Source organism: Copadichromis virginalis, linkage group LG14 (assembly GCF_057382275.1).
Source record: "Copadichromis virginalis isolate Kocher_CV1m ecotype Utaka linkage group LG14, C_Virginalis_male_GT1.1, whole genome shotgun sequence".
In the NCBI taxonomy this organism is placed as follows: Eukaryota; Metazoa; Chordata; class Actinopteri; order Cichliformes; family Cichlidae; genus Copadichromis; species Copadichromis virginalis.
In genome coordinates this window covers 17455941-17741138 of record NC_140631.1, presented here as the reverse complement: position 1 = coordinate 17741138, position 285198 = coordinate 17455941, and the positions used below count along the sequence as shown (strand labels likewise).

Here is a 285198-nt window from a genome sequence, read left to right as displayed (position 1 = left end):
CATACCGGGGTTTTTGACAGAATGGCTACCAGTGACTTGTGGTTGGCACCGTGGCACTTGCTGAGGTAGTCCAGTGTAGCTTTGATGACATATGAGCTGAAGTATGGTGGATTTGGTACCGGGTCTAGCTCTCTGAGAGATATTAAACACTGATTTTGACGTCCATTTGTTACCATACTGAGTATTTAGATGAATGAACAGTAAAAGGAAATAAAAAAAACAACTACTAGAGGACAAATATCCCAATACCCAATAAAGCGTTTCAGGTCTCCTCTGTCTTCTTCAGCTCCACTTCCTTCATACAGAGTCATGAGCAGTTCCACTACAATGTCAGCCAGGTTACTGTGGATCAGGCTGTCGATTTGCTGTGGACACATGTGAGAAGGTGAATTTTAGAGTATATAAAATCATTTGACTATGGCTTGTTCAGCCAAGCGTTTGACCTTAATAACATTTTCTCAGATCTTAGGACTGACAAGCAAAAGTCTTGAGTGCAGATGTACTGTCGATACAAGCTGGTGTTACCTGTTTACCCAGACAGCTGGCATCTTTGAGCAGGTCATACACCATGTTAGCCTTCTCTCTCTGCTGTGCAACCTGCGAGTCCTGGCCCGGCAGTGCAAAGTATGGCAAAATGTTGACCATGATCTTTGGGAAACAGTCTGCCAGTAAGTCCCTCCAGTCTTTGTCAAGAGACCTGCCGATAGACTTCACCTGCTCAAAGTCATCCAGGAAGACCAGGCGGGGGATCAGCACTGGGTAGGAAGAGCTTTAAGGGTATTGGAAAAGGATGCTCAGTCCTAATACACTTGATTTCAAAAAACACCAGCTTAATGTAACTATAGCAGAAGGAAATGTGACTCAGTGACGCAAAGATGAGCTTGTTTTCTCACTTATAGAACTCTTGGATTGTGTCATGATCCAGTAGACTGTAGGGGAAAGATCCAAGAGTGTAGCGGTCGTCAGACTGTCTCTGTGCGAGCCACTCGGCCACCAGGTAGTTCAGGTGAGAGCTGACGAATGTTTTTACGCTCCTGTAGCCCAGCGCTCTGGAGACACTGCACAACATCTGAGGTGAAAAAGAGGACAGGACAAATCATGTCACCCTAGATGATTACTAAACCACAGTAAATCAGTTTGCATGCTTGAAATATTCTCCTCCCTCTATTCTGCGCCTTGAAAAAGGAACTCCCATAAATCCACATGCAATAGAGTCAGTCGCAAAAATCCCACCTCTTACTGGCAGTAAAATGGCCCATAGTGACATACGGTGCAGTATTAATCTGCATCAGAGTAGTTATCCAAAGCACGTGTTACCTCACTTTTACAATGCATCAAGACCTTGTAAAAGCAAAATTGCATTCAAGTAGCTTGTTACCTTTTTAATGAGCTGCTCTTCAATATCGTTTTCTTTATAAGACTGAAAGAGTGCAAACAGGGACTGTTTTTCACACACGGGGCTACAGCACAGTACGACTGACAAGCTCTTGAGCAGGGTGGCCTTGCGGTTGAACATCTCGTCCTCCCGGTCCTCAGAAGAGCAGCCTCTCTGTGTGCGATTGCACAAACAATACGTTAGTCGGTGTGTGTGTGTGTGTGTGTACAATCGCAAAGAGTTGCTGACATGTGGTAATGCTGCTCGGTCTTACCGGAAGCTTCATCCCCTCCTGAGCCTTCAAGTAAACATTCTCAAAGGCTTTCTGCTGGTGTTTTAGTGGCAGCATCTTCTTCTTATCTGGTTGCTCTGAGCTCATGTCCAGAAACAGCCTGGAGACACAATACCAGCGAGCACATATTTATCTGTCTGATCTTAGTCTTGCTTTATGTTTACTAGTGGTAAAAGACGGAGGAAGCGTACCTCTCCACTGAAACGGCTACCAGCATGCGGACTTGGTGGTGTGCGTCTGCGAGGTGAGATGGAAGGACAGCAGACACGGGATGGTCTTCCTCTCCGTCAGAGGTTCTGATGCTCAGGACGGCCCACTTACAGCATGGGTCGGCCTAACCAAGCCGAAATGACAGCAAACGCAAAAGAACAAGAAAAGTCAAAAGCAGTGACAACGAGAGCTGCTGCAGTAATGGGACACTTTTACAGGCAGTAAAAACAGCAACACTGTTGCTTAATCGTAGATTTTACCTCCAGGAGAGCAACCAGACATTGCACTAAAGCAGCTCGCACAGATGCCACGCATTTACCTGTATGGCTCAGGAAACTGAAACGCAGTACAATAGGAGCATTAGTAACAGTTCTGACTACAATAGAATTTCTAAGAGAATTTCAAATTTCAAAATAAGGTAATTTTACACTTGACTTCTCTATCAACAATTGAAATCGTGTATGTAAATGTAATCTTTTTTAAAGAGCCGCCAGTTCATCTATTAATGGTGTAAAAACATGCTTCTAACCAGAATCCGGACACCACTTTCAGCAAGGATCCCTGCACATGTCTCATCTCCTCTGGCATGTGATGGGTTTTCCCCAGGCTCTTTATGGAGGGTAACAAACTCATCAGTACAGCAGCACAGATCTCCTGGTCCTGACGATACAGAGAGCACAGGTCCCTGTGAAGACAACAACAAATACATCTATTTATTACCACAGACACATTAATTCACATTGTGCAGATTGAATGTGTCTAACAAATACGAGTAAGAGAAAGGTTCTCATACGCCAGAGGACGGAGCAGCGAGTCAAATTCCTCCGGGGAGAGCGAGTCCTCAGCAGGAAGCTTCTTCAGCAGGATGAGATACTGCAAGAAAACCAGATAAGATGAGTGTTTCTGGCTAAAGGGTTGCCACGGTGATCCTCCAAATTTGCTGCTGCCTACCATGTTGAGGTGCAGGGCTTTACTGAAGTCCATCTGCTCCACCAGCAGCAGCAGCTTGCGCCGCACTTCCTGGGGTTTGAAAAGCAGGCCGTGGACGGGCTGGACCGAGCCGCACTCGCACAGGAACTCCAACACTGCGAGGAGAGCCAGGTCCTGCTGTGCCAGATGATCTTCTGATAGAAGGCTTTTCGCACCTGCAAGGTAGCGAGCAATGTGTATGAAACGTGCTAATTTTTTATTTAGCTGTCTGTGTTTTTAAGAAAGGAACAAACCAGGAAAGGACCCGACATACCTGGGCCGCAGGAAGTGTCGGTGTTGTCTCCTTTGGGCCTGTGGTTCCCGTTGGTGCTGCTCTGGGGCTCTTCACCATCATCAAACAAGTCAACATCATGGCCTTGCTGAGTTCTGGTCATTTCCCACTCATCATCCATGGGGTCATCCTCATCCATGACAGCGACTCTCCTGGCAGCAGTGCTTATCTAAAGGGAAAAAGAAGAGAGCTTGATTTCACAAGCCTGCTTTTCACATTAAGGTTTTTCCTTTTGTGTCTTTTAAATCTGTGACATGCTCTTTCTGTCGCTTACCAACATTTTGCAGATTTCCGCCAGCTCGCTGAGGAGGCTGGCTGGCAGAATCATTATAAAGAAACCAGAGGAGGTGGGACAAATATTTTCCTGCAGAATGATCACAAAAGTAGTTAAAATCCACTGTCAATGCCTGACTTTGACTTTAAGAGATATGGTTGTTTTTCTAGAAGAAAAGCTTTGTCACCTTGTTTTTTCTGCTGGCAGACTGTGTGCAAAGCTTCATAACAGACCTCAGGGTGCCCATGGTCCCTTCCTCTGTCATTTTTACTTTCACCCCTGAAACAAACCCGCTGAAGTCCTGGGCGAGGGCCTATGAGCAAGAACAGCCCGAAAACTTTAAATCTGGGGCTCATATTTCATTTCAACTTTCAATATGACAAACAAGGGTTCTCAGCCATCAGATTTTATGACTTCAGATAACTGATTACCTTTGCTTTACCGAAGAGCTGCGATCGGCAGGCCTCCTCCTCAGTCAGAAACCCAGTGGAGACGTAAGCTGCCAAAACAGCGGTCAGCTGACTGAAACAACGCACCAGACACTCTGGAGGAGTGGACTGAGACTGTCGAGGGTCCAAAACAATAGATGTCATTGTTTACCATGCAAAACAACATTCATACGCGCGCACACATCCGACTTCGACTCACTTCAGGAGAGAAGCAGTTGAGTAAATTGTCAGCCACGCAGAGCAGGGACTGCTCCAACTTGTGTCTGAGGCCGGGGACAGCAGCAAACCGGCTGTCGGCCGACGCCGTCCTCGCCGACTGGTCAAATCTGCGGACTTCTGACGGCGACGTGTTGAAGCTGAACTGCTGGTACAGCCTCTCGATCTGTTCCAGGTTGTCTTTGGCATCAGAGGGTATTTGCTCTTGAGAAAAGGCACTTTGAAGAGAAAAGAGTTGCAAAGAGGGTTAGTTTAATTCCCAAATCTCAAAGCAAGAGAGGGCAGAGAGAGATGCAGTGCAGAAGCTGGCTGTATATTACAGGTTATGGCTAGAAATTGTATATAGTAATAAAAGAGGTTGAAAAATAAAAGAATTCCCCTCACCTTTCTATGCCATGAGTACCCAGCAGAAACTTTAGGCCGACTCTGGCGTCCTTCAGAGTAAGAGAGACCAAGATGTTTGCTATAAGATTGTGAGGAAAGTCTCTGCAATTAAAAGAAAAGTTTAGGTTTTATCTTAAATACAAATGCAATAATACAAGATAAACTTTATTCTAGGAAAAAATCCAGAAACAAAGGAAAAATATGAAGTAAGGTTCAATTTTCTGAGTTTTGGAGTTTGTGCAAACAGAAAAAAGAATCCTATAAACAACACTTTTTTAACTGGAACATCTTATCTTTTGAATATAAAAGCACCTTCTACAAATATTAACATCAGTGTATAACCTGCCAACCTGCAAATGATGGGGTGAGGTCTGGAGCTGTCCTCCAACTCATCACTCTGGTCGCTCATCAGCATCCAAGCTATGAAGCTCTCCTTCAGATTAGGTGATGTGCCTCCTTCTGTGGCCCCCGCAAAGTCCCAGCCTGATGCTGAGATGAGACTTTTTGGGACCGGACACTTTAGCAGGGCCTGGGCAAGACAGAGTGCAGCACTCCTGCGTACGAGGAATCGAATCAGATTAGTATCTTTTGTGTAATTAAAGAAAACTACTGTTGCAATGAAAAAAGAGAGAAACTCACTTGGACGGTTTGCATACAGATCCAGATAAAAGCTTCCAAAAGTCTCTGTCCACATTAATCAGTCCTCCCTGGATGATGGAGGCCAGCAGGTCCAGGCTGAGGGACTCTGTCGGGGACGAGCTGACCCCACGCACTGCCAGGCCCCATACCTTAACCCAGAGCCTTCCCAGCTCCGTCCTGTAGACCTGGGCTCTCTCTGGGTAGCGAGCCTGGCACCGGGCCACCTCCCTCAGACAGCGCAGCACATACACACCCCTCTCTCCCCTCCGCTGCTCTGCCAGGAGCTGGTGCAACACTGACAGCAGTGAGACCAGCTCCCGTCCAGGCACCATGTATGGGTACTTAGAGGTGAGCGCTGTGGTGATTTGCAGCCTGAGAGAGGAAATAAAAGACGGGAATGTCTTTATGTGACGCTGATAGCACAGCAGTCCTCCGTGTCTCAAGGCAGAGTTGATGCCCCATAAAATAAAAAGCAATAACACTGATTTAAAAGTCATTCTACCCAGTAATCATCTTTATTTAAATTGAAAATGTGTTTATATTATTTGTGCTGTGATTATCATACCACGGTATGACATCAAAGTCACTGTGCTGAGGCTGCAGATGCTCACGGAGGACCTCCCAGCCCATTTCGATACGCCGGCGCTTGCTGGCAGCTCCGTGGGTGGGACTGCCCATCTGTGTGGCTCTGATGGAGGCCTGGGTGACATCCACGATGTGGGTGTCACTGTCATCATTAAACAGCTACAGCAAAGAAACGTAAGAGCGTTTAAAGGATTAAATGTGTCCAGACACCCTCCTCTAATGAGCTTCCTCACCGCACTTTTGAGCGAAGCTGAACCTTGATGCGCTTGGTGCATACATGACGTTCGAGCTTTCTTACCTGGTGACAGATGTCAGCCGTAAGCTCAATGAGATTGTCTTTGACGGCTATGTGTCTGGTCCCCGTGACGTACTTCCCTCTGCTGCCTATGTGACCAATCTCCCCGACCAACGCGTTGTAGAGGTTGTACAGCAGACTCCGCCACTTGGACCAGTCCTCAGCATGTGCACCTGCAGTATGAGTGAGAGCAGCCACCAGTTATTGGTTATTTATTTAAGGATATTCAAATATTTATGTTCATGACGTTTAAATAATTACTGCCAACAAATGAATGCAAACCTTGAGTTCAGCCACAGCTTTGCAAAAGTTTAGATTTTTGATGTTTTCACCAGTGAAATTTGAAAGATGCACTGCGATCAAATTAAATTAAACTTTTTTACTTACCTACTGGTTTCTATCTAACATTCACACACACACACTCACACACCAATGAATGCATCAGCCTGGAATGCATCGGGAACAACCTGAGATTCAGTATCTTGCCCAGAAAGAAGGTTGGAAGTGGGAGCAGACAGGGATCCAACAACCAACCTTCCAGTCCGCTCTACCTCCTTAACCCCCCAAATGCAAACTGAGCATCAGAATGAGGAAGAAAGCTGATTTAATTACTTTGAATGTACCATGCTTGTTGTTGCAAGACATGCTGGTCTGAGTGTTTCAGAAACTGCTGATCTGCTGGGATTTTCCTACATAACCATGTCTGCAGTTTACAGAAAATGATCCAAAAAAGAGGAAATGTCCAGCGAGTGACAGTGGTCTAAGCGAAAATGCTTTTGTGATGTCAGAGATTAGAGGAGAAAGGTTATATTGCTGTAAGAGATAGGAAACTCAAATATGCCCTTCTTAAAACAAAGTAGTTGGATGGTCTTAATCAAGGTGAAGAAGAGCATCTCAAAATGTGCAAGACATCAAACCTTAAAGCAGATGGGCTACGGCAGCAGAAGACGAACCAGAAAGGAAGGTGTACCTAACAAAGTGTTTGGTGAGTGTAGATCCCGCGATAAAGCCTGGCCTCCAACCACTATTAACCACAAACGCTGGAAACCAACATTTAAAATGAAGTTTTAAAAAGAAGAACCTGTATCCTGTGTCTTGGCTCCTTTGGGGTGGTGAACACAAATCTGTAGGTTGAAGAACTCCACAATCTCCTCTTTGAGAGCTGGACTGGGCCTCATGTCTGCCCAGACGTACAGTATGGAAGGCAGAAGCTCCTCTCCCAGTCGACACAGCCTCATCCTACAATTCATGGCTGCAGATCTCAAGAAGATGTTCAGAGCTGAGACGAGGTGCTCCAAAACAGCCAAGTGTTTCTCCTGCCTGATACGATTGATACAAAGAATGCATAGTGTTTAAATTTAGCGACTAATACCGGAACATTTATTCAACGTAAATCTAAAACAGTGTTAAAAGTCTTCACCTGACATTAAGCAGTGCTTTGGAGAAAAAGCTGAACAGCGTGTCATTGAATCCATCGGTCTGCATGCAGCAGCCCTGCACCACCGTGTGGATCACTCTGCTCACCAAAACGTGGTTGATGGGTCTGGACGAGGAGTTGAACAAACCACAGTACAAGTCCAAAAGATCTAAGGATCAAGAATAAACACAGATCCATCAGTTCTTACTCTTGTCTGCTTCCTGATGTTTAGAAAATAAAACTCCAAATAGCCCACTGACTTTGCCACTGCTGTGGAGCGATGTCACACCAGTACTTGCGGACAGAGAGGATGTCCTTTACAAGGAGGCTGCTGTAATCTTCTCCATAGGCTGAACAGCAGTACGAACTCTGCAGAACCTCCAGCACATGTTTCAGCAGCTCACTGCACTTCAGACGAGGCCCGCCTGGAGGAAGAAGAGGACACTCTTAACTGCAGTCCCCACAGTTCATTCAATATGTTTTCTACTGTGTCTGATGAATTAATGAAAGATACTTATAAATATAAAGATATACATTCACCCAAAACTGAAACATATTGCAACCTGCTCCTGCTCTTACGTTTGTTAGCGCAGCGAATGAAGTATTTGATCAGGCTGCATATTTCAGCCATCTTCTTCTGCCGCGTGGCCAGCGTGGTTGCTGTGACGTTGGATTTGCTTGATTGCATGCTTTCCGTCTCCTTTTGGACATAGCGCTGCAGAAACCTGATGCAATAAAATGCCAAGCAGAATAAAGAGCGTTCATTTATAGAAGCCACTTGTTCCGGTACATGTGCTAACTTTAGCTAAAATCATTTATGAGTTACGAGCATGTTGCAGAATATGAAATAAGAACAAATACTTATTTAAGAACTTTTCAAAAGATGCAAAAAGGTAGAAAATAGTACCTTCTCTGGAAACACCTTATAGATATATACATTTGGTATTTATATGGTTGCAAATACTCTGAGGCAGGTTACCTGAAAACAGCATCCCATGTGAGTTGCTTGGAGGCTTTTGCTTTAGCTGATGAGTTACGATCCAGTTCCTGCACAATCTCTGGAGACCGGAGGAGCCGTCTGAAGCGCTCAGCTTCTTTCTGATAATAAAAACGAGATGAAATAAAAAGCATTTACACCGCACTGATTAAAACTATTTCAGGTTTAGTTAATTATGGATAATTCCCCACAAAATTCACTTCAAAGCTCTTTATACTGTAAGTTAAAGACCCAACGGTATTGGAGAAAACCCCAACAATCAAGCGACCCAATACGAGCAGGCACTTAGCGATAAGAAAAACCCCCATTTTAACAGGAAGAACCAGGATTTGAAATTCTGTTCAATAAATACATATAATGTGTCACAACTGAGAACTTGAGGGGCTATACAGACTATCAACATACCAAGATGACTGGCAGATCTTATTTTGTTTTTGTTGCTACTTGTGCCAGGAAAGTAAATAAACCTTTATTTTAAAAAATAACTGATTTTAGTCTTTCAGCTATTCATCGCACTGCCTTTGTACACTTATAAAGTGCAAAATTGATGTTGTGCAAGCCACAGGCAAATTGCATCTTATTTGCAAGTGGGCAGGACAGATGCTGATGCTCAGCAGATGTATACGCAGTGCAATCTGAGCTTCTGACTGAGTTCAATACTGTAGGGTAAGAAGAGCCGTGATTTGAAGGTAGTAACTAAAAGAAGTGAATTAAAGGATAACTGTGGTAGTTACTGGTGTTGGGCTGCTTTGCCATGATAACTGGACAACAGTGTTAGTTAGCATCCTGTTATTTTAAAATATGCTAAATAGGGAGTTGTTTAACCTATTTAAAGTGCATTGAATCGCCTATGAATTCATTTATTTGGACAACTGATAGGCAGTAGTTCGTCTTTTTCACCTTCCTCTCTGTAGCTTTGTCATTCTCGAGTGCTCTGCAGCAGGCCAGGAGATCATGAAGAGCCAGGCTCATTGTGCCTCACCGTATGTACACACTGGAGGGACAGGATGTTGACAAAAGTTATTCATCTGCTTTATGCCTACACTATTATTACTTAGTAGACAGTGTAGATTTCTACTATTCGACCCACACTTTATTCACTGCTTCACTGCTCATGCAAACTACTTTAGCAACACGACACTGGCAGATTAAGCTTTTAACTTCATTCACAAACGTCCATTCAAACACCTGCACTGTTCACTGACCTCAGATGACTGCAGCGATTGCAGTTACGGAGTTGTCACACGCGCAGGTGCAGATGTTAGCTGAGGTAAGGCACACCGCTACTGTACCTGCCATAACAACTTTGCCATCTTGTAGAGCCACACGCACGCACGCACACGTAACCCACGCATAAAATATTCCCGCCCCAGCAGCAAGGCTCAGCCCCTCACATCACTTCCTTCTCATGCCAGGTATCCGGTTGTTCAGTGATGACGCGACGAATCCGACGAATCCTACTTCCGGGTCTAAACGCTCCTGTGTTCAATATGACACAATGCTGTGTTCCTGGTTGTTTTAACCAATCTGGCTCAAAACAACAGTCTAATCTGTCATTTTACCGGTTTCCTTGTGAAAAGAGAGAGAAGAGGAAGTGGCTGAAGTTGATAAGGTATGTTACAACTCGTAAGTGAATGAATAAATTTGTAAGATAAGAGCTAGTGGGCTCTTACTTTAGTTAGCTAATATAGCTAGTGATGAACAATTAAAACCCGCTACTAAAAGACAAACTGGCTTTTACGAGTAATTGTACTTATATAGACAATGGATTTTATTGTGTTTTTTTTAATACAAAGACGTTGTTGCATTTTTGAAGTCATTTTTATTTCTCCAAGCAAAGATTGAGAGCTAAGGGTCACTTCGCTATATATATGAACCTTAGTTAGCTTTCGACGCTCAGAGGAATAAAAATTACGTCCAAAAAGCGATGTCTATGTAAGAAAATACATTACAATCCCCAGCCTATGTGCCAGTTAATTACCAAAATAAAGACCTAACCAACAAATAGCTAGCAAAGGTTGCCAGTACTTATCTTTCTGGTAAGCTTAAAAGCAAATTAGTACAACGATGTGTAAGAAAAGCATCTGGACTTCTTTAAGTTTTAAGTTTCTTGAAGCTTCTCTCATCTGGATGAAAGAAGCTTCTCTCTATTATTTATCTCTATTTTTTTTTTTGTATTAATCATAACTAATGGAGGGCTAGCGTATGATCTGAAATTTCTCTCTGTCTTTTTAAACACTTCCACAGACGTGAAAACTTCACCCCAAACTGCAACTCAAGAGTCTGCAGTTGGCACTTCCCTCAAGGAAAAGCTGCGGGGCCAACAAGATTTGCATGGAACGACGGGAAGTCTTTTCAGTTCCCAGATGACCACAACCCTGTTAGAAAAAAGAAGAAAAAAGAGCAGGTCCCGGCTATTGGTGAAAATCAGAGTGAAATATCAGATGAGCCACATCATTCCAACAATGCAGCTACACAGACAGATACTGCAAGTTCCACAAGTTCTTCCCAAAGTCTTCTGGTGCTAGAGATTCAGAATGACATGCTAAGAATAGAGAATGAAAAACTTAAAAAACAAGTAGAGAAGCAGAAGCAGACTTTCTCATTCAGTCAAATATCTGACAATCCTGAAAGGGTCCAGTACTATACTGGATTGCCCGATGCTGCTTCTGTCCTGTTTTTAGAAGCGCTTCTTTCCAGATTTGATCTTAAATATCATTCTGATTGGACTGTCCAAATGATGCCCCTAATTGACCAGTTATTTCTAACCCTGATCAAGCTTAAACTTAATTTTGGTCATGAAGACCTTTCAATAAGGTTTAACTGCAGCAGAGGCACAGTAACTAATGTTTTTACAACAATTGTTAGTGCACTGTATGACATTTTGTATGTTGGCATGCTGGAAAACAACATTCCCTCGAGAGCCAAGAATCAAACATCGCTGCCAGATTGCTTCCAACCATTTCCTAACTGCAGGATTGTGCTTGACTGCACGGAAGTTTCTGTTTGTAACACAGAGAGACTTGACACACAAAGTCATTTGTACAGCCAGTACAAAGGACGGACCACACTAAAGGCTCTAATTGGTGTGGCTCCTAATGGTGTAATAACCTTTGTAAGCAACTTGTACGGTGGAAGTGCCTCAGATAAGGCCATAACAGCTGACTGTGGAGTACTGCAACATCTACAACCAGGTGACATGGTCATTGCAGATAAGGGCTTCACAATTCGGGACATCCTACCAGAAGGGGTCTCACTGAACATTCCGTCCTTCCTCACCAACGGACAATTCACACAGGAGGAAGTGAACAACAACAGGAAGATTTCCTGTGCAAGAATACATGTAGAGCGTTCCATTCAAAGACTGAAAGTTTTCTCAATTTTGCATCACATCCCATATCAGTTAAAAAAAAATATTAATAAGATGTGTGTGTCTTACAAATTTACAAACACCTATTCTCCGTGAAATTGAATAAATTATACCTGTGAGAGTTCAGAGGTAAAAGTACATTGTGTCATTTTCTAACTACTTGTGGACCAGAAAACACAACTGTTGAATAAGTTTACTTTTATTATTTATAACTCCTAAGTGGATTGTTTTGTGTGTATACTCAGGATGTTACAACATAAAAACAACTTAGTTGCATAGTTTCAAATTGAGAATGGTCTCATTTGTGATTCGTATAATGTTTTACTCTGTTTTTATCAATGGCTTGTTACATTTTTCATTCCATTCCAGCTTCCTGATTACTGCCTAGTTTTCTTGCTATGCATTTTCAATTAAAATGAAGAATACCAGATACATGTGTTACTCTTTATTTTCAGGAACAGTTTGTCCAAAACATTTTATTTTTTCAAATCAAAAATTAATATAATTTAAGAATTTATCTGAATATATTTACAAAGTTACAATGACAAAAAATGTACAATTTCCAAATAGTTTTAAAATTAACTATAAACATTTGGACTGATAAATTACTCATGCTGATATGAATTCAAAGCTGCGATAAAATATGGGGTAAAAAAACTTCCCGGTAGAACGTTTCCAACGCTTCAATGTTAACAGCCCAAGTTTGTTCTCTATCCACATGCAAGATGAAAAAGTCACATGGAGTCCAAACAATAAAGTGACAGCTTTTCGCCCCTGTGAGATAGAGGTTGCCCTGGATCTGATGCCAGTAGTTGTGATTCTTTTTTAATACCAGGGAACCACTTGCCTCATCCAGCTGTAGGAAAAAGTCCTTACTTTCTGCAGCCTCCAATACAGTTTTGGCTCTGGCTGACCATGGGCATTTCACCTCAATGATGCACTCATTAGAGACAGTCCCATCTGGAGAACCACCAAGCAGGCCACTGTTAGATAAAAACAGTCCCCTCTCCTTGATAGCTGCACCAGTACAGTCAGTGTACAACTGCTTGGCCTTTGGCTCATGAAGGATCCCCCAATCACATGCCTTTGGGGATGAAAATACAACTTAGTCATAAAGGAATTCTTAGATGCACAGACCCTTTTTACTAACAACTTACTTTAGATCCTTCTGTCAGGTTGTACTGTCCAAGCAGAGTCTTAAATAAGGAAGGGGGGTATGAGCGCCGCTGGACTGCACTCAGGACCAAACCGAAGTTGCTGGCTGTGATTCTCTTCTTGCGATATGCTGACCTTTTATAAAGAAACACAAATTAAGAGACACAGTTAACTAAAATTTCCTACTTAACACTTAACAGAATTAATTTCAAAACACTTTCTTACCACAATGCATTCTTCGTTTGCCCAACTGTTGCTTCCTCAATCTGTTTCTTCTCTTCGTCAGACACAGCCAGTGATGCCAAGAGATAACGAGCCTTGTCTTCTGCTTGGGGAAATCCCAGGTTCCTCAGCACTTCATCAAATGTCTTGGCTGGTTTAGCCTAGATTTAAAGCAAAAGGATTTTAAAGGTTTTAATGGAACCAAGAAATTTTGACCACAGAATAGACAAAGTCAGGTACAGAGTATATAAAATACATGTAAAAAATAAAGTGGGGACAGTGGAAGCAAACAGTCTGCTGTATGTAATTTACAAGAGTTTACATACATGTACAATTTATACCACATGTTAAAGTAAATATCAAAGTACCTGAGAGCATTCAGGACTCAAAATCCAACCCATCCCAGTAAAACGTTGCAATTTCGATAGGGATGCCACTGCCCATTCCTTGTCCTCCTGGGAGACAGGTCTTTCGATTCCAGCTGAAAAAAAAAAAGCTTTTAGTAATCTGAATAAATAATAATTTTAGCATATAAAACACAATGCTTTTTAAAAAGTTAAGAAAATAATTATTATAATTAATTCAAAGGGCAAATTTTAAATAAATAACTGACCTTGTGTTGTTGAGGGTGTCATCACAGACACTCTCTTGGCAGTAATTTCTTCTGCTTTGCATGATTTTACCCTCTTCCACACACATTCCACGTCAGTGCGAGACACATTCTTCTCCACCCAAATCAACAATGCCGCCATATGATGGCACTTATCATTGCCAATCGGGCACTCACAGGAGCTGAACCTGACTGACTGACCCTCAACATGCACCTACATTGAAAGAAAGTTAATGCTTACCCTAATGATGTTCCTTCCTTCCTGATGTTGTAAACCTGCTCAACATTTGGCAATAAAACCCTTTCTGATTCTGATTCTAAACATTCTAACAAACACTTGCAGCGCTGCTCTGTGTACTGGTACCAGGTTAACTAGGCTAATATAACTGGTACTAGGCTAACATTACTAACTCTCCAAAACCTCCATGTTATGTAGATTTTCATCTTCGTTTACTTCCACTGTTATAGCATTGCTGTACGTGTGTGTGCTTTATGAAATACATCAGAATACAGAATATCTCATGTTTAATCGTCGGCTAGCTAGCTTACTCCTAGCTCACCTCAACATTGTAAATCTTCTTTTTCATGGATGCCTGGACACTTCCCTTTATAATTCCGCCTGGGAGAACGGTTACACTGACCACTTTACTAGAGTTGAAGGAATTAAGACCCTTTTTAACCCTAATTGGTACTTCGCTAAAGAAGGAGGTAATCGTGAACAAAGTCACTGGCTCCGCCATCGTTGTTTCTTGAGGAGCACTTAGACCCGGAAATACCTGCAACGTCATCCGTGACGTCTGACTGAACAACCGGATTGAGTGAGTCCATTCACTTTTCTATCAGCATGAAAATAAACCTAATGTTTTTAATAGGTATGGTGTTATTGAAGTGGTATACGATCTGCTGAAGTCACGTTCAACCTATAAATTGAAGTATATATATGTAAAAAACTATAGAATGTTATCCAGATTGATTTTTTTCTATTTGGACTACAACTACCACAATTCTAATCAATAGCTTGGTCTTGGTACTTCCGGGTTATACGTGCTTGAGTTCCCCGCCTTTTGAGTATAGAAGCAGTATTGTGAAGACGTCGCCTTCACAATAATATCACTGACGTGGTTTCATTTCAGTCAGTTTTTGAGCTTCTCGGAGACTTTTTCTGAACATGGAGTTTCCTGTTCACATTTGAGGCCGCTTTCACCAACAATTAGTCGGTCATGTTGCTACCGTCTGACGTCGCTCGGCTTGTTTTGGGTAAGTCTGGTCGTCCATAGCAGACGAGTAGCTGTGGGGTTAGCCAGCAATGACAGTCGAGTGTAAATGGGTGGCTTTAGCCTCACAGCCTTAACGGTTGATTGGGCTGCAGTTGGAGGGTAACTGTTACTGCTGACTGAGGTGCTACTAATGTCCTTCCGCTAGGGTACCTCCAAGAAGAGGGACTGTCAGCTACAAGCCAAGCTTTCATTCACGAGAGCCCCAACCTGAAAGAGTATGCCGAGCACACCACAGGAGATGGGACTATTCCTGCTTGCGTTTTTGTAAGTGTGCCTTCCTCCCTCTTGTAAGCCGCCTCCACAGCCTGTCATGATTACAGCTGACTGCATTTATGTTTAATCTTTCCTCACACAGTCCATCTTTGGGAAGAGCCTGACAACCATTTTAAATGAGTATGTAGCTGCTAAAACAAAAGGTAAGCCATTCAGAGGATCTCTTTAGTGTTTTATGACCGATTATTGTTCATATGTCATGGTTTGTTGCTGATGATTAGTCATATTTTCAACAGAGTCTTGTCATGAGGTTCCCGTCATGATGACTTCATTGTGGAAAAAGCTGGATTTCACACTCAACCAGATTAAGTAATGAGCTTCACTAATAATTGTGTGATAGCATAGGATGCATGGGGCTGATTTTGAAAAATGATTTCTTATTGTTTTCTATTGTTGATTGGTATGTTGTTGTGAGATGAAAGATAAACATCTGCTGCTGTGTTTCTGAATGCTAAAACTTGGTGAAGTGAATCAATATGTGAATATTTTTCTGCATCTTTCCTTAGGTCATTGCAGAATTCCCCTGCTATATCAGCATGTCAGAGAAGTAAGTTTGTCAGGTTGTTTGTTTTGATGTAATGGGCTAATACATGGTGATGTAGCTGAAAGCATCAGGTTTAATGCATTGATGCATTTATGTAGAAATATACCTATAACGTAGGAACAGAAACTGTTTGAAAAGGGACTTCCCTAATCATGAGCTTATTGTGATTATAGTTGCCTGTTCCTAAAACCCCAGGAATTGGCATGTTACCCAAATAACTTCTGAATAAAAACATTGTCTATACATCAAATTGGGAAATTGGCACCATGATTACTTACAGTTGTCAAACAGTGCCTCAGCATTCAGGTTTTATATGTAACCTATTTACTTATCAGCCTCTGTGTGTTGCAGCACGTTCACGTGTTGGATTGGCAAACATGGCTAGACAGCAGGTCCTTGCCGTGGCTTCTGCGGGTGCTGTTGTCTGTTCATCGGTTTCTGAGACAAGCACCATCATCAGCCCAGCGCACACCTCCCACAGCATGCTTGCCCACTCCACCCCAGTGTGCTACAGTGGTCCGAACAGCAGACCAGCTTCTGGCAGTGGCACAATCCAGCATATTCATGACAGCAGCCGATTAATGACTACACCCAGTCAGTAATATAACACACAACTGAGTACAAATGCTAAAGTAAAGTAATGCTAAGATCACAGCTTTTTTAATAATAAATATTCAAACTTATTCGTTACAGGGGATTCACCCATGCAGATCATTGTTTCAGAGCATCGGCTAAATCCAGGCCCAATGTCTCCTGGTCGAAGGAAATGGTATGAATAGTTGTTAATGCTTTACTATAGGTGTTATTACATAAACATCTGTCCAGAGTGCTAAAGACAGACTAATCTAAAGTGGATGGAAAAATTAGCTTTCGTTGTACATAAATTGTGCATGGACATTGCTGTTACAATGACTTTACAGTATCACTGAATAAACCTTTCGCATTGCAGAAAATGTGACTAATGATTGCAGAAACAACAAACATGTATTTGGTGTGTTGCATAATCCAGAATGTTAGTGATTCAGTAGCTTTTCTTGCTAAGGGTTTGTCAAACTTCACAGGGTGTTTACTGTAAAATGACAGTTGTGATCTTGAGCACGAAAAAAATGCATCAGGTAGGGATTGTGAGCAAGTTTGATTCATTTCTGACCAATCTAGGAGTAGTGATCCTTCTGAACTGTGGATGGAGAGGACATCAGATGCCATGTCATAAGCTAATTGGTCCTTTGGCTGGTTGAGCTAAAAAAAAAAAAAATGCTGATTGTAGTTAATTTCACATGACATTAATCAGTCACAAGGCTGTGTCACTGCTTATTCTAAATGACTCAATATCAGTATGTTGTTCCTTAATCTGCGCACACACCGAAAGCAATCCTCAGTGATATAGCCATAATCAGAAACCATAGAAAGTGATATTTGGCGACTTCAAGGGACTTCGACGAAAAGAACATGCTGGTGACGCAAAGTCAGCCTGGAATATTGTCTGTGCTGGGTCACCCCAACTTCATTGATTAATTTGATCTTCAGCATGTGATATTTTTGTTTGACTTTATTGTGCTGTTATTGTTATTCCCATGGTTTGTTTAAAATGTTTTTCTGTTGTCTTCAGGGACACCCCCAGGAAGAGAAGTGGTGCTCCGAGTGGCTCCAGTGCCCCTAGCAGATCTGCTACAGCTGCTGGCAGCAGCAGTGCAGAACCCCAACCTGAAGAGGCTGTTGATGAAAACTTCCCTGTAAGTAAATGGCCTGGCCTGTATTTGTACAGCGCTTTACTCAGTCCCTAAGGACCCCAAAGCGCTTTACACTACATTCAGTCATCCACCCATTCACACACACATTCACACACTGGCGATGGCAAGCTATGTTGTAGCCACAGCTGCCCTGGGGCGCACTGACAGAGGCGAGGCTGCCGGACACTGGCGCCTCGCACCACTCTGACCACCACCGGGCCCTCTGACCACCACCGGGCCCTCTGACCACCACCAGTATGTCAGTAATGCTAGGTTTCCTAATCGCAGAGAAAAGTTAAAGACTACACTTCAATCACATATTAACAAATCCACTGACATTGTTGTTTAAAACCTTGTTGATCTGCTGAATGGTCATATATCAGTCTGTGTCTCTAGATACAAAGAAAAATTACTTTATTGCATCAGAAATGACACACTCTCTGTTTCATCTCACTCTTTACAGCAGCTTGTGATACAAAACGCACGTGACAAGATACTGGGTGACAGGTCCTTACAAGAGAAACTTGCTGAAAACATCAACAAAATCCTTGCAAAGTAAGTAACACGATAGGACTCTTCATTTTGTTTGCACTTGGATGTATTGTGCATAGTTTTTGATAATGATTGTGCTGTTTCCTACTCTGTTTCATCACTACTATCAGTGAGCCAATGCCCCAAACATCAAAGGGTTCTTCAAGTACAGTGGAAACAGACCAGTCTATAGATGAAATACTAGGATTACAGGTGATTTTTTTTCTTAACATTTTGCTTGTAATGTTTTCACTTTTTCTGTGTAATTTATTATTATTTACTCACGTATACAGGGGGAAATTCATATGAGTGACGACGCCATCCATGACATTTTGGAGCAAACTGAGTCCGACCCAGCTTTTCAGGCTCTCTTTGACCTCTTTGACTGCAGTAACTATGACCTCATTTACTTTAATGTGTTTTCCTTTAAATAATGGTTCGCAAATGTCTGTAACAGTTTAACTAAAGAACTTTTTGTAAGACTTTTTATAAATTGATGTTTGCAGATAAAACTAAATTTGCAGATGGAGAAGCAGGAGATGGCGATACGAGCAGTAGTCCAGAAGAGACCGACACTGTTGGAACTACATCTGCAATCAGACTCCTTCAAAATATTGATACAGGTAGTCTGTCATAATCTAAACGTCGAAAAGGCAGCATAAATGTCTACAGAAAGTCTGGAAGGGGCTTAGAGGTGTAAGGCTGTAGCTTCTTGAGCTTCTAACAGTTGGTAAACTTTGTAAACAAAGTCAAAAATTGAAAAGTACCTATAATTATTCCTAATTTAAGAACTGAAATGAACTGCAGGAAAATACTAGCCATGACGAAGAGGTGGAGTGCACTTTCAGATAGTCTCTCCTGCAAGACATTCATGGTGTTGTTCACAGTAGTGTTGAGAACTGTGGGGAAAAAGAGAGTGGTTGACAGCTGGTTACAGGAACATCCCTGCCACTTGGACTTCATAAAACCTGGAAGCATCAGTTGTGAAATTATAATAAAAATCCAAACATTTTTCCAAGTTTAAATAACTTTCTATGAGAGGTCAAGCAGGTTATCATTTCTGCTAACAATAGAGACAAATGAATAATTGAACTCTGTTTCTATTTTCAGGTGCCACACACAGTGATTCAGCTGCTTCAGATACAACACCAATGACGGTGAAGACGAAACCTGGGCAAGAGCGAAAGACAAGAAAGTCCGCTCCTCCAACACTGTTAAAGAAAACAGTTCTTGGTCCCAGTGGCAGATCATCCAGGATTGAAAACAGTTCAGCCAGACTGATAGTGAGTCAAGGGGATCCCCGAGGTGTCTCAAGTGCTCCAAGAAACTCAAACAGAAAAGAAAAAGATGCACTTTTCACTAACACTGTCAATGAAACACCAATGGATATTGATGAACCACTGAATACACCTCCCCCTCCTCCTTTGGACAGTTTGGCCACTCAGGAGCCTCCCGCAAAGGACAGCACTTCTATCGCGCCTGTCTTTGGTGAATCTTCCACAGATCCCTCGCCAGTGGACTCTTGTGCTTTTCCTGAGCCAGAGGAAACATCGGCCTCAAATATGAACAACCAAAAAGAACCTAAACAATCACAAGAGTTTAAAGATCAACCTGGTGCACCCGGAGCATCATCTTTGCCTCCTGAACAAGCTCAGCTGAACATCACTCCAGCGCCCGCCGCTGACCTACCTCAAATATTACTCTCAAACAGTGGAGGAGATACTCTACCAGTGTCTACTTTCTCAGTAATATCAAAATCTGTCTTAAAAACATCCTCTTCTACAGATACTACAGCTTCAGCAGCCTCACCCTCATCTGCTTTTATTGCTGCCCCATCTACGGCAACACCTGCCGCACCAACGTCTGCTTCTACCTCTGCAAGTCCAAGAGCTGCACATGCCTCACCCGCATCCTCGTCCTCCTCCTGTGCCCCCGTTGCCCCTCCTCCTGCAGCTTCAGTTGCAACAACAGCTGATCTGTTAACCACAAGCATCCCAAACACGGCTGCAACAGACTCCAGTAATGTCATGTCTTTGAAAATAATCATAAGTGATAACCAGGATGAAGGTTCTTCCAGCGACACAGCCTTAAACCAGGCAATTTCCAGCATTTCTGGAGACAAGATTCCCACCATTTACGTTTCCTCCCCAGCTAAGCCGGTGGGATGCCCTGAAACTCCAAAGGCCAACATGGATGAGGTGGCGCAGGCAGTTAGTGGATTACAAAGTTCTGAGGCATTTGCTAGTCCTCTGAGCAGCAAGGCTGGAGCAGTAACTGCATCTCCACTAACTGGAACGTCACAGGCCCAGCAGAGCTATATAATTCAACTACCCCTGGATGCAACTAACCCTGCCCTCCAAGGAGCCAGCTATTTCCTTGTAACAGAGCCCCCATCTACCGAAGCTGAAGGCAGACAGGTGGTGCTGCCTGCTGGTGTCTCAAACGGACAGTCTTTACCCACAAATCAATATGCGGTGACAACACCAACTCGCTCTACAAGTTACTCCACTGGTAAGAGACAGAAGGCTGCAAAACTGAGTCATCCCACAAACATTACATCTATAAGTGAATGTAAGGTAGTAAGCAATGTGCAGTGTGTGTATAACAACATACTTTTCCACATTATTGCACTGATTACAGTCCAAAATATTGAAAGTAAAGTTCTTTTGGCAAAAGATTGTAGGGACACTGTCGTTAAGCAATTTATTTATTTATTTTTGAGTTATCAATGGCAACAAGGCATGTCCCCATGTTTAATCTTTTTCCTTCACTTTCAATAACTTTCTCAGTATCATAATTATCAAACTATGACATCTGTGCTCCTGTTTGAAGGGTCAGCACTCGTCCTGCCATCACCCGTGAAGCCCATGATGCTTCCTGTTTCTGTTGTAGGACCGAATCCTGTGGGGAAAGTGCAGATGGTGTCCAATCAAGTAAGATCATTTTATTGTTAGTCGGAGCATGTGGTTTGCAGTTAAAAGCATTTCCTTTCTTACCATTTTAACCAGAATGATGGAGTGAGAAAAGCTTTATTTCTTTATTAAACGAGACACTTTCAGACCAAATTGGCTGCTAAGTAAACAAAACTGTCCAACTGTCCAAACTTTGCCACTCTCAGGTCAATGTGTTAACTTTATCTTGTGTGCAATGCAAACTGGTAAATAAAATGTATTATACATTGTATTTCAAAGGATAAACATACTCTTTAACCTTTACATACTGTTCATATTCTATGCTAGTATGGCTTGGGTCAGTTTTGACCCAGTCAAGTTTCTGTTCAATTTTGAATTGAAGATCTGTTTGATTATTGTTTATCCAAGACTTTCTGTAAGTAAGACATTCTGCTTCTACAAGGAGTCCCAGTTCACTTCACATGTAAACCACATTAACCCATTCATTGTTACATTTACAGCTTGTTGCCATACAGAATCCTGTATCAGTAGAGCAGACAGAAACTGTCCCGTCCAAAACTCCCACCGTCGCAAGCAAACAACCTGTAGCTGCTGGTAAGTTAAAGGTTAACCTGCTTCTCCATGGTGAAGATGTATACTGGCTAAAAATTATATGGTATCCTTTTTTGAATGCATCTTTGCTCAGCATAATGTTTTAATTTCACGGCCTCATTTCTAAATTCCAGGCACTGAGAAAAATCTGGGCAGTAAAGAGGTTCAACCTGTATCAGCTGGAAACACAGACCAGCAGGATGCAGAAAAAGGTGCCAGTCACAGGAGAATTTTATGTTTTGACTCTTCTGCAGACATTCAACCACAAACTGCTAAAACAACTACAACCAGCACAGCCATGACTGCAACTACATCCCCATCACCATCTATCCAGCAGACTGAGAAAACTAATACAGAGTCGGTTGTTCGAATAAGACCTACTATCCTGGGTGGCAACAAACCCAAGAGGAGGGTAGAAACTGTCAGATGTTTAGCAAGTCCGCAGGCTGGAGTAAGCTTAGTGAAGGAGCCCTTTTCTTTACAACAGTACCAGAAAGATTCTGCTAAAAAGAGCTCTCGCAAGCAGGATCATAACACCCACAAGCAGGAGTCTCAAAGTGCCAGTACCAGCAGTGCTGATGCTTCAAAGGTTGAGGCTGGAAAAAAGTCAGAATCAGAAAAAAGATCAAAATCTGTTGTGAGGAAATGCAGTCAGGATGCACATAAAGATAACTCAAAACCTAAGGATTCGTATAACTCCAAGTCAGAGTCTGATTCTGCACTAAAATCAGGAAGTAGGAAGGACAAAGAGGAAAGCAGCAGGAAAGAATCTGCAGAGAAGGTGCCTTTGAAACCACGTGAGGGACGTACAGAAAAGAAGACTTCCTCTCAGGAAATGCCAAATGTCACAGCTAACAAAGAGAATGAAATGAAGGGTAGCATGCAAGACCAACAACCTTCATCCTCAGCATCAAGAGACTTGAGCCCTCCAGCTGTCCCTCAGCCAGCATCTCAGAGTCAGTCCAAAGTTACAAAAACACCATCTAAAACCAGTTCTCTGGCTAAACAGGCAGCTGAGATGCTTCAGGACATTCAAGGGCTCAAATCTCCCGCGAATCCAGTCAAAGGGCTTGGTGCAAGCAGTTCAGACCTTCCTGGAAGTGGCAGTAAGCAGGAAGCACCTGCTGATTGTCCCAGGACTCCTCGACAGAAGGGAAAGGTTAAAGACGGAGAGGGTACTCCAAAGCATCTAATGCCTCCCAACACCCCAGATGTACCTGGCTGCAGCCCTGCCAGTGAAGCCGGCAGTGAAAGCAGCATTAACATGGCTGCTCACACACTTATGATTCTTTCACGTGCTGCCATCGCCAGGACAGGCAGTCCACTGAAGGACAGTTTGCGTCAGGAGGGGATAGGAGAAAACTCGCCTACTAGCTCGAAGAACTCAAAGAAACGCAAGCAACCTATTTCAGCATCAAGCCCCCCTCCAAAGAAAGAATCAAAACGATCTCCCACCAAAAAGAAAGACCGAGTAAGTACAGCAGCATGGTTTTTGTCCAGTCTTTTTTCCTCTTTATTTTGTATTCAACTCTTTTGTGTTTTGTTGTGTAGTGATTATCAAAGGTGTGTGGACACCAGATGAACTTCCATTGCGTATCAGTCCTTTTTACGTGTTTATTATTTATTTATGGAACCTAATCTAATTTACTAAATAAAGTACACTTTGTTATTATGCCCAAGTACTTCATAGTCTCTTCAAAATATGCATATTTGGTACAATATACACTTGCAGTATGATGAAGGTGGAATGAGGTGCTTGGGCAAATACACAGCCAGTTAACTGGGTCCTAACACCCTGGCATCCTGTGCGATTGCCGGTCTTGCTTGTTGGTAAGCTATGTGACTGTTTTGAAAGCGTGACAAGTTTCTTGCCAAATATGAGGACCACTCAAAGAATCTTGACACTGCACATCTTTGGATCATCCAGCCTTAAACTTGCCAAGTGTAAAGTAGATGTTGAGTTGTTAAGAAAAGCAAAGCAAGTAAAGACAAACACATACACACGAAGGCAGATGTTTGATACCTAGTTCTGTCATAAAACTCTTATTTATTGCTTTCATTTTATTTGCAGGAAAGAAAGAAAATTATAGATTATTTCCCTGAAGACTTGGATGTGGATAAGTTCCTGTCTTCACTTCACTATGATGAATGAAACCGGACACGCCAGCAGGAAAGGACTGTCGTAACTTGTGTTACAATCCAGAAATAGAACAAGCCCTCTGATAACACAGTACATCTGGTTCCTGTTAATAATTTTGCCTGAGACATTAAAGTTGAAATGGATTTTTCAAAAAGTGTGGGAATTTTGGCAAACCCCCTTCCCTCCAGTGAAGGTGACATATCTCATGATCATGTTGCAACAGTAGCAAAGCAACCATTGCACTTTCGATTTTTTACACTTTTTACTCAGTAATGAACATGAGGACATTGATTTACACTCTGACTTATGTTGTGGAACAGTTTTGATTTTGGGCACTTTGGCAGAGTGGGTGTGTGTTGTTAATGGTCGACTCAAAGAATTGCCTTGGTCAATATTTGACTCCTTTGATAAATACTGGCCTATTTGACACCTGACAGGTCTGTATCTAAAATTACACTTTGGAATATGTTTCTAGCAGACATTTTTAAAAACACTGAATTATAGCTCCTGTTTTTGAGTTGAGAAACATTTTGTTATTTGAAAAATAAAAAAACTAGTGTAAATGTACGTTTTAGTAGCATAAACATGTATATTACCTTTTTTCAGAATCAGATGCTTTGTTGAAGCTGTTCACATTTGTATACTTGGCTTCATTTTAATAAAACAAAGAAAATCATGCTTGTTCTTTTGTCTACATTTAAAGCCATTCTTACTAAGTCCCTATAAAGACTAAAAGAACACGTGGTTTTTTTTGTTCAGTGTGAATGTTGTGTGAAGGCTGGGACAACACCACAGGATGATAAGGAAATCTGGAGCTCTAGAAAGTATAAGGTTTGTCAGTGTTGTCCTTTGATGGCTGAAAATGTTGAGGAAATCCTTCAAGGATGCTTGTGTCACATTTGAACTCTGATGTTCATAACCTCAGGCAGCCAGACTGATTTGTAGATTCTACTGGTGCCAGTGACGTTTAGGTGTACCGCGTGACTCAAGGTACATGCTAACCTATTGACCTTTCAGGCTTTGTCAGTGCTTAAAACTTTCCAAGACCATAGAAGTGTCACATATATGCGATAACATTAATATAGACCTGCAGGTTTATAGTGATAGTATAACAGTTACCACCTCCAACCCTGTTTCGGCAAATCTGGCAACCTCCCATTGGACTGCTCCTCACAAGGAACGGAAATGGACTTTTACATCTATTTCACAATAAAAGTATTCGCTTATGAAGTGAAGCATGTGATTTCATCGTAAGTTATTATAATACTGTCATTACACCATGAATCGCTCCCACATTTACTCAGTTAATTAATTACAACATAATGTAAACAAAAACTTTTTCTACAGCCTTTTCCCCCCAGTGGTGCACAGTAGTGCTGGTTTTACTTTGACAGTGCCTGCGTTTGTTTCCGGGTAAAGAGGACAGGAACAAGGTACAGATGTCATGTAATTTTAACAAACATTCCCCTGTTTCTCTCCTGTGTAACGTGTGTCTTTTCTCATTACTACAACAGTATAGCGGCAACAAGTTGTTTTAGACGTTTCTCGGTGAGTAAGGGAACTCGTTATTGAGTTTAAACGCCTGATTTTGAGGTACAGACGTCACTAGCTCGGTCGTTAGTATTTTGGCTAGCCGGTTAGCATGTGGAGGGTTATGCACGTATTTAGCACCATATCTACTTACAGACTGACCTACGGAAAGACGACAGCTCACGTCAGCTGTAGCCTTCGCCCTCGTAAAGCAGTCTGTAATAGTTTCACAGTCGCCTCGTTGCTTTCTGTGCTATATCTCTGTCTTTGAATTTGAATGTCAGCTAACCGGCGTGTGAACGAAAGGTTCGCACTAACTGATAGTTTATTGGTTGACAGCTGCTGATAAGGAGTTCCAGTTTCTACACAATCCCTGCTGTAATCTCTTAGCCGTTCAGAAACGGGGACACGGGAAACTCCAACTCCTACTTGTCGTGCTCCTCTCTCGTCCTAGACTGCCTGACTTGCCAGACGGTGATTGACATGGCAGCTAATGGAGCAAGCTGTGAGCAGCCTCAGAAACGCGCAGGAGCTAAAGACAAACTGAATGGGAAATCCGCAGGTAAACTCTATCAGTTGTATCTGTTGTGTAACCTTTGACACAGAACTGCACCTATCACCTTATGGCATTCACGCTTTATAAACACTCACACTGATTCACTATGGGTGATTTTCACTTTCCATAGGTGCAAACAAGTACATTACAGAGTACATGTATTATGCATTTAGCATTACCAATTCAAGAAGTGGCAATAAGTGTTGTGTCTGTAAGTATTACAGAGTGTCAAAGTGATTTTCTTTCGTTTTATTCTCCAGACTTGTCATTAAGAGAGAGGAGACAGAAGGATAAGGAAGAGCGCCTGTCTCTGGTGCTATGGAGGAGACCTGTTACCACTTTGCATTACTTTCTCCTGGAGACGCTCCTTAAGCTAAAGGAGTGGACGTTTAAGTAAGACATTAAAGGTTTTTCCTGGATTCTTTTCTTAAAATGAAGCTGTCTCCTGGTTGGACATACCCTGTGATTTAAGCTGCTGTATCAAAAAAAAGTACTTATGCCCCAGAAGGTGGATTTGTGCATTTTATTGAGACCAGAGACACTTAAATTTAAGGGGGGAAAGAATGGAAGGGGATATGATTGTGTTTTCTTGCTTCCCGATTCAGGCTTTGGCAGCGGAGAGGCATAGTTTTCCTGTGTTTGGTGTTATGCTCTCTCTTTTCCATCGCATACTCAACTGAGGGAGAACACCAGCAAGTAAGCCTCGACTTGTTTTGCTTTCTTAGAGACGTTAAGAATCAGCTAATCAGTTATTTTGTCATCGGCAAGTTTAAAGGTTAACGATGAGTCACTTTTTATCCTGCTCGAGACTTTTCCAAGAATAAACTTTGCATTGTGAGATAATGCAGTGTGCACTGTTGTCAGGTAACCCTTGATCATGTAGTCATCTGTCTGAATGTTCTGTTTACAAATTCATCTGTGCAACGGTCTGTCACGGTTCAGTTAAAACACTACAGTCCTTCAGGGCTTCCTAGAACCAACTGAGAATGGCGTAATCATTTACCTAGAACAGCAGGTCAAACATAGGAAATGAGCAGGGGGAAAAAATAACCCAAGAATAAAGCAAATTTAAATATGTCAAAATCACAAATATTAATGTAAAATAAGGTAATGGGATCGAAAAACATATTGTTTTCATTGTAACTGTGCAGCAATAACTGTTAAGACAGAATTTCCCTGTAAACGGAGTGTAATGAATATTGGTCTAATGCTTTTTTTAAATAAATAAACCAATGTAGTTATTAAACGCCTAAAAAAGATTAACTTTTTGTATCATTTATTGTAGAGGTGAGCAATGTGACACTTTTTAATTGTGGACAATCTGATTTGGGCACTTCATACAAAATACAAGGTATATGTTTTGCAAGAGCCAAATGAAGATTCTCTTTCTTATGTTTGCCTCATTTATGATTGTGGAGCCTTTCTCTTTGGCACATTTAAGTAAACCTTACCATCTTACTGGGAGTTTATGCATCAGTCGGACATTTATGGCATACGCACAATGTAACCTCAAACCACTCTGCAACTACTCTGAAAATCAGGCCTTAGACAGTAGCCACCCACTCTGTCCATCAGTCATTCCACATCAGCATCAGGAGAAGCGGCGATATGACTGATGGTGACTGACTTTTGTTTTCACTCTTTATAAACTTCACTCGATTATTTTTAAAGCTGACGTATAAATCATCAGTTATGGTCCAAATTTTCAGAATTCAATGGAAGCGAAAACAGGAAGTTGTGATTCAGGCCTTTTACACTTAAGTAACAGTGACTTCCTGTGTGTCCAGACAACACATGCAGACCTTATGTGATAACAGATATTCAGCTAATCCTGAAGGGAAGATTTTCACTCAACTTTTTAGATTTTACCTTGAAAGATCATCATCTGATCTTTTAGACGCTGGTGACTACCCTGCCCTTCCCCTTGTCTGATTTATGTATATAGTTAATTTTCTTCAATTTTTTTTTCCTTTGCAGTATGTTCAGTATCTGGAAAAGAAGTTCCTATGGTGTGCCTACTGGGTAGGCCTTGGGATCCTGTCTTCAGTGGGCCTTGGAACTGGTCTGCACACCTTCCTTCTCTACCTGGTAAGATAGCATCAGCCGTATGGAAATGCAGATGCAAAATACCTTTACTGAAGTAAAGGTAGATAACAGAGGCAATAACAATGACATGGTTTATATTTAGACTGAACAGGTTTTATATGCATAGACAACAGACTGTTTTAGGCGTGAAACAGTACTCACTGATATGAAACAAAGCGTGGCTACGCACCATTAAGAACAAAGTGTAGTCATAGTAGGAATTTTGAGAGCAGGGATAGTTGTAACTTGCAAACTGGCAAAAGCTTAAAAACATATATTGAAAAATATAAATTTAACATTTGCAAAAGGAGCAGGGAATACCTGTAAGCGAGAGTCATTCAGCTTTACCTGTCTGTACAGATCCTACTCCCTGTCGTTATTTTACAGTTCAGAATAAAGCTGCTTCTCCTTTGTCACACTATGGCAGGTAGCGCTACGTGTTTGATTTGAGTTTTACACCAGATGCCCTTCTTCATGCTGGAATTGAACCAGTGACCTAAGTGAATGTGTAAACCACCAAACTGTGGGAAAAGATGTAACCATATTCCAAATTTGAAGAAATGTAATTTAATTCCACTTGTGTTAATCATTTCTGGTCTAGATTGAGTTAGCTGAGTTTTACTGAATATTGGCCTGACTAAAGGCTACAAAATGTAAAGAGAAATTGATTACCGACATTATCTGGTTGGTTATGCTCAGCATGGGTCAGAATATAATTTACCTTAACAGTTAGCGATTTTCTTACAAAAATGCTACATTTGCAGAATTCTGCAAAATCGCTGTCCGTTTGTTCCTGTACTCACCAGAGGATGGCGTCATAGTCCACACCGAGCCATGAGCCCTGTGTTTCTTCTAACGTCACACGTTTGTCACACGTCTGTCGAAGGCTTTGTGTGAGTGGTGTAATTTTCCCCTGACAGGCAGTCACAGAGTGACTGTCACACTGAGTCACCATGAACATGCGTCATTGGTCTTTGGTTGTGGCTAAAAGGAGAATTTAGCAAAATGAAAGAGAGGAAGAAATTCTCCACCAAAGTCCGCTTCAGGCTGATGATGTGGCTTCTGTGCTGCAGAACATGTGCCGATGTGGTTCAGCTGAGTCAGCCATTTCCATTATAATGAAATAATGGGAAAAGATGTAACTGTGACCTTCCCCTTTTTCTTCTTCTTCTTTTTTTTTAAAGAAATGGTGTACACTCCCTCCATTAATTCTTTACAGCTGTCTAGTGCTCTGCTTCTTTACATACTGTGTGCAACAATAATGACGTAGCAGCAGTGGCTCGTGCCATATACTCTGTGTGGGGTTGTGTATTGTGCTTTTCTTTTGCAGTGAGAATATTAAACAGCTCTGGTTTTCATAATAACTTGTCCTTATGTACCAAAAGTCAAGTCATGAAACATTGTGTCTAGACCAAAAAAAAGGAATTCAGATTACTCCACCGCAGAGGAGTTTGACTTGTTCCTCAAGAGATTGACTTCTTTTTTCTTTAATCACATTACAGTAGGGATTTGTTTTGTTTGGATAATTGTTCACCCTTATTTCCTTCAACATCTTGCATTCATTTTCATAAACTGTTGGGCACTAAATTATTTACCTGCATGGCACTGGCAGCAGCACAGGACCTCATGTCTGCTTGTGTATATATAGGACACTTTTATAAAGAAGGCATACTTCAGGTTTTATTTCCTTCTTCCTGGTCGCCAGAGATGCTATGTAATACCTGGATATCTGTTGATTACATATGCAGTCACATGTGTCACCTGTGTGACCCACAGTGATCCAAGCAAACTGATATTAGGGTCTGGCACCCAGCAATTTAATTTTCTTGTCTTTAAGTATAGCATAGGTTGCTTACGGTCTTTGCTGGTAGCTTTCCATCCTCTCATTTGGAGCTACTCTCCATCCTCCAGAGGTTTCATACCTACAGCCTATCTCTACCAAGAAGTTTGCTGATCCTTCAGCCGAAGAGGTTCTGTAGGCTCTCCTGCTTATTTTATAGTTTATGATTGTGTCTATTTGTGGAGGTATTTGCCTACAGAGAACCTACAGAGAGGGGCTTTCATCCAATTCAACCTCCAAAATCCCAACTGTGTGTTGCTCAACGTGGATGATGCTTTACATTAGTCGAGTATGATTGACAGCGGCGTTAACTAGAAATGGGAGAAGCATGAACTCCTCATCAATCCATACTCACTCATTAGGGGGCCTTATCCCTTTATGTTTGGGAACTGTTTGCACTTAAGCTCTTCTATAACACTGGCCTTATAGTTTGCCATAGGTTATTAGATTAAGGGCTTTTTCTCCTTAACTTGCTGTCCAGCAGACTCTCTGCTGCTGTTGTCACCACTCCTTCAGAACCACGACTCCAAACAGCTGATGAGAGAAGTCACTTGTCTGATTTGCCTTCTTTTGCAAGCCGACATGACAAAGATGCAGTGTCTTTACAACCAGGTGCACTTTCCCTCTGCAGGCCAAAGCCACGTGCATTTTTTCCATCTGTGGATGGTGGGTTGATATATGCACCTTAACTTGGGAGCAGGTGGTCTTAGTCATAGTTTTTTTTTATTTTGACAAAAATAAAATTTAGTTTTAGTTATAATTTAGGCATCTAAATTCTTTATTTTTTGAAGTTTTAGGCAACTAAATATCATAAGATTATCATAGAACAAATCTGAAGTTGATTTGGTTTACTAATTTGTAGGGTGTGAGAAGTTTGTTAACAAAGCATCTTCTTTTCTTTGATATCAAATGTGAAATATGTCCAGATGTCAACGGAAGAGAAAAGAAGATGTTTCATGTTTTGCCGCGTTTTCATATGAAACGGAGGACATGGGAGGGCCCCACCACATCCTGTTATTCGGTGGTAGATCAAATTGTGCCCGCTAACCTTGCTGCACAAGGAGATTTCTTTTGATTGGATAACCTCCAAACTCGACCTGCCTCGCTAAACAAATTAATCAATTGTGATTGCATCTCTTTTCTCCAGAACATTTTCATCTGGTTTTTATTTGTCGATGACAGTGTCGGTATATTTCATCACAGTTTTTTGTCCTCATGCATTTGTTTTTATGTAGTATTGTCTTGTTTTTATCAGGAAAAAACAGTTAAAGAAAAATATCAGTAAACAAAATGAACACTGTCTCGGACAGAACTCTTCTCTCGTCCATATGTCCCAGTTAGGGCTCACGGTAAACTTTGTGTTATTTGATACCATGTCAGCAGATTGTCATCGGTGTCGGATTGTTTTCAAGGAATTGCCCACATTTGTACTGAGGCAAATGCCCTCATTTTGTTTCCTCCAGAGGGTGGATTACATTCTCAGCCTTTTTCTTGTTTTCAAAGAAGTTCAAGGCTCAAATTCAGTGTTTTCCTTTGGTTGCTGGGGAAACTTACAGCGGCAGCTGCAGTCATCCCACTACACCTCATTTCATCAACACCTTGGACTTCGATTCCAAAGAGGTACCAAAGCAGGTCAGTGGCAGTCTGGGCTTTCCACTGTTGTAGTATTCTTTTGGGATCACCTTCCCTCCAGGCCAAGAGGTGATGTTTACAGATGCCTTCCTCTTAGTTAGCAAAGGCAGTATGGAAGCACAGGACAGTGTGTAGGATCGGAGGCTGCTTCGCATCGGTGTGCTGGAGCTATGGGTTGTATACTTGGCCCTCAGGCATTTCCGTGCTCAGTCCAATAACACGTTGACCATGTATTGTATCAACTATCTAAGCACCAGATCCAGCCTGTCCTGCATGGAAGCTCAAGGACTCCTGATATGAGCCTCACCTCGTGAGTTTTTCTTGAAAAGATGAGACTTTTGGAGACAACTTTGCCAAAACCTCTGCCGTTTCTTTGCTCCCGGTTTTGACTGATTCAACACGTTTACCAGTGCTGCTGTGGAGGTTTTACCTGAATGGTGACGCCTGTTGTTTAGGAGAATACTGCACTGATGCCATCAGCACTAGTATAAATGGGGACTTCCCTGTTTATGTCTGATAAGACTAAAGCGGCAAGCATAATGGGGCATAATGTAAAACGTCTCTTCTACCAATGACATTTTACATTACCTTGAAAGATGTTCCACTGACTGACATCTGTACCACAGCTGCTTGGACTTCCTGTTGTACCTTCGCCCACTTCTGTAAAGTTAATGTTGCCATTCACATTGTGGTTACAACAGTTTCTTCTGGTCCTTCACTCCGCAACTGCACTGTGGTGAATGCAAATTCATCATGACCTTGTTTTATTGAAGTCATACCAATGAAGTTGATAAGTAATCGAATACCATCTCTTGCGGTCAGGAATAATGGAAGCAAAACAAGAGCTGGGAATCTAAGATTCTGTGAATTCGCTATCACCACCAGAGCACACCGGTGATTAATGAAATTTGCTGCGTACCAGATCCCTTTATTGGGTTACACGTGTAATTTTTATTTCTGTACCTGTTCATAATATACTAAACACGTCATCAGACTGGGTATTGGTCTTTTTCTCTGCATAGGTATGAAACTGCTGCATATGGATTGTTTATGAACTCTGTTCTAGTACTCTGTTCTGCAGAGCATGACACAGTGTATTGTGAAAGCATGATACAAATATGCAAGATAAAGTTAATTGCAACAGAATTGCCCCATAGCTGTGGGGCAATCCTAATGAGTAACCCATCAAACGCTGGTATGAATCTCCTGCAATCTGTCAGCAGTGTCTCACGTTCCAGCCCAGGCATCTATTTAGCTTATTTCACTTCATATATTGAATCATTCTCTCTTATTGGAGCTTTCGTCCTCTGCCATCTTTGTAATATCTTATATCAAGTCTGTTTGTTCAGGTTGTTTGGTTGGAAAGGATTCTTGTGCATTGACACATGGAATTATTGTTGACTGTCGCGCTCCCCTTGTTGCTTTCATTGTTTGTCCTGATTGGCTTCATTGAGAGTGCCTAATTCTCCAAATTCCTCTGATATTTTGTAATTTTTCACAGAAATGGTGAAGCATTCTTTACATTGTTGTCACTTGACGTGAGCCCACTGCTCATATGGAGATTATTTCCTGTCTCTTAGTTTGCTAAAGTTTAGCTCATGCTCTGAGTGCTTGTACCTTTTGAATCTGTCCGCTCTGTTCAGTTTGATTTGTCTGGCATCATGGCATGAAACCGTTTCACTCCAGTGAGCGCTGCAGTAGACTTAAAATTGGCCAGTCAGCAAGCACCGAGTGTGGGACTGACACAGTTGTAAAGCTCTTAAGAAGTGTGGGTGATCGAGGGAATACCCCTGCACCACAAAAATAGGTTTAAGTAGCTGCGATGTTAGACCCGAGATGGAAACGGAGTGTGCCGTGTTGATAGATCTGACTAATTTCAGTCATTCACATTGCAGAAACTTCTGTCACACGTCTCTGTTCAACGTTAATACCAACCATAGACGGAAAATGTGTAATATTGTTTTTGAAGAAAAACCACATTTCCCACCAGAAGAATTACACGGAATTTACTTCAAGCCTGAAGCATTAACACATGGCCACATAGAGAGCATGAGGTCACTGATCCACCGGGTGAGGGGAGTAACTCACCAGTATGAGCTTACTCTTCATCATGATGTTTTTGGATGTGTTGCCAAGCAAACACTGGGTTCTAGTCTTTATGTTGTGCTTAAATGACTCATCCTCATGATGCCTGTACTTATACATGTCTGAATTGAGAATTTAAATTTTAGGAGACCAATAATTTAAATGAAAAAGGTTTTCATTTACGTCGATGCACTGCTTTGTCAGTTCACCCCTTTGGCAATCTTCTCAGGAATTTTTCATGATTAACTGAGATTGTTTCCCAATTTTTGGGTGAATTCATTCCACTTTCAACCAGAATCTCACATAATTGAACCCAAACACAGGGATATTTGAATGTTTGGCTTTCCCCTTAAGTTATTGTGGTTGCTCATCATCCCTCAGGATTAAACATGACCACACCCGCTACCATCAGGTCAACATTTCACTGTAGGACTTTTTGCTTTTTAATGAAATTTGTTGAACTCGTTTACTAGGCCAGAGTTAAAAGTAACCTATGGCCCTTCCTGCTGCATCATATTCCTAACCACCTTTTACACACTGAATACCACTAGTGGTTTAAACAGAAAATAATGTCATGTATGTTTGTTCCATGCACAGAGACCTTCATCACTGCAGACCAGTGATGAAGCAAAGAACTGTTTGATAGATCCTGAATGACTTCTGTTGATGCGAATGAACAAAGAGAGCAGTGCCGGTGCTGCTACAGCTCCTATCAAACAAGCGTGTCTGAATGTTAAGAGCTTAGGTGTGTTTTCCTCCTTGGTAACAGTGTCTTGTTGTCTCACAAAGGGCTAATGTTAAATGAAGTCCTGCTTGGATGAAAAGGGAGTGTCTTGTGTAAACTAAAGAAGCCTCCTGTGTGCTCATACTCTGAGTGGGTGGAGAGTTACCATGATGAAGCATTTGCAGTCAGCACAGACTAATTGTGCGCTGTCCATCTACTGTCACTGTTGCCTGTTTCACCTCAAAGAAGCATAATGAAGTAGCTATGTTGTGGTTGCAGGTTGCCCAACTGTTACTGAGGCCAGGTGGCTCAACCTAACCGCCTCGACAGTGATAAGTGATGACATAGCTACCTGCCAGAGTGGCGGCATGACTCAGCTGCTGGTGCTTTGTGTTTGTTGCTTACAATGTAGCACTCGCAAGCTGTGTTTAACAATACAACAGCAGCTTAAATTACTGCAAACATTACTGCAAACTGCAGGCCACAAAAAGATCACAATCAACACCTTTTGGAAGGACTTTGAACAACAACGACAACTTTAGTTGAAGAGAGATATATTGCACGACTGCAATATGAAATATCTGCTCCTGTTTGAAAGGCTGAAGTTGACACAGACTAATAATTAAAATATAAAGAAAATCAATCTTTAGCCCTTAACTTTGCTGTTCGAGAGTCTTTTGAGTAGCCTTTTGCTCACACTATGACCTTACGTTCATGTTCTTTTGAGCATTTTTCATCATAAAGACAGTTGATGACCTCCCCTGTCCTTTTTAATGAGTTATGAGTCAGTGAAGATCTCTATCATGGATTTTTCCAAGGGTTGCCACATGGACAGAGACCACCCTCACTAACGTCTGATACACACTCAGTCATTTTGTTCTGTAAGCATGGCTGCAATATGACAGAAACCACTCAGTTCAGAAAGGAGCTTCAAGGGTTTCAAAGATGTAAAGGGTTGATGTAACTTGGCTTATTTTCCATCTGTCTCGCTCCTCTCAGGGCCCTCATATAGCTTCAGTAACCCTGGCAGCATACGAGTGTGGGTCCACAGACTTCCCAGAGCCTCCCTACCCAGACCAGATTGTTTGTCCCGAAGATGGAGGAGTGGAGGACGCAATCTCCCTCTTCTCAATCATGTCAAAGGTCCGACTGGAGGCCTGTATGTGGGTGAGTGTTAGCTTGAATAAAGATACACTAGAGTTATCCACCCTGACGCACACCAAAGATGCTTTTTCAGGGCTGTGTTGGTCTCGTTTGTGCATAAATCCAAAGTATATCTAATCTTTCACCAAGTAGTTTGATGCATAACTGAGTTATCGCAAACATAAAATGTTCTGTTTATGTTTAGGGTGCCGGCACCGCCATCGGAGAGCTGCCTCCTTATTTCATGGCCAGAGCGGCTCGTCAGTCGGGAGCTGATCCAGACGATGAGGACTACGAGGAATTTGAGGAGATGTTGGAGCAGGCCGAGGGTGCTCAGGTCAGAAGCACTTGTTTTCGTAAAGTGTTAGGTCCTAGGATGTGCACTGGTGTGAACATCAAGAATATTTAAAGATTAAAGAAGGATTATGCTCAGATATGCATTTCGATAAATGTGATTTCGAGAAACCTAAAAAGGCGACATTTAAGTTATATCACTTATTATTTAATTGAGTATGGCTTCCATTTTTGTTTTTGTTTTTTTAATGCTTCTTTCCCGCTCACAAAAATTAGCCAGCGCTCCCTTATCACCCCTATTCTTGCTTCATTTCACGGGCTTCCAGTAAAATTCAGAATCCATTTAAAAATTGACAGGTCAAGCCCTACATGGCCGGGCTCTGGCATCTGAGACCTTACAACAGCAGCTGGCCTCTCAGATCATCTGATCGGGCTCGCTTAGCTGTTCCATGTTCCTTTTTTTAAAACCAGAGGCGATCACGCTTTTAAGGTTGCAGCTCTTAAGGCCGGCTAAATCTGCGGTTTGTTTTAAATGACTGCCGTTTTGTAGGTTAGCTTTTTCTTAATCTTTCTCCCATTATTTTTGGCTTTTGTTCACTTCTAATGTGTTTATGGAAGTGTGCATGTTGGCATGAAGGTCTGCGTGCTGGAACATGTATTCTTATTTTTAATGTGCGGTTTTATTCAAACTGTGAAGCACTTTGTAACAGTGTGTTTTAAAAAGCACTGTACAAATAAAGTTATAATTCTTTCCAAATAAGTTATATTTGGTTTGAACAGGGGCCCAAAGTCATCCAGCCTGCCTTGTACTGCAAGAGCAAAGCAGTTACACTCAATATTGGACTATCTATCTATACATCTGTTCGGATTTATTTTAATGTAGCTGCTTACACGGTGCCCACAGACTCAATACGATATGATCTTATTTAATATGGTTTAATTTCATAATGTGCAACTGACCACAAAGCCACTGTCCAGTGATTGGTCTCAAAGTGGCACGTGACTTCAGTGAAGCCCCGCCCTTCTTGCACTTCCAGTAAATCTGTGTGTTCGTGGGTGAGTCACCCTGAGCACAGCTCCCTCTTTAATCATCCCTCGGGCTTTGCTCTCTCGCTGCCTCCCTCCGTCTCTCTTTTCACCGGCCTCTAATTTGAATGACAGGCAGCGCTGTCAGGAACTGAGTTCACATGACTGGAGACTGCTGAGATCAGAGGCTGAGTAAGCAGAACAGAAATTAGAGAAATGGTGTCCATTGTCTCCATCACCTAGTCCCACTTCAGTGGCTCTCAGCTGACAAGGTCATCTTCACAGGGTGTTGTTTTGTTCAGGACATATACACTTAGGTGTGTGTCAGGGGCATTCTGAGAAGCACTGCAAAGACCCATTAACATAAAACAGTAATTGGAATGGATACCAAAGAAGAAGAAAAAAGACTGAGTGTGACAAAAATGGAAACGCATGTCCCTAAATGTGGTAAAACCTGCCTTTGTGTGCAGTGTTGTAGTATTGCAGTGAGCAAATTGAATCTGAGCAGACATGTTCGAGCTGCATCCAGGCAAGTGGTGAAAGGTTGGTTGAAGATGAGAAGAATTTGCTTGTTTACAGATCTGTGCATACCGCAGGAGGCAGTGCTTTAGAGTTGCTCATCCAATATCAGGAGAAGAACCATATATGATGAATTGATTTACATAAAAATGACCAAAACACTGAGGAAGACTTGGAGTCAATACACGTTATGCCTGAATTAGCAGGAAATCTACATCGTTATTTATTTATATAAGGCTTGTGTTCACCCTACTGATGAGCACCTGTTTAAGCCTTTAGAGAAACATGGTGCTTCCTTTTTTCTGATGTTCTGAACACAAAAGTTTTTACCAAAAGTCTTATTATATCACCAGTACCGTATTTTTGACCATAAGGTGCACCGGATTATAAGGCGCATTAAACTTTACTCAACTCATTCTTCTTGCTTCCTCCACTTCTGTACCATTAATTCATGTTGAATTCTCACGCAGCTGCTCTATTCCCATGTTGCTGCAGTATATTAATGACTAACCTCGTATTGTGGATGGATTATCTCAGTTGTTCTCCTGACTGAAGTTTGGTCCGTTTACAGCATCCTGCCATGCGATTGCATTTGTCCCTAACCATCGGGAACCCTCACGTTAACTTTTATCGAGTGGGAAAAAGTTGGCGTTCATCCTCCAGCTTTACTGTGTTTATATTATGCTAACATAGCTGTGTCGCTAGCGATCACGTAGCACATCATTATATACTAACTAGTCCAATTTCAGTAACCCTACAAAAGTCACTGCTGTTAGGTTTCTGTCTTCATTTATGTTGGAAGTGATAGCAGAGCTGTACGTTTTAATTTTTTCAGAAATCTCTCAGTCAGAACATGCTATATCATGTTTAGGTGGAAACTAGCGAGCTAACTTCCTGCTAACTTCTAACTCAATTAAATTTAATAAATCCTGTTTTCATGGATGCCTGCATGTTAAACTTAATTGTTACACCTGGTAAAGCAGCAACACTGATCATTTTATTAAAGATGAAAGAATTTAGACAGTTTTTAACTCTCAGTGATGTCGTAGTGACTTTGGGACCTGAAGCGGATGGAGTTTTGGACCCAGATTACTCCGTGAGGCTCCTGACTACGGTAGCCCTAATGCTCCAACAATCCATCAAGCAGTGCGGCTTCATAGCTTACCAAAATCATACTAAAACATTTTATGACAGATTTTTGAGCGCCGTGTACCAAGTAAAACCGGTTTGAGGTCAGTAAGCACAACCAGAATTCATACATAATGCATGCACTGTCGATTTTTTTCAGAAAAGTTACGAGTTTAAGTGTGAAAAATACGGTAATTGTTTCGGTGGGTGCATTATAAGCCTTATAAAGGGTAACAGCATTGAAGACTCAGGATGCAGTTTTTATGAACGGTTGCACTGAAACGAACATGAAAAAAGGACTTAGTTTTTATCAACCTCGGTACTTTGGTGCTTTCTTAGTTATAGAAGATTAAAAACTAAACTTAAATTTGACTTTTTGTTGAAAATAAACACACATGGTGCCAGTTTTTTTTTTTTTTTTTGTTTTGTTTTTTACACTGGCTTCTTGTGCCTTTGATGTTTTTCCTCTATCTCAGATCTTCACAATATAGCCACAGATGTTTCAGCCTCTCAGAAAAAAACCAAAAGGTCCTCTGCACTTTTGTACCAAATTCACCAAACCTCAGAGAAAGTCTTAAATTGCTCTAAAATAGCAGGTATCAGTACTCTATTGCTCCTTGTAATAACACTGGAGACGGCGGCACTGTTAAAACATTTGGTTTGGTTTAAAAAAAAAAAAAAAAAAAGTACACACATTTGCAAAAAGTACAGAGTGGTTATTTTAAGAAAACAAGAGTGGTTGTGTGTTCAGAGATGTGTATGTGTACATGTGAAATCTTTGATGCAGGGAAGTGTAACAAGAATTAAAAACCCGGCAGCTTAAAATAACAATCCCTGCCTGGCAGCCATTGATGCACTTACAATCACTTTATTCACTTGTTGTTGTTGTTGTTTTGCAGGATTTTGTTACAAGAGCAAAACTGGGAGTGCAGCACATGGTGCAGAAAGTGGGATTCTTTGGCATCTTGGCTTGTGCCTCAGTGAGTAGGAAGTTTTCAGGCCTTTTTAAAATTATTTTATTATCTTTTTTTAACTTTTAAACTGAGTTTGTTACGAACAAATTAATGTTCGTGCCCAGACGACGAATCACTACGATCTAATGTGCCCATTTTCAGATTCCTAATCCTCTCTTCGACCTGGCTGGAATAACCTGCGGCCATTTCCTGGTTCCTTTCTGGACCTTCTTTGGAGCAACTCTGATTGGGAAAGCCATCATCAAGATGCACATACAGGTCAGCAGCACAGTGGAAGCATTGATCAGAGGTGGTTTAAACCTTGCAGAGAGACGGTTTACCTCAAACAACAGCATGTTTTTTCCTTTTTTTAACATAAGCCCCACAGGCCCACGTACTTGCAGCATCTTGCCTTCAAATATGATTCATCTTTTGTTTCATGTCGTCGCGCTTCTCTGTCCGCAGTGTAATAATGCATCTCAGAAATCCTCTCATAGGAAAAAAACGGTTATCCACTGCTGAGTGATACCCTTTGAACAATCCCCACAAGCCTAAAACGTGTGGGAAAGATCAAGCCTCAGTGTTTAAATCATGAGGTGGCGACTATGAGAAAGTCCTAATTGGACACTTCTGGTTAACTGTTTCTGATGGCGCTCTTTTTTTTTTTTTTTTTTCCCCTTCGGGGATTCCTTATTCTGGTTTGAGCTTTCAGATGCATGCCACGCCACATAAACTTACTCCAGATGAAAGGAGGGAAGCTTTTAAGAAGCATTTAACAAGAGTTTGGATTTTTAAAAATGCACTAGATCCAAAAAAAAACAAAAAACACAACTTAATTACGGAGGGTATTGTTGAGTCTACCATACTAGTGACTAATGTAAGCTCAGACTGCAAGGGGCTGTCTGCGTCTGAGGCACACTGTTGAGTGTTTCAACAAACTAAAGCCTATCAATCTCTTGGTGGTACCAGCCAATGATCTCACTATGAGACCTTTCAGACAAAGAGGACTTGAGGCAGTGGGGGTAATGAAGGATGTAGAGTGGATGTGAGGGAAGAGAAGGAAATTGAGCAGACTGTAAGAGGCTACAGGGGGGAGAGTCTTTTGTCCTTTTTTTTTTCCCTCCCCCCCAATTCTGTACCTTGAACCTCATGGACGTTGGATGCCATATCCTGTCTGATTTTGTCCAGGGGGCCATGTGTCATGCCGTTTTAGAGCTGATCAGTTTCAGGACCAGGGGGAGAAGGGAAAAAAAGTGAGTTTTTTGTTGTTTTTTTTGGAACCCCTCCACTTGGGTGCTTTGAAAACCACACAAAACCCCTCACACAGACCAAAATTTAGGTTACCGCCAGGTTTGAGTTTCATAATTAGGGTGTCTGTGAACAATGTCAGATGTGGCCTCAATTTCTCAGAGTTGTGTCACTAAAATTAAGAATCTAAACGCATCTTTCTGCCAAAATTTTTTTTTTTTGTTGTTTTTTTTATAAAAAAAAAGTGCATTTTAAGGAACAAATGTTTTTTGAAAATGCTACACATTTTAGGAGACTTTATGAATAAAGTTGAGAATTTAAAAAAAAAAAATTCTGTTTTATCAGCTGTCCTGAATTTCAAAGCAAAGTCATCAATGTTTTTATTTCTTTTTTTTGTTCCTCAGAAACTTTTCGTTATCATCACCTTTAGCAAGCACATAGTGGAGCAAATGGTGTCACTCATCGGGTAAGTTTTTTTCAATTGTTTTTTTTTTGTCCTGTACTGATGTGCGTGTGTGTGAGAAAGCCTGCTTTAATTAGAAACTTGGTGGAGTCATTGTCTTTCGTTGGTTTTGTGGTTGGCAGCACATTTGTAAACTTTTTCAGATGCGTTATGAACACTGATTGGGGATCCTGTATGAATAAATGCTCTCACTGCGGGGGCGTATCGTATGTGCACGCATTTTCCTTCTTTTCTTTTTGATTCACCCCCACCACCACACACACACACCAAGGTATTTCTTCCCCCCCACACGTGCAATCCATCTCTGCTAGAGCATTGGTGGTCAGGCGTGTGAGGTCCCATCCAAACATGCTCATCTGACTCACTGAGTTGAGCTGTGACTGAGAGAAGAGGCGGTTAGAGGTTGTAGAAGAAGCTTTTTTGAAAGTAATAAGACTTTAATAAATGTATGTATGTAGGTAGGTAGGTCATGGCTCTGGATTCATCTGTTTCAGTTTTCTTTGAAGATGCTGAGTTTTAAATTTAATTTCGTTTTGTTTTTTAATAATGTGGAGGGAATTTGTCAGGCACGGGATGTCAGAAGAGACAAACTCAGCACTTTTTTTTTTTTTTAAGGAAATTGACTCGCAGTCATGTAAACGTCTCAAATCTTAAACAAATTCAAAGAAATAAAGAAAAAAAATCCCCCTAATAGTCTGTCTGTGGTGTAGTGGTTAACACTTGCAAATAAAATGCATCCGGTTTGAGATAAGGAGGAAACAGGAATTCAGTCTCATGGGTCACATTCAAAGTGCTGGTCCCTAAAAATGAGGAGAGCTCAGTCAGGAAACGGCATCAAGCATAAAACCTGCACTAAATCAACATGTGGATCCAACTGTGTCGATCCCCTCGGGAAATAGGGGAGCTGCTGAAAGTACCTATGAAAGCCCCCAATGCTTGTTCTATTGAAGTACATTTATATACGTGTGTGTACATATGTATTATAGGGCTGCTATGATTAGTCAACTAGTCACGATTATGTCGACTATCAAAATCATCGACAACTAATTAACAATTTTTGTTTGAAGCTTTGTAAGATCCTGAAAGATGCAGGAATAAGTTGTAGGATTTAAGAATGTAATAACGGACTGAAATGGAGGATGGTAGCAATGCATCTACAAGGATGCCAGCTGCCGTTAAACGCCGAAGAAGAAGAAGAAGAAGCAGTCTCCGGTATCGTAGCTGTGTCCAGATTCAGGGGCCGCATCCTTCGGAGGCCGCATTTGTAGGTCGATTATGTCACAGCGATGCGATGAAGGCTGTCCAAATTACAAGACTCCGACAAATGCAGCCAACAAATACGTCCTCCTTTTCCCCAGATTTGAAAGATGGGTCGGGTGTATGCTTCGTGGCCAGACCCATTCAATTAAAAAAAAAAAAAAGACAAAAACTGAGACATACTTTTCTTATATTACGATATCTCAGCGATTAAATGTGTGATTTAACTTTTTCACACTGACAGAGAAGATTTCCCGCTGCTCACCTAAGGTCAAAGTTGGCTGCAGGCGGCCCACACCTTTAGCTAGTTTTAAAATCGGTATCCTCCTTCATAGGAACTTCTTTTTGACTTTACCAAAAACACTATCTGATTTAAAATGAAATTCAAGGTTCTTTCCCACGTTGCTGCTGCTGTACAGATGACTCTCAGTGACTCGCTATGATGTGTGCAGATAGTTTTTCCTTGCTGATACAGGATGTTTCTTTTCCAGTTTGTGTGAATTCATGTGTGCTTACATGTAAAGTCAAAGTGATAACAAGAATGAATCACACAAAACTAGTTAGGTTTAAGTGATATCAGCAATTACCCAGTCCCCATTTATGTGTGTGTGTGTGTGTGTGTGTGTGTGTGTGTGTGTGTGTGTGTGTGTGTGTGTGTGTGTGTGTGTGTGTGTGTGTTATCGCTCATGTTTTTGCTTAGTCTAGTCAGGTCTAGACAACATGTTTAGGTCCTGTCCAGGGCCAGAATTGAATTCATGCGGTGGGAAGGCTGTGAGTACAGCCTGCAGTATATTTTTCTTTTCATGGTAATGATAAGTTTGAGGTCATGTAGCGATTCTTCTTCAAACTGTACTGCTGCTGACCCAGTGGTAAAACTACAGTACCAGTACCTGTCTATGACATGAATTGTTAAAATTGTATTAATAATGACTACCACCCCCACCCCCCCAGTGAGCTAATTCACTACCTAATAAGGGCATTAGCACGCCCTCATTAGATGTCTTTCCATCCAGAAGGCAGCAATGTTGGTAAAGGTGATGACATCATGTCGACTCACTTCCTCAGTGAAGGGGCTGACACAGACTCCTATAGAGAGCTAAAGGGTATAAAAGGAGGGTTGAGGAGTTTCTGCTTCATTCCTCTCTGCTGCCTGCTCCTGCTCACAGTAACAATTAGAGGAGGTGGCAGCTCCAAGATAGGGCCCACATGTAGGATGGGGCCTTCAGCAGTTGTTGCCTGGCCTGAATGCTGTTTGACTGGATCAGCGAGGACCACCTTCTTTCTTTTTCTTTTTTCTCTAAAGTATTGTTCAGGGAAAGGGAAGACTTGAATAGCTTAGTGTGCAGGATCTGAAGTTTTGGTTTCCATGTCTAAGAAGGCTGCTTAAAGGGTAAGTAACTAAATGTTTCACCACCTCCTCTCTCTCTCTCTCTTCTTTGTTCTTTTTATCTGTTGCTGCTTTGTGGGTATGCCATGTCAGGTCGGTGCCCAAACTAGGGCCATCTCTCCAGAAGCCCTTCAGGCAGTACCTGGAAGCACAAAGGAACAAGCTGCACCATGCTGGAGGAAGTGCACCAGCGGTAAGAAGATTTAGACTTTACCATGCATTATTTTTGGTCTATTAGCTTTATATGTATATTTATTAAAGGGCAGCCACTAAGTGAATGAGATTTTTTTTTTTTTTTTTTTTTTTTGGCAAGGTTTAATATAATCTGTAAAATTAAAAGCTGTAGTATCTACCTAACTACCTTTAAATCAATGCACTAGAGACTCGGAAGCAGTGTTGATGCAAATTCAGATATTGAGATATAGATATATATAGATCTCAATAAGTGTAATTAATTAATAACTGTATAAAATGTGTCAGTGCCCTCTGGTGGACAAACTGTGCATAGCAGTCTCTTAATTATTAGCATATCCTTCAGTTGTAAATGGCTGGTTTTATCAGTCTAGCTGATATTCACTGTTTGCTTGTACGAGGGTAAAAAAAAAATAAAGCATATCCACCCTAATTTGGGGTTTTTCAGGATGAGAACTGGCTGTCGTGGGTGTTTGAGAAGGTGGTGCTGGTCATGGTCTGCTACTTTGTCATTTCCATCGTGAACTCCATGGCTCAGAGCTACGCCAAGAGGCTGCAGCAGCTGAGGCACTCGGAGGAGAAAACCAAGTGATGGCGAAATAAAGCGGTACAAACATCCAAGTGACTGTGTTTGTGCTGCCGCTGAGAGCTCCACTTTCGGCCACAGCCACTCACAACTTAACCTCACCCTCATCCATTCTCAAAGAGGCTGAACGATCAAGAAACCAGGCATAATTTGTCGGTGTGTGCGTACGCGCGCTTTTTTCTTCTTTTTTTTTTGAGGATGTATGTGCCGTTTACTGTCTCCTCGTTCAGGTTTTTGTAGTTCTTCTTCATCTCACTCTTTAGGTGTGTCTGGCGCGATTGGTTCTACTGCTGATCTTAACAAGTTACTTTAAATTAACCCATTCATTGACCTCAGAAGTAAAGCAGCGCTTTGGTGGTTGCTGCTGTGTAAGGGCAGTGCCCATCAGATGCTATGCCTTATGCAAGACGGGAAGGCGTGACCTCCCTTGAATATAGCTCTTGACTTATAGACTTGATTTTTATTTAATTTTGTAACCTTTGTGTATGGATGGATCTTGATTTGTCTGTACAGTGTGCTGCCAAGATAACTGCTGTGGATGGTGTTTCTTTTCAGGGTTTCATTGACTTCATGGTTTTTGTCCTGTAAGACCAATTTTGTCTTTTGTTTCTGGAATTGTCCATTTAAAAATGGCAGGAGGAGGAGGGAGAAAAAAGCAATATCAACGTCAGATGATGTGGTATTGATGTTTTGCACATTGTGTAAATATCTTACTATCTTTTTGACGGTATGTTCAGATGTATTTCTATTCTATGGTCTGTGTGAACATGAGTCAATTTGAACCAAAACCCACAAGAAAAGGCGATATCATTTGTAAAGTGACGATGTACCCTCAGCTAACTAGTACCATTTCTATTCTGTACATTTGACTTGAACCTGGGATCAGATCATACATAAAACATGGAAATCGTGGCACTTCTTCTCCAGACTGAGTCTCTCATTTGTTTGGATTCTCCTGAAATGTTCATCCATGGAGGCTCCCCCCGTGTAATACTGTTAGGTTTAAGACCCAACACAAAAGATTTGATTTGTAATTGTCTCTTTGAAACGATCATCTTTAAGGTAAGTGTCACGTCAGCCCTAACACACTTATTTTGACTGCTTTTAGTACCAGACGCATGACATCCTTCATGGTAGGACCAGAATTTGGTTTTTGATGATTATTTCTCAGCTTGCCTGCCTTCCCGACTCTTAAACATACTCTGTAGATCCTGGCCGACTTCAGCTCATGGTTGAGACTCTCCAACCATGTGGTTTGGCATTCCTTCACACCACTCTTCCACACCATCAGCTAGCTTATCAGACTGGTGTTGGCTGTTGGATGTGCTTGGCAACAGCGGTCTGTAAGCTGGCTGAAGTTGTTGGTCTTCAGCATTTCTGGGTTCGTCTCGAGCACTGCAGCTACACGTTAGTGGGTCTGCGTGCGGACAACGCTGTTATCTAAAGAGACTCTTTGCTTTTATGTCACTCCACTTCTACTGTGTAAAACTCATAAACAATAAAGAGATGAAAAGTGATTCTTTTGCTACTTTTCTTTGTGCGGTGCTGCCTTTCAAAATGATCACCGATTGCATTTCAACTGTAAACGTTTAAGCTGATCTCAGCTTGGGACATTTTACTGCTTAATGCATATTTAAGCTGCTGTAGCCAATACAGTTTATTAACATAGAAAAACTTAACATGATGCATTCTTAAAAAGGGAAGAAGAAATATACACACTCGCTTATGTTTTCAGTAGCTATGGTTGATTAAGTAACACATGACTTTATTTTGTTGCAAGGGAAATGTCTTTGTTACAGCAGCAGGATTATGAATAAAAAGTAAAATCTACAATAAAAACTGCACAAGTACTGCAGGCCCAGGTGAAAGCCTAATAAGGTGAGGTAGTGCAAAAAGTTAATGTACAACTGATTAAATGGAAAAAATTGGAGTTAAAGAAACATAAGACATTCTGCAAAAGAATAGTGGGAATAGCATTAATTTAAAAAAAAAAGTATGTAGATTAAATGTAAGAAACTGACAGGTGTGTTCGGCGGTCATAAAAAGAAGAGCTACGGTAGAGTTTCTTAGAGAACAAGAGAAATTGGTTCCTGAGGCGTTCTTTATGGCAGCGTGGTTGAATGAGGCTGCAGCAGAATGAGCTCAGTAGTGTGGAGTGGAGCAGGTAACATGGATTGTCCCTGATGGAGAGCAGTTTGTTCAGTGACCTGCCCCTCACTGACTCAAATGCTTCCAGATTCTAGCCATTGAGGTTTCCACCCTTGTGGATTCCTGACCCGATCAAACACCAGCAACGTGCCATTTACATTGCTGCTGACTGAATGACTGGCAGATCTCCAGGATCTGTGCAAATCCCTCAGCGAGGATTTCACAAGGTGATCTTTTGATATACTTTTTACCCGTCAGCCTTTGTAGCCACCCAGTCAGACAGGTGGCGTGGACGCCCAGGTTTGTGAATGCAATAACTCAAGAACAAGGTGACAAACATCAATACCATTGGTGTATCTATTAAAAATGTCAAACCAGTTTGAATCGCAGTGACCTTGACCTTAAGGTCACAGGTCAAATTTTCTCAAAACTGGGATTTTCAAATTGATACCATTGGTGCATCTACTAGGAAGCTGATAGGTAGGTCTGGTGGTGCGATTGCAAATTTGGGGTAACAAGTGTCTGGCATAGATCTACACAGTTTTTACTAATGTAGCATTTTATTACCCATCTTATAACTTGACACTATACTACTTGAGATGCAAGTATTATAAAGTAGCTCCAGCATTATATCTTGAATAGAGACATCCAGTGTCTCAGTTCTCGCCAGTGCAGATGTCAGAGTCCAGGAATTCAAAGAATTATGTGAAATCAAAGCAGCAATATAAAAAATGTATACAAAACACATAAGGTGTTATTTTCTTATCTACATGAAAGCCACAGTAGTCCCCAGTGCTAGCACAGCTGACTGTAGCTGGAGATCACCTGTTCAAGAGATGTGAAGCTGTCTAGGAAGTCCTCCTCTGAGATGCCAAATTTAATGTACTGATGGATGTACGCCCTGTAACACAGGAAAAGTGAAAGAAAATAATTTTTAAAAAGAGAAACTGTCTGCTCAGTTATACTTCTGGGACCAGCTTTTCCTTACTGTGCATGTACAGGGACTGACCCACCTGGAGGCAAACATATTCCAGGCTTTTCCCACCATGTCATCCAAAGGTCTGAGCAGAGCCTGGCTGTTACTGACCAGCGTGGCAGATTTCTCATACTTATTAAAGGGTACAGGGGATTTCCACAAGCTGAAAGCTTCTTTGGATGAGAGCCAGGAGGTGTACAGGGCTGGATCATCAATGCCACCTAAGCACATAAGCACATGATTCACATGATTCACATCCCCTGCTCTGTACAATCTGCAGACTTACATTATTACAAAAGAATTGCTCTAATCAATCTTTTGGAAACATCATCCCCTACATGACTGTCATAAATTTATCTGGTAAACTCACACAATCACCTGCCTTTTTCCCCTTTTAATTAAATTAAATCAATGTTTCATCCACCCATCTGACCTGTCTCTGCACTGTAGACATCTTTCCCTCTCAGGATGAGAAGGTTGGCCAGAGAGGTGTTAAAGCTGCCCCCTGTGAGACTCCTGCTCCGCCCAGGGTCAGCAGGAGGACGCACCTGCCAGTCTATACCTGTCACACGACAAACAAAGATCCTCTCACTATCACTTCCAACAATATCTCATTGACATAACAGGCTACACGGTTATGTTAGTGTGCACTTGCCTTCTTCCATCTTTGTGTTGGAGATGAGCATCTGTCGCAGGTGTTTGAGCAGCCCCGGCCAGCTAAACGTACTGTAGGCTATGGAGGAACTGGCCATCTGTGGGATGGTGCACAAGCTCAGTAGCTTGTACTCTGGATGACAGGCAAGAGCACTCACCAATTCACCTGACAAAAAAAGGCTGTATTGTGAGAAAGGCAAACTCTGTGGGAACCTTTAGTCATTTGTTTCAACTGCTTTTTTTCCCCAGAGAATATGATCATACATTTTTAATGACCCAACAATTGTTTGAACTGATGATCCTGGAACTTGCAGTTGTTTAGAAATGGCTCTCAGAGACTTTCCCAACTTGTGCAAATCTACAGATGTTCTTAGATCTTCGCTGAGTTCATTGGACTTTCCCAGTGTTCTGAGTATTGGTCAATCCACTGAGGGCTATGAAACACATCCTTGTCATGCTGCCAAAGAGAAACTACCAGATGTACTCAATCATGACCACTAACAAGGAGTGAATTGGTCTCGGCAAGTTAAAAGACATTGCAGATCCTTCTGCAACACTTATTAAAATATTTAAATGAATGTATGTATACATTTGAACCTGTATGTATACTTCTGACCCTGTGTGGAATACGGAAAATCCAAAATAAATTCAAACTTGTGCACCAAACTCTTGTCTTTTAATATCATTAAAGATGTATGCTGTACAAAGGTTCCATCTGGAAAAACAGCAGCTCAAAAAATTACCATGACATTCAAGCCCACCATGAGTGTGTAAACTTCTGTCCACGACTGCAGGTGTGAGTAGTGTTTGTCCTTTCTCACCCAGAGGATTTCTACTGTATGCTCCATGGGAGTCAGCGGTGAGCGCGGGCTGCAGGATACTGCCCAGCTGGTGGGCGATGACCCTGTTGACGTCACTGAAAGAGATGTGTTTGATATTAAGAAGCCGACTGCAGATCCTGTGCACCGTGTCGTTCTCGTGCACCAGTATGGCGTCTGACAATTGGTAGAGATGAGCCAGCGTCAGCACAGAGTTATAGTTCTGGACGATCACCTGAAAGTAAACAGTCAGAAGGTAGCACGATTCTCTCTTACACCATGTTAAAGATAGTTCAGCGTCCACACCTCTCCAGTCCCGTACGGCCAGGTAAGGTGGTTGAGGATAAAGGATGATGGATAAATATCACGGAGACACTGAGTAACGTAGGTGCCGACACCTGACCCCGTCCCCCCTGCCACACTCATCATTGCTATAAGCCCAGCCAGTCTGTCACAGCGCTCCACCTCCCGCCTCACCAGCTCCTCCACTGCGTCTCTGTGACAAGGACCATGGACACAATACCTAGATCAGTAAAAGAAACAGGTGATCAGCGTGAATGCTATCAAATGACAGCATTCCAGAATAGGTGGGCTCATACTGTCCCATCCTTACCCATTAGCCCAGTTGTTTCCGGAGCCCTGCTTCTGGCTGAAGTGAGAACTCGCTCCATAGCTCCACCTGCCAGACTTTGCAGCCATGCTCATACTCCGGTTGATTACTTTAGGCTCCATATCTACCAACAGCGCCCTGGCAACGAGGTCTGGTGTAGGAAAAAACACGGCAGGAAACATGAGTTGACGGGACTCGGACTTTGTTTAGTACTATTAGAGAGGCGTCGTACCTCCCTGTGCGGTCTGGTGAAAGAACCGCTCGCAGCTGGCAGCGCTGTACGTCTTCCTCTGTCCCTCCTGAGCATCGCTACAAATGATGTCAAACAGCTCCTGACCCACCTGGTTACCGCACTGACCGAGCTGAACTGTTACTACAGACATGTTCCACCCAGATGACTCAGTACCGGTCACAGAGCGATGGCACCCACGCTGTGACACACCCGCGACCTCGAGCTGATGGAGCAACGCTTCATAACTTCGGGGCTGTCTATACCTTCTCTGGTACGTTGGTGTTACAGCGCTCGCGAAGCCGCCACAAAATGTTGAACGGGCATTTCCGGTCGAAACCGGCAAAAGTTTCAAAATAAAACTTAATCAAACTAAAGCTTGTTCTGTAAAGTCAACACAAAAAGGTTCAGACCTTTCTCATAGTGCATGTGTAAGGTTTGTGCATGTGTATTTTTATTTCCAAAGAAATAATTTATTTAACACAAGTCAGTGGGGTACATACTGAACGTAAGAGAATAGAAACAATACCAAGTATCGATTCTAACGATTCTATTCTATCGATTCTAACGCACTAGTATAGATTCAGTACCGACACTACTGACATTTGGATGATTCACCCACCTCTAATTGCCATTTACTTTGTCAGCATCTACCATGTATATCCACATACATTTTAATTTTTTGCCAAAAAGATTGTTTTTGAACGTTATTAAACACTTATTACACACATTCAAATAAACACATTACATGTAAAAAAAAAATGCTATAAACAAAGTCAGCTAAAACATCCCTTTTGTTTCGGTACTTGAAAAAAATCGCAAATCTGGACCCATATGAAATACGGCAGTGGAGTAACGACCCAGACCGCCACTGTCCTACCCCGATATCTTCACGTATCTTGTTTGTGGAGTAAGCGCTTACACAGCGAACCAGTTTCGTAATTACAAGTCACTGGAGGCGCACATCCAATTTACAAATGGCTGGGTGCAAGATTTGGCTATTTTCAAGAAGCCAAACTCTGAGTACGTCGTCATTCATACCAAGGTAAGTCAGCTGGACTGCATCGAGTGAAATAGCCATTTTCCACCCCCACCATAATTAATGTTATACATTTATCATTGAACTGCTAAAATATCGTTATCATATTATATGCCCATAATTGTAAAGTAGATGCAAATTAACACATTGATAATCGGGCAAATTATTAACGCCAATTTGTGTCCTCCCTGTCTCATTTCATTTATTGTCTTTACATCAACCTTGTCCTTGTATGTTTCAGGTACTGCACTCCGAAAGACTGAATGAACCTGCATTACGACCATGGGTAATTGTAAGCACCACGAAGAAGGTCGAAGCTGCACACTGCACCTGTATGGCCGGAGTTGCTGAGATCTGCACCCATGTCGCTGCACTTCTGTTTAAAGTGGAGGCAACAGTGACGATCCGTGGCACAAAGACAGTCACAGATGAACCAGCCTACTGGGTTTTGCCGGGGAACACAACCAAGATACAGCCAGTGGTTGGCCATAACATTGACTTTACATCTTCAGCAGCACAAAAAAAGACTCTTGATGAAAATATAAACGGACCGTCTGTGGTGAAAGGCAGAAGAAGCCGTCCTTCAAAAAGAAAGATTCCTTCTGCTACGTTTGAGGAGTTGTCACCAGTGTTAGACACACTTCAAAAACACAATAAAGCAGTGTGTTTGTCTGGATTGGAGAAATACTGCACATCACACACTGTACAGTCATCCACATTACCACTGTCTCTGGCGTGCTTTTCTCTTTGTGCTGAATATCAACACTGTGATTTCTTAGACTGTAAGCTTTACTTTAGCACAAACAGTTGTAGAAGCTGCCACTCCAAATGTCTTTTGATAACAAGAAAAAAATACCTTTTCAGTACACGGCCTGAAGTTCTTCTCTGACATCTTCTGCAATCGGCTTTGTCTGCTGGTTTGAAGACATAAACCACAAAAAGATGATTTAGTCACTTTGTCTGCGTCATGCAGCTCGAATGTGTCGTGTAACGATGTTGAATAGCCGTCGTTATCCCTCTGCTGTGTCAGTAGGATTGTACTGTACAGCATCTCATTGATATGTGAGGAATGCGAATGTAACACGATAACAGACTTACATCATTAAAATATAAAGGACAGGAGATATTTAGATATTTTTATATTTATATTACATTTTATAGCTGACGGATATTACTAAATAGATAGAATTTACTAAATAGCTGGATGAACATGAAAAATATGTCTATAATAACAAATGACCATGAGAGCCAGTAGAATTAATTCAACTGGACAATCAAAAGATGTCCTTAAATGCTCTTTAAGTGGCAGAACAAACGAACAAACAGTTAATTGCTTACTTGAGATGAAATCTGCTCAGCTACTTTGAAAACAGTTTCTAAGTGGTTCCTCCTTTAACAGGATGACGGCTCAGGGGTAAGGCCATCATGCAGTCCAGCAACCTTTATGGTTCTGCTTTGATTCACCAGGAACTATTAGGGAAACCTTCCAGCGCCTCCTGTGAAAGACACAGGCATAAACACACAAACATTTATTAACATGTTCCACAGTCTTCCAGTTTGATTTTCTCATCCTGTGGACAACAACGTACATGGATGCAAGTTTACAGGGAGTGCAGAATTATTAGGCAAGTTGTATTTTTGAGGAATAATTTTATTATTGAACAACAACCATGTTTTCAATGAACCCAAAAAACCCATTAATATCAAAGCTCAATGTTTTTGGAAGTAGTTTTTAGTTTTAGCTATTTTAGGGGGATATCTGTGTGTGCAGGTGACTATTACTGTGCATAATTATTAGGCAACTTAACAAAAAACAAATATATACCCATTTCAATTATTTATTTTTACCAGTGAAACCAATATAACATCTCCACATTCACAAATATACATTTCTGACATTCAAAAACAAAACAAAAACAAATCAGCGACCAATATAGCCACCTTTCTTTGCAAGGACACTCAAAAGCCTGCCATCCATGGATTCTGTCAGTGTTTTGATCTGTTCACCATCAACATTGCGTGCAGCAGCAACCACAGCCTCCCAGACACTGTTCAGAGAGGTGTACTGTTTTCCCTCCTTGTAAATCTCACATTTGATGATGGACCACAGGTTCTCAATCTCAATTCTTCTTTTATACCCTTTCTTGCCAGCCACGCTGTGGAGTACTTGGACGCGTGTGATGGAGCATTGTCCTGCATGAAAATCATGTTTTTCTTGAAGGATGCAGACTTCTTCCTGTACCACTGCTTGAAGAAGGTGTCTCCCAGAAACTGGCAGTAGGACTGGGAGTTGAGCTTGACTCCATCCTCAACCCGAAAAGGCCCCACAAGCTCATCTTTGATGATACCAGCCCAAACCAGTACTCCACCTCCACCTTGCTGGCGTCTGAGTCGGACTGGAGCTCTCTGCCCTTTACCAATCCAGCCACAGGCCCATCCATCTGGCCCATCAAGACTCACTCTCATTTCATCAGTCCATAAAACCTTAGAAAAATCAGTCTTGAGATATTTCTTGGCCCAGTCTTGACGTTTCAGCTTGTGTGTCTTGTTCAGTGGTGGTCGTCTTTCAGCCTTTCTTACCTTGGCCATGTCTCTGAGTATTGCACACCTTGTGCTTTTGGGCACTCCAGTGATGTTGCAGCTCTGAAATATGGCCAAACTGGTGGCAAGTGGCATCTTGGCAGCTGCACGCTTGACTTTTCTCAGTTCATGGGCAGTTATTTTGCGCCTTGGTTTTTCCACACGCTTCTTGCGACCCTGTTGACTATTTTGAATGAAACGCTTGATTGTTCGATGATCACGCTTCAGAAGCTTTGCAATTTTGAGACTGCTGCATCCCTCTGCAAGATATCTCACTATTTATGACTTTTCTGAGCCTGTCAAGTCCTTCTTTTGACCCATTTTGCCAAAGGAAAGGACGTTGCCTAATAATTATGCACACCTGATATAGGGTGTTGATGTCATTAGACCACACCCCTTCTCATTACAGAGATGCACATCACCTAATATGCTTAATTGGTAGTAGGCTTTGGAGCCTATACAGCTTGGAGTAAGACAACATGCATGAAGAGGATGATGTGGACAAAATACTCATTTGCCTAATAATTCTGCACTCCCTGTATTGTTAACTTTTGTAAGGTTTATTTAGTGAACATATCCAGCTGCAGCTCCACTGTGATCCTGAACTGGATAAGCACTTAAGAAAATGTGTCAATAAATGGACATACATCAACTTACTATATTTATCCAAACAGACGGGACCAATAATGCTTCGCTGAGTTAGAGACTTTAACAGTCTCTTCTATGTAAGAATGTCTCGTGCTGATAGACCTGCAAACTTGACAACAAAGGTTTTTCAGACTACATGTAGCTGTCCTCTATGTCAGCTCACACATTTACGTCACACTTATTTCTGCTTTCCCATTTTATAATTATTACTTACATTTTGATTAGATACCTTGAGTTTGTAAATGATCAGATTACATAATTGGAATACAATGTATCCAATTCAGGGTTGCGGGAGGATGAAGCCTATCCCAGCTGATACAGGACAAAGACAGGCTGCCAGTTTATTGCAGGGCTAACACAATATGTGTAACAGAAAATCCACTTAAATGTTTGATATTTCTTATAATAATCATAATTATGACTATTATTTAAAGGTTTCTTTATAAATACATTTTGATTTTTTATAACACCTAAAATATAAACCTGAGCTGTTTCAGATTCTGACCTCTGACCTCACTGCAGCTCCCTCTTGGAAGTACGTCTGCTTCTTGTCTACCCCCAGTGTTGACCGCCTGCCCTTGATATCACGTACTGTACCTGAGGAACAAAAAAGGACAAACACTTGCCTTCATTTAAGAAGTGCATTCATACAGAGGTAATCTATGGAAACACACTAGTTCACCCTTTGGGAGAAATCAGTTCCTGTGAAACATTTCTGTAAATGAACATCATGTGGAGAATGAATGAAACGAGTTCTTCAGGTGACTCAGCAGTCCCACACTGACAAATGAAATCTAGTTAAACTATTAAGCATATTTGCTCTTCTGAAATCTGTGTTAAACAACAACGAACATAAATTAGTAACAAAAATACAGCTGAGTAGAGGCTTTACAAACCACCAGCAGCCATAATGCTAAATTGTAATCTTCAAATGTTTCTGAGCCGTCTTCAACCTGCTTTTAACACATTAAAGTCCCACAGTCAATGCAGCCTGACTCAATCCTAGATGTTCAGCACACAGAGACACAGAGGTACCGTTTAAAGTTTAGTGTTAACATGAGTCACTGATCATTTGCAGTATTACAGAGTCTGGCAGTCCTTGCATGACGTCCACGTCACTGTAAGTTTCTAGCTGACTCTCAGGTGTGACAGGTGTGCCAGCAGGAAAGCGTAATAATAACCTGCATTCTGAGGTTTGTCATGCAGGCTTAAAGGAGCCAGGCTTTGTTCACACGGCTAGGATTGTATTTTAAACTGACCCTGGGTCAGTATAAGTATCATACAGTTTAAACGAAGCACTGAAACGTGCACATATTTATTATAGATGCACTGAAGCTAATCGACATATTTGCTGTCAGTCTGTGGCTGCGATTAAACACTTTACTGAAAACTTTATTAACTAGTAACTTCATCAGTCATGACAGAAGCTAATATTTCTGTGCTAACATCGTTTAAACAGTAACAGCCTTACTACAATATAAGCTAACGTTTACACCGTAACTTTAAGCTAGCACCATAAAGATGGTAAAACACGTAATAATATCTACAAATGCATCTTAAAGCTGTTATATTAGCACTCGGTGTATTACTAACATAACCACATTAACATTACTGACACACACTGACTTTTAATAGTCATTCTATAAATGCTGTCCGTTCAAATGGTCTTACCTGTACACACTGCATATCCACCGGATTGCAGCCAGAGTGGATTCTGGAGTCTTCCACGCTCCTGTTAGTGATCCTCCATCTGGATGGATGAGAACAACCTTCTGAACAATCTAGCAGGAGATGGCCCATATCTATGGGACTGATTTGTGCTAATAACGCCCATTGTATGGACTGATAACAGCCGAAGCGGGTGAATAAAGTCACCCAGTCGCTAGCTGTGCCATTACCCAGCATACATCACTCCCTCCATAAATGCAATAAACGATACAAAAGTATCGTTCTACCTGTTTTTCAGGTAGTCGTTTACATTATATAATTTATTGTGTTCAGTATACGTCACTACGCTTTGTTTAGACCCCCAAAATGGCGAATCGGGCCAAAATCCTTTCCACGCCCACCCCCGTGACATCACGCTCCAAAGCCCTATGACATCATATATCGTGCATGCAGATCAAAGGCGTCTGATCCATTCGAAAGGCATAAATAGGGGTGAGAATTGCAAACTTAGTCAGTTTATTCACAGCACTCGTGTTCGCAGCATTCAAACCTAAACCTGAGAAACATTTTGAAACAGTTGGATCATTTACACAGTTGTTTTATTAAGATTCCAACATGTCTCAGAGAAAACACAGCGAAAAAAGGCAGCCCAATGTGGATATTATAAATGAGGGCTGGAAAATAATGTTTAATCAAGCACAGGAGAAGATTTTAAACCTGATGACACAAAACAAAAGCAAATGTGCTGAATTAAGACAAATGTCCCACCTGCTTAAAGAAAAAGAAGCTATTAACCAGGAGCTCTATGGGAAACTCGAGCTTAAGAACCTGGAGACTGAGGAACTTAATAAATTAAAATACAAATGCAGTGAAATGCTAAGCAAGAACTCAGAGCTAGAGGGACAGAATAAGGACTTAAACTACAAATACAGTGAAATCCTAAAAAAGAACACAAAGCTCAGGGGACAGAATAAGAACTTAAACTACAAATACAGTGAAGTCCTAAAAAAGAACACAAAGCTTAGCGGACAGAATAAGAACTTAAACTACAAATACAGTGAAGTCCTAAAAAAGAACACTGAGGTTGAGGAACGTAATAACAACTTAAAATACAAAAATGATGAAATCCTGAGAAAGAACACAGTGCTCGAGGGACAGAATAAGAACTTAAACTACAAATACAGTGAAATCCTAAAAAAGAGCACTGAGGTTGAGGAACGTAATAACAACTTAAAATACAAAAATGATGAAATCCTGAGAAAGAACTCAGAGCTCGAGGGACAGAATAAGAACTTAAACTACAAATACAGTGAAATCCTAAAAAAGAACACTGAGGTTGAGGAACGTAATAACAACTTAAAATACAAAAATGATGAAATCCTGAGAAAGAACTCAGAGCTCGAGGGACAGAATAAGAACTTAAACTACAAATACAGTGAAATCCTAAAAAAGAACACTGAGGTTGAGGAACGTAATAACAACTTAAAATACAAAAATGATGAAATCCTGAGAAAGAACTCAGAGCTCGAGGGACAGAATAAGAACTTAAACTACAAATACAGTGAAATCCTAAAAAAGAGCACTGAGGTTGAGGAACTTAATAACAACTTAAAATACAAAAATGATGAAATCCTGAGAAAGAACTCAGAGCTCGAGGGACAGAATAAGAACTTAAACTACAAATACAGTGAAATCCTAAAAAAGAGCACTGAGGTTGAGGAACTTAATAACAACTTAAAATACAAATGCAGTGAAATGCTAAGCAAGAACTCAGAGCTTGAGGAACTTAATAACATCTTAAAATACAAAAATGATGAAATCCTGAGAAAGAACTCAGAGCTCGAGGGACAGAATAAGAACTTAAACTACAAATACAGTGAAGTCCTAAAAAAGAGCACTGAGGTTGAGGAACTTCATAACAACTTAAAATCCAAAAACAAGAAAATGCTCAAGGAACAGCACGTACTGGGTGGTTTCGGCCAAGGGCCTAGTGTCAACTTGGGGGAGAAATCGGAGCACTGTGCATGTTCCCCCAATTCATGCACCCAGCAACTGAATCATGAGGGGCCAAAAGATGCACCAGTGCCTGAGCCCACCAAGGACTCCACAAAGGAGTGTGACGTGTGCGAGGCTGAGCCCTCTGCACCTTGTAATGATGTGACAGTGGAAGCTCCACTGTCAGAGGAACAGTTGCTTGTTAAAGAGCTCATAAAGGCAGTAATCACACATGCCTCAAGAGAGGCAAATGTGTCGCCATCCGATGAGATTCAGCAGGGTCTCTTCATAGCTCTGTGGGCGCAACTTAAAGAAGAAACTCTAAATATAAAAAAAAAGAGGATCAAAAGTCTTGAAAAGGCAATTTTCAAAGACATTACAAAGGAACTGGGTATTACACCTAACCTTGTTACCATTGCGTTGGCTGTTGCTTCGCCGTACCAACAAGTGGTGATTTCGATATTCAAAGACCACCTGTTCCGAAAAAAGCGAAACCGACTTGCAAGGTTTTTCGCATGGTGTGGAAAAACATAGGACGATGAAGACCAGCTACCAGAAACTGACAATATCTCCCAGACACTTTTGAACGAATTTAAAGATATTATATTTCCAAGAAAACAAAATGAATATTTAGAGCAATCCACAGGATTGCTCTAAATATTTCTTTTAAATTATTTGGACAGTTTAAGTGTATTAGTTGACATCAAAGTGACTCTTTAAATTGGCTAACAACAAACGATTCAAACAAGCTAATTTATTTCACATCCAATGAGTCACTTTAAAAATCCCACGACCGGTCGAGGCAGATGGCCGTCCCTCACTGAGCCTGGTTCTGCCGGAGGTTTCTTGCTTTTAAAAGAAAGTTTTTCCTCCCCACTGTCGCCGAGTGCTTGCTCAGAGGGAATTGTCAGATTATTGGGGTTTTATTTATTTTTTATCAACTAATACACAACTCGGGGCTCGCAAAATCTCTAGCCCGACGTCCCGGAGCTAGCGATATCTCCGGTCGGGCGACCAAAATCTATCTCAGCCCCGCCCGTCGGGTTATCATATAGCCCGACGGGCAATTTTGCGAGCCCTGCGATCTTATTGGGCATTCCAAATTGATTTTTTTTAATTCATTAATAAAGTCCTAAAAAGAGTATATTGTGAATATTGCATGTTTTCATTGTCACACAAATGTGTACATTTTCAGCCTAGACTGAACATGTGTGTTTGTCTTCTATTCAAAATCAAACATTTTAGTAGCAACTACTTTATTAAAATATGGCAGATGTTTTACTCTGATTACACAAACTTTATGTAGGAGTAGGTCACAGATAAGAGGTATTTATTTGTAAATTTGACCTCTGACCTCACAGAGATACAGGATGACAGGATATGTGATATTAGAATCCACATATATTGGTATATAATCTCCTAAATGTTGCCAATGGCCGTAAGGAACATAGCTCTAAATAACATTATCATCTTTTTGACCCTCACTATAGTCTGTATGACAAGTCAGAACAAAAGGTCGGAGGTCAAATGTGGCGTTAAATCCTAATGCGGTACATTCTTATGTTGACAATACACATCACACTTGTAAGAAAGTTATAAGTCAAATTATAAGGCTTTTTATAAGGTGTTTCTCTATGAAAGCAGTTAAGATCATTATGCAAATACATAGCCTCAGTATATTGGGGTCTGGAATAAAACTAGAATTAATTAAACTTCTCTGCTGCTTAAAGCTGCAGCGCCCGATTTACTTGCGTTGCCGGCTACTTCCGTGCAACTGATATAATGTGGGGGGGAAAACCCAAACACATTTATGCCTTTGTTATTAGGCAAAGGTATGCATTTATGGAGCTTTAACGTTTCTTGTAACCGAATTATGACGCTATCAGAAGGTTGCTTTCAGTGTGTAGCGCAGTCACGAATGACTACACGCATCACGATGGAATAATTAATGCCTACAGGTTTAGTATGTCTACTCTCGTTGTTCATGTTTGTTATAAGACTGTCGAATAGTAGTTAAAACAATAAAGACCTATTGTGCCAGTATCACCATGACTCTTTCTTGTTTGTGCAGAATAACGACTGAGAACATGGCATTTTAGCGCTACCAAAAAGTGATTGTGGCCTATAACTTGTCACTGAAACAATATTTCTGCTTCAAACTTGTTGGATATATTCCAGAAGGGTTACATGTGATATATTGTATCCCAAAACCTCTCCAAGAACTGCTGAATAACTTGTACAGGAACAATAACACTGATAATATGCCATTTTCAAGCTGCCAAAAAGTGATTGTGGCCTATATCTTGTCACTGAAACAATATTTCTGCTTCAAACTTGCTGCATGTCATTCTGAAGGGTCCTATGTGACACATTATATCTCAAACAGTCCCTTAGAACTGCTGGATAACCTGTAAAGGAACATTAACTTTGATAATATGCCATTTTCAGCCTGCCAAAAAGTGATTGTGGCCTATATCTTGTTAATGAAATACTATTTCTGCTTCAAACTTGCTGCATGTCATTCTGAAGGGTCCTATGTGACACATTATATCCCAAACAGTCCCTTAGAACTGCTGAATATGTCACAGGCTGGGTCTCTGACCCAGCACTCTGAGTTTATGTTTGTATTTGTCTCGTTTTTTTGTGTGATTAGTTTTGTGTCTTTTCCTATCTGTCTTTAGTTTGGGCTGTTATTGTTTATTGTTCCTCTGGTTTTCTATGTTTTGGGTTCTTGTATTATTCACCACGCATTAGGTTTGTTAAGTTTGTATTGTCATGTCTAGTTTTAGTGTTTCCTGTTTTATTCTGACAGTGTCATGTGTTCTTTGTTCATTGTATTTAGCTTTCCTCTCCTGGTCCTGTCATTAGGTTTATGTCAGTCAGCTGTTCCCCCATGTGTCTCCACTTCCCCTGATCACCTCATGTATGTATTTAAGCCCTTTGTTTTCTGCATGCCATTGTTGGGTCGTCTGGTTATGTCACCTCAGTCATAGGTCTAGTTTTTGGCTGTTATTTCCACGTTAGTCATAGTTTTAGCCTGTTTATTTCCACCTCAGTCATAGTTACAGTTTTTGGTCTCAGTACCGTTTAGTATTTTGTTTCTTAGTGTCTTGTCAGTTTACTTTGGTTTCCTGGTTTACTTCTGCCGTCATCTAATAAAGGATCACTTTTTCTGTTCAAACTTCAACTCCTCGTCCTCATCTGCTTTTGGGTCCTGTTTCCATTACACACCGGCGCACCCCGCCGTGACAGAATAACCATTAAGGGAACGATAAAACTGATAATATGCAATTTCCAACCTGTCAAAAAGTGATTGCCGCCTATATCTTGTCACTGAAACAATATTTCTGCTTCAAAATTGTTGGATATCCTCCAGAAGGGTTACATGTGATATATTATATCCCAAACAGTCTCCAAGAACTGCTGAATAACTTTTCAAATAACATTAATACCGATAATATGTCATTTTCGACCTGCCAAAAAGTGATTGTGGACTATAACTTGTCACTGAGATACTATTTCTGCTTCAAACTTGGTGGATGTCATTCAGAAGGGTCATATGTCAAATATTACATCTCAAACAGTCCCTCAGAACTGCTAAATTACCATTAAGGGAACAATAAAACTGACAATATGCAATTTTCAACCTGCCAAAAAGTGATTGCCACCTATATCTTGTCACTGAAACAATGTTTCTGCTTCAAAATTTTTGGATATTATCCAGAAGGGTTACATGTGACATATTATATCCCAAACACTCTCCAAGAACTGCTGAATAACTTTTAAAGGAACATTAACATTGATAATATGCCATTTTCAGCCTGCCAAAAAGTGATTGCCGCCTATATCTTGTCACTGAAATACTATTTCTGCTTCAAACTTGCTGCATGTCATTCAGATGGGTCATATGTCAAATATTATATCTCAAAGAGTCCCTTAGAACTGCTGAATAACTTGTACAAGAACAATAACACTGATAATATGCGATTTTCAAGCTGCCAAAAAGTGATTGTGGACTATAACTTGTCACTGAAACAATATTTCTGCTTCAAACTGGTTGGATATATTCCAGAAGGGTTACATGTGATATATTATATCTCAGCCCCGCAAGACCAAAAAAACCCCCATTTGTTTGTGAAGCATGCTGGTCAGAGGGTCGCTGTCAATTTTTCAATGTTTTTGAAATGTTTCTTGTTTTGTATCGTTGTCTCCTATAATATTTATTGGTTGTTTATTTGTTTATTAATTCATTAATTTATGTTCGTGTTGCTGTGTGTGTTTCTGTGTTGTTCACAAGTTCAGCTTTGATTGCAATTTTTTTGTAGGATGATTCAATTATTTTGTGTTTCCTAACATGTTAGCATAGTTACTGTATGCAAAGAATTAATATATATGTTGTTCCATGGTTTACTGGTGTTGAGCTTCCGCTATACCCCCTGTTTCTGGTCTATTTGTTAGTTTATTTTAACTGGTGGTTTCTTCTTTAATTGGATGTAATTGTTATTTGTTTTTGGTTTTCATTTCAATTAATAAGTGCTGTATTGGAATGACATTTTTATTACCGTTTGTTTCGTCTTTCCTATTACTTGGTGTTCCTAATGTGTTTAAGCAGATCTCCTCCCACCTGTTTCCATTTGGCCATTATCCTTTTTTTGTATTATTTTTGAATTACAACATTTTTGAAATTTGACGTTTTATGCACAGGTTGAAAATGACATATTATCGGTATTAATGTTCTTTTAAAAGTTATTCAGCAGCTCTTGGAGAGTGTTTGGGATATAATATATCACATGTAACCCTTCTGGAGGATATCCAACAATTTTGAAGCAGAAATATTGTTTCAGTGACAAGATATAGGCGGCAATCACTTTTTGACAGGTTGGAAATTGCATATTATCAGTTTTATCGTTCCCTTAATGGTTATTCAGCAGTTCTAAGGGACTGTTTGAGATATAATGTGTCACATAGGACCCTTCAGAATGACATGCAGCAAGTTTGAAGCAGAAATAGTATTTCATTAACAAGATATAGGCCACAATCACTTTTTGGCAGGCTGAAAATGGCATATTATCAAAGTTAATGTTCCTTTACAGGTTATCCAGCAGTTCTAAGGGACTGTTTGAGATATAATGTGTCACATAGGACCCTTCAGAATGACATGCAGCAAGTTTGAAGCAGAAATATTGTTTCAGTGACAAGATATAGGCCACAATCACTTTTTGGCAGCTTGAAAATGGCATATTATCAGTGTTATTGTTCCTGTACAAGTTAGTCAGCAGTTCTTGGAGAGGTTTTGGGATACAATATATCACATGTAACCCTTCTGGAATATATCCAACAAGTTTGAAGCAGAAATATTGTTTCAGTGACAAGTTATAGGCCACAATCACTTTTTGGTAGCGCTAAAATGCCATGTTCTCAGTCGTTATTCTGCACAAACAAGAAAGAGTCATGGTGATACTGGCACAATAGGTCTTTATTGTTTTAACTACTATTCGACAGTCTTATAACAAACATGAACAACGAGAGTAGACATACTAAACCTGTAGGCATTAATTATTCCATCGTGATGCGTGTAGTCATTCGTGACTGCGCTACACACTGAAAGCAACCTTCTGATAGCGTCATAATTCGGTTACAAGAAACGTTAAAGCTCCATAAATGCATACCTTTGCCTAATAACAAAGGCATAAATGTGTTTGGGTTTTCCCCCCCACGTTATATCAGTTGCACGGAAGTAGCTGGCAACGCAAGTAATCCGGGCGCTGCAGCTTTAAGCAGCTGCGCGCGCTCCCGCGGACGGCAATCAGTTTCTGGCAGACAATCACTTTTTGGCACAACACCTGTCGTGCGATCGAACATTGCAGCCGACCACACAGCAAATATGAACGGTGGCTGTTGTGTGTGCCTTCGCTCCCTTTTCGCTTGCGCTTTGTTTAGACCCCTAAAAACGCTCCAAAGCCCTGTGACAAAATGAAACGAGGTTACCGCCCACTTTGTGAGTGCCGCAGTGCGCATGCTCAGTGTAGTAGCCGGTTATGGCGGCGGTGTGTGTTTGTCCATGAGGTGGGGGACTCCTGCTATTCTTGCGGTGTGTGACAGAGCGATCTGAGCGAAGCGCTGCCATGGCTGGAGTGTTTGACATTGATTTGGACCAGCCGGAGGAAAATGTCTCCGACGATGAGAACGAGGAGGTATACTTTAGCGGGAGACGCTGACGATTTACCGCGAAAGCTGTCACAGCAGAAACTCTCCACGCACGGAAGCTAGCTGCTTAGCCTGGTAGCCTGCCTGACAGCCGCCCGCAGGCCTTCTCCTGCAGCCGGACAGCTCAGGCCCTTTTCACACAGGGACATAGCCGAAGCTAGTGCTAATTAGCATGACCGGGATCGCGACAGAGCTGTCACCGGCTTTAATGCTAACGTGATCCGGCGATGACATGCGCACGGTGTTGACGCTGTGTCAAAGCCCGGCGCTGTCATGTTGGGAGTTGAGCAAGACGTCCTTACTTGGCCAAAGGTGCTGCAGTGATAAATGTGGCTCCGAGCGCAACAGTTTATTTTGGCAGGACTGACAGCCAGAGTGTGCACCGGAGTATCCGCTTGTTTCTGTTCTCGCTGAGATATAAAAGGCAGCAATACTCCAGAAATACACTGCATTTTTAAAATGAGGGGCTTTGAAGAGCTGCTGTCAGAGTCTAGGCTTCTTATTACAAAAACAAGAAAAAAAACTTCCAAGTGCAGCTGCTGAAAAGAAGAGAGTGCAATAAACAGCACACACTGTCTATATGTGTAAACTTTATCAAGAAAGCTTTGCTGAAAGGTCACATCAGTCTCTTTAAAGAGGAAGATTTTTTTTATTAAGGCTATTGTGCAAGAGGCTATAATTTAGGTACTGCTATAAATATTTACTGTTTTCGTGAGTGATTATTTAAGTGAGTTGTAGATCAGTTATTACTGATTGCAAGGCAAGAAAACCAGCAAGTGGAGAAGCTGTGAGAAGAAAATGTTTGGTATTTTTTGCTAAAGATTGATTGGAAGCATTAATCAATATTCAAAAGAGCTGCTGAGTAACTGAATTCACAAGAATTTATTGATGAAACAAGTAAGCTCTAAATGTAAACAGCTGTTGCCCTGCATGCTGCTAAGCTCAGTGTTAGAAATGCTTTATTGTAGTTGTTACTTAAAAACGTAGAGGACTGGGTATGTCCTTATGAAGTTAAAAGCTGAGAGAAAGCCTTAAAAACCGATGGCTCTGTCACAAGCGCCTTCAGTCCACATATTAATGTATCCTTGGGCAAACTGAAAGTTTCCCTGGGTGCATCCATCAGAGTGTGAGTGTTAGAAAAAGCACTTGGGGATAGTGAATAGTCCCGTGTGTGATTGGATGAATAAGACGTGTAGAAAGAAGCACTTTGAAGAACTTTAGTAGGAAGGCGCTATTGATAAGTACCAGTTCATTTACCATTTACACCATGGCTGCTGTGGATTCTGTTCATGACAAAAACTAAGAAAAATCCTTCACAACTTTGTTTTGTTTTCCTCTTTTTCTCCCAGGGTCAAATCGCTGATCTCATGGAGCAGTGCATTGAGTTGTAAGTTTTTAAAACTTGACTTTTGTGAGATTTTTATAACCAAAGAGGTCAAAAAGAGGCACGGGCATAATAGAAAGTCGAACATGTCTCACTGCAGCAACATGGATGACTGCGAGAAGATCGAGATATCCGAGGACAACGTCAATCAGGGCACAGAGAACATCCGACCGGAGTGCTTCGAGCTGCTGCGCGTCCTGGGGAAGGGTGGCTACGGAAAGGTAATCATTGCCTTGACAAAGCGCTCTCTTTTATTTGGTGTCTGTGATGTGGCGTCTGTTATTGCTTTGACCCGCATTTCTTAAAGCGCATCTTTTTGACATGTTGATCCCTTTCCTCCCTGGGCAGGTTTTTCAAGTTCGAAAGGTTGTTGGCGCTGCAGCGGGCAAAATATTTGCCATGAAAGTTTTAAAAAAGGTACATTTCTTCCCCTTTTCTTTGCTATGTTACCCTTCACCAATTCCGGAACACACAATCCTGTTCATCAATTAGAGCGCCTCTCATTATGTTTTATATGAACACAGCTGCATGTTTGCCATTAAACATTACGATGCTTTGGTCTGCAAACATTGGCTGCCTCTGAAGCCTGTGGCCGGGTAAGATTTCACTGCTAGTTGGTAGACTGCCATCAGCTCTGCTCTGCTGCAGCCTTGGCACTTAAAACACTCTGCCTCAGCCCATTAGACGCTGCTCGATTCTCACACTGCTTCTGCTTTATTGGCTTACGTGACCCTAGTGACACATTAAAGAACTGCCACGTTTCAGTTATTTGTTTAAACCCCTTGGCTTTAAGGCAGCGGCACAGCTCCGATACGGGGCTGTAGGGTGGCGATAGAGGCCAGGTTTCATCTTTATGAAGCATCTCAAGGTATGAAATCAGTCCTGACTTGCCCAAAATTCCCAGCTGCATACATTTATTTTCTTAAACTACAGTTTATCATCGCACGTTGGTCTGTCCTAACCTGCCAGTTGTTCCCTCCATGTGGAAAGAGATCACTGTATGAATGCAGAATTTGAGTTAAATACCAGAATTTTCCAGAGATCGCACTTACATAAAACTTCCATTCAGATTTCATGTCCAGTGAAGGAAAAGCTTAGATATTCTTCTTAATTTAAAACAATCCGATAAAGTTTGAGCAGTGATTCACAACTTGGGGCGTTTTCACACCTGTTGTTCATTGACTCGAATCAGTTTTAAACTTGGAGCTATTTCCTGTGGTTTGTTTTGTTTTCAGTATTTTCTCAAAGAAAAATCAAAGCAAACCAAATGCGTCGATACAAAACACGTGAGAATGTTCAATCCACTCATTTGCCAAATGTGTCCCTTTGAACCTATAGCTTCATTAGAAAACACATATGCGTATGTAGAGTACTGTGTAAAAGTCCTGAGCAACCCCTCATATCTTGCTTCCACTGGGATGACTTTTAAATGACCTTCTTGTTATTTTTAAAGTGGGCTTGAGGAATAGTTCTCGAGGCTGGTAAACCACGTTCTTTAACACTAAACTGAATCATTCAAGTAGTATCTTTAGGCACTTTGCTGCTAGTAGCCTGTCACAAAAGCACATCTCTTAAGGTGAATCTACAAAGATATATCAAGCTGACAGGCATAAAATAGGTTTGGTTGAAAACTTGGCATATCTTGGCATGGTGTTCAGTGTGTCCTTCAAAAAATTTGAGGAAACTTGGCAAATGGGGGAAAAAAGAAGATGCGACAGGCCTTAAAAAAATATCCAAAGCAGATGAATAGTATCTGAAAGTCATGTCCATGAGAAATAGGAAAATATCCAGCAATACTCTCAGTCATGGATTGGCCTCCCCAGATGCCGGACCTCAACATTACTGAAGCTGTGTGTGATCATCTTGACAGAGAACATCCAAAGAAGAGCTTTGAATGTCCTTCAAGAAGTTTGGACAACTATTCCTGAAGACTACTTAAAGAAACGACACGACAGCTTTCCTAACTGAGTTCAGCCTGTGTTAAAGGATAAAAGTAGTTGACTTCAAAGCTTGTTAGAATTGTACAAACTCTGCTTTTCGTGTTTCAATAACTTGCTGCATCTGTTTCCTGTTCTCTTAGTAAGATGTAAAGAAAAGAGAGTTGGCTTAAGACTTTAGTACAGCACCGTATAAAATCCAGAGTAGTCGCGTTTGCTTCAGCCTGTCAGTGTTTTGAACGTGATAGCTGAACTGCTGAACGCATCGTCATCATCCTGTGTGTTAATGTTTCAGCCTCGACTGCCATAAAACCGTCATATAATTTCTCATTTACTCTCTAGTTGGAACTTTGATTCAGGGCTGCATGTGTGAGAGTGAGAGAGGGAAAAGGCTCAAAGTCCTGAGGTTGGACTGCGGACTCCTGAGATGCTTCATAAGCACGTGTTAGTAGACTAGTTGGAAGAAGTGAGAAGAGCTGGAAATTCACATTAAATTGCACAAATCAGCCAGTTCTCATTGGTCTTTCACGCAGTGCTGAGACAGCGTAGTTGCTGAAACAGCTTTTTGGCCTTCTGACAAAAGTGTTTAGTAAACAAAAAGAAGAGTGAAGGAAGAGTGCTTTTCTTCTCTCTGTGCACATAATGATTCCCGGTGTACTCCGGTAGGGCTGCGCGTATTTTAATGCATGTTTTTTGGTTTAGTTTATAAGTTACCAGGTGATTGATCTGACTTGCTAAACTTATTAAAGTAGACTTAGAATAATAATAATGAAATGTGATTCTGCTGCTTTCATATGGAAGACCAAAAGACTCAAAAGCTTGACCATAGTGAGACACCACTCAGCACGTGCTGATTAAAAACAAGAAAACACAAATATCTCTTTAAGAAAACCCCAAACCTTGGTATTATTTATCTGACAAACAGAAGAACAGAGACAGCACACTGGACTTGATACATGACATTCAACCACTAAAACGAATGTTTCTGTCCACGAATACAAGGAAATAACTGTAATTTGTCATCTCAATGAAACATAATAGAAATGTGCTTTACTGTTTATTCTTTATTTCTATATTTTCTGCTTCATTGTAAAATAGTAAACTTAAAAATTCATGCCTAACAACAATAATTATGTTCAAACGTTAAAAATATAATTCCAGTTAAAGGGTTTGCACGTACTAGTGGATTAACCATTACATTACTACAACATTAGTAATGTAATTACAAATACTTTTAACTTTAGGCCAGCTCTGACATAAACATTACACTAATACATTTGTTAAGTACTGCACTATCCAGCTGGTTGTGTCATGTGATCCAACTCGGCAGCCAAATGCAAAATGTTTTTACTTTAAAGGGTTTCGCACTTCCTGGCGACAGCAGTGAATTGACTGAGTTCTGTCTGTGCAAGATATCAAATATGATGGGCACGCTTTGCTAATTTTACTTTCATATTGCAAAATCCGATGTTACAGCATTTTATTTTGAGGAACTTAAGTGTTTAATGGACACAGAAGCAGCTTTTCAAACTAAGAACATCCACGCTGTCGTTTATTTTCGGGGTACAAATTTAGCCACTTGTGTAAAATGTTATCTTTTACTTACACTGTGACTCACATACATATATAGTGTCTCTGTGTCGCCTGGATTGGTGGCGTGTTGTTGGTCAAGCTTTTGAGTTGTTCTGCCCACCGTACTGCTGATGACTAAGCTGAAGCCCTGAGTCTTACAGTGAAGTCTTGTTATTTTCTCTGTATTAGTCACGTGGGACAAACAGGCAGTGACCAAAAATATGCTGCATATAATGCTGCTGTGTCTGCTTCTTAAATAATGTCGATTTGTTCATTTGCAGGCTATGATTGTGCGCAACGCCAAGGACACAGCCCACACCAAGGCGGAGAGGAACATCCTGGAGGAAGTAAAGCATCCCTTCATTGTCGATCTCATCTACGCCTTTCAGACGGGAGGGAAGCTATACCTCATCCTGGAGTATCTGAGTGGTCAGTGGAAGCAGTACACTCACATATACAGAGCATTAACATGGCTCCTAGCAGGCACTCTTCTTGTATCTTACTATATGCGTGAAATCTCTGTCTGCCTGTGAGCTCCTCCTAAAAACCAGCACGAGTTGAGCAACCAAAATTGGCACATAGATGCGTCTTACAGGGGATTTATGCTTCAATGGGAAATCTACGCAATTTACCTTACGTCGCAACCTCAAACCCCTCTGAAACCTCGCACCAGATAAAATATAAAATTACCAGAAATATAACTACAACAATCATATGACCCCCTCAACCCTATGAGCAAGTGTTTTGGTGACAGTGGGAAGGAAAAACTCCCTTTTAACAGGAAGAAACCAGGTTCAGTGTAAACATCAGATCTGAATATTGTAAATACACTGAAATCAGAGTTCTTTGCATTTTATTTTCCACCCTTTTTTCTTTTTCCTTCTTCACTCTCTCATCTCTCCAGAGTGCTCTCACGCTGTCTTCAAACTGTATGTAACAGGATCTAATGCACACATCCGTTACACTGTAGCTGTCTGGTTAATCATGGATTTATCTCTAATGTGTCTGATATTAGATAATGTTATACTATTTCATTTCGCCGTGAGGCCAGAGAGGAGTGTCCCAAACAGTTAATGTGCAGGGGTTAGTGTGAGGGGTCACAGCAATTTCCCTCGCCCGTCTCGGTGCGATGGAGGCGTAAAGGTTTATGGAGGTTAATATACGAGTAGTGTGAGTCACATAATTGTGGTTTAGATTCCCGAGCAGAAACGTTTGCATCTATCGGACACGAGAACCTGACTGTCACCTCTTCTTTCTACTCGGCTGTTCCACACGGGTCAGACATTTAGGAGTGTGCATATATGGCTGTTAGTAGCATGAACATGTGTTCACCTGTGCAGGAGGAGAACTCTTTATGCAGCTGGAGAGAGAGGGCATCTTCATGGAAGACACAGCCTGGTGAGCATGACGACGCACTGAAACACAGATTGCAGGATGAAATGTTCGGATTGTTTAAAGATGATGTAATATCTCAGAGACCTCTGTTATAGATGTCGACAGTGTGAATGAGTTCATTAGTTCTGTTACACTGCAGATAAGCATAAGCAGCAAAATATATGCTTTGTCTTTTCTTGTCTGATGGCTCAGATGCAATGTGGACCTCAGACCGGCTTAAAGTTTTTCTCTTTCTTTAGTTTTTACCTGGCAGAGATCTCCATGGCTCTGGGTCACCTGCACCAGAAGGGCATCATCTACAGAGACCTAAAGCCCGAGAACATCATGCTTAACAGCCAAGGTGAGATGGGAAATGGCTAAAAAAATCAAAAATGACCTTAAGATTTATAATGGCAGCTCTTTTTCAATGTATATGTTAATGTGAGGCTAATGTTTTCCTCAAAGGTCACGTAAAGCTGACAGACTTCGGGCTGTGTAAAGAATCCATTCACGACGGCACGGTCACGCACACTTTCTGTGGCACCATTGAATATATGTGAGTACACTTCTTGTTTTTAATTAATCTCTTATCCAGCAATGAGAGTCGCTCTTCGTGGCCGCTCGATGATCTTTGCTAAGTAATATTGCTGCACCAGTAATAAGCACTCGCATTATCACAGGGCTCCAGAGATCCTCATGAGAAGCGGGCACAACAGAGCGGTGGACTGGTGGAGTCTGGGCGCTCTGATGTACGACATGCTCACAGGAGCGGTCAGTTAAACATTAACAGCCTGGAAAGAAAAAAAGCTTTCTCATTGGCTCTTATTAATGGACTGTTATAAATATGAATCCACATTAGCGACGGTAGAGTAACCTCAGCTCCATGTTTTACTGCAGCCGCCTTTCACTGGTGAAAACCGAAAAAAGACAATTGACAAGATCCTGAAGTGTAAGCTCAGCCTCCCGCCGTACCTCACACATGAAGCTCGAGACCTCCTAAAAAAGGTATCAAGAGGTTGTTTTTTTCCCCTCCTGTTAGTTCGTCTTGTTATTGTCTTCTTATTTTTATTTCTTCCTTTTTTGCAGTTGCTAAAGAGAAACGCTTCATCGCGCCTGGGAGCGGGAGCAGGAGACGCTGCAGAGGTGCAGGTGAGAATATGCAGCTGGATGTCGGTGATGAGTCGCACCAGCTCTGCCATGAACTACTCAGTGCTTATCTATAGATGCAGAGCACACATATTCCATCTGTTCATTGCGCTTTGTGCGTGGTTGTGCCATAGGGTCATACCTTCTTCCGACACATCAACTGGGAGGAGTTGCTGGCTCGGAAAGTGGAGCCTCCCTTCAAGCCTTTTCTGGTGAGTACTCGAGCGGGAAACTGCAAGAAGTCCTACGTTTCGGGAATCGCAACCTCTCCTGTTTCAGACGTGCTCGTGTTGCTGTACTCCCTCACCTGCGTGTCCTCTCTTCTGTCTTCGCAGCAATCGGCTGACGACGTGAGTCAGTTTGACTCAAAGTTCACCAGTCAGACGCCCGTCGATAGCCCGGATGACTCGACCCTCAGTGAGAGCGCCAATCAAGCCTTCCTGGTAACTTCTGACTCAGGCTCTGTTAGAGTTTTCAGTACTCAGTCCATATGCAGCATCTCTTAAGGCTCAAAGGAGGACAGTAAGGTGTCATCTTAATGATTTCTCAGTTGTTTTAGGATTTAATGGTAAACTGTAAAGATTATTAATTATCACAGGGCAGAAATAAATCTGAGACTGACAGTCGCTGCACTTGGCTCGGTAGTAAACGAGGATTCCTCTCATTAGTTTTGTCCTGAACACGACTTCGTCTCCCCTGACCTGTTTCTTTCCCTGCGATTTAGGGTTTCACGTATATCGCTCCATCGGTCCTGGAAAACATCAAAGAAAAATTCTCGTATGAGCCAAAAATCCGCTCACCCCGACGCATCACGGACAGCCCAAGGACACCGCTCAGGTAATGTCAGCGTGAGAAACGAGCATGTTTGTGTTGCGACGGACGATCCTCAGGCTGATGCCTCTGGTACAAATGCTTTTCATACAGAAGTAACATTTGCCAGATATCATACCGCACTAAAAGTATGTTTTTTGGATAAAATGATCACTTATGGTCTTTAGATATAGTGCAGATTCTCAGTTGGCAATTAGCTTAAAAATAAGTTAAAATAAATATAGTTAACATTTTATTTTGTAAGTTGTGGTGCTTTTATTACAAAAATTAGTGGCATGATGTCCTGTGATAAGAGGCAGCAGATCATAAGTCCTGCATGTCCCAAGGTGAGTCGGCCTGAAGCTCAGGAGAGGCTGAAGGAGAACACAAGTCAGTCCTGACCTAAGTGACTGTGACATGAGCTGCATGAAACATCAGGTTGTTGCTCCCGAAGGAGTTTCTATAAGTTCCTAAATTCAAGAACTTACTGTGTTTTTCCAGCTTGGAGTCAGTTTTTACTCAGTGAGTTCAATAAAGACATGAAAGGTCCAGCTGACCTCCTGTGTGTTAGTTTAGTCCGATGGTTTTAAGACTGCATCTGTTACTTAGATGAAGATCACACCACACTTTGACAGTAGTCGGTGCTGAAATCCTGCTGATTCTCCAGGGTACAAATACTTTTTCTCAGATCTCTCTGGTTTTTGAGGAAGCTCAGATCTTTCAGTGTGTGCCGCAAGATGCTGGATCTTGTACCAGTCTGCATATTTAAACCAGTGAAGGGCAGGATGTCTGAGCAAACTTAGTGATGTTCTCCATCTCATCTGCTCGACTCCACACTCCTGAGATTCTCCCTCAGACAGTAAAGAAACATCTGTCTCTATAGATCACTGTGTACATGGTGTTGCGATCAATAATCTTTTTTTTTGTTCTCCATCACAATATTTCGTCAGTTCAGCTGATAAAATCACTTGAAGTTCTTGTCACTGTCTGAATTTTGCCCTTTTTCTGCTGTTAAAATGCAGAAAATAATCAATCTGCCGTTTTTCATCATTCACCTGTTTCTCCTCTGTGCTTTCAGCCCGGTCAAGTTTTCAGGGGGGCACTGTTGGCATCGGAGCCCCCTCGTTCCCAGCGGTGGACCCGGTGTCCTCCAGTCTCCTCAAGACCAGGCCATGGAACTGTCCACCCCAGAGCAGATGGACATCACAACCAGCACCGAGGCCTCGGCCCCTCTCCCCATCCGTCAGCCTGCTGGGATCAACCTTGCTCAGATGAAGCAGCAAGCCTATCCTGTCATGGCCAAACGGCCCGAGCATCTACGTATGAACCTATGACCCCGCCGCCACTGTTTAGGAGAGTATATTTCTTGACTGTTTTTTTTTCTTCCTCCCACTATTTTTTTAAGAAACAAAGCAAAAAGAAATGGATGCTAGAGACAATGAAAATCCAAAATTGCACATCCACACACTACATATACTGTCAGAACCTGCAGTTTGTGCGTGCATTTGGGACTCCGGCGTGCTATGGTTAAGTGCTACCAACGATATCACGTCTCACCACTTCCGACACCTCAGGTCTGTTGACCTTCGTCTTCTACCCCGACCCCACCCCCGCTCAAATGGACTACAACAGGAGATGCTTGGAGGAGCTGCAGCCTGTAACGTGTCTCACGGTATGCAAGCAACTCAAACTGAAATGCAGTCGGCTAGAAGATATCCAAAGTGCTTTACGCTGTTTAAAAGTGGGGGGAGGCGAGCTGCTTCTATTGGAAGAATTTGGAAAGGACTTCTCAGATAAAACGCTTCCTGTCTCTGAGTGAAAAGGTATGAATTTATTTTTAAAAAAAAGAAGGATTAAGGAAATTTTCTTTGAGTAGCAGATAAGAGGCGGCTCTGGTGATGATGAATATAGCTTTGTCTTAATAAACACATCAACGATGAACCAGAGAGCCTCGATTCAAAGGAGTAAAACCCCTGTTGACTTTTACAATCTGAGCGTCAGTGTTATGGATGACGTGTGACATGGTTCATTTGGCGTGGGATCCCTCCCTCAGTTATCCACTCTTCAGGCACTACCACACTATGGGTTGCATCAGTGGGGTTAGCCGGCACGTCACCAGGTGCACGAGCCTCATTCAGCATTAGCGTGAACCACTGTCTCTTCCCCTACCGTCACACAAAACAAACTGATTTCGGTGCTGCTTTCTTTGACCCTCCCTCCTCAGTCTTACACCCAGCAGGAGATGCTGCGCCCCTGCTGTTTTCAGGACGTCGGACCTCACCTGACCCGTGGAATGATTCACATCGGAGACTGCGGCACCAGTTGATCTGGACTGTCTGCCGTTTTTATGCTCCAAAAGCCTGGAGCAGCATTTACAGCCTCCTTGCCTCTGCATTAACTTGTTAAGGAGCAACATTTTAGAAGTCTTGGAAAGCAAGAAAAATTATAAATAAACTGTAAAAGAAATACAAACTGCCGTGTCGTGTTTTAATTTCAAGAAAAGCACCGGGAGACCTCGTATGTTTGCATATCGTTTAATTACAAAGTTGTGCTGCGAGCACATTTGAATGTATCACCAGACATCTGATCAGTCCGGTTTCCTTTTCTTTTGTAACTGGAGATTTGAACTCATCACAAACACAAAAGGTGCAAAGTAAAAAAAACAAAAACTAAAGTAATTAAAAAAAAATTATAATTCTTTTAAAGATGGAGTAGTTTACCACTCAAAGACTAGCTTATCAGGAAATAATCTGAAACCTCTACTAAAAATCTTCACTGATTCCCAAACAAAATCAAAACAATCACAGCGCCCTGATAATGCTGAAAAAGCTGAATCTCAGCTGTTTAAAAAAAAACAAAAAAAACGTGGCCACAAATGAACATGAAAGGCCCCACGGTCATTTGAAGTAGTTCATTTAATGTAAACTATGAGGGACTGAACAAAGACGTGGAAAAAAAACAACAACATAAAAACATACAGTTTACAAAACCATTTGAGTTCAAAGGTAGCCGTACCCTCACACGAACCCTGATTGTGCACTTCTGCTTTCCTATCTGACACAGTCGGACTTTCAAGTGCTGGTTTCAGAGAAATTCATTCATGAATGTGTGTACAGTATGAAAAACATCAGAAAAAACACGCTCGTCAAGTTGCACTCCAAAGGCTGCTGGTCTGAGATCTGAATTGTTTGGTGGCCATTAAATTCTTTTTCCTTACAGGCAACGGAAAGTAAAACCCTTATCTGCCTGCTACAAATATGTAATGATAAAAACTTGGGAATGAACCACCTGCCAAAGAGATACACTTCCACTCTTGGGCTTGTGAGATCACATTGAAACATTTTTTTAAGGAAAGCATATCTGTGTATGGCTCTTCAAATGAAGCATTATATAATAATTTCTCATAAACATAATTTTCAGTGGAATATCTACACAGGCATATAGAGGACATTTTTACCAACCATCAATGCTGTATTCCAGTGTTCACAAATGTGTCAAAAAAGCTGATTGATGATAAAAAAAAATAAACTTTTTCCAGTGATGCTGTCACAGCTGAAAAACACTTGGCTAGTTTAGTGTTACTTATAGTCTCAAAATGGTTTTAATGCAACTATGTGTACTACTCCCTTCAAAGAGCTGAGTGTAATGGAAAGAGGAGTGAGAGACCTCTGTGCACAGCTGAGTACGAGTACATCAGTGGGTCTAGCTTTCAAAAGAACAAAACAGATGTCTCACTGGTCCTTGATTGGCCGCTTAGTTAGAAAGTACTCATCAGAGCTACACTGTCTTGATCCATGCTCAATCATCCAGATAAGTAAATCCCAGAAAGTTGATTCCGTTAATCTGGAAGCTGTATTTTTGGGGTCATCCAAGGGACTTCTTCCATCTCGGCTACATTTGCATGATAACTGAAGCTAGCACCATTGACTAACAATGACCAACGCCATTTTTCTGGGCCATGAGAGCTAGGCTGTGCTTGTTTGAGAAGGGAGTAGTACACACTGTAGCACAAAAACTTATTCAAACAAACAAGGATGCTGTGAAGATGTCTAAAAATTATTTTTCTTTTCAAGTTAGATGGAAAAAAAAGTGCTTTTCCTGCAAAAACAAGGACCTTTCTAAGTGACCACAAATTTATTATAGCAAAAGCTGACCGTACTGTCCCAGCAGGTGCATTCAGCTAAGAGATCCTCGATATGCACTGCAAATGCAGACGGACGATATAGTTAAATGCCTACATCAGGTTTAATATGTGCTGCATCAATAATCTATAAATCGGGGGAATGCAGTCTATTATTATCTGGGGCCTAGCTGAATACTGAAGCATGCCAAGTATACTGTCTGGTGAAAAATCACACCAGCTGTCTTTGGAAGCTTAAAACACCTTTACCTGGCAGACTACTAAAAACCTAAATGGTCCAACAGTGAAGAGTGGCACTGACCAACAATGCAATTCCATTTTTAATTGGTCCTTATTTAAGAAACACATTTATAAAGCAGTTTAGATCTCACATATCTCACTTCATGTAACCACAGATGGTTCGCAGTATGCAATTTAGAGTCTTCGTAAGGAATATGCACTTAGCTGCCCAATCAGAAAAATAACTGGCGTATGAAAGCAGCCATATCATTAAGTGCAGCTTTCTAAATGACAGTAGATTTGTGAAAACGAGTATTCTTCATTGTAACTTCATCTGCAAATAACTAATATTCCCTGCCTTCATTTTTTAACTACAGTGCAGCTCAGACTAAGCGGTGGTTTGTTTTTTTTAAAGACTTAAAAGCTAAATAAGGCACAAATTACTTTACTGGAAAAAAAACCTACTCAGAAAGTAATTTTAAGAAAATATTGAGAGGGAGGTAATTTAGCTGGATTACTACACGGACTGAGTTAAACTGCATATACTTAGGTCAGATTTAGTGCTTCTGCGTATCCTGACTGTCTTTCCCTCGAGTATCCTTTTAACGTAGACCAAACAAAGGTGTGGCAGGTGAACGAGTCTGTCTAAAGTTCTTCCTTTACAAGATTTCTTCTGTGAAAGGTTTAGAAAGGATGATGTGCTTCTGCCATTTGGGGTAAAAAAAAAGAAAAAAAAGAAAAACTGCGCAGAGCAGCATAGCCTGGCCATCCGAGCACGTTTAAACGAACCCAAAACATGACCTAATCTTTGACTGAGCTCTTTTTGGTTAAGCGATTTCAAGCAGCAGGATATATATGAGAGCCAAATCAAGATAACTTTGTAACTATAGTCTGAGGGTTGTTTCAGTTTTGAGTACAATATCATTTACTATTAGTGAGATTAATGACAAAAGATAAAAATAGTGAATATCTTCACGTATGTATAATTCAGCGTGACAGAAGCAAAGCGTGGGGGTAAATGCTTTCTGAATGTAGCAGCTAGAGCAGGGCCGGAGACACGGGATGTATGAGGATGGAAGTAGTTCAGCAGTTTTTGGTGTAGTAAATGAAGGTCGAGTGAACCAAAGAGTGCCTGCGGTGTAGCTGATCGTGCGTTCTCCTCAGTTCACTCTGCACTTCCATGCAGCCGGGCTCTGCTCCTGCAGACGCCTCATTTTCTTCCCTAACCACACCCACCAGGCTAAACCCATCACAACACAGACCACAGACTCCACGTAGTAACCGTCCAGTGTCGTCACACAGACGCCGCCTTCCTTCACACACAGCTAGAGGTTTGAACATGGGAGAAAGAATTATTTGAACTTTTAGAGCATTATAGAAGAGAACACACACACCATCTTGCCCCATCCTCATCGTCTGATCACTTACCAGAGCCTCTTCAGAAGAGCCGCAGCTCTGCCCAGCAGCCCCCTGGCATTCCTTAGAGGTCAGCGGATCGACCAGCCACAGAGCCACAGTGGAAGGCCAGTTTCCTCCGAGGTTAGTGACCGTGTTCAGCAGGGTCATGTAGGTCCCGCCGATAAGGGGGTCACTCACTTTGGCATGGAAAGCCATGCAGGCCACATACATGCTATACAACGCCACCTGGAGAATAATAAACAAAAAACAGAAGGTTAACAAAGTTCTTTCAGTCTACTATAACCTGATTTTTCTTGCTTAATTATCTTATTAATTCAGTTTTGTTGGCAAATTTCTAAAGGACTGCAGTCCTGTATAGTGTTTGTTCAGGTAGGCCATCAAATCCTCAACTGGCAAATCAGCTAATGATTCACCTGGAACTTCTCATCCAGCACATCCTTGTCACAAGGGGGCAGCCGCAGAGGGGAGTGTCTCTGTCGGTGGACTTGACCAGCGGCCTTTTGCTCCCCAAGTGAATGTTTAAGCCACTCTACTGTTAACCTGCATACATTTTCTGCATATCTTGATGCTGCTTTGCAACCCATCTCCACTCAGCTTCTGTTTTCATGCTCTGTATAACCTAATCAGTCCCTGTTGGCATTGATGGCTGCTCTGTTATGTGCTGGGCTCTTGCTCCTGCTCTGCCACAACAGAGCCACACTGCCTGATATCAATTACAGCAGATGGAAATAAGAGTCTTCTTTTGACTACAGCGGCTAGTAGTCTTTTCACAGAGGCAGTAAGCTGGAAGACACTGTAGCACTCTGGACTAGAAAATAAGAACAGCAAAGAAATTGCAAACCTGATGCAATGCATAGCTGAGCAGCACTACGGCATAGTAGTAAACTGGGAAGGCTCCTTCTTGTTTTACGCTGGGAGTCCACCACACTAGCAGAGCAAACTCCAATCCGATAAGCAGCCTGCAGCACAGAACAAGATCGTTTTAGCTTTCTGTTTACTGAATGTGTGCGTAGTGTGTGCAGAATGCGTTACCACCTAAATGGGAAGGCCTTGTAGAAGATGTCCAGAGGTCTGGGCCCTGCTGTGTATCTACTGATGACCACTGGCAGGAAGATCTGGAGAGGTACCATGGGCACTGCTAGCAATGCTAGCTGCTCTTTGGGAACTCCAGCCTCCATCAGCTTCAGACCTGTAACCGCATCTGCTGCAGAGAAACCCATCTGAAACACAAAGAGAGTGGAAAAAATTACATTTCCACCTGGCAAATATCCAAAAGTGACACCTTCATGTATCCAATAGTGACCAATTACCTTAGCAGTGAGAAGCAGGAGACAAAAGGTAAAGACTGTTGGCATCTTGATGATGGATAATAGCAACTTGTAGGTTTCCATGACACCCTGTGTTTCCTCCGGGGTGGTAGTCGTTCTTCTGCCACGTACATTTTCCCTTTTAAAGATGGCAACCAGAGTGGTGGAAATCAGGAATACCACACCCCAAAAGAACAAGAAATCTGCACCGGAGGAAAAAAAGACCAAAACTGCTGTTTATTCACCAACAGAAATATATTTGACTTTTTTTTTTAGGGGTTATGGATAGAAAGTACCTGACAAGGTAACAATGCCGGTGTCTTTGGGCACTATTCTGAGGTATTTGTTGCAGAAGTCAGGAGACTCCAGAGCCAGAAAGAGCACATTTCCCAGGAAGTAGCCAGCTGTCTGGCCTACAGAGTTGCATGTAGATGCATAGCCCACATTTTCTCTGGATAACATAGTCAGTGCCCAGCCATCCACAGCTATATCCTTAAATAACGAGGAGGTAAAGAAAGGAAACGCCTTTTATTTATCGATCTAAATATCTGTCTGTATCATGGTGTTTAAAGAAGCTTACCTGTGTGGCTGCCAGGAAGGCAAGCATGAAGAAGACAGCAGTAAGCGTAACCACATCTGGTCCTCCCTTACTCTGCAGCAGTGACTCAACCTTTGCAGAAAGGTAGAGCATGAAGAGGCCCAAGAGGTACTGTGTGGGCACCAGCCATGACTTTCTGCAGAAACATGAGGAAGACATAATTAGGAGAAGGAAGCGCAGTCTAGAGATATGAAGTGTAATAACATGGATACAGATTAAAACATCAGGGTAATCAGCATCCAGATGTATTTCTTACCTCCTACCAAACCTACTGAAGTACAGAGCATCCACCAGGGGTGCCCACAAAAGCTTGAGACTAAATGGCCAGAAGACAAAGCTGAAGAAGGCTTGGTCTTTGTAGCTGACATTCTTACTCTGCAAAATCAGAGGGATGCTTCCACCCAGTCCAAGAGGAATCCCCTGCAGCACATAGAGAAATAGAAGCAGCGACACATTCCCCAGCTCGCCGCGTATCCCAGACCTGCGAGGCGACCCTCGCAGCAGAAGAGAACCCTGCTCTCTTTCGTCTTCTATCCCCGGCTCAGAGAAGTCACTCTCCATGTCGTTTATGTTTTCAGGTGGGAGGGTGCCACCCACCTGCTTCCTCTGCCTCCCGTTCTTGTGTCTGATTAAATTTGAGGACTCCATAATGGATTAGTGGGCCTCAACCCTCCAGTCCTATCAGCAAATCTTCAAAAGGAGATGAGTGAAAACAACTGATACAACTAAACCGATTTTTAGTTGAAGCTGCTATAAATGCCTTCAATCATTTAGTTTGTACAGTGACAGCATTATGGGAAGCAGAATCATGCTGATCAAAGCAGATAGGTTTATATTATTTTGCAATGGAGAAGCAGTGAAAAGGTGCAGTGAGCAACAAACAATGAAATGGGGAATTCCTTGGACTGAACAATTCTGATGAAGACGAGAAAGTGAGTTTGTGAATAACGTTCAAATTACGCTGCATGCACATGGCAACACATCAGAAAAAAGATGACCACATACCAGTGCGCCTGTGCAAATACTTTGCATTAATCATAAACTGTGGCAGTCACTCATTGTTGGGGTTGAAGGTAGAACTGACGACTGCATGGAATCACAAAAAATCAAAATCAAACTAAGTTAAACCCTGATCTATGATAAATAAGGGTACAGTAAAGAGAAATAAGTCCAATGGAGATGCTAAGGTTCAATATATTCAGAGTACAATAACACGCAGGGTCCCGCTCTCATCTGAAAACTATCAAGTGTTACAGAAAAGTAGAAATAAAACACATCAAATCAATATAAGACGTTTTCAAATACATACAAAGCACATGTAAGTTGAAAAGGTGAAACACATGAATTTAGACATACCTGGTGATGGCAGCATGCCAGATCATAAAACACAGGCGGTTGAATCACAGAATTAATCAACGGAAAAATCAGCTCATTCAGTTTTTTCATTCAGAGGTAAGAGACATCTTCATAAAGACGAGAAAACACAAGGAAATGAAAAGCGTTTCACTTATAACTCTCACATCGGTGGACATCAACACAGCCGAGCAAGGAAATGCGACAAGTACAGCTTACAAATGTGTCCGGCGCCTACAGCTGACGTGTCAAAATATGACTGCATGTAGTTCCGCTTCAGTGTACGTAACGTCTAAATATTGGTGAAAAAAAAAATACACTCAAGCGGAACTACAGTTGGTATCATTCACATAAAGCATATTACATAAAATGTAAAATTAACTTTAAATAAAAATCAGACCTACAAAAAATAATGAACTGTTAAGTTCTAGTTTAGTGCTGTAAATAAATGCAGTGAGTACAAATGTCAAATTAAATCGCATAATTCATATAATTATAATAATCATATCATTTCTGTCAATTTTCTGTCATTCAACCCCAGCTTTTAACACTTTTTACAGGGTTTTGTGTGTGTGTGTGTGTGTTTGTGGTTTGTTTTTTTGTATTTGTTTTGTTTTTAGTCACAGTTTACACACAACCCTGTTTTTTCTCTTTTGTGTGTGTGTGTGTGTGTGTGTGTGTGTGTGTGTGTGTGTGTGTGTGTGTGTGTGTGTGTGTGTGTGTGTGTAGTAGTAGTAGTAGTAAACTACCGAGACTATAAACAATAAATACTTTTTGGATAAAGCATATCTCATTTTAAACCCATCTTATTTTAATTTAATATTTCGTCTCTACCTGAATCTCTTTTGGCTGTAAACTTGTAAGAGTGAAAATTTGGTTTAAAAGAATCACCAACAAACCAAAAACAAAATTTGAACATGGGCGAGTGCTTTGTGCAATAAACTTAATTGAATCACAGTTTTTCCACAGTGTTGTGATTCTAATCATACACAGTGGTTTGGATGACTTTTCCACATGCAGCATTAGGATAGTGTTGCTGCAGTTCAACCTCTTTCAGTGTGCAGTAATTAGTAGTTTGCCTAACAATGAATGTAATGATCCATAATGCATATTAATTAAGCTGCTGTATTATTGTATGCTGCATGGCAGCCCTGGATTATGTTAACCAATTACGAAATTTTATTCATGCATCATTATTGAAAGCCAACAATCACGCTTCTTCTCATTCATCTTTTAGACTGTAGGGTGAGTTGAGCTACTCCTGAACTTTGAGAATCCAGATGAAAGCACATGATAGCGATACTGTAAAATCAAAATGAAGAAGATACGGATCGAAAACTCTTCAACCACCCCACGGGTTTTAAACAGGGCTCATACTGATGTTTTCTCCTCGATCAAAGGGTCTTTTGGCGAGGGTCATGACAAACGCATTACCCCACATTTAATTTAGAGAAAATGAATGACAGCATGCTTGGCCTTGTGGTTGCCATGAGTGCACGTGAAGCCGCTTATCCTCACAGATGGCATGTGACAACACACACGGGCATATTTGAGAATATCAGCATGTGATGGAGACTGTGAAGCTGCAGTTGCACTCATGTGAGAATGTCTGTGTCGGTGTAAATCTACACTGAACTGCTCTGGGGCTCCACACTGCCAGCAGCTATGATATGTCTGAATTACTCTATTGTAACCCCATAAAGTTTGACTATCAATGTGCACAAATTATGTCATGTAGAGGGCTCTTGTATCAAACTATATATGAATCACCAAAAACCTGCAGACAGGGATCTTGAGCCTACTTTTACACTATATGCTGGGGTGAATTATTCAAACCATACCAATGATTAGGATTATTTGAGCAGATTAATTTATGTCACATGAGGACTGCTACAGTGGTTACCTTATTGGTTGGTTTACATCATCTGACTGGCCTTAAAGGACACATTACAACACATTACAACAAATCTATGATTGGTATTTTCCCCTGGTCACGTTATGTTGTTCATCACATTTTCCACTGGATGGTGCTAAAATCAGCACATCTGAATATACTGTAGTAATTCTCAGATTCACGCAACTTAAAATAGTCCAACTCCCCTTCTCAGGGATATTTAATGGCTATTTCGTTTTTCACTTAACACGTGACTGACCTTGTGATCTCCAAGAGCTGGATTTTTCTTTTTTCATCAAGCCTCCAGAAATAATACTTTAAAGTGTGGCAACCTTGAAGCATTCATTGCTTCTTCTTGTTGCCAAATGACTGAGAATCCAAACTGGGGACGGAGAGATGGCTACATAGCAGCAATTTCTGCAAGCAAGTTGGGCCTGGGTGGGTGCTGGTCTTTGAAGTATGCAATAATCTATAAGTATAGAAACTGTGGCCACTGCAACATTATTATTGGCGATATGAATGGAAACTGAATGAGTGAATGTAACTCTTAGTTTCTTCTTTAAGCTGCCTGAAAAATACATGGAAACAGTTTAATGTCACCCACACCTGGAACATCTAGTACAGTAGATGTGTTAAAGTACAGCGAGTTCCTCTCACATATTTGATGCTCCTGCCTGACAGAGACTGAGGTGTTATCACTGGAGCTACCTTATATTTCAGCATATACCATATAACTATTCCTGAAATTCACACTTTTGTCTGTTTTGACTGATAGACTCATTTTAAGTCCCCAAACAAACATATAGTAATGATAGGCTGAGGAACGAAATTTAGCTAGATGCCCAGCCCCCACGGGGGCCCTTCTCCCTTACTCTGGTTATTTAACTTTTCGCTCCACCCATGACATATTCGCGCTACATATTTACTTAGCCTGTTCCCACTATGAAAGTTATTTCCCGACCAGAGGAGAGACTGTGACATCTTCAAACCAACAGCCCAATCTGCTTTTCCAACAGTAGTCGGCGTGCTGAGCCAGGAGCTAACCAGCAGCCCTCTCTCTGTGAGACCTGGGACAGCGAGGCGAAGGGGAGAGCTCATTCCACAACACGGCAGTCATCCATGGCTCTGTGCAACGGAGACAGCAAGGTCAGTTGAGCGGGAGATACCCGGGGCTCCAGTATAAGGTAGCCCTGGTGACTTAGTACTAGGACCCAGGTTAGTGCTGTAGTCCTCCCCCCGGTTAATTTCGGCCTCTGTGTACCTCGGGGGGGGAAAGTTAAGAGAGCATGCAACGTTATCAACAGTGCTGCTGAGGAGGAGCAGTGTGTGCCTGTTGCAGTGTTACATTAACATGTTGCTCATAGCTGCTAACAAGCCGGACGTGATAACTAATTGATGTTAAACCGTGAAAAAAAGGTTTCACTAATTTTCCCAGTAAACGGGGTTGCCCTTCTCTTATGGTGGACCCCCCAACCCCCAAGATACTTCAGCTCCAAGCACCGCGTGGGTTTTAGCATAGCTCCGCTAACCTAGCAGCTACTCACAGCACTGCTAACAGGCTAACGCTCGTTACTACTGTTTATTCCAGCGGTGCGCTAGCTCGCTACACTGATAAACTGTTAGCTAGCCGTGGCCGGGCGCTCACAGTTCGTAGTGACAGCACCGCAGAGCAAGAATGTTGTTTTACGATAGCGTCCGTGTTCTTTAAGTAACCGGAAATTGTGCTTGTGCTGAACTAATTTACCTCAAGCGGTAGCTGTCACACTCTTCGTGCTAACGTTCGTTAACTGTCAGTTTGCTAACATCGTCACGAAGCTAGTGTGTGAGCCAACTTGTGGTTTACCTGTCTAACAATTGCAGCGGCTTACAGCTGCCTTATCAGCTGATATGGTGAAGTTTGCACTGGAACCATAGTGTTTTTTCTCTCTCGTGATTACTCTTCTTCAGCCCATGTTATTACCGGTTGTGCTTTAAAGGTTAAAATTGGAGGTGAGGGGGGTACCCAGCAAGTTGTTTTCAGAAACATTTACGGCGGAAGTTTCCCACTGACCACGTGGGATAATGTTTGTCTAATGTGTACCCACTTCGGCTGTTTATAAAGAAAAAATTACTGAATTTAATTCACTGTAGACTGGATGGCACACTTCCCACAGAGCATGCATGCGTTTAAATAAATAACATTTGCATATAGATGAGTGCTGAGGATCAGAGTTTGAACTGCTTCAAATACTGAGATCTCAGTCTTGATAATGTCTAACTTGTGAGATTCATGTGATGGGCTGAATGGTTGCAGCACATTTCACAAAATTGCTGTCCATCTCTGTTTCAGCTCACATGGCAACAATTATGTTAGGCTTTATTGAGTCACAGCGCTGGAGGAGAGTAAACTCAAGAAGGAATTGAGTTACCTTCTGCTGTTAGACCACTAGAAAGCTAGTCACCTCACATGCAAATCTTCACTAATCTTTCTAAATGCGTGTCCACAGCTGGAGATCAGCAGCGCAGAGCAGAATGGGTCATGTGAAGGGGCGGTGGCGATCCTCGATGCCGGGGCGCAGTACGGGAAGGTGATTGACCGAAGAGTCAGAGAGCTGTGCGTACGCTCTGAAATCCTCCCTTTAGAGACCCCGGCCTTTGCTATCAGAGAACAGGGCTTCAGGTGAGCACATAAACGCATCTCTACTTGAGATGTTTTATTTCATGCCTGTCATCATGTTTAATCACACTACTGTGTCAATGTAGAAGCTTTGAAGTGCTTTATAATGCAGTTTTACATGATTGTTTTCTTTGTGTTTCATGCCTCAGGGCAATAATTATTTCAGGAGGTCCAGCGTCTGTGTATGCGGAAGATGCCCCCTGGTTCGACCCTGCCATATTCACTATAGGAAAGCCCGTCCTTGGGATTTGCTATGGGATGCAGGTATGCACACAATAAAATAAACTGTGATTGTATTCTTAAGAAAACCAAGTCTACTTCCACAAGGCTCTTGTCAAGAAAACATTTTTTACACAGATTGCCTCTAAGTAGCAACACGTTACTGTCACTCTGCTTGAACCAGCTCCTTAGCTCTCCCACACCAGCTGGGACTTCACCACCTTCTTCAAGAGTACTTTTACACTGGTGGAAGAGAAGAGTAATACTTACTCTCTTTTCCCAGTGAGACAAAAAAGTAACAAGTACATTACTTTACATTGCAGGCAGTTTTACACTCCCTGTAGCATATCTGTTTCCATTACTTACCTCTGGTGTGTGTGTGTGTGTTGCAGATGATGAATAAAGTTTTTGGAGGAACTGTACACAAAAAGAGTGTAAGGGAGGATGGAGTCTTCAGCATTGGACTAGACAACACTTGCTCCCTTTTTAGGTATTGTAATTTCTTGTAACTTGGATATGTAGTGCTTTGTTATGTTCTACGTACAGACCACATACATAGTTGTTGTCATGCTGATGTAAAGGGGCTATTACACAAATAATGAAGAGTCTAAGGTAGGGTGTAGTCTTTATTTCCCTTATATAAACAAAGTGCTGAAAACAGTAACATGCATAGTAGATTTAATGAATCGTGTGTGTGTGTGTGTGTGTGTGTGTGTGTGTGTTAAACCTATCAGAGGTCTTCAGAAGGAAGAAGTAGTCTTGCTGACCCATGGAGACAGTGTGGATAAAGTGGCAGATGGCTTTAAAGTGGTGGCCCAATCAGGGAACATCATTGCTGGTGAGCAGGACACAAGAAATGCGTCAATCCTGTTGAATATAATTCACAAGTATATTATGGTAAACTACAAAAGCAGCTTTATTTGGACTTTATGTTAAGTAAGCCTGAGGCTGTATCATATATATTTACATCTCACATAGCCTTTGAAGATGATACTAATTTGTGTTCTGGGTAAAAGTGCTTTTCCCCGACATCTAAACTCTTGGTTTTTTCTTAAAGCTTACTAAATGAGCCCCTTAAAACATCTCTGTTTTCTCTTTAGGGATCGCTAACGAGCAGAAAAAGCTGTATGGGACGCAGTTTCATCCTGAGGTCGACCTGACGGAGCGAGGCATGGAGATGTTGCGTAACTTCGTGTTTGAGATTGCGGGCTGCACGAGTAACTTCACCGTTCAGAGCCGCCAACAGTCCTGCATCAGTGAGATCAGAGAAAAAGTAGACAAGTCGAAAGTGCTGGTGAGTGATGATTTGGGGGGGGGAGACCAAAACTACTGAATATTTACTGTGGGAGATGATTTAACTAAAAGGCTGAAGCTAAAAAGCTGACAGTGAAGTGTGGTAGTCGCTCAGGAGGCAATGACAGTAGCAATGGTGGGAAGTTAAGTAGAACCAATTAAACTCTCAAATTAAACCCTGTTGCATCTGAAAAGAAGGTAGCCCACTCCCAGAGTGGCTTCAAACTGGGTTTCATCTCAGGGGAGGGTGAAGGCGATAATTGAGTGTGGAAAATGGGCTTAAAGTACTGATATTATGCTGTACAGTGTGTGGGATAGTTGGTAATATCTGTGACAATACTCTCATTCTGCTGTAGCGTGTTCCTGCAGCGAGTACAGCATTTTGGATCATTTCCAGGAGCAGGTTTAATCTTCTCTTTCTTAGGCTTAATATTTACCGGGCTGCCAACAGATGAAACACCAGATGTGTGTATGACTAATAAAACAAGAAGCCTAAATAAATATAAGCCACACGTTTGCAGATAATTAGTGGGTACTCTGAGTTGTGAAAATTGGGGCCAGGTGGTGAAGAATCAGATTTAATCTTTGCTCAGCTTTATCTCTGAGACACTGTTTCTTTCTGATGATACTCGCAGGTGCTGCTGAGTGGTGGAGTAGACTCAACAGTCTGCACAGCCCTCCTGAACAAAGCTCTGAACCAGGACCAGGTGATAGCAGTTCACATCGACAACGGCTTCATGAGGAAGAGAGAAAGTCAGAGCGTGGAGGAGGCCCTGACCAAGCTGGGAATCAAACTCAAAGGTAGGGATCCAAATTCTGCAGTTCTTAAGCGTGTACATGAGGTATTTATTTGAAATTCAATTTTATCACACGTTATTTATTTTTTTTCTGAATTAATTGCACTCTTTTAATACGTTCAGGTTCTTATTTTGAATAGTTTTCACTTTATGGAGTTACCCTTTCCAAAATGTTGTGACTAAAGCGCATATTTGTTTATTAAAAAAAGGCCAGCAGTCTTCTGTACCTGCTGCTGGCTGAACGGCTCTGTTTTCACCAGATGCACAGATATTCATTACAGTGCACAGCGGTTACAAAGTTAAAAGATGGTTAAACTTTGACCTTCTTTGCTCACTGGAGTGACAAACCTTGGCTGCACAGCATAAGCCACTGCAAATAATAATTTTCAGACAACCATGGTGCCATCGTTGTGACCTGTCTGAAAACCGCTTACATCAGTAAACACAGGTGCATTCTGGGAAAACATTATCTGCCAAAGCCAGATCCCTTTCTCCTTGTTGCTTTATTATTTTGGTCACCCTCCTCCACCACACCAGTTTTATCCTATTCAGCTTTGTAGTTGAGTAAGAAAACCACAAGCTTACACCTGAGAGTGAAAGTAAAGTTGGGACTGAGTTTTTGTTTTGCTGTTAACCCTGTGGTTCGTCTTCCTTCAGTGGTAAATGCAGCGCACACCTTCTATAATGGAACAACAACTCTTCCCATCTCTGAGGAGGACAGGACGCCGCGGAAACGCATCAGTAAAACACTGAATATGACCACCAACCCTGAGGAGAAAAGGAAAATTATTGGAGACACATTTGTCAAAGTGAGGATAAGTTTGAGTACTTTATTGGAAAGTGTTATTTATTGATGGTGACATTTAAGTTCTTTTCTCTGCCACCGTACTGTTCTGACTGTATGAATTGTCCTACATCACAGGTGGCAAATGAAGTGATTGGAGAGATGAATCTGAAACCAGAAGAGGTTTTTCTGGCACAGGGTACCTTGAGGCCTGATCTTATTGAGAGCGCCTCTCACCTCGCCAGTGGTAAAGCAGAGGTCATCAAAACACACCACAACGACACTGAGCTCATCCGCAAACTCAGAGATGAGGTAAATCTAATTTCCCTAACCTTCTTAGCTAGCTACGTCAGTTTATAGCCATATTATTTGCAATGACGTAGATGCATGGTTCAAGGAGAGCTTTATTGGAGTTGAAATCATAATAAGAAGCACAAAACATTTACATCGCTTATGCTCCAGCTCACAACACTACTGACGCGTCTTTGTCTTATTAGCGTATTCATTGTCATGGATTATTTGCTGTTTGTTGTTATGTGCAGCCTCTTGTGAATGCACAGCTGTTTGACACCTAGCCGTAACGCTAGCCCGCTCACTGTGCATTGCTGATTCTTGTCTGTTGTAATCCTCCAGGGAAAAGTAATCGAACCGCTGAAAGATTTCCATAAAGATGAGGTGAGAGCACTGGGGAGAGAGCTTGGCCTGCCAGAAGAGATTGTGTCTCGGCATCCTTTCCCTGGCAAGTACATAAACTCACAGGCCTATAATGTGACTGTTCTGACTGAACTTTACAAAAGTGTAAATATAATTACTGAGTCACACTAGAAGCTTTGCAGCCTTCATTTGCTAAAAGTGTAAATATAATTACTGAGTCAGACACTCAAAGACTCACTTCCTTCATTTGCTCAAAGTGACGGTCATTCCACTTTTTCTCTAGGTCCTGGTTTGTCCATCAGAGTGATTTGTGCAGAGGAGCCTTACATCTGTAAGGATTTTGCTGAAACAAACAACATTCTCAAAATCATTACAGACTTCTCTGCAAGTGTCAAAAAGGTAAAGGAAATGCTGATGTACAGCGAAATCCCAGCAGTCTGATATCATTTGTCTGTATTATTATCATAATGCATCTTGTCACTGTTTTTACTTGTGAAGTTACAGATAACTGCAAGATGTCGCACACTAACTCAAATGTTGCGATGTGATAAGCTTGGATGGCAAACCTCCAAACATGCTTTGAGGAGATTGAACTAACACAGCAGATTGTATGCTCTATGTTTGCTCTGAAGCTTGCTGCTAATTTTACTGATAATCACTGGAAACACTCCTCAGCTAGTTTTATCACTTCAGTTGTTTTGGGCAATCGATAAAGTTTTATTTTCAGTTACAATTTTGGCTTCCAACAAATACATTTCCCCCCCAAATTCACTCCCAGCCATGTTGTGCTAGATACAGGTCAGTTCATACTCATGAATTTACACTTGTGGGTAAATAAAATCTCCTGACAGGGCTGATGGACATATTGTAAGCTCGTGAAGGAGGATATTGGTATGTCATTTGATGAAAGAGCAAGCAAAAATTTTGCAAAGTTTGAAATTGATAAAGTGTTGTTGAAAACTACTAGTCACATCGTCAGAGCTTCAGTGGTTTGTATATTGCCGGCTGCTGTCTTTCAGTTCCACACTTACAAGGTGCTTTTATTCCCGTCTCCTCTCCAGCCCCATGCCTTGCTGCAGAGAGTCAAGTCGTGCATATCAGATGAAGAGGAGGAGAAGCTCATGCAGATCACCAGCCTTCATTCACTCAATGCCTTCCTGCTGCCCATCAAAACTGTTGGTGTCCAGGTGAGACAGCTGATCAAATTACATACCGTTAAAGAAATAGGAAAAGACATTGGACAGAAACTGCTGGCATATGTTTTGGTCAGTAAGAAAATGTAAGTTTTATTGACAATTTGTGGATATTAATGTAAACATCTTTCCCATGTGATTTTGTAAAAATCTCATGTATTTATCTTTAGTCAAGATTAAGATAATGTGGAGAATCCAAGTGTTCTCAGGTCCAGTGAAAACTTGACAAAGTATATGTTGCCAGCTGTTTGTCTGTTTCTGCGTTATAACTGTAATTAAGTGGTCAGCCACAGGACCAAGACACCCAAACAAAGAGTGTCAGATTCTCCGTTTTAGAGTCTTTCTCCCTGTCGTCTGTGGAGGGTGTGTCCTGTAGTTACCGTTAAATATGCCAAAAATGTTGAATTAGTCACCACTACTTTCCTCACCCACAACGCTGCAGTCAGACAGTGTGTAGGTGTCTGTTAGTACTTCCTGTCTGAAGCCAGAGGTTTAAATTTGCCCTCAACCTCAAAATGGGACAGACTGTGGGCAAACACTGGCAGCTTTTAGCGGCTTTTCTAAAAGTGGAAGCTGACAGGTTATTTAGAAACTTTTAGTTTTGTCACACGAAAACAAATTTTAACAAAATGCCTTTCATACTTTATAACATGTATGACACGTTGATTTTTGGCTAGATGGTAAGAATAAGAACATTTCCTGTCTCAGGGTGATTGCCGGTCCTACAGTTATGTGTGCGGTGTCACAAGTAAAGAATCTCCACACTGGGAATCGCTCATGTTCCTGGCCAGACTCATCCCTCGCATGTGCCATAACATCAATAGGTAAGTCATAAAATCAGGTTTCATTCGTCCACCCTCAGTGGACAACCGGGCAAAACACTTAGATTCATTCACGCCTCTCTTCTTTTTTTCCAGAGTTGTGTATGTATTTGGGTCTCATATGAAGGAGCCGCCAACAGACATTACTCCAACTTTCCTGACCACGGGTGTTCTGAGCACGCTCAGACAGGCTGACTTTGTAGCTCATTCTATTCTTAGAGAGTCTGGTAAGTGCACGCTTTCAAATGTTTAAAACCTCATCTATTTTAGAATATTTAAGACTGAAGATGAAGATTTAAAAGGGGAAAATACCCCAAACAAACATTGTTATCGCAAAGAAGAAAACAAATCAAATCAAGACAAGTAGTAGAGATGGTAGATTTATTCATTTAAAACAGGAAGCACATTCTCCAGGAAGAGATTACTCCTGTCAGGCTAGAAATGTTTCATTAAGGATAAAACAGTGTTGCATTGATTTGCAGTGATGCTTTCTGCCATACCAGCATACCATGTGACCATCATCAGATCTGCTGTGTAGTTCTACTGTTAAAGTAAAAGTTAAACTAGGCATGTTTACATTTTAGTTAACTGATATAAGAATTAAGACCAATTTTCAGAAAAACCTGTAACTAAATGAAATGACATTGTGTGTTAATAAAATATACAGGAAATAACTTTAGTTTTAGTCTTTATAATTCAAATTATTATTCAAATTGGGGACGTTCATAGCAACTAAGAAAGTAATTGCTAGGGGGGATAAAAACAAAACAAAAAAAGAGTCTAGTCTAAGGGTGTGTTTTCAAAGCTGTAGTTGGTTTCCTGTGGACAGAAAGAGGTGATGAGTTTGTAAACTTGTATTTTTTTCCTGTGGTTTGGTTGTTTTCACACAGCGAAAAGTGCAAGTGGACTCCAAGCAAACCAAAATGTGTCACAGAGAGAATGTTGAGTTCCCTCATTGGCCAGATGTGTCTGGGGCGGGAGCAACAAAAGTAGAAACAGGAAGAAGATGCTGTGAGAGAACGGAGAATTTACGTTCATTTCACGGTCTCCTGTACAGACCTTTGCACGTTTATAGTTCCTTCCCACATTGAGAATACAGAACAGGTGTAACAGTTACAAGTTTTTAGTTCAAAGGTGTAACAGTTACAAGTTTTTAGTTCAAAGGTGTAACAGTTACAAGTTTTTAGTTCAAAGGTGTAACAGTTACAAGTTTTTAGTTCAAACATGTAACGCACCGCTGGTAGTTGGTTCAGATCTTGGTCGGATCATGTTCACGACACGAACAAACCACTCTGGAGTCTGTTTGGAACTGCACCAAGACCACCTCCTCCAAATGGTCTCAGTGTGATGTTTTTGGTCTGAACCAGAGTATGATTTAGCATTAAACCAATGCTAAATATATAAAAGCATCACATAATATTAAAATATGACAAATTACAATAAACTATCCAGCCATTTTCTTTCGCTTATCTGAAGTTGGGTCGTGGGGGCAGCAAGTAGGGAAGCCCAGACCTCCCTCTTGTCAGTTGCCTCCTCCATCTTATCTGGGGAAACGTCAAGTAGTTCTCAGGCCAGCCAGTTGAAATAATCTCTCCAGGGACCTCCTCAGAATAGGATATTCCCAGCTGGAACACCTTACACAGGAGGTGACCACCTCAATAGGCTCTTCTTGATGTGGAGGAGTAGTAGGAGTAGCACCTCTACTCTCAGCGTCTCCTGAATCACCAAACTCTTCACTGTGTCGCTCAGGGAGAGCCCATCCACCCTTCAGAGGAACCTTATTTCTGCTGCTTGTTGCTATGAAAGCATTCTTTGTCCTTAAAAAAACAAAAAAACAAAACAAAAACCTTAATGGTGTTATCAAAACGATCAAGCCTAGATCAGCAGATTTACGGAGTTTGTCAACAACAATGCTCTGTCTTTTCTGCCAAGTTTTTGTTTCCTTTGGCTATTTTATGCTTAACATCTGTTTCTCCCTTCAGGCTATTCTGGGAAGATCAGCCAGATGCCGATCATCCTCACCCCCCTGCACTTTGACCGTGACCCACTGCAAAAGCAGCCATCATGCCGGCGCTCCGTGGTGATTCGTACCTTCATCACCAGCGACTTCATGACAGGAATCCCTGCTATGCCAGGCAACCATATCCCAGAGGAGGTATACCATCGTTAAACCTTTACAGCTAATATTTTTCTGCATATCTTACCTTCATGGCTCCTAATTCTGGTTTTCAGGATTGGAAATGAGTGATCCAGGAATTATTTAAATTCTCTTTATTTGTGTGTTTTTAAGAGTTTTTTTTTTTTTTTTTTTTTTTTTTTTTGTCTTGTCTGATTCATCAGGTGGTGCTGAAGATGGTAAATGAGATCAAGAAGATCCCAGGTATCTCCAGAGTCATGTATGATCTGACCTCCAAACCACCTGGCACCACAGAGTGGGAATAAAATGCAAACATGACATCACAGTGTAGAGAACACACACACACACACACACACACACACACACACACACACACACACACACACACACACACACACACCCAGTGCACAAACACAATAGATATCAGTGAGGGCTGGTGAACTGCTCTCCTTTTCTGTCCTTCCACCTTTATCCCCTCCCAATCTCCCTCTGCTACCTCCCCCATCTCTTCCCTTATCTTTAACATTCCCACGGAAGGCAGACTGTACTGTGACAGGCGCACACACAAAGCCACTACTGCTCTGCTCTCCCCACCACTCTACCCCGGTCTTAATATTTTTGGCGATAGGCATTGATAAATCTTGGTTATTGATAATATATTGTCTGTTTTTGTTTTGTTTTTTAAAAACCTTCATGTACAACAGTGTATTTCCTCGCTACAGTGAAAAGGTAAATTGCTACTTCCAGGTGGCCAGAAGCTGTGAAAGTTCAGTGAGTGGACTTGGTGTTGTGCCTCAGGATGAATAAAACATGAAAGCAAGTAAACGGTAGTGTTATTAAAAGAAAACAGAAGGGGTGGGGGTTAAAAATCTATAGCCCTTTTTTTTTTTTTTTTTTTTTTTTTTTTTCTTCTTCTTCAGATGTTTTTGTTAAATTCTTGTAGGTGAGAATGTTCTCGGCCTGAGACGATCTGATTTGTTCATTTCACTTCCTACCAAAGGTGGTGTGAACAGAAGTACAGCTGAACAGATGAGCTATGTGACCAATCAACATTAAAAAAAAAAAGAAAAATTGTTTGTTTTGCTTTGACATAAGTAGTTTGCTGTAGTGATCTGTAATGTTGTGGGCTCTTGACGAAGCTAACATCGTTGACGAGCTGCTGCTGTCGCCCCTGTGGGCAGCAGTCGACCCAAGAATAGCTTCAGTATACGGACTAATGTGCAGCTGTGGAGGAGGCCAATATGACGGATAACTTTGTACGTGCCTGTTCTGTTGTTTTACTTTGGGGTTTGTTTGTTTTTGTTTTTTTTGGTGTGACCTGACCTGGACTCTGAGGATATAACAGTTTCTCCTCATGCTGCAATATGTATGCTTTTTATGAAGAAGAAAAAGGCAAGAGGTCTAATAACTTATAACTACGGTAGAGTTTATAGCCACATTTTGTCGGTTGCTGGTGTCACCTCATCATGATTTTTGTTGCTCTTGTTGTGCGAGGGCAAAAACTTTTGCACATTTCGTTGTCGATCGCCCGTTCAAGCCTGGGTGCTTTATCAACATAACAAATCACACATCCAGTGGAAACTTCATCCCCGTACATCGTGTCACCCTTGTCGTGTCAAAGGTCCTCGCCCTCTGTTGCCATCTTTGACTAAAGTTCAGTGTTTCAGAAAGGCATTACTGCTTTTGTTTATCTGCGTTCTGTGCTGTCAGAGCGTTCGGCGTATCATAGTCTCTAGTCTCCAGTCGTTTAGACCTCAGTGAATGCGGCGCTCAGGTTTAACTGAGTTTTTAAAGTGTGTGGTATCACGTCAGAAGTGTCACTCGGATGTGGTGGTGCTCATGCCTCCAGAATTTGTTTTTTTTGTTGTTTTTTTTTGTGCCTCTCATCCCTCTTATACCCTTAACCTTTAGTGGCAAAGTACTCCTCATGCAAAATGAAAGGGGGAGAAAAAAAACCCAAACTTGTCTTAACTGCAGTGTCCTTCCCTCTGTTCTGCCTTTTTATACATCTGTGTTTATGTTACGTGTCTCCAATTTAAAACGAGAAAAACAAAAAACAATAGCTAATAATGGACATATGACTTTGTAGTTCAATTTGATTGAAATATCCATGAGATTAAGTTATGCAATTCTACATCCGATTATTATTTTTCTGTTTGTGTGTTTTTAGTCAACAATGCTCATTCTCCTTAGTAACGTGCCTCAAACCAAGCCACTGCATGCAGTTTCAACTATGACATTTGTACAATGGAAAACTGAGCTTTAATAAAGATCTCAATGTTGAAACTTACCACTTCTATGAAAAGCGTCTTATTTGTAACAATTTCTGTTTTGCCTTTCAGATTTCTGTATTCATTTTTAATTTACACAATTACCTTTAGTGGGTACACACCCAAAAAAAGCACTGATACATTTCTAATAAAAATGCAGTAAAACACTAATTGTTAACCCACAGAGATATAAAAGTCAACAGAATACTGTAATAAACAAAATTCTAGTTAATATTTTAAAATTAAAGTGGAAGTCTGCAGTTTATATTAACCATCTTATTCCTAAAATCAGGCTTAATAAACATGACCTGCCAAAAGGCCCAGTTGGTCCACAAAGTGAAAATTGCTAAAAAAAAAAAAAAGAAGTGCAGTTTTAAAAAGTTTTTTTTCATAATAATCATCTAACTAAATAAATCTCAGGCAAAAGGATAATTTGCTGACAATTTCAAGGCCTTTGTATTTTCAGACATTACTCTGGCCTGCCAAACCAAAACAAGAATCCAAGCACCTGTTTGGATTCTTGCAGTTGCAAAGAATCCAAGCAAAAGCAGGTCTTTTATGACAGCAAAAGACCTGCTGTCGCTTATGACAGCAGGCAAAAACTCGAGTCATGTTTTTATAATGCACTTTTTACTCTTAAGGGCAACTTGAGATGCTCTTGATCTGTCTTGTAAATAGGTGGGTTATTTAATGTTAACATGCTCATTTACAACAAAAGAGCTGCAAAGTTATTGCTGGGCTGCATCAGGTTTGTGTTAACATGATCCCACAATCTTAAGAGTGAATATCCATGAAAATTCACCCCAAGGTCAAACCTTAGGACCAAATCACAGGACTTTGTGATCAATTGAGAACAGTGGACGCAGCATATCAGCTGCTCAGCACGGCGGTAGAGGAGTGATTTGGGCTTGTTTTGCAGCTACCTGAACCCCCCCCCCTCAGTCTTTTAATCAACTTTAAATCAAATCTACAAAAGAATATCTGAAAAAGAGAAGGTGACTGTAAAGCTCAGTGAACTGAAGCAACATTTTACAGAACAGTGGCCCAAAATTCCTCCACAATGCTGATGATATAGAAAACGATCAGTACAACTTCTTGCTACTGAGGGTTGATCTAAAAGCTGCTGAGTCATGGTGGGATGTACAAACTTTTCACAGGAGTACATACAGTCCTATAAAGGCGTTCATTTCACATGACTACCTTATCTTTCGTCACATCTAAGTTTCTTCAAAATGAACAAATGTGCTTTTGAAACCTACACAGCACATTTGAAACATTTAATGTAAATAGTTACACACAATTGATTTCTTGCCGATCTCATCAGCATCATTCTGAAACAAATCACAAAGACCTAATCACACACTCCTGCTCCCACGCACAGACCCCTGAGGCCAAGTTTCATCATTCAACTGTAAATGCAACACAACCAAATATACGAGCTTTTAGATTGCTGCTTTCCTCACTTTAATATTACTTAATGTACTAACACAGACACACATAAAAGCTTTAGACTGTAATGGGCTTCAGTGTAATTTAGTTTTATTATGCACCTATTGTGCGCAGTCAACCATCGTTCCCTAACACGCGTCCCTCTGCGTGCCAGGGGTTCAGGTGTTTGCTGCTCCCCTCTGACTGAGAAACATGAGCAGACAAGCAGACAGTCACCCATCAACACACCCAGACCCGTACGCAGGGGACAAGGGACGCTTTAGAAACAGTCGCAGCGTTGTAGTATTGCATAGAGACTGTACAAGTTATCACATGCAGCTGCCAATTAACTCCTGGCCGGTGGCGGTTTATCTGCAGCACAGACTAATGAACTGCTTGGTATTTTCATACAGAGAGCGCAGAGATAAACGAAATTAAATGATGGGATGTTTCCAGGAGTTTGAGGCAGATGTGTTGATGTGTTTGTTTTTTTGTGAATCTTTGGTGGACCCAAAGTCCAGATTTTTTTCTTTAAAAGAGATTTAAACCTGTTTGCAGCCTTTGGATTTGAAGCACGCCTACTTTATTATTATTGTTACATTATTAATGACAAATTGGCATAAAGCTTGTGTGTTTAATCAAAATTTAAAAGGCCTTGTCCGTGTTTCATATTGAGAAAATACTGCTCATTTCAACTCGGGGCCCTCCTCTTCTCTTTTGCTCTGCTGAATCTGTAAGGTTGCCTCGTGCAGCACTTTTCCCCAGAGAGCAGATAAGACACCTGTCGAACATTTCTGCTTCCATTTACTGTCTACAGCTACTAGAGCTCACAACCCCTGTCTGCGTCTACACAGCATGGACATCAAACTCTTTTTCCTTGGATTGTGTGCCCTTTTCTGCATCTTCAGACCTCTCTCGGCACAATCTACATGCAAGCTGAAGGCCAAGTTCAACCTGGGCGGCTATAAGGACGTAGAAAAGAAGACTGTCGTGGTTGGGGGAATGTTTCCTGTTCACAAGCGCGTTGCTTCCAACAAGGGCAACACTTCGAGTGTGCCTCTCTCCTCAGGCTGTGTGGGGTGAGTCGGGCATGTTTATGTCTTTTTTCATCATCGTTGCTATGCTGGGTTAGTCTTCTAGCTTAGGGCGCTGGTATTAAACAAACTAAAATTAAACTTGAAAACTTATTTAGGATCTTAAATGAATAAAGAAATTTTATTAAAGTATCCTAATTTTAGTACTTTCCTACCTGACAGTTTACTCCTGGGAGTCTTGGCTTCATAATTTTATAACAGAATCAAGACGGAGTAGTGTAACACCTCTGGGGCCAATTAATTACAGCAGGCCATATTATTATGGAGGCAGGCCTACAAAGTGTAGCACACAACAATAATCAACAAATTTATTAAGGGCTAGTTTAAATTATAATGTCACAAGACTAAAATGGTTTGCAATTAGTTGGTTTTCATGTATTGTCATTTTCTGCATACACTGAATACCTGTATTAACTGAAAGAAAGGTTCTTTCTTGCACTACTGTTTGTACTGGCTGATCTTTATTAATCTGCTGTTCCTTCGTCACTTATCATCCTGTAGGTTTAACTTTCGTACCTTCCGCTGGGCACAGACCATGTTGTTTGCCATCAAGGAAATTAATGCAAGGGACGACCTGCTTCCCAAAACTGACCTGGGTTACGTCATCTACGACTCATGCTTCACCATCTCCAAGGCTGTGGAGGGCACCCTGACCTACCTGACAGGCCAAGACGAAGCTGTACCCAACTACCGCTGCGGCGATGGAGCACCGCTGGCTGCTCTAGTGGGAGCCGGGGGCTCGGATCTGTCCATCGCGACTGCCAGGATCCTGGGACTTTATCATTTTCCGCAGGTAAGCCTGACACTCGTGTCAAAAAATTTGATAAAGTTAAGGAAAATGAACAAAGATAAAGAGTTCAGGCAAAAAGCAACAGTGTGTTCGTACTCTTGTCTTTAGGTCAGTTATTGTTCGACATGCTCTGCTCTGAAAAGTAAGTTCCAGTTCCCCACCTTCTTAAGGACCATTCCCAATGACGAGCACCAGTCTACGGCTATGGCCAAGATGGTGCTACACTTTGGTTGGACTTGGGTGGGCAGCATAGCTGCTGATGATGATTACGGCAAGTACGGCATCAAAGACTTCAAGGACCAGGTTGAGCAAGCTGGCGTCTGCATCTCCTTCTCTGAGACCTTGCCCAAGGTAGACAGATTTCAGTCAGTTTTGCCAGTCAATCTTTATTTCCCTAAACCAACTGTTAGTTCACACAGGGGTTTCATTTCTGCTAAAAAAATTTGTACTCTGATCTTTGGACTTTAGGTGCATTCCCCAGAGGCCATCCAGCGCATTGTTCAAACTGTAATTGACTCCACAGCCAAAATCATTGTGGTCTTTTCATCTGACGTGGACCTCAGTCCTCTCATCAGTGAGCTGCTCCGCAACAATGTGACCAACCGTACCTGGATCGCCAGCGAGGCCTGGATTACCTCCGCTCTCATCAGCCGGCCACCTGGGGTGAGCAAACAGCTGACTGATGACCAAAAGAAATCCAGAAAGTTTAAACCAGTCTGGACCAAATTTTAATGTTTGAGCTTAGCTTGATTATTTGAATGCTTCTATCCAGGTGAGCTCAATCCTTGCCGGCACCCTGGGTTTTGGGGTGAAGAGGGCTGACATCCCCGGTCTTCAGCATCATCTACTGAATCTGGACCCCTATGCAGACTTGCTCACTGAGGAATTCTGGGAGACGGTGTGTTTGTTAACCTTAGGAACTTGCAAACATCTACATGGTAGAATCAGTATTGCAATGATAATTAAACTGTGAATGATGAACCTTCAGTGAAAACACTGACAATTAAACAGATCCCCCACAAAATAACAATTTTGTGATTTTACTTTTGCCTTGCAGCTGTTTAACTGCACGTTGGACTACAGCAAAGCTATGAGAATGGCAAAACAGAGGGCCACGTACGTGAACGGCACACTGTCCAGGACAGTGACAGGATTGCCTGATGGGCTGTGTACCGGGCAGGAGTCTGTGGCACAACTCAACAACACGTACTCTGACATCTCTCAGTTACGAATCACTTACAGGTCAGCTCACAATGCCACCGCTCAAAAAACAAACAACCAAAAACAGCAACTGATATATAACCATAACCCAGACAATTAAATGTGCTACTGTTGCAGCATACACTGAGAAAACTTTGTTGCTGTTGTCGCACAGTGCTCCTGAAAGCAATTTATAGTTATCTATTTTAGTTCTGTGTGTAAAGCCTCAGTAGCAGTGAGCCCTGTGTGAATCATTCACTCAGTGCAGTGTGTGCAGCTTTCCTGTGAACTGTTTCTACCACAGAAAATAGCTCCAAAGTAAGCAAGGTACTAATTCTGAAAAGGCACATTTGTCCTTTTGTTGTCTCGTTGTAGCAGGGTGGTAATGTTTATAATAATAAAGAAACTGTTTCACGCAGCGTGTACAAAGCTGTGTATGCTGTAGCCAACGCCCTGCACAACCTGGAGCACTGTGAACCCGGAAAAGGGCCGTTTGTCGGGAAAACATGTGCTGACATCAACAACTTTGAGCCGTGGCAGGTAAACGTGTGCAATAATGAGGTCACGTGTGTGCGTATTGTACTTTTGCTACTTAAACCTCAATTTTTCTCCTCCTTAGCTGATGTATTACGTGAAGAATGTGCGTTTCAAAATGCCAAACACAGGGGAGGAGATCTTCTTTAACGACGGAGATGTGGACGGCTTCTATGACATCATCAACTGGCAGGTCAATAATAATGGGGAGATATCTTATGTCACTGTGGGGAACTACAATGGCTCTGCAGCTCCAGAGAACAGGATGACCATAACGAACGACTCCATCGTGTGGAACAATGACATGTTGGAGGTCAGCGGTATATCGATAAAGAAGAAGTTAGCATATGCTCCTTTTAGATTATGATTCGGTAGCTCATGTATTTCTGTTGCTATGTGTGAAAGCCTCCTCGGTCAGTGTGCAGTGAGAACTGTCAGCCGGGCACCAGGAAGGGGATTCGACAGGGAGAGCCGGTCTGCTGCTTTGACTGCATTCCCTGTGCTGACGGAGAGATCAGCAACACAACTGGTCAGTAAACAACAGGACCACATTTCTTAAATGGTACATGGGCTCTTTCTTCTACTCTACTTGAGTACTCAAAGCACTTTGTACAACTTGCCTCATTCACACATTCATGCTTTAAGTGCTTCCTATCTAACATTCACATTTAGAAATACACAGAATTACACTGCGTGTTACAGTCACTGTTGATAATTTAAAACTCAAGAATTTTGAAATAGACCCAACACCATTAGCACATGTAGATTATGGTAAACATGGTCCTGATGCCCTCGTATTACACTTGGCCTCCCTTTATCACAGATGCTCGTGAATGCATCCTTTGCACTGGCGATTTCTGGTCCAATGCGGCTCATGACGCCTGTGTACCAAAACTCATTGAGTTCCTGGCCTTTGGAGAACCACTGGGAATTACTCTTATTGCCATTTCTGCCTTTGGAGCTTTAGTCACCATCGCTGTCGGGGTGAGAAAAGCCAAACACAAAATTATACCTGAGAGAAGCTCCGATGTGGAGAGGAAACAAGCAAAAAAAAAAAAGTTAAACTTCTTATTTTTTTCTCCCAGGTATTGTTTATTATGCACATTGGCACCCCTCTGGTGAAAGCCAACGATACACTGTTGAGTTTTTCACTGCTCTTCTCTCTGGTGGTGACCTTCCTCTGCTCCATCGTCTTCCTTGGAGAGCCACAACACTGGAGCTGCATGACCAGTCAAGTAGCCTTGGCTCTAGGATTCGCCCTCTGCCTTTCCTCCATAATTGGTTGGTGACCAATTGAAATCATTTTTTCCATTTTTTTTATAGCTTACTTAACCTTTTTATGTGCCTTGATCCAGACAAAATAAAATCACTGAGATTTTCTCTATAAGGGGCAAAAAGGCAATCTGTGTGTTCACAGTAAACTTTTTTCTTTCAGGTAAGGCAGCAGTATTGATGCTGAGAGCCCAGGTGCTGAAAGCTGCCCGAGCCCGAGCAAGAGCTGCTGCCAAAGCTGCAAAAGCTGCTGCAAGAGCAGCTGCCGAAGCAGCGGCGAATGATGGCAGTCCTGATGTCATCGTAACCAACACTCTCCACAATGACACCAGTGCCCCTCCTATCCCTGAGGTCGACCGTCTCACCCGTGCTCACCAGAGGGCAATAGCTGCTGTAGCTACATTAATACAGGTAAACATAAATAATTCATCAGTGGGGGTAAACCTTAATCAGCTGTAAAATACGACATCTGTCCCTGACCTCTAAATGTTTGTAACATAAAACCATGTGGAAATATAGCGGACATTAACATCCTTCTTCCCAGGCTATAGCGTGCACAGTGTGGCTCATTGTCCTACCTCCACAACCCGTCAAGAACACCTCTGGTCAGAATATAAAGATCATTCTTGAGTGCGATCAAGGCTCAGTGGTTTTCATCTGTTGCATCTTTGCTTATGACATCCTGCTGGCTCTGCTGGCCTTTATCTTTGCCTTCATAGCTCGCAAACTGGAGGACTATGTCAGGTAGGTCACACAAGGAAAGTTAAGCATTAGCAATGCACACCCTAATTTTTCTTGTGGGGGAAATATTTCATAACACACAATGTCATTTATATATTCATCACATTAATTGTGTTCTCTTTTTAAACACTTTCACAGTGAGGCAAAATGTCTTACCTTCAGCATGCTGGTCTTCTTCATCGTGTGGATCTCTTTTGTCCCGGCTTACCTCAGCACCCGTGGCAAGTTCATGGTTGCCGTTCAGATTTTTGCCATCCTGGCTTCCAGCTTTGGCCTGCTAACCTGCATCTTCTTGCCTAAGTGCTACATCCTTTTGATCAAACCTGATCACAATAAGGAGGAGCTGATGAAGCCCCGACCCAAACCTAAAGATGGAACCTCAACTGGGACGTCAGCGTCTCTCGCTACGACTGCAACTGAGGCTACAATTGCAACCACTGCTATCGATGACTAGTGGCGAAGTAATAACTAAAGTTAGCCACAAATGTAAAAATAATGTAGACAGAAGTTGTGCCACTGACTCAATGAACAGCTGTTGCTGCTAATTAGGCTTTCTAGTCATGTTGATCACATCATCATGCTTGTTCTATAATTAATGGGCAAAATATTTTATTCTGAAAAAGATATATATATTTCTTTTGGATCCACAAGTATTCATGCAAAATTATGTACGTGTCTAAATACCTAAATAGACTGAATGTGTGTACCTTCACATGCATTTCAATAAGTGATAGATAGACCAAAAACAGCTATTTTGTAGATATAATAACAAGTTCAGGCTGTTACTGTAAAACCTCTTTGAATACCATTTTCAAACACTTTGCAATTTTTAAAAAGGAAATGCATACAAATAGCTTCGTGTAAAAAAACACAGAAATGCATGTATAGTGCACCTCTGCTGGATAATTTTATTACTCAATAATATAATAAATGTTATTATCATTACAATTATCATTATGTCATTATCATTATCATTTTTCTCCTTAAAGAGAAACATTATTATTATTTTTGTAGATTTTTTTTTTTATATATTATGCTAGATAACTTTAATAAAAAGTGGATCAGATGCCTTGGAGTTGGCCTCCTGTGTTGTCTTCCGCAGTACAAATGAGTTTGTGATGAATGTTACTGGCGCACTATCAGCCTTGCATAGTGCCAAGTACCTCAGTATCCATGTGTGGGGCACTGAGTCATACACTTTGTTGAAGTCAATCCAAGCAGTGCTTAGGTTGGTCTGCCTGGTCTTAGAGCCCTGGTGTACTGCTCTATCAACCAGGAGCTGGTGCAATAACCCTCTCACGTTATTTCTAATGCCTTTCTGAGTTGTGCTCATTGTAGCTCTCTTCACGACAGCACAGACACAGGTTGGTTCTTTGAAACGGGCGTTTATTACTTGGGCTTTCTCGCCTCAGCTTCACCATCGCCAATACGCCGTGAGAACTGGTCACGAGTGAACATTACAAACCAATTAGCAACTTTACAGTACACATATCAAGTCCAAACACAAATAAAAACATTTCTCAAATGACAAATACCTCGTTGACTGCTTGTCCTGAAAAGAGGTCCTTAAGTCCTTGTGTTGCTTTTACTTTTAATAAACTTTTAGCTCAACACGCTTCATGAAAGACATCTGCTCTCGCAGTCCATGAAAAGTCTCTTGTACTCTCGTTAAGGATATTCTCACGAGACACTAGCTCTTACACTTTACACATGCAAATTTCAAATAAAGACATCAGTGTTGTGGAGAGGCAGGTAAATGCCTGGTAGTTTGATGCCATTGTGCCCTTGTGGGGCTCCTTCATGATTAGGATTGTTTTGCCATTCAGTGTCATGGTCCTCCAGTGCTGGCTCACCCTATTCTCTCTCTATCCCTCCACTCTTCATCTTCTATCTCTGTGTATAGCTGTGCGTGTGTGTGTCCAGCACACCTGTGCTGATAAACTCACCTGTTGAAAATCCTGTGATCACCTGGTCACTACTTAGGAGTCTTGTTGGCTACTCTTGCCTCAGTCTGTGCTGTGCTTTTTTTAGATTTCCACCTTACCTGTTCTGTTCCCCTCTGTGCAGGACTCGGGGATCCTTCCCAAGTGAGATAGAGTTTTTCCTGTGAAGACATATTCTGTTAATTTACCTGAACTGGAGCCCTGAAACCCTCTGACTGCTTATCCATCTTCATCCATTGTCATTCACAGTAAATAAATGCACTGAACTTAACCTCCTGAGCTCCATTATGAGTCCACCAGTTTATATCTGTTATGACAGTCTAGATAAGTACCTGCTGTTAGCAGCCCTGTTATTTTTGCTGCCAGGCAATCATGGAGTCCTGTTCTTCCTTCAGCCAGTCTGTTCACTGAAGTGCAGAAGGCTGTTATTAGAGACAGGTCCTATATGAAAAAGAGGTACAACAAAAAGGCTATAACTGAGGCTCTAGAAACTGCCAAACAAAGCCTCACGGCTCTGACCACTAGGCTGAAGAGATATACCAGAGAAGCCAAGAGAATGAATGGCCTGTTCTCCAAAGATTCATCCAGAGTGTTTGCTTAGCTACAAGGGAATAATAGCACAAGGACAGACCCATACACACACATCTGTGAGAGTGAGGTATTACACAACACCAAGGCCAAGTGGCTGGTAGATACAGCAACCTCACAGAGCGAGAGCCAGCCAACATCTCAAAGGCAGACAGACGTCAAATAACAAGTCTTCAGGATGAAGAGCTGGACAGCACCAGAGCCTGCCACGATCCATTAGTAAAGACAACACTGTAGGCCAAATCCAAGGGAGTAGCATAAGTTACCATCAAATGCAGAATATACGAAAGTGATGCACTGTCCCCGCTGTTCTTCAGGAAAAGTTCTCCAGGCTTCTTAAAGGACATTCAAAGCTTTTCTTTGGGTGTTGGGTGCCTTTTGTTTCGTAGATGATCCCACACTCCATTGATAATATTGAGATCTGGGATTTGGGGATGTCGATCCAAGTTTGATAGTGTTAAATTTTTTTAATTGTGTGTTTTTTGATATATGTATGCTTTGCTGCATCGGACATGTGTTGGTGTCATGCCGAAAAATTAAGCTTTTGCCAGTCAGATGCTTTCCAGATGGTTTTGCATGGTGGATCAAAATTTAATGGTATTTTTCTGTGTAATTTCATGAGCTTTGCCAAGGTCTCCAACACCACTGGGTAAAATGCAGCTGCCCTTCCACTGAGACCATTTCTGATCAGGTTTCAGTGAACAGATCAACAGAAGATCTATCTGTATCAGGTCTTTTTTTGGATTTTCCTCCATTCTTTTAAGGACAAGAGTTTCGCACACTGTTTAACTGCACTTCTTCTTTTGTCCTCCACTTAGGACACACCACACCTTTAAAATGTAAATGGGGGGGGGGGGGGGGGGGGGGTATTATACCAATGATGCTAATATGATATACTCCACAGTAGAATTCATTGTTCCATGTGAGATGAGCCTTTGTGTTCCTTTTGGTCAGCATTGGTTTTCTCCTTGAACTCTCCCATGGATGCCATTTTTGCCCAGTGTCTTTCTTATTGTTGAATCATGAAACCTTAACTGAGACGAGTGACACCTGCAATTCTTAGTCCGTTTTCATACAGGACAAAGTAGGTTTGGATAAAAAATTTTTTTTTCAAAAGTGCATTTTACATTTACCCGGGTTATCTTTGTCTAATATTAAAATTTGTTTGATCTGAAACATGTAAGTGTGACAAATACACAAAGCACTAGTAGACTAAAGGAGAAAACAGGTCAAGAAACACTTTTTCACACCACTGCAAATCTCTTAGCTGGCTAGAACAATCCAGCAGAGGGCGCTGATGTAAGATTTTCTTTTCTTCTTCTTTTTAATCTGCACGTTGGTTGGATATGCACTAAATTGGCCACAACTCTCACTCTGATTTAAGACGTTACATTTCTTTGATGAAAGGCTCCAATTTGATATCAATATAGGAAAAAAACATACTGCATCAATATATATGGAGTGATGAAAGATTAAAAAGATATGATGAATTTTTCAGACTACTTTTATGAGATGGAGAGATATTAATTATGATGGATTGCATGTGATGGCCTCTTACTGCTGAAGAGACAAAAGGAAGCACAGAGACAGCAGAGCGCACCATGATGTCATGTGTCTGTGTGTGTTTGCTGCTATAATGCTTTGATAATGTCTGTGTTACAAAAGATGAAAAAGCTATATTTTGTGTTGCTTTATGCCTCTTTCACCGTCATCATCATCATCATCATCATCATCATCATCATCACTCATCACTGCTATTTTTTTCTGCACGTCAACCTATGTGCTGATCTGTGTGTGTGTGTGTGGGGGGGGAGGGGGACGGTGAACTGTGTCCAATCAAAGCTATCGGTGCGGACGGTAATAAATTCTCCTGGTGACAGAGGGGTGAAGGAAGGAATGTTTATAAGTTATTGTCAGCTGACGACAATGAACAGAAACACTGGTGCTAAACTGAGACGCGTGCACGTGCATCACTGCATATATATGTGTGTTAATCTTACTTTGCTTCTGAGCGTGCGTCCGTGCTTGTTTTCAGTTATCTGTAGGCTGTCAGAACAGTTTAAATCATTACAGTCTGTTGTTTTAATAAATGTTAATTTTCAACACCTGTCTGCTATAAATACAAGCGTTTAAATGCCATCAAACTGATGACTTATAGCATTTGTATTTCTTCCCAAATGTAAAATCCAGTGTTTAGCTAGTCTCCATCCGTATAAAATCTAATTAATATGAAATTCAATAAGTTAAAAATCTAGATACTCATAATGGTGGAAGTTGGGAAATTCCTGTGTTGCAACAGCAAAAGCATGAAAATGACTGATTGATCGAGAAGGTGGGACTGTTTTTTGTTCTGTGGCTCTGATTAGTTATCAGTTACCATCATGTTCATGCAAGAGTTATGGAAGGGTATGCTCTAATAAAGACAAAGAGAGGAATTTAGATCAGGGCTTGCCAGAGTCTGTCTACACCTTTTAAACTGCCAGCATGAACTCAAAATTTAACAGCACATGACATGGAAACAGGAATTTGTGGAGGTAAGTGTCTTAGATTACAGTGATGTACCACGGAGATAGACTTACACAAGATTTCCAGAATTGCTTACTTGGTTATCTTTGTTAACAGGCTGTCTGTGTAGGTTCTCAGTAAACGTGCTCTCTGACCTTGAGGTCGAGGTCACTGAAATTCAAACTCTTCTGAGATTTTTAAATGATGGTGTCAATTGGAAAATCCTAGAGGATTTTCAGAACCTGACCTTTGGCCTTGAGGTCAAGGTCACCAAAGTTCAAACTCATTCAAGAGTTTTGGTAGATGCACCTAAATGGCAAGGTAGGATATATCACAGGGCAGGGACTGGAAACTCAGAAACTGAGAGGAAAGGGCATAATACCAAATGCCAAGATGAATAGAACCGAATATTGCTGAATTTGAAATGTTTTTTCTTTTGGCTTACTTGTTGTTTCCTGAACAGAGGCAGCCGAAGGCTACATGACTGGCAGGCGAGAATATGAGAGCGCTGGAGAGTAGGCAGACAGGTGGAAAACAGGTAAGTCATTTCCTTAGCTGGGAATAGGATAAACAGATTGGTGTAGACAGACTCAGGTAAATGGATATCCAGGTAAACCGATTTTCAGATTGGGGTCCAAGCAAACAACTAGGAAGGAGAACAACACACGATACCATAGAATAAAAGCCAAAAACACAGGTAAAAAGGAAGGCCTGATTACCATGGTAACGACAAGAACAGCCTAGCAGAGACAGCTACACCGTCCAGCCTTTAAATACCAGGAACCAGGAGCCCATGCATAGGCCAGTACAGCAGAACCAGCCCAATAATTCCACCTGAAGCTTCGGAGTAAAGAGTTACAAGTGGAGAGAAAAAGAGGAAGAAGACCCAAACTCTATGTTGCTGGGTCCATAACAGCATACGAATTATTTATAAGACTTTCCACTCATTTAAAAATGTTGTTCATTTCATTGGTATGTTATTTTAGCAGTGGCATTCCATCATGATAAGCAAGCCAAGCAAGGCAGTGCTTAATTTCTCAATCTAAAAACAGACATAAATTAAAATATACAATGTTGTTGAAATGCCATGAAGCTGCTTGCGTGTTTGCATGTATCCTTTACATTACTGTCATCTTGCGGCTGCAGTCTGCTATTGCCTCTGAAAGCTGCACTGATTTCCTGCTCGTAGGAAACTATAGCTGTCTCTGTTTTACAGACATGTCTGTTAACTACTGGACTGGAGCTGGGCAAACAGGGTTTTTTAAGCGCATCTTTTACTTTAAACTGATGGGAGACCAGAGATCAGTTCTAATCCTTGCTTTGTGTGGGAATCACACAACTACCTTGGCCAAGAAGTGTGATGGAGAGAAAATGAAGTTGTGCAGAAAAAGAAATGTGAGGGTAATGGGGAAAGTCTCTGCTTGCTTTTCCATACAATTTACAACATGTCATTGCAATTTAGAACAAAATACTACTTCCTTACATGAAGCTTATCAAAACTTGCCTTCACCTCTTCTCATAGCTTAAGTTACCCTCACTGGTTACACAGGCAGGTGGCTGTAAACAGTAAACACCATTAAGGACCTTTCATCGTCATGAAACCAGTCACTTCTGAATAGTTTCCATGACATTTGTGTTATTCTTAATGTCAAAATGATACTTTGCACTCAGGGACCCAAGCGTGTAAAGGATCACTTGAGCTCCTGGTGATCTGTATGTGCGTAATTCACAGTCATATTTCATTTAGTTTATACAGCTATATTCCTTTTTCTATTTCTATTTCTATTGATACTTCAGGCGTATGTTAAGAAGATCACAGTGTTGGCAGCTGACACCTGTCACTAACTGTATTTATACAGTCTATTTCCCCCCTGTGGAGTGAGAAGAAAAATGCTTGCAATAAAAAATCATTATAACGTTTTCAAAGCTGCAATTATCTCTTTCCAGCATCTCATATTAAAGATAAAATGAATTAACCTGTCAATTCTACTAATTTTCTTTTGTTAAAAGAGAATTAAATAGCTGCTACATATAAAAAAACACTTTGTGAGAGAAAATGGAGACCCCTGGGAGGTGCAAAGGCTCAACATGCGTCTTCTAATTTAATAGTGGAAGGAGCAGCTGTCCTGTTTTGTTCCACACAGTTTTGCACCAGTGTAGTTCATATGTGTGTGTGTGTGTTTGTGTGTCTTTTTGTTTAAACTCTATAATGTCACCACGTTTTCTTTATCACCCTCTCACCATTCCTTTACTGCATTTCACCCTTCCCCCCCCTCTCTCTCTCTCTATATATATATGTAGTCTGCATATCCACCTATACTGTAGTATTTGCTGTAGTAATAGTAGTAGTACTATCAGTTTACCTTTCCGTGAGACCTCATGAAAACAACACGAATGACGGATTTTGTTCGTGCTAGAATTTCCACCCTAGTGACTCCAACATTGCACACGGGTCAGGTTCGATACACACTGTGTGACAAATTTTCTAAATGACCTCGAAGGACAACAGGTCTCCAAGTAGAGGTGGTGTGTGCAGGTCCATGTGAACTTTGGAAATATGCTGGTTTATCTCAAGAGACCAAAAGTGGACGCACTAAGCTAGGAGGAAATTAACTCCCAACACTGGGAGATGCTAAAGCTCTGAGCCATGTGAAATCCTGGCCAACTAACACATAACACTTCTAACTACTACCGGCCTGAATGTTACTCTCCAGTGTAAGAAGAAGGAAACTTGATTTGATGTCAGAGGGCTGCAGTGACTTTTGCAGAAAGGGAAGCAGACACAAACAGCACCCTCCACCTATTAACAAGACAAATAATAACCATTTTATGCTGTCCTTGATTCTTTAAATATGCTGATAGCCTCCTGTAGCTTCATGCACTCTACATGGATGTCTTAGTAAATTATTATTATTTGTATAATCAAATAAACATCTACTATACAATCAAAACAATTCTCTACTATTATCTGACAATGAGGAGTCGTTTTTAGAACCATTTCTTTAGCAAAAGAAGCAATAAAACACTACGAAAATATCCAATACATAGAAAACTATCATTGTCAAATTTGCATAAATTATCAAAAGTAAAAATAAATATATTGCACAAAAATATTAAGCTCTATATAAAGCTCTTGAGAAGTGGAGATATAGACATTACTTTTATTTTTATTGCACAGAAGGACAAGAGCGTGACAGTTATGTGCAAACAGCATCCAGGCTCGAACACAACTTCAGCTCTTTGCAAGCACCTGCACAGACAGCATGCTAACACTAAGCTAAGCTAAGCTAAGCTAAGCTAAGCTAAGCTAAGAACCCAGCCCAGCAGACCGAGCCTGAATTTCAACAAGTAATAAAGTGATGCTCAGTCAGGTTTACAGCTTCCGTTTCTACCTGTTCATGTTTCTAAGGTAGAATCATTGTGATGATTGCTTTGAAGTCTCCTTAGGCTGGTTTTCATGTTTTGCTTTGTATTCATACTTGCACACTAAAACAAAGACCTTATGTCTATCTTAATTAGCACAGGGTTTTATGTTGGTGCCTGGAACTGTTGCCTCAGGTTTAGATTGTTAACTGGTAATGTGTGATTTAGTAGTTTTATGAGAGTTGTGTAACAAATTACTTTCTTAAATAAATAAAATAGTTAATGCATTAGCAACAAGTAAAATGTTATACATTACTTTTTTGTGTAATGAACCCAACACTTGTCGTCAGTAAGAAAACTTATCTATTGATAAATGACAGAAGCTTATCTCTTTTCTATTCCCAGCTGTTTCATAACTGAACAATGGAAGTAGTTTCAACAGCAGCTTAATTCTCACACTCGTCTCCTGTTAGTCTCCCATCACAGATGGAAAGTTTATCCACAATGAACAAACAAAGATAACTAGAAAAGTCTCTGGGCCTCTCAGTTTGACAAGCTCTTGTCATTGTTTATGGGTCGTAAAATGAAGACATGCTACAGTTTCATACAGCATCCAAGGCAAGCAGTTTCCAGTAGCAATAGCCAGTTGTAGCCACAAGATGGCAGTAATGTGAAGGATGGTTGCAAACATGACACTCTTTATGGCAGAACAATGTTTGAGATTAAAGGAGAGGGTTCACTTTAACTCTGGTACATTTCACCTCATGTCTATTTTTAGATTTGATTAGGCAAGCAACTGAAGCGACTCCAAGTGTAGAATTGCACTGATCTGTGTAAATACATTGAGTTATCTGGACAACTGGAGCCTGGAATGTCCTCTGGGAACCAGTTGTTATTGACAAAATGATGGGCAACAAGCAACCTCCTTGTGTTTGAACCCAAAAAAGGATGTAGGTTCAACTCGTGTCTCCTCTCTCGTGTAGTAATGTGAGTAAGTAAGTAATTCTTCATCCAGTAAGACGAAGAACAAAATTATCTTTGAGCTAACTGTCCCAAGGAAGAAGTTAGTATACGAAATGACTGACATACTCAGATCTTTGCTGTTAGTGCAGTGATCTGGCTGAAGAACCATCACCTAACCTGTGGAAGCAGGATGCCACTGATGTTGGTACGTGAGGACTAACTGGAACAAGCCAGAAAGACTTGGCTGACAAGTCAGAGAAAAGTAGCTTTTGGCTCTTACTGTGGAAAGAAGTAAGTAAGAAGTAAGTATTGGATGTAAAACCTAAACTGAGATCTAGTTGCAGGAGACAACAGGGAGACTTTTCTGCTCTGCCAACAGAAGAAGGAAAGAGTGAAATTTTGAATATTGAATGCGTCCGGCTGAAGACCCTACAGGTGACCTAGCAGGCGCAACAAGCAGAAATTCCCCAGCCGATTAACAACTTTGGTTAAATGGAAAAAGAAAAAAAAAACTGATGCAGTGTTTCATAGAACCAGATGTAAAAACTGAAGAAACATGTCTGTAATTTTATATATATTTCTGATATTTTAAGTTGTTTTTTAATATATCAGACATTTTAAAAAGATACTGCGTAAACAACGAAGTACAAAGTCCCAGCAAGTTTCCAATCCAAATTAGCTGCTGACCACAGGCGGAGGTTCACCCTGTAGCCAGCACTGACCCCAACCTTTGCCCTGGGCCCCTCACATGTCCAGTGAGCTATCAGGCTCCCATTACTTGGTTGAATAATTTAGGGCTGACACTCCATCACTGATCTATTCACTTGACCTCTGAGGACACCAATCTTTGGGTGTCCACTGTGCATTTAAACTGGTGCATGCGTTTGCTTTTTAAGGTCTGTTGGCTGGTTAATAAACCACTAATGGATCAATATAAAAGAGAAGCATTTTTGTCTACCTCTGTCAGAAGTCAAGACACTTGAGAAAGTTAGCAAAAGTTCTGAGACTGCATTATGTGCCAAGCTTTCCCGCAAAGCTCACTCTTGTCCTTCAAGTGACAGCACTTTACTAAGCCTGCTTTTAAATGAACTCCACAATAAGCCCAAATCCTCTTTCTGCTTTCCTGCTTTTGCTTTTACCTTACTGCTTGTATTTGACTAGCGTTATGTTGAGTCAGGTGGAGAATAGCCCCGTAGGTCCTGTGCTCTCCTGACATTAATTTGCATCTCATCAGCATGCTATCCCTCTCCTCTCCGCAGACAATGCTTGAAAGAGTGCACCGATCGGGTCCTTCCATTCACCTTCACTTACCCCCCTTCTTTGCACCATTGTGCTTTGCTGTTTTATTCACCGGTTTCTGGCACATTCTGGCAGGAAATATAATTTACATCTGACTATGGTTTAAAAAAAACGTTATTGAAATGTTGGGTTCAATTTTGAGCATCAAACTTTGCTTAGAAAAAATGAAATCACATGTCCTTACATGCAAATCTGCAAGCATGCACACACAGAATTTACACATGCAATACAAGTTGAAATAACATAGTGATCTACACAGCAGTTCCATGCCCTGACTTTCTTTTTTGGTCACCTAATCTACTGTGAATATTTACAAACTGGGTTTCCCTGTTTATATTTTAATATCTAAATTGCTGCATTGGTGTCAGTGCTATAGATGAAAAAGAAGCAAAGGGGTGTGCGCTTCAAACAATCACGTGCAGTGTGTATTTCCAATTTACAACTTCTCTCTATAATTGTGCGTTATGAGCTCGGGCTTGTGTGTTTGCAATGTGTGTGTTATCGTGTCTTTTTATATTTCTTTCACCTGTTTTAGAACTCAGATTTGTTGTGTACTCCTGTGTGTGTGAGAGACTGTGCGAGTGTGTATGTATTGTTGACACCCAGTCATGTTTGGCTCCCTCCTTTTAGGCCAGCGCAGGCTGTGACGAGACAAGGAAACTGGGGTCCTGTTTCAAGCTGGATGAGGCTATAAGAGACCAGGGAGCACTCTGCACAGACAGACACACTGACAGGCACAAAGGAGAGAAAAAGAACCAAGTTCAAAGAGAAAGAAGATCTAAGGACAGTTTCAGATAGTTTGGTAGAAGGTATCTAAAAAGTACTGAGAGCATTGCTGGGTGATTACAGGACAGTGAGATATGCATCACTCATTGAGGCTGGAGTAACCGTCATCTCCAAACGAAGGTGCAGGATCGAGAAACATTTGGAAACCTTAAGTGTGCTCTTTTCACCTTGATCCCGGAGCTTTGCTCTTGAGGGGAGGGGGCCACGCTCTGGGGCCATGCTAGCTGCACGAAGCAGCGGAGGGGGCATCGGAGGGCCCGGCGGGCACCAGCCTCCCCACGTGCACCGAAAACACTCAGTGGCCTCTCTCAGTGGGCTAAAAGCCCAGCGCAGCAACTCCCAGGATGCCAAGCGCAATTCCTCCTCCGGGAAACAGGTGGCACAGCATAGAAACAAGGCAGCAGTAATCAGAGAGATGGAGACCAACTGGTACCTGAAAATGTTTGGCCTGGGCAAAGACGAGACAGTTGCACAAAAGACTGGCATGCTGTACAGGTCAGTTAGACCCTGTCTAAGTGTGTGTGGGCATGCTTGTCAGTGAGTGATTGTAGATACTTGAGAGTGCAAACAGACTGATGGCCTAACGTGTTACACAGAGCAGCTTGTTGATGAGCACAAATCATTTGTGAGGTGAATCGTACACTCACCTCACAAGTACTTTGGAACACACACAAAGACCCAAAAACGTCTTTTTTATGATTATCTACACATCGTTAACACCTGTAAGTTTGTTTGTGCAACTGTCAGGAAATTCATAAAGTGCGTGCATGCACACTGTTAGATTGTTCAAGTATTTCTGTGCTGGATCCTCAGAGCTATCTGATGACAAGCGGTTCCCCCTCCGTCCAACCGTTTCATTTGTGTGTCACAGCAGTCACGCCGGTCATTACGACCTCGGCTTAAAGTTGTGTCACCGGATCTGTCCTTAATGCTAATAGCAAGCATCTGTCTCGCTGGTGGTGTTGACATCTTCCACCACCATGGTGACAAAACATGGAGGCTGGAGGGAGTGTTTTCATTCTTTTATGTGTGATTGACAGACAGGAAGCACCAATAGCGTTGATTCCTAATCCCAATTTTTTGACGTAGACTAGCAGCGAGTGTCTTTCTTTTCTTCTTCTTTTTCCCCTCACACATGGATATTTTTAGTATCGGGTTCCCCCAGCCCCCTTGCAATGTCTCCCCCTCTCATTGCTCCACTGCTCTCTCTTGTTGCTAAATGCCTAATCCATCTGTGTCCCATTCCAATCATTCAAGCCTAAAGCTCCACATTTATCAGTCTGCAGTCCTGCCTCTTCCTTTCCCTCCTTCTTCTTCCCTCTCTATATTCTCTGGCCTCTCTGCTGCTTTTGGTTTTGTTCCCTTTAATTGAGAAAAAACAAAGCAGAGCAGGGGAAAGAGACCAGAATGTTAAAGCAGCAAGGGACACGCTGTGATTAAATAAAGTTGAGGTCTCACAAATATTGATGGATTCATTTATGTTGCAGAGCAGCCATTCAGAAAGGATTGCTATAATCCAAACTTATTTGTTCAGTCTTCATAAAAATTAACTGGCAGAGGGTCAAAGAATCAAACTGTACACCCACACACAAACGTGCACACACTGTGTGTGTGGCTCAGTTGTAAACTTACAAAGGAGATTATTTTCCCCAGTGTTGCACATTGTGTTTTGCCTACACTGGCTTATTGGAAGTATTTAGGAATAATGGTAAAAAAGAACAAAAAGGCAGCTTGGAATAGTTTGCAAAAAATATATACTGTACTGCATTACCAATATTGATGGTGTTACGCTGTCATCATAGCACCCCGGTGCAAATTTGCAGGAATAATGCACTCACAAAATATTTCTTTGCCTTTTTTGTGTTGCTTTCAAATTGTTTCAGAAAATTGCACAAAGGCACATTATAACAAAGAATTAAGTAAAAGTAAGCCCGACTTGTCTAACGAAAAATGCACATTAAGCATCGGAGTGCTGTTTTCAAATGTGGCTTCAAATGGTATTAAACAGTCTTTCCGATGACATGCTTGGGGCTACACACTTCACGTGCTCTTTATTTACGCGCTCATAAAAGTGTGATGAGAGCCTCTCGCGGTTTGATTGACAGCACTACTGCTGCGTGTGGAACGTGAGGACAGTGTGAGTGTGTGAGTGAGTGCATTTAATGGGCATGTTTCCAAAGTGGTGAGCTCAATGTGCCACCAATAAAACCAACACTGTGTGAATCACTGTAAGATTAGCACGACCTTCACACGTGTGCACTTACCCTCTCTAACATAGACAAAAAAAGCTTTGTAATTGTTTCCGTTTAGAGAGTCGGTACTGATCATTTTGTCCGATCACTTGGACTCAACTGTTATGTTGTGGATGCAGTCTTCTACTTGAAAGAACAGATAACAGTTTCCTCTGACCTAGAAATGCATGAACCCCTCTACAAGTCTCCGTCTTGCCAGTCAGCCAACTCGTGCCTGACACACACACACACACACACACACACACACACACACACACACACACACACACACACACACACACACACACACACACACATCTGCCAGCGCTGCGCTTTGAACCGCTGATGTGATGCCAAACATCATGCGATGACTGGCTATCTGCTCTGCCTTAATTTAAATCAGAACAATTGATGCAGATTTTAGCTCTCTGGTGATTCTTCTTGAAACTCGGGACAGACCATAACAAGAAATAATCTGCTTTGTAACCACTTCTTTATAAATTGCCTTTTCTACCCCCGTGCTAATGTATTCCTTTCTGTGCCACAAATTCATTAAATGCTCATTTATTTATTATTTGACAAAACAGGGTATTTATACGATGTTTTCACTAATTGCTTTTGTTCAGGTATTGAAAATTTAATTAACATTTTCTGCTTAGCCAAATTAATTATGCGGTTGAATTTGCATTTTCTTTTGCAGCCAGATAGTGAGAAATAACCTCGTAAACTTGCTTTCATCATTGTTTGTTTACCCTTTATTGCAAAGATATTATGGATTACTTTAGTTTTTAAATAAAACATGGAGAGTATTTGTCAGGGACAAGTTTTGGAAAATATAGCCTAGGTGTTACAATGCAAACACTCTGTTCATGTCCAAATTGAGGCAACAGTATACTTAAACTCACCCGACGTTTTATTAGGTACACCTGGCTTCTAACAGGTTTGACCCCCTTTTGTCTCCAGAGCAGCATTAATTCTTGATTGAACAAGGTGCTGAAATCATTCCTCAGAGATTCTGGTCCATGTTGATGTGACAGCATCACACACTTGCTGCAAATTTGTCCCAAAGGTACTCTGCTGGCTTAAGATCTGGTGCCCGTGGAGGCCATTTGACTACACTGAACTCATGTCATGTTCAAGAAACCAGTTTTAAATGAGTTTTGTGTCATGGAGCGTTATTCTGCTGCAAGCTACAGAGGGATGGTCAGTAAGTTTACTCAGGTAGGCTTTGACATACGATGATTAGTTTGTACAACGGGCCAAAGTGTGCCAAGAAAATACCCCACACATCAGCAGCCTGAACTGCTGATACAAGGCAGGATGGATCTGTGCTTTCATGTTGTTTATGTGAATGTTGCAGCAGAAATTAAGAGTCCATTTTTGGTTAGCCTGCGTGAATTGTTTCCTGTCCTTAGACCACCCGGTGTGGTCTGCTGTTGTAGCCCATCTGCTTCAAAATTTGCAGAGATGCTCTTCTGCATACCTTGGTTGAAATAAGCGCTTATTTGACTTTCTGTTGTCTTCCTGTCAGCTTAAAGCAGTCTGACCTCTGTAGATACTGTATTTCTTTGTGGTCTGCACAGAGTGACCTAGATTGATGAGTCAAATAATTTATTAGCACCCAATCTGTTAACAAAGTCTTTCCTTCTTTGACTTAAAACTACATAAACACGTCCCTGTCGATAAATGCTTTTCATGGAAATGGACCATATAAAAAGCAGCACATAACTCCTGTGGGCTGGAGATGATCAGCAGAATTATTCACAAGCTACGATTAGTTTGTACTGTAGCTGTGTTTCCATTTACGCTGGGCTGAATCAATATCTCATTAAACCCTGTTGCTTTTTCAGAGCGTACAGTAAGCCAGGGAGCAACAGTTCTAGGAATAAAACTCGACTGACCCGAATAATTACAGCCAACAGTATCGTCGCCCTCGTCTGACCGTGTATTGAGATTATATTTCCTGATACCTTCGGCACCAGGTGCGACAAAGGTGCGGCAACACGATACTATTGTTGCACAACAAAAACACATGTTCCTGTAGAGCTTGATGGATGAAACACGGGGATGGTGTCAAGATCGGCAGTTTGATTCACACAGCTGGGATTCTTTTGCACACATGTGTGCTAAAGTATCCATCCCATAATATGGAAACACTGTAATACTGAGATAAGTATTAAAAATATGAATCAGTCACATAATATGTTCTCTTCTTGTTAGATCACACCTCTTCAATGATTAAAAGAGCACTTGAAAACACAACGGCCGTCTTTGCCATGTATCGGTGTGTTGTTCATTTTGTCTGCCTCACTCTTCTCAGCATTAATCTAGATATTCATTGATAATAACAATGGGATTTAGTGGGGGAATTTAGGCCAGCACACTGGTGTTAAACAGGAGCAGGACAGTCCCTGAGGGCTGCAGACTGATCGCTGACATAATTATTGCTGCCATTGAGTCAGATGGCAAAGACGAGGCTTTTTTCTTCTTCTCCTGCACGTAAACAACACAGAAATGTTTTTTTATTACACTGCAGATAATACGAGGTTACAGCATCCACACACATGGCCGGTGTGTCTTTTTAAACGTCGTCCGCAAGCTGCTAAACTTGTTCCTAACATACCGTGGGCGCTCGGTAATATGCAATCTTTATATGGGGATTCGCTCACTGGAGGGAGGATATGTGGGGGTGGTGGGGACAAAATGAAAGAGACGACTAATTAATCTCAGGGAACAATGAGCTGGTTTTAAAATGAGAGTCGAAACGTATGAACTAAAGAGTTAAAAGAGAATAAATGAGGGGGGAGGAACTCGAACTGTGTCACAACAAGGACTCAGACAAAAAAGTTGTTTATGCCTAATTTTGCTGCTCATACATGCCCCCAAACTGTCCTCTCCCAGCTTCTCCGTCCTCTTTTGCTTTTCTTCCATCATTCACCCTCTGTTTTTTTTTCTTTTCTTCATCAGTGACTCACCTGCCTAAATGTTGAGCTCCTCAAAGGAGAATGTGACTGTCGTGAACACCAGAGGCCAAAATAAAAACGTTAAAATATAAAACAGAACAGAAAAAAAATCCAAGTGAGACAGAGAGAAAAAGAGTGAAATTAATTGGAGCTTTTGATACGACAGAGAGCATCTGTTGTTCGAATGTATGTGCGTCGAAGGTGTGTGCGATGCATAGTATGGACGTGAATATTCCAGGTCCATAAATACACTGTAAACACACTCAGGCGTTGCATAAGCTCAGATGACTTCCAGCTGCCAGGCATGATCAGGTTTTCCACCCACCCTGCTGGACAACAAGCACAGCTGCCTCTTTACCAACCTCCATGTGTCACTTTTGCATTAATAGCCATAATTTCACGTCCTGCAGGTACAGAAGAGTCAGCCTTGAGGTTTTTACCCCCAAAACCCAAAAACAAACAAACAAAAAACCCCAAAACGAAATATCCCACGTTCAAACAAATTCTTTTGTCATGTAGCTTCTACAGTTCCTGCATACAGCTTTTGGCTGTTGCCACTGGATGTCTGCAGGATACAATGAGGAGCAGTCAGGCAGTATTTGCTCTATACTGACACACACACAGATGATGGAAGACTGAAATTCCATCATCTGTGTATGTGTCTACTTGTGGAAAGAGTGACAGTGTGTATCTTAACTCAAATTTCCTGATATGGAAGAGTGGCATTCCTCATGATTCCCACAATTCACTGGAGGACCAGACATGATGTCATTGAACGCTCCCATGAGAAGGCTAGAGAGGGGAGATTATATACTGTGTGTGTGTGTGTTTGTGCAGTCAAGAAGAAGGAAAGACGAGAAAACAGAGGCTTTTCCACTTTATTTTTTTGGTTTACCTAATTATGAAAACGCCGCCCTTACACTGTGCACGACTGAATAACACGCCATCGGCCGTGTGCAAGCGTCTGCTCGAGTATGCGTGTCTGCGTGTTTATATTACATGTTTGTTATGGGCAGAACTGCAGAGTACACATTGTTTAGAATAAGAAGGAGCAGAAAGAGAGGGCAGAGGCAAAAAAGATGAAAAAGAATGAATTTAAAGGTTGTTGAAAGTGAAAAAAAGTGACTGCTTTAAAAGTGCAACGAGTGTGAGAGACGGGCTGACAAAAAGCAAATGGCAGGAGACGTGAATGCTGGAAGAGAGACGAGAGAGAAAATCGGGAGTAAGTGAAAGGGCTTGTGACGGAGGGAATACTGGGAGACAAAAGAGGGATGATGAGGAAAGGCAGGGTGGGAGAGAGGATAAGGGGGTGGGGGGTGGAGAGGAAAAAGGGGTAAAAGGAAGGAGAGAGTGAGAGAGAAACAGAGTGAGAGAGTGAGAGGGAGGGAGGGAGAAAAAAATGTCCCAGATTCCCATGCTATTTAATAGGGAGCAAAACCAAACTGAGCTTATAATGTAGACTGGCTGAGCAGGGGGCAAAGTGACAGCATCAGTGTGTGGGTGTGTGTGTGTTACGTGTGTGTGTGTGAGAGGAGAGGGACTGTGTGTTTGGCCCTCTGTTAATCTGTCTTCATGTGTGTATATGTGCAGACAACATATATGGCCTGGTGCATGGAGAAGTACATGTAAGGAAGTAACCTGTTTTCCCAGTGTGGACGAGCAGCCTGCTGACAGACTGGACTCCAGATTTCAGTTTGAAAAAAAAGGCTCCTTTCAGGGCTGGATGTTCTTTTGTTTTTGTTTTTAATAAGAGGAGGACTTGTGCAGCTTTATTTTGGAGGAATACTTCACACTAAGATTTAATCAGATGCTCTCACGCACACGCTCCTCTGCTCCGTGTAGCTGTGCGTGGGTGAGGGGCCTACCTGGATTAATCTGAGCGCACATGATTGTGGGACATGCGAACAGCAGAAAGGAGCGATTGAAGGGGAGGATAAAGTGAAGAAGAAAGCTGGAAGATGTACTTGTACAAGGCAACGTGCCCGGAGATCCCCAACCCGAAACAGAAGGGGTCCAGGATTCAGGGTGGAGGCCAGGATGGGGTCAAGGCTCACGGCCTAGGACAGGGGAGGCTTGTCGGAAAGACTTCTATGGGGACGGGAACGCGACCCTACCCTCCTCTGATGCTGTGGACAGCAAACAAACCCAACGGTGTGGTGGAGCTCAAGCAGCTGGAGGAGTTCCTCAACTTCCACTCGCTGTCGCTGCACGACACGGTGAAGAGTCAGACAGGCATGGCCTACAGGTAACCTTACCTGTGTGTCTCTGTGAGAGGAAGTCATGTTCGGTCATGTTGACAGACTTATCATTTCTCTTTAAAGAGTTAGTAATGGCTGAGGGGGTTGAAGAGAGTTTTTTATAATTAGTGTTTTGTTTGATTCTACATCTGTGACATCTGAAGAGAAGCGTGGATAAAAATCAAACAGTTTTTCAAGCTTTCCCCCCACATGCTCTGTGTTTACATGATTCTAAGGTCATGCTTGCTTTGCAATGCCCATTGCATAATGGGAACTATTGATCTCTTTTAAAACTCCCAAGCTAATTGATCATTAGCTCTGAGTGCTTTATAAATAATTTTAATCCGTGTTGGCGAGTGGTTTGAGCGAGTGTGATCGGGACATTGTGGATCGCTGCTCAGCCCCCAGGCAAAAAAAGTAACACGTAGCTTCTTTGCCTGAATCGCCTGGTCGTCTCCGGAGAGGACGAGAGGGGGATGAGCTTGAGTAAAGCCTTCTCTGTTGTTTACCTCAGCTTGTTAGAGCTCATTAATCTTAATTTGTACCTGAACTTGTTTAAATGTTTAAAAATGTTTCTTTTTTAATTAGAAACTTAAAAAAACATCCAGTGTGAACTGAGAGTCCACACTGACAAAACAGAATAAAAAAACAACTTGGGAATCAGAGGAAATAAAATATTCTTATTCAACAAAGTAAATCAATAAGACTGCATAGTGTGGTTTTAAAAAATTAGTGTCCATGTGTGTTTTATATTTGGAGACACTGCTGGCTTAGCATTTCCATGAACTATATTTCTGTCATTCGTTCCCTGGGGCTTCCTCATCAGTGGTTCTTTGCAAAATCCTGCCAACATATTTCACTGTATTACAGTCAGTGTAATAATAACACGGACTAAACGTATTCCGTTGTTGTGTTGGTTTAGAAGATCTGGCAGCTCAGACCGTTTCCATCACCCCTCTGTGCCCACCAATGGAGAAAAGGGGGTGTAGAGAGGAGTGTGATGGGAGTCTGTATCTCTGTTGGATCAACCTGGCTAAAGGAGCTCATATGGCCATTCGCTATTAGCATTTGCCTGGGGACATATTGGCATATGTGCGTTCGAGGGCCTGTGTGTGTGTGTTTAAAAGTTTGTGGCTATTGCCATGGTAACCTAATAGAACAGCTGGCTGCCCACGACCTTTTCCAGGTCAGCGTGCTTGTCGGTGGTCAAGTTGAGCAGTCCGTTCACTCAGACACACACAAATAAGAAAGAAATTTGAAATTTTGTTAAGTAGAAAGCATTTCCCCGCATTAGCATGCAAAACAATGAAACCTTTGAACTTAGTTTTAACCATAAAAGAGATAAAACCGGGCGTCAGTTTAGCTCATGGGGTGAGCAGGTGATCAAAGGAGGTGGTCCTGGGTTTGAGTCTGACCTGAGGCCCTTTGCTACGTCTGCTCTCTGTCCACTATCTACAACTGTGTTTTCTAACAAAGGCAATTTTTTTGTGGGGGGTCTTTTTGTGTGGAGAAAAAATAAAACAAACCAAACCAGTCATGACTTCAACCTCCCAAAAACGGGTTACATACAAGATATTAATAAAAATGCTTTTATTAGCACATGAACACCCCAAAGGAAGAGATGCAATTCAGTCAAGTGCCCTCTGTGACCTTTAAATGTGTTTTCCCTTTAAAGTCCTGCCAGCTCTGTGGGGGTGAGCCGAGGAGAGTTGTGACTTGACAAAACATAAAGAGCCTTTTCTAACCTTTTTGGCTCGTGATCCCTTAAAACAATGACTCTGTTCTTATGATGCTTTAATATTTTATAAGAGGAAAAATCCTGACCACAAGTTTAAACACTTAAAAGCAATTTCAAGGCCAGCTTTTTTGGTGCTGTGTCTAAATATTATATTTTAAGAAGTAAAAGTAAAGTATAGTGGCTTTTATGTATGGACGATCCAAACCTGGCGCAACCGAACTGTACACTTACCACTTTATTATGCACATCAGTTTAATCACATGGCAGCATATGCAACTTAAAGCATTTAGGCATGCAGACGTAGTCAAAATGACCTGCTGAAGTTCAAGTTGAGCCTCAGAATGGGAAGAAAGATGATTTTGAGGTTGGTGTGGTTGTTGGCAGGCTGATCTACAGGGATTTTCTTGAATAATCATCTTTAGGGTTAACAGATCTGAAAGATCTGTGTCATAGCAAGAGGGCGTCCTTGTGCCTGTGAGGGCTCTCATTCGGTACAGCAGCTTCCTCTTTTTTTGTCTTCCCCGCCCCTACTTTGGAAAGCTATGACATCACAACAATGTGACAGTCAACTGCAATGTTGATCGTGGATCAGCATTATTGTGATGATGCTAATGAGTGATTCTATGGATGGATGGACTGGATCCATATCATGAGAACAGATGATATGGATCCACGTGAACAAGTGCCTGGTTAATGTCTTAGGTCAGAGGAGCTAACGTTACAACCAAGGTATGCAGAAGAGCATCCCTCAATTGTGAAGCAGATGGGCTCCAGCAGCAGAAGACCACACCTTCTTCCACCCCTGAAAGCAACGAACGGGAAACTGAGGCTACAGTTTCACACAAGCTTGTGTTGTGGGCTCAAAACTGATTTCTTTCACTGTACCAAAATATCCTCCACAGGCAAATCTCAATTCATTAGAGCACCTTTGGGATGTGGTGGAACAACAAATTCACATCATGGATGTATAGCCAAGAAATCTGCAGCGACTGTGTGATGCTGTCATGCCGGCATGGACCAAAATCTCAGAGGACTATTTCCAGCACTTTATTGAATCAGTGCAACGAAGAATTAATTCAGTTCTGCAAGCAAAAAGGTTCAACCTGATATTTGCAAAGTGTATGGTGGGTTTAAAACAGGAACACACATGCACACAGACACACAGGCATTCTTTCAAATGATCCAAAGTGCACAGATGGAAAGAGGAAGAAGAGGCAAATTCCATGTAGATATGAGCTCAACAGAGTGCCCTCACATGCCCTTTAGTTTATTATTCATGAGTGTGTGTGCCTGTTTGTGGGGCGTGGGTGAGTCCTTTCAGTTGTGCAAGAGCATCAGTGAGTGTTTGTTAGACAGCAAATTACCTCAGTGTGTGTGCATGTTCATTATGTCGTTAATATGGCCCTGACTATGTAGGTTATGGTGACAACATAATGTTCATTTCAGAACATATGCATTTAACATTTTCTCTGGGCTAATGTTAACACTAGTCGGGGAGATACTGATGCACTGTGACACTGTAAGTAGCATTTTAGAGAGACGGTGATCGCTCGGTACCAGAATGTAGCCTCGGAAATGGATTTTGACATCAACTCAGTGCGCGTTAGTCATGAACGCGCCACTACAATGAATAAATATCAAGCTGAAAGCTAAGTTTTGTGTTCAATCAGCCTCCAGAGCGACGAACAAAAAGCGTGAATCAAGTACATCCCCTTTTAACCTAGATTCCAAGTTATTACGCACTCAAATGCACACGATGTTTGATTACTCACGCTGAATTAAAACAGACATCAATTCAATCAGCCAAGTGGGGAAAAAGATTAATCTAAAGGCCATGATATTATTGGATACAGCAGGGGAATGCTGGGTAAGGGCACAACAGTGAAGGGGAATTCAAACCTCCAGGGGGCAGAAGGTCACATTATGAAGCATATGCCATGTGCTCTTGGGTGTACTAATGTGTGTTTGTGAGTACGCGTGTGTGTGTACTTGTATTGCTCATGTTTTCACAGTCACATCATGGGGACCTAAAAAGGGGATGGAGACAAAAAGACCCTGTAATGATTGTATAGAGACTTGTTTCCAGGTTAAGTCAAGGCTAAGTTTCTAGAAAATGATTGTAAGACGATGAAAATTCCCTTGAAGTGATACAAACTGAACTGCCAGTGTGTGTGTGTGTGTGTTTGTGTGTGTTTTCAGACAGTCTGGATGTTTGTCAGTCCATCTGATTAAATGAGCTCTGCCTGCTGATCGACTGTGGTGTGAAGGTGACAGAGTTACATTGTCCCTGCAGTTGCTTCTCTCCTCCCCTGTCACTCACTTCTTTCTCTGTCCCTGCAGCCTTTGCTGATTTTGTTCTGTGCATAATTCATAGTCTGTGTGCATCAGCCATTTCTACTCTGCCTTTGCTGTTTTCAGAATGTGAATTAAATTCTCCACATTGTAAAACACTGGAAATGACTTTCCTAGATTTATCGTGTTAGGAATGTATTTCGAGGTCTGTACCACGAAGTAAGATTTCAGCTTATCCGGATAACTTATTGGGTTAACTCTGGGTTTTCTGTACTGCAAAGGTAGTTCACATCAACAGGTATGAAGTCAGCGGATACTCACCAGTCAGCAAAATCAATGTTAATTCTGAGAGTCTGATAGTCTTATGACTAAAATTTCATTTTGTTTTAGTCATAATTTAGGCATTAAATTCTTTCATAAGATTATAGTAGACTCAGTCTGAAGTTGATTACAATATAAAGTGTAAAAAGTGTGTTGTGTTTTTATTGGTCGGAGTTGCTCCACACACTTAAAAAAGCATCTTATTTTTCTTGATATCAAATGAGAAATGTGTCCATTAGGTCTACTCTGCTCTTCCTCCCAAGCGTTGACATTTTCTTGCATTTTCAGGAGAAACTGGGAGTATGAAAGACGTTTTTATATGAACTCTTTACTTGCTCTCAGACCAATAAAGACCACTGAGGTTGTAGCTGAAACAATAAGACCAAGACTGCCTTTTAAACTTTTATCTAATGAAATACTCGATATAATCCACCAGATAAACTTTATGGATAGAAATAAATCTTCCTCCAATCCTGCTGACCGAAGTGCTCAAAGCTCGCCCGCATTCATACAGGACTTTTAATACTGAACTCCTGCACAGTGCTTTCCCTCTCTCACACACTCACACAGCAGCTTTCAGTCTGTGTTATGTGTTCAACATCCCCATAATTTTCCAATTTTATGGTTTTGTCTCCGCTGCACTTTTTTATGTTTCATGATTGGCCAGCACCACTTTTTTCCCCCGTGAACCTGTGAACTCCTCATCCTGATTGCCAGTGTTAGAGTAATTGGTATGTAATGGAAAGACACCACGGGCATGTAAACTTGTGCTATAATAGAAGTGTCTTAAGGTGGTATGAGCTTGCAGAAGATACATAAAAGTAAAAGTTTGCAGTTCATTACAATTATAGTTGCTTCTAATGGCAGTAATGATCCCTCCCTTGACCTGGAGACATTTTTCATGTATTAAAATGTATAAAAATAACAGATTATTAGCTGGAATTACACTATAGAGCACCACCAGTCCTGCTACTCTTTGATAACAGATCCCCCAGGTTCTGCTACTGGTATGTCAAATCAAAAAGGAACTCCAGTACTATGTAATGTACTAGTCTTACTGCTTTTAACTAGAAATCACATTTTAACCATACAGCACATTATATACTTCACATCTATGGTCCATTTAGAATAACCAGTTAACCCAACAAGACTGTATTTGGGTTGGTGGAGGAAGCCCATGCAGGCACAGAGATAACATGCAAACTTCAGAGAGACCACAGGAAGGCTGCAGCCAACCTTGAGGTTTGAATCAGGGGAGAACACCACTAACCACTGCTCGACCGTGCCGGCCATAAAGGCCAGTGAAGGCCACGTCAAAGTGGACGTGAGCCCTGTACCTACTCTGCTTGACTGTCCAGGCCTTGAACCTCATGTGTTTTCTCTCTATTAGTAGTAAATCAATATTCAATATTACATAAAATTAACTATTAAAAAAGTGTCTTTGAATGGCAGAGATACAGAAATGTCTGGATGTAGCACAGAGCGTGTGCGCTTGAAGCCATTTATGATTTTTAATTTGTTTGATCTGCTGCTCACCTCAAACAAGTACAAGCAGAAATGTTGGACTTTTAACGATATACTTTAAATTTCTGTTTGTTTGTTTTTTACAAGTACAGTTAAAAATTAAAAAACAAAACAAAATAAGGACTGTCTGGGCAAAGAGTCACCAGAACTTTTTCTGTAATTTTACACATTTAAGAGTCGTGCTGACAGATTTCTTTCTTATTCATAGCAGCTTTTACTTTGTAGAAAAACAGTTAAATATAGGACTTCTTTACACTGACAGGAAGGGGAGATTCACTGGTCTGGACCACTTAAGAAGTGGGCTGTATGTGGCCTGCCATGTATGGCCTGTCAGGGGTGTCACTTTTTGTCTCAGGGACCACGGATTTGTTTTTTTGTTTTTGTTAATGGGTGTTTCCCTTGTTGCCGGGTTTCAAAAATGGCAGTTTTGATTTCGCCTTCATGACTCTTGATTGACGTCATGTAACGGAGCGGAAAGGCTGATTTTATTTCCAAGATGTTTTGTGTTTTTAAAAGGAAGGAAACCTTCCTCCAAACGGACAGAGCAGTGAAGCCGCCAAGGGAAAGTACACGATTAAAAAACTGTATAATTAAAATATAATTTGTTATATTTAAATAGTTAAAATGTAAAATGAATTAAAACAACCTTGGCCAAGGGGTAACACAATAAAAATCAATAAAACACAACATTAAAAGTCCAGTGGCCTGCGCCACGACCTAAAAGTCCCAGGGAGTTAAGAAATCCAGCGAAATAAAAGGGAAACCCAGCGGAGTCCTCTCCTTCCTTTCTGCATTCGCGTCTTGATGCACTGAAGGAAGGGAGGGAGCGGCAGTCACTATTCCTTTCGACAGTTTTACTTTATAAAAAGGGATAAGTCAGAGACTTACCCCGGGTGGGCAGAGCTCTGAACTCCGCCCGCCGCTTCTTTAAAACTGGAAATCGGCACCAGCTGTCTCACTGCTTCTGCTCTCCCGCAGTGCACAAGCTGGCTCTTGTCGTTATTGCCGTCCGACTGCCCGCTGCGCGTCCCTAGTCGCTGGTGGTGTCTCGTCCCCAGTCGCTGGTCATGTCTCCTAACGCCCAGCTCCACCAGCCCCTTCGGCTTGCAGGCGCTGCCGCCTGGCACCACTTACTCCTGGCCGTCTCTCTAGCCTCTCGGTCGAACCCCTTCCTTTGGTCTGTCAGGCCCTCTTATTGGCCTCTCTGGGATCTCTCGCAGGTGTGATCAGTTTATTATCAGGTAGGGGCGGAGTCTTTCCAGGACAAGTCACCAAATAAATACCATTAAAACATGCAGTAAAACTCATAAAAATAAACCAGTGTACAATATTAAAATATTAAAAAGGTAAAACGCAGCAAAACATGCATAGTAGAAAAACTTAGATAACTTGTCCCTTTCCACCCTGTGACAGTCACTTACAAGTATTCCTGATCATGCTTCAGCTGTTATCCTGTAATCTGGTTGCGTATGTTTGGGAAAAGAGAGACTGAACCCTGAGATAACTTAAATTACACTTCAATATTGCACACAGATGGTGCTGATTGCATCTTACGTACATCTACCAACTAATGTAAGTCTAATAGCAACAACCAACCAACCCAGTGACATCACTTTCTGTGCTCTCACAAGGTGGTGCTACACATTCTCCAAAAACCTCCATCCGTCCATCCATCCATTTTCTTCCGCTTATCCTTTTCAGGGTCGCGGGGGGCGCTGGAGCCTATCTCAGCTGTCATAGGGTGAGAGGCGGGGTACACCCTGGACAGTGTAACAAACCTTTTGGGTTATAGCACCACTAGGGGGGGAGTCTCCTAGGGGGGTGTGTGAGTATAGCGTGGCAGCCATTACATGCTGCTCGTGTTCTGTTCTCAGGATAGACCTCACCGTTGTAACGGCCTGGCACCGGCGACTACCGATCCCCGCCCATGTATGTACGGACAGTGTAGAGCCGTGGAGACCTGGCTTGTATGGTCTTATGTTGCTGACAAGGAATAAAGGTCTGTTGTTTAATTTAACTGACTGGCTCCGTGTTATCCGGCTAACCTCCACACCACATGCCCGCTGGACCGGCTAGCCGCTCTTTCCTCGCCAGACTGCTGTTACAAAGTGGCGCCCGAACATTGTTCTCTGGATCTTCATCGTCATCCGGACCGACAGACGGTGGGCTCGGATGTTTTTCCCGTGTTTTTCAACGATCGACACTTCGGCTGAGGTGGCGTGTTTTTTTTTCTCTTCGTCTGGCTGTATTGGCCGGGCCGATAGGACCCCGTGAAGGAGCCGACCCCCCGGGATTTCAACGGTATTTGCAGGCATGGAAGAGCGCCGACCCATCGCTTGACACGCTCGCCTGCGAGGGGGAGTACTCCGTGAGTAACTGTACGGCCCGTCGGACCGCTAACTCAGTGCTATTGGACCGTTACGACATCGGCGGTGCTAAAGCTAAGGCTAACGCTACAGTGACTTTGACTCAGTGTTCATTCACGGACGCTCTCTGTCTGATGGATATTAACGCTTAGGTACTCTGTGGGAACGCTCTTTCACTTTGCCATAACTTTTGTGAGACAGAGAGTGGTTTCGGCCATACTTTTGAAATGGCGTCCCACCCAGACACAGGCAGCGAGGGAGACGGCTGCGACTCAGATGCTGAAGCTCCCAGCCTGACTAAGTACATCATCCCTCGCTCTACCCCTCATGACCTCAATCTTAAGGTGGAAAGCTTGCAAGAAGAGGTGGAGAAACTGCGAGTCTGCTTGCACGATTCGCTGGAGCTACAAAAGAGCCTTCTGAAGCACTTGGATGGTGGCGCGAGAGGGGAACCGGGGGAGCAAACATCTCCTCAGAGAACCCCCAACCCGGTGGCTTTTTCCACACCATTCACACAGAAAGGGATTAACACAGAGCCCCCTCCGCTTCTCCAGCGTCAGTCGGCGGAACTCTGCAATACATCGAGGATGATCGCCGCAGCGCTGCACCAGGCCAAGCTGGAGCCCCCAGTGTTCGCTGGTGACGGTGGAGTGTCACCGGAGGAGTGGCTCCAATCAGTGGATAGCTACAGATCGTCGCTGCGCCTAACCGACTCGCAGGTTCTGAGTGAGCTCCCTCACTTCCTCAAGGGAGAGCCCAGTAAATGGTTTAGGGCCCTCAGCTCTCACATTACTACATGGGCACATTTTTACCAACTTTTTGAATCAGTGTTTGTGTCAGCTGATAACCAAGAGCACGTTTGGCGGGGCATCCTCGATCGCGTCCAATCACTAGAGGAACCCCTCCCAACGTTTGTAGCTCACATGCTCGGTGAGTTCAATAAGCTAAGGTGCCCGCTGCCGGAGCATGAACAGATCGAGCTTATATGTAAACATTCATTGGAGAAATATCGGGTTGCGTTGTACGGTACGCCGGTCCCGTCGGTTATGGACCTACTACTTCGCGCGCACGAGCTCCACACAGCCTTAGGTCCAGTCGGCCGCTCAACCCCTACTTCATCCCCTAGTGTTGCAAGCGCGAGAGAACCACATTGTTTTAAATGCTCCCGCCCGGGGTTTACCACACACACGTGCCCAAGTTGCACCTGGGTTGCCCCAAAAGAACGAGGTGCTGCCAGACCCAGGGCAACCTACCACCGACCTCTCCCAGGCCCACCACCGGGCCTGGAACTGGCCGATGCTGAAGGGCTGGATTCACTGCCGGCGGCTCGTGCGGCCAGTCAGCAGTCGGGAAACCCCCGGGGGGGGGGGGGGGGGGGAGGACATTTCAATGAGGCAGCCCTCCCCCCATTCGCAAAGTATGCCTCGCCCGCATGATGCCCACCAGATTGTGCAAGGCATTGTGGGGCACATGGAAGATGTAGAGTCGGGAGCGCACTGGAACACTCCATTGAAAACCAAAATTAACTTCAACTCGGTGGCAGTGAACGCTACGCTAGATACGGGGGCATCCCTGTCTGCTGTGCGGGCTGAACTCATTTTGGAGAACAACTTGTCTCCCAACAGGACCCACCAGTGGATGGGTCCACCGGTGAGCCTAGTAGACGGTGCTCGCTGTCTCCCGGAGGGTGTTACATGGCTGCCCATAGGGTTCTTGAACAAAAGGTTTTATCACCGGTTTGCTGTCATCCGCAACTTGTCATCCCCCTTTGTCTTAGGGATGGACTTTATGAGCAGGGCCTCTTTGACAATCCACATCCCCTCAAGAACCGTAGTTATGGACGACAGTCCATGCACAGGCGCGGATGAAGAGGAGGGTTGCTCAGTTGATCTGTTGAGCGATGATAATGTCATTATGACGCTTGACATGGTAGAGCCCTCGCTGGAGACCAAAGCTCTGGAGGCAAACCTAACAGATAGTCAGAGAGAACTATTAGTTGTCCTCCTTGAACAATTTAGCTGCATGTTTGGTGGTCATTTGGGCCGCACGTCTTTAACTGAACATGTGATCGACACGGGAGATGCAAGGCCTATTAACCTCCCCCCATACTGCACCTCCCCTGCAAAGAAACAACTCATTGAAGAGCAGGTCCAGAAAATGCTGGAGGATGGCATAATTGAACCGTCCATGAGCCCCTGGGCCGCACCTGTCGTGATTGTTAACAGGTTGGGCGCTGACCCACGGTTCTGTGTGGACTTTAGGGGGCTGAACCAGGTGACTCGGAAGGACTCATACCCCTTACCGCGGGTCGATGAGTCTCTCGACTTCCTAGCGAGAGGTCGATTCATTTCAACATTGGACCTAGCGAGGGGTTACTGGCAGGTGCCGGTTTCAGGGGACTCACGTCCTAAAACAGCCTTTGTTTCCCATTGTGGGCTGTTTCAGTTTCGCGTGCTCCCTTTCGGCCTCTGCAACGCACCAGCCACCTTTCAGAGGTTGATGCACAACGTCCTCAGCGGCCTTGTTTACAAGACATGTGCTGTATATCTGGACGACATCGTGGTTGTGTCCCCTACCTTCGAACAGCATTTGTTGGACCTGCGGGAGGTCCTTGAGAGACTTAGGTCTGTGGGTCTCTCGTTGAAGCTTAAGAAATGCCAGTTCTGCCTGAAGGAGCTCACCTTCCTGGGCTACCGGGTTACCCCGGATGCCATTAAATCGGACGATGACAAAATCAAGGCTGTGATGCAGTTCAGAACTCCGTCCTCAATGAAACAGGTGCGGCAGTTTCTCGGTCTGACGGGATACTACCGCAGATTCGTAAAGGAATATGCTCGCCATGCAGAACCTCTGCACGCCCTGACAAGGAAGGATGTTACCTTTCAGTGGGATGACAGGTGTCAGGAGTCCATGGACTTCCTGAAACAGAGCATTGCGACAGCGCCTGTCCTGTCACTCCCTGACTTTTCCCGGCCTTTCCTCATCCATACGGATGCATGTGACCTTGGCTTGGGGGCGGCCTTAATGCAGAAGGATGCAGAGGGTAGGGAAGTAGCGGTCGCTTATGCGAGTCGAGCTCTTCACAAGGCAGAGAAACCATACTCTACGCCAGAAAAGGAGTGTCTGGCCATGATTTGGGCTTTAGAACACTTTCGTCCCTATGTGGAAGGGCTTCATGTGACGGTCTTGACTGACCACAACAGCCTTAAGTGGCTGATGTCACGCCCAAACCCCACTGGCCGGTTGGCGCGGTGGTCCCTGCGCTTGCAGGACTTTGACTTTACCATCGTACATAAGGCGGGGGTGCACAACAGGGTGCCAGACGCTCTGTCTCGCAACCCACTACCTGCACCAGAGGGTCCTCCTATTGAAATCTTGCCGGAGCATGCTGTCATGTGGGGCATGGATCTTCGCGCCCAGCCTCCCCTTTTGTTAGAGGACCGAACACAACTAAGGCAGCTGCAGCTAGATGACCCAGGTGCAGGTCCAAAGCTCCGAGACCTGGAGTGTTCCCCCAATCTGGGTTCGGACGCCAGTCCTTCACCGTCCTTGGTGGTCAATGACGGCCTACTCTATTACCGAGGCCCGAAACATAAGCGCAATCTTCGTCCCCAGGAGGAGCTGAAGCTGTATGCTCCTACGGCTCTCCGGGGTACCCTGTGCGGTTATTATCATGACCACCCTACAGCAGGTCACCTGGGGATTGCTAAGACACTAGCGAGAATGCAGTCTAGGTTTTACTGGCCCAAGATGGCATCGGAAGTTAAACGCTACGTCTTGTCGTGCCCAGTATGTCAACTCACAAAACCCAGTCAAAGAAAGCCAGCGGGCTTCATGGTCCCCATTTCGCCCCAGCGACCCTGGGAATACGCAGGGGTCGATTTTGTCGGACCACTACCTCGCACCGCTTCGGGGAACTCGTACATACTGGTCTTCGTAGACTATTTCTCCAAGTGGATCGAAGTGTGTGCGGTTCGGGATGCGACGGCTCGAGTGGCAGCCAGTAAGTTCATTAACGAGGTATTTGCTAGGCATGGGGCCCCTAGGTACCTTATTTCGGACAGGGGCTCACCTTTTGTCAGTGAGCTGTTTGATTCTGTTCTATCCACTCTTGGGTCCACCCACCGCCTCACGACGGCGTATCATCCGCAAACTAATGCGACCGAAAGAGTGAACAGAACTCTCAAAACGGCCATCCGCGCATACGTGGGCGATAAGCACGCGTCGTGGGATAAGTTCATGTCCCAAATCTGTTTCGCGCTGCGCTCGGCCCCCCATGAGAGTACAGGACTCAGCCCTGCTATGATGTTGTATGGTAGGGAGCTGGAGACACCCCTTGACTTGCTTACTAAGCCGTCTGGAGAGAGCGAGGAGTCATCCATGCCCTAGCCGGAGACCCTTAAAGCGTCGCTTCAGGAGGCCCACGATCGGGCCAGGGAGACACTGGCTCGCAGCCATGCTAGGCAGAAACGCTACTACGACCTGAGACGCCGGCCGATGACCTACGCAGTCGGAGACTTGGTGAAAGTCAAAGCTCATCATCGATCGGACGCTCAATCTTGCTTCACGGCCAAGCTGGCACCCTTGTTTACAGGGCCCCTCCAGGTTACTCAGAAGCTTGGGGAGGTCAACTACAGATTAGCCAAGATTGACACTGGTGAAGACGCAGGAGTCTTCCACGTCGTGAACGTTCAGCCATTTTACTCCTGGGACTCCACATCTCCTTCAGGGCACCGGACTTCGGCCCAGGAGAGCCTGGATGAGACTGAAACGGGGGAACAGCCCTCATTCCCGAGTTCAGGGGATATCGAAGCAGGCGGGCACCCCGCTGAGGGCGCCTCTGAGTCGCCACCGGCCGAGGGGGAACACTATCATTTGAGACCCCGCCGGTGCCCCAGAATCACTGAGGGTTGGACTGCTACCAGGTGGACTAACCGTCATCATACGGACAGACTCAATGTTGACTGAGGGTTGGTTTCATACATGTACATGCTGTAATTGTTCTGTTCATAAGGGGTGATTACTTGTTCTGTTCCACTGAGCCCTCGTCATCGTGGCCCGTGAGAGCCTTTGTTTGGTTTTCGGTTGTACTGATTTGTGTGACCGGTTGTGTTGTATGTCTGACTGACTGTTTCCCTTGTCTATGACCATCTCTGGAAGATGGATTGGCAGTAATACTGCATGTTCTGTATTGTTTGCTTCAAGCACTAATTTTGTTTATTGACTGTACCAATGCTTAAGGTAAGGATGTCTAACAATTCCTCCACAACCTGCTTAGTACCTAATGTAACTATGTATAGTGAAGAAGGGTAGCGGGAGGAGGGTCACCTGGGTCCGGCTGAGGACAGCCTGCGAATTGCCGGGGGGGTGATGTAACAAACCTTTTGGGTTATAGCACCACTAGGGGGGGAGTCTCCTAGGGGGGTGTGTGAGTATAGCGTGGCAGCCATTACATGCTGCTCGTGTTCTGTTCTCAGGATAGACCTCACCGTTGTAACGGCCTGGCACCGGCGACTACCGATCCCCGCCCATGTATGTACGGACAGTGTAGAGCCGTGGAGACCTGGCTTGTATGGTCTTATGTTGCTGACAAGGAATAAAGGTCTGTTGTTTAATTTAACTGACTGGCTCCGTGTTATCCGGCTAACCTCCACACCACATGCCCGCTGGACCGGCTAGCCGCTCTTTCCTCGCCAGACTGCTGTTACAACAGGTCGCCAGTCTGTTGCAGGGCCAACACACAGGGACAGACAACCAAAAACCTCTAAAGACTTATTCCTTAAATCCAGCTTTACACCAGTTGACAGTTTTGCAGAGTAGTGCTGCATGGTGTAAACCAGCCCCAATACACGTAATGTTTCGTGTCCACTTTAAATCGGGAATAAGAGATTTGAACCCTAAGCTGCAAACCCAACTCAGAAACTGTTTCTGTACTCCACATCACTTCAAAGCACGAGAAAGATAAATAAATGTTAAATAATAAAATATAACAGCTGTGTTTGACTACCCAAAGAGCAGCAGTGACAATTTATTGACTAAAACCAGTCACAAGCCTCTGCTCTGTGGACCGGAGCCCTTCTGTTCCCCCACAGTGTTTATGCTCAAACTTTTGCCTATGTAAGGAGAAACTGTTCAGGCACTGCACTCCATTTATTACTCACAGACACAAAGAGAAGGAAAAGCAAAGTATTGGGTGAGCGGAAATGAACGATGTTAAAAAAATACAAATGATTTAAAAATGATCTTTAAGCAAGCACATTGATAATATTATATTATTTATAGCCTCTGCGGTGCGTCACGGAGTTTAGAGCCTAATCTGTTCTTCCTCACTTTGTGTTCTGTATGTATTTGTTTCTCTGTGTGCAACAGTGTGCGTGCGCGTTTGTCAGAGATGGGAAGCTGTAGTTTGTAACCAAGACGCACAGTTGCGCTCTTAACCAGTGAGTTAAGGAGCGAGTAAATGCACACACTCACAGAAACAGATACGCCACAGTCAGACACACAAACACTCAGATAAATGCGTCAATTGCTCATCCTTTATTCATCTTGGAAAACAAGTGAATATTTAACAGAAGAGCTGGTGTCCTCTTTAAATAGTTAATTGGTCAGCCGGTCACAGAAGTGGCGTGCGTGCGTGCAGTCATTTATCTAACTTTATAAATACCATACAAGTCTACAGTTTGTGCATCACAGTCTACATTTCTGCACAAATAAATAAAAAGAAATGAAGAAGAATCTAAGGTGCCTGCATTAGTTCTTGCTTTAGAGTCTTTTCTATTATGAATGTAGAGGGTGTGTTAAATTGTGAAGAGCTTTACACACTTGGTATTAGACCAGCCAAGATCCTGTGACACCTTTGGCTTAGAACCAGTCATGTAATAAATTACTTTGGACTGAGAGAAAGAGAGCGCCTCATTTTGTACTGTAATTACAAGATAGGGCGGTCTGTTTAATCAGGGATTTTATTGTACATCGTGTTCAGTTAGGTTACACGCTAAAGCTGCAGTATAGTTTTATTCAAGCACTTTATTCAAGTACAAATTTGAGGTAGTCTTAGTATGAGTGTCATACCACTTCATTCTGCCAGTTTAATATGACAACAGGAAGGATGCAGTACTTTATTTATTTTTTACAATTGTCTCACAGCTTTAGTAATCTTAGCATTATTGCCTATTAAATATAACTATTATAGCATACAAAGCTATATTATAGGCTTTGACACGTATAGGTGAACTGGATCCTCAAGACGTCTCACTCCAGGAAAGAAATTAAACAAGGTAACGCTCCTGCTGACTGGAAAAACTGATAACTGTTAGTCTTTGTTAAAGCCAACGCTCGTAAAGGACTGGATCACTTGACTGTAACCAAGTGCTCATCTACAGCTATATACACTCATTAAGTATACCTTACTAGTATTAGGTTGGGCACTCTTTGCCTTTAGAAATGCCTTAATTCTTCACGGCATAGATTCAACAAGGTGCTGAACTCATTCCTCAGAAATGTTGGTCCCTGCTGATATGACGGTATCACACAGATCTCCACATCTACCACATCCCAAAGGTGCTCTGTTGGATTGAGATCTGGTGACTGTGGAGGCCATATGAGTACAGTGAACTCACTGTCATGTTCGAAAAACCAGTTAGAGATGATTTGAACTCTGCCATGGTGTGTTATCTTACTGGAAGCAGCCATAAGAAGAAGGTAGACTGTGGTTACAAGGGATAGACGTCCTCAGCAACAATACTCGGGTGGTCAATGCTCAGTTGTTACTAAGGGACTCGAATTGTGCCAAGAAAACTGAAGCCTGAACTGTTGATGCAAGGCAAGATGGAGCCGTGCTTTCGTGTTGTTTATGCTCAAATTCTGACCCTACCATCTGAATTTTGTAGCAGAAATTGAGATTCATCAGGCCAGGTAACATTTTTCCAATCTATTGTTCAGTTTCGGTGAGCCTGTGTGAACTGTAGCCTCAATTTCCTGTTCTTATTTCCTGACTGGAGGGACACCTGGTGTGCCCTTCTGCTGCTGCAGCTCACCTGCTTCAAGCTTTGACATGTTGTACACTCAAAGATGCTCTTCTGCATTCCCTGGTTGTAATGAGTGGTTATTTCCAATTACTGTTGCCTTTCTATCAGCTTGAAGCAGTCTCTAAATTTTTCTCTGACCTCTGATGTCAACAAGGCAAACTCTGAAACACTTTGTAGCTGTGTGTTTCAAAACGTGCTATACGAATAAAGTTATTATTACTAAAAATAAACCCTTCTTATGTAAAGCCATATTTGCTCCAGTCTTGATTTACGTGTACTCAGACAAATGGCCCCTGCCCACTCACACAGGTGTTTCAGCTCTGGCTGATTGCACATCTGCTTTGATTGAGCCTGAGAGTAATGAATGTTGATGCTGTCCTTAAAAAATGATAAAGTTAGTAGGTTTTTCTGCTCTGACAGGTGCAGAATAATTAGAAGGAAATGGAGAGTGCCATCAATCAAGCACGCTCGCACAGTTAGTTGCAATCACACAGTATGAGTGAAATCACCTGTGCAGATGTTCAGACAAGTTACATTTTGCTCATGAAGAGCGATTTGGCAGATGGTTAAATAGGTTTTTATTGTGAAGGCCCTTTTACTTAAACGCAGATTAAAGTGTTAGATGTAGCAGATACAAACTAAAAGAAGAGGAATAAAGATTATTGCTCAGGAAGAATTGCTTGAAGCTTTTTTGCAGTCTTCTTGTTCTCACTTAGACACACTTTTGTTATTTTTAAAGTGACTTATTAATTCCCCGTGGCTTATCCTGTTCTATCAGATGCTTAAACAAAGGCATAACCCTTAACTTACTCCCAGCACAGAATCAGTTCTACTGTTACTCTGTTACACTGATTCATGATTAATCAATACGGGTCCAATAGTGGGGGCAACACTTTCACACACATCTCCGCTTCATTAGTCTGTTGAGTGAGCTAAAGTGTGTTCTTTACATGACTCTCATTAATAATTGACTCCACAGCTTGAAAAATCAGCTGGACTCTGAACACGTGCAGCTATGAGTTTTTTCTGGCTCCTCTTTACCTCGTGCTGTGTCTCAGCCACACACACACACACACCCTCTGATGTTCCACTTGTGTCAGCACTAGCCAACTGCGTAAACCAATAGGACATGAGTTTGTCCTATTGACTTGCTCTTTGGGAGAGTGGCAGACAGGACCTAACTCTGTCAGATCGGGCCAAACCCTCATCATGGATCACTATGCTTGTCTGACCTTTCTTTGAAACTCTCTTGGTTTTAAAAGGAATTTGCAACTTGGTATTAAATCCATGAAAGACAAACACAGACTCACAGATCTGAGCACTGGTATGTTAAAAAGAAAAAGTCACGATGTTTTCTCTGAGGTGTAGTAATTTGAACTTTTTCTTCTCCTTGCTACGGCCTTTGAACATTAGAAAAGCACGACTGTCTTGCTCCTTGATATTTGTCCATTATTGATGAGGGGTGCTAGGCGTCATTTAGGAGGGAGAGCTCTCCTTGGGTCTCACTAAGGTCACTGGAGGCCACAGTGGAGCTTCATCTTACTCTCCCACACTGCTTTACGTCAAAGGAAGGGAACCCTGCCAAGTTTAACTTTGTGTCTCTTGGACGCACGCTCATCCTTTCCCTTAAAAATTATTAGCCGATCTTCAAGGTAAGTCTGTAGCCTTTGGCAAATCCGACCACAGCCAAAGTATCACAAGTTCTAAAGATAATCTTTGAGTTACGAGCACACATCCGTTTAACTCAGTTTTAAAAATCCCACTGGAGGTCGCTGATGGGTGTGTATATATATGTGTGTGTTTCTAGCAAGGCTGGGATGTGAAGCTGAACCACTTTCTCTTCAACCACTATTTTAAGATGAGTCTTTGAGATAAGAGCAGCAGTTAAATGCCTAATTTGTACCGATGGTGCAGTGCGCAGGAGGGGTAATGGCGTGGGTGTGAGATGGGCCCCTGGAGGGTTAAGGAGCATGTTTAACAGTTAGATGTGGGTGTGTGAGTGAGGAGGTGTGGGTTAGAGAAATAAGATCCGAAATGAGACACTTGGGACTCTGGTAAGGAGATCAAAAGAAAGAGGCATAAAGTTGGTTGAGAGGAGTCCTGTTATTTAAGTGTTGGTTTCAAGTTTTAACACTAGGGGGAGCCATAGATCTGCTGTCCCTTTACCTTTGGACAACAAAAGCATCAACCTCTACACTCTTTTCAGCTGATTGAGGACCAGTGATTGTCTGCAGTCACTTCATTTGCACTTGATCGATTTTAAGCACAGCAGGTCTGAGTATTTAATTGTCTGTGCATTGTGTCATATTTGTAAAACACAATGCTTCTGTCCTCTCTTTGCTTTTCTTCATTACAAGGTGAAATGAAAAAAAAATACTGTGCACAGCTGATGATTGTAGATCAATGTAACTAACAGTTCCTTGTTCCCAGTGATGTTACCAGAAATACTATTTGCCATAAGAGAGGGAAAAAAAGGGCCTGACTAAAGTGAAATGTTGCTTTAAGGGGTGCTGCAGTGCTCATGCAGACGTGGAATCAGTTGGAGTGTCGCCTACTGAGGATTTCAGAGACCTTTCAAAACCACGGCTCAAGAAGGGTCAATGGAAAAAAAAGAGAGAAAAGTAACCTGGCTCCTTCAGCAGAGAAGCAAATCCTATTCTCCTCATATCGCTCACGCTCTCATCTTCCATTTTTCACTTTTCACGTTGATTTCTTTCAGCTTGCTCTTACTTTATAATCAGTTTTATCTGCTTTCGTCACATTGCTAGTGTACTTGAAAAAATACTTGTACCACCACTAAGTGAGTATATAATGTCTGTTATTGTCTCTAAAAGATTTCTCTTTAACTATATATACGTATTACACAAATATCTCACACACAAACAGGTTTACAGCTGCAGCGTTATCTTGGAAACTTTCAGCCGATAGCTCAGCTGACCCTTCTACACACCCAGATGGCAAATTTCATACAGAGTTGCTGCGCACCTGCAAGCTGTTTTGCAACCCACCTCCTGAGAAAAGAGCTTCTGCTCCTTTCACCTCTAGCTTCACATGTATGCAGCTTGCGCCTCATGCTTTCCACAATAAAGCAGATCCGTAGAAATAAAATTAAACACAGGCACTATCATCAGTCATCGCCCTCCTTCTCCTCATTTTGCTGCTGGAGTGAATTCACTGCAAGCAGATAATGGTGCTAAAGAGATGGCACCAAGACTTTGACACCATTTGGCAATCAGAGTACCTGCATACAGACACATTTGATCATATTTGTAACTAATATTACCTCAGTGGTCATGTAAAACAATCAAATATGGGTAGGAACGGTTAAAAAATATTGTATTTTTCTACAGGTTGAGTGATATGATATTCTTACTGGCTTCTACTGCTTTGACTGCAATTACATTAATAAGAGTAGTTTTTTGGCAACTTCGTCTGGGTTCTGTCTCCACTGCTGCCTGCTGTGTATCTATGTGTGTTTGACAGGGAGGAGAAGCTGCAGCTCAGTACATGGTTTAGAAAATTTAGTGTAGTTCTTTTTCCTTTTTGGCTCAGGTGCTGTGAAGAAAAAAAGCTTGCTGCGTCTAGTTCGTAATAGCGTGGAAAAGCTTAAAAGGGCCACATCAAACAAGCTGTTCTGTCTAAACACACTCGTAAAACTATCATGCGGATGGAACTGTGGTAAATTCATTCATTGCACAGACAGAACTTTTTCACTGCCCAGCCATATATCTCCACTCAGCAGCACTAAGCTGATACGGTGGTGTAGGCAAAGTTTAGAATCACTTCCTTGGATCAGCACTTTTCTCATCTGTTCTCAGTTTGTCTCCACAGATTGTAATACAGAGGAGTGGAGCTTGAACCTTTTCCAGACTCTGTGTGTGTGTGTGTGTGTGCAATGCTTATGTGTGTTCATGGGTACAGTGTGATAAGAAAAGGTAATACATTGCACTCCCTCAAGACCCATTAAGAGAGGAGAGGTAAGAGAACAGGGGACAAAAAGTGCAACATAAAAGATTTCGGTTGTATCGGGTATACACGCACGCACACGTGCACGGATCCTGACGACTTTGCTGCAGCATTTATCACTATTTCACGAACAGCTGGTAACCGCTGCAGCAAGAGACTCACAATTCCCAACAATGTGTGAAGGTATCACACGATTAGCTTCATGAAGGCAGATACACAACTTTACAAGTTTACTGTTTTAGAGTGACTTCACTGCAGCAATGCAGCACATATCTGGGGACCGCAGTCTCCTGCTTTTAGCATATCTTCTTGTTCTTTTGGCTCCTCCCTTTAGAAGTCGCCACAGCAGCCTCACCCTGTCCCTAACATCCTCCTCTGTCACATCAACCCTCCACATCTGCTCCATCCTGGCAGCTCCATCTTCAGCATCCTTTTTTCCAGCATATCTGCCATACTATCTTCAGCTCTCCCGCCTCCAACTCGGCCTCCTGTCTTTTTGTCAGAGCCACCGTCTCCACACCACACATCATAGCAGGTCTCACTACCATCATGTAACCCTATCCTTCTGTCACAAATCACCCCTGACACTCGTCTCCACCCACTCCACCCTGCCGGCACTCTCTTCTTCACCTCTCTTGTGCACCCGGGCATTTAAATTCACCCATCTTCACTCTTACACTGGTTTCCCTCTCCTGTGTTCAGTGTATAATTACATTGATTTTCACTCATCCTACTACACTGTTAGCTCACTTGCAGATTTTGCTTTTCAAAACTACAATAGGTTCAATATAGAGAAGAATTGAACATGATTTATTAAGATAGAGTAATAATAGTTAACGTGTTTGGCAGTTAAACTCTGGTGACCCATCATGACAGAACGAAATCCCAGTGGTGATAAGATTTAGGACAGGACCCCCCTGGGTCTTGATAGTGGTGAAGATGAAGACTGAGGCTTGGACGGAGTGCTGAGTGAGAGCGGGGTGGATGTGTGAGGTAGAGGAGCTCACCTACTAATGTCAGATTGGTGGTTCGCTCCAAATATCCATGAACAAGATACTCAACCCAAGGCTGCACTTCTCGGGTTGTGAATGTTAGATTGAAAGCATTTAACCCTCCTGCCATCCTTTAAAAAACTCACACCCATCACCCTAGGGACCATTCTCAGCCACGCCATAAAAAGACCATATATCCATATCTTATTCCACTTTAAATTAGCCAACCTTGTAAAACCACTTCTCCCTGAAATATTCATGTAAAGTTTTAATTATATTTTCGTTGTTTTAACCCTTCAAATCCCAGTGTTATTACATGAGCGCCCTGTGTTATAAGCCCCAAAAACCAAAAAACGAAACTAAATATTTCCACAAAAAACCAGTTGAAGTAATATGTGATTGTCATTATAAGTAGGCCTTTAGATGGACCAAAGATTGGCACCAACATACATTTTGACCTGCCATTATTTTTTTGCATTTTTTTTGCAATTTAAAAATTAAAACTTCAAGGCCCTGAGTCTTCATTGACATCCAAGAAAAGAAGAAAAAATAAAATCATATGATGATAATTTGGGGTTGAAAAATAGCATTTATAATGGAAGTCAATGGGCAGAAAATGGTCCCCAGGGTGATGGGTGTGGGGATTTCTGCTGCTCAGCCATTTTAGGCTGATTTAAGGAATTCACACTGGAATATTAACATTGACAGGTAAAAACTATCCTGTGGCAAGTTTGGTTATATTCCACTGAACACAGTGGAAATGGCAGCCATTTAACACATAGCAGTGGCACAAAAAGGTCCCAAGAAGGCAGGAAGGTTAAACATAGAAAAAACATGCATGTTGTAGAAAGTTCTATAAATGTATTAAAATTGTCATTCAAAAAACAATCTTGGAGAGTTTTATGTAGATAACACATGTGTTTCTATAACTTGAGAAGCCCAATCACGGTCTGGTCTCATTGGAGAAGACTGCAGTTCATCCAGGATTCCTCAGCTTAGTTAGCAGGAGGACTCCACATTGCTCTCAGATTGTTGCACTGATACAAGACATGTTCACTCTCACTTCCTTTAACAATGATAGAAACTTGCATTTTCATGACTAGTATTGTGCGCCATTAATGCATCTCAGTCAGAGCATTGTTGCCTGTGTGGGTGCTGTGACACAATAACTGTGAATGGCTCAGTCTAGTTTTATTTTTTCTCATGTGAAGAAAGTTTAAACTTCTGTCCTTAATAAGCAGCATTCTCTTAAGCTAACCACAATGTTTTTGCCATTTCTGCTGTGTACCATGCACATCACTGTAACAATATGCAAAATTTCAGTGATCATATACAATATACAAGGACACAAAAAGCAGCACCTGTAGAAAATGATCATTTAATCGTTACTCTTCCTTCAATTGTTAATTCAAAGCAACAGTAAATGTGTCTTGTGCAAAAGTTTGGGTTCTTGTCTAACTGTAAAGTCTCAATTCGATTATTATTTTAAGAGCTTCTGGCAGGTACACAAATATTGTCCTCTGGCACATTTATTAATATCGCCAACTTATTTTTCTGCCCTTTAATTACATAAATATTTCACAAAGTCTGGAGATTTGATATTTGATGCCAACATGTCTCAGAGGAAAGTGTCATTAAAAGTTGTCTCTTCCTCATGAAACTGTTAAAAAATGTAACTTGAGCAGCACATCTAATTTATTTTATGACTAGAATCTATTTCATTAAAAGTCCAAACTTCAACAGTAAATCAACTTTAAAGGCCAGTCCTCTATTTGAGGTACGCACTTAAAACATTGTGTTATTTTAGCGATTTAATGAAGCCAGAATAAGGCACTAATCAGAAGAGCCAAGTGGTTTGGGATGAGGTGAAAGCTCTCCCTCGTATGGCCGCTTCACCCCCCCATTATCTTCAAGTGGTTTCATTTCAGCACCTCAATGATTATTAAAGCGGGGCAAGCGAGTGCGTTTGCAGTAATCGTTATCTGAAACTCTCCTTCCAAAAAAACTACTGAGGCCACTTTGTGAATTAGGCTCACTGAGGCTGTAAATGTAAATACACACTGACATCTAAATAAGTAAAAGGTCATTAGAAGGAATGAGAGGGAGATCAGTCAAACCAGGCTATGGACAGTTTTAATCAGGTAAAATAACTGATAATAAATTTTCACACATGTAATGTCAGACACATAATGAAACGACTGTTTTTGATGTGATCTAATTAACAAACAGCTGCAAATGCAGTCCGTCTTCCATGCGGCGTTAGAGCACACGTACATGATTGTGCATGCAAATGAAGGTATGCAAACACCAGAGTCGGGGCAGTGCGGGGCGGTGAGTAAGCTATGTGAGGAATAATTTCCATACAGATGAGCTAAGCATTTCTGCTTCACACCAGGTTTATATTTAAAGGTTGTTTATTGATTTAAATACTCCTCACTGTTGGGCTCCATGTTACAGTACTCAGAGCATGTACCTGTTCAGCTAAAGGTGCCAGTCTTTTTCCAGTGCAACTCCAGCATACACCAACTTTAATTTAGGGGCTGAAAGAACATCAAAACACAGAGCAATCAAGACTCGTGTTCTGTTTATATGTTTTATTTTTATCCAACTGTTTTTTTCGGGTTCTTGCCTTCCTGATACCTGATCTTGGGCCCATCATACGCATAATATTCGTTGTAATGGTGTCTGGAGGGTGGTGTCATCTTCTCTTCCTGTGGGTGTCATCATTGCAGTATAGAGCTGGGGTGGAGAAAAGAAAACTTGCTGGAGTTTTTGCCCGAATTTGCTTGATGAGAGTAATTCTTACTTTTAAAGCATTCATTTATTTTCTCTGTTGCACCACTAAAGACTCGCTTCAGATGGATCAAAGCATCTCCAACGTGCTGTGTCAATGAGTGCCGTATTGTTTCATCTCCAAGGAAACCAGAGTGTATCCTGCATTCCTACAGATGCTTCCTGGTTGCCATCTGGCATCTTTATTCTTGCCTGGTGTTATTTTATTGCTGCTTTTTTCCCACACATATAACGCCTCCATACTGTTTCCATAGCAATGCTATTGCTGAGATGACGGTTATCTCTTGTTGTTACAGCTCTTGACTATCAAGTGTCCATATCTGGAGACTCTCTAGCAGTCAGGAATGCTGCTCCCTGCAACAAATAGCTAATTGTGGTGCAGGTGGTGTAGGCGTAGAGGCTTATTATGAAGTGCAAGTTGGAGGACAACCCTGTTACGTCACGCATGAAGGTACAAAACTTTTACAAAAGAAAAGTTGTGCTTTGCAAGTTTGGTGCCAGGAATTCTTATTGTTCAGTTCTTAACTTGGTGAAATGAGAATTTTATTTCTGTGTTTCTTCACCAAGCTGTTAAACAGGACGGTACAAAAATTATACTGCTGTTGCAGTCCTGCAGAAGTACGAGAGCCCAGTGCCTTGCTCACAGGCACTTTATAATAAGCTCCTCTGCCATTTGTGCGTACACAATGTTTCCCTCCAGACATCTCATGTTCCCATGGTGACCAACTTAGTGATTAGTATTAGCATAAAGGCATCCAATAAAGACATAAAGCTCAGATGGCAGAACACGTGAAATTCGACTGCACACATGCTGCAGCTTCCGCTGTAGCTACTATTTCTAAATTCCAGTGATCTTAGTTTTTATATTCACATCAACAACCTCAACAGTTAAAAAATTCCTGTCTCAAACTGTCTCTGAGAACTTGGTCCAGGCATTTAAATCAAGCAGTTTGGAGTAATTGTAACACTCTATTTGCCAGATGATCCAAATCAGGGACGTCCAACTCACTTTACCGTATATAGCCCACGTTTATCTCCAGTGTGTCGAACCCTTAAGACTCAGTGTAAATATGTTTAACACCACATTTAGTCCCAATTTCAATTATAAGAAAAAGAAATGCGTTTTTAATAGTACGTCTCAGTTTTTCTACAAGAAAAAGAAGATTTGCAGCTGCAGTAAATGAAAGAAAAGTGCATTGTTTATCTAATAATTAATTACTTTGGTGGAGTGTGACTGGGAGGTCTTGATCATTTGGGAGAAACTGTGAAAGCCACAGTAAAAAGTCAGAAATCGACGCCCGCTGTCATTTTTTAAAAGCTATCCAGTGGGCCAGATTGGATTCTGTGCCTGGCCGATTCTGGCAAATGGGCCTTATGTTTATACCCTCTCTCCCTGCCAGTACATCTCTAAGTTGCTCAGTGTCTATAAGCCAGTCAGAGCTCTCATGTCTTCAGGTTCAGATCTTTTTACTGTTCTCAGAAATGGATCTGAGTGTGTTGAGGGTGCTTTCAGTTACTGTGGTCCTGTTCTTTGGAACAAGCTGCCCACTGACCTGAGATCAGTTACATACTGATCAGCCGATACATTTAAAAACAGACTCAAAGCCTTTTATTACATTTTGTCTGTTTATTACAGCAATTATTTTATCTTCTGTGTTAAGCACATTGAGTTTCCATGTAATGAAATTTGCTATATAAATATAATTGCAGGTAAACCATCCATTCGTAGAGCAGAAGAGGAAAATATTGATTTGACTTTAATCTCAAAACATCTTCTGTTTACTTTTGTTGCTTTTATTACCTTTTAAAAGCATTTTTGTCCTACTGAAGTCTCGGCTCTTCGCTACCAATGAAAATCAGGTTGTTTTCACAGATGCCATCGAATAATAGTTGATGGGATACAACCAGAGACCAGGCTGAATGGAGATAAGCTAAAACCTTTTTAGAGGTAAACTTATGGGGGCCAAATTAACAGAGCAACTTAAATCTGTCTCGGTTTCCTTTACACCAATTTATTTGTGATTGGGATTAGCTGTCAATACATAATCTACAGTAATTTGAAGATAACAATATTTTTGATTTGACGGGCATGCCGTTGCTTCGCAAGTTAGACAATCAGCTCTTTAACAAATCGCAGTGCACTCACACTAATTGCAGTAATTTTACTCTTGAGCTGGGCCTACTGAAATGTTTAATTACAAAAAAATCCATTAATTATAGCATGAAGAGTAATTATGTCTGAAGATGCATAGCGCTGGATACCGAGTCCCCATGTTACAACATGTTCACCATTTTCAGCCCGTCTTTTACGAGAACAGTTTTTCCATTAATAATCAAAACATATGAACTGACTGTCACTAATACTGAGAAGCTGGTGTGGTGCATATAAGATCAGGAGAGTTTGACCCATCTTGTTTTTACCTGCTATCTGACGTCTAAATAACTAGTTGTAATCGAATGCTCCCCCAAGAACAATGAGTCACTGACTGGATACTCTCAGGATTATGACCCAGTAATGACCTGTCTGTGTTGGTGTCTGGGTTATGAGCCAGAGATTACAGAAAAAGGAGAAATGAATCCTTTTATTTTAAGTGTTTTATTAATATACTAACGTGTGTTTATTGTATTTTTTCAGTACATATTGGATTCCTAAGAGAACCAAATACACACAAGAAATACAAGCAATACTCATATATACTGCTGCCTATTATCAGCTACTGTAATGAGTTTTTGATATGATATGGAAAGAGTGTAATTGTTTCTGCCTAAATACGAGGGTTCTGCTCTCCCAGTACAAATTTTTCAAAGGTATTGTTCTATTTTTTTCTTTTAAATTTAGCGTTAAATAGTAGAGCTTGCCACACTACTTAACTGGCACTTTGTCACATACAGTAGCCTCCTGTTGTAGAGTAGATGTGGTTTTATTTTCAGCAGTAATCTTTATACTGTGAGTGGAGGTGGCAGCTGCAAAGGGTCTGGCTTCTTTTCACTGTGACACACCTCAGTGCTCGGCCACCGGAGAGTGGAACCTCTGCCTTTTATGCAAAGCTGAGTGGGGATGTTCGGCTCATTTGTTACGGCAGAGGGGCAAACTAGGCCCGTCCGTCCACCTTTGCATTTGTAAAATACATTTTACCAGTTTTGCTTTTGTGATGTAGATTCTAATGATACAGAAAATGTAAGTAGCTTGCAGAGAAGGGCTCTGAATGTGAGCGAAGAAAGCAGCTGTTGCGATTGGGATGGCTTTCATATCTTGATGCTTCATCTCTCGTAACATAACACGCACAAAAAGAAGGAGAAGTTTCATTTTATGATATTTGTGGTGGGCCGTACTGTAAAAAGGTTGAAATGCTAAGCCACAACATGGATTTCACAAGACCTTTGGGCATTGTCCTGTGATATCGAGTGGTAAAACTTTAGCAGCATGGACTTTAAGTCCTGTTAGTTGTGAGGAAGGCTGATCTTGGGATTGGAGTTAGTTTTCAAACACAGCCCACAGACATTTGATGTCTGGATCATTCGAGGGCAGAGTCAACAACTTGAGCTCTTTGCCGTGTTCCTCAAATCATTCCTCAACAATTTTGTAATGGAGTAAGAGTGATTATCCTGCCAAAGAGACACCTGCCATCAGAGAAAAACAGCTGCTGTGAAGATTTGCTGCAATGTTTAAACACTTGGTATGTAACAAAATAACTCATGATGGATCATGGAGTCTAATCGCCAAATAGATCAATTAATTAATTGCATCTTCTTGAACAAGCTATATTTAATATGAAGATACCACCAGCACACCTGGACCCCTTTAAAGTACAACAGTCTACAAGAGGTGACACTGTGGTGTGTTAAAAATACGACATCATAAGAACCCTAAACCGCAGTATCACTCTTCTTCTTCTTGTTTTTCTTTCGGACTATAACAAAGTTTGTTCTCCTCAAGTTTTGCTTAGCGTGCAGTTCAGGAACAAAAATGAGGACACGAACGGATTCCCCCCCAGCTCCCTCCATGGTTCAGTCCGTGGTGGGGACACACTGTAAGAAGTCATCTATAGAATTTACCCAATAAATCTGAGGTAACAATTTGCATTGACTTTTTTGGGGTAGATTTAGTTCAATATATTGTGTATAAAATAACTTCAATAAAAAGCTATGAAATACTTAATTAAATTGGGTAAAATTTACCCCATATTTATGTATACATTCAACAGCTACTTACTTATTGAAATTAGGTAAAATTATCTCTTGTTTGCTAGTTGGTAATACCTGATAATTAGTAATAAAATTTAATTATTATCAGTTGATAAACATTACCTATTCATATAAGGTAAAATGTACCCCCCCAAAAAAGATATTCAAATGATTCCTCATCTCAATGTTTTATTCCATAAAAACACAGAATAAAGTGCAACACAACGGCTAATGCAGACAACACTTTCAAAGGCCACTCAGTCCATTTTAAAAGCCAAAAGCACAGAAACTCTACAAGGTTGTTTCTGTGCATGTATGTTATCAAACATATGGATAGATAGAACAGAACACTAACACCAACATGCAATAGTTTCTGTGCTTGCTGTCAGAAGAAAAATTATAGCTCCATCAAGCTATGTCCTCTGGGAACAAGAGGGGAAATGTGTGTGCATTGCATAAGCTTATTTTTGAGGTCGTGGACCTTGTTCAGTAGTTTGGCCCCGTCAAGATCCAAAAACAGTTTTTGAAAAGTGTCAAATGTGTTCCTCAGCTCCTTCGGATATTCGAGGTTGAGGGCATCTTTGGTATTGATGAAGAACATTAGTCCTGAAATCTTCCAAGGAATGTGGGTTGTGTTTTCTACTCTTGTGGCTGTGGAATGTTGTGTATTTGTTAACCTTATGGTAAATGGCCTGCATTTGTATAGCGCTTTTCTAGTCCATAGCGCTTTACACTACATTCAGTCATTCACCCATTCACACACACATTCACACACTGGCGATGGCAAGCTACATTGTAGCCACAGCTGCCCTGGGGCGCACTGACAGAGGTGAGGCTGCCGGACACAGGCGCCACCGGGCCCTCTGACCACCACCAGTAGGCAAACATGGGGTTAGTATCTTGCCCAAGGATATTTGGCATGCAGCCAGGAGGCAGCCTGGGATCGAACCACCGATTAGTGGCTGACCTGCTCTGCCACCTGAGCTACAGCCACCCCCTTATAATCACAATCCTCAAAAACACATGGCACAGTTTCAAACTTTTTTAGATGGCCACCAAGATGTTCAAACAACTGCCTCTCACTGTCAAAAGAGCATGAATTACAGACAATGCACGTGAATGAAAGGATGTTGCCTGGCTGGGATGACTGTGGGTGGGTTGACAAATGTGTCCTTAATGCACCCCATGTCTTGACAGTGCAAGGGCAATCTGCATGAAGGCAGGGTATGGAGTGGACTCGACCAAAATGCCCATGTATTAGCCTGACGTGTTTCAGCAGGTCTAATCTTTTTGTGGTTGTGAAGTTGCACAACTTGCATTTCCAGTTCATTTTCCCATAACTGAGGACTTTGGTTAAGATTAACCACATTTTTAAGGTCAATGTGATTTATTTCATTTAGAAACTTGCATACCTTTAAAGGATACACCGGGGGTGGGGATGTGAGTGGGTGCGTCAGCCCTAGAACTGGTAACAGAGTCGTCTATCAGTGAGTCTCTGCTTGTAAAGGACACATGTGAGGACCTGAAAAAGAGGGCAAATAGTGAGTGTCCACATACACAGATTCTTCATGCAACAAAAATAAGAAAATACATTACACAAAGGAAATTTTCAGATATGTACCTGGTTACACTGCTCCATCCTGCTGATCACTGCTCCATCCTGCTCCTGCCCGCCTACAGGCAGAAGCTGAAACAGGAAGCTCCAACCCGGAGGGCGGTGCACTGTTGGACGGACCAATCGGAGTCTGCGCTGCGGGACTGTTTTGATCACGCGGACTGGGAAATGTTTCACGTGGCCGCCAGAGACATTGATGAATACACAGACTCAGTCTGTGGATTTATCAGGAAATGCGTGGAAGATGTCGTCCCATCCAGAACAGTCAAATCCTTCCCAAATCAAAAACCCTGGATTAACGGAGATGTTCGCGCGGCACGGAACACCGCCTTTGCCTCCGCGAACACATCGGACTACAAACACGCACATTACCAACTCCGGAAGACGATCAAAGCAGCCAAACGTGAGTACAGGGACAGGGTGGAGCAACAGTTTGACAACCCTCGGAGTATGTGGCAGGGACTAAACACGATCACAGACTTTAGAGGGAAAACCAGCACACCGCAGACCACGGCCTCTCTGTGTGAGGATCTAAACGTATTCTACGCTAGATTCGACACAGCGAACACCATGAGACCGGACAGTGTGCGCACCGCGGATGACGTCAGTGCGCACACTGTGTCTGAGGAGGATGTGCGGAAGTGCTTCAGGAAGGTGAACGCACGCAAAGCTACTGGTCCGGACGGGATTCCCGGCCGCGTCCTCAGGTCATGCGCGGCTCAGCTGGCTGGAGTGTTCACGCACATCTTCAACCTTTCCCTCTCTCTGTCTGTAGTCCCAGCCTGCTTCAAAATGGCCACCATTGTCCCTGTACCCAAATCCTCCACCATCTCCTCATTGAACGACTGGCGACCTGTAGCCCTGACCCCCATCGTAAGCAAATGCTTCGAGAAGCTGGTCAGGGACTTCATCTGCTCTGCACTACCCGACTCACTGGACCCTCTACAGTTTGCATACCGCCACAACAGGTCCACTGATGATGCCATAGCCCTGACACTACACACTGCCCTGTCACACCTGGAGAAGAGAGACACGTATGTGAGAATGCTGTTTGTAGATTACAGCTCAGCATTCAATACCATCGTTCCCTCGAAGCTGGACAGGAAACTGCAGGATCTAGGACTGAGCAGCTCCCTCTGCAGCTGGATCCTTAGCTTCCTGTCTGACAGACGCCAGGTGGTCAGACTGGGCAGCATCACCTCATCCCCCATCACACTGAACACTGGTGCTCCACAGGGGTGTGTACTGAGCCCTCTCCTGTACTCACTCTACACCTACGACTGCACAGCCACTAACAGCTCCAACATCATTGTGAAGTTTGTGGACGACACTACTGGGTCTTATCACCAACGGTGATGAGACGGCTTACAGGGAGGAGGTCAGCGCCCTGACCCACTGGTGTCAAGACAACCATCTCACCCTCAACGTCGCAAAGACAAAGGAGTTGATAGTGGACTTCCGGAGGTGCAGAGAAGTACACACCCCCATCACCATCAACGGCGCTGCTGTGGAGAGAGTGAGCAGCTTCCGGTTCCTTGGCGTACACCTGGCTGAGGATCTTACGTGGTCAGTACACACAAACAAAACAGTGAAGAAGGCGCAGCAGCGCCTCTTCTTTCTCAGGAGACTGAAAAGATTCGGCATGAGCCCCCGCATCCTCAGGACCTTCTATCACTGTGCCATTGAGAGCATCCTCACTGGATGCATCACCACCTGGTATGGCAACAGCACCGCCTACAACCGCAAAGCTCTCCAGCGAGTAGTGCGGTGCTCTGAACGGATAATTGGAGGTGAGCTTCCCTCCCTCCAAGACATCTACAGGAAGCGCTGCCTGAGGAAAGCGGGGAGGATCATCAAGGACTCCAGTCACCCCAGCCATAAACTGTTCAGACTGCTTCCATCAGGAAGGAGGTTCTGCAGCATCCGGTCCCGAACCAGCAGACTGAGAGACAGCTTTTTCCACCAGGCCATCAGACTGCTGAACACGTCATAGACACCTCAGCTTCACTACTGGAACTTCAACATTATGCACTCCACACTGTATATAAATGCCACTTGTTTTGCACATATTCAACTCTGTATATTTTATATATTTTATTATTATTATTATTATTTTATTTTATTTTTTTACTATTTAATTTGTAAAAATGTGTATACACACACACACACACACACACACACACACACACACGTAGGAAAATATTTAGTATACACATCCAGAAATGCATACACTATTATATATTGTACATATATTTATTAGTTTCAGGTTGGCCATTCTTGTATTTTGCTCGTTTGTGTTGTTGTGTTTGCACATCTCTGTTACTTGTGGGGCTCGCACACAAGAATTTCACTCGCATGTGCTGTGCCAGTGTGCCTGCACATGTGATGTGACAATAAAAAGTGATTTGATTTGATTTACAAGTTATTTATCTAACCTCAAAATTTCTCTGAGTCTCTTTAATGAAGGTAGAAATTAAAAACAAGGTGAATATTGTTCTTCAGTTTTTCTTTGCTCCTCTTATCTGAGAAGTCTGTCTGTCTGTTATACTTAACATGTCTCACACTCATACAGTAAGACAAATGCTGGGGGTCTTGTAAGGAAGTTGGGGGAAGCAGACAACTCCACAGGAAGAGTCTTTTGTGTCTTCGAGGACTCTGGTAGGAAGCAAGGGAGTGTGAACCTTAAGGTGTGAAACAGCTGTGTACTGCCTTTTGTTCCTGGAGAAGGTATTTAACTGAGAGCCATGCTAGGCTCAGGGAGACTCTGCTGACCGTCTGTCCTGCGATCATGCAGGGACTTCATCAAGCTTGGTTGTCTGTTCTTTGTGTGTTTGATTAAAGAATGTTAGCTACCGCTCGTCTGCAGGCTTTATTTAAATGGAAAACTTCCACAACAGGCAAAAAAAAGAAGCTTTTTGCTAAAAAAAGATTTAGAGCAGAAGTTTTTTGCACTGCATTTTAAAATGAAAACATATTGCATTTATTTACAATTAAAGACACAGAGCAGAAAGTGTGTTACTGTTTTACACCCACAGACACACAAGAAAAGAAGCAGGCAACATGAGGTCAAGTTATGGCAATTTTATTTGTGTATTTCAGTACATGTATTTAGATTAGACTTTTTAAAAAACAAATAAACGTCCCAAGAAGAAGGATGGGGTGAAAGAAAGGTGGAGAGAGGGGGAAGAAACTATTGATCTCCTCAAACTTGATGCTGCTGGGTCAGTTCTTTCTCAGCAGTCTGCTCCAGAATCCCCTCCTGTCCTCGGCTTTCTTTTCTTTTGCCTTCAGTTCTTTTAAGGTTTTGTTGAGCTGCTCCTCGGCATCTTTAAATTTTTCTTTCAGCTGCTGTTTGGCCAGTTTCACTTTGTGTTTGAGGAGCTCTTTAGCTTCCTTTTTGTGCTTTCGCATTTCTTTAAGTGCGTCTTTGCAGCCTTTCTTGGTCACCGTCGTTTCTTTCTTGAATACCTTCACCTCAATTTTCTCTTCTGCAAGTTCCTCTTGCACTTTCATCAGTTCCTCCTTCATGTTTTGAGTGTAACTCTTTGTATCTTCCATTTCTTTCTTTGCTTCCTGTATTTTAATTTTCTCTTCCTCCAACACTTTTTGAGCTTCCAACAATTCTTTCTTCATATTTTCAATCTCATTTTCTGTCTCGTGTTTACATTTTTTCTCCTCTTGAAGTTGTTGCTTTACATGCAGTAATTCCTTCCTTAGTTTTTCAGCTTCAGCCATTACATTTGCAGCTTCTTGTGTTGCCAACTGCATTTTCCTTTTTTCCTCTTCAAAAGCTTCCTGCACCTCCTGTAATTCCTGCATCACATTTCCTGCCTCCTTTTTTGCAGTTTGATATTTATTTTTGGCTTCTTGTGCTGTGCTTTTCTCTTCCTCCAATGCTTTTTGAGCTTCCAACAGTTCTTTCTTCGTGTTTTCATTCTCGTTTTCTGCCTGTTGTTTTCCCATTTTCTCTCCTTTAACTTTGAGACCAACATGCAGTAATTCCTGCAATACTACTTCAGTTTCAAACTTTGAATTTTTAGCTTCTCCTCTTGATTTTTCTGCCTCTTCTTTTAATTTGACATTTTCAGCCTGTATCATTTGAAATTTAAAATGAATCAGCTGTACTGTATTGTGAGGTGAAGCACTCGCCGATCCTCTTCTCGATCTCCCTTGATTCATTTTGGCCTTTTAAACAAAGGAACCAACGTTTTGTAGAGGAGTGAAGTGAAGTGTTTGATGTTTTCTTCGTCAACTGTCGTTTGTCCTGCACAGAGATGCTGCTGTAGATGTGTCTCTAGCTGTGTCTGGATACAATGAAACATGCTGGAACTAAGTGCTTGTGTTGCACAGTTCTACTAAACATTCCATTTCATGCATGCTCCGCCCACATGGTCAGGAATGTCAGGTGCTGCATCTCCAAATGCTGCTCCCGTTGCCTAGCAATAACAGCTGTTTACTTTTTGGGGTCTGGTTCATTGTTTAATAAAGAAAACATGTCCAAGTATTGGGTGCTGAGGCTCAGCGCATATTCTAGCCTGCTGTGTGGGTGGGCAGCTAGAAATCACTGGTGGGCAACATGAGTGAGGAGAAAACTGGAGCAGCCAAGCAGGGAGCTGCAGGTTGCTGGTTTGAGTCTCTGTTCAGATGCTGGTGTCTCCTCTCTCTGAGATGTCTGCAAACTGTCCCAGATAAAACAATAAGGATAATAAACAAACACGTGACTAAAATAACAATTATGACTCTGATGTGTTTCATGTGTAGCAGGATGGCCTCTATACAGCAGTCGCTGCAAGCATCCACATCGCCACACTTACTATTCTTTAAGCAGGCGTGCTGGGCTCCTCCTAAGGAAAGTTTGAAACTTCATTTCCTTCATGCTGGTGAACTTTTTACCAAATATTTTCATCAAAGCTTCTCCATCACTGACAGGGATTGTTTGGATCTTCACACTCATCTCCACCAACCCTAAAAAATGAGTCTCACTTTGCTCATATAATGCCAGGAGTGTCTCCATATTCCACAAAAGTCTATGCAAACATGTAACAGTATCCCATATTCATAGAAATATTATTGATATTATAACAAAAGCTGTCACCAACACAATTGTCCCAAGTGCTTTTTTTATTAGTTATTGCAAATGCTTGACTGCAGTTCTTGCTAGATGACAAAACCACTTATTAGGTTTAGAAGGAAATGACTTTTTCTACATGAGGTAAAGTTGGAGAGCTGTTTCCCCAAACTAAATGAAATCATCATTTGAAAAACTACAATCTGTATTTACTCTGAACATCTGTGTTAACATTTGAAATTGGAAACATGTAAGTGTAACAAACATGTTAAAACATAAGAAATCAGGAAGGGGCATGTATAGGAATTTCTTTTACTTATGCATTAATCACATTATTTTATTGTATGATACCTTGGTGCCACTGGATTTTAACATGTCTCACACTCATACAGTAAGACAAATGCTGGGGGTCTAGTAAGGAAGTTGGGGGAAGCAGACAACTCCACAGGAAGAGTCTTTTGTGTCTTTGAGGACTCTGGTAGGAAGCAAGGGAGTGTGAACCTTAAGGTGTGAAACAGCTGTGTACTGCCTTTTGTTCCTGGAGAAGGTATTTAACTGAGAGCCATGCTAGGCTCAGGGAGACTCTGCTGACCGTCTGTCCCGCGGTCATGCAGGGACTTCATCAAGCTTGCTTGTCTGTTCTTTGTGTGTTTTGATTAAAGAATGTTAGCTACCGCTCACCGCTCGTCTGCAGGCTTTATTTAAATGGAAAACTTCCACAACAGGCAAAAAAAAAAGCTTTTTGCTAAAAAAAAAAAAAAAAGATTTAAAGCAGAAGTTTTTTGCACTGCATTTTAAAATGAAAACATATTGCATTTATTTGCAATTAAAAACACACAGAGCAGAAAGTGTGTTACTGTTTTACATCCACAGACACACAAGAAAAGAAGCAGGCAACATGAGGTCAAGTTATGGCAATTTTATTTTTGTATGTCAGTACATGTATTCAGAATAGAGTTTTTAAAAAACAAACAAACGTCCCAAGTAAAGTTTGGGGGGATTTTTGTGAAAGAAAGGTTGAGAGAGGGGGAAGGAGGAAGATGCTGCTGGGTCAGTTCTTTCTCAGCAGTCTGCTCCAGAATCCCCTCCTGTCCTCGGCTTGCTTTTCTTTTGCCTTCAGCTCTTTTAAGGTTTTGTTGAGCTGCTCCTCGGCATCTTTAAATGTTTCTTTCAGCTGCTGTTTGGCCAGTTTCCCTTTGTGTTTGAGGAGCTCTTTAGCTTCCTTTTTGTGCTTTTGTATTTCTTTAAGTTCATCTTTGCAGCCTTTCTTGGTCACAGTCGTTTCTTTCTTGAATACCTTCAACTCAATTTTCCCTTCTGCAAGTTCCTCTTGCACTTTCATCAGTTCCTCCTTCATGTTTTGAGTGTAACTCTTTGTATCTTCCATTTCTTTCTTTGCTTCCTGTATTTTAATTTTCTCTTCCTCCAACACTTTTTGAGCTTCCAACAATTCTTTCTTCATATTTTCAATCTCATTTTCTGTCTCGTGTTTACATTTTTTCTCCTCTTCAAGTTGTTGCTTCACATGCAGTAATTCCTTCCTTAGTGTTTCAGCTTCAGCCATTACATTTGCAGCTTCTTGTGTTGCCAACTGCATTTTGCTTTTTTCCTCTTCAAAAGCTTCCTGCACCTCCTGTAATTCCTGCATCACATTTCCTGCCTCCTTCTTTGCAGTTTGATATTTATTTTTGGCTTCTTGTGCTGTGCTTTTCTCTTCCTCCAATGCTTTTTGAGCTTCCAACAGTTCTTTCTTCATGTTTTCATTCTCGTTTTCTGCCTGTTGTTTTCTCATCTTCTCTCCTTTAAGTTTGAGACCCACATCCTGTAATTCCTGCAATACTACTTCAGTTTCAAACTTTGAATTTTTAGCTTCTCCTCTTGATTTTTCTGCCTCTTCTTTTAATTTGACATTTTCAGCCTGTATCATTTGAAATTTAAAATGAATCAGCTGTACTGTATTGTGAGGTGAAGCACTCGCCGATCCTCTTCTCGATCTCCCTTGATTCATTTTGGCCTTTTAAACAAAGGAGCCAACGTTTTGTAGAGGAGTGAAGTGAAGTGTTTGATGTTTTCTTCGTCAACTGTCGTTTGTCCTGCACAGAGATGCTGCTGTAGATGTGTCTCTAGCTGTGTCTGGATACAATGAAACATGCTGGAACTAAGTGCTTGTGTTGCACAGTTCTACTAAACATTCCATTTCATGCATGCTCCGCCCACATGGTCAGGAATGTCAGGTGCTGCATCTCCAAATGCTGCTCCCGTTGCCTAGCAATAACAGCTGTTTACTTTTGGGGTCTGGTTCATTGTTTAATAAAGAAAACATGTCCAAGTATTGGGTGCTGAGGCTCAGCGCATATTCTAGCCTGCTGTGTGGGTGGGCAGCTAGAAATCACTGGTGGGCAACATGAGTGAGGAGAAAACTGGAGCAGCCAAGCAGGGAGCTGCAGGTTGCTGGTTTGAGTCTCTGTTCAGATGCTGGTGTCTCCTCTCTCTGAGATGTCTGCAAACTGTCCCAGATAAAACAATAAGGATAATAAACAAACACGTGACTAAAATAACAATTATGACTCTGATGTGTTTCATGTGTAGCAGGATGGCCTCTATACAGCAGTCGCTGCAAGCATCCACATCGCCACACTTACTATTCTTTAAGCAGGCGTGCTGGGCTCCTCCTAAGGAAAGTTTGAAACTTCATTTCCTTCATGCTGGTGAACTTTTTACCAAATATTTTCATCAAAGCTTCTCCATCACTGACAGGGATTGTTTGGATCTTCACACTCATCTCCACCAACCCTAAAAAATGAGTCTCACTTTGCTCATATAATGCCAGGAGTGTCTCCATATTCCACAAAAGTCTATGCAAACATGTAACAGTATCCCATATTCATAGAAATATTATTGATATTATAACAAAAGCTGTCACCAACACAATTGTCCCAAGTGCTTTTTTTATTAGTTATTGCAAATGCTTGACTGCAGTTCTTGCTAGATGACAAAACCACTTATTAGGTTTAGAAGGAAATGACTTTTTCTACATGAGGTAAAGTTGGAGAGCTGTTTCCCCAAACTAAATGAAATCATCATTTGAAAAACTACAATCTGTATTTACTCTGAACATCTGTGTTAACATTTGAAATTGGAAACATGTAAGTGTAACAAACATGTTAAAACATAAGAAATCAGGAAGGGGCATGTATAGGAATTTCTTTTACTTATGCATTAATCACATTATTTTATTGTATGATACCTTGGTGCCACTGGATTTTAACATGTCTCACACTCATACAGTAAGACAAATGCTGGGGGTCTAGTAAGGAAGTTGGGGGAAGCAGACAACTCCACAGGAAGAGTCTTTTGTGTCTTTGAGGACTCTGGTAGGAAGCAAGGGAGTGTGAACCTTAAGGTGTGAAACAGCTGTGTACTGCCTTTTGTTCCTGGAGAAGGTATTTAACTGAGAGCCATGCTAGGCTCAGGGAGACTCTGCTGACCGTCTGTCCCGCGGTCATGCAGGGACTTCATCAAGCTTGCTTGTCTGTTCTTTGTGTGTTTTGATTAAAGAATGTTAGCTACCGCTCACCGCTCGTCTGCAGGCTTTATTTAAATGGAAAACTTCCACAACAGGCAAAAAAAAAAAGCTTTTTGCTAAAAAAAAAAAAAAGATTTAAAGCAGAAGTTTTTTGCACTGCATTTTAAAATGAAAACATATTGCATTTATTTGCAATGAAAAACACACAGAGCAGAAAGTGTGTTACTGTTTTACATCCACAGACACACAAGAAAAGAAGCAGGCAACATGAGGTCAAGTTATGGCAATTTTATTTGTGTATTTCAGTACATGTATTTAGATTAGACTTTTTAAAAAACAAACAAACGTCCCAAGTAAAGTTTGGGGGGATTTTTGTGAAAGAAAGGTTGAGAGAGGGGGAAGTAGGAAGATGCTGCTGGGTCAGTTCTTTCTCAGCAGTCTGCTCCAGAATCCCCTCCTGTCCTCGGCTTGCTTTTCTTTTGCCTTCAGCTCTTTTAAGGTTTTGTTGAGCTGCTCCTCGGCATCTTTAAATGTTTCTTTCAGCTGCTGTTTGGCCAGTTTCCCTTTGTGTTTGAGGAGCTCTTTAGCTTCCTTTTTGTGCTTTTGTATTTCTTTAAGTTCATCTTTGCAGCCTTTCTTGGTCACCGTCGTTTCTTTCTTGAATATCTTCAACTCAATTTTCCCTTCTGCAAGTTCCTCTTGCACTTTCATCAGTTCCTCCTTCATGTTTTGAGTGTAACTCTTTGTATCTTCCATTTCTTTCTTTGCTTCCTGTATTTTCATTTTCTCTTCCTCCAACACTTTTTGAGCTTCCAACAATTCTTTCTTCATATTTTCAATCTCATTTTCTGTCTCGTGTTTACATTTTTTCTCCTCTTCAAGTTGTTGCTTCACATGCAGTAATTCCTTCCTTAGTGTTTCAGCTTCAGCCATTACATTTGCAGCGTCTTGTGTTGCCAACTGCATTTTGCTTTTTTCCTCTTCAAAAGCTTCCTGCACCTCCTGTAATTCCTGCATCACATTTCCTGCCTCCTTCTTTGCAGTTTGATATTTATTTTTGGCTTCTTGTGCTGTGCTTTTCTCTTCCTCCAATGCTTTTTGAGCTTGCAACAGTTCTTTCTTCATGTTTTCATTCTCGTTTTCTGCCTGTTGTTTTCTTATCTTCTCTCCTTTAAGTTTGAGACCCACATCCTGTAATTCCTGCAATACTACTTCAGTTTCAAACTTTGAATTTTTAGCTTCTCCTCTTGATTTTTCTGCCTCTTCTTTTAATTTGACATTTTCAGCCTGTATCATTTGAAATTTAAAATGAATCAGCTGTACTGTATTGTGAGGTGAAGCACTCGCCGATCCTCTTCTCGATCTCCCTTGATTCATTTTGGCCTTTTAAACAAAGGAACCAACGTTTTGTAGAGGAGTGAAGTGAAGTTTTCGATGTTTCTTCGTCAACTGTCGTTTGTCCTGCACAGAGATGCTGCTGTAGATGTGTCTCTAGCTGTGTCTGGATACAATGAAACATGCTGGAACTAAGTGCTTGTGTTGCACAGTTCTACTAAACATTCCATTTCATGCATGCTCCGCCCACATGGTCAGGAATGTCAGGTGCTGCATCTCCAAATGCTGCTCCCGTTGCCTAGCAATAACGGCTGTTTACTTTTTGGGGTCTGGTTCATTGTTTAATAAAGAAAACATGTCCAAGTATTGGGTGCTGAGGCTCAGCGCATATTCTAGCCTGCTGTGTGGGTGGGCAGCTAGAAATCACTGGTGGGCAACATGAGTGAGGAGAAAACTGGAGCAGCCAAGCAGGGAGCTGCAGGTTGCTGGTTTGAGTCTCTGTTCAGATGCTGGTGTCTCCTCTCTCTGAGATGTCTGCAAACTGTCCCAGATAAAACAATAAGGATAATAAACAAACACGTGACTAAAATAACAATTATGACTCTGATGTGTTTCATGTGTAGCAGGATGGCCTCTATACAGCAGTCGCTGCAAGCATCCACATCGCCACACTTACTATTCTTTAAGCAGGCGTGCTGGGCTCCTCCTAAGGAAAGTTTGAAACTTCATTTCCTTCATGCTGGTGAACTTTTTACCAAATATTTTCATCAAAGCTTCTCCATCACTGACAGGGATTGTTTGGATCTTCACACTCATCTCCACCAACCCTAAAAAATGAGTCTCACTTTGCTCATATAATGCCAGGAGTGTCTCCATATTCCACAAAAGTCTATGCAAACATGTAACAGTATCCCATATTCATAGAAATATTATTGATATTATAACAAAAGCTGTCACCAACACAATTGTCCCAAGTGCTTTTTTTATTAGTTATTGCAAATGCTTGACTGCAGTTCTTGCTAGATGACAAAACCACTTATTAGGTTTAGAAGGAAATGACTTTTTCTACATGAGGTAAAGTTGGAGAGCTGTTTCCCCAAACTAAATGAAATCATCATTTGAAAAACTACAATCTGTATTTACTCTGAACATCTGTGTTAACATTTGAAATTGGAAACATGTAAGTGTAACAAACATGTTAAAACATAAGAAATCAGGAAGGGGCATGTATAGGAATTTCTTTTACTTATGCATTAATCACATTATTTTATTGTATGATACCTTGGTGCCACTGGATTTTAACATGTCTCACACTCATACAGTAAGACAAATGCTGGGGGTCTAGTAAGGAAGTTGGGGGAAGCAGACAACTCCACAGGAAGAGTCTTTTGTGTCTTTGAGGACTCTGGTAGGAAGCAAGGGAGTGTGAACCTTAAGGTGTGAAACAGCTGTGTACTGCCTTTTGTTCCTGGAGAAGGTATTTAACTGAGAGCCATGCTAGGCTCAGGGAGACTCTGCTGACCGTCTGTCCCGCGGTCATGCAGGGACTTCATCAAGCTTGCTTGTCTGTTCTTTGTGTGTTTTGATTAAAGAATGTTAGCTACCGCTCACCGCTCGTCTGCAGGCTTTATTTAAATGGAAAACTTCCACAACAGGCAAAAAAAAAAAGCTTTTTGCTAAAAAAAAAAAAAAAGATTTAAAGCAGAAGTTTTTTGCACTGCATTTTAAAATGAAAACATATTGCATTTATTTGCAATGAAAAACACACAGAGCAGAAAGTGTGTTACTGTTTTACATCCACAGACACACAAGAAAAGAAGCAGGCAACATGAGGTCAAGTTATGGCAATTTTATTTGTGTATTTCAGTACATGTATTTAGATTAGACTTTTTAAAAAACAAACAAACGTCCCAAGTAAAGTTTGGGGGGATTTTTGTGAAAGAAAGGTTGAGAGAGGGGGAAGTAGGAAGATGCTGCTGGGTCAGTTCTTTCTCAGCAGTCTGCTCCAGAATCCCCTCCTGTCCTCGGCTTGCTTTTCTTTTGCCTTCAGCTCTTTTAAGGTTTTGTTGAGCTGCTCCTCGGCATCTTTAAATGTTTCTTTCAGCTGCTGTTTGGCCAGTTTCCCTTTGTGTTTGAGGAGCTCTTTAGCTTCCTTTTTGTGCTTTTGTATTTCTTTAAGTTCATCTTTGCAGCCTTTCTTGGTCACCGTCGTTTCTTTCTTGAATATCTTCAACTCAATTTTCCCTTCTGCAAGTTCCTCTTGCACTTTCATCAGTTCCTCCTTCATGTTTTGAGTGTAACTCTTTGTATCTTCCATTTCTTTCTTTGCTTCCTGTATTTTCATTTTCTCTTCCTCCAACACTTTTTGAGCTTCCAACAATTCTTTCTTCATATTTTCAATCTCATTTTCTGTCTCGTGTTTACATTTTTTCTCCTCTTCAAGTTGTTGCTTCACATGCAGTAATTCCTTCCTTAGTGTTTCAGCTTCAGCCATTACATTTGCAGCGTCTTGTGTTGCCAACTGCATTTTGCTTTTTTCCTCTTCAAAAGCTTCCTGCACCTCCTGTAATTCCTGCATCACATTTCCTGCCTCCTTCTTTGCAGTTTGATATTTATTTTTGGCTTCTTGTGCTGTGCTTTTCTCTTCCTCCAATGCTTTTTGAGCTTGCAACAGTTCTTTCTTCATGTTTTCATTCTCGTTTTCTGCCTGTTGTTTTCTTATCTTCTCTCCTTTAAGTTTGAGACCCACATCCTGTAATTCCTGCAATACTACTTCAGTTTCAAACTTTGAATTTTTAGCTTCTCCTCTTGATTTTTCTGCCTCTTCTTTTAATTTGACATTTTCAGCCTGTATCATTTGAAATTTAAAATGAATCAGCTGTACTGTATTGTGAGGTGAAGCACTCGCCGATCCTCTTCTCGATCTCCCTTGATTCATTTTGGCCTTTTAAACAAAGGAACCAACGTTTTGTAGAGGAGTGAAGTGAAGTTTTCGATGTTTCTTCGTCAACTGTCGTTTGTCCTGCACAGAGATGCTGCTGTAGATGTGTCTCTAGCTGTGTCTGGATACAATGAAACATGCTGGAACTAAGTGCTTGTGTTGCACAGTTCTACTAAACATTCCATTTCATGCATGCTCCGCCCACATGGTCAGGAATGTCAGGTGCTGCATCTCCAAATGCTGCTCCCGTTGCCTAGCAATAACGGCTGTTTACTTTTTGGGGTCTGGTTCATTGTTTAATAAAGAAAACATGTCCAAGTATTGGGTGCTGAGGCTCAGCGCATATTCTAGCCTGCTGTGTGGGTGGGCAGCTAGAAATCACTGGTGGGCAACATGAGTGAGGAGAAAACTGGAGCAGCCAAGCAGGGAGCTGCAGGTTGCTGGTTTGAGTCTCTGTTCAGATGCTGGTGTCTCCTCTCTCTGAGATGTCTGCAAACTGTCCCAGATAAAACAATAAGGATAATAAACAAACACGTGACTAAAATAACAATTATGACTCTGATGTGTTTCATGTGTAGCAGGATGGCCTCTATACAGCAGTCGCTGCAAGCATCCACATCGCCACACTTACTATTCTTTAAGCAGGCGTGCTGGGCTCCTCCTAAGGAAAGTTTGAAACTTCATTTCCTTCATGCTGGTGAACTTTTTACCAAATATTTTCATCAAAGCTTCTCCATCACTGACAGGGATTGTTTGGATCTTCACACTCATCTCCACCAACCCTAAAAAATGAGTCTCACTTTGCTCATATAATGCCAGGAGTGTCTCCATATTCCACAAAAGTCTATGCAAACATGTAACAGTATCCCATATTCATAGAAATATTATTGATATTATAACAAAAGCTGTCACCAACACAATTGTCCCAAGTGCTTTTTTTATTAGTTATTGCAAATGCTTGACTGCAGTTCTTGCTAGATGACAAAACCACTTATTAGGTTTAGAAGGAAATGACTTTTTCTACATGAGGTAAAGTTGGAGAGCTGTTTCCCCAAACTAAATGAAATCATCATTTGAAAAACTACAATCTGTATTTACTCTGAACATCTGTGTTAACATTTGAAATTGGAAACATGTAAGTGTAACAAACATGTTAAAACATAAGAAATCAGGAAGGGGCATGTATAGGAATTTCTTTTACTTATGCATTAATCACATTATTTTATTGTATGATACCTTGGTGCCACTGGATTTTAACATGTCTCACACTCATACAGTAAGACAAATGCTGGGGGTCTAGTAAGGAAGTTGGGGGAAGCAGACAACTCCACAGGAAGAGTCTTTTGTGTCTTTGAGGACTCTGGTAGGAAGCAAGGGAGTGTGAACCTTAAGGTGTGAAACAGCTGTGTACTGCCTTTTGTTCCTGGAGAAGGTATTTAACTGAGAGCCATGCTAGGCTCAGGGAGACTCTGCTGACCGTCTGTCCCGCGGTCATGCAGGGACTTCATCAAGCTTGCTTGTCTGTTCTTTGTGTGTTTTGATTAAAGAATGTTAGCTACCGCTCACCGCTCGTCTGCAGGCTTTATTTAAATGGAAAACTTCCACAACAGGCAAAAAAAAAAAGCTTTTTGCTAAAAAAAAAAAAAAGATTTAAAGCAGAAGTTTTTTGCACTGCATTTTAAAATGAAAACATATTGCATTTATTTGCAATGAAAAACACACAGAGCAGAAAGTGTGTTACTGTTTTACATCCACAGACACACAAGAAAAGAAGCAGGCAACATGAGGTCAAGTTATGGCAATTTTATTTGTGTATTTCAGTACATGTATTTAGATTAGACTTTTTAAAAAACAAACAAACGTCCCAAGTAAAGTTTGGGGGGATTTTTGTGAAAGAAAGGTTGAGAGAGGGGGAAGTAGGAAGATGCTGCTGGGTCAGTTCTTTCTCAGCAGTCTGCTCCAGAATCCCCTCCTGTCCTCGGCTTGCTTTTCTTTTGCCTTCAGCTCTTTTAAGGTTTTGTTGAGCTGCTCCTCGGCATCTTTAAATGTTTCTTTCAGCTGCTGTTTGGCCAGTTTCCCTTTGTGTTTGAGGAGCTCTTTAGCTTCCTTTTTGTGCTTTTGTATTTCTTTAAGTTCATCTTTGCAGCCTTTCTTGGTCACCGTCGTTTCTTTCTTGAATATCTTCAACTCAATTTTCCCTTCTGCAAGTTCCTCTTGCACTTTCATCAGTTCCTCCTTCATGTTTTGAGTGTAACTCTTTGTATCTTCCATTTCTTTCTTTGCTTCCTGTATTTTCATTTTCTCTTCCTCCAACACTTTTTGAGCTTCCAACAATTCTTTCTTCATATTTTCAATCTCATTTTCTGTCTCGTGTTTACATTTTTTCTCCTCTTCAAGTTGTTGCTTCACATGCAGTAATTCCTTCCTTAGTGTTTCAGCTTCAGCCATTACATTTGCAGCGTCTTGTGTTGCCAACTGCATTTTGCTTTTTTCCTCTTCAAAAGCTTCCTGCACCTCCTGTAATTCCTGCATCACATTTCCTGCCTCCTTCTTTGCAGTTTGATATTTATTTTTGGCTTCTTGTGCTGTGCTTTTCTCTTCCTCCAATGCTTTTTGAGCTTGCAACAGTTCTTTCTTCATGTTTTCATTCTCGTTTTCTGCCTGTTGTTTTCTTATCTTCTCTCCTTTAAGTTTGAGACCCACATCCTGTAATTCCTGCAATACTACTTCAGTTTCAAACTTTGAATTTTTAGCTTCTCCTCTTGATTTTTCTGCCTCTTCTTTTAATTTGACATTTTCAGCCTGTATCATTTGAAATTTAAAATGAATCAGCTGTACTGTATTGTGAGGTGAAGCACTCGCCGATCCTCTTCTCGATCTCCCTTGATTCATTTTGGCCTTTTAAACAAAGGAACCAACGTTTTGTAGAGGAGTGAAGTGAAGTTTTCGATGTTTCTTCGTCAACTGTCGTTTGTCCTGCACAGAGATGCTGCTGTAGATGTGTCTCTAGCTGTGTCTGGATACAATGAAACATGCTGGAACTAAGTGCTTGTGTTGCACAGTTCTACTAAACATTCCATTTCATGCATGCTCCGCCCACATGGTCAGGAATGTCAGGTGCTGCATCTCCAAATGCTGCTCCCGTTGCCTAGCAATAACGGCTGTTTACTTTTTGGGGTCTGGTTCATTGTTTAATAAAGAAAACATGTCCAAGTATTGGGTGCTGAGGCTCAGCGCATATTCTAGCCTGCTGTGTGGGTGGGCAGCTAGAAATCACTGGTGGGCAACATGAGTGAGGAGAAAACTGGAGCAGCCAAGCAGGGAGCTGCAGGTTGCTGGTTTGAGTCTCTGTTCAGATGCTGGTGTCTCCTCTCTCTGAGATGTCTGCAAACTGTCCCAGATAAAACAATAAGGATAATAAACAAACACGTGACTAAAATAACAATTATGACTCTGATGTGTTTCATGTGTAGCAGGATGGCCTCTATACAGCAGTCGCTGCAAGCATCCACATCGCCACACTTACTATTCTTTAAGCAGGCGTGCTGGGCTCCTCCTAAGGAAAGTTTGAAACTTCATTTCCTTCATGCTGGTGAACTTTTTACCAAATATTTTCATCAAAGCTTCTCCATCACTGACAGGGATTGTTTGGATCTTCACACTCATCTCCACCAACCCTAAAAAATGAGTCTCACTTTGCTCATATAATGCCAGGAGTGTCTCCATATTCCACAAAAGTCTATGCAAACATGTAACAGTATCCCATATTCATAGAAATATTATTGATATTATAACAAAAGCTGTCACCAACACAATTGTCCCAAGTGCTTTTTTTATTAGTTATTGCAAATGCTTGACTGCAGTTCTTGCTAGATGACAAAACCACTTATTAGGTTTAGAAGGAAATGACTTTTTCTACATGAGGTAAAGTTGGAGAGCTGTTTCCCCAAACTAAATGAAATCATCATTTGAAAAACTACAATCTGTATTTACTCTGAACATCTGTGTTAACATTTGAAATTGGAAACATGTAAGTGTAACAAACATGTTAAAACATAAGAAATCAGGAAGGGGCATGTATAGGAATTTCTTTTACTTATGCATTAATCACATTATTTTATTGTATGATACCTTGGTGCCACTGGATTTTAACATGTCTCACACTCATACAGTAAGACAAATGCTGGGGGTCTAGTAAGGAAGTTGGGGGAAGCAGACAACTCCACAGGAAGAGTCTTTTGTGTCTTTGAGGACTCTGGTAGGAAGCAAGGGAGTGTGAACCTTAAGGTGTGAAACAGCTGTGTACTGCCTTTTGTTCCTGGAGAAGGTATTTAACTGAGAGCCATGCTAGGCTCAGGGAGACTCTGCTGACCGTCTGTCCCGCGGTCATGCAGGGACTTCATCAAGCTTGCTTGTCTGTTCTTTGTGTGTTTTGATTAAAGAATGTTAGCTACCGCTCACCGCTCGTCTGCAGGCTTTATTTAAATGGAAAACTTCCACAACAGGCAAAAAAAAAAAGCTTTTTGCTAAAAAAAAAAAAAAGATTTAAAGCAGAAGTTTTTTGCACTGCATTTTAAAATGAAAACATATTGCATTTATTTGCAATGAAAAACACACAGAGCAGAAAGTGTGTTACTGTTTTACATCCACAGACACACAAGAAAAGAAGCAGGCAACATGAGGTCAAGTTATGGCAATTTTATTTGTGTATTTCAGTACATGTATTTAGATTAGACTTTTTAAAAAACAAACAAACGTCCCAAGTAAAGTTTGGGGGGATTTTTGTGAAAGAAAGGTTGAGAGAGGGGGAAGTAGGAAGATGCTGCTGGGTCAGTTCTTTCTCAGCAGTCTGCTCCAGAATCCCCTCCTGTCCTCGGCTTGCTTTTCTTTTGCCTTCAGCTCTTTTAAGGTTTTGTTGAGCTGCTCCTCGGCATCTTTAAATGTTTCTTTCAGCTGCTGTTTGGCCAGTTTCCCTTTGTGTTTGAGGAGCTCTTTAGCTTCCTTTTTGTGCTTTTGTATTTCTTTAAGTTCATCTTTGCAGCCTTTCTTGGTCACCGTCGTTTCTTTCTTGAATATCTTCAACTCAATTTTCCCTTCTGCAAGTTCCTCTTGCACTTTCATCAGTTCCTCCTTCATGTTTTGAGTGTAACTCTTTGTATCTTCCATTTCTTTCTTTGCTTCCTGTATTTTCATTTTCTCTTCCTCCAACACTTTTTGAGCTTCCAACAATTCTTTCTTCATATTTTCAATCTCATTTTCTGTCTCGTGTTTACATTTTTTCTCCTCTTCAAGTTGTTGCTTCACATGCAGTAATTCCTTCCTTAGTGTTTCAGCTTCAGCCATTACATTTGCAGCGTCTTGTGTTGCCAACTGCATTTTGCTTTTTTCCTCTTCAAAAGCTTCCTGCACCTCCTGTAATTCCTGCATCACATTTCCTGCCTCCTTCTTTGCAGTTTGATATTTATTTTTGGCTTCTTGTGCTGTGCTTTTCTCTTCCTCCAATGCTTTTTGAGCTTGCAACAGTTCTTTCTTCATGTTTTCATTCTCGTTTTCTGCCTGTTGTTTTCTTATCTTCTCTCCTTTAAGTTTGAGACCCACATCCTGTAATTCCTGCAATACTACTTCAGTTTCAAACTTTGAATTTTTAGCTTCTCCTCTTGATTTTTCTGCCTCTTCTTTTAATTTGACATTTTCAGCCTGTATCATTTGAAATTTAAAATGAATCAGCTGTACTGTATTGTGAGGTGAAGCACTCGCCGATCCTCTTCTCGATCTCCCTTGATTCATTTTGGCCTTTTAAACAAAGGAACCAACGTTTTGTAGAGGAGTGAAGTGAAGTTTTCGATGTTTCTTCGTCAACTGTCGTTTGTCCTGCACAGAGATGCTGCTGTAGATGTGTCTCTAGCTGTGTCTGGATACAATGAAACATGCTGGAACTAAGTGCTTGTGTTGCACAGTTCTACTAAACATTCCATTTCATGCATGCTCCGCCCACATGGTCAGGAATGTCAGGTGCTGCATCTCCAAATGCTGCTCCCGTTGCCTAGCAATAACGGCTGTTTACTTTTTGGGGTCTGGTTCATTGTTTAATAAAGAAAACATGTCCAAGTATTGGGTGCTGAGGCTCAGCGCATATTCTAGCCTGCTGTGTGGGTGGGCAGCTAGAAATCACTGGTGGGCAACATGAGTGAGGAGAAAACTGGAGCAGCCAAGCAGGGAGCTGCAGGTTGCTGGTTTGAGTCTCTGTTCAGATGCTGGTGTCTCCTCTCTCTGAGATGTCTGCAAACTGTCCCAGATAAAACAATAAGGATAATAAACAAACACGTGACTAAAATAACAATTATGACTCTGATGTGTTTCATGTGTAGCAGGATGGCCTCTATACAGCAGTCGCTGCAAGCATCCACATCGCCACACTTACTATTCTTTAAGCAGGCGTGCTGGGCTCCTCCTAAGGAAAGTTTGAAACTTCATTTCCTTCATGCTGGTGAACTTTTTACCAAATATTTTCATCAAAGCTTCTCCATCACTGACAGGGATTGTTTGGATCTTCACACTCATCTCCACCAACCCTAAAAAATGAGTCTCACTTTGCTCATATAATGCCAGGAGTGTCTCCATATTCCACAAAAGTCTATGCAAACATGTAACAGTATCCCATATTCATAGAAATATTATTGATATTATAACAAAAGCTGTCACCAACACAATTGTCCCAAGTGCTTTTTTTATTAGTTATTGCAAATGCTTGACTGCAGTTCTTGCTAGATGACAAAACCACTTATTAGGTTTAGAAGGAAATGACTTTTTCTACATGAGGTAAAGTTGGAGAGCTGTTTCCCCAAACTAAATGAAATCATCATTTGAAAAACTACAATCTGTATTTACTCTGAACATCTGTGTTAACATTTGAAATTGGAAACATGTAAGTGTAACAAACATGTTAAAACATAAGAAATCAGGAAGGGGCATGTATAGGAATTTCTTTTACTTATGCATTAATCACATTATTTTATTGTATGATACCTTGGTGCCACTGGATTTTAACATGTCTCACACTCATACAGTAAGACAAATGCTGGGGGTCTAGTAAGGAAGTTGGGGGAAGCAGACAACTCCACAGGAAGAGTCTTTTGTGTCTTTGAGGACTCTGGTAGGAAGCAAGGGAGTGTGAACCTTAAGGTGTGAAACAGCTGTGTACTGCCTTTTGTTCCTGGAGAAGGTATTTAACTGAGAGCCATGCTAGGCTCAGGGAGACTCTGCTGACCGTCTGTCCCGCGGTCATGCAGGGACTTCATCAAGCTTGCTTGTCTGTTCTTTGTGTGTTTTGATTAAAGAATGTTAGCTACCGCTCACCGCTCGTCTGCAGGCTTTATTTAAATGGAAAACTTCCACAACAGGCAAAAAAAAAAAGCTTTTTGCTAAAAAAAAAAAAAAGATTTAAAGCAGAAGTTTTTTGCACTGCATTTTAAAATGAAAACATATTGCATTTATTTGCAATGAAAAACACACAGAGCAGAAAGTGTGTTACTGTTTTACATCCACAGACACACAAGAAAAGAAGCAGGCAACATGAGGTCAAGTTATGGCAATTTTATTTTTGTATGTCAGTACATGCATTCAGAATAGAGTTTTTAAAAAACAAACAAACGTCCCAAGTAAAGTTTGGGGGGATTTTTGTGAAAGAAAGGTTGAGAGAGGGGGAAGGAGGAAGATGCTGCTGGGTCAGTTCTTTCTCAGCAGTCTGCTCCAGAATCCCCTCCTGTCCTCGGCTTGCTTTTCTTTTGCCTTCAGCTCTTTTAAGGTTTTGTTGAGCTGCTCCTCGGCATCTTTAAATGTTTCTTTCAGCTGCTGTTTGGCCAGTTTCCCTTTGTGTTTGAGGAGCTCTTTAGCTTCCTTTTTGTGCTTTTGTATTTCTTTAAGTTCATCTTTGCAGCCTTTCTTGGTCACCGTCGTTTCTTTCTTGAATACCTTCAACTCAATTTTCCCTTCTGCAAGTTCCTCTTGCACTTTCATCAGTTCCTCCTTCATGTTTTGAGTGTAACTCTTTGTATCTTCCATTTCTTTCTTTGCTTCCTGTATTTTAATTTTCTCTTCCTCCAACACTTTTTGAGCTTCCAACAATTCTTTCTTCATATTTTCAATCTCATTTTCTGTCTCGTGTTTACATTTTTTCTCCTCTTCAAGTTGTTGCTTCACATGCAGTAATTCCTTCCTTAGTGTTTCAGCTTCAGCCATTACATTTGCAGCGTCTTGTGTTGCCAACTGCATTTTGCTTTTTTCCTCTTCAAAAGCTTCCTGCACCTCCTGTAATTCCTGCATCACATTTCCTGCCTCCTTCTTTGCAGTTTGATATTTATTTTTGGCTTCTTGTGCTGTGCTTTTCTCTTCCTCCAATGCTTTTTGAGCTTGCAACAGTTCTTTCTTCATGTTTTCATTCTCGTTTTCTGCCTGTTGTTTTCTCATCTTCTCTCCTTTAAGTTTGAGACCCACATCCAGTAATTCCTGCAATACTACTTCAGTTTCAAACTTTGAATTTTTAGCTTCTCCTCTTGATTTTTCTGCCTCTTCTTTTAATTTGACATTTTCAGCCTGTATCATTTGAAATTTAAAATGAATCAGCTGTACTGTATTGTGAGGTGAAGCACTCGCCGATCCTCTTCTCGATCTCCCTTGATTCATTTTGGCCTTTTAAACAAAGGAACCAACGTTTTGTAGAGGAGTGAAGTGAAGTTTTCGATGTTTCTTCGTCAACTGTCGTTTGTCCTGCACAGAGATGCTGCTGTAGATGTGTCTCTAGCTGTGTCTGGATACAATGAAACATGCTGGAACTAAGTGCTTGTGTTGCACAGTTCTACTAAACATTCCATTTCATGCATGCTCCGCCCACATGGTCAGGAATGTCAGGTGCTGCATCTCCAAATGCTGCTCCCGTTGCCTAGCAATAACGGCTGTTTACTTTTTGGGCTCTGGTTCATTGTTTAATAATGAAAACATGTCCAAGTATTGGGTGCTGAGGCTCAGCGCATATTCTAGCCTGCTGTGTGGGTGGGCAGCTAGAAATCACTGGTGGGCAACATGAGTGAGGAGAAAACTGGAGCAGCCAAGCAGGGAGCTGCAGGTTGCTGGTTTGAGTCTCTGTTCAGATGCTGGTGTCTCCTCTCTCTGAGATGTCTGCAAACTGTCCCAGATAAAACAATAAGGATAATAAACAAACACGTGACTAAAATAACAATTATGACTCTGATGTGTTTCATGTGTAGCAGGATGGCCTCTATACAGCAGTCGCTGCAAGCATCCACATCGCCACACTTACTATTCTTTAAGCAGGCGTGCTGGGCTCCTCCTAAGGAAAGTTTGAAACTTCATTTCCTTCATGCTGGTGAACTTTTTACCAAATATTTTCATCAAAGCTTCTCCATCACTGACAGGGATTGTTTGGATCTTCACACTCATGTCCACCAACCCTAAAAAATGAGTCTCACTTTGCTCATATAATGCCAGGAGTGTCTCCATATTCCACAAAAGTCTATGCAAACATGTAACAGTATCCCATATTCATAGAAATATTATTGATATTATAACAAAAGCTGTCACCAACACAATTGTCCCAAGTGCTTTTTTTTATTAGTTATTGCAAATGCTTGACTGCAGTTCTTGCTAGATGACAAAACCACTTATTAGGTTTAGAAGGAAATGACTTTTTCTACATGAGGTAAAGTTGGAGAGCTGTTTCCCCAAACTAAATGAAATCATCATTTAAAAAACTACAATCTGTATTTACTCTGAACATCTGTGTTAACATTTGAAATTGGAAACATGTAAGTGTAACAAACATGTTAAAACATAAGAAATCAGGAAGGGGCATGTATAGGAATTTCTTTTACTTATGCATTAATCACATTATTTTATTGTATGATACCTTGGTGCCACTGGATTTTAACAAGGGTCTGTTATGCAGAAATAACAGATTGTGTACTTACCTCACTAAAATAAAGGCATTTGCAATTGCATAGATTAATATTCATGCTTCATGGAATTAACTGCATAGATCATATTCATAGATGTAATATGCTGCACAGAACATGCCGTATTTCTCCAAATTATAGCCCAGACATATAATATTCAAAATTAATTTGGACCCCAGGTGTTTAAAAGAACCAGGTTGCTATATGTGGCCCGCTGAATAATTGGGGACGTATGATTATGAAAACAATTATTAAGCACTGATGTTCTAACACTACCCAATACAATATTAAATCAATTCAAAAATATTTTACTTGATCCCACAATTAAAAAAAAAAACCCCAAAAACCCCCAAAACTTAGGTGCAGCAACAGTGGGTATTTTCACACATACTAGTGGGATACAGCAGTACTTTGTTTTATTTTTTAACATCTGCCATTTCAATATTTTAGAAAAAGCTAGCATTGACTAATTTTTAAACTTAAAACAAGCAGTCAGACAATCATGCACAGGCCTGGACTGGGACAACATTTCAGGCTTTTATTTTGGTGTGACACCCTGGGGAACTTCAGCTACTTTCTGTCAGAGACCGTTGGCAACACTGATGGTTTCATGAGACACCCTCCCTCTCTCAGACACACTTGCCCCGCCCCGTGAGCGAGTATCTTAATCATCAGTAAGTAGGAGAGACTTTCTATCCAATCAGAGGTGAGGAAGGCGGGACCTGCCCCTACTTACTGATGAGTAAGATACTCTTTAAGCACACATCAATAAATATAGTTAATAATTCAAACTCTCAGAGCAGTCTTTGTTTTTTACTGAACGTTTCGCGTTGGCTTTATTTGTTTTGCTGCTGAAAAATCTCCCTACAGCTGGAGTTCATGATGCTGCTGTGTCCCAGTGTTTCCCCGCAGTGCGAACAGCTGAGCGGATTATGAAGCAGATACGGGAGCAAAGCGGTATCTGCATGACAGAACAAGCGACTACTGCCGCGCACATTTTTAAATTCAAGCAAACATGCTTCAGAGCTTTTTCAGAAAGTTCTGGTGCTGCTAAAACAAAGCCGCCAGTTACAGCTGGGAGAAAGCTTTCAGTGAGCTCTCCGGGATGATGAGCTAAAGTGAAGATCAATGGGGAGAAGCAGACGGATGCAACAGCTGTTTTTTAAGAGTTTTAAAACACGACTGTTGGGAATAATCTGCCCAACAGTCGTGTTTGATGGCAATGAGGCATGTTGTATAGAGCGCTTTGAGTACTCCGGGAGAGTAGAAAAGCGCTACATAAGAATCAGTCCATTTACCAGTGTTCATAGAATCTCAAAGACATAGGCTACCGGATTTAAGTTTGTTTACCTGCTTTATGTGTTGACCCAGAAACAGAGCCACCACAACTTAAGGATTGCCGCTCTCATTTCTCAAAAAAAAGAATAATTAAAAATCGTCTGACGTCCATTTTCTTTTCCATCAAGGCAGGAAAGTAGTTTGCAAAGACCGCGATTGTAATTATTGGGGGTGTCCAAATTCATGGGCTGCATCCTCCCGGGGACGCATTTGTAGACCGATTACGTCACAGCGACGCGCCGAAGGCTGACCAATGCGTCCTCCTTTTCCCCGAAGGATTTGAAGGATGGGTCGGGTGTGTCCTTCATGGCCCACCATATCCCAGAATTCATAGCGCGGCCCAGCCAAACTCCAGTTTCCGGCAATGGCAGCCACTACTAAGTTTTAAAATTACTCTTATTATTCTTTCTGGGTCATATAATAAACTTTTAACATATTTTCAGGCGAGAATGTGGGTGTGTAAACTTCAAATATCTGCTCGGTTTATCAAGATATCACATATTCGCAAAAGTGCTTCGACGTTTTCGGAGACGTCTGTTACCCAACAGCTCGATAGCTAGCCGGGAGCTCGAGAACGGCACAACTCCCGGCACATCATTTTCAGATCACCGCTGTCTTTCGCTACTCAGGTTAAATGTAGGTTTACATCCGGCCTACCCGACCTTCTGAGGACCCGGCCCACATAGCTCGCGAAGGCCGGGTCCTCAGGAGGATTCAGCCCATGAATTTGGACACGACCTCAGTGTTCCGATTACCAGTCCGGGACTGGTCATGCATGCTGACTGATAAAAAGCGCACCACGAACACATTTCATTGCAACTTACCGGCAGTTGTCTAGACGGTTAACAGACAGCAACAGATTCAAAGTTTCATTTCAAGTAATAGTGCATTACACAGACCTAAGCAATACAAGTAAAGTGTAATAGCTCATCACTTCAAAAATTACCATTTGCATGCGCTATTATATATTATTCACCCTGTGTAAATAGCTTACCTTCACTTCTGTGGTTCGATCGGGTTCGATGGAAGCCGAAAAAAAGACCCAGAATTTTCTTGCAGTCCCACTCAGTCAAAAAGCGCGGTCTGGCGCATGCGCAACATAAGACTCACGGTTTGGGGGTATATTTTACTGCATTTTTTAATGTAATGTTGTTACTCTTAAGAAAAGGGTATAATAAACCCATTACTTTATAATTCCTTGGCTGAGTGCAATAATAGAATAAATTTTATATGATTTGCATAGATTATATATACCTTTCTCCAAAATAGCTTTTATCAGTGCAGATCGTCAGATTGACAGGAAACGAGTAGCTTTTATTGTCGTAAGGACAAACGTCCCTGATGCTGTTGACTTACATCATCGCTCTCAGAGCAAAACGGCAAACAAAGTTGTAATTATGCAGTATGTACAACACAAACAGAGAACGATGTGCTGTAGTTCATTAATTTTAACAGCTCTCTAACATTTTTTACTTGTTTCTGAGAAAGAAATTGATTTTGTCATACTAAGATTTTATACACAACATATTTAATGCACAACAAAGAATGAAATAAGCAAATCAAACATTTTCTGCTGACGCTGCGAGAAATTAAAAGCCAAGTCTGATTTTTTGGAAATATAATTTGTTCGTAATCTACTATTAGAAATTATATGTGAGCGACTTTTAACCAAAAATCACATGAATAGATGCTCTAGGTAGAAAATACATCACGCAGAATTGTTGGCTGTGACAGCGGTGTGTAATACTGCGCTTCAAAATAACCCAAACACATGCTGCATCATATTAATGAATAATCAATTTTTCCACATCACCGCATAATTTTGCACACAAGACACATCGGTAAAAACAACTTGGACATTTCTTAATTTGCCCGGTGGGCCGATGGTGATTTTTCGCTTTTATGGGCCGATGATTATTTTTTGTGATGGTATAAACAATGAAAGGTGGTGAATTGGCCAGATGCTGGTGGTGGCTATGGCAGAGCTTCCACAGAGGCCAGCAGGTGGATGAGGGAAGGGGAGGCAGGGGGAGGAGAGACCTGAGACAGCTGTAAAAGCTGCTGGTCATGATATCGGTTTGGTTATCTGGTGACAGGAGGAGATGTCCTTACTGAATCATCAGAGCTGGACAGGTGATGGAGAAACAGGTTCACCTTTTAGGTGACATGAATGAGTTGAATTTATAAACTGTTTCTGAGAGACAAATAACACCAGGATGCTTTTCTAAGTAGCTGACAGCTGATAACTGTGCAGAGGCGGGTCTAGCAAAGTTTTGCCAGGGGGGCCAGGTGGGGCATTAACAGGGAAACGGGGGCACAAAGAAATACTTTTCTTTCTTATTCTCATTTCAAATGTCTAGCTTTTAATAAATAATTATCTGAATCTTATAACCAAAGTTTTTATCTGATGTAAAATCTATAGAAATCATACATATACCAACAAGACTGTACATCACTGTCACAACAGCGTCTTTATGGCTTTTCCTGTAATACTTGGTGGGCCGGTCTCTAGTCAAAATGCCCGGGCCGATTTTTTTGTCATAGTCCAGCCCTAAATGCTGAGAGTCCTTAGCTGTATACATTTTCATTTACATTTGATAAATTCTAAAAATGTATCATTTTTTGAAAAGTAGAATTGACTTGTGCGGGTTAAAACGAATCAGTGAATATAAAATTCCTCTAAACTGACCAATAAATTTGAATTGATAGAAGTTGATTTGTGGTTTGGATTACTAACATCAGCCATTACTAACACATCAGTCTTTGCCGAGCAAAACACTGAAATCCATCTTTAGCAAAGACAAAAAGTGTAGCAGTTTCTAAACCTTCAACTAACTCGGGTGTATAATTTCTAAAGATTTGCGCTATTTTGAGAAATGACAAATTTCCAGAGTACAGACAATATAGCAGGGATGCTGTTCTCCACAGATACAACATAACAAAACTGAGAGATTGCCAGTGATTCCCACTTCTAATCTACATAAACACTCATTCGTAGCTTGAGGTATCTCATGAGTGGGCTTTTGCTGACAAAGCTTATGACCCAGCATAAATACAACATGCGTGCACCCTCCCACACACACACACACACACACACACACACACACACACACACACACACACACACACAGGTGCAAAAGTAGGACACCGTCTTGCGCTCAGAGTTATGGATGTGTCATCACTTGCTGCTTATGGGGTAGCTGCAGGGAAAACAAAAACAAAGCAGAGACAATAAACAGAGAAAAAAGGCTCAAAATGTGCAAACTAATTAATGGATCATAGAAACAGGGCCACATTTTAAGCTCACAAGATATTTTAGTCCACAGTCCTGATATTGTAATCTGGCAGTTCTTAAGTTAGTTGGACGGCCCTAAATATTTCACATAGATCAGTAATGTATGTGCCTTCATGGGACACAGCTGCAAAAACTCCTGTGGGCTGACTGCTAGAGCATTTTCAGTTTACCTTGACCCAAAGAGAGAGCCAGAAGTGATACGTCGTTTAACTACCCCTGAAGTTTTAAAATACCCGTCATTACTCACCATTAAATCAAACCCAGAGTGTTGTAATTGTAATTGATGTTCAAATCCTGACAGTGTTGTTTGCGTGGATGTGTGGATGCGAAACTTAATGTATTTTTGATTTTTCTGCGAAGTGAACTGCCAATTTGTTTGAGCTGGGTGTTTTATGACACAACAGGATTCAGGTTTCAGTATAAAATGTATGTACTTAGATGTTGGGAAAGTTAAATCATCTGACAGAAGCTTCGGTGAAACAATGGGACAGTTTTTGAACCAACATGTCTACCTGACTTAATGCAACAGATGTTGAAACCTCACTGTTTTTGTTTCGTTTTGTTTTTCTTGTTCTTTTTTGTTTGTTTGCTTTTTGCTTTTGGTTGTTGTATTTTTGTATTTGTTGTTATAAAATGCAAAATCTAATAAATACTTGAAATTTGAAATGTATGTACTTATGCACTGTATGTATTTGTAAAAAACAACAATGTGATATTTACACACACACACACACACACACACACACACACACACACACACACACACACACACACACACACACACACACACACACACAAAAGACAGTCTGGAGCAGAATGCTCCATTTACCTCTGTTTGATACCCCTCATCGAATTACTGACAAGCACACAACAATAACACCTTACAACACACACACACACACAGTCACACACACACAATTGGATGTGCTGCGATCAAACACACAAAGATTTATAAATTCTGTCTCTTCTCAGCTTTGTTTAGCCTCAGCCTGCTCCTTTGCGGTCATTTTCTTTCTCCTGATCCCAGTTTCTCCACACCTCCCTCATTTCATTCATCCATCCTCTTCTCATTCTCTTTGATTTGTAGCTGCCTTTTTAGTTCGATGGATCATGTGCTAGGGGATTTCGGAAAACTGTTACTTTATGTCAGCAAATACTGTATAATCCTGACTTGCACATTTTTTATGTATGCTGCAACATCCATTTAATTTTCTAGTTACAAGCTTTATAAGCCAAAATTTCTCATTCATTCTGGTTTCAGGATGTGGCTTGGTGATAGGATATCTCACCCTTTTACCCAGTGTTGGGTACAACTAGTGCTAGTTGTACCCAACACTGAAAGCCTTTGAGACAAATAAGTAAAAAAAAACGGATGTAGTAAAAGACAAAAAAGAGAGGAAAAGAAAAAAAAATGAAATGGCTCAGAGAGGATCGTGGCTTAGCTTTGGTGCACTGACATTAAAGGTGCAGGAAGGAACCTTAGAAGTGTGTGACAGGTGAGCAGCAGTGAGAGACGGTGAGTGAGACAGGTAGAGTGGGAGCTAGAGAGAGAGCGCAACCGAGAGCGAGTGAGTGAGAGAGAGAGGCTGTCTGCTGCACCACATCTCTTTCAGTTCCCCTGAAGGTGCGCTTTTGGTAAATGTGGCTTCCCTGCTGAGAAAAAACAACAAAAAAATAAAAATAAAGAGAAGCCGGAGGAGCTCAAAACGAGCAGAGCGTCCAAAAACTGAGAACAAACATCAGTTAACGAGGGAGTCGGAAGAGTGGGGGGAGAAAAGAGAGGGGGAAACTGGGGCACGGGCACATTAGTAACACGCATTAACAAAGGACCACCGAGGAGAAGAAGTGAGGAGACGCAGGGGGGTGGGGGGTGCTGATGGCAAAAAAGTGCGATGGGGCACAGTGACAGCACCTGAGAGTGACTCCTCTGCTTTGTTTTGTCTGTCCTTGCTGCCCTGTCTCCTTATCCCTTTCCTGACCCTGTCCCCTCCTCCTCCTCCTCCTCCTCCTCCCTCGCGCTCTCTCGCACATGCTATCGCTCGCTCTCTCTTCCCACAGTCAGACCAGGGAGAGCGCAGCGCCTGGGTCGCATCTCCATCTCTCTTGTTTCTCTTTCGCTCCTCTGCCATCCTGCTGCACCCTCTCCACCTCCACTTATTGTCATTCTGCAGCTGAAACCCTGTTAGGAAAAACAAAAATCCCCCGGCTCTGCATCAGAGGCAAGACACAGGAGAAGGAAAAACCAGCGGGGGAAATAGATTGGGGATCCCTCACAGAACTGAGGAGTCTTTGTTCTTCTCTAGCTTTTGATGACTGACCTGTTCTGCTGACTCTCCTCTGAAAGGAAATACTTAAAATGGGACACTTGATTTGAGCACAGAAGGAAAAAAAAAAAGAGGAAAAGCTTTTCTTTCTTCCTTTTTTCTTCTTGCCGGTTTATCTTGCTTCACAGAACAAAGTGGTGCACATGGAGAGGGAGCATTTGCGAGAGAGCGACTGAAGACTGAAGTCCATTTACGAGGAAAATAAAAGCGAGAGACGAGGAGAACCCGAACAGAGACTGAGCTGAAGAGTCAAACAGAGGCTCCTTTCCCCTCCTCACTCCTTGTCCCGTCTGTAGTTTTCCTCTTCGCTCCCCCGACTGAAGCCCAGCCATGCAGGTGTCCATCGCCTGTACGGACCACAACCTGAAGAGGGGCAATGGGGACCACAGCAAGCAGAGCGCCACCAGCCCCAATGTGGTCAACCAGGCCAGGGCCAAGTTCCGTACCGTGGCCATCATCGCGCGAAGCTTCGGCTCCTTCACGCCACGCCACATCTCACTCAAGGAGTCGACGGGAAAACACACTGGCATGAAGTACAGGTGTGTTAGAGTATGTGTGAATAATGTGCAGTGCACTAAAGCGAGGGGCACCAATACTTTGTTTTCTTGTGTGTCCATCTCATTTACCGTATCCCAATATTTTTCTGTTATACTTACCTACAAAAATGCCCTCATATCAGTGGAGATGTGTCTATATTCTTTAATCAGTTTCAGTGTTGACGTGACATTTGATCATGTGTTTTTAGCAAATGTTTTTTTTCTCCAAAATAGGGACCCAAAGTTTTCAGATAAAGACTCTTTAGATGCATCAGCTCTTATTTAAAAAACAACAACAACAAAAATGATTGTTATCTATATCTGTAGTGACTTTCTCTGCCTTTAATCGGAAGCACCTTCTGCCAAACCTGTGTTATATTTGCTGTGAGCTTGCGCTACACTTTTAAAAATTGTGATCTGCAGACTCCAGACTGATCATTAAGTCGTGCAGAAGCTGCTCAGCCTGACGGGACTCGTAAATATAAACGCCGTCGTCTACGTGCCGGGAGATTACCGACAGCTCCCTCGGGTTCATTGCCTGTTCTGTCCGTTGCTCTGACTGCCTCGCTCCTTACAGTTCATTTACACTTTCTTTATGTCTCACACATCGTCACGCACACATCTTTAAACCTCTCCATCTTCCTCTCAAATGCTGAAATTCTCATGTCTCAGAAAGCCATGAATGGAAGCAGAGTCTTCTTGCTCCTGCCTCTCTCCCACACACCTAAACACTTTTCTGTCTCCTCTTCTCTCGGCCTCTCTGTGGTGTGCAGAGACAGCTCTGCAGTGTGGGCAGAGCGTCTGAGTTGGATTTGACCTCAGCAGTATTGCTGCTCAGCTGACTTGTGTGTTTGACTCTCATCGCCCGGAGCTTCGAATCTTATGTAAAATATGGTGGCATCGCTTCATTTCCGAATCTCTGCGGATGACGGCGAAATCGAGCTGAAAAGCACGTGTCAGAGGGTCTGAAATGACTGCTGGTTTCTGTGCGCGTAGCGATGAGACGGTGATGCACTGCGTTCTATTAAATAAAGCTGTTTTTATAAAAGTCAACACTGTGCCAAAGCAGAAACTCGATCTGGCAGCGATTTTGCTGCAGCTGGTAAGTGTGTGGCAGCTGAAGCCAAATCAAAAATCTGCAAATGTGGCTACTTTTCATGCTCTGATGGTGATGAAAATGGTAATTGATGGAGAAAAACATTTTTCCACTTCCAACTTTGAGCAAAAGTGCAAGTTTTTTTTTTCTTCTTCATTTTTTTGGATGGAAAGTGTGAAGGTATTGAACCATTGTTAGTATGAGTGATTTTATTCAACTTCAGCAAACATCAGTTGACAGCTCAGAGTTACAGTTTACTGTGAGGGCGTCTGGATGCCTTGTTGATTACTTGTGACATGGGTGCGTTTGCTTTGCACATTGAAAGGTAACTGAAGTCTTCCTCACTCCTTTTTTATTGGCCAGAGCTGCAGAGAACACACAAACTGATTATCAACAAAACATAGTGGCTGTACTAAATATTCTCTAATGCTTAATGATGTTCGGAATAACGATGTGATGATTTATCCTCTAGTCTATTAATCGTCATTCTTTATCCTGGATATGTTGGCTTGGAAAATTGTAAAACTTTTCAGGCTAAGAGCTTCATTACATACTCACTGGAATATGAACTTGTCTAGACGCCGGGTTATGTAAGTGGGTCGTGATACTGCATGACCAGTAACTAGAGACAGGTGATACGTCACCCTGTGATGAACACCTGTGACGCACCTGAAGTCAAATTTGCAGAGCTACACTTGGCAAGGAAACTGTGTTATTAACATGAAGAGCCAAAGGAGTCTAAAAACATTATCCCACTTAAACTTTACAGTCATAAACCGCCACAGAGATCATCCCAGCGTTGTTTACCATAGTGCCGCGTCAGCGCTTTGATGATGTGAATTTAGACGCTCGCAGTAAGCTTTGGGAAGATCAGCGATTCACCTCACAGTGGGGGTCAAACGAGTATTGATTGAGCCGCCTTGAAAACAGACGTGGTTGGCAATAGCGCTGACATTACTGTGATGTCAGTAATTACAAGCACTGCAAATGAATTGCAGTCATTCCTTACTGATCATCAAATGAAGTAAACTAAAAAAGAAAATCCCAACATGTTGAGGTGATGTGGAGAGCTTACTGTTGTGGGTTTACTGTTAACGTTCTTCTGCTGCTGATGTGGGAAGAAAACAAGCAACAAGCAGACAGTTGGCTACAGTGATGCCATGAGAGTAGTGTTGTGTGTGTGCCAGGATGTTACAGCTTTAGTCGTGCTTGTGTCAGCACAAATATGCCCACAGTTCAGGCAGAGTGTGTCTGTGTATATATAATATATATAGCAGCTTAACAATTTAGTTTTTCCAGTTCAACTTTAAATGGAGCTCTGTACACATCTGCACACACTCCCTTAAACATGGCTCCCTGTACAGGAGAGTGAGCCATATGCCAGCACAGTCATCCTGTCAGTTTGTCTTCAAGCTTTCAGTTGACAGACGGTGGTGAAAACATGACTTGTGACAATAGACGAGGACAGGCTAGAGTTTCTTCTCACTGCTGCACAGAAACAATGAGCAGAAAGATGGAGAGAAAAGAGGAGAGAGATGGAAACGAAAAGAGACGGAGAGACGATACCAGCGCGAGTGCTAATCGTTCCACGCAGCATTGTCTTCTCCTGACAGTAATGCTGATGGACAGTATGGGAGGAGATAGTCCCACACTGTCCATCTCTACCACTCTTTCCCATCTCTCTCTCTGCTTCTTTTCGTTTCAGGAAGTGAACCCGGGGTTGCGCACACCATCTGCTCTGGCACTGCAGTGTAGGTGAAAGCATGACAACAGGAGAGGTGTTTCATTCTCTGCGTGCACCTGTGCGTGTGTGTATGTGCTCCTCACAGCACAATAATACACACACACTCTGCTGCCGCTGCAGCACAGGCCTGCAGTGTTTATTCCCTTTAAATACAAAGTTATTTGTTTTGTGCCTCGAACCACAAAATAAATAATCATAAACGTCTTTGTGAATTGTGGTGAAAAAAAAAAGTCAAAAAACGATCAAACTAGCACAATGCGGCTTCTGTTTGTTTTGTACAGCGCACCCACTGGGCATGTCCGCCTTTGTAAAAGATCGACGTAACCACTGTGATGTCAACTGTTTTGAAGCCGCTGCCTTTTGTGCTCATTTTGAAGCTAAATACGATGATATTTGGATGAGAGGCTCGAGCTCGGGAGTGATCCGCTGATGCTAAACCAAGATGTGATGGGAAGGTTGTAATTTACTGTTAGAAGTAATTTACTGCAAAAAGCAAAATGTTTGACTTTTATTACAAGAACCAAGGGAATGAGGGAAGTACACCAATAAATATGTCATTACTAGTCATAGAGATCAAAACTTTTTTTGCCCCTACAAGACTGTGAACAGAATTATTTCTATTCTGTTGGGATTTACTTGCTTTCATAGCTATCCTCAAGCTGGTATTTGGGGAACTTCAGTTTTTGGCTCATTGTTTTTAAGGTTGAAGTTGAATCTTGGACAGGTGAAAATTTAGAGAGGGTTTGTAGTGATAGCAGTAATTTAATTGTTGTCATATTCAGTTAGGACTTGTACAGAAGTGCATCAATACTTGCCTTATTAATTCATTAGCTGATGGAATATGTTGTCGTCGTGCCGTATGCAAGTCTGACTGAGTAGAAATCATTGGAATCATTTTTGAATGATTTCAGACACGGGAACATGACTGACTTTGGAGACAGAAAAGGAACTCTAAACATGGAGACAAGAGATAAACATAAAGACAAGGCTGACTAAATGTGGGACACAGGCATGGATGACATTAGATGATTAGATGACAAAATGAAGACGAGAAAACACAATATTACACAAAGCAGAAACACAACTAAAAGAACCAGAACCAGGAATATAAAATAAATATAAAATAAATCAGAATCTAAAGAGTCTAAATACATAAACACAGAGTCACAGACCCAGGACCATATAAATATAAATATAAAAAAGTAGGAGAGATTTGTAACTTTTGATTTAAAAGAAATAAATGTGTATGTGGTTGTGAAAAGAAAGGTACGCTTTTGTTTAAAACATATTGTGAAATGTCAGGTATAGCATTATGTCCACTGGCAGGTGACGTGACTAACACTGAATATCTCTTCTTCGTGGCACCTGTTAGTGGGTGGGTGCAGGTGAACATTTCATCCTCAAAGTTGATGTGTTAAAAGCAGTGAAAATGGGTGAGTGTGAGGATTTGATTGAGTTTGACAAGGACCAAATTATGATGGTTAGACTGGGTCAATCTGCAATGGTCAGTATCAAAAGTGGTCCAAGGAAGAAACAGAGGTGAATCAGCAACAGGGTAAGAGGAAGCCAAGGTTCATCGATGCATGTGGTGAGTGAAGGCTGGCCCGTGTGCTCCGATCTAACAGACAAATTACTGTAGCTCGCATGGTTGATGCTGGTTCTCATTTAAAGTTGTCAGAGAGCAGATAAGGAGCTGCATAGCCTCAGACCTGTTGGGGTGCCCGTGCAGTCCAATTCAGAATTACCAACAATGGGCATGTGAGCTTCAGGACTGAGCCACAGAGCAATGGAAGGAGGTGGCTTGGTTTGATCCTGCTTTCTTTTACGTGGATAGCTGGGTGAATGTGCATCACCTACCTGGGGAACACCTGGTACCTGAATGCATAAAAATAGTTCAGGAATGGTTTAAGAGAACAGCAATGAGTTTGAGGCAATTTCCCAGATCTCCATCCAATCAGGCATCTGTGGGATGTGCTGATCCATGGAGTCCCCACCTCACAACTTACAGGACTTAAAGGATCTGTAGCTAACATCTTGGTACCAGATCACAGCACACCTTCAGGAGTCTAGTGGAGTCCATGCCTTGATGGGTCAAAGTGTAATGCCTAATTAGTGTATGATAAGCAATCATATAAGATGAATTTGATGTTAAAAAAGAGGCAGGTTGATTTGGCTAAAATTAATAATAATTAGCTGTGTATATACTTAAGTTTATTAGTACAGGAAATTCTGTATTACAAGCACAGATCCAGCTTCAGCATCAGTACTAACACAGACCCATTACAGCTTCAGCTCTAGCAGATTAACTTGTATTTGCCAATTGCCATGCAGCTCAGCCAAAGCTTTAATTTCCCATTACTGCATGCTAATGCTGATATTCAATCATCTTAGGATTCTAAATGTTTGTTTATATAAATCTCATTCTGTTTAGGTCGACTTTGTTCTACACCAACAGATGGAGAAAACTGTTTTAAAGGAGGGGGGTGGCGTTGTTGTGGGAACAGCAGGGGTGTCAGGTGTGACTGTGAGGTAATGGCAAATGGTTTACAGGACTCACGGGTCTAGTAGGAGGCTCCCTCAGCAGAATTTGGCTTAGGGCTCCAGGGAGGCGAGGACCAGCTTTGAGTTTTACTTTTGTCACAGTGCACGGCATCTGTTGGGCACCCTCCTATTCCTTTGTGCAGTCATTTCAGAGACATATGTGACTTTTACTTGTGAAGCTACCATGGGGCTACGGATTGGCTCAGAGGAGCATAGAGAGGCAAAGTCAACACTATCTGGCAAATAAGCCTCCACTGCAGAAGCTGCTATTAGAAACATTCATGACTTTAACACCCTAAGTTGAATGGTCACATCACGAGCATGGAACATCAGCACCTCTCCCGAAGAGAACTGATATCGTGAAGTAATCTGCCTGTCTTTTGAAAAAGCTTCTGCACTGCTGAGTCTTCTCTGCCCTGCTGTTATTGCAGAAATGCGGAATCTAAACAAGCTACCGCCTTTTGCTCAGAGAAGCTCTTCTGACGAGCGGCAGCGTGGCGGGAGGACAGAGATACTGAACAAACAACAGTGTTAGATTGTTTTCTTTTGGAAATGCCGCACAGATCTAAATTTGTGACGTGATCAAAGCAACATGCTGTTGATAAAGGCTGAGTTCCAAGGTTTTCCTCCTTCTGACAGAGAGCCTGGAAGTCTTGGATTCACTTTGAATCTCTATGACTTATCTGTCCTTAGGCCTCACTTTTTGAAGAGTATTCTGTATTCTCCTAAAAGAACACGTGTAACAGAGGTGGGATCATGAAAAGCGAGGTAGTATTTACCTGAAGTGACTCTAGCTCTATGTGGTCTTTTAACAGCAGCTGTCCCTGCGTTCTCAGGTCACTGAGTACACACAGGGAACAGGATGCCACTTTACACTGTGTTTTACCAAGCGTGCTACCACCTCAATGCACCAATCGCTCTCAGGATGTCGAAGGAGTTGCCCGGGCTTCATGTTAACACTGTGTCTCACCTCGTGCTGAACCAATGTCCACCCTGTGCTTTGACAGATGTATTTGAGGACACACACACACACACACACACACACACACACACACACAGTCATGTGAAAAAGAGTTATCTCAGGACTCTTTGCAGTCCTGTGAAAACTGAGTACATCTTTACAACCTCCACAGCAACTGCTAATATTTTATTAGCAGTGCTAATAAAATGCACTTGATTAACTGATCATCATCAAGTGTGAGCACCTCTATAAAAGCAGAAGTTATGGCAGTTTGCTGGTCTAGAGCATTTTGGTGTGTGTTAACAGAGCTACGATCTTCCCAGGAGTGGACGGCCCAGCAAATTCACTCCAAGGTCAGAGGAACTACAAATACTCTGTACACTGAAAAATCTACTTCCCTCCAAAATCGAATAGGGTTGCACAACTTCTAGAACGAAGTCCTTCGGACGGATGAGACCAGGCTGGAGATCTTTAGCAGTAATGCACAGCACATGTCTGAGGATTGTTTTGCAACTACTACTGTATACAAATGTATTCTAGAGTCAAATGTGAGTGAGGCCCAGAATGCTTCATGCAACAAGCACAGCAGCAAATCTAAAACAGAAAAACTAATCGCAGCATTGCAACGGCCTAAAGTTCAAAGTTCCGACCTCAGCCTGACTGAAATGCTGTGCATTGTTACACCCCGGCCTAGGCAACCGGGGTGCAACGCAGGAAAATAAAAATAAGGCAAAAACACACGACAAAAAAACCCACTAAGGCTCTCCACCAAATTCCCAAAACAACATTTAAAGCAAAATACGACATTTATTTACATCACCAAACACAAGACGTCAAACTATTTACAACGGGGGGAAGATCGCGACCATGACATACAGAAACACAGGGCTTAAATACATAGACGGAGCAATTAGGGAATGGACCACAGGAGGGAAACACAGCTGGGGCAAATCAGACCTGACGAGACAAGGAAACGTAAACTGAACACACTAAGATAACAACAGACCTTCAAAGTAAAACAGGAAACACATGACAGTCACGCAAAAACAAAACACTGACACACCGAAACGTAACATTTCCCCCTACCCAAAAATCAAACATGTAACCCCAAGTGAAATGTTTGATCAAAACCGGATGAAGGCTGGTGGAGGCTGGAGCGGTCCCACGGACCCTCCAGCAGACGACGAAGGCTGGAGCGGTCCCCCGGACCCTCCAGCGAAGACGGATGAAGTCTGGAGCGGTCCCACGGACCCTCCAGCGAAGGCAGACGAAGGCTGGAGCGGTGCCTCGGACCCTCCAGCGAAGACAAACGAAGACTGAAGCGGTGCCTCGGACCCTCCAGCAAAGGCAGACGAAGGCTGGAGCGGTGCCTCGGACCCTCCAGCGAAGGCGGACGGCTGAAGCGAAGGCAGGCGAAGCTGATGACGGCTGGAGCGGCCCCACCGACCCTCCAGCGGACGACGAAGGCTGGAGCGGTCCCACGGACCCTCCAGCGAAGGCGGATGAAGGCTGGAGCGGCCCCACGGACCCCCAGCGACGACAAAGGCTGGGGCGGTCCCACGGACCCTCCAGCAGACGACGAAGGCTGGAGCGGTCCCTCGGACCCTCCAGCGAAGGCGGATGAAGGCTGGGCCGGCCCTCGGACCCTCCAGCGAAGACAGACGGCTGAAGCGGTCCCTCCCTCGGACCCTCCAGCGACGGCGGACGGCTGAAGCGGTCCCCGGGCCCTCCAGCGAAGACAGACGGAGGCTGAAGCGGCCCTCGGACCCTCCAGCGATTGGACGAGCCCCCATATGTTACACCCCGGCCTAGGCAACCGGGGTGCAACGCAGGAAAATAAAAATAAGGCAAAAACACACGACAAAAAAACCCACTAAGGCTCTCCACCAAATTCCCAAAACAACATTTAAAGCAAAATACGACATTTATTTACATCACCAAACACAAGACGTCAAACTATTTACAACGGGGGGAAGATCGCGACCATGACATACAGAAACACAGGGCTTAAATACATAGACGGAGCAATTAGGGAATGGACCACAGGAGGGAAACACAGCTGGGGCAAATCAGACCTGACGAGACAAGGAAACGTAAACTGAACACACTAAGATAACAACAGACCTTCAAAGTAAAACAGGAAACACATGACAGTCACGCAAAAACAAAACACTGACACACCGAAACGTAACAGCATACATGAATATCTCAGTGAACCTCAACTCTGTAAAGAAGAGTGGGACAAAATCCCTCCATAACAATGTGAGTATGATTAAGTCACACAGAAAACAATTACTTCACCTTATTACTGTTTATATTTGGTTCTTAGAGTTACTGAATCACGAGGTGTGCTTAATTTTTCACATGACTGTATGACAGTCACAATACCAAATTGTCCTAGCTCACTGTTCATTGTATTTTTTATTTTGCTATGAATGTGTGGGTTTGAATGTCTAATGTGTCCATCATACAAGGAGTTTAATGGGTTATAGCCAATACCAGGGATGAGTAACTGACACGCAGCAAACCAGTGGAGTGGAAACAGGAAATTCAGATAAACTGGCAAATATTCGTAACAAGAAAAATTACACGCTCACAGAAAGCTGCTTATTTATCAGTGTTTCTGCTTAATAGTATGAAGTAAAAGGGTTCGACATTCACATTTATGTTGGTAGAAAGAAGAAGAGACTGTTCGTCTAAAAAACTGCCACTGGTTTAAATGTGATTGGGCCATATGTGGCACAAGAAAAATAATTTGAAAAACTTGGCAGGAAAAAAAGCTAATTCCCGATGACCTTTCAACATGTGTTGCAATGAAAAAGACATGAAGGCTTTGTGAAAACTGGGCACGCTTTTGCATGAGCTAATTCACACACTGCTAATTTGGCAGAAGAGGGTTGGTGTCAGCTCAGTTACTGTACATTGCCTGCTGAGAGCTTGCACAGTGTTGTGAAAGGCCGGATTAGCAACTTCTGTAAAAGGAAAAAAAGAGTGCCCATGTGTTGTGGCGTTCTACGGAGGAGCTGTGAAACGAGAAAGATGATAATGAATAAAGGAAGGAATTCTTTGCCTGCTGGTCCCGCTCCAAAACCACCAAACAACAAACACTCAACAGCCCTAACCAATGCATTATCTATGCTTGTTGCTATGGTAATCGTGTCCTCGACTCTATAGTGCCATCATTCAATTTGGAACACTTTAAAAGACATCCACACACACACACTCACTCCTGTTTAACATCATTTTAGAGGACGTCGCCATGACTAACGCTCATTTCCTGAGACTCACTCTAACCTGAAACACAGTCACAGCTGACTTTAACTAACACAGCCTGTAAACTGTCCAAACAGACTAGTTACTTGTCTCCAGAAGATCGCCAAAAAACCCGCAGATACACAACGAGTACTTCAAGCAGAGGGTAAAAGTCAACTGAAGCCAGCTGAGGACTAACAGACATAACTGGGTGGAAACATGGAGGGGGATATGATGTGATGCGATAAAAGCAGAATAAACAGCGAGTTTTCCATTCAAATATTGTGCAAAGTTTGAGCAAATTCCCCAAAACTGCCAAAACAATGCAGTTTAATGTCTGTTCTCATTTACAACCATTATGCAAATATCAGTAATAGCTGACTGAGATAAACAGCTGGTGGCACTAAATCTCCAGTCGGGTGCTATTAAGCAAAGGAAGAAGGATACAGCTTGAAAACTTGACATAGTTAAGGAAGCACAGTCAGACCTCCAATTATGGAGACGTGGGCTGCGTTTTGTGGTTGCTGTTTTTGTTGCTGCTCTTTGCGTTGTCCATATCAGTCAGTGTTATGCACATGCTGACAGCGCTCCTTAAAAGTATGTGGCTGGAAGCGCGCTCGGTGTCGTAATTACTTAAAAAGTTGCTGATGTAAGAGTAGGTGGTGAAGATGTTGTACTAATTGGTACTGATTTCAGCATAACTGGTGATCTAAAAGAAAACTGAGGTTCATAATTTATTATTTTTTTTGTTACATGTCTCCTAAAAAAGCTAAACAAGCCTCACAACTACTGTACTTTCATATTCCCCTAGATCACTGCTAAATGGCATAATTTAAATAATAAAATAAATCTCTTCTAAGGAGCCTTCATGGGGGTTTGACGGGTGGGTCTTTTCAAAGGTAGCAAAAGCCGCTATTTAAATCACTCAAGTGATGCTGGGATGATTAGAGGAGCATAGAAAAGCAAAAAGGGAGGCAAAAATGAAAAAGAGAAGAAAGAGGTGTGTCAAATGTACAAATTATACAAGTAAATCCCTATGAGTGCTTATCATATTGAACTGTGGGAGGAATAACAAAGTGTGATTGTCTGTGAACTGTTTCTCTGTCCTTGAGCGTCCTGTGAGGCGCTGATAGGAGCTAATATTAATTATAGCGACAGGTCCGCAGCTGAAACTGGCGCTGACTTCAAACCTTTTATCTCATATGTGACAAAAATTGATAAGAATAACAGCTCGCTGTGGGTAGCCGTGCAAAATATATCACACAGTCAGTGGCAGCTGACTTTGTCATTCATTGTTGTTCTTTAATTAGATCCCAGTAGCATGCTAGATACTGAGCCCAGTCTCAGCTCGTCACTTTTGGGCATTTGGTTCGGGGCATTTGACAATTTGGCTTTTTTTCCTTTTCTTTTTTCTTTGTTTTTGTAAAAAAACAATGAAAAGTTGAATTTTAAACCAAACCACCTAAACCTAACCATAGGTAGATTCTGTTGTTCTGTTAAATAGGAGTGTCTGTGCATCCAGTGCTGACACAGACAGACTAAAGGACGACTTTTGTATGTGTTTCATACTGCTGTGATAAAGCAGCACTATTTGACACCTTTGGAGAGAGAACAAGATGTACCAGAGTTGAGAATAGCATGGTCAACTTTTACCCCCATAAAGATGACATTTGGAGACATCTCTTGTAGATTTAATGAAAAGTTTTGACACCTTGGAATATATCGATAAAGATCTTTTGACTATTATTACAATAGTTTCCAGATGTTTTTAAAGGGAAGCTGCACAGGCAGATACCATTGTCACTAACATCTGATGGATACAAAGTCATTTTGTTCTGTAAGCAGTTCTGATACACGACAGAAACCACTCAGAAAAGGGATGTTCCCGGATGGTTTGTCATTGTTTTTGGTGTATTGTTTTGGTGTAAGTAAAGTAGCCCAGTATTGCAGATGTTTTTGGATTGCTAAGGTTCTTATTCTGTTTAGTGTCCAACTGTTTTAGCTCATGTAAGCAAAAAAAAAAGACTTTATTCGCACTACCCGTGTTATTAGTGCTTGTGGTTATCAGCGTGTTGATCCTCCAAGGATTCATTAGTCCCTCTAGAAGCTGGTAATTAATCCTTCATCCCAGAAACAAGCTTCTTAGCAATTACCACAAAGTTGTTCTCTTTCGTTTTGTTAAATCTGTTTTTGGTTTCTCAAGTTAAAGTGCAACATTTAGCTAATTTTGATGTTTCTGCCATCCTAACAGCAGCAGGACGTTTGCTTGATTTCTTAAAGGTTCGTGCATCAAGTTCACATAAACCAGGAAGAGATACAGTTTTGTGCAAAAGTTTTGAGTCAGACATTATTTTTTTACGTTTTGCTTCCAGGGAGCCAGAGTCTTTTGTAATCTTTTAAAATGGACTTAAGCAATAGTTTTCCAACTTTCTGAAGTCTGAAGACTTTCAGAGACTTTCCACTCTGGAGAAACTACTTACAGCTAGCATGCCTAAGAAAGTGTTAAGGTATAAAGGTGCTCATACTAAATATTGACTTTTAAACTTTTTAGAATTGCTGCTTCTTAAAAAAAATCACCCATCTATGTTTGTGCATGTTTCAATAAATCGCTGCACATATTTCACATTTTCCCAGCAAAATATAAAAAAAATCAAGACTAGCGTGAGACTTTTGAAGAGTACTGCATAGAGCTGGGCGATAGAACGATAACGATATGTATCGCGATATAACTTTTACTCGATAGAGAAATTAAGCTATCGCGATAGACCTCGCCGCTCTTGTCCTCTTAAAAAAATAAAAAATAAAAAAAATATAAAAAAAGGTCAGCCGATCCAAATTAAGCAGCGCAGAGCCGAACCAATCACAGCCGCAGCATCACGTCGCGTGACTTGTTACGTAGAGCACAAGTGCCAAGCCGCACGTGTGTTTGTTTGGGAAGCAGCCAGCGGGTAATGGAGCCAGCGCATAATGGAGGAAATGAGTGTGCCGACTAGAAAAATCAACCGAGCGTGACAGAAGAGAAAACAGATGATGGTTCCAATGCCGGAGAGATTGTCGAACGGAAGAGCCATAGAAGTTCCGTAGTGTGAAGGTATTTCGGCTATTTCAAGTCTGACAAAAAATAGAGTAGCGTGCACTGTAAATTGTGCCGAAAGCAAGTCTGGAAATACAATAAACTGGTGCATGCGTCACACTGTGCGCCACTTATTGTTTCGGTGAAATTAATTTCTACAATACTGTTACTGTTAATTCTACTCTCTGCAGTGTTTAAATGCTTACATATACACACAGTTACTGTCCATCCACACATACGACTCTGTTCTGCTTCTATGCCCCAGCTTTGTTTACTTTTCCCACCGAGGCTTCTAGACTTCTGATTGACCAACATTTCTGCACGGTTAGGAATCTAGCACCACCTGCTGCTTTGGCATGTTCATAGCAGCGTTTTCCTTCATTTCTGCCTTTATGTGTGGACGGGATTATTTTTTAAAACGGAAACGGAAAATCTCCGTTTTCAAAAATACCCGTGTACGTGTGGACGTAGCCTCAGTCTCTGACTGGAAGCGCTAATTCGTCATTCGGCTTTTGTCAGACTAAAGTAACTGTTAAAACTGTTTGAAAAGCTAAGCTATACAACAAGGAGAGATTGAGAATTTCCTTTTAGTTCTCAGTTTATTTGATATTGACAAAAGTTAGTCAGTTTTGTCTGTTCTTCTGTAAAACAAACTAAGATTTATTTTTAGAATTAATACTTTGTTTCTAAGTGGAATTGACAATTTAGTCTGTTTTGTTTGTTCTATTTTGAAACTTAAACGCTTTAGCGGCTGCCTTTTGTGTAGTTTGCAATATTTGCCTTTATTTATCTGAAAAAGTCTCATGCTCCTTAAGTACATCTACCCTGTTGAACTTATTATGGGAAATAAATATTTAAAAACAAGCTGCTGATTATTTCACATTTTACTTGTGAGCAACGGCACATTTAAATCTTACAAATATAGTTATTTGGCTTATATCGTGATAGATATCGTTATCGCCTGAAATGAAAAAAACATATCGTGATATGAAAAAATCTCATATCGCCCAGCTCTAGTACTGCATAATGGATAAAATGTTTGCCTGTTAAATATAAACCATGAATAATCAAAGGGTCATTGATCAATAATCGATTGAGTTATATGCTGGTACTCTTCTTGACCCTCTTCTCCTCTTAATTATAGAAGATACAGGTGTGGAAAGTGCTGTAAGTTTCAGAGGAGACACACACTGTCACTGTGTAAGCTGTAGTGGGATGTATGACAAAAAGCAAAAATTACTACGCTTCCTTTGACATTGTTTCAAATCACACAAGTTGAAAATTGTGCCAAAAAGCAGAACAAAGCTGCACAGCTCTCTCTCTCGCCTCCAGCTAAAACTCTCTGCGTCCTGACAGCCATGCCAGTGTTGAAACCACATGTCCATCAGCCAAAATGCTCTATGTGTGTGTGTATGTGTAACAGCTGATCCCTTCAGGATGCCTGTCTCTTTCACACTACATCTCCTGACAGCTCTTTTGCTGCATTTTCCAGGATTAACTGTGATTGTGGTCCTGCTGGTCAGGAAACGTGAAGTTATATACATTTGTGCATCGCACCATTTGTCCCTGCCAGCAGCAGCCATAAATCAAACTGTGAATACTTCACCTTGATCTTTTATTTTTATCAAGAGATTATAGAAACTTATATACATTGTATTGTATGCATCTTACATGACATATTTTCTCAAACATTTCTTTCCCAATCATTTTAACTTTTTCTTGTTAAACAAAAGAGAAATTAAAATACAAAAAAACATCATACCAACAGAAGAACAGAAAATTGAGGAAAGAAAAAAAAGGAGAAAAGAAAAAAAATTAAATATTAAATAAATAAATAAAATAAATGGTGGTCCCCATCTTTAAGAAAGGGGACCGGAGGGTGTGTTCCAACTACAGGGGGATCACACTCCTCAGCCTCCCTGGGAAAGTCTATGCCAGGGTGCTGGAAAGGAGAGTTCGTCCGTTAGTCGAACCTCGGATACAGGAGGAACAATGCGGTTTTCGTCCTGGTCGCGGAACACTGGACCAGCTCTTTATCCTCTCCAGGATACTTGAGGGTTCATGGGAGTTTGCCCAACCAGTCTACATGTGTTTTGTGGACTTGGAGAAGGCATTCGACCGTGTCCCTCGGGGTGTCCTGTGGGAGGTGTTGCGGGAGTATGGGGTGTCTGGCCCATTGCTACGGGCCATTCGATCCCTATACAACCGTTGCAAGAGCTTGGTTCGCATTGCCGGCAATAAGTCGGACTCGTTCCTGGTGGGTGATGGGCTCCGCCAGGGCTGCCCTTTGTCTCCGGTTCTGTTCATAATTTTTATGGACAGGATTTCTAAGCGCAGCCAAGTGGCGGAGGGCTTTCGCTTTGGTGGCCTCAGAATCTCATCTCTGATCTTTGCAGATGATGTGGTTCTGTTGGCTTCATCGGGTGAGGGCCTCCAGCTCGCACTGGAACGGTTCGCAGCCGAGTGTGAAGCAGCGGGAATGAGGATCAGCACCTCCAAATCTGAGGCCATGGTTCTCAGCCGGAAAAGGGTGGAGTGCCCACTCCGGGTCGGGGATGAGTTCCTGCCCCAAGTGGAGGAGTTCAAGTATCTTGGGGTCTTGTTCGCGAGTGATGGGAGAAGGGAGCCGGAGATCGACAGACGGATTGGGGCTGCAGCTGCAGTAATGCGGACGCTGCACCGGTCCGTCGTGGTGAAGAGGGAGCTGAGTGTAAAAGCGAAGCTCTCAATTTACCGGTCGATCTACGTCCCTACCCTCACCTATGGCCACGAGCTGTGGGTAGTGACCGAAAGAACGAGATCGCGGATACAAGCGGCAGAAATGAGCTTCCTCCGAAGGGTGGCTGGCCTCTCCCTTAGAGATAGGGTGAGAAGTTCGGCCATCCGGGAGGGGCTCAGAGTAGAGCAGCTGCTGCTCCACATCGAAAGGAGCCAGCTGAGGTGGTTCGGGCATCTGACAAGGATGCCCCCTGGGCGCCTCCTGGGTGAGGTGTTCCAGGCATGTCCCACCGGGAGGAGGCCCCGGGGCAGACCCAGGACACGCTGGAGAGATTATATCTCTCGGCTGGCCTGGGAGCGCCTTGGTATTCCCCCGGATAAGCTGGAGGAGGTGGCTGGGGAGAGGGAGGTCTGGGCCTCTTTGCTTAGGCTGCTGCCCCCGCGACCCGGCCCCGGACAAAGCGGATGAGGATGGATGGATGGATGGATAAATAAAATAAAGTAAAATAAAAAAATAAATAAAAAATTAAAATTTAACACTATATAAACAACATTAAAAATATAATTAAAAAAATAAAAATAAAATAATAAAAGGGGAGGGGGGTGCTTAAATCCTATGCCTACCTTAAAAAAAGGAGTAAATTTCAAATTCTTTTCAATCTAGTCGTAGGGTGGGTAAATTGCATTGTACTAAGGAAAAGATCTGAGATATTCCACAAAGGGTGTCAACTTGTGGATAAATTTTGCAGAACTACCTTTCTGTGAGTGAGATCTTCTCCACCCTCAAGAATGTCCGGACAGTATTAGGCCATTGCAATGCAGATGGAGGCGTGGGAGATTTCCAAAAAAAAAATACAGCATCTAGCAATAAGGGAACAAAAGGCCAAGATCTCATTTTGCTGGGGAGTTAAATTAAGAGGGGTCTTTGGAACTCCAAAAATAGCAATTAGAGGGTCTTCTCGGATCTGAATTCCAAAACCCTCCGAAAGTACAGAAAAGAAATCACTCCAAAATTTGTTCAAACTCGAACAGAAAAAAAAACATATGGCTTAGATTGCAAGGGGAGGTGTGACATCTGTCACATTGGTCTATAATTGAAGGAAAATTTTAGATAAACGGGATTTTGAGAAATGGACTCTGTTTATTACTTTAAACTGTATAAGCTGTAGCCTAACACACAATGTACATGATAAGATTCACCTTATCCCACCATGATTCAAACAGTTCAACACCTAATTCACGCTCCCATGCGGTTCTGATTTTACCTGATGAGTCAGATTCGGTCGCCATGAGCATACAATATATATTTGATAGAGGTGATTTTTGATTAGGCCTAAAAAGCAGAAGGTCAACCCAATGGAGGATCAGCAGGGAGAATAGGGAAATTTGGAAACAGTGATGAGACACAGTGTCTAATTTGCAAATAGAGAAACAAGTGAGAAGGAGGTAGGTTAAATTTTGAGGATAGCTCTGAGAAACTAAGAAAGACATCATCTTTGTAAAGGGCTCTCATGGTTTTTATGCCTCTTTCGTGCCACATCAAATAGGCGGCGTTGGTAGTGGCAGGGGAAAATGCATGATTCCTTCACAATGGTAATCTGGTAGAGGGGGATATGAATTTAAAATGCGACCTGAACTGAAACCATATCTTAAGTGTAGAGAGCACTACGGGATTTGAAGCAACAGAAGATGTTTTAACAGGCAGTGATGAATAGATAAGGGAGGCAAGTGAAAAATATGGAAAAATTGACTGAATTTCAAGTTTACACCAAATCAGGTTAGGTGAATTTAGCCAGTAGGTCAGATTATGAATATGCGAAGACCAGTAGTACATTAAAAAATTTGGTAGGGAAAGACCCCCATTAGAGGTAAACTGTTGTAATAAAGAGAGCCTCAGTCTAGGGACTCTTCCTTTCCACAAAAAGAAGAAACCATTTGGTCCAGGGACTTAAAAAACTGTTTGGGCAGAAATAGGGGGATACACTGACATAGAAAGAGAAATCTGGGTAGCACATTCATTTTGATAATATTAATCCTGCCAATTAGTGACAGTGGGAGGGAGTTCCACCTCTGGAAATCTAATGCAAATTGTGAGACCAGGGGGCAAAATTCTCAGAAAACAGTAAAGGCAAAGTTCGTGTAATATTAATTCCCAAGTACCTAAACCCCGAGGGGCTGAGCTTAAAAGGAATGTCAGACTGCTCAAGTGTTAACGCCAAAGAGTTTACAGGGTAACATTCACTCTTGAGCAAATAAATTTTATAGCCAGAAAAAGAGCTGAATTTTCCCAAGACAGATATAATTGGAGGAAGACTACATATGGGGTCAGCTACATACAAAAGAAGGTCATCTGCGTACAGGGATACCTTAAGTTCAGATAATTCCATGAAAAGAAGGGAGGGATTTCAGAGCAACAGAAAGAGGTTCTATGGCTAAAGCAAAGAGAAGGGGAGAAAGAGGACACCCCCGTCGAGTGCCACGGCATAGTGGGAAATAATCAGATGGAACTGAGTTGGAGTTGGTGATGACACAAGCCTGAGGGGATGTATAAAGAAGTTTGATCCAAGACACAAACCTTTCTCCAAACCCAAACCTAGTCAGTACAGCAAAAAGATAATCCCATTCAACCCGATCAAAGGCCTTCTCTGCATCTAGAGAAATGATCACCTCAGGAGACGAGGGACAATGAGCAGAAAAAATTGTACTTAGCACTGTACGTGTGCTAAAGAACAACTGACGGCCTTTGATAAATCCATTCTGTTCCTGTGAGATAATCTGTGGAAGAACAGCTCGAGCCATAGCTGGACTGGCCATCGGGCCCACCGGGCATTTGCCCGGTGGGCCGCTGGCGATTTTTTGTTTTTATGGGCCGATGGATTTTTTTTTTATTTATTTATTTATTTATTTTTTAGGAAGGGTATATATAATGAAAGGTGTTGGATTGGCCAATTGGTCATGATCGACTCTGGGCTGGACCAATTACAGCCGAGGAGGCCGAATGCACCCGCCCCCTTGTTTAGCAATCACGTGTTTTTCACGCATTGCATGCCGGGAACTCGTGGCAAAACAATCCAAGTACCGCATCAAATGCCAGCATTTGCAGCACCGCAAAACGTTCATTCTCCGGTTCCAATACTTTCTTGTTTTTTCTTTGCCACACAAAAAAGGAATGTACAAAACAAAAGGAGAACAATGCCGGTCCGTACAAAGACAGACTCGACGAAAAGACAAAGAAAAGATTCGAGGAAAAAACCAAAGGTGTGAAAGGGTTAGACCCTTACGAGCACACAGAGGGACAAAAGACGTTAGCGTGCTGCCCAACTTTCACCACGCTCAGATTTATAATTATACAGCTCTTGGAGTGAGTGCATACACTCATGAAGTTTAGTAACTTCAGGTCACTGCAACAAGCCCAGGTACAGTTTACCGACGGATGGGTACAGGATCTTGAAATGCACCGTGTAGAACGAAAAACCATCGTATGAACAAAGGTAAGTTTACCAGTCTCACAAATCGTCCTCATAGATACACATTCGTTAACCGTTTATTAATATAACCTTTGAGCTCAACGGTAATTAATTAGTAGTGGAAATAATTTCTGGTTCATTACAGAAATGTAGCAGTGACAATAATATTGTATGCTGTAATCGCACTGGACAATTAGTGATACAAAACAACTGTTTTATCCTGTGAATAAAAGTATATGTTTTTGTCAATGTACCATGGTAATAACAGAAGCGAAACACAATATTGTGTCAGGACAATTCACTATTTATGCACAATAAATAAAGGAGCATAGCGACAATTTCTGTTCAGCGCCAGACTTGCTTGTAACCTATATCACCAATTATGTTACGAAAAATGACGTATTAACGACTAAAAAACTCTGACCTTTGTGGGAATGCTTGGAGCAGACTAACCTGTGAGCTGAAGTGTTCTGAGACGTTATATTTGGTATATCCAGACCATCCGTCGGCTCTTACTTGGGAAACATGGCTTAAAAAATTTCTCTTCAACGACGTAAAAAAAACCGATCTCTTTACCCGTCGGCTTCCCGTGGCTGTCATGCGACCGGCTGTTGCAGTTAATAATACAACAGCTTCTTGCCATTTTTTGGGTTTCTTTTTATCGCTGTGTAACTGAGTTCAATTGAAAGCCTGCGTGCGCTAGTACCTCTTGCCACAAGTTCCCAGAATCCTTTGCGGTTTTACCCCTGAATGACGTCACATTTTCAATCTTTATCCTGGTGGGCCGGTCTCTAGTCAAAATGCCCGGGCCGATTTTTTGTCCCAGTCCAGCCTTGGCTCGAGCCGAATTGCAAGTAGTTTTGCCAAAATCTTAAAATCTACATTTAGGAGAGACAGGGGCCTGTTGGACTCACAGGCCGTAGGGTCTTTGACTTTCTTCAGTAAAACTGAAATAGATGCTTGCGTTCAAGTGGGGGGCAGCCGGCCATTTCGCAGTGATTCATTATATACATCAAGAAGGAGAGGGGCTAACTTGTCTTTACATTTTTTGAAAAACTCAGTCGGAAATCCGTCTGAGCCTGGGGCCTTACCGCTCTGCATACATTTGATTGAGCCAAAAATTTCCTCTATTTTAATAGGAGCATCAAGCTTATCAGAAACTGATTTATTTACTGTGGAAAGGTCAGAATTCTGGAGGAAGGCATCTCATCTGAAACTGACTGTGATTCAGAGCTGTAGAGATTGCAGTAAAATCTCTTAAAAATCCCACTGATAGAGACAGGGTCAGAAACCAGATTGCCAGACTGGTCTTTAACTTGTGAAATTGTGCGAGAGCTGGCTCTGCGTTTCAGTTGGTGTGCCAGAAGTCTACTCGGCTTTTCACCATGCTCGTAGTAGGTAGCACACGATCGAATCAAAAGACGTTCCGCGTCAGCTGTTGTGAGAAGATCAAGTTCAGTCTGCAAATCCTGTCGTTGCTTCAATAACATCTGTGATGGATTAATGGCATTTTGGTTGTCAACGTCCTGAATTTTTGCTGAAATTTCTGCTACCTTGGAGTTTTTGTTAAGATTAGCTGAATAAGAAATAATCTGGCCACGCAGATATGCTTTCAGTGTTTCCCATAATAATGAGGAGGAGACTGAATCGCTTTTATTAAAGGCAAGAAAGTCATCAATTGCTGATAGAATGAACTGGTTGAATGAATCAGCTGATAGTAGGAGAGTGTTGAACCTCCAAGAGGGGCAGGAGCGAGGTCTACCAGTGAAGTTTATATCAAGGCTTAGTGGAGCATGGTCTGATATAACGATTGGGTGGTATTCAGAAGATGTGACTTTATGCATCAGAGAACCATCAACAAAAAAACAATCTATACGGGAATAAGATTGGTGTTGTTCGCGTCCTCCAAGGATCTACAAACCCAGTCTGAGACCTGAAGTCAGAGATTGATTTGGACATAGAGGACTGAGTAAAGACACGAGGTTAGGAGCGGTCTAGTGTCGGGTTCATTACACAGTTCAAGTCCCCAGCGAGAATTAAACAATGGGTGTCAAGAAAAGGAAGAGTGCTAAATAGATTGTTTGTAAAATCAGGGTTGTCAAAATTTGGAGCATAAATATTGACCAACAAAACAGGAGTATGAAATAGTTCACTTTGATCTTTGTCAAATCGAGTGCATAATTCAGTATTTCAAGTTCAAGTTCAAGTTCAACTTTATTGTCACTTCAACCATATACAGTTTAAAAATACACAGTGAGGCGAAACAACGTTCCTCCAGGAACCAAGGTGCTACAAGACAAGTTAGTGCAAAAAAAAAAAAAATATATAATATATCTAGTAATAATATTGTGCAAAAGAGCATTTACAGGTTGGTGTGTGCGATGGTTTGGTGGTGTAGGTCAGTGTGTTTGCGCTTGTGTTGGTTAGTCAGTCCAGTCTCAATGTTTTGAGGTATTTGAGTTAAGCTGAGTGATAATGTTAGTGTATGTGTGTGTGTGCGTGTTTATCAGTCAGTCCCTTTTTGCTGAGGAGACGGATGGCTTGTGGAAAAAAGCTGTTGCACAGTCTGGATGTGCGTGCCCGAATGCTTCGGTACCTTTTTCCAGATGGCAGGAGTGTGAAGAGTGTGTGAGAGGGATGTGTCCGATCAGCCACAATGCTGGTGGCTTTGCGAATGCAGCGTGTGGTGTAGATGTCCTCAATAGAGGGTAGAGAGACCCCGATGATCTTCTCTGCTGTTCCCACTATCCGCTGTAGGGTCTTGCGGTCTGATATGGCACAGCTCCCAAACCAGACAGTGATGCAGCCGCTCAGGATGCTCTCAATAGTTCCTCTATAGAAGGTGGTCAGGATCGGTGGTGGAAGCCGGGCCTTTCTCAGTCTTCTCAGAAAGAAGAGACGCTGTTGGGCTTTCTTGTGCAGGGAGCTGGTGTTGAGGGACCAGCCGAGGTCCTTCTCCAGGTGTACGCCCAGGAATTTGGTGCTGTCAACGATCTCCACAGAGGAGCCGTTGATGCTCAGCGGTGAGTGGTCGCCTCGTGTCCTCCTAAAGTCAACAACCATCTCTTTTGTCTTGTCAACATTCAGAGACAGGTTGTTGTCCTTACACCAGTCCGTTAGTCTCTGCACTTCCTCTCTGTACGCTGACTCGTTGTTCTTGCTAATGAGACCCACCACGGTCGTGTCATCAGCGAATTTAATGATGTGATTTGAGAGATGAAAAACAGTATTTTATAAGGCACCATAAAAAAACGGGTTCTTAAAAAAATACTGTATATACAGCCTCTGTTGTTTGCGCTTTAACTTTCAACATGCATTTACTGGTTACCTGTTTAATGTGGACTTAAACAGGTGAACAGGTAAAGCTATTAGCCCATTTTATGGGCTAATAGCTCAGATTTGTTCAAATTATGGTTCCAGGTGTAAGAAGACAAAATATGTGATTTAATAATAAACAGCAATGATGGTGGAAATTGTGATCAACCCCAGTAAGAACTTGGACCACTCTGCCACCAGTTAACTTTTAAATAAGCTTGATCTTGTCTTATGACAAGACATATTTCAAGTATTCTCACAACTGCACACTTACAAAAATGTGTGCAAAATGCAGGTATGCGAACACTTAATTGCCCCCTCATGCAGCAGTATTCTTTGCATTTTGATCCCGAATTGAACTTTAAAATCCCACTCATCCATCTGCAACAACTTGAGACTACTCTACCCTAACCTTTGTTCCACCTGCCATATTAAATATTAAATAAAAACATCTTTAATTTAAAGGTTGCTTTAAAACAGCTGTGAATTGTTCATTCCTGTTGAGCATTAACCAGGATAGTATGCAGGGTGAGAAGCCTGCTGTCGAAGCCTCTTCCTGGCTGCATCACACTGTCCCCCCGATCTGTCTGTAAGAGTTATTGTGTCATAAAATAATATTATAATCCCACAATAACAAGAAAAGAAAAGTGCATGAAATGGGAGGCGGTCATACTGAGATGATCTGCAATGTGCTTGGTTTTAGATATATTACAGTGTTGGCTTTGAAACAATTTACTTGACATTATGTGAGTACAGAGAGAATTTTTGTTAGTATTTAACTGCTAAAAGCATGTGGCAACTGCTTAAATAGCTGGTGTAAGCTTATAAGTGTGCTATTTCAAAGTAATTGTGCTTTTAACAGCTTTAGGGAGTGCAAGCAAAACCGTATTTACTCTACAAAACATTTGTTACTTTTATTGCCTTAAACATAACAAGAATAGCTGGTGTTTTTACTGCTGCTGGCTGTGAGTACAGTTTCTATCATTGGTATGTGAGCTGAACTGCACCTTTATTTCACACAACAGTCAGAAGCAGTTCTTTGTGGGCTCTAGTAATTTCTCCAGCATGACTTCCCCTCTTTTTCTCTCTATTGCAAATCACAGATCCTGGGAAAATGTTAATGATTTAGAGCTTTGCGCTCAAATAAGTGTGGAAGTTTAAAAATCAAAGGCGATAAAAACCTCTGAGCACATCACTCTGCAACCAACTGCTGCCTGCCATGCTTTGATCTCTGGCGTATTGTAATGACAACATTAACATTCAGCTTTTTGAAAACAGTGTTGGCTTCTTTTTGTCTCCCGTACATCAGGTTCGACATTTTGCTGACATGACAATGGAACTGCGCCGAATTACCATCAGATCGTGATTGCAGAGAGACGTAAAAACATGACTGAGAGATCGAAAGTGAGGGAAGGTGTTACACTGATTATTACTGAGCCTGAGCAAATCCTCAGCTTCAATGATGTCTCGCACATTACTATGTGTAAGCCCGCCTGATTTTGCAGCGTGCGTCAGGGCGCTTGTTCTTTTTCCTGTATGAAATACTACACAAATGATGGATGGCTTCCTTTTTGAATTAGAGGTGGGGCACACTAATTCATTCGCAGTATTTTCTTTGCAGATGTTCTTTTTATCCTGACTTCAGATGAGTTTCCTGTTCTCTATCTTTCTGTTTTGATCACCTTTCTCTCACTTTGTCTTTTCGTTTCACTTCCTGTACAGAGAACAGTGGCGTTACTTATTACCACGGTGAATGGATGCTACTCAATTCTGCTGTAGCCTGTGAATGATGTCATGTTATCTGCATGGTGGACTCAAATCCACATGCCCAGTATGATATTAAGTCACTCGTGAAATGCAGACATGTTAACTTCAGTACACTTGTGCTTTACACATTTTGCTGATGACTGAGCAGGAAAGGCTCTCGGATCGTCTCTACGCACGAACACACTAACATACTTTTCTACATGGAGAAATCTCACTTTGATGTGTTGCTGTAGCCTAAAACATCTGCATGATTTTTGGTCATTTACAGTTTAAATTTAACCCATTTATGTCGCCCTTTTTCCAGTTTAAACAAAATTTTGCAGAACACATCTGAAGTGTTTTTGGGGAGACAATAATGTGATGGACCAGCTGTGGAAGTGACAGAAACTAAAACACGTGAAGGACTGAACTGTGAGACTTAAAAGAATCAGAGGATTCATGTGTGTTGATTGTTGTGAGTGGAAAAGCTCACACATTAGCTCAAGCTAATGTGTTTTTAATTGCGTGATTCATATAATACTTCAGGTACATGTTTAGCGTTAGCCGTTTGATGTTAGCTTGTCACTTCTGCAGCTGTTCCGTCCCATTGTTGTCTCCCCAAAAACACTTCCTTTGTGTTTCAGGGGATTTTGTTTTTGTTTTTTTGTTGAGCTTTTGCAGCATTTGTTTCTGTTTCTACTGTGTTTTATTCAACTTATGTTGTGTACATTTGACCTTCCAGAACCACTGTAGTAAATTGAATGTGGTCAGATTTTGGAGTATTATTCAGACAAAACGAACAATATGAATGGAGGCGAGAAAACCATGATGTGCATTTTTTAAAATTATTTTTCCTTTGGCAGTTTATAATACTTTATCAGTTGTTCAGTATTAAAAATTAATAATTACAGATTATTTATAATATAAACAAACTCTGTTCCTAGAACACTGTCTGTGAAACACAGAGTGAATTAATGTGTTTAACTTTAACTCAACAAATGCCCCACTTTAAAAAAGCACACTGCCGCCAAGGCAAAATCTCAGTTTTTCCAGTTTTAAAGACGGTGATGTTGTTTTCTTGCCTGGTCATTGCTCCACCTCTTCACCAGATTTCATGGATTTCAGACAGAAAGGTGTTGCATAATCTTTTAACAGACAAACAAGCAGCACTGACAGCACACCTCTAGCATAGCTTTGTGCTGGTGAAGGGAACAGTTCAGAACTAGAGTAAAAACTAGAGTAAAAACTAGAAGGGCATTGAAGAGGTCAGCTCACCAAAGACTCCATATAAAAGATGGATGTTGCTTCAGGGTCTAAAAGATGAAGCCAATGTGGAAAGGCTTTAAAACTACAATTTTATTTATTTATTTTTACTGCAGCAGAGGATTCAAAAGAAGTCTAATGTTTAGATCTCTATTAGAAAGCAACTCTTCGGGCTCTGTGATATATGACCTCTGTTAGGGTCCCTGGGTCGTCGACCCAGTGTTTCGTGTTTTTGGTTCTTTGATTTTGTTATTTCATTATATTCTAGCTTTGCTTTATGGGTTTTAGGATTATTCTTAGTTTAGGTTCTCTGGGTGGGGTTTGGTTAGAGTTTTAGTGTTCTGGTTTTCTGTCTGTGTTCATTAGTTGCTGTCTCCCCTGTCTGCTGTATCCCCACGTCCAGTCAGTGTCTGCCCTGGTCCCACGTCTCTGTTCCCTTTGTTATAGTGCTTGCCTGTGAGTCTGTGTTATGTTTCCTGTTTTACTTTGAAAGTCCATGGTCGTGTCCAAATTCATGGGCTGCATCCTCCTGAGGCTGCATTTGTAGACCGATTACGTCACAGCACGCGCTGAAGGCTGTCCAAATTCGTAGACTCCTCCGAATGCGGCCGACAAATGCGTCCTCCTTTTCCCCGAATTTGAAGGATGGGTCGGGTGTGTCCTTCGTGGCCCACCATATCCCAGAATTCATAGCGCGGCCCAGCCAAACTCCAGTTTCCAACAATGGCGGCCGCTACTAAGTTTTAAAATTACTCATACTAATCTTTCTGGGTCACAAAATAAACTTTTAACATATTTTCAGGCGAGAAAGTAGCTGTGTAAACATCAAATATCTGCTCGTTTTATCAAGATATCGCATATTTGCCAAAGTGCTTCGACGTTTTCAGAGACGTCTGCTACCCACCAGCTCGATAGCAAGCCGGGAGCTCGAGGGTTACTGATGCGGCCGAGAACAGCACAACTCCCGGCACATCATTTTCAGATCACCGCGGACTTTCGCTACTCGGGTTAAACGTAATATGTAATTCATTTTTTAAAAATTCAAATCGACAAATTAGACAACCTAAAAATGTTATTGTTGGGCTTTTTTCAGTGTTTTGTTTGTTCGTGAGTAAATCGGTTTGGCTGAGATTAGTTATTAGATTAGATTAGATAAAATACAACTTTATTAATCCCCCGGGTGGGTTCCTCCTTGGTTTTCACACAGCTGACTAAACGTCAAACAGAAAACTGATTAAACATAAGTATGAGACAGTCGAGAATTTAAGCCAGTGTCCTATTATATTTTAGATAGCAAGGAGCAGACGGCCGAGTTTATTAAACTCCACCGAGACAGCGGTGATGCTAATTTGAAGGCTAGACCGTCCAATTTCATAGCCGTTTACTTCCGGCCTACCCGACCTTCTGAGGACCCGGCCCACATAGACCGTGAAGGCCGGGTCCTCAGGAGGATGCAGCCCATGAATTTGGACACGGCCCATGTCTCATGTTAATGTGTCTGGTTTTGCTTCCCCTTGTCTCATTAGGCCTGATTTGCCCCAGCTGTGTCTCCCTCCTGTTGCCCATTCCCTGATTGCTCCTCTATGTATTTAAGCCCTGTGTTTCCCTTATCTAGCTGTGTGTTCTGTCTGTGTAAGTGTATTTTGTATTCCTAGTTTTGTTACCCTTTTGAGTTCAGCATTAAACCTGTGTTTTGAGTTACTTTCTGTCTCCAGAGTCTGCACTTTGGGTCCTTTTCCTGCCTGCACACAGCCGTTTCATAACAACCTCAAACACTTTCCTAATAAGTTGTGGTCTTTGAACTCTTAATGAATACAACAGAATGTTCATTTTATAAATCGTGGTTCCTATAGGAGTCAAAAAGAACGGTATGCTTTAGAGTGGGCCGAAAATGTGATCGGCAAGTCCCTGCAGCATAAGCGTGTAATGCGCGTACTGTGTCAACTTTCAGAACTCCAAGTTGGTAGTGGATTTGTACGTCACTGAGTGAAAGTGTTTTATCCTCAAGGAAACCGTGACATGGTGAAGAATCCCTTGTTGGCAAACACAGTGCTAAGATGCTTCTTGCAGTTGCACGTCTTGGGAAGGATTTTGTCCCACTCTTCTTTGCAGAAACTCTCTAAATCTTTTAGGTGGTGGTCAGTTGGTTTCATCTGACCACAGCACTTTCTCTCAAGCCTTTGTTCATTTAGATGTCCAACTGAAAACAGGTCTGCCCATGTGCCTTTTTGAGCAGGTGCTGGAGCAGGGTGCTGCGAGATTTCAATCCACGGGCGACCGTGGCTCAGGGGGTTGGGAATCGCATCTGTAACCGGAAGGTCGCCGGTTCGATCCCCGGGCCCTCTGTCGTGGTCGTTGTGTCCTTGGGCAAGACACTTTACCCTACTTGCCTACTGGTGTTGGCCAGAGGGGCCGATGGCGCGATATGGCAGCCTCGCTTCTGTCAGTCTGCCCCAGGGCAGCTGTGGCTACAACTGTAGCTTGCCTCCACCAGTGTGTGAATGTGAGAGTGAATGAATAGTGGTATTGTAAAGCGCTTTGGGTGCCTTGAAAAGCGCTATATAAATCCAATCCATTATTATTATTATTAGTGTGTTACCGATTGTGTTCTATGTGACTGTTCTCCCAGATGCCTACAGGTTATTGACACGCTCCTCCTGTGCAATTTTGGGTTGATATACCACCTTTCTCATGATTGTCCTTGCTCAGACCGAGGGTGATTGATGGCCATTCTGTATGTCTTCCATTTCCGAATAATTGCACCAGCAATTTTCACCTTCTCACCATGCTTCTTCCTGAAGGACTCTTTCTAGCAGGTCTTGTCCTGGTGCCATTTGGCAGCTCCTTGGTCTTACCCTACACACATAATGACTTGATATCAAGAGACTGTAATTGATTGATTGATTGGCTGTGTGCCCATGTGGAACACAAGCTGTGTTAACCTTTAAAGAACATCCCGTTACTTTGCTTTGAGAAACTCTTTAGTTGCTTTTGTAGGAAGGTTTGGATTATTCTTCTTTTGCACTGTGAAGCCCATGCTGTCAGTCTGCACTTCAATCATATATTGATACTTTTATCTAAAAAATATTAAGGTGGTATACAGATGTAAAATCTTTATCTGACTGTATCTTGCAATTCAGCAGAGGCATAAACATTTGAGAGATTTGGGTTCAGTTCCCGGCAGCAGTGTTTACTGCTCAGCAAGCCAATCAATCCAGCCGCCAATGTTTGTGTAAGAGGAAGATTAAAAAGTGATCATGTCCTGATTATCACATTATCAAATCCTGCTGTCCATCCAGAAAAGAGAAAAGTGTGAACCTGCAATGTGTTTTGGATGAGGACTATTGTAATCTACAAGCTGAAGCTTTGAAACTAGAAATAGTACAAGGAAATAATCAAGAAACAATAATGTCCTTTATGCATGCTGATGAATGAGTAAGAAATGTTCCCGATCATATCTGCATATGTAGTGTTGGGGGAGATGAACTGTGTGTGTATGAGGGTGTGTGTGTTTCTATATGAAGGCCATATACAGTAATTGACTTCCGTCTCCATGGAGATGTGGATAACTGCAGGAACCTCTGTTGTGTGGGTTTGTCTAATGCATGCAAGATTTTTACTTGGTGGATGTTTTGTGGCTGTATTTGAAAGAGGCAACTGGTTTGTGCAAGCTGAGTTGCAGAGTGTGAATTCAATAATGCATATTGTGTGTGTGGATGCTGTATTGTGATTTTTAGCTGCAATAGCATAGATGGTATTGTTTTCACCTTAAAGAAAAATCTGGTCCTAATACTCAGAGAATTAGCCCACATGATCGTATCACAAACTTAGTGATTGCAGCTTGAATAGGTGTGGCACTAAGTGTAAATTTGAATTCCTAGGTTCCTGGGTTAGCATGGATCTCCCCATTACAACTGCACACGCTGGAAACCGCATACAACATGTGAGAACACATGCACTGTGACAACAGCAAACATCCAGAATAATAACAGTGATTCTTGAGGAGCGCACGGATGAATTAAAAGGAGACTGAAAGTGCGAGTGGGGTGGAAGGTGTTAAAAGACCACCCGACAGTGTGAGTGGGTGTGATGAGTGAGCAGCGGAGGAAGGTATAGACAGGTATTCAATCACAGACTGAGTGAAAAACTCCCTCGGTTAATTCTTTAATACGAAGAAGATGGATTTGTTTCTTCCGTCTCTCGTTTCACATCCAGTTTTTAATGTGTCGACATCAAAGCTGACAGAATAAGATCTTCCTGTGGAGAGGCTTGACCTCTTATGTTCGCTGCACTCATCCTCAAGCAATGCACAAAAGGCAGCTGTAGTTTAAAACCCACAGCATCATTGTAAAGCCCTTCTTAGCATCTGAAGGCTTTAACATTTATCTCTTCATGTAGAGAAAGTCTTCTTCTCCTTGAAAACTTACACCTGGAAACTGCATCTTTGGATTTGAGACTGACATTAAAAACTGGACTGATAAGAACTCAGAAACTCATTACTGAAATTAAAAGAATCAGTACTGCTCACATGTCACATTTCTTGGCATGGCTTTATTGCCTGCTGGTGGATTACACGTGCAAACTCTTAATCCCCCCTTTGCTGTCAAAACGGCCGTAACCTTTTGAGACATGGACTCCACTGAAAGTGAGCTGTGGTATCTGGCAACAAGCTGTTAGCAACACATCCTCCTGTAAGTTCCAGACCAGGCCCCCATGGACTGGTCTTGTTTGTCCAACACATCCCAGAGATGCACGATTGAGATCTGGGGAAATCTGAGGTTGTGTTGTGCCCCTCAAACTATTTCTGCTGAGTGACGGGGCATTATCCCCCATCAGAGGATACTGTTTCTATGAAAGGGAGTAGATGGTCTGCAATAATGCTTGGGTAGGCAGGACCCAAAGTTTTCGAGCAGAACATCACCCAAAGCATCCAACTGGCTCCACTTGCTGCTGCTTATAGTGCATCCTGGTGCCAAATGTTCCCCAGGTAAGTGACACACGTGAGCCCAATGTAAAGAAAAAAGAAACAAAACAAATGATTCATCAGGCTAGGCAATCTTCTTCCATTACTCCATACTTCAGTTAGTGTCTATTATTGGCAGTTTCTGCAGTGAACAGGGGTCAGCTTGAGTAACCTGACCGGTCTGTGGCTACTCAGCCGCATATCAAACAAACAGCAATGAACTGTGTATTCTGTCACCTTTATATCAGAACTTTTTCTACAATTTGAACTGCTCATCTGTTGCATCAAAGCCTTTGTTCCCTACATGTATCAATGAGCCTTGTCTGCCAATGACCCTGTGGTTGGATCACAGCTGTTTCTTCCTTAGATCAGGAATACACAACATGACCTTCAGCTTTGGAGATACTTTGGAGATACTTTAGAGATAGCATTCTTCTGCTTCCAATACAGGACAAAATGTTCAGTTGCTCCCTAATATATCCCACCCACTAACAGGAGCAATGATGAAGTGTGTGTGTGTTTTCTCTTTTCCCTTATCTCTTCCTGCATCTGTCCACCTCTCTATCATGCTCCAGTTCCACATGTTAGTGCAAATCCACAGTATTCAGTGAGAACAGCTTGTTTCCCTTTAAAGAAACATGTGATTAGTTCTGCAGACATCTGCATGGAGATACATTTGTGCACACTAATTGTGGCTTTACTAAATGACCCCCTTCCTTTGTCCTGGTTCTATAATTCCTCTATAATTATCCCCATTTCTCCCATAGTTTGCTGGTGTCGGAAAGGGTTGATGTTGTATAAGTGAGTGTGTGCTTTAAGGTATGGTATGATATACACCATAAGCTTTCTTTAATAAAAATGTTGCACTGTTTTTGAGCCAGATTAGAATTTTTTAAATTGCTTACAAATAGGTCAACAGAATCCCAGCAGATATTGCATTTTTAATGATGTAATTTTGTTTGTGAAAAATGGATTATAGGGTTCATTAGTGTTTAATCACCCAGCACAGCATTATTCTTTTCATATCACTTAGCAAGCACTTTTTATCTGAAACCTAATTTATCACATTTACTTCTTCAGATAAAGATGTGGTATGAACACCTGGCAAACCTTACGATGGGAACCTTAATACCTTATATATCTGAAGAGACTGTAATCAACCCCATACCCTTCACTGGATATCAGCAGGTGCAGACTGATGCAGTGGGAAAACTTGAAACAATGAACTTCCACCATGAGGTGGTGAATAACTGTGCTGCAATGAGCAAAAAACATGAAAAAATAGAATATATTTGGATACAACGCATAATAACAAGGTACATCTGAATATTAATCCTTTTTTTAGGTGTTCAGCTAAGGCCCAAGTCATACAGGCCAGCTAGCGAACAGTTGTGAAGGAAAAATATGCATCCTGTTAAGGTTCACATAATTGAGGAAGGAGAGTACAAACAACCATTGGTCCAGAATATCTTGGTCAAACAATTGATTTTAATGAATACAGGCGTGGGAAGACCAGTCTGCATGCAGACAGGGATTGATCTTCGACTTAATCAAAGCATACACAGATTTTTATAGCATCAGGGTTTGAATTAATGACGCCCCTTCATACGTCACAGACAGAATATATACATACGTCAAATCAAAACCACAATGACTTTTAACACAGTTTAAAAGAACGTTGTCTTCTATCTTCATGGCTGGTACATCCTGTCACTGCCGGATGCTCTCTTGTCATCTTGACACATCAGCAGCAGTTCTGCGACAAACTGCTCTTTTGCAACCCCAAGCAAAACATGATTAAACTTCCACCTATAAATGATTCTCTCTAACTGAGTGTGTGTGTGTCTATGTCGTCCTCAAATGCTCTCTCATCTCACCCGTTGTACTTCTGACCTTTTACCAGACCAGAGGCTCATCCTTATGTGTAATAACCTAACTGAAACTACATGTACTATGTTGAATAAATGTTTTAATCAAGAACCTCTACTAAAAGCTTAATAAAAGAATATAAAAGTATAACAGACAATTTGAATAACCTAGTAATTCAAATAGCCTCGTCTAACCTGCTCCTCAGAATAACTTTCGGTTTCAGTTCTGCAAAGCCTGCAACTTCCTGTCAACTGCAACTTAGTCTTTCTGAAAGACACACACACTGTTTAAACCTCTGAATACAATATCAATACTGTAAATTATATTATTAATGCAATGGTGATGATGATGATTATTTAACAATAGCAGTAAAACAATTTCCCTGCTCCACAATCCCTTGACTTCTTGCAAATAGTTGGTTGAGGTTGATAGCCATCAGTATCAAACTGATTGCTAAATCCCATTCAAGCAGGTATAGAGATGGTCAATGACCATCTGGCAACAACAGGTTGCTCGGGAAAAACGTGTTTTCCCCAAATAATTGGTGAATGGTTACTGGGAGTCACTCTGTCAAATTGCTTGCAGTGCTGCACAACTGCTAGCAGAGTGGCTCGCTAACTACTAGCTAAACACTAGTAAGTATGACACAAACCAGAAATGAGGACCATTGTGCCTCAAGGTAAAAGTTGCAGCAATTGAAACATGATGGCTGTAGTAGTGAGGCACAGCTTTTATTCTGAAATTGAAGGTTTGTGTCACAATTTTTCAAATTTTCCTGCCGTTTGGCTAGTAGTTAGCAGGTTTGTGCAGAAGTTGGCCCAAAGCTGTGGGAAGTAGGGTGGTGTTGCAAAAGGCAGGTGTCAGAATAATGTGGCAGGACGCTGTGGAGCTTCTGTTTTTTGTTCTGTTTGGCGACTGGTTTAAAGGATAGCACTGGAGGCAAAACAGAATTTAAACCATGTTCTGTACTTTTTATGAACTCACCAAAGGTCATCTCCTTAATTCCTTATGTTCTTTATTCCACATGCTGTAGTTAAGTGAGCTAAAGAGTAAAAACAAAGATCATTAACAAATATCATCAAATTAAACTTGCGAATCTCAAATAAAACAGAAAACAAACTAGAACGGAAAGGCGTAGTATAACCTGAGAGTAGGTCTGCTGCAGTGTGCTGCTGGCTCAGGAAGCAATGAATAATGTGGATGGATGCAAGATTTTATTACCGAATCTGGCAACCCATTTGTAAGGATAAAAAGTGAAAATTTCACATTTTTTCCCCCGATGTTTTATACCTCTATGAAATAAGCAGGGAGGTAATCAAATAAAGAGTTTGTGATGTGTAAAAACCTGCCCTCTTGGCCAGGTCTCTCTTGGAAAAGAGATTTTAATCTCAATGAGACGTGTACCTGGATGAATAAAGGATAATGAAAAGTTCTTGACTGTCAGGCATATTGTGGTTGCCAAGCAAGACACACATGCAAAATAATTTTAAAGAAAGGCTTGTTGGAGTAAAGTTATTTTTTATGCAGGATAAGAAACTGAGCATCAGAAGAAAGGTGATTTTTTTTAAGCGACTTTGAATGGTTGTTGGTGCCAGGTGGCCAGAGTATTTCAGAAACTGCTGATCTACTGGGATTTTCCCTGCACAACCAACTCTATTGTTTACAGAGAATGATCTGAAAAAGAGAAAATATCCAGAAAGCTGTTGTTAGAGGTCAGAGGAGAATGGTCAGGCTGCTTTGAGCTGATAGGAAGGCAACAGTCACTCAAATAACCACTTGTTCCAACCAAGGTATGCAGAAGAGCATCTCTGAACATGCAACACGTCAGACCTAGAAGCAGATGGGCTGCTGTAGCTAACTCCTGTTAGCTAAGAACATGAAACTGACGAAGCATAGGCTTTGTGTGAAGGTTGCCAGGTTGGATAAGTCTCTCCGTTTGCAGCAACATTCAGATGGTAGGGTCAGAAACAACATGGATCCTTCCTTCCTTGTATCAATGCTTAAGGCTGGTGCTTTTTCACTTTGCACATTTTGCGCCACTTAGTAACAGCTGAGCTTTGATCACAGCCTACCTGAGTGTTGTTGCCCACCATATCTATCCCTTTGTAACCACAGTCTACCCATCTTCTGATGGCTGCTTTCAGCAGGATAACACACCATGTCACAAAACTCAAATCATCTCAAACTGGTTTCTTGAACATGGCAATGCGTTCACTGTACTCAAATGGCCTCCACGGTCACCAGATCTCAGTCCAGTAGAGCACCTTTGGGATGTGGTGGAACAGGAGATTCACATCATGGATGTGCAGCTGACAAAACTGTGTGATGCTGTCATCTGAGGAATGTTTCCAGCTCCTCGTTGAATCTATGTCATGAAGAATACAAGGACCTCTGAAGGCAACAGAGGGACTAATCCAGTGCTAGTAAGGTGTACTTAATGAAGTGAGGTACAAGTGGTGCAGGCTTGTTAAGAAAGCTTGATCCCATGGTAAGGAAGCACCACAAGCCTTTTTATTCTGGTGACTATGCTGCCGGACTTACATAAACTAATTCACTTCCATGCTAGACTCACCGACATATCGACTAACTGACATTTATTTTAGCAGATTTGAGAAACTCTATTGTGCCCAAATCAATCATGAAGTGTTTAGAAAGTATTACAAGGAGACATAAGTGCTGGAACACAAGTTTTCCTATATATTGAATAATTCTGGTGTGCAGATTTCAGCTTCAGTTACACGGTACTGGATGCATCTTGTTTTCTATGTCAGTTTAGTGAATGCTCGACTTTTCTCACGGTGTTTAAGCTGTAAACCTTTTGTAAAGTCAACCTTAGTTTAGCAAAGGTTAACTTAGTTTGTGAAGAACTGAATCAAAGCGCTGAAGACAATTGTTGATCCTTCAAAGGGACACAGAGGCTGAATTTAAATAGTGAAGCAGTCTGAATGTCAGCCGGTCTCCTTGTACACTGCACAGTATACAGTATAGGGTCTTATCAATTAATTAGACAACCTAGCGAAAGATATATTACAGATAAATAAAAGAAACATTATGCAGCTCTAAGTGTGTTCAGTATAAAGGTTATCAGAGAGATTTAGAACAATAACAAAAACCATAATCTGATACAATTTGATTGGGTTTCCCCCCTGAGCAGTGTCAGTTTACAGAGCCTCAGTTTTGTTGTGTGAAAAGACATTTCCACCTTTTTTATATCTATGAAAAAGTATGATTAAGAATCATAGCTCATTTCGGTTTTCTTTTTTTATTAGAACTATAAATATGCAGTGATAACGGCGTGGAAACAGCAGTGAGTAATAATAATGTGCTGTACGTAGAACCGGCCAGGCTTGACTGTTTCTTAGAAAAGCCTGTGCTGGTATATTATGACTTTTACGCTCCACAGCAGCTTTATGACATTTATTAAGATGCTCTTCTAACAGTGTGTGCACTCGCAGTACTATCTGTGTGTGTGTGTGTGTGTGTGTGTGTGTGTGTGTGTGTGTGTGTGTGTGCGCGCATGCAGTTGTATGTGGGAGTGCATGCGCCTGTGTCCACCAATTTATGGTATGTCTGTATGTGGCTCTGCGCCTGTACTCGTGTTAGTGGTGTGAGAGTCTGTGTGCACATGTGTTCAATCAAGTCTATAAAGCGATAACTTAAAGAAAATCCCATCAGAGCATTTCTGGTCGGCTGTTCTGAAGGATTTACTGATTGTGGCCCACACACTTCAGTTCCCCCAACAAGCACTGTGATCGCTAGAAAATGTGCTGGCTTTGACTTTTCTCCACATGAGTAAAATTCAATTCAGTTTCTGAACTTGTGTCAGTACTATGTTGTGGATGTTTTGAAAGAGATTTTTGACACGCTGCGATTTGTCTCGTTATTGCTTGCATATGCGATTGTGTGTGTTTATTCAACAGCTTGCAGATTGTTTGCATGTCTACTTTTGTGTCTTGCAGATGCGAGTTTTTTGGCCGTCAGTGATTTTTGATGGTGTTTCATTGTGTAAGTTGTTCCACTTTAGTTTACAGCTTTACCCATGATGGAAACCCCTGAGGGTCATCGCAGCCTATTAAAGTGAATATATTCTCCTCCTTTAATCATGGTGAAGTGAAACCTTGCTTGCATGTGTTCCACTCAGCAGCGACAGTCTCTTTGGGGAGAGTTTTAAACAGGGTTATAGACAATTATTACTTCTATTTTCCTTTTTTTTTTTTTTTTACCAAGTAGAGGGTGGGTGAACTGATTATCTACAATGTGTGTTTACCCCAAGATAAAGCTTTTTGTTTTCTTTCTCATGGGTCTCTCTGTTCTGGGTCAGGCAAATAAACAACTAGATACTTTGTTTTGGCATCAGACATCATTTGGAGATCTTCAGCTGATTTCTTCATGAGATCAAAAGCAAAAAGCTTGAATTTTGCTTCTATTCTCTTTGAACTCATTTCCTTGTGCACCTCTGAACCACTTTTCAGCCCTGCTGTTGTCTTTAGAGTTCTTCCTTGTATACTAACCACTTGCAGAAGCACATCTGGACTATTGCAGTGAACGTTCATGTCAAGCTGACCCAACTTTCATGTTTAGGATCATCAGTGATAATAAGAGCCAGGCCCCAGCAGCACATCAGGTCAGGTGCAGGGCCAGGTGGTCCTCAGTTCCCTGGGGTTGGACTGTCAGTGCTAATTTCAACTGAAAACTCCTCAGTGAGAAGAATCTGCAGAACTGTTGTTGCATGCCATTGCACTCGTTCAAAGTGCATTGAAAAGTTTAGTGTGATTTGCCAGATTTGGCTTTTTGCAATTTCGTCCCGGACGGAAATTCAGGTCACATTTTAAACACAGTGGAGAAGATCCAGCATACATCAGAGATGCAGAAACGCAAGTGAAAATGTGACTTCCAGGGAGCGATCTAAAAGTAGCAGAAGTGCTCGAAGCACTGCAGACTGTAGTCTTTATTACAAAGAGTCAAGTGTTCTTTAAGTTATGGTGGGAGTACCACAGAAAACCGTACCTTTAGCTTTACCAGATTTACTCCTCACAGGGTAGTCGGGTAGCTGGAGCCTCTCCCAGTTGTCGTTGGGTGAGAGGCGGGGTACACCCTGGCAGGTCGCCAGTCCATCACAGGCGTAACACAAACAGACAGACATCTACAGCTACTTTAGAATCAGACAAAGACACATGCATGTTAGTGCTTAGCTCTACACCACAGTGCCACCCTGATTAGTGATGTTACAGTAATACAGGCATACATGCAGTTGGTTATTCTATATGGTCCATTAGTAGTGACAATGTCTTTAGCAACGTCCTTGTGTTTCCTAGTTAAGACCAATAATAAAAACTAATAATAATAATAAAAAAAAACCATCTATTTATATTGCAATGGTTTTTAACTGGAATGATAAGTAATAACTGGGACTTCAGCAACACAGAGTCATCAGGACACCTAAGTAGTCTATTTTGCGTGATATGCCTCCATAGCCTTTCTCTTGGTCGCTTAGCACCTTATCATTTACTGTAATTTTCTCCATGCTTTTTAAAGACATATTGAGGTTTCTCCCTTGTAGCATAGCAATTTGATATCATGCATCTCTAACGTACCGACCGTGACCCAGTAGATGAAAGAAATCCTTATGTTTAAATAATTAATAAAGGTCTAGACTAATTGTTTGGCATTCATCGGACGACCATTGTTTCCCTGCTATAGGCTGCATGAATTAGACTGCCTGAATAGGAGATTACATCAACTTTTTTTGCTTGACAGCAATGTTGCCTCTTTGTCTTTATAGATTAAAAGATCTCATAAAGGATGTATGTTTCCATTTGGGCTCCTAATTTTGTTGTAAAGTAAAGTTTGTAAAATTTCTTGATTTATTACTATTATTGTTTTGTTTCAGACTCTCTGGCTTGTCTGAAAGTGTGTGAGTGTGTGCCCATGTATTAATCTCCTTTATTGATTGAAGTCCTAATTAATGTATAAAGCAGCCAATAAGGATTAGTTGAACAAACAGCTTAAAAGAAAACACAACAAAGAGCCTCTTGTTATTGCTAAATGGTGAGTTTTTGTTATTTGTACATTTTAGATAGGGTGTCTACAGTTGGAAGGAAAACATATTTAATTTTTAATTTTACTCGTGCACCCACTTCATATGTGCACAGCTGGCAGTGATCGTGTATGCTCATTTCACTTCTTCGCTTGTGTTTTCCAAATTGCTTCAGGGACTCGATCTACAAATCATCTAGTGACAACACCACTTAGATACAGTATATCTGAGGTGGCTCTGTTTGTCCTGTCCTTATGTCGCTGGCTGATCCTCTGCTGCTCGGGGATGATTCTCAATACAGAGAAACAGATCAGCCTTGTGGTCCTTGTCACAGCAACAGACATGCTGTACAGGTGGCAATAGCTGCCATATTTCTAGACATCAGACAGATATGCTGAGTTTTATTTAACAGCTGCTGATGTGGTACACTTCTCCTAATTTGTACATCTTAATAATGCACACTGCAAACTCATTACTGTTCCTCTGTATTAAAGGGTTTGCCACATAATTCAAATAATCCCCGGGCTGTGGTGCTCACAGAAACTGTATCACTCTGCAGAAGAAAAATTCCATCTATGATTTCTGAAAAGAGACATTCTGCCGAGGCTTTCAAATGATTTTTTTGATGCTTGCCACAAGGCAAGTGCCATCTGGTTCCATTATATCCAAGTGAAAGCAGACATCTCTACAGCTGATAACCACAAAACTTGGCAACTCGTGCCTGGACAGCCCATATGGAAAAGAAATAGTAAAAACATATATGATTTACTCATGAAAGTGGCCACTTTCTCATTACTTTCATGTATTTTTTTACTAAGTATACAAAACATACAAGTTTCATTGTATAATTTTTCAAGGGATCTTATATGTGTTTTCACTCTTGTATGCTTTTCATACAAGTTTCATACAAGACAGATAAAAACAAAACAAAGATTTATATATATCTTTTCCATATGGGAGTGCATAAATAGCACTGCAGGCCAGAGAAACATAAAAATAAAATAAAAATAATAATGGTAATTTGGTTTGGGGGTGAACTGTTAAAACTAGGTCTTGACTCTCTGCCAGCAGTCGTTACAGCTTTTAGGCTCATCTGTATGTGTGCACTCTGGTGTGTCTGACAGACTGTTTCAATCAAGATTTCGGTGTAAAAATGGACTTTAGTGCCCCAGATGTCCCAAATGTTATTTGTTACAGTGTGAAAATGTGTTATTTTGTATGAAGCTTGTTAATTCCTCATTTAGTTGCAGAGAACTTCAGGCAGAAATACATGCTAATCCCTGTTTAAACAGGATTAGTGTTTCTCCAAGTCTGATAATGGGAATGTTGCAAGTGGCATCCTTAATTTGGATCCAATGGGAATCTGCAGTGGCTGTCGTTTTTAAAAGCCTGTGAAATGCAAAATTCACAACAACCTATTTGAGTTTAGCCAACAAATAATGTTTAATATATATGATAATTTAGTCTGACATGTTAATCTTGCATTATGTTTTTATCATCCAGCAGATGATGCTGGACCAGCTGTTCATGTTAAAGCACAAACTCCTGTGCAAAGCCGGGAGCTTGAACCTGTGCAACAGATTCTCTTGGAGTTAATATGGAAAAAACCCCAAAAACATCAGAGACCCTTTCACAACATTATTCCAAGCACATAGTGATAGAAATCATCAGTAAATTACAAGGTCTGCAAATACATAACGGTGGTGTGATCACAATTTTGTTGTTACTCCGAGTCGGTGAGATGGATATTTTATAGCAGCAAAAGCAGAGCGACATGTACGCAGAGATTCGATTTAAGTTGTTAAGTTTATAGAAGTGAAAGAAAAGTCGTCTGAAACACTAAAACATAAATTTCAGACGCTTACAGCAGTGTACCCCTCTATCCCCATGCTCACAATGAAGCATCAGCCTCACCTGGCACAGCGCTGCACTGATCATCCACCTCATGTTTACAGATTTTAAATAATCGCTTTCTTTTTCATTGTTTTGTCAATACTTCAGAGGTTTGTGTGTAATTTGTTGTGATTTGGAAACTAAATTAAAAAAGAAAAGACTACCACGTTTGAAAGCTCATAATCAAAACGTGTGTGTGTGTGTGTGTGTGTGTGTGTGTGTGTGTGTGTGTGTGTGTGTGTGTGTGTGTGTGTGTGTGTGTCTGTCTGTCTGTCTTCTGGCTGATGCTGAAATCTGTGATTTTTAAAAAAAATTTTTTTAAACTTAGTAAAATGTTATTTGATTAATGTGGCACATTACAACGAGACAAGAAGCTTGCTGACATAATTTCTCTAGTAAATACACTGCTACTAATTCTGGGTCAGTTGGTCGGTCACTCTTTTTGTCTGCTCTTATTATCCACATCTTCATTTTCTCTCCCTCTGCGTGGAAATCCGTGTTCAACAACAGGAAAGAGACCTTTTTAATATAGTCACGATTGTAGTGCAGAATCTCAGAACAGTTAACAAAAGCATCACAACGAAACAGCCTTTAAGGTGTGTGTGTTTGTGTCTGTGCACGCCTGTGTGTATGCATGTGTGCCTCTCTGTGTGGGTACAGTGTTTGCTGAAGGAAAATGTGGGATCACTGAAAAATCTCATTTAGTGTTTGCTTTGTTTTGCCCCCAGGCTCTGAGTCATGTCCCAGATAGCAAGGAGACATTGAACAGATGTTGATTTTCCATCTGAACCATCAGAATCGTCAGGATTGAAATGTCAACACAAAACCAATGTTGAAACAACATTGAAATACTGATGAAACCTGACACTGACATTGAAATAACATTGATTCACTGTTGTTCTGTCATCGTTGATTGTTGATCTATTTATAGTTGACAAGGTGACAACAATCACGTTGAAAAACCATCGATTTATGGTTGAGCGGGAAATTAAAGCTGCTACCACTTGGACTATTCCGCAGCACCCCTATCACATTGGTACATCCCTCCAGGTAATCATTGTCTTGTACAGTAGAGCGGGACATTAGATTTACTCTCAGCGGAATTGACCGGAGAAGGCATCAGTTCATGCACTGCACTGGCCTGCACCACGATTAGTATAAGGTAAGAATGAATGACTTTTGTTCTATTCGTTATTTCCACGGTTGCATTTGAATAACAGTAAAAAAAACCCAAAACAAACTTGTTAATGTAAAGTTTCGGATAAAATGTGGGAGCCCGAAATTGTGTCTACTTTCATCTTACAATCCGGCAACAAATAAATTGCACTGCAAACAAAGTCTATCAACAAAGAAAACATTTTCGTTTCATACTTTTCCGTTATATTCCCTTACAAAGCTAGCTTTAACGCTTCGAGGGTTCCTTTGTTCTTGCCGTCGCCTCGGCGCTTGACCCAGACTTTCGCTCTGTAGTTGCTTTTTAGCATAGTACTACAAAAAATTGTAAATCTGTGATATATGATTGATAAACGTAAAGGTAACTGTATAAATGTGTTCAATGACTTTGTTACTTTTAATGATTGGAGAGCACCCGCTTCGATTCGCACTCAATTCAAACTTTACGCTGCACGCTCACCTAACTTGCGTTTGCACCTTTTGTCCACACGTAAACTGCGTTTAGCATTTACGTGTGGACGAGGAAGACGGAGAAAACGCAGCGTCAAAGGTGTGCGCCTATTTTGACGCCACACTGTGCGCCAAGTTTTTGTCTCGGTGCCATGAATTCCTACAATGGCAGACTTAGACAAAATACTGTTAATTTTATTATCTTCAGTGTTTAAATGCTTACATATACGGGTTTGCTTGTAATTGTTGCCTATATACATTTTAAGCTATTATTTATTATTTAGTTCAATCAATAGATCAAGTTTTGTAGTGACTATGAAATATATTGTAATTATCTGTTTCCTGTTTATCCTAGACAGGGCAAAAAAGGACTCCAAATTAAAAAAAAGATAAAAATGAAAGACTGGTGCATTGTGCAGTTTAGCACTGGTGGTACAGAAATAGTCCCTAGATCATGGATAAATGGGGAGAAATTGTCATGGCCTCCATATCCTCCGTGAGACACATTCAGGATCCACGACGCAGTAAAGAGGAGAGTTCATCCTGGTGCAACATGGCTCACCTATGCACCAGTCCGACTTCTAATAAGCCATGGTGGGTATCATCTGGATTGGTGTTGTATAAATGTAACAATAACAAGTTTTTCGTGTCCTAATTTATGTCTGGCCATACATTGTGTTTGTACTTCCAGACACATTTCACGAAGCAGAACGCAGTCTTCAGAAATATCTAAGTGAACACTGTGATACGTCTGACCTTCAGTCCGAAGCTGAAACTCAGACCAGTCATAAAAGAAAGCACAAGTAAAACTTTTTTTATTTCACAAACATATCTTTGATTGCTAAGAATTTATGATCTTGTCTTTTATACATATCTGTGGTGCTTGCATACTGCAATATCACCACATAATATAGTCCAAAAAGTGGAAGTTTGTAAACTTTTTATAAATGCAAAGCCGTGTACACTTGTGCACTTCAAAAATTCCTTGTATACTGTACCTTCTTGCACATCTCCGTTTCCTGTGTGTGTTGTTATAAATCAAACTGTAACTTTAGGAAAAAATATTCCAAAAGCACATTTGTAATTACTTATGACCGTTTTCAACTTTTTTTCTTTAGCAGATGAGCAGCCCACAAATAAATGGTTTCCCCAGGCCCCTCGAGTGAAAATACCAGGTAATAAAATACTGTCTAGTGTCTTTGTACATATCTGTGTGTGACACAAGGAAACTTTTGACAAGTTGTCTGTATTCTTAAATACTTAAAAATTTTATCTTTTTCTGTCAGACCTGACGAGAGCTGTTAACGAACTCCGTGAGGAGGTCAGAGCCATCCGCAATACCGGCTGCAATGAATCGGTAGATGCTGGGGTACTGCCTCTGGATTTGCCCTTGCACAACATTGAGGAGCTAAACAATGCAGAGGCAGCTCTTCAATCACAAGAGGCAAATAAGGCAATGGTAAGTATATAAAGGTTATGTACACTTTGTAACTATAAAGTGTAATAGCTGTCAGATGTGATTTAAATACATAACAACGGCCTGTTGGTTAAACACACAAGCACTTGCATACACATTTAAGACATGAGACACGCTAATTCCAGCTCTTAAAATGTGTCTATAGGTGAGACGCTTTGCCTTGATTGGAGCCTGACGCAGCAGTTAGGGGCAAACTCTATGTCCGAGTTTGTCTTTGCACAAGCAGTGCAGAAATGGCTCCGATACGCCCCAGATCGTTTGGGTGGTGCAGGACGCACATCATGCAAAAAATTACAAACTTCTGTGAATCATATAAACGTAAATAGGAAACTGTCTTTTAATAAAGTATTTAGCAAACGAAACATGCCTATTGACCTTTTTTTGTTTATTTTTTTTCTCTGTTACATCACATGCAATGCTTTCTTATTTTAGGATATTAATATTGACATGATACATTGTGAGACATTTGGTTTTTTTTTTATAAAGGGTGTCCAATTTAAGGAATAAGTACAATTATGTGTTTAGGTGGTTGAAGTATTGATGGAAACATGCAGTAGTTTAGTATTGGTTAAAATACCTATAAAGAAAGGTAGATTTCCAGTCATGATTTAACTGTTGTTTTAATAAAAAGCAACTGTGCGAAAGAGGTGGAAAATCAACACCATAGCTCAACAGTGTTTCAATATCAGAATCTGACATTGTTTCAATGTCAGCAGTATTAGAAAATATAACGTTGAATCAACGTCAGGTTTCAACATTGATTCAACATCAAAACCTGATGTTGTTTCAACATTAAAAAAGGGTGCAAGAGTGACGTTAGGTCAACATCACACTTCAACGTTGATTCAATGACACAGCCTGATATTGACTCAACATAGTTTCAGTGTTTCCTTGCTATCTGGGGTAGGACCACAGTTGAGGTTCGGGGAAATTAAACCAGAAAGATCTGTTGTTAGACACTTTGAAAAAAAATGGATTCATTTTGTTCTTCTCAAATAACAAATCCAAACAAATTTGCAGTTTTCTGAAACAGTGGGCATGTGTAAGTACGTGTATATTGATCTGCTTGTCTGAATGCCTGAAAAGTGAAGCAAATCCACTTTCTCTATTGGCCAGGAGAGGGTGAATCACCTGGCTTTGAAAAAGAAGTCCAGATTTATAGAAATGTATAGAAGAAGGGAAAACATCCCCTTCTAACTTGGTTTATGACCTCAGTGAACACTTCCCTCACGAGTTTATGGTCTCAGTTGGGAGTTTCAGTTCCTGTTACAGGAAATAGACAATAAAGCAAGCTATGATGGAGGGCTGCCTTGTAATTGATAAGTCATAAGGTGTTAGCCTGCCTTGTCCCTGGTTTTTCCATTAGAGCCCACTCTTGCTTGTCAAGTCTGGTTTCAAAATGATGGGAACATCTAAAATGCCAAATCCAAGGCTTCAAAATGACGTTTTTATATACAGTCTGTCATAAAATTGTACAATATTTCTGTTTCTGCGCTGCCAGAAATCAAAATATTGCAAACTAACAAGAAAATATATTTCAGTTCAGGATTTCATCAACAGTCTGTCCTTAGTTTTTACTTGAAGCTGCTGCAGATCCCCCCCCCCCCCCCCCCAACAATATCATAATCTACTGCAAAAAGCCCCTCAAGAATAGTTTTTGACAGTAGCGTGAAATATCTGCAGTCAGCACCTCTGAAAATTGAAGGGAAATTGATTTGCGCCTGCATGAGTGGGGTGCTGTTTTGGGATGATGGATATCAGCTTGGTTCAATATGGCAAAGGGAAAAATTATAGAACAACAGATGAGAGAATTACCTGACTCACCAACAGAGGCTCTGTAGCGGTATGGATCATGTTTTGTGGAAATTGCCTTTCTTTCCCCGAGATACTTTGGAAACCACTAACGCTGAACAAGAAGGCCACTTGACAACAACTAGATCAGAGACTTTGGCAGAATGATTCAGGCCTGAGTGATGAGTATCCTTGCCTACGCAGCCAGTCTGAGTCACTGCAGACGCACACAGCGCTGTGCCCGGTTGTGTCCTTCTGCAACTGTTCTGCTGTGCCAGTAACGTGTACGCACAGTTAACGGTGCCTACTGATTTTTACCGGAATCCACACGTCTTTTCATTTCTCTCGCCCCTCGTGAGCAAACGTACAACAATAACACCATTACATCTGTGCATATATATTCCCGGCTCATTTCTGTAAGCGTGAAGCTAATTGTTGGTAATTTGCATTTTAAATATCTAACTTAATGCAGATTTGCCTCAAGAGAAAAATTAAGCATGTATGTATTTTTTCATAACAAGGGGATCACTACAACTGCAATCCTGTTCCAACAGAGCTGAATAGATGGGAGTGTCTGATCCATTATAGCTCCTGGTGGTATTCCCCTATTGTGGGGGCTGAATTACAGTACACTGTAGGTCCTTTTATTATTTCCTTGTACAGCGAGCTGAACTCATTCCTCGTGTCCATGTTTCGCTTGTGTCAAATTTTCTTCCAGTTCTCAATCAGTTTCCCCTTGAAGTAGCTTACAGAGCATGCAGCATACCAAGAGCTTATCATATCCTCAAGTCATATTGTAGTGGAGAGAGTGGACCCCAAAAGTAGACTCAGATGATGGAAGTGATTAACAGAAAACAACTCTCCAATAACCAGCGAACATAGGAACAATGTTTATAAAGCCAAACCAGGGAAACTGGGAGATATTTGAGGAGGAGTCCTACAGATGATAAAAAAAACAATTGATAGTCCAAAGTCAAAAACGCAGGGTCAGACCCAGGACCATGATATCTTATGTTTCTGGGTCAGGACGTCCATTAAATCATGCCAGAAAAAGAGTTTGTATTTGTAAACTTAAAGAGTGGAAAGCATGGAGGTCTGGATGTTAGCGCTGTTGACTCACAGCAAGAAGGTCCGAGGTTTGAATCCACCATTTGCCTGGGGCTTTTCTGTGTGTCGTTGGCATGTTCTCCCCGTGACTGTGTAGGTACTCTGACTTTCTCCCACAATCCAAAGACATGCAGTTAGTGGGGTTTGGTTAACTGCTCAATCTAAACTTCGCATAGGTGTGAATGTGTTGGGGACGGGCTGGCACCCGATCCAGGATCCTATTTGTATACATCTCTGTAGGTATATATGTATGGGCCAAAAGGGGAGCTGGGATAGGCCCCTCCCCCACCCCGCAACCCTTAACTGGATGGACAGTTGGAACTTAAGGAGTGTTATTATAATGCACAGACATGCACTTATGTACACACAGGTGAAACCTTAAATTTCTTCACACTCACACAACTGTAAAGTTGTCCAAAGACTGATTGGCTGAACGTTCACCTCCTGCTGCTCCTATTAGTCGTATTATTTCGCCCTCATTGCTAGGTGAAAGCTTTTATATTGCTCCCATACACAGGCTGCTGCATTACTCTGTCTGTGTGCAGGCTTTAAGAGCTCCTCCCATTACCTTTTTACCCCACCCACTCAATGCTCAAGCTTTAACCGACATTGAATAACCCCACTGCTGAGACTGCTCCTTGGTGTATGCACCAACATATGCCAACAACACGACACTGATCTATAGTGCACGGAAACATTTTCGCTCAGATGGACCCACTAGCAGGCACAACATGTGAGCTGATGCAAATGGATGTATAGACACACGCACATGTATGTATAGGGCACACGTGAGCATATTTCCACATAAAAACAGAATTAGCCTCTTTTTTCTGCAATAACGGGCATCGGTACGTTTTCCAATTGAGCTCCACAGTAGTAGACAATATTAGAAAGAAAAAATGAATTATTAATTTGTGTTAGAGCTGCAGCCTTAAGGACACTACATAACAGTAACATGGAGATCTGTGGTCACACATGTTGGTTGGTTTGTTCCTTTTCTGGGACAAAAGTAGTAGAAGTTACAAATATTACTGTTTATTTCATAAAGGGTTTAATAAGGCTGTGGTTTAAGATATTAGTTCTCCAGTGGAGTAGTTTTTCACTCATTTTCAGTCTCGTCCTCCTACCTGACCATTTTCCTTTTTTTTAATGTTAAACAACACGACACTGACCTATAAAAAGGGAACCTAATTCTTGGGGTGAACCATCTGTGGTTTGGGGCTGCATTTCAGCCAGTGGTGTTGGGGATCTTGTCAAAATTGATGGACTTACAATGCAGAAAAGTATCACCTGGAAGGCACATTGATCCCAAACACGCTGCCCTGCAGTGAAAGCATACTTGGATAGAAAAACACACAAAGGATTACGATCGGTCATGGATTGACCTCCTCAGAACCCCAGCAATATTGAACCAGTGTGGGGTCATCTGGTCAGAGATCAGAAAAAAAGGCAGAAAAATCCAAAGACGAGCTTTGAATGTCCTGCAAGAGGCCTGGAGAACTATTCCTGAAGACTGTTTAAGACAAGAGAGGTTGTGTAAGAGAGCTCAAGCTCTGGTGATAAATGAAGACTTTTAAGCTTGTTATACTGTATATGTACTGTATGTTTGCACATGTTTCAATGTCCCATTTTTCTAATCTAAAGAAATGAGATTGGCTCAAGATTTCTGCACACAGCTGAACAAACTTGTGTTCAGTTAGTCCCATAAAAGTGTGACATTTTCCTTCATTTATTGATTTGGTTCAGGAAAGTTTCATCTTTAAAATGAAGTCTTTTAATCTATCATTGCTCTCTTTGTGACAAGGAACCAGTTAAAATAGGCAACACAGTAAGTCCACACTGCGTGGTAATTATTTAAAGCGGTTTCTATTTAATCTCCACTGACATAATTAGCGCATATTAGTACTTTGCTTGCTTGTAAATGTGCATGTCACACACAAAGCTTATATAGTATCATACATTTTCATTTACTCTTCCTACTTGTATTTATTTATTCATATTTCAGTGTAGAAAAAAATAACTAACAGGACTTGGCCCAGTTACTCTTCATGGTGAAGCTAAGTCGGCAAAGATGAATCGAGGAGTTGGACAGATGGCGAGAACGCAAGAAAAAAACGATTCAGTTCCAGCTGTGACAAAAACAAAACAAAGGAGCACATACAGTACAGTATCTATCCCTATGTTCTGTTTTTTACATTTTCTACTTTGGCTTCACCGTTGAACATGTGATCGATAGTGACGCATGCAGTCAGAAGAAACGTGTAGCGAGTTAATGTTTAAAAGATGGTGGCACGTAAGTGGGAGGTGAAAGGAAAGTGAGAGGACAGCAACGATGTTGGTTTGTGCCAGAGGAGGAGGACTCATGGCAACAATGTGATTATACAGTATGCTTTTAAATGACTCACAACGCTGCATATTTTTAGTTTACATAGTTCAAACCGATCTTTTTCTCTACTGGCAAAACACTTTATTTATATATATGCATGTTTCTGTAATTACTTTGCTTCATCTAAATGTGTTTTAAATAAAATGTCTTATTTTTTGTTCTAATTTAATCTAGAATTAAATAACTGAGTAACAGAGAGGTGGAAACAAGGTCTGATCAATTTACTACATGGGACACAGCGGTGTCACCGCACCCCTGTATGTCTGTATGGGGGTGTGTTCTCTCTGGTACTCAGACTTCAGAGACAGGCATTTTAGGTTAACTGGTGATTGTAACTTGACTTTACAGTACTGCACAAAGTCTTGAGGTACCCCTTGTTTCATTATATTTTCTTTCCAGGGTTTTAAGACTTTTCAAAAGTGGTATTGAGCAATAGTTTTTTCCTTTTGGCGTTGGCTGCTTTTTCATTCATTTTCAGTCCATTCTTTATACCTGACATTTTCAGAGGTTTATTGTTTTGTTTGTTAAGACACTTCTCGATGATCTCTGAGAGATCTGAGAGATGAACCAGTCTACACAAAACAACCAACTTTGCAAATAAACTATTATAATTCTTGCATCTTGAGGCACTTGCTCTATGACAAAAACACAATGTATTTCCATTTTGTTGAATTTACAGCAAATGCCAAAGATAACACAGTTTGAGAGTTTGATTTCCTAACACTTAGCAAATCAACTTGCACACAACTTGGCATATCTCAGCACAGTATGCAATTTCTCCCATAGTCTGGCGGATATATTGACTATCGATTCTTTTTACAAGGGCTATTTATTTATTTGCCCATGAGAAAGTTTGCTAATAATGATGGAGCTAATAGAAGCAGTCAACAGAAAAAAAAATTATGGCGCTGTTTTAACAGCACCCTCTTCCATCTGCGAGCAAATGCACCCTCCTCAGAGTGTGCCCAAATGCAGCGATTAATTTACTCAAACTCATAACAGAAAGAAAGAAAGGAAGTAGCCTATGTTCAGAAAGTGTTCGGATAGTGGACACATACATGCCCATGCAAGGTAGTCATGTTTGAGCACAAGTGGCACACCGCTTCGGTTGCATCCTTGGGTTTACATCTTTCATCCAGTTTAAAGCCAAAGAAATCCCAAATTGACAACATTATTTTTTGGGGGGCAATTAGTTCATCCATATCTGGATCAGTCCGTGCATGATTACATTGCTCTGCCCATCATTTATTGGACTTAAGATTGTTGGTTGGAAAGTTTTTACATATCGCCCAACCCTAGTCTCCCATGGAAATTTGAAAAAAATCAGGCAAAGACCTGACACAGGACCTGAGAAATACATTAGGCCCTCAAGATCTCCACCTACTGTTCACTGAAGCCTCATCAGAAATGGTCTCAGTGGCTGCCAAGAAACTATTCTTAATCAGGGAAACAGGGAGAAAAAGTTGATGTACACCAAATTACAGAAGATTTTTGTTCAAATTAATGAAAGTATGTATGAAGGAGCCATCTACAGCCTGGTGGAGGCTCTGTCATCGACTGGGGCTGCTAATCAGCCAGTGGTGTTGGAGATCTTTTCAAATTTTGTGTAATTTGGACACAGAAAACCAGTATGATATCCACATCCCATACTGTCTAAAAAGCATCTGATTGGAAACAGCTTCATTCTTCACTATGACAATTATCGCAAACACACCGCTAATGATGTGAAAGCATACCTGGATAGAAAAACACACAGTGGAACCCTATCAGTCATGGATTGGCCTCCCCAGAGTCCAGACCTCAGTGTCATTGAAGCAGAGTGGGATCATCTTGACTGAGGGCGGAACAAAAGGCAGCCAACAACCAAAGACGAGCTTTGAATGTCCTTCAAATGCTTGGAGAACTACTCCTGAAGACAAGAATAATGGAATAAATAAAGAATAAAGGTGGTCATATCAAATATTACACTGTATTTTCATATATGTTTCTCACATTTTAGTAAATCACTGCACCTTTCCCCCCATTTTTCTAAAAATATATAAGGAAGAGTGACTCAAGACATTTGCACAATACTGTAGGTGTGAGTTGGTTTGTCTCTCACTGTGTTTATCCCTGTGAGAGACTGGTGTCTTGACCAGGGTATAGCCTAGCTTTTTTCCGTAACCCTGAACTGGACAAGCTGTAAAAAAAATGTACAAATGGAGATGAATGTGAAGGTCAGGGCATATGTGAGAATATGTGGAAAAATGACATGCAAAGGAGTTGATCTGAGTGCTGCAATATCTACAGATACAAGTACAAGAAACTAAAGCACTTAAACAGGGATGTCTCCATTAAGCGATGCCACAGACAAACAACGTATGCTGCCAGAATTAGTGTGATTACTGTAACATTGTAACCTACTTTATCCGGAGCTCAGGTGGCCTTTAGGCATGCATCCAGTGCCTCGTCGTCGTCCCCCCTCTCTCTCTGACACTCTCTTTCTGTCTCTCTTTCTCACAGACTGTTTTACACTCGATGGAGAAGTGTGTCAGCCAGTCTCTTGTGGCTCATTACTGTTTCTGCATATCACGAGAAGCAATTTGATTTTAATTTGCAATAGGGTTGCAAATGTGAAACTAATCTATTTAAAAGATCCATCCACAATATCATCAAACCAATGGTAGACCTGAAATTATTTTGTTAGACATCATCTAATAACAAGAGCAGATAGGCTGCCTCGTGATGCACTTTTTAAAATCAGTTGTACCTCAAAATAAAGTGTACAGTGTTTATTGATTTGGGTTTTAAAAGTGTTTCATGCACATGAATAAATAAAGAGAAAAAGGTGCAAACATTTCAACTAATATGAATTCGTAAAGTTTTGATAGGAAAGTATGAATTCGTTTTAAAGTGCTTTCCACCTGTTTTCAATATTTTTCACCAGTGGGCATCTTCCTGTAAGTACCAGCGGCTCAGAAAGGCAGTAGTTGCACCTTTGCTGAAGGATATCGGTGTTTTCACTGTAAATAAAAGTCCACATATATGCAGGCATATGTTGAACTGAAGAGCCAGATGTTCACAGTTATTTTCACACCGTGTATTTCAACACCAAAACTAGTTGGTTAGGTTTAGGAAGCGAAGTTAACTGGCATAGAGATTTTATATGCGCCTCTTCTCATAGACGTCTCCTACATCATCTGGGCAGCTTTCTGTTTGTCATTATGACAAATGATAACTGCCTACTCCACCCGCTGCAGCAGGGCATATTTATCGGTCGTTTACTTTCAAATTCAGGGAAATTTCCTGTCTGCCAGCTTTTATCTGCTATTTCGTCTAAAATAAATGAGTCCAGTCGTAGTAATAAATACAACCTGACTGGTGACAAACTTAGACACTGCCTCAGTCAACAGACATCTTAGTCATTATTATCATGACGGGATTAAAGCACAAGCAACACTGACACTAAAGTCTTTTGTCACATTTAGATCATTCCCAATGCTTCCGGGCCAATTACACTCCGCTGTCTAGTAAAAACAAACTAATGTTAAAAATGCAGAGTTGAAATACAACCTATTTTTTCTTTCTTTTTTCCCGGGAGAGGTAATCAGTGACAGATCTGTGATGAGGACTGCTGGCTTGCAGGAGAGAAACAGAGAGAGGCTGTTTTTGGCAGAAGAAGAGAGAGGATAATATTGCCTATAGTGCCGGGGGTATTAGAGAAAGTCATTACTGTCCATCATCAGGCAAATGAAGACATGTTTAAGCGGAGATGAATAGGCTCATTGTTGGGAAGGCTTGATAGATCTGTTGGGAAAAGTGACTGTGGGGGGGCAGGTTTCATATTTCAATAAATATTTGATGGGAAAGGATGGCTGTATTGGTTTGCATTAGCATGTGCGTGTTTGGTGGTGGTGGCTTGGTTATTTACGTCTGGCTGTAAATGGTTTCATAACTATGAAGAACCATTTGAAAGAAGCTTTTGACGTGGGGGAAATCACTTTCTTACTTCATCTATGGAGCATAGAGAGCAATCGTATTTTCTTCCTCTTTCAAACCTCCTCTCTGTCTCATCTAATATCATCATCACCGTCATTCCTTTATCCATCATGTAATTAAAGCCTCAGAAAGCTGAATGAGAGGACATATTGTGTCAGCTCACCAGGCCGCCTGACCTGATCTGAGAAGTTATGTGTTTTACTGGAGAAATACAAAAATTCTACAAAACATGCAGATTATTTTTTTTGTGCTTATTTTATATTCCCTGAGGTAAATTCAAGTAAGTTTGCAGCTTTGCTGTTATTTAGGAAAGTCAAAGTTTTATTCTGGAAACCTACTCTTTGTTTTAGGACGTTCAAATCATTTTGCACAATAGCTAGTGTACATGCAGTAGGGTGTTTATCTCATATCTCAGAACCAACCTATAGGATGTACTGGAGGCAGGAGTTTTGTCACAGGTATAATGGTAAATGTTATAGTAGAGATTTGTTAAGAGTCAAGTAGAAACGGATCATCTATCCATTCATTATTTTCCACTTATCCCAAGTCGAGTCACAGTGGCAGCCACATGTCCTTTCCCTCAGCCACATTTTCTAGATCCTCCTGCAGGATCCTGTAGACTTTATTCTTTTGGTCATTGCCCAGATTAACGTTCGGACATAGACGAACTGGTACATCGGAAGCTTTCCCTTCAGTTCAGTTGTCTCTTAACCACAACAGTCTGGTACACTGCCCGCAATACTGCTGACACTGCACCAACTGGTCCACCCCACACTACACCTTCCCGTTAATCTTGTTGTGACAGCCTCTGCTCTTGAAGTATTTCACCGAGAACAATGGCCTCAGACTTGGAGGTGTTGACTGTCACCCCAACTGTTCCACAATTAAAACTGGAAACAAGGCTGTCTGGCTGTCGGTCATTGCGTGACTTATATGGTTTGTTTTGTAGTTCAGAGTTTTGTAGTTTTGAGTTTTCTTTAGAGTTTTTCAGGTCAGACTATCAGACATTATATACTGCAGTGTTTTAGGATGGCTCCACATTACAAACATAGCCCATCATCATTACATTTGCTGCACAAATGCTCTGTCTAAATGAATTGGTGGCTTCTTTATTAGTCATCATGGAGGGCAGTTTTTTGCTTTGCTAGTTCTTTGTTGGTAGATGTATGCTCTGTTTTGGCTCAAACAAAGCTTTTCTCTTTAGACCTTAAATAGAGTGCACCTGCATTATCATCGCTCATGGTCGTGGCCAGGAAACAGAGGCATCATCATTAATCGTCAGCAGGGGCATCCACTGACTGACTCAGCACCTCTAGTTTCTATGATCTAAATTCAAATATTGCCCTGAATAAAGGCCTTAACTTTGGGCTTTTTATAAATATCCTCATTTTTTCTATAACTGGAAGCTACACATTTCTATACATTTTCTAAATTGCTTTCCTGTTCTGGGTCACTGGGAGGGCTAAAGCCTGAGTCTGTGAAGATCAGGTGAAAGACTGCAAAATGCAGCTTCCAGTCATTTACAGAAAAAGTTCTGGTCATATTTACAGTACAGACGCGTACTTAAATACGGTTTTCTGACCATAGTATTAAGAAACTTCAGTGGATGAACTTTGGCTTTGTATGGAAATCATAAACAGGTAAAAGGCGAAGAAGCAGATTCTAACCATATTTCACTATTAAAGGATAATAAAAGTGTAGTAATACAATAAAAACATAATTTATAATAACTTTTTGTTGCTGTTTACAGAGTAAAAGTAGCTCCTGTTACGTGTTGTTCAAGAGCACCTTGTTCTTAATGTCCTTTTTGGATATTTTACAGGTGTCAGAGGATTTGATGCATCATCTAAAACAGATTTTTATGCCTGATTTAGTATTCTGATACAAGGGTCTCATTGGTAATGAAAAATTTAAGTAGTTTTGACAGGTGGGCCAAAATGAAAGATGCTGACAGCTGTGAATAATGCACTGCCCAATCCATAAAAATCTGCAAACCTGATGCTGTAGTGAGGCCATGATGTGTTTTAATGTAAACTTGGTTGGATTAAATTTTTTGTTTTTATTTTTTTTTACATAAACTTTCAATGAATAAATAGATAAAATGTTACATTTAGATAAAATCCACTTTATCAGCACTTTTAAGTTCTTGTATGTTGTCTGTATGGACTTGCAGTACAGGTGGTCAGAGACTTCAGTAGGAAAGATAAAAGGGATTAAGGAAGTTTTCGATATTTTCATTGTCCTGTGTGTGTGTGTGTCCTGCTTTAGGGGTTTAAAGAGTTGTGCATGCTTTCATCACAACTTTTATACAGAGCGTACAGCAGCATGATGAACAGTGGTTCCTTTTTTGGGCTTTCAACTTTTCAGGCTGCAGAATGAACGATAAGAAGTTTTTATATAAAAATGATGACGTAGATTACAATTCCAGGTCAATTATATACTATCCTCTAAAACTACAGTGCTGTAGCAAGTACAAAAGTGCAAGCACAACATATTGTAACAGCTTCCCCCAGGAAAATCATTCACGTGTGTGTTGCCTACAGGCTGATGAATTGGAGCGGCTGTTTTATCCCTGCACCTGCTTAAACCCCAGAAGTCAGTATTAAAAGTGTGCTATGAGTATGTGTGTTGGTTGGTGTGCATTTGCATTATTATGTCCAATGGTGACTTTATCTTGATCACACACTAATCCATGGGGACACCGTGGGGTGAGAAATCTAGGTCCCCGGTGAATATTCAACTTGTATATCTGGATATGGAGGACAACAGTTTGGTTGATTAAGGAATTTAACAGAGGGCAGCTTATGTTCATGACTACCATCACTGCAACTAATTTACTTTAATCTTCTTCACATATTTTACCAATCAGATTTGTCAGCTGGGCACAAACACAGCTTCAAAAAATTTAGATAATGTTGGTAGGTGCCCACTAGATGTTTAGGGTGGAATCATTAGTTCCCATATCAGCCCTAGAAATGTGCAACTTTTACATTTACTCATCTTTGTGCTGTCCCTAAAAGAATAATTAATGCAGAGATTATTGTTATTAATATTTAGTTTTTATGTGTATTTATTCAGTCCAGTGGTTTTTTTAATGCTAAACAGAGCAAATGTCTTGAGATACTCTGCACACTGTTATCAGCGTGTCTTTGATTTGGTGGGTTAATAAGGTTGCAGGCAGCATGCTGATTTGTGCCATAAGACGGTCTTATTACTTTTATACTAAAGGGATGCAAAACATACTCTGCAAGATGTATGTTAATGACATCACTAATGAGGCTATTAGAGCTCATCAATAGTAAACGCACACACACAGTTTTGACACCTTTACGATCTTTCTTTAACCTTTCATGTGTGCAAATAATCCTCACTGCTAGATGCATCTTGTTTGCACCGGTGTAGTTTTCTATTACTCTGCCAACCTGCTTTAACCCGTGTCTCTCTCTTCATCACACTGTTATTAATAACCGTGTGATTTTCTCCTCCCTGCAGATGGAAACATAATATCAAAGGGCAGCTAACCATTTTAATCAGCTTCATCATCATCTCCACCTCCTATACATCCATGCAGGTTGTATAGGAGGATTACCTGGAGACCTGGATGAGTGAAATTCATTTTAACTTTTCACAGAGAAATCAGGAAGAGAAGCGTACTGTCAAACTGTCATGTGATTATGTCAAGCAAAGCCAAATTCAGAGTCTTGTAAAAAAAAAGACCAGCTTGTTAGTCTCCAGACTGTCAGTCTGCTTGACGTTTTGCTGCATACACAGGTTAATATCAACTACAGGTGAAAATGCCTGTAAGCAGACACTGTTGAAGGTAAAGTTTGTAATCCAACTTCTTAATAGCAATGAACTGGTCTGCATTGGTGCATCATATCTTTATTCTCTTCCCCCTCCTGCCCCCCCCCCCCCCCCCCCCTCTTTCTTAAATAGATAACTATCATATCTGATATCATATTTCACAGTACAATAATATTGAATGGGTTGCATTGTTGTATTTTGTCATGTTTCTCAGGTCTTTGTCTGAATTTCTACGAACATTATTGCTAAGGATTGTCTTATTGCATTGGAGTCACACTGGGTTAAATATGTACACTTGGGTTTTAAGGGGTATTTATTATTTTCTTCTTTTTTTTGGGGTTGTATGGAAGCCCCAAACGCAATTTCATTGTTCTTGACAATGACAATAAATAAATAAATACTAAATACTAATCGGTCAGATTAACAACTTAGTCTCGTCTTTAAAATATTATCCACATCACCAAACATGATGCAGATCATGTTTGGTGATGTGTTCATTCCGCCGAGGTGTTTGTATTTTATCGAGACCTGACACATTTCTTTTTTCCTATTTATGCAGGAACCTTGGAAAGTCCGGACTCAGAGTATCTTGCTTAGGACTGGGTGAGTAGACTTCACTCTGCTTCACTGCCCCGCTTCTCCACATCGTCCCAAACGCAGAAAGATCAGTGAATTGAGCGATTAGGTTTGACCTTTTTTCTCATAAACTAACAAACACTACTGTTGCAACTATGCACATACTAGACCAAATCACTGAGTGTCTAATCAGGTCATAGAGATGCTGTTCTGTGTAGGCTGATGGTAAAATTTTCTTACTTTGCTCTTAGGTTCAATGTAGTCCCACACAAAACCAGTGGCCTGCATTCCTATTTCTGTCACCATGTAGAGCTCTTAAAACAACAGAAGAACCTTTTTTTTAGGTATACACAAAAATATAACAAAATGTTTTCTACATCTTGTATCGGTTGAACTCCGAGGAGGACTCCTGTTGCTGAAACACAGAGTTGGCTAAATAAAAAGCAACAGCAGCCTGGAGTATATAACCCCTAAATCATAAGACAAACAGTATAGCTATAGTTTTACCAGTGGAGAGAAACTGTATGTAGGCCTGCAAGATAAATGGACACAACTGTGACATAAGCATAACTGTAAAAGAGAACAAATACAGAAGCTGAATTAACCTAAAAATTGAACTCTTGGTAAGAAAACGGTGAGTTTGCTGCTTTGATTTATGGCTTGACTTCCATTGATTGGAAGGATTTTGATTCGTGGCCCACTCTTCCAATTTATTTTTGATGCTTTGATAAATACTGTAGTGGTTTACACATTCAACTAATGAAGATTTCCAGTTCAATCCTGGGAAGAGACACAAATCCATTTGGGGGTTATGTGAGGAAAGGCATCCAGCGTAAAAGTCTTCCAGATCACACACATGGAGCTGCTCGCTGTGGAAAAGAAGAGAGCAACTCAACTATCATCTAATATAATATTAGTGTTAATGTGGAGTTTTTTTTCATTTCTTACAAGAAAAATATATACTCTAGTTTATTTGCTAAACATTTGTCCAGCTTGAATGCCAACCCACGTATTTAAACACATAATATATTTAATTTCAGTCCAGCTTTTGAAGTTATAGAGAAACTAGAGATCATTACCAACTCAGATTCACAGAAGCTAAAATATTTATTATTTTTTCCTGTCCAATTTTTTTGTGGAAGTCCTCTGATATTGCACACACTGATCCAATCGTAGTCGCTGCACCATCATTTATAAATAAGTCATGTATATTCTCATGAGTCCTTCTCCACCACTAACATCCTACCAGTTAGAAAGGGAAACTTGGGTTTGTTTAAAGCTAAGGGCCGTGCAAATAAAACTACATATAATGATGAAATGCCTTAATCATCTTTAGTGTACCTATCAGAAACATTTTTGCAGAGGTGAATATAAATTGATGGCATGTGCAACAGGAAAATAGTTTGTAACAGTTTGACAATAGTTAAGGAGTACTGGTGGCTCTTACTCTTAAGGTGGTCAAGCAGCGATCATCAACAAAATCATATCAAAACTCACAGTGTGTTTTCTAGAGTAGTAGTAGATACAAGGTGTGATCGAAAAGTTCTGGGATCAGGTGCATCAAAATCGATCTGTACCTGATTTAAGTTTGGCCGATCTCCCAGTAAATCACGAGCAAGCCTAGCTTTCAGCAGGGCTGCTATTTTCAGCTCATCTGGCTGAAGGAGTGATGACCTCAAGGGTTGCTACTCCTTTAGTCCCGGTCAGATTTTATTGAAACTTGCACACAATGTTCTTCTAATGGTTTTTCATCTAAACTGTGCTCAGATCAAGGTCACATTTTTCATTTTGCAGTCAATAATTTGTGAATTGTGGTGGATTCAGGGCCAGATGAGCTCCTACATCATTAATGTTCCGGTTAGATTGCTTCCTGTCCCATTCTGACCACCGCTGTGCACTCAAAGCTTCAGCAGAGAGCAAACACCTGGCCTGAATTACTCTTGGACATTCATGTCTGGTGATGAAGGCTGCATCTTCATCTGTGAGTGAGCAGCTTTTTTAGCATTTTAAACACACTTTGTAGAGAGTTTTCTTTACCTGCGTTCGTTATGTTTTTGACACACTGATGTTGTTCCTTAACTATTTGTCAGTTGTCCCGACTTCTCATGTTCATAAAAAGTGCTGCCGATCTCAGAGACGTCAAGTCGACCCAATTTGCTTTCTTGATTCCATTTTCCAGCTGTACCTTCACAGCCTAAACTGCACGTCTGGTTCAAGACACTGGCTAATTTTAGCCTTACGATACATGCACCACTTGTGATGCTTGATTGACATGAAACAACACTGAATGAAACAGTTTCTAGGTTATTTGAGACGATTCCACTCAAAATGTACTGTGGGTATTTTTACTTCACTTGGATATTTCCCGATAGAGATCGCAGGAGGAAAGTTTCTCTGTGCTCGTGTCTCGGGTTAATATAGATCCATAAGGCATTAATTTTTCTCATGGACTTTTTTCTCTCCTTTCACCCGAGCTGGTTGAGGCAGACTGCCACCCACCCAGAGTGTGAGGTCTCTGCTTATTACATTTTTTTCTCCCAAACACTTTCTTAAAGGGATCATTAGATTTTAACTAAAGCAATCAAGATGTAATTGAAGACTTTCTGTTTTAATTCAAGGGCTTTAACAAAAGTGTTGCATTAACTGTTTAAGAATTACAGTTAATGCAATAGCAGAAATTCATCAAAGCAGAATTCATCAGTCAGAATCTGATGTTTAAAACAAGCATTAGGTATTCAACTGTTGTAGGTTTAGCTGCTGAGGTTTATCATGTGATGCCACGTGCCCATTAGTCAAGAATGTGGCCAATATGGTGGTTTTTGTCTGTCACTGGATAAAATCTGTCGCAAAGAAGGTTGCTGCATCAAAAACCTCTTAGATCTTGCTTTGGTTGCAGGAAATTGTCATAGTTGTCTGTAGTTTCTCATGTATCTGTAAATACCCACTAATTTTTAGCCCAGCGGTAGTAAAATTTGAGAAAGTTCATTGCAAAGTGGAAGTGGGATAGGTTCACCTTCAGAGTAAAAGTTGCACGTTTGAAACATGTTGGATGAGGCGCTTAGGCACAGCTGTTACATTTTTTTGCTTTTTCTACTTTGCATTGTCTGTTTCACAGTTTCGCTACAGCTCCCAAAGTAGCTGGAGGGTGATTAATTTGGTGGCTGCGACATGCTAGCTACCAATGCAATCACGTGGAGGATTTTGTCAGCCGGCTGGGGAATACTCTTTTTTTCCCCTGGTGTCAAGTGGTTTCCAGATGGTCACAGACGACTCTCTAGGCTTGTGGAACTGGAGCCTCATTCACTTGATCCTACATTGTCGCCATGGTTGTCGTACATTCAAAATGGCAGCTGAGTTAACGTGGCTAGTGGTCACGTTTCTGCAAAACCTCAAACCTTTTGTTGAGCGACAAAAATTACTGCAAAGGCTAAATCAAATGTGTAAGTTTTTGAAGCATCATTAAAAAGTATCTCATGCCATTCATACTGTATATTAAGAGGTGTTTATGTGTAGTATACTATGTATATACTATACAAACATGCACCACCTTTAATTTTAAGGTGACACAGCTTGCTGAATGGATTTCTTAATAAATATGCAGCTGACACAAAATTATTTTCCAGGGACGCCTTTGCGTGCAATGCAGAACTTTTACTTGTGTGGCTGTAAGGTTTGGCTCCTCCTCAGGACGATGCTGAGGGCTGCTGCCTCAGGTGGTTCATGGAAGATTGAGATGTCTGATTCAAACTGGCTGAAATCCACAGTGCAGAAAAGGTCAGCATAATGCTAGCTACCTGCCACACGCTGCGCGCAGGCCAGACATGATGCTGGCAGGGGAGGGGGGGGAAGAGAGACGGCAAAGGGCAGGATGCTAAATTGTGTTTCATTGTCACACTTGATGGTAGAGAAAATAGATGAGGATGTAATGGGTGTACGCTGTGAGAGACTTGTCTGTAGCTATTCTCATAGCTCTACTGTACTGTCAGACCAAAGTTCATCAGAACAAAATATGATGACACACTCAGTCAGTCATGTTAAATCATGGCTGTCAGTTTGCGAAGTTATGACGATGCCATGGGGGATACACAGACTTTTGTGAACATGTGATTTAAGCAGTTGAAAATGTTTTCCCACCTGTTTACTGGCAAATCCTGAGATCTCATCAGTTTTAAACTGTAAATAATCCTGGTTTTCACACTGAGACATTAGATCCATACAGATGAGTTAATCACGTCAGTTTCAGTGATTCAGTGATTTTATCTTTGCTGCACTCTAACCAAGGACCCAGGGCTGCTTTTAAAAGTTAGAAACTGCTCAACTTGGCCAAAAAGAAGTGTGTTTTAGATAAAGCGTCCAAGAGTTATGTAACAATAAAGGAGCAAATTGACCACGGAGTGGCTGACTTCACACTGCAGCTACTGCAAAAATAATGACTGCTGCTGTGTTTAAGATTCAGAGCAACACTGCTGAGGTGCACTTAAACAAAAGAGGAGAAAAGCAACATTTTCGATATATTTAAGGTGTAATTGCAGTACTGCAAATAAAACATAAATAATAAAGTAGAACAATTTCAGTTTCCATTACTAGGATAGATCACTATTATATTCAATTTGCTGAGGTTATTTTTTTCAGATAAACTTTACAATTAATTCAAATATTTGGAAAAAGTGTCATTGTCACCAAAATCAGGTTGTGTTAACGTTTAATGCAGATATTTGATTAAGAACATGATTTTTTTTGTAACTGAGGGATTCGATTAAGAACACTTAGCATAGCTTGTTTCCAAGCTGTTTCCTTGTGCTTACTCAAAATGTAAAAGATAACCTGCACCACAGATGAATTAGCATTCCCAACAAGTCCAATTCCCAGGGACACAGTGCAGTTTGGAGGGAGAGCTGAGAAGACAAGAACGAGGAAAGTCAAGAAAAAAAGAGGAAAACAAACAACATAACTGCTAACTGTCTTTGTTTAGCAGTTTTGCCCTTGCTCTGCCAGTCTCCATCGCTCACTGTCTTTATCTCTGTGGACCGCGCTTCTTCCCTCCTCATCTCCAATCCTTTCTCCATCCAAACTCTATTTTAACACTAGAAGGATGTAGAAGGATGAAATCTGGAGTGTGCAGTGAGAGCGTTTAATGACATGTGCGTATGTTTCTGTGCAAATCTTTTAGGCACTTTTTAATCCAAAATGTGACAAATGAAATGTTAGCTCATCCGGACAATGAGCTAATGAGCATGGTAAGGTGTCCACATTTCTGTCTACAGTTGTCAAGAAATAACTACATAACATTATAACATTATGACCACAGACAGGTGAAGGGAATGACACTGATTGTATCTCCATCATAGCACCTGTTAGTGGCTGGGCTATATTATGGAGCAAGGGAACATCTTGTCCTCAAAGTTGTGTTGGAAGCAGTAAAAATGGACGAGCACACGGATTTGAGCGAGTTTGACAAAAGGCCATATTGTGATGGCTAGATGACTGGGTCGACTGGGTCAGCGCATCTCCAAACTGCAGCTCTTGTGGGGGATTACTGGTCTGCAGTGGTCAGCATCTATCAAAAGCGGTCAAAGGAAGAACCGTGGTGAACCAGCAACAGGGTCACGGGTGGCCAAGGTTAATTGATCTGCATGGTGAGCAAAGGCTGGCCCGTGTGGTCAGATCCAACAGACGAGCTGCTGTAGCTCACATTGCCAAAAAGGTTTATGCTAATTCTGATGGAAAGGTGTCAGAATGCACAGTCTGTCGCTGTTTGTTGTGCATGCGGCTGCATAGCCACAGAGCATTCAGAGTGCCCATGCTGACATCTGTTCAGCACTGGATCATGAAACAGTGGAAGAAGTTGGCCTGGTTTGATGAACCATGTTTTCTTTCACATCACTTGAATAGCTGGGTGAGTGTTACCTCTTCCCAGAGCTCAGTCCAATCCATGGAGGCCCCACCTCGCAGCTTAAAGGACCTGCTGCTGACATCATCCTGATACCACAGCACACCTTCAGAGGAATGGAGTCCACGACTCGACGGGTCAGGGCTGTTTTGGCAAGTGCAAAGATTTGAACAAGTTTGTTTCACAGCACTTTACTGATAAGTGCAAGATTTAAAAGTGCCTTAAAAGTACTCCACGGTATTGGTCATCATAAAATATATTTGGATCTTAGATATACTTAATCATTAAAAATAATTATTCTCTCAGAACACTCATAAAAGGCATAAAGGTTCATGATTTGGATTTTCATGAAGACAGGAAACTCCAGTTATTTAGAAATTGTTCTGCAGTCCTCAGTTTAAGTTTGCTCAGTCTAGCTGACACACACTAGTGTGCAGGGACATTTCTGTTGCAGTCCTATTCAAGTTCTAAAGAACTGAATTGAAACTCCTTCACAGCACGAGTATGCAGAAGCTCTGTGCCTGTGCAGTTACAGCAGGCAGTGCAATGATCACACCACCAAACAAAGCTCACTTTGCAGTGTTTTCAGATTAATCTGTCTTTTAACGACGTGCAAACAAGTGGGAAAAAACTGTTTATTAATCCAACACTACTCAGCGAGTTCTGCCTCCTATTTTTCCTGGCAGCCTTCCACAATAAGAAACTGTTTACACACTCTCACTGAAGCTGACAGTTAAATATAATCTGTTTATTAGTATCTGAAGCTCAGTTTAATCAGTTATTTCCATCCCACTAACAATTAATCAACCTCTTCCACATTCAGTCAAAGCCTAATGTCATGTTAGCTCAATTTATTTTCATATGAAACTGAAAAAGTCACAGACCGTGTAACGACTGTCTGCAAATGTAAAAACCTCTCACCAGTTAATGGAAAATGAATAGATTTTTAAAAAAAGGTGATTATCACAAGTGAGAGACCTGGAGGGTGGATTAACTGATAGGTGATTAGTGAATTCATCGCGTCCTCTCAGTGTTGGCTGTCTGCTGCTGCAGATAAACCATTATCTCTTCAGTCAGTGAGAAAGCTAACAGAGTGCCTATAGGGGTCTGCAGTGGCCTCACTATGCTGTCAACACACACTGGCTCCAGCAGTGCTGATTGGTTGTGGAACATGGAAAACAGAGTGTTTGTGGAAACCTATTTTTAGTTGCTGACAAAACCAAAAATAAAGTCGATGCAGAATTCATGATCAGCATTATTTGAGTCTTCAGCACTTCTGTGTGAACCCAAAAACTTTGTAATCTGTCATCTCGCTCATAGCACACAATCCAGGACCTTTTTTTCCCCTTTAAAGCCTGCTCCACTGATGCGGCACAATTGATTGATGAATTCTTAAAATGGCTCTCCTGGAAAATCCTGCAGTGTTTAAGACAGGAAGAGGTCGGACCTCTGTGTGCGTGTCGCCGTGTCGCCGAGATTAACAGATTAACTTTGACTTGTACTTTCATGCAATTCAATGAAAATGATCACCTTTATTAGTTCAGCCTCAGTAATCAGTCATACTTCGCCATGCAACACTTAAAGTTTCCTCCTACTTTTCACTCAAGTCCTCTGTGGCTGTAATCTTGGTCTTCAGGTAGTGATATAACCACTGCCAACAAACTGCATCTGATGATCTGAGCTGGCTCTTGCTGATCATCTTAGGAACAAGAGATGAGGCAGTTTATGACAAATGCCTTTTTTTAAGTTCCTGTATTTCTAGAATTTATATATATATACTTTCTTATGTTGTTGGCTTGTTCACTACCTGTGAGCCACACTGTAGCCAAAAGAGTAGACAAGGTAGAAATAGATATGGATTTAACAGGAGACGAAGGATGAAAATCAATAAAACTTGTGCAGGAGACAAAGGCATAAAACTGGAATGAAAATAGGTCCAAAGGAGTCTGTGTGTGTGCATGTGTGTGTGTGTGTGTGTGTGTGTGTGTGTGTGTGTGTGTGTGTGTGCGTGTGTGCGTGTGCGTGTGTGTGAGAGAGAGAGAGAATGAGTTTTTCTTTGTGTTTGTGTGTATGTATTATAAAAATAAAAGGCACCATACAAGGTATAAAATACAGGTCAAAATACCAAAAAACATGCATATCTAGCTATGCATAAATATGCATATGCCTCAGTATGGAGGTTCATATCCATACATAAATATGGTTATTAACTGATTTTAGACATTTAAATAGCCCCACAGTGTGTTGTTGGAAGGACCAGGGGATTTTTGTTAGTTTAATATACTCACTTCAAACTTTCAGTACCTTTGCTGATTCAGCCTTTCCATTTGCAGCCAGAAAGGTTCAAAATACTGAAAAGAAGAGTGAAGAGGTCGGTTTAAGTGAGACAGAGAAATGCTTCATCTAAATTTGTGCCATCCATCACACTGCCAGGCACCGGACTTGGGTCCACTTCTGAGAAATTTAGGTTAAAAGGACTCACACAAAGCTCTTTCCACAAAGCTGCTTATATTCTCATCATATTCCTCCCCTTTAACTTCTTCTTGCGATCGTATTGGTTTATTTTGGTTTTACTTCACCTGCTTTTTGAAAACAAATTCTAATCTGATAGAAAAGGTCGAGGAAGCCGAAATGAGAAAGGCATTTAGACTTATGTCTGTTCCATTATTATAAATGTTACCGATTTGTTTCTTGATGTGAACAGTTTTTAGGTTTAGAAAAAGGCTCTGCAAGGTTATCAGGTTTATTATTGTTGCATAGCAACATCAAGTGACTCTTCCAGCACTTTCCACTGGCAGCTGCAAGAAAAAAAAAGAGGAAAAAAAAAAGAAAGCTTGTCTTTTTTCAGGGCTTTAATTTCCATCAAACAGAAACGTCAGCTGGATCTCGGAGAGCAGTGGCCTTGACACTAGAGCTCCGCAGGGTTTTCATCCCACGCTGAGCCTCAGACACAGAGCCCAGAGCAGCCACTGGACATCGTCAGCTGTGATTACATTTCCACCATGCTGGAGACAGCTTTAAGGGATGATTGAGCCCACACACACACAGACACACACAACGTCCAAATGTCGACACGGATATTACAACACACAGCGGCGAACTTTATGCGCACGTGTTGATAAGAAATGACCCGCGCTGTACATACACTGTATAATAAGGATTAGCCCTCATGACTGCACCGCAGGTACACTCGAGGCGTATGGAAGCTGCCATGGTAACATGTGTTAAGGAAGTCTAAAGGCAGCTTTTTCCCACCCGCCGCTGGCGTCACTTCACCCAGGCTCCACCTCTGCTTAAAAAACTTTTGATGATGATGTATGTTTAAACCCCATCTTTTTTTTAGCTCCTTATTAAATCAGTTTCATTATGCACCAAAAAGATCCAATACATCCTCCGGGGGTCATCTGTAAGTTAAACCTCAGTGGAGTTGATGCTGCTGCAATGTATGAAATAATGAGCTGTAGGATATCAAAAGCATCCTGCCTGTTGGGAATGAAGAGTTTCTTCTCATTTCCCGACGCTTTCTCTGAGGTTTATAAATAGTTTCATGACAGCCGAGCTGCTGAGGTCAACAAGGCCTGAAGAAGAAAGACTGCGTGTTCACTTGGTGTGAAATTGGGACCACTAGAGCACGGAGTGGGCAAGAGAATGACGATATAATACATTTAATAAAAAAGAGAGCAGAAATAGGTGGAGACTAGCATGGCCCGGAGGTAATTAACAAATATCCTAAGAAAGAGAGTGATCGGTTGGCTAGTTGGTTGGAGGGGTTGCTTTATTAGCCTCATCACTATTGGAAATGAATACTGAGAGAAAGATAGAAGGACACACCATGTTCTCTGTGACTTACTGAAAGCAATGTTTGTACTAAAAATGATCAAAATGTATAGGTCAGTACATGAAATTCACGTGATCCAAATAAAATGTTTATATGTGTTACAAAAAGAGATCAGTGAGTATGAATAGATTAATAAAATATAACTGATGCTTGTGAAATGTGTTATGTTCTGGATCAGTATTGGCACTGAAATCGTCCTCTGTGAAGCCCATTGTAAAACTGAAGTACATAGTTGGACTGTGTAGGTCCAGGTGTTTTCAGTCCCATTGTCACAGGTGTATAAAGACAAGCGTGTAGCCATGCAGTCAAGGCTTTGTGAAAGAATCAGTCCTCCTAAAGATCTCACTGAATTCAAGCGTGGAGATGTAATCGGATGCCACTGTTGCAGCAAATCAGTTTACGAAATGTCTCGGTCTCCTTCAGAGAAGCTGGATGAGGTGGCTAGGGATAGAGTGGTCTGGGTTTCTCTCCTTAGACTGCTGCTGCCCGATGGATGGATGGATGGTTGGTTGGTTGGTTGGTTGGATAAATAACTTTAGGAACTACAGTAACTTAGCCATGGAGTGCTAGACCCTGTAAAGGTAGAGAGTGAGGTTGTGGAGAGGTGCACAGTGAATGAAAGTGACCAATGTTCTGCTGGCTCAGGAACTGCAGAGCTCTAAATCTCCTCTGGCATTAACATCAGTACAAAAACTGTACACAAGGAGCTTCGTGGCATGGATTTGTCATACTTTTACTCAAATAGTGTATGAATAAAAGTATTACCAGTGGAAAAGTTTGGGGAGTGGGGGATGGGGTTCAGGATTATTATTTCTCTTAAATTTCTGAATATTTTAAAGATGTTATGTACAATAGAAGATAGCAAAAATGTGACCTTCTGTTTAACTGTCTGAACACATTGTCTTTCATAAAGTGGTAAACTTTCTTCAGCCTTTCTTAATGCCCTTGTGATACAGTTGCATTAGGTGACTGTAGCTGCTTGTAGGGTGATTGTGGCGCAGGAGTAGAGCTAGACAGAAAGCTCACTGATGCAGTAAAAAGTGTATGAATGTGTGAATGAGACAGGTTGTATAAAGTGCGTTGAGTGCTAAGGTAGACTAGAAAAGTGCTATTTATGAACCTGTCAATTTACGATTTGGTGACCACGAAAAAACATAATTAGTTATGAAATGTTCCACCAGGGCTTTCTGGTGTTTAGGCTGAAATTGCGATGTTTATTCATGCATGGAATTCAACACATTTTGAAAAAGCAACAGAAGACTGGCAAAGTTGTGCAATGCCTAATCACCATTTTATCCGACACGGTCCATTTTTGGAAGTTTCCTTTAGCTCAATTTAGGAAAAAATATGTGATGACAGTTTCCATGGACCTGCTGCCAAACTTCACAGGTGAACTGCCTCATATCTTGTCAGGCAGCCCAGATTTTCTTGCAACTACCAAAATACACATAAGCCTTTCTGCATTAACAGGTGAGCAGCAGACACTTTACTGATATAGAAAGGTGTTCCTGTCTCTCTGTCTGTCTGGCAGAGTGGGACCCTTTCAGATAGCTAAAACTGTTTTCACTCAATCTGAATAGAAAGCTATGTGCATAATTCCCTGAGGGAATGTGCTGAGGATTTAGTGTCTCCTCTGGTTGTGGCGGCTCAGCCTTTTGTCTGGCTTATCGGTATTGTCTGCGGGACAATCGGGACTGTGGCGTCATTATTCTCACATTCACAAGCACATGAGGACAGGGGATGCAAGGTCTTCCAAATATGCACGGCCGTAGCAAACGAACAGTCATCAGTAAAGACAGAGAGGGCTAACAGGGGCTCACACTAGGTGATACTTCAGTACTGAGCAGCAGCTCTAAACAGGACAGATTTTTCTCTTGGGAACTTGACAGCCTCCCTCGAATGGTGTCACAGCCCCGGGATTAGTTCTGTTTACTTCACGATATCAAACAAACACACACACACTGACACAGACAGAGAGGGCTGACAGTAAAGAAATGTTCCCTAACGATGAAATGTCTCTGCCTCTCTTCCCTCCAGGTACATGGGTGACATTTGGAGGACAGATAACAGACGAGGTATGAAACACTTTCCTTTATTTTACATGTCTACTTGATGTCAGTGCAGTCTGCGCATTGATTACACTGATGTACAGTGTATGGCACATTAGACTGGTTGGTGTGGCTTCTTTTTTTACCTATTAAATAATGACACAACTTTTTTGCCTGTCAAATGTTTAAATGCAATTAAATATGCTATATAGAGAAAGCTGCCTTACTTATGGATGAAACAGCAAAAAAGGGTCCAAGTGCACTGATATAGGAAACTGATGAGCCATAATAGACAATGTAGCTTAAAATTACACTCACATCACTGCCCACTCGCCATAAAAAAGGAATGAATTCAAAACTGAATTCCCTTTGAAAATTACCAACAAAGTCAAAAAAGGCTGCAGGCCAAGACAAGTTGGCAGCATTCGAGGTAGAGTGGTCATCCGTAGCCATTTCTGTTCTCCGCTGTTTTATTTCTTGTTTAAAAAAGAAAAAGATGCAATCTTTTTTGGGGGGGTTTGAATCAGAGTAAATACAGATTGACACTGTAAATGATCCACGGCAGAGGAAACGACATGTCCATGTTTTGCAGCGTACTTTATTAACACACGGTTGCTGTACAAACGCAGTCGGCTGCAGCTCCGCAGCTCACAACCCGACACATACTAACAACAACCATTACAGCAGGACCCAGTACAGACTTAAAGTCGGCGAGGCGTGATTGCGGATGCCGCTCAGGTGCGTCCGCCTCCCCTGCAGACCACGCCCCGCCACTGACACTTCCAGTTATTCTTTTTCCTGTGTCGTATTTATTTGAAAGTCTGTAGGATCCTGAAGCAGGTGCAGCTGTGTAGTCCTCCAGGAAGGTTAATTCTTCTAACTACAATCCATCAAACAAAATACAAAGGAGCAAAAACATAATCTGGTGAAGGGATTTTCCATTCTGTACAACAGTTAGAGTCATAAGTTCACCAAAGAACTGTTACTGTGGGACATCTGGCAGGACTGCTTTTTTCTGACTGAGTGGTGTCACAGTTAACCTTCAGCACACCATACTGACAGAGCCCTCTAACACCCACAGGCTCAATTACTCCACAGTTTCACTTTGTATTGCTTTATTCCTTTAAAGTCACAGCCTTCACCGATACCTCAGGTTCGATGAGTCGCGTTGTTTGGTTGGAACGCAACACTTTGGTCCACACAGGACAGAAAAGGTCAGCATGATGGCTACGTGTGCACACCGAATTCTCCTTTGCACTTATGCTGATGAACTCTAACGTGCTCTGATGTTGCCCCTGGGGTCCCGGTCTTGGTCACCGCACATACGCACATATGCACACATGCACACACTTAAATTGACACAGAAGAGAACAGCGCTCACCCAGGGGTACGCAGAAGCACCAAGCTTATGTAAGAGTATTATTTTTCTTTCCTTAGGGTTGCTGGCGTTGACTTACTTGGTACCCTCACTCAAAGCTTAGCACCCTTTCCCCCTTCCATTATCCTGAACGTCCGCAGTTCTGTGTCAGTAGCATCACTCAGACTCTTCAGGCTGTGACAGCTGGGAGCGTTATGATAAATTCTGGCTGGCTCGTGTGAACGTGGTTTTAAATTTTTAAATCTTCTCTGTAAAGTGATCTATGGTAGGAACAACCAGAAAAAGAAGCTGGTAGGGCAGACAGAGGGTCTCGATGGACATGCAAAAGCAAGAAAACTATCATTACATGCAGTGCTGGTAGGTTAACCAGTCCTCCAGTGCCCTGTTCAATGTCATTGTCATCAAGTCTGCCCTAAATTGCTAAAACGTCCTCAGCAGGGTTCAGCGTCCCTGTCCTCATTAAGAAATGCACAACAACTGTAGCACACAAACGGAGATAAAAATGCATAAAACACTAATATTTTCCCTTTATTTGTATTCAGAATAATCGTGTAATAACATTATTGATATAGATTTTCTAACGCTGGGCAATTTTTGGAGAGCGCGTCTTATCAAAGCGCCTCATCCTCGTCTTAACGATAACACATTCCCAGACAGGCAGGAAGTTCGTGGCGCTGATATTGCTTACTCATTCAAAAAGGGCAAAAGTGGATCCATAAATCATAAAGTGAATTTGAAGACGACGTCTCTTGTTCGTGTCAACGTCGATGCAGTGAGTTTGAAAGGGGAGGAGGCAGCGCAGTCATAAAATCCTCGCTCAAGGTTGTGTGGGTTGTATGTGGGAAGCTGCTGCGGCCTTGATTCTGAGGTTGTGTGGAAATAAAAAAATAAGTCAATTTTTTTTCTTATTATATTCCCTCCGTCTGTGGAAATCCAATTGTCTTCCACCTTTTGTGCGCCTGAAGAAAAAAAAAAGGGGTAAAAAGGAGGAGAGAAGCCTGAAGCCACCCATGTGTTCCTGCAACTTCACAGTGACTCAGTGTTTGACTACAGGAGGAGGTTTTTATTTTATAGACGTGCTGCTTCTGCAGTTTCTGCCTGTTTGTTTTTTTAAAGCATCCCATCATTTGAAGGCCCTCACTCATATTCAGTTCATCTGAAATGCCCAGAAGTCAAAGCAGAAGTGAGTAAGCAGTGATGCTTCAACACCACTGCAAACTTTCTGACTTCACAAATGTCACTTTGGCAGCGACTGGCCTGTTAGCATGTTGTGAGACTTGTCATGAATAAGCAGCCACCCTGAAACTATCGCTCATGTTCTGGTTTAATTCAGTCTGTCCTTGTAACGCTCTCTTCTGCATGTTTCAAACTCTACCAGCAAATAAATGTCAGCTTTAAGTTGTCATCACTTTTAAGTTATGCAGTCCATCTATTAGCTTCTTACTTACCTCATCCTTCATCCTGTAGCTGTTATCTTACCTAAGACCTCCATTCATTCACTTTATTGAAAATGACTCTCCGGTGTGGCCAACAGTTCTGGCATGAGGTTGCTTCCCTGTTTGCACTCAGCAGAGACCAATAAGGGAAAGAACATGCTTTTCATATTCTTTGTAATCCCTCTTCCCCAAATCTTTCTCTCCTTAAGTGACATCTCCTTTCTCTAACCTCTCCATTATCCAGCTCCATCTTTTTATTCTGCTCTGTTTGTCTGATGGCAGTCCAGGGCTCGGAGACTGAATGAGCCATTTTGAAATGTGGACACTGTTATGTCCTTCCTTTATTTCCTTTCCTGGCTGTTCACTGAACCTTATCTGAAAGCACTGGATTTGCATCTGATGCATTTCTTTAAAAGAAGAAAAACAAAAACAAGAAAAAATTAAATATATGAATATATTGTATTGATGTTGGTTATACTAGGCTGAGAAAAAAAACACTTATAAAATTACTTTTCAGATAGGGAACAGAACAAAATGCTGTTTGCTGTAAAGAATCATTAAAGACTGGATATAAAAGATGGGCATGGCTCCAGTTGTGGTTATTCCAACTTTTCCTCTTTCTGAGATGATTTTCTTAACTTAATATTCTTAAAATATTATTTTATTAAAAAAAAATTAATTGAACTTTAAAATGCTACACAGGATTTTTCAAAATAAAGTGCTCTGCTACTAGAAAGAGGTGCAAATAAGAAATAAATGGAAATAAATTTTACCCGATGGTGGTTCTGAATATTTTACCTAAACAAACAGAAGCAAATGCAACACATTTATGTAACAGAACAAATTTCAGACTCGTTTTGACCAGTAATGAGACAACGACCTTCGTTTTCTAAAAATGCTTTGATCCTGTCAGTGCTTATACCGAGGCTCACACCAAGTGAAGGAAACTGTTTCCAGGGCCTACTCCGTGGATCGGCTTCCTCCGAGGCGTGGACGTCTATCAGCAGAGAATGTACCTTCACCTATCAGCAGAGAATGTCCCTTAGTCTGTAACACAGTCAAATATATTCTCAAGTAATATTCAAGCATGCCATTCAGCGTGTTAGTACGAGCAGCTCGGGAGCAGCTTGGGAGAACAAGAAAACAGAGACTGCTTTAGATTGTCTTCCCAAAGTGACTCAACTTTATTCACAAGTACAACAGTTTATATAGAGGGTAAAATTCATGAGACAGCAGATTATCAGTTTAAACCAGTACAGACCAAGATAAGGGAGCGTCTTCCTGCCCTTGGGTGAAGAAGCATCCTTTGTGTAGTTTATTAGTTCAGCTACAATTGTGATTATCTCAGCGACATATTTTCAAGGCACAAAACGAAGAGTTCTTACATTAGTGAAATCTGAAACAAACCATTTGGCCTTCAACAGGCGTCTAAAAGATTAAGAAACGAATGTAGCTGAGGGAGTGATCTCTGTGGTATTTCAACCTTGTACCAGCCTGTGATTCTCACACATCAATTCTTGGGTCAAAGAGAAAAATAACTAAAACAAAAGGGGCCTTATTGAATGACAGAGTTTTCCTGCATAATGTCACTATAAAACAATATCCAGTAAATGCTCCCATGGTACTAAAATACCTAACACCAAGGCTCCTGGCTTTTGGTTGTCTCTGAACTCTTGTTGGGTTTAGCTTTAGCTACTTTTTCCCCTTTTAGCGTCTTTAAAATGTCTCTATTTACCCAGATGAGGGGATTAGGTGTCTGGTTAGGTTTGTCATTATAAACATTTTCACGCTAACACTTTTTTATCTCAACTCAGAGTGAAGAGCTTTTGTGCTAACAACATATTAGCATATAGCCGTGAGTGTGAACTGGGCCGATTAACAATCAGTCAGTCTCAGACCTCGGCAGGTAGATCGGGGCGCCTTCAGTGCCTCCTGAATTTTTTTGATTTCTCTGTCAGGTCCACTTGTCACTCTAAAGCTGGTGACGTCCAAAATGCTGATCTTGAATCAATAAACTAAATGACTGTTGTCATGGTAGTACGTGTGTCTTTTAAATACAGTCTGTAGGGTGCACCAATCTGAAACACTGGATTCGTTTTTTTCAGTCATGGCATAACATCATTCATGTATGGATAACTGGACAGATAACTGAGAGAAAAGATTACAGGATTTGATTTCCTCTCTGCTGGTATAAAGGCCAAAGATGACTCGCCCAGGTGGTTCTGAAAGTGTTTGCCACTGCAAGACTAGAATAAAGAGGCAGCAGCTGCACAATTCTTCTGATTCGTTGTAGTTTTAGCAGCTAAAACTACTCAGTATTATGTTGGCAGGAGATGGAGAATGCCTCTCTCTTTTCCTGCTGTAGAGGAACACCACTTGGATTCCTGCTTTGCTGCTACAAGTAAAAATGCCATTTTAAGACTTTCCACAGCTGGCAATTTCTCCATTGAGAACAGGTGCTGCTGTTTCAACAGGTGATGCTACATTATCGCACCAAGAATCCTTTCTGGGGCTTGCGGTTAACTTTAAAAATGGATTTTAAAGTATAAATGACTGTTTTCAGCTTTGCCTCCGAGCAAAAAGCCCATGTGGGAGCTGCTGTAGCTACAACATCTTAAATCAGTTTACAAACGCACTTTTTATTGACTTTTATTTTGCTTCCTTTTGGTCCTTTTCCATTTTTTACGACTTTTGTTTCTTTTTGTGTGTGTTGTCCTTCATTTTATTGCCGTTCTATATTGCATTACGTTACACAGGGGATGTGCCTTCAGCATGTTCATCAAAGGAATGTTAGTTACTAATAGATACTAATAAAATCAAATTTACTATCACTGTATCACACAGAGGCTAGGAATGCTATCCCGCTTCATGCTAGTTGCAAAGTGATGGTTGAGGAAGGCTGAAAACATTTCTCAGAGGAGACGTTATCTCATTCTTCTAGAAGCAACGCCTCCACTGTCTGCCATCACACACACACAAAAACCCACACATACTGTACATGCATTCGCACAAACTCACGCACTTCACGCAGACACCTGAACACAAACACAACACAGCACACCCTTGTGTCACTACAGAACTCCACAGGGAAATGACAGTAAATTCACTTAAAGTCCTCCATGTAATAAAAGTCACCTCAGGGAAATTGGATCTCAGTTAGATGATTTATGGTCACCACGCCTGCAAATTAAAAAAAAAAAAGCCACACACAAACACACACACACTGGCACAAAGCATGAATTAACTAAAGAGAAAAGAGCTGATACGGCCGTGAAGTCGAATGATTTTTCACAGCTAATTACACTGCGGCCCTACTTACTCAATAAAATATGAATATGAACAAACTTCCAGCGTAGCTACACACGAGTACAGTTCTGCTTGATCAAAATGGAAACGTTCACAGTCGTTCTGAACCAACAGGTGAAGCATGAATATAAAGGTGAGCGTCACTGAGGTGGTTCACTGTCACATGAGGTTCACGTAAATCTGATAACACCAAGCTTACTGACCAGCCAAGAGGCAGTCTGGCTTCTGAAGGTATTTGACTGCCATTTCTGCTCCTCTGGACGCTCTCTGTGCCTCACTTCAGCTCAGCTTTTCTTTTGTTAATATCATACTAGCCATTTTGTATGCTCTCTAAACCAGATTATGTGTTATTAAATCGCTCTCGAGATGGCGTGGTCTTTTATATTTGATATATTGAAATACGCCATTGCCTGTAACGTGCTGCGTAAAACTCATTTGCAGTTAAATAATACTCCGAGGAAGCCCTCTGGCTGTAATTCCTCAGCAGTGATTCCTAGATGAAATGCGAAGCTGCACGGGCTGATGATGTGTGTCATGTTTTCCTACTATGAAAGAGATTTGGGTAAATCTTGGACACTGTATCCGTGGAAACACATGAATATTTAAAAGGAAGATATTGATATGCAGACATAATGCGGCTCCCTCGCGGCCGATTCATCAGTAGGCGCCTGAAGAGGGAAAAAATTTTTTCTTTTTGGTAAAATAAAAACTGCAAACTAACCTTTCTGTATCCTCTCTTTTTTTTTCATGTGTGTGCTCGATCTGACCGCTTGCCAGGTTGCAGAGCAGCTAATGACGATTGCCTACGAGAGTGGAGTCAACTTGTTTGACACAGCTGAGGTGTACGCGGGCGGCAGGTGGGTGATACGCAGACCAGTGTTTTTGTGTAATGGGCTGCAGATGTCCGGCCTCGCTGTCACCAAAGTGCTCTTACTATAATATTCTCTAAACTGTTAGAAACTATGTCACGTTTAGTGTGATTATTCATGAGCTTAAAAGAAGTCCAGACATCATTCATTCAAAATTGTAGGTTTCTGTTCAGGATTGTAGCAATGTTTTGAAATTTCTTGCATGTGTCTGTTCTTTGCTTTTCTCAACCACTGCTACCGTCTCATCTGTGAGGTCTTTTTATTTGTGACCTCACAGATGAAAGTGTATGTCAGAGACCTCGTAATGCAACAGCAAGCACTGCAGTTCCAATAAAAAGACTTCTACTTGCAGGAAGTAGTATAATAAGTTTTTGAAGACCCTTTTATTACGCCGTCCAACTGCCTGGTTCATAAACAACCGGTTTGCATGCGGGCCTCTTTTGTTCCTCACTGTACTGTGGGCCGATACTGTGGAAGGAATGTTTATGATTTCAAAGTGCGATTTAATAACAACGCTTCGTTTATATTGCCTCGCAGGGCCGAAATCATTCTAGGAAACATCATCAAGAAGAAATGCTGGAGGTAATGGTGACATTAAAACGTATGATTGCTCCAATACTTCTGCCTGAGAGAGAAACATGGAGAAGGATGATCTGTGTGTGTGTGTGTGTGTGTGTGTGTGTGTGTGTGTGTGTGTGTGTGTGTGTGTGTGTGTGTGTGTGTGTGTGTGTGTGTGTGTGTTGCAGATGAAAGATGCATGAAACTGTGTTTTGTTTTTTCTTTTTTCTTTTACAGTGAGGAATTGTGTTTTGTCTCAAAGGAAAAAAAGGAAAAAATAACTTTTATTAGTATTAATTCCTGCCTTATCATCATAGTTTTGTTTTTCTTTTATTAAATGAAGTTAAATGTCTAGTTCATGGACAATACAGACACAATACAGCAGCGCGAAATAGCTTCCACATGAAAGTCTGCCTGCAGGCATTTTTTCCACAAATTTAAATATTATTTTTATGGACTTATTTAAACATGCTCATTTTTTTATTATTGATCGGCTCTGTAGGAGACGGGGAGAAGAGGAGTTACAGTAACATCAAAGGAAGCTCAAATATTGCACATTTATATGTCTGAGTACAAAAGAAGCTGCACAAAAAGTCGCATTTTCAGATCATAGTGATGCGATACTGTGGGATCACCGCCTGACGTGTTTGATATGAAGCCATAAGCTTAACTGAATTTGTTTTAGAACAACAGCATGTGATAAGTGATGGAGTCTCCATGCAACAATAACGCTTGCCACTCTATTAAATGAAGCTATGGAAACATGTATTTGCTAATCATTAGGTGGATTAGGCAGATCAGTGGCATGCACTGAGCTGCCTACACCAGTCTGTGAGTGCTGTCATGACAAATGGAAAGAACAAGCGCTCTACTTTACACTTCTTGGTCATATGTTGAGAATTCAGTGCCGGTAGCACTGAATAATAATTATAAAGAGCTGCAGGGCATTTATTGATTTGTCCCATGTGACTAAAGTCTGCAAACACTCTCACAGCTCCTGCATTTAATTTGCAACTCTAATGCAGTGAAACCAGAAATCGTGTTTGCTTTTGCTGCCATGTGAGATGCTGTAGAGTTTAATGATTTCACACAGCGCCAGATGTGAAATGACAAGGATGTCATCAAAACTCTTAAGCAAGACGGGCGTAGCATTTTCCCACCTGTTGCGTGGATAGCTCATTAGTCCGACAGTGTGACTAAACATTGAGGAACAACAAGACTGTGCTTTTGAATAAACAACTTAGCAAGGAGGGATGAATTAAAAATGGGAAAATAGCTGTAACAGACATAGTAATGAGGAAAGCTGCAATGTAATTAGTCTTTTTTATAATACAGAGAAAACCCCAACAATCAGATGACCCCTATGAACAAGCACTGGTCACATGGGAAGGAAAAACTCCCTTTTAACAGGAAGAAACGTCACATTATTACAATACAGCACATTGCACTAAATTTGCCTTATCCCGCTTTCTCTTTGCTTTCTAGGAGATCCAGCTTGGTCATTACAACTAAACTGTACTGGGGAGGAAAGTAAGTAAGAAACCCTGCAAACTCTTCACTTCCATGATATGAACTGTAATATTTTTTTAGGTTGTGTTGCTCACAAATTCTCAGTAATGTATTATCTGTTTGCAAAAAAACCCCTTGCATTGCACTTCTTTCATGTGAAACATTTGCAAAGCTCTTTTTAAATCCTGCATTGTTTACACGAAGGTTGGTATCCGTCTTCTTCTTCTTCCTTTTCCTGTGTTACAACAGAAATAAAATACAAATAAAATAAAAATATGTCCTTGTGCATCTGCGCTTGCAATACAAGCAAAACAGGGACCATCTGACAGAAAGATAGCAGTATTTGAAGATACCTCGAGGATCTTGGGGTAAATTTGCAAACGTGAAACGATTTTTTTCTGGGTCACAGAAATAAAATATTCACAAAACTCATACAAAAAAACCCACCTAACCACCTAACTTTGTTCAGATAAATAACAATAAAGCATGTATTTTAGTTAAGTCACTCAATATCATACAAAAGACAATATTTTCTCCTTTTGTCTCTGCTACATTTATCATTTTATATCCTTAATGTCTTTCAAAGCATTCAAACTTTTGCCTCTCTGCACCAAAGAAAGTTTCCTCGTGTTTTCGTGTGTCCATTAATCTCCGTTAACAACCTGAATGGCAACATGTCACGTAAAGTAACAACCAATGGGAGAACCTTCTTCTGAGACTGCAGAGAGAGAGAGGAGAGGCGATAAAGAAATCTACTTTATAGCACACACATCCAAAACACACACACACACACACAGAAAAGAAAGAGAAAGTCTGTCAAGCTCCAAGCCAGAGGCTGCCCAACTGGGTCTTGTGATAAGGAAGAGGTTATTCTCTAGTTTTCAAGCATTTCCTCCAAACGCAGAGTCTGTGCTACGTCTCTCTCCTGCAGAGTCTGGATGCATAATGATGCTGAACAGCTGAGCGTGCGCTGACCTATTTACTTTAAAGAGCCTGAAATGTACATTTGGAGCTCGTGTTTTTTGGTCGCCCAGCGGGGTTCAAAAGTAACTTAAATTGACTTTAAGTCTGCAAAGTAAAACCAGTTTGAATTCCCACAATTTCTGGAACTTTTAGAAAAAAAATCTTATTCAGTTTTTTAAGATAAAAAAGAAGTGAAGCTGTTTTTTAATTAAGTTAATTTAATTAAGTGCAGTTTATGATTGATGTGATATGTATGTGTTTTATTCGATCAGAGCAGAGACAGAGAGAGGGTTGTCAAGGAAACACATTATTGAAGGTGAGACATGCAAATTTAACATCTCCAAAGATGACAAACTTTTTTCTTAAAGAGTGAAATTGTTTAAAATGACATCACAGTAACATGTTATAAGGTAAAAGTCTTTCAGTTCATTAACCTTTGAGTGTCCTTTGCCCTCGTGTGTGTGTGTCAGGTCTGAAAGGCTCTCTACAAAGGATGCAGCTGGAGTATGTGGACGTAGTTTTTGCTAATCGCCCAGATAGCAATACTCCCATGGAGGGTGAGTCAGTGTATCAAGATTTCCAACAACATCCAGTTATGAAACTAATCAAATCAGCTGGTTCACAGTGTCTGACTTTCAGCAAATGGAACTTTTGCTGTTATTGTGATCGTTTGTAAGATTCATGAAATAGTTGCGTAGTTGCTCCACAGAATCATGTATTTACACTTGCAGAAAAATGTGTTAGCTTACCAGTATCACAGCTGAGAACTGTATATAAAAATAATCAAGTATTTGTGAGTAATTATGTCTTTTCAAAAATAATTGTGATTTTTGACTATAGAGAAGCTGTCGATGAAATCCAGTGTGCAGAAAGCTATTTTCTGTTTGCAAGACAAATTCAGGAAAACCTCAGAATATCTTGTCTAATCTGAAACACTGTATTCATTTATCACGAGTGTTTGTACAGTGTCTCTGATAAAGAACATATTTACCTAGTGGTGTTAGAGCTACTTATTATTTCTATTATATTGAACTAGAAATGTAAGACTAGTTTTACTCTTGGAAAATCTGTTCTTTAGTATCGCTAAAGTGAGGCAGGCAGTTCTGCATAATTCATTATCAAGAAGTTTCTTATTAACATACATATTAGTAGTCCAGTGGTTCCTCATTAATCATTATAAATTGATTGGGTACTATTGCTTACTGAGGTAGAGCCTCTTAACAGTGGTTTCTTTCAGTAGCTTTTTAATTAGTGCTTCTAAGCAGTCGGTAGAGCTGCTTTCTTTTATATGAACTGTGCTCTGGTTAATATTACATTTTAATATTCCAGTACAAATCTGTGTGACACTGACATGAATGACAGTTCATTTAACAGTATTAAAGCAAAATGCTCTTTAAACATTGCATAAGTGAGCTTGTAATAGCAATAGTGTGGTTTACACTAGTCAGGTCCTGCTGGAGACACAAATCCCCTTTGGGGTTGGATCAGGAGGGACGTCCAGCTCAAGAACTGCAAAATCAAACATGCAGAGCTACCCGGTGTGGTAACCTGTTATGAAAGGGGAGTGGTCAAAAGTAACTTATAGGGCATCTTTCTCACAAAATTAACGATCCCTATGCAGGCAGTAACCCAAGCTGCCCCGCTAAATATCTCAGTGAATGCTAATAAGTGGCTATAAATGAATTTATGTAGAAGTAAGTGTAAAGATGAATTTGAAAAAAAAAAAGACATTGCACAATTAAAAAAACAAAGTATTTTATTCAGGTAATTATCAAATATATATTGAATTAATCTGATTTAATTTCTGTGTTGCGGTGTCTGCCTCTCTCCTCTGCTCTCTGTTTCACTGCGCATGTTTCTTCACTGTGCTCGGCTTCTTCTTTTAGAACGCACACACACACACACGCACACACACACGCACGCACACACACACACACGCACGCACGCACGCACGCACACACACACACACACACGCACACACACACGCGCACACACACACACACACACACACACACACACACACACACACACACACACACACACACAGTGAATCAGAGAGCAGGTTGTAGCTGGATGTTTTTTGTCGGTTCTTTTGTGCTTAAGCTTGTCTATTCCTTTATCTTAAGATAAGATAAGATAAGATAACTCTTTATTGTCATTGCACAGTCATACATAGTACAGTAGTACAATGAAATTGGAAAAACTGTCCTACGTCGGCACTACATATAACACAACACGACACGATATGACACATCACAACGTAACAAACAACACAACACAGTATATTAACTTAGTATAAAAAAGAAGAATAAGTGTATGTGTATTGCACACTGTTATTATTGCACATTAATTATTATTGCACCTTGTTATAAATATAAATATTATTGTTATCGTTTTAAACATTGTTACCTCCCCCTAAAAAGTCCAGGGAGGTATCCAGTCAGGTCAGCTATTTACATTGATCAGGGCTATTGCCCTGTTGTAAAAGCTGTCCTTGAGTCTATTTGTTCGGGACCTCAGCAGCCTGAACCTCCTGCCAGACGGCAGCAGCTTAAACACCCGGTGTCCTGGGTGTGTGCAGTCCCGTAGGATGCTGCGTGCCCTCTTGAGACAGCGAGTGCTGTACAGGTCCTTCAGGGAGGGAAGAGGATGTCCAATGATTTTTTGGGCCGTGTTGATGACCCTCTGGAGTGCCTTTCTGTGTGCTGTGGTGCAGCTGGAGAACCACACACCGATGCAATATGTCAGCACACTTTCAATGGAGCTGTTTAGGATCTGCTCCTGTACACACTTATTTTCTTTTGCCTGGTGCCCTCACTGTTCTCTTCTTATTTAATTCCTTCAGCTTTTAGATGTTTTTCATGCTTGTTGATGCACGCTTTCTTGTTTTTCATGCTTCCCCAGACTTGTTTTGCTCTCTGTTGTGCTATGCCGCCCCGAAATAGATGCAGGTTGCATTTAAATATGAACGCAGCATGATGCTACGTAAATACAGAGCAAGGACGACAGGAGGGAAGGGCGAAGAGAGGAAGACAACAATAACAAACGAAAGGAAAGAAAGCGAATTGTTGTCTTGTCTTAATCCTGTGTTATTTCCCCTGGCAGCATACTATTGAGTAAGACGTCTGTGCTTCAGGTTAATTATTACTCGGTGCAGGGAAAAACAAAAACCTTCATTACAAGTCTTCTTGGTTTGTCTTGATTATATACTTTTGGTGCATGTTGACTTCTACTAACGCGCCATCTTTACTAGCCTCGTTTTTTCTTTTCTCTCTGGGAGTTCTTAAACTTTCTCGCCCCGCATAATCAGTTATCTTGCCAAGTATCGGTTGTGCAGAGTGAAAAACAAGAGTCCTGCCACAGTGAATGATTGCACTATAATTGGAGTGAACACAGGGCGATGATGAACAACCTTAATGACAGTCCTAATCTCAGTTTTTGTTGGCCCCGACTGCCGTTGGCTCTCACAGTCAGCAGCGTTGGAGCTAATTGCACCATTAAAAATGCAGTAGCTTGAATGTGATCAGAAGGGCTTTAGTATGTGAGCTTGTTAGTTTGTCCCCGGAGTCGTCAAGGAGGGGTGATGAGCCGTCAACAGGTAAGAAAGACTTGAGGAGGCGGGCGGCCTTGTGAGGGTTTAATATATTTATTTATTTATTTTCGATTAGGTCATGACAGAAACTGGAACAACGTGAAGAAGAAGCTTCTTTCAAGGCCGTTTCTCTCAAATGTTGCCTTTTTATTTTCTTAGTCTTTTAGTTTTTGACTGGTTTTAGTCTTCAATCTTTTATTCATCAACTTTTCTGGCATTGTCTTTTCATGTAGCTCGGCTATTGCTGGCTAAAAATATTTTTGCCAAGCTCTAGGTGTTTCGCATCAATCCTCTGATAATGTTCTGACTATGTTATCGTCATATTCTGTTGAGAAAATGTTTGACATGTCCCTGTCCATCTGCTGTGTTATTCTGGTTTTACTGCACTGTATGTGGCTGAATCTTAGGGGTCACCATAGTTTAGATCTGTCCTCTGCTTCTTCCTCATTTACACCACCCACCTGCGAGCCACGACCACATCATAGTTTTCTTTGTCTTTACTTTGATCCGCTTGTTCTGCAGCTCTGTGTTAGTCCTTGTTTTAATATTTACCAAACCTCTTCTCTGCATAAGTCCAAGCCAGCACAGTCTCACCTCTCTACTTTTTCCCTGAACTCTCTGATCCAAGTTGCGTCTCTGTGATGCGTTGAGTCCTAATAATCCATCTTTCCATCTGCCTCCAGCTCCGCCTCCTCTCTTTTCATCTGCAACATTATCTCCAACCTATATGCAGCGAGGGCTTAATGTAACTGAACAATGATTTTTGTAATGTAAACCACCACAGTGGGTTTAAACCAGTGCAGACTTTAAGCTTTAAATCAACTGATTTGACAAAAGTATCCCAATTAACCTTTTCGGAATTACAGCCATTTTTATACATTGTCCTTCATTTCCAGAGGCTCAAAAGTAATTGGACATGGCCGGATGTGGCCCGTTCTCTTCTTATTTCATGACAAATCAGGTAGAGTAAAGATCTGGAGTTGTTTGCAAGTGTTGGTAGCTTGATATCACTTGCTAGTCTCCAATTCTACAATCACAATAGGCCTTCATGAGGATGCAATCACTTAAAAGAAGGCCAGTTTAGACTTTGCCAGCAAACATCTAAAAGAGTCTGAACAGCTCCGGAAATAACAAAAGTATTTGGGCAGATGAAACCAAGATGAACTTTTTCCAGAAGGATGGGAAGAAAAAGAAAAAGTTAATAAACTGAAGAAAACCACATCATCTGTCAAACATGGTAGAGGAAATGTTATAACTAGGGCGTGTGTGACTTACAGTAGAACCGGGTGATTATTTATTTAGTATTTACTGGTGATATGACTGCTGATAGAAGCAGCAGGATGAATTATGAAGTGCAGTCTTGGATTGTTTTATTTAAAATCCACTAGCAGTGCAATAAAGTGGCAAAATTACAAAATAGTGTCTTTGTACTCTTGCACTCGTCTCTCACTAGAAATCACAAGCATCTATAAATATTACTGATGATGCTTCTCAGCGAGCAACACCGAAATGCAAACGGTGACGTAAACACGCACAATTTGTTCACTGTCGATCCAGCTGACTGATACCTGTCATAACTGCATTTATCCGCAGAGATTGTTCGAGCCATGACCTATGTGATAAACCAAGGCATGGCCATGTACTGGGGGACGTCTCGGTGGACGGCCATGGAGATCATGGTAAGCAGCAAACAGCTTTGAGTATAAGAAATGAAGAAGAATGAAAACGTCCAAATAAATGTTTCCTTTACACATTTGGTAACCGACTACAGATTGTATATAAATGGTGGATATAGTATCTGGCGTGAACAGTCAAGCCAATGCAGATGTGCCTTTCCAGTGACCAGCATATTCACAGTATTGAAAATGAATGAGTAATTACAGAGCTGATAATTGGAGGGAAGTCGGGGGGAGAAAGTAGTGACTGTAAAAGACTGAGAGTGAAAAGAGGCTTTTTCAGTAAGTGGCACAGGCACAGCGGCTTCTTCTGGCTTTTGTTTTGTTTTCCTGTCAGAGATAATCCACTTCCTGTTTCAACCACTGGTGCATTAATGAATATATACATGAGGCAGAGAGTTATGAAGTGAACACATGCCTGAAGTGACACTCAAGGACGTAGCATCCATCCCCTCTTATCTCTCTTGGTCTCTTTATCACCCTCCTCCTCCCTCTAAGCACACTGCAATGTGTTGACATTCTCCCTCTCTGGCTGTGAAAAAGAAGCAGAACAACGGGCCCAGATGAACACTGTGTAATTTAGATAGCATCGCTAATGAAGGTGGCTTTGATTCTCAGCAGTACAGCATGCGCACGCAGTTACATGCATGGACGCGCACACAGTCTGGAGGCACATGTCATGGGTTGCAGCGCAGAAGGGCAACTGGTAATTTGTAAGTTGAGTGATGGCAGTGATATTATCCGTGCATCACACAGAATACACTCCCACTTCGACTGTGCTCTCATCCTGACATGTGTTGCACAGCAGGAAACCCACTAAATTAAAGGGTATTTAAAGAAGCAACAATGGCGCTGTTTTTCTCCGAGTAGGTGTGTGTGTGTGTGTGACTCCTCTGGCATTTGCCTTTAAAGGATCCGTGGAGAAAATAGATAAGGAAATTTGAACATGGTGCCTCCGAGTTGTGATATGAAATATTGATTTGCTGACTTACTGAGAGGCATGCATTTGAATTTGTGCCACGCTCCCACAAGCTGATTAACAACCCCTCCCTCTCTCATTTCTTCCCCGAGTTTATCCCAAACCTCTGTGCTTACGTACCAAATAGCTATATAGTAGGGGTGCAACGATACACAAAATTCACGGTTCGGTTCGGTTCGATACTTTGGTGTCACGGTTCGATATTTTTTCGATACAAAAAAATGTTCATGCATTTTTAATTTGTCATTTATTAAAATTATAAATATATATTTTAACTCAAAAGTACAGTTTTTAAATTTAACCCTAACCCTTGTGCGCGTTTTTTATTTTGACAGCGAATGCGCACCTGCGGACCACTTATGTGCAGCCCTGGTTATTTAGCTCGTCATATCGCAGCCACAGAAATTCTTTTGTCCATGAAACCATAAAGCTGCACTTTCTTTTTGCCTTATAGTCTGATTTGTCATAACTTTTCCGTTTTGTGGTAAGCTTTTCTTTGGCTGTCACTTCTTCACCCTGACCTGTCTTATTTGGCTCAGCAGAACTAAAATATATATCTGTCTGTGAAGGTTCTCAGTCATCCAGGTCATCGTAGTCAAATATAAATCCTGCTGCTTTTACACACGCACTCACATAAGCTCAGCGATTCTCTGCGCGATCAACCTCTCACATGTTTAAGCTTGCTGCGGGAGATTTCACTTGTCATGTTTGCATAGTAAGCTAACGATTAATAAGACGATGTCAGAGGAATTGGTGTACAAATTATCATCACTCACAGATCAGTGCTGTCGCTCTCTATACACAGTTCGCACGATTGCAAAGTGAAAGCAAAAAAACAAGCGCAAATTCAAACGCGACTTCAATATGTCACATATTGACAGTGGCTCACCGATGCCAATGACATAATTACCCAGCTACATTTCTGAAAGAATGCAAAAGCATTGACATATATTTTTCCTACAATAGCCCGACGGGCAGGGAAGAGATAGATTTTGGTAGCCCGACTGAAAAAATCGCTAGCTCCGGGACGTCGGGCTAGCGATATTGCGAGCCCTGTATCTTATTGAGGAATCACTCATCTTTGGAAAAGAGAGTTTATTACAGAGAAATGGCTCTTTCCAAAATAAAAGCTATACTATCCGCTTCTTCTGGGCTATATTCTCAGCAGCATAAGGAGAATCATGTGCTAACAGCTGTCTAAATGACTCGGCTAAAGTTAGTAGCATGCTTGCTTTTTTTTGTCTGCTTCCACTTGTCTTTGCACTAGGATGATGTCGGTGTAAATGTGCAGTCATATTCGTTGTGTTCCCACTAGTGCTTTCAGGTTAATCTCGTTGAAATGACCTTAACGCCACAACACGGCAAATCTCCGTTAACGAGCTACCGCCGATCGCTCCGTGCATGGGGCTAGACGGCCAACACATTAACGAGCTAACTGCGCTAGCACACTAGTTCACACCAATGTAATTGAGCATTGCATGGCACATCCAACATACTGTTTTACTTTAGTCCATGACTCGCTTACCTTCAGGGTCATACTTCACATGAAAACCAAAATAATTCCAAACGCCAGATCTGAATGAGGGTGGGGGAGGTGCCCTGCGCTCTTCCTTCTGACTATGCTGTCTGTGTTGAGCGCTCAGTGGATCTGCGCTGGACAGTGCAGCCTAGGCAGAGTAGTCGAACGCAGATTCACTGAGCGCTCAACACAGACAGCATCGTCAGAAGGAAAATTGATAAAATAAATTACAAATGTTGTATTGTTCGATACATATGCGTACCGAACCGAAAGCACTGTATCGAACGGTTCAATATCGATACGAATATCGTTGCACCCCTACTATATAGCTATAAAATAACAATCTTTTGAACAATATATAAAAGTAAATCCACATGAAACATCGTGATGAGCATCTTTTCTCTGTCTTTATCTCTAGGAGGCTTACTCTGTGGCGAGACAGTTTAATCTGATCCCGCCAGTGTGCGAGCAGGCTGAGTATCATCTTTTCCAGAGGGAGAAAGTAGAAGTGCAACTGCCCGAACTCTACCATAAGATAGGCAAGTGTATGACAACAGCTTGATCAGTCACATGCATCCTTGTGTCACTACCCTATCCACTCCATCCAACAACCTTTCTGACCAAGTTGCTCTCCTTCTCTGTTGCTCATTTCCACTGCGCTTTAATCACCCTCTCACGTTTTCACTTTTTCTGACGCTCTTCTCACACATTTCATCTCACTAAAACTCCTCTTCAACTCTCCTGCTGTGTCCATGGTTACAGGAGTCGGCGCGATGACGTGGTCACCGCTGGCATGCGGCATCATCACAGGAAAATATGAAAATGGCATTCCTGAGTCATCCAGGGCCTCCATGAAGGTAAGCGTGAGGGTTTGTCAAAACAAGGCGACAGTGAGAATCAGATTCAAAGCAGTGATTCATGACTTGCGCACTTCAGGTGGTGTCGATATCTAAGACGTGAGAGAGATGAGATCTGGGGAGGGTTTATGGAGGTTTGATTTGGACATGCTGAAACTTAAGGACGTGCATGTGTGATGTTTTCGGTTTAGATGTAACCAGACAAAGTTGTTTCCGCTTGCATCTTCACCCTAAAGTTAAATATAGTCATGCTTTATTTTTCCAAGCTCATGTTTTGCATCTTTGAGTGTGTCTGTGTCCCTGACTTGAGTTGAACAAACAGATCAATACCAGTTGACTTTGATTAATTAAATAAATGATGAAATTAAGGCATGTCTGTAGCACTGTGACTACATCTCTGTGTGTCAATAAATTATTAATAATACATCAGCTCTGGAGTCTCCAGGCTCTCCGGCTACACCCTGCATCTCTTCACTCATTCAGTCTGTGTCTTCTCTGTGCTGTCAGTCCTATCAGTGGTTGAAGGAGAAAATAATAAGTGAGGATGGAAGGAAGCAACAAGCCAAGCTGAAGGAGCTCAACCACATCGCAGAGAAGCTGGGATGTACCCTGCCTCAGCTGGCTGTGGGTAAGACTTCCCTGTCTTATAGCAAATACAGCAGAAGCAGCTTAAAGCAAAGCTTTTAAACCATAAATGCACAGACCTGTCAGACAGGAGCTGGTTTATGTAAGACGGGCACATTTTTCATCACCTTCGTTGGGTATTTGTTGTCTTTCGTGTTTGATATTTCCTCCAGCTTCCAGTCTACACACCAACGCAAAACTTTTCTGATGCACTTGTGCTTGCACTGCATCCCTGTGGATGTTCAAATAGCTGGGTGTGTTGTGCACTCCCCATTTGATAAGTAGATGTCCAGGTTATATGCAAGAGTGCTGGAACCTCTGGTTTGTTTAAAGACAATAATCAGAAAGTCATAATAAGATGTGTGCCGTTGAATAGTCACTGACTGAGTATCTTCTGCTTTTCTGCAGCTTGGTGTCTAAGAAATGAAGGGGTGAGTTCGGTCCTTCTGGGAACATCCAATCCTGAGCAGCTCACTGAAAACCTCGGGGCCATACAGGTCAGAAAAAGCAGACACACATTGCTGTTACCTCTGTTTCTTCACCTGCATCCTCTGCTGTCTTCCACTTATAATGATTTCTAGATCAAGTTGTCCCAAGTCTGTACCTATAATGACTTCAGACTTTCTTCACATTATTCTGCATGTCTTCCTTCCTTCGCTCCTCTCAGGCTTACTCAGCACATCTCTTTCTTTCTTAGGTCCTTCCCAAGATGACCTCCCATGTGGTGTCAGAGATCGACCACATCCTAGGCAACAGACCGTACAGTAAGAAGGACTACCGCTCTTAGACCAGGCAGTTGGACTTCCAAGAGGTCAGCTGTACCTACCTACCTAACCATACTGCTACCTTGGACCCTCCATTCAGTGTTCATGTCCATGGTTCTCTCCTCGGGCCCCACTCAGCTCCAGCCCGCCTCAGCCTGGAACAGACGGCCTTGCTAAGTCCAGCGTTGCATACTGTACCTTTGTCTGTTTGAGCCTTGTCCTGATCAGATCAGCTCTACCAGGCTCATCTCAGGTGCCCAGCTCAGCCACGTCATGCTTGAGAAACTCAGCTTTTTGCAGCCTGAAACACAAAACACGATCCACTTCAGTAGTTCTAAACTTTGTGCTCCTCCCAAATCAAAGTGTTGCCACGTGCAGGTAGAACTATGCAGATCTTAGAGTAGAACATGTAAAAGTTTAGATTCAGGCTTATATTTGAGATCCCACCACATCCCAGCTCAGCTCCATCCAGGGATAGATATACAACTGACCTGATATTTGGATTAAAATTGCATGAAACTACGACTGCAGCGCCTCGTTTTGAAAATATATTCAACTTTACACTCACATCCAGTTAGCAGATAAACCAAAAGAAGCAAAGCGGGCGTATTTAAAGTGCCTTCCCGAAGGGCACCTTGACAGTAGCTGCTAAATGAGACGCCTGTGTTACTTATTTATTGGGCTCAGGCCTTCAGGTCTCGAGCCCACCCATTGAAAGCCAAGACCTCCACTCACAAGTAACATAATTTGAGCACAAAATTCATATTGAGCCCATATTTTATTTATGAGTACCACTGTACCACAGCTGAATACATGAATGCAAGAAATCAGAGGTATCTCAGGAAAGTGGACAGTTGTATTCTGAACCCCACCCGCCCCCACCCCACTCAGTGCTTTCATTAAATCGCTATGCAGAGCAACACACAGAATTACCATAAGAGTGTAAAACTCCAACCTCCTGTGTTGGAGGTAAGCAGCAACCAGGTGACTTGCGCATAATACAGTTTTATTAACATGAATGAAGCCTCAACAGACCCGATCCCTATTAGCCCGAATTAGCTTTCAAATACCTACCAAGTATATTCTGTCCCGTATTTAGAATAGTTAAGTATTCAGTGGATTATAAAGGCTGCAAATCGTGAGCGTATTTACCACCAGATGCATGTTTCCCTGCTATAGTGTGCCTCTTTCTTCTTTTCGACAAAGCACATAATTAAAGACTAGAAGAGGATTTGATCAAAAAATCCTGCAAGCTTGTCCCCCCAGCCCCCCAGGTGTGACAGAGTACTGCGGGACTTTGAGTACTAGTACATATTGGACTCTGTTTGAGGAGAGAGTGAAGCATGTCGCCCCCGTGTGTTCCCTCTGAGGAACTGCTGAAGAATCCCACAGAAGAGAAATAAAGCGGACTGCTTTTCTGCCTGTGAACTGAACCTGCATCGCTAGATCGCTCCAGCAAACCTTGAGGATTTTGGACTTAAGCTTATGATGAATCTATGAAATAAAAGATAAACTCGCCTCTGGTCTTGTCATGTTTAGAGCGACTGCTTGTTTAAATGGCACAATGGGGCACAGACTCAAGGTGTTTGGGATGTGGCAAAGATTACAGTATTTATTCTAGAGTAGTTAATATATATGAACTTTATTTTGACATTTTGAAATACTGCTTTTGTTTGACGATGCTAAATGTACATACGATGTTAAGAAATACAGTGTAACATAAGGAGAAACCCATCGAGGAGCCTCTCGTGCAGACGAGGACTTCACCGCAGTGTATGGCTCACACATAGCAGACCTGTAAATAGAGTCACTTTTCTGCTCCTCTGCAGTATCGCTGCATCAGTTGCAACGTTTAGGCCGCTCTCCAGCCCGTCCTGCTCCTTCCAACCAGACAAAAATGTACTTTTGTCTCCTCAAAGACAAAGAAAGTCAGAACTATTTATAAGGATTAAGGTTTAAATTTGTATTTCTCTTTTGGATTCTGCGTCAATAAGAGAATCGTTCTAAAAGTGAGCTTCTCTAATGAGACGTGACAAATGTGATTAAAGGTTTCTTAAAGGACTTGAACGTGGATCGACCCTTCGGATTTCATGGCTGTCACCTTGACGCATTATTTTTGTTCTCTTTCATGTGGAAAACAAGCCATCTCTGAGATCAGCAGAAATGTTGGCCAGGTTCCGACTGAGTCACTTTCTTGTCCTTGGTGTGCATCTGTTGACTTGCACCACAAATACCACCTATGTATGGATCAATCAAGGGAAATCTCATTAGATTACAAGCGCCTACAGTTATCCAGAGCACGCTGTTACCTGTTTTGGGATGAAAGACTAAAATCTCTTTGGCTCACAGCTTATTTAAGAAGTCTGGCCTTGGAGGAAAACTAGAGTTGGATCCAAAATGAAATCAAGAAAAAACATCATATTTTGCTTATTTCTTATTCTCTATGTGGACACAGCACCGTCTTTTCCTACGCAGAATCTATATTTGCTTTGTTCACTTATTTGTAGCTTTTGGTGGCAAACACGTGCCACTGAGACACAAAGGTAAACGTTTAAGTTTGTGTGCAAGTCAACAGCTTTCCCATCAGTTTGAGTCAGTCACTGTTGGACTGTGGCCACCTGGCAGAGTGCCTTGAATTCCTTCGACAGGAATAAATTCAGGGATGTCTTTCACTACAAGTTGGTAAATGGCGTTTGGCTTCTGGCCTACAAGATATGTAAGATTTTAAAACAAATGTATGCAGATGATATTATTTGTCTCCTGTGTCACTTTAATAGAAAGTTGTAAGCATCAAGCACACACCGACAGTGTAGCTACAAAAAAGGAAAATGTTGTCTTTAAATTGTTATTATTCTCTATTGAATGATGCGCTTACTGAGCTCCATCGTGCTCCTTAATTTCCCGGGAGCGTTATATCACCGAACAGTGGAGCTGATTCTTTAAACTGGTAGCTTCTCTGTAAATGGGACTCGCTTTCAGAGGAATGCAAAACCTACATATTATCAGCTCCACAAATTTCGGGAACAAGCAGTGCAACAGTCCTACAGATATTAGGAAAAGTAATGCAAGAAGGACATTAACCTTCTTGTTGTCCGAGAGAACAGTGACTTGTCTTCGTGGTTTTCTCAATTTCTTACAGACTTAGAAACAACTCTAAAATGCAACAAGCAAGTCATCTGTGGCTGTTTTTCAGCTTGTTGAAATCCTGTAATGTGCCACATCAACTGCTACCCAAGGTTTCTGGTTTTGGTTTGAGTCCTATCTGATAATCAGATCTGAAAACTCAGAGGTCACTGATTCTACGTGTTGTTGGGTGGATGAAAAACACTTGAGAGACATTGACTTCGGTTCTTGTTGTGTCATTGTATTGTTTCCCCTCCTGATCAGTAGTTTCTCTGTAAATACTCTATGTGAAAGTGTGATTAGAAATAAAAGCATTGCCAATGGAAATGGTGTCTAAGCTGTAAAAAAAGCAGACTGAACAACACACAAATCAAATGACACAGATGACAAGTAAACAGACTTGCTTTATTTGTTACAAAAACAACAGAAGACAGATCTGTAGAAACAACTCTGGAGATAATTTGATCACGACTTTCATGAAGATGAAATGTCATATTCCGCTTGTAAACCCTGTTCCTAACATGAGTGTACACTTCTTTAGCCCATTTCCTACCCTCCAACCCAACCCCCACCCTTTCTTCCTTTACTTTGAGCCAGTGGAAAGCAAAGCAATGAGTCCTGAAGAGGCACTGATGGACAGAATGTAGTTGCTGGGAAAAGGTGGGTTAAGGTAAACACTGGTAAGAAAAGTTTGCAGATATGAAGCATACAGTGTTACTTTTGACAGGGAGTTTTCTTTAGTTTTAGTCATAATTTAAACATCAAATTTCTTTTAGTCAACTAAATATTGTAAGATTATCATAGCCTGAAATAATCGGTTTTCTATTAATCTGTTAAGATGTGTTAAAAGGATAAATCTGCTACAACAAAACCTGTCATACATTTTCAACTTAAATATACTTGTGAACTAAATACCGCCACATACAGACGTGAAAGGATACACGGTGGGGTTGAAGTTCTTGAGCAGGAAGAAAGAGGCGACGATGACGAGAACCAGGAAGAGTGTGTTGTTGTAGAAGATGGAGAAGGTGGTGGCCTCGTAGTCGGCGACCTCGTTCTTCTTCCACAGAATTCTGGACAGGAGATAAAAACCAAATGTCGTCCTTGTTGTCTACGTGTACCAGGTTAACGCAGACTTTGTTAGAGACGGTGTGTGAACAGAAACAAGGTGGTTGATGTCAAACATAGATTTATACTCAATTTGTGCTCACTGGGTTGGTCCACTTAAATGCAAACAGCGACAATGCCACAGCTCCATCAGCATTTATACCAGCGCTGAGGGTGTGAGAACGCCCTGCTGTATTCTCCTGAAGAGTCGCCACTCAGACAAAACCTTTTCCCAGAACGTGTCTTCTTTTCACAATGTTGGAACATCTCCCTCTATATAATCTCGGACTCTCTGATCCTCAGTACTGATTTATCATCATACTTTTGACTTTTGATGTACGGTGACGTTCACAAGGGCGAGACCAGTGAAGATAAATGGGTCATCAACGCGACCAGAAGAAACTGCACCTGAGTTTAGCACCTAACGCTGGCAGAAGAGGGTGTTGCTGTGGTATGTTGACATGAGATTATGGTGTAACTATTATGAATATAATACAGACTAAAATACTGTAAACCTGTAAGTTCACGTATTAGTGATCTGTCCCATTCTCACCACAAAGGCTGACTGCTGCTTTCACACATTCATTACAGTTATAAAGACTTTCTGCCTGTGTAATTCATTTGCCAGAAAAAATAAAAGTTAAAGATAAAGTTGGTAAAGTTTATAATTTATAATTTCACTTTTAAGATTACTGACACAAACCAGAAATACTCACATCAGTCTGCAGCTTTCCCAGAGACAAAAAACCGTGTCGCACCACTGAATGAGGTACGTAAAACTGTATCAGTACAGGCTCAGAGTCGGATTTCTATATAACCTACTTCCACTTGGTTTGAAACACCACCTAAATTGGTGGCCCCTCCACACAGATAAGCAAACGCAAGTGTGTAGAGAGCGTGTAGTTGCTGAATTTGAATTGGGCTTACGTGTGCACTACGTTTTACCTCTCGTCTTTCTCCTTGCGGGACATCTTGCGGTTGTCAGCCTCAGACAACTTCCTGGTTACCTCCTTTGAAACAGCATCCTCACGTTTCTGTGCGACCCTGGAGTGTGATGAGCGGAAGATCACAAGCATTAAGACTTTAATCAAATTCAAAACACAACAGCAACTCCCAGTAGATTCAGTTTCCAATAAGAAGTAACAAAATCATTTCTGAACTCAGTCTGTTGATTCTTAATCCGTTTCAAAGTTTCCCCAATGAATAACATCACATCTGTCAATCAAGTTGATCGAATTAAAAAAGCTCTAACTCTACAGAGACAGTTTGATTCCCTATTTGTGTTCAAACGACTGATGATTATATGTTTGTATGTTTGTGTTCTTGTCCCCATGTAACTGAAGTTAAAAGGTATGAATAAAGTATGAGGCCCATTTAACCAAGCAGCAACGGGTGTTTAGTGGATTTGTCCCTCTTACTTGTGTTTGAGCACAAACTTGACGTTCTTGTAGGCAAAAGCAACCAAGTAGGTGCTGACCAGAGTCATCACAGCATACAGAACTGCAGACTGGACCAGGTCCATATGCCAGATCCTCCAAAACAGCCCTAAAGAGAGGAAAAACAAGCACAAAACGCTGCTCAAACTAATTATCTGAAACTGGAGTTTTTCAAGTAAAATCTCCCAAAGCTTTTTGTGTTTTGATTCATTTGTTGCTGCACTTCGTATCACAGCGTTATTACGAGGTCACGTTAGCATTCCCGATCAATATTATTAACTGTGCTTATGTGTTATATCTCTGAACATTACGTGAGCTTATATATGTAAAGTAGCGGCTCTGAAAACCTCGTTTTTATTGACAGTTTCTCAATTTTAATCCTCCACTCACTCAGTGTTAGCTAAATTAGCGGTTAGCACCAGCTAGCTTCCTCAGCCTATGCTGTACTCACAGATGGGGATGGCAGAAACGATGAGTGCATTTCCGTAAAACAGAGCTGTGGACTTTGCCGACAAGTTTCTGCTGAAATCCTGAAGGAGAAGATCTTCTTCTGACTGCTGCTTGTTGCTGCTTTTGGGAGCCATGAGTGCTCACTGAACCTTCTGCCTGCTGCTGAGCTCCGGGTAGAAGAAGACTGACACGTCGGTGAATGGAGAAGAGAGACGCGTCAGCACTCCGGCTTCTTCTTCTTTGTTTGGATGACGACGGAGACGCTGTGGCTTTTTGCTGCCCTCCACAGGACGATAAGGACACAGCACTTGTGCCGTTGCACAATAGCCTACTTTAACGATATTTTTGTGCACCTTAATATAATGGGCATTTTGACATGAAGAATTAGGTAAACACGTCTGTTTCTGATCACATTAATGAGGGCTGTTTCATGTAGGACCACAAGCCTAACTAAAGTGACTGGTAACAGGGTTATAGCTGCGGTGACCCTCTGACAAGGGAGCAACTGAAAGTGGCTTAGAAATAGCTGTAAAATTGTTTGATAAATCCTTAGAGATCAGTCAGTAGGCCCCTGGTAACCATTGGTTCATGGGAAAAGTGTGTATTTTATTACTAGTTGGTAAGTTGTTACTGTAGGCTGCTGGCAGTTGCTAGCATGAAATAGGTCAAAAAGAGACATACAGTGATATGTAGTGCTGCAATAGACACCCTGTGATTGCTTTGGTCACTGGCGGGTTGCTGTGGTCACCAGTAGCTGCATGGAAGACGCCAACTTGTCTGCAAACACTTCACTTAGTCTCTGACTCAGAGTGAAACGGTGAAAAGGGATATATGAAATCCCCAAAAGCCGATTCTGTTCATCTGGACGTAGCGTTTTCAGTGGGAGAAACGTTTTGTCACTCATCCAAGTGTCTTCTTCATTCTCAGCTGACTGTACGTTTCCCCAACCTTATAAACAGTACCTTAGCCCACTGAATGAACAATGGACTGTGAGGTCAGTTTCTTGATCAATAATATGCAAATTGTCATGATCAAGAGGTACTTCTTTCTTGTTTTCCTAATCTGCTGTTGCAGTGAGCAGTGTATGCTCATGATTAACTAATGATTAGCACACATTTCACGTCATACTAAAGTGAACACAGTGAGACTGTCTCTACCTTATTTGAATGTATATGAAGTCCTGTTACAAACCTTTTTCATAGCATTATATATATAACAGCATAGTAATATAACAGTGTATTACTATACTGATATTTCCTGACCTCTGAGAGTCATTACCATATTGTGGTGGAAGTGTGTGTGCTTCAGGGCTCCAAGCAGCTATATTGTTGTGGGTGAGAGGCCAGATAAAGAAAACTCCTATGATGACCAAAAGATCAAGGGACCAGTTTATCTTGCCCACAACAGAGCCCAGCGCTGATGTGGAGGGTGTGAGTCTGGTGGCTGGTGGCCAGATGCTTAGCCCAAAGCAGCTACATGGGTCCCTCCTCCTATGGGCCCAACACCCAGGGGTGGATTGAGGATTGAGTGACTATTTATCATGAGGTCTGGCAGCTACCTGGAGGCGAACGGACACTAGTAAAAGAAATTATTGTTTCTATCTGGATGTAAGCAGTTAGTATATAATTCTTGTTTTGTGTACATATATAAACAAAACATCCATTTCGGTACCACTGTTTTTTTTTTTGCCTCATGACACCGAGACAAATTTGTAATTTTTTGTGTTTATACTTCGAATAAACGTAATTCTGATTGTGAATTTTTTGGTATGTGTGTCAATTCTGTGACAGGCATCATCAGTCAGCAAATAGCTGATTACAAAATAAAAGAATTAAGCTCTCTACCCTGTTTCACCGCATCACAGCGCAGTCACATCAGCATGCCGTGCAGCACACTTTAATATAGTAACAGTTTGTTTTCTAACAGTAAACAGGTCAACAACCCGCTGCTTTAACTGCTTGTCCTACTTCTCATTTGCAGCATCTGTCATTTAGAAAGAGATGCTATCACATCACCAATCTCATTTGTGATGACATGAAAGATAATTCTTGAGCAATGTCATTCTAAAGCTCCAGTCAAGAGTTCAGCTGCTTGGAATATTTCTAAATTTCCCCACTAGAGGGCGATATCTATTGCTGTATACTCCGTGTGCGTCATTTAAGGTGGCCAAATCTCCAGTCGTTGGTGTAACAGTTGATCTGCAGGTCTCAGATTACTGGGGTTTTTATAAACACCCACAGAGAGTAAGACCGTGGCTCACAGTCGCTGCGTTACCAGAGTATTTCTCACCCTTAAAAGTTGGCTAAAAATCAGATATTTCAGACTTTATGGAAAAGTAGGAGCTGACACTTTCTGAAGGCAATGAGGATAAGTGGATTATAATGCCTTTAAAAGCACCACATCACTTAAATTCTCAGTTTCCATGTATAGGTTAGTAAAATAGGCCTTCTCTTTACTCTACAGGCACATTACTTCACCTCTTGGACATATTTACAACTCATCCTCTACACATATTTCTGACAAGGAGGCCATAGTCCATGCTGTTCACTTGAGTGTGACCATACAGTCACAGATGCACGGCACATTAGTACACCATGAGCCTTTAACCCTTCTCCTCTTTATCTCATCATCCAAGCCTGTCACTTCCCAGCCCCTGCAGACAATTTAGGACTGCAGAAAAAAACCGGACAGATAGTCTGCTGCTCCAGCCAGCACAGTGCTTAACCCCCCGCTGAGCTATTTTCTTTCTTTCTATGTGTTTGGACAGAGGAAACAGCACGCATCTTTACTGAGTGCGTGCATTGAGCGGGGGTTGTTGCGTGTGTGTGTGTGTGTGTGCTTGGACGCAATGCAGACAGGCAGGTTTGCGTGATGTCCCTGTCTTTAAATGGGGATAGAGCTTAGAGATTAACCGTGCACTTCAGGGGTGCAGGAAAGAGGCACAGCCCTCCAACACAATGCCAGACAAGGCTGTTGATCTCTCTCTCTTTCTCTCTGCCTGTCCTGTGTAAGTGCACATGTTTCTGCTAGATTACCCTGGCTTTGGTGACACCATAGACATAACCGCTACAGCACAGTGGCACATGCAGGACTCCTCCAAGGCAGCTGGCCTGGCAGTGCTGCAGTTGTAGCTCCTTTCTTGTTCTTCCTTAAGGAGAGTTTATGACAGCTCAGCTATCAGCAGTGACAAATTCTTCTTGAGTTATCTTTTCTCACTCGCCTGAAGCTTATAGCTCTAGGAGCATCTACATTTCTAAAATCTTTATGTAAGCATGAGGTGATGATACCGTGTGGAAATACCAGCGTTGTGTCACCAGCTTTCCAAAGAAATTAGATCAGCATTATAGTCTAAGTGTGTACTTTATCCATGAAACCAGGTTTCATATATCTTTTTGATTATCAGACATGAATGCAGTTAGTTTCACAAAAATACAGTCTATACTCACTGAACATGAATAATGGATTTTAAAACAAAAGTGGTCACAGAACTATGTCGCTTTCCACAGCTTTGCACATTATGGAAGTCCCCAGGCACCGCAAGAAATATCGCCCAAATGGTATAAAGTGTGAGTGAGCTGCCGTGTTGTCAGACGACATAACTTCAAATGGATGAAAGAGGACCAGCATTTATTAATGTTTCATCACAGACATGTGGCTCTGAAGTGATGGAGTTAGAGAGATGCGGCTTTTAGGTTTTGTTTTCCTTTCCCTCAAACTGTTTGGTTTCTAAATAAAGAAAGAGAGAACTCGACAGAGCATTTTTATTCTGTGGATTACAGCTGAAAAGGAGCTGTTTCTATGTACATCATTACTTCTACGGTGTCTCAGAAATTTGTGAGTATATATTTTAGTTTTAATTCGCTGTCATTTACCACATTTGAGCAAATGTGCTTTGCCAAACAATAAACTGAAAATACTTGAGGCTGAATTGAAAAAGCCAAAAAACAAACAAGAAATCCAGTTGAAAGTCAAATGGAAAAGGCCACAAGCGTTTTCCAACAATGGAATTAAAAAGCAAACTCAGTCCATAAGGTATAGCTGTAAACAGTGGAATTGCCCAAAGGTGGACCTTGGGCAATTCGCCCTAGGAGAGGCATCAGACAAAAAAACTTCTATACTACCAAGGAAGGTCAACAAAGCCATGCTCTCTTAGCCTTAGCTGGCTTGAAAGATCTGGCTTTCTGCTCCAGGTGCTTTGTGCATCCACATAAAAGAGGGCATTTCACACATCCATCACTTTTATTCTTCTCAAAATGATCCCCGTGAGTGACACCGACTGCGATTAGAGAAATCTATAAAGAACACAAAAACATAACAGCAACTGTTACTTCTTAAATACAGCTGATTATTGGAGCTCTGACAACTTTAGGCTGGATAAATTTAAACATTACAGCTTACTGTCCCATTCCCTAATTAAAAAATGTGGAAATCGCTTTAGTTTGTCAGCAGAGTAAGGTGAATTACTTTTATTGATTAAATACGTATTCTCGTTGTGTGCCCTGTGCTCTAGTAGCTGCAGTTCCAGCAGTGTAAAAGACACTAAAAAGAGCAGATTAGAATCAAGCATTAAAACCATGTGCACATTTTCTGCACCACCAGAGAATTGCACGCAAATTCCAGTGACAATGTGATGCACTGTTTGAGCTGCTGTCACTTTACATGCTAGATGTTAATAAGGCCCAGCTTAACAAGTTGTGCACACAAATTATTCCACCAGCAAAGAATCTGTTATACACTTAAAAACCTGCTGTAAATAAAAGACTTTGTGTAAACACCGCAATCCATGCTGATTTTAATCCAAGCTGCCCAACGTAATGTACCACGGTGATTTAGCCCAGTAAAAAAAACAGAGAGCCACAGAAAACCCTGACTTTAAGCTGGACATAGCTCATTAACCCAATAATCCCACAGTAGACCTCCTCAGCCTGTAAACATGTTTGTTTCTGGGATAAGTTGGTAATTTAACATCAGAGTCTATGGGGGACTGACAGCCTCGACCCAGCTGAAAAACTCAGTTTTGGGCGCTTCATCATTGCTTTTATTTGTCTTTTAACCTCCAGGCTACGTTGCTGCTTGGGCAGGATCTTTATTGAGTAAAATTATTTGCAGCCCTGACAATGAAATTTCAGAGGAGCAGACATACAAGAAAAAACTTCAAAAACGCTGCCATGACTAGAACTTTTTCCTTTATTTAAGTTCGGGTAGAGACGTTTGTTGAAATTTCTGGCTCAAAAGGAATCACTGGGTTTCTCAAAGTGCCATTTAGATCAAGCTGAACTGGAAATACAGAGTTATCAAAGATCTCTACGCATGTGCTTCATCTGTTAGACAATAGGGGCAGCTGTCCCTCCCCCATCACCCCATCCCCACAGTTGTCCACCAGCTGCAGGTTGTGGAGACGTCGCCAAGCCTCTGGCACCGCATTTCCTTCAACATGCCACGTCGCTGTGACAGGCCCTTAATGGTGAGGTTTTAAGTTGTTTCTTAAGGCACGGAGACAGTGGCAGCAACATCAGCATCCACCCACCCTCCCTTCCTCCCAGATACACCCAGCAGCCCTTTCACCCCAACTCCCCCACCCGTAATGTCTCTCCCATTCACAGAGATTTACTCAGATGGTTGCGTGTGTTGCTCCTCTCCTCCCTCCTTCGTGTCCTGTGATTTATGTTTCCCCTTCGGCTCAAAGGCACGGAGGAAAATGTGATATGGTGGTGTAGGGAAGGTGAAGGGGAAAGGCTGCGGGTGTAGGGTGGGGATTCCTCAGAGAGAGATTAAGGGAGGAAAAGGAGTGAAATACTTGTCTTTTCAAAGGATGCCAGACATGTGTTTACACTTTCTGCCCACTTTCACCATAAATAGTTTCCTCACACTCAGGGTTGCACTCTCACATGTGAATCTCTGCATGACTCTGTGTTTATGTGTGTGTGTGTGTGTGTGTGTGTGTGTGTGTGTGTGTGTGTGTGTGTGTGTGTGTGTGTGTGTGTGTGTGTGTGTGTGTGTGTGTGTGCATCTGTTGTTTCTTGCATGATTTTGATTGGTGGTTCTCAAAATGAGTCTCTTATGCCGTTGATTATACATTAACGAGCACTCGCTCTGGAAAAATGACATAAGTTTCTTCAAAAATCTCTTGATATCTGCCAATTATGTGAGGATTTTCATTTGTTTCCACACAGTTATGGCCTGTTTTAAAAATCATTTCTGCATAAAGTACCATTTGTCATTACTGAGGCCCAGTTCTGGGAAATCCATTGAAACTTGAGGCTGATTGGTGTATCCATTTTTTCAAAATCCTTTTTCTTGCGTTATGTTTATAAGTTTACGAGATGATAACGACAGCGATGCTGTGTGAATCATGTTGTAGGTGTGGAAGTGCAGCTCGCGAAATGGACAGAGAACTGACAGTATGATTATTGCAGTTGTATATTTATTTATTAATGTTTCTGTCCATCCAAAAATATTAATAAAAAAAAAAAAAAAAAAAAAAAAAGGAAGTGCAGCTTCGGTCAGACAGACATTATTTATCGGGTCAGCTAGACCCAGGCGCTGCGATTCATAACTATTCAGATTGCGATGACACAGGCTTAGCTTCCCCTGGCAGAGTTACGGTGACCCTCCAGGTAGAGCTCAGTCGCAAAACAAAGGCTTGCACAGTTCCAAACCTTCACTCCAGCAAACCCCAGATTTCACAGCGTACTCACAGAGAAAGCAGATAGATAAGATTGATGTGTTGCAATGTGTGGATGCCTACAGAGAAAGAACGGCGTGGCCCGGCAGTCGTCTGTTTGCAGTGTTTGCTGTTAATGAACTACGTGGGAATTTATATCCTTAAACAAATCAAAAGAGGACGCTTTGCACAGGGCATTGTGTGCATCATGCGTGTGTATGTGTGTGCGTGTTAGTACTTTGCCAATGTGCAGAGATAAGGAGGCTAACCTGCTGCCAACTCAGTTTTTCTTAGAAGCAAAGAGAGAGCAGAAGATGTTGACATTCTGGCAGTGGAGGGGAGCTGCTGTTCCATCTGCATCTGAAAGGTCACTGCGGTGGGTTTTAGAGCAGGATTTGTGTGTGGATGCGTGCACGTGTGTGTGTGCGCCAGTGTGCCTGCCAAAAGCAATGTGTTTAATGTGTGTGTCTTTCTCATCAATTCTGTGTGAAAGAGCAGAGGAGAGCTATAAACAAAGATGCTGGAAGTGTTGGGCATAGTACAAACAGAATAGTAGGAATCCAACCCCCTACCTCTCTGACACACACACACACACACACACACTCACATCCGTGCTCTGAAGATGTTTATAGGAAGTATGTGGGAACAGGCTGGCAGCAAAAATTAGACATTTTACAGTAAAAAAAAAAAAGAAAGACTCTCTTACAACTGAGTAAAAGAGACAGTTCCTCTGGACTGTGGCGCTGCTTATCCGGTATGGTTAGATCGTGGTTCTAGAGCTGTCTGCCTTTTCTAGAATAATGGAATTAATTGGGACTTGCCTTGCCAAGAAGCTGTACTTTAAAGAGATCCACACACCTTGTTATGGGATGCTTTCCAGATGGGATTGCATGGTAGATCAAAAGCTGATGGTATTTTTTCGCCTTCAGATGGGCATCTCAGGTCCTGTCAGGTTGTCAGGCTGGATTTTTCCCTGTGTTTAAAGGACACGACTTTTAGGTACTACTCATCTGCTGTAGATCATGTCACTTCTTCTTTTGTCCTCCATTTATCTGGTTTCAAAGGATAGACAACACACCATGCTGAGATATCCCAAGTTTCCAGCTAACAGCTTTGTAAATACCCTTGTTGGTGCAAAAATACTATTTTATTCCTATTATAGATTTAACAAAAGCAATCAGAACAAATGATTTTTTTTAACAAAGTGCCTAAAGATACAATTTAAAATTGTAGGGACTTTTGATTCTCTGATACACTGTCTGTTATGTGTAGACACAACACTGGTTCATCCCAGTTAGATATGTTTTCATGCTTGAATGATTCATAGGTCTGTGTTAGGTGACTTAACAAAGAGACAAACAAAAAGGGAAAAGAAACATTTTCTGCATGTGGTTACACATAAGGGTCGGAGTGCAAATGCAGGGGAAAGGAGCCAATGTCCAAAGAAAAACTCAGGAAGACCATTCGAGTCTGGTTCGAGGTGGTTCGAGACTTTGGCACATGATTGTCATGATTTGTGGAAGGAGCTGCGTTTTTGAGTTTTTTAAATCTTACATTTGATTTTGGTTAAACTGCCCCTTCAAGTTCAGCCGAAACATGCCTCCACATGTAAATGCACAACAGAAATCTAAGAATAAAATAAAATTATTTATAGTCAAGTCGTAGATGTGCTGAAACCTGCTCCCTTTCATTGATTCTTTCATTCTTCTTGTAATTAATGACAGTCTTTGGCTTTTAAAAGTTTCAATATGTTCACCACCTGAAAGCTAACTGCTAATTTGCCTGTCTGCCCTCTGGTGACGGGCAGATTGTGTACTCTGTGTTTAAGTACACTTAAGAGATCGGGGAGAATGAACTCTGCATGCTGCTGTACCAAAACAATGTGCTTAAAGATCCTA

The 285198-nt window shown here is 41.5% G+C and overlaps 12 protein-coding genes, 2 long non-coding RNA genes and 1 pseudogene across 27 annotated transcripts in view; 10 read left to right on the top strand and 5 right to left on the bottom strand.

Annotated features, from left to right (window-relative positions):
• atm (ATM serine/threonine kinase) overlaps window positions 1–9747 on the bottom strand; it is a 23931-nt gene extending 14184 nt beyond the window's left edge. Inside the window, exons 1-28 of the mRNA XM_085429644.1 lie at window positions 9600–9747; window positions 9295–9388; window positions 8377–8495; window positions 7977–8122; window positions 7658–7822; window positions 7401–7566; window positions 7062–7300; window positions 5984–6153; window positions 5666–5844; window positions 5101–5472; window positions 4812–5015; window positions 4462–4563; window positions 4061–4295; window positions 3844–3975; window positions 3600–3725; window positions 3413–3502; window positions 3121–3307; window positions 2829–3022; window positions 2671–2750; window positions 2407–2562; window positions 2138–2213; window positions 1859–2001; window positions 1650–1767; window positions 1379–1549; window positions 894–1069; window positions 526–769; window positions 250–365; window positions 6–132 (exon numbers count right to left, since the gene is read on the bottom strand). Coding sequence (XP_085285770.1) covers window positions 6–132; window positions 250–365; window positions 526–769; window positions 894–1069; window positions 1379–1549; window positions 1650–1767; window positions 1859–2001; window positions 2138–2213; window positions 2407–2562; window positions 2671–2750; window positions 2829–3022; window positions 3121–3307; window positions 3413–3502; window positions 3600–3725; window positions 3844–3975; window positions 4061–4295; window positions 4462–4563; window positions 4812–5015; window positions 5101–5472; window positions 5666–5844; window positions 5984–6153; window positions 7062–7300; window positions 7401–7566; window positions 7658–7822; window positions 7977–8122; window positions 8377–8495; window positions 9295–9366 — 4305 coding nt within the window. The 5' untranslated portion in view covers window positions 9367–9388; window positions 9600–9747. The remainder of the gene's footprint in view (window positions 1–5; window positions 133–249; window positions 366–525; window positions 770–893; window positions 1070–1378; window positions 1550–1649; window positions 1768–1858; window positions 2002–2137; window positions 2214–2406; window positions 2563–2670; window positions 2751–2828; window positions 3023–3120; window positions 3308–3412; window positions 3503–3599; window positions 3726–3843; window positions 3976–4060; window positions 4296–4461; window positions 4564–4811; window positions 5016–5100; window positions 5473–5665; window positions 5845–5983; window positions 6154–7061; window positions 7301–7400; window positions 7567–7657; window positions 7823–7976; window positions 8123–8376; window positions 8496–9294; window positions 9389–9599) is intronic.
• Window positions 9748–9819: 72 nt separating this feature from the next.
• Window positions 9820–12194, top strand: LOC146693772 (uncharacterized; annotated as a pseudogene).
• A 49-nt stretch (window positions 12195–12243) lies between these two features.
• On the bottom strand, window positions 12244–14558 carry LOC146693771 (uncharacterized). The gene is made up of 5 exons (XM_085429661.1): window positions 13755–14558; window positions 13510–13622; window positions 13145–13302; window positions 12922–13054; window positions 12244–12848 (listed from the first exon to the last, which is right to left on the bottom strand). The coding sequence occupies exons 1-5, from the start codon at window positions 13891–13893 to the stop codon at window positions 12390–12392; spliced, it is 1002 nt and encodes a 333-aa protein (XP_085285787.1). The 5' UTR covers window positions 13894–14558; the 3' UTR covers window positions 12244–12389.
• A 206-nt stretch (window positions 14559–14764) lies between these two features.
• npat (nuclear protein, ataxia-telangiectasia locus) lies at window positions 14765–24425 on the top strand. 3 transcript variants are annotated; one of them, XM_085429647.1, is made up of 17 exons: window positions 14765–15008; window positions 15174–15292; window positions 15384–15444; window positions 15538–15610; window positions 15808–15848; window positions 16197–16439; window positions 16539–16614; window positions 17455–17578; window positions 18042–18130; window positions 18238–18319; window positions 18400–18496; window positions 18613–18729; window positions 19217–20617; window positions 20939–21039; window positions 21519–21612; window positions 21744–23080; window positions 23681–24425. In XM_085429647.1, exons 1-17 carry the CDS (start codon window positions 14972–14974, stop codon window positions 23759–23761), a joined length of 4173 nt encoding a protein of 1390 aa, XP_085285773.1. In that variant the 5' UTR covers window positions 14765–14971; the 3' UTR covers window positions 23762–24425. The 3 variants fall into 3 exon arrangements, with proteins under 3 accessions (XP_085285773.1, XP_085285774.1, XP_085285772.1); XM_085429648.1 differs by having other exon boundaries at window positions 18039–18130; window positions 18631–18729; XM_085429646.1 differs by having other exon boundaries at window positions 18039–18130.
• Window positions 24426–25114: 689 nt separating this feature from the next.
• On the top strand, window positions 25115–45309 carry vmp1 (vacuole membrane protein 1). Of its 5 annotated transcripts, none has more exons than XM_085429660.1 (12): window positions 25115–25182; window positions 25734–25841; window positions 26096–26228; window positions 26441–26531; window positions 27813–27923; window positions 35201–35368; window positions 35550–35681; window positions 39211–39291; window positions 39427–39543; window positions 40917–40978; window positions 43713–43812; window positions 44260–45309. In XM_085429660.1, the coding sequence occupies exons 2-12, from the start codon at window positions 25763–25765 to the stop codon at window positions 44401–44403; spliced, it is 1218 nt and encodes a 405-aa protein (XP_085285786.1). In that variant the 5' UTR covers window positions 25115–25182; window positions 25734–25762; the 3' UTR covers window positions 44404–45309. The 5 variants fall into 5 exon arrangements, with proteins under 5 accessions (XP_085285786.1, XP_085285784.1, XP_085285785.1 ...); XM_085429658.1 differs by having other exon boundaries at window positions 25157–25182; window positions 25619–25841; XM_085429659.1 differs by lacking the exon at window positions 25115–25182 and adding an exon at window positions 25189–25297.
• An 827-nt stretch (window positions 45310–46136) lies between these two features.
• On the bottom strand, window positions 46137–56133 carry tubd1 (tubulin, delta 1). 5 transcript variants are annotated; one of them, XM_085429652.1, is made up of 11 exons: window positions 55771–56133; window positions 54605–54696; window positions 52210–52367; window positions 51728–51785; window positions 49607–49754; window positions 49300–49516; window positions 48997–49228; window positions 48177–48341; window positions 47955–48083; window positions 47559–47742; window positions 46137–47446 (listed from the first exon to the last, which is right to left on the bottom strand). In XM_085429652.1, exons 5-11 carry the CDS (start codon window positions 49723–49725, stop codon window positions 47341–47343), a joined length of 1152 nt encoding a protein of 383 aa, XP_085285778.1. In that variant the 5' UTR covers window positions 49726–49754; window positions 51728–51785; window positions 52210–52367; window positions 54605–54696; window positions 55771–56133; the 3' UTR covers window positions 46137–47340. The 5 variants fall into 5 exon arrangements, with proteins under 5 accessions (XP_085285778.1, XP_085285781.1, XP_085285780.1 ...); XM_085429655.1 differs by having other exon boundaries at window positions 51728–51782; XM_085429654.1 differs by lacking the exons at window positions 54605–54696; window positions 55771–56133 and having other exon boundaries at window positions 52210–52625.
• A 123-nt stretch (window positions 56134–56256) lies between these two features.
• LOC146693767 (uncharacterized) lies at window positions 56257–58906 on the top strand. The gene has a single exon (XM_085429649.1). It carries the CDS (start codon window positions 56383–56385, stop codon window positions 58294–58296), a length of 1914 nt encoding a protein of 637 aa, XP_085285775.1. The 5' UTR covers window positions 56257–56382; the 3' UTR covers window positions 58297–58906.
• A 4323-nt stretch (window positions 58907–63229) lies between these two features.
• On the top strand, window positions 63230–75302 carry rps6kb1b (ribosomal protein S6 kinase B1b). Its single transcript, XM_085429643.1, has 15 exons — window positions 63230–63956; window positions 65319–65356; window positions 65454–65574; window positions 65702–65770; window positions 69144–69291; window positions 70203–70260; window positions 70497–70597; window positions 70702–70792; window positions 70917–71007; window positions 71134–71241; window positions 71323–71385; window positions 71517–71594; window positions 71718–71825; window positions 72107–72219; window positions 73271–75302. Exons 1-15 carry the CDS (start codon window positions 63888–63890, stop codon window positions 73524–73526), a joined length of 1512 nt encoding a protein of 503 aa, XP_085285769.1. The 5' UTR covers window positions 63230–63887; the 3' UTR covers window positions 73527–75302.
• slc33a1 (solute carrier family 33 member 1) lies at window positions 75089–82349 on the bottom strand. 2 transcript variants are annotated; one of them, XM_085429641.1, is made up of 11 exons: window positions 81449–82349; window positions 81233–81339; window positions 80882–80962; window positions 80133–80566; window positions 79859–80012; window positions 79575–79770; window positions 79282–79481; window positions 79007–79191; window positions 78813–78930; window positions 77981–78196; window positions 75089–77877 (listed from the first exon to the last, which is right to left on the bottom strand). In XM_085429641.1, the coding sequence occupies exons 4-11, from the start codon at window positions 80522–80524 to the stop codon at window positions 77713–77715; spliced, it is 1626 nt and encodes a 541-aa protein (XP_085285767.1). In that variant the 5' UTR covers window positions 80525–80566; window positions 80882–80962; window positions 81233–81339; window positions 81449–82349; the 3' UTR covers window positions 75089–77712. The 2 variants fall into 2 exon arrangements, with proteins under 2 accessions (XP_085285767.1, XP_085285768.1); XM_085429642.1 differs by lacking the exon at window positions 80882–80962 and having other exon boundaries at window positions 81233–82349.
• Window positions 82350–83966: 1617 nt separating this feature from the next.
• Window positions 83967–95967, top strand: gmps (guanosine monophosphate synthase). 2 transcript variants are annotated; one of them, XM_085429639.1, is made up of 16 exons: window positions 83967–84269; window positions 85610–85782; window positions 85929–86043; window positions 86391–86488; window positions 86733–86836; window positions 87099–87292; window positions 87927–88092; window positions 88746–88897; window positions 89011–89184; window positions 89506–89611; window positions 89810–89925; window positions 90588–90713; window positions 91428–91543; window positions 91637–91767; window positions 93523–93695; window positions 93881–95967. In XM_085429639.1, exons 1-16 carry the CDS (start codon window positions 84243–84245, stop codon window positions 93980–93982), a joined length of 2073 nt encoding a protein of 690 aa, XP_085285765.1. In that variant the 5' UTR covers window positions 83967–84242; the 3' UTR covers window positions 93983–95967. The 2 variants fall into 2 exon arrangements, with proteins under 2 accessions (XP_085285765.1, XP_085285766.1); XM_085429640.1 differs by lacking the exon at window positions 83967–84269 and adding an exon at window positions 84702–85013.
• Window positions 95968–98224: 2257 nt separating this feature from the next.
• vmn2r1 (vomeronasal 2, receptor 1) lies at window positions 98225–103736 on the top strand. The gene is made up of 14 exons (XM_085429637.1): window positions 98225–98454; window positions 98971–99262; window positions 99368–99610; window positions 99728–99922; window positions 100032–100157; window positions 100317–100501; window positions 100879–100999; window positions 101079–101306; window positions 101399–101522; window positions 101817–101977; window positions 102079–102274; window positions 102429–102676; window positions 102810–103009; window positions 103145–103736. The coding sequence occupies exons 1-14, from the start codon at window positions 98231–98233 to the stop codon at window positions 103458–103460; spliced, it is 2859 nt and encodes a 952-aa protein (XP_085285763.1). The 5' UTR covers window positions 98225–98230; the 3' UTR covers window positions 103461–103736.
• Window positions 103737–121132: 17396 nt separating this feature from the next.
• On the top strand, window positions 121133–272038 carry kcnab1a (potassium voltage-gated channel subfamily A regulatory beta subunit 1a). Of its 2 annotated transcripts, none has more exons than XM_085429634.1 (14): window positions 121133–121892; window positions 238698–238741; window positions 250480–250517; window positions 257388–257467; window positions 258017–258061; window positions 259523–259567; window positions 260782–260825; window positions 260980–261066; window positions 265695–265780; window positions 268694–268814; window positions 269038–269132; window positions 269640–269760; window positions 270165–270253; window positions 270454–272038. In XM_085429634.1, the coding sequence occupies exons 1-14, from the start codon at window positions 121606–121608 to the stop codon at window positions 270541–270543; spliced, it is 1272 nt and encodes a 423-aa protein (XP_085285760.1). In that variant the 5' UTR covers window positions 121133–121605; the 3' UTR covers window positions 270544–272038. The 2 variants fall into 2 exon arrangements, with proteins under 2 accessions (XP_085285760.1, XP_085285761.1); XM_085429635.1 differs by lacking the exon at window positions 121133–121892 and adding an exon at window positions 181222–182037.
• On the top strand, window positions 223042–224517 carry LOC146693762 (uncharacterized). The gene is made up of 3 exons (XR_014914802.1): window positions 223042–223134; window positions 223951–224189; window positions 224287–224517. It is a non-coding gene; the product is annotated as an uncharacterized LOC146693762 (long non-coding RNA).
• On the top strand, window positions 224528–225427 carry LOC146693761 (uncharacterized). Its single transcript, XR_014914801.1, has 3 exons — window positions 224528–224770; window positions 224882–225054; window positions 225218–225427. It is a non-coding gene; the product is annotated as an uncharacterized LOC146693761 (long non-coding RNA).
• A 1991-nt stretch (window positions 272039–274029) lies between the features above and the next one.
• On the bottom strand, window positions 274030–276858 carry ssr3 (signal sequence receptor, gamma). Its single transcript, XM_085429636.1, has 5 exons — window positions 276638–276858; window positions 276169–276295; window positions 275696–275794; window positions 274585–274716; window positions 274030–274293 (listed from the first exon to the last, which is right to left on the bottom strand). Exons 1-5 carry the CDS (start codon window positions 276768–276770, stop codon window positions 274227–274229), a joined length of 558 nt encoding a protein of 185 aa, XP_085285762.1. The 5' UTR covers window positions 276771–276858; the 3' UTR covers window positions 274030–274226.
• Window positions 276859–285198: the final 8340 nt, after the last annotated feature.

Coding starts and splice junctions, on each gene's coding strand:
- LOC146693771 (XM_085429661.1), bottom strand. CDS start 13,893: ATGGCGGCATTGTTGATTTGGGTGGAGAAGAATGTGTCTCGCACTGAC. Junction 13,623..13,754: donor GACACCCTCAACAACACAAG/GTCAGTTATTTA, acceptor TTTTTTTTTCAG/CTGGAATCGAAAGACCTGTC. Junction 13,303..13,509: donor TGAGTCCTGAATGCTCTCAG/GTACTTTGATAT, acceptor CTTTAAATCTAG/GCTAAACCAGCCAAGACATT.
- npat (XM_085429646.1), top strand. CDS start 14,972: ATGTTGCTACCGTCTGACGTCGCTCGGCTTGTTTTGG. Junction 15,849..16,196: donor TATATCAGCATGTCAGAGAA/GTAAGTTTGTCA, acceptor TGTGTGTTGCAG/CACGTTCACGTGTTGGATTG. Junction 17,579..18,038: donor CTGTTGATGAAAACTTCCCT/GTAAGTAAATGG, acceptor CACTCTTTACAG/CAGCTTGTGATACAAAACGC.
- vmp1 (XM_085429660.1), top strand. CDS start 25,763: ATGGCAGCTAATGGAGCAAGCTGTGAGCAGCCTCAGAAACGCGCAGGA. Junction 35,369..35,549: donor GACTGGAGGCCTGTATGTGG/GTGAGTGTTAGC, acceptor GTTTATGTTTAG/GGTGCCGGCACCGCCATCGG. Junction 35,682..39,210: donor AGCAGGCCGAGGGTGCTCAG/GTCAGAAGCACT, acceptor GTTGTTTTGCAG/GATTTTGTTACAAGAGCAAA.
- tubd1 (XM_085429650.1), bottom strand. CDS start 49,986: ATGTCTGTAGTAACAGTTCAGCTCGGTCAGTGCGGTAACCAGGTGGGT. Junction 49,517..49,606: donor GGAAACAACTGGGCTAATGG/GTAAGGATGGGA, acceptor TTACTGATCTAG/GTATTGTGTCCATGGTCCTT. Junction 48,342..48,996: donor ATACAGTAGAAATCCTCTGG/GTGAGAAAGGAC, acceptor TTTTTTTGTCAG/GTGAATTGGTGAGTGCTCTT.
- LOC146693767 (XM_085429649.1), top strand. CDS start 56,383: ATGTCTCAGAGAAAACACAGCGAAAAAAGGCAGCCCAATGTGGATATT.
- rps6kb1b (XM_085429643.1), top strand. CDS start 63,888: ATGGCTGGAGTGTTTGACATTGATTTGGACCAGCCGGAGGAAAATGTC. Junction 63,957..65,318: donor CCGACGATGAGAACGAGGAG/GTATACTTTAGC, acceptor TTTTTCTCCCAG/GGTCAAATCGCTGATCTCAT. Junction 70,261..70,496: donor TTCATGGAAGACACAGCCTG/GTGAGCATGACG, acceptor CTCTTTCTTTAG/TTTTTACCTGGCAGAGATCT.
- slc33a1 (XM_085429642.1), bottom strand. CDS start 80,524: ATGGAGTCCTCAAATTTAATCAGACACAAGAACGGGAGGCAGAGGAAG. Junction 79,771..79,858: donor CCTTCCTGGCAGCCACACAG/GTAAGCTTCTTT, acceptor TCGTTATTTAAG/GATATAGCTGTGGATGGCTG. Junction 78,931..79,006: donor TACAAGGCCTTCCCATTTAG/GTGGTAACGCAT, acceptor TCTGTGCTGCAG/GCTGCTTATCGGATTGGAGT.
- gmps (XM_085429639.1), top strand. CDS start 84,243: ATGGCTCTGTGCAACGGAGACAGCAAG. Junction 89,612..89,809: donor GTCTCGGCATCCTTTCCCTG/GCAAGTACATAA, acceptor CTTTTTCTCTAG/GTCCTGGTTTGTCCATCAGA. Junction 91,544..91,636: donor ATGTGCCATAACATCAATAG/GTAAGTCATAAA, acceptor CTTTTTTTCCAG/AGTTGTGTATGTATTTGGGT.
- vmn2r1 (XM_085429637.1), top strand. CDS start 98,231: ATGGACATCAAACTCTTTTTCCTTGGATTGTGTGCCCTTTTCTGCATC. Junction 101,978..102,078: donor TAGTCACCATCGCTGTCGGG/GTGAGAAAAGCC, acceptor TTTTTCTCCCAG/GTATTGTTTATTATGCACAT. Junction 102,677..102,809: donor CTGTAGCTACATTAATACAG/GTAAACATAAAT, acceptor CCTTCTTCCCAG/GCTATAGCGTGCACAGTGTG.
- kcnab1a (XM_085429634.1), top strand. CDS start 121,606: ATGTACTTGTACAAGGCAACGTGCCCGGAGATCCCCAACCCGAAACAG. Junction 260,826..260,979: donor AAGGAAACACATTATTGAAG/GTGAGACATGCA, acceptor TGTGTGTGTCAG/GTCTGAAAGGCTCTCTACAA. Junction 270,254..270,453: donor AAAACCTCGGGGCCATACAG/GTCAGAAAAAGC, acceptor TTTCTTTCTTAG/GTCCTTCCCAAGATGACCTC.
- ssr3 (XM_085429636.1), bottom strand. CDS start 276,770: ATGGCTCCCAAAAGCAGCAACAAGCAGCAGTCAGAAGAAGATCTTCTC. Junction 276,296..276,637: donor CGTTTCTGCCATCCCCATCT/GTGAGTACAGCA, acceptor TCCTCTCTTTAG/GGCTGTTTTGGAGGATCTGG. Junction 274,294..274,584: donor AAGAACTTCAACCCCACCGT/GTATCCTTTCAC, acceptor ACCTTTTCCCAG/CAACTACATTCTGTCCATCA.